This window comes from Eschrichtius robustus, chromosome 7 (assembly GCF_028021215.1).
Source record: "Eschrichtius robustus isolate mEscRob2 chromosome 7, mEscRob2.pri, whole genome shotgun sequence".
Classification (NCBI taxonomy): Eukaryota; Metazoa; Chordata; class Mammalia; order Artiodactyla; family Eschrichtiidae; genus Eschrichtius; species Eschrichtius robustus.
In genome coordinates, this window is record NC_090830.1 from 43,870,176 (window position 1) to 44,158,533 (window position 288,358).

Below are 288,358 nucleotides of genomic sequence, written 5' to 3' on the forward strand. Positions count from 1 at the left end.
ACTACAGGTGGCGTGATTACGTCTAGACTCATCTATGGTGCTGCAAATGGCATTGTTTCATTTTTTCACTAGCTCATATTCCATCTGTACAGGTAGCAGTTCTTCTTTGTCCGCCCATCTGTCGGTGGACTTTTTGGTTACTTCCGTATCTTGGCTATTGTAATACTATGCAATGCAGATTTGCATACCTGTGTCCTTCCAATTCTGTCTTCTTAGTTTATAGGTCCAGGAATAGGTCTGCTGGATCCTATGGTAGCTCAATATTTACCTTTTAAAGGCACCTCTATTCTGTTCTCTTTAGTGGCTCTTTCCAGGTTACGTCCCATATAAAGTTGAGGGTATGCATTTCTTCCCAGCACCTTCAGCATTTATTCTTTGTAGTTTTTGCTGATGGTTATTCTGAGTGGTGTGAGCTGATACCTCTTTGTGGTTGAATTTGCATGTGTCTCATAATGCGTTGAAATTGAGCTTTTAGACATGTCCTTTTTATTTTTCCAGCTATGATTAGAGCTTATTTCTTCAAAGTGTTTTCTTAAAGTATGTGTCACCATTTGAAATATTTTGGCCATTACCTCCCTCAAGACATTTTGAGGGCAAGATTCATTTACAGTTCTGCAGTACTTGTTCCTATGAAATGACCATTAGCACGGGCTTTAAAGCTGCTTTTGCAGGTAACTGCCAGAGGGCAGCAGCCTTTCTATGTTCCCCACCCTGGTAACTAGGGAAAAGCCCTTGCGGCCTGTGGTGTTTCTCGGTTAAAAATTAGAGTGGAGTGTGCCTGGAGAAACCCACACAAGCTGATGTCTCCTTACTTTTGTTGGATTTTTAAATGTAATTTTTATTTTTTATTGGAGTAATTTTCCACTGTGTACGTGGACCACTTCTACTTTGTGCATTCCTCGGTTGATGGACATTTTCATTTCTTCCAAGTCTTGGCTATGGTAAATATTGTTGGAGTGCAGGATTGCCAGCCTGTGACTTTTTGATTCTCATTTTCTCAGGTGATAGGCCCAGCAGTGGGTGTGATTCATTGACTGGTAGCACCGTGTTTCCCCTTTCAAAGCACCTCCTTTGTGTTTTCATTAGTGGCTCTTACCACGTCCCCCTTAGAATCGAGGGTACGCATTTCTCCACAATCGCTTCAGCATTTATTGTTTGCAGCATTTATGCTAATGGCCCTACTGGCTGCTGTGAGCTGATAGGTTTTTGTAATTTGGGTTTGCATGTATTTGAAAATTCGTAAAACTCATTATTTTTCTCCGCCGTTTTCTTTTCTGTTACAAAAAGGAAACAAATGGGAGTACATTATAACTCTGGAAACTGTCTTCTTAGAAGGTTGCCCTCTTTTGAATTTTTTGGTCGATTTTCCACCCCAGAGTTTTTTTAGAGAGCAGGTGTCATTTCCCGAACTGCAAGTTTGGTGAATATTTATTGACCTTTAGAAATGGGTTTAAAGCTGCTGTTGTGGGAAGTGGCCTCAAGCAGGCAGCATTTCTCCATTCCCAAATCTGGTTTCTAGGGCAGCAGAGCCTTTCTGGAAGTCGTGTTCCTAGGTTGTAAATTACATTGGAATGTGCATGGAGAAACCCCCATAAGTTTATGTCTCATTATTTCTTCTTGGTTTTAAAAATTTATTAATTGTGGTAAAGCTTAGAATATTGTTTGTCCTAGGTGTACACAATCTGGTTCATTTGTAGATTATATATGTCTATTCAAGTACAGATCCTCTTCCCATGTAAAATGTTACAGAATGTTCCGCAGACCTCCCTTGCTATATGGTCGGTCGTTTTGAGATATGTATATAATATGTGTTTGTATACATATAGTAACACTAATCTTAATTTATCCATTCCCCCCACCTTTCCTTTTAGATGAGCATAGTTTGTTTTCTAAGTCTGTGAGTGTCTTTCTCTGTGGAAATATGTTCATTTGTGTCAGTTATTAGATAACGCCTATAAGTGATATCATAGAATATAGGTCTTTTGCTTTCCGACTTACCTCATGTTTCATGATTATCTCCAGAGTCATTTGTGGTGCCTCAGAGAGCAATGGTTCATTGTTTTCCATGGCTAATATTCCATTGTGTACATGGACCACTTCTTCTTTATCCATTCACCTCTTGTTGGATATTTTGATTGCTTCACGGTCTTGGCTATTGTGAATAAGGCTGCACTGCAGCTTTTGCGGCCTGTGTCTTCTCGATTCTTGCCTTCTCAGGTGAGAGGTCCAATGGTGTGCCTGCTGGATTGAATGGTACCTCCATTTTTACTTTTAAACACAGCTCCTTTCTATTCTCATTATTGGCTGTTACCCTTTTACGTCTCAACAGCAGGTAGAGGGTTCACAGTTCTCTAAAACCCCTTCAGCATTTATTGTTCGTAGACTTTTTGCTGATGGTCAGTCGATTGGTGTAAGTTGAAAACTTTTTGTAGATTAGATTGCATGGGTCTAACACTCCCTGAGGTTGAGCTTTTATCCATTTTCCTTTTTTTTAAAAGAGCGTCAGTAAAACGTAACTCTTCATATTCTCTTCTTGAAACATTTGCCTGTTTTGAAATTTTTTGTCCATTCCCTACTTCAGCACAATTTTTTAGGGCAGGTGTCCTTACAGCCCTGAGTCCTTGTGAATGTTAAGTGACCATTAGCTGTGACTTTAAAGCTGCTCTTGCAGGAAACGGCCACAAGGTGGCAGCATTTCTCCTTTACCAAATTTGGTTACTAGGGAAACAGAGCCTTAATGGAAGTGGTGTTCTAGGTTGTAAATTAAAATGGAATGTGCCAGGAAAAAGCCCTTTAAGTTTATGTCTCATTACTTCTTGTTCATATTTGTAATTTACTTTTTATTTTTTATCCCAGCAAATTTGATTACAATGGTTTGTTTCTTCTTGGTGTGCAAGATGTGGTTCTTTCACACATATATGTGTATCTATTCTTCCTCGCATCCTTTTCCCATTTAGGTTATGACAGAATGTTGAGTATTCTTCTCCTGGTCTTCCGTACGCCTTTGGTGATTATATATTTCACATGGTATGTATATCTCTGTTAACCCCAATATGGTAATGTATCCAATCCTCATCCCTTTCTATTTGGTGAACCATAAGTTTTCAAATGAATCTGCGATTGCCTCTCTCTGTTGAAATATCTTCATTGGTATCAATTTTTAAGTAACTCCTAAAAGTGGTATGATAGGATATGTGTCTTTTGCTTTCTCACTTACTACAGGTGGCATGATTACGTCTAGACTCATCTATGGTGCTGCAAATGGCATTGTTTCATTTTTTTCAGTAGCGAATATTCCATCTGTACATGGAGGAGTTCTTCTTTGTCCATCCTTCTGTTGGTGGCCTTTTTGGTTACTTCCATATCTTGGCTATTGTAATACTGTGCAATGCAGATTTCCTGCCTCTGTCTTTCCAATTCTCTCCTCTTAGATTATAGGTCGAGGAGTGGGCCTGCTGGATCATATGGTAGCTCAATGTTTACCTTTTTAAGGCACCTCCATTCTGTTCTAGTTCGTGGCCCTTTCCAAGTTACGTCCCCCTTGAAGTTGAGGGTATGCATTTCTCTACAACACCTTCAGCATTTATTGTTTGTAGTTTTCTTGCTGGTGGTTATTCTGACAAGTGTGATCTGATACCTCTTTGTGGTTGAATTCGCACGTGCCTCATAATCCATTGAAAATGAGCTTGAAGGCATGTCCTTTTTTATTTTTCAAGCTGTGATTACCCCTTAGTTCTTCAAAGTGTTCTCTTAAAGTATGTGTCACATTTTGAAATGTATTGGCCATTACCTCCCTCAAGACATTTTGAGGGCAGGTTTCATTTGCAGTTCTGCAGTACTTGTTCCTATGAAATGACCATTAGCACAGGCTTAAAGCTGTTTTTGCAGGTAACTGCCAGAGGGCAGCAGCCTTTCTATGTTCCCCACCCTGGTAACTCGGGAAAAGCCCTTGCACCCTGTGGTGTTTCTCGGTTATAAATTAGCGTGGAGTGTGCCTGGACAAACCCACACAAGCTGATGTCTCCTTACTTTCGTTGGATTTTTAAATGTAAGTTTTATTTTTTATTGGAGTAATTTTCCACTGTGTACGTGGACCACTTCTACTTTGTGCATTACTCGGTTGATGGACATTTTCATTGCTTCCAAGTGTTGGCTATGGTAAATATTGTTTTAGTGCAGGATTGCCAGCCTGTGACTTTTTGATTCTCATTTTCTCAGGTGATAGGCCAAGCAGTGGTTGTGATTGACTGACTGGTAGCACCGTGTTTCCCTTTTCAAAGCACCTTCTTTGTGTTTTCATTAGTGGCACTTACCACGTCCCCTTTAGAATCGAGGGTACACATTTCTCCACAATCGTTTCAGCATTTATTGTTTGCAGCATTTATGCTAATGGCCCTTCTGGCTGCTGTGAGCTGATAGGTTTTTGTAATTTGGGTTTGCATGTCTCTGAAAATTCCTAAAACTCATCATTTTTCTCCGCCGTTTTCTTTTCTGTTAAAAAAAGGAAACAGTTGGGAGTACAATATAACTCTTGATATGGTCTTCTTGGAAGGTTGCCCTCTTTTGAATTTTTTGGTCAATTTTCCACCCCAGAATTTTTTCAGAGAGCAGGTGTCATTTACCGAACTGCAAGTTTGGTGAATATTTAGTGACCTTTAGCAATGGGTTTAAAGCTGATTTGTGGGAAGTGGCCTCAAGCAGGCAGCATTTCTCCATTCCCAAATCTGGGTACTAGGGCAGCAGAGCCTTTCTGGAAGTCGTGTTCCTAGGTTGTAAATTACGTTGGAATGTGCATGGAGAAACGCCCCTAAGTTTATGTCTCATTATTTCTTCTTGGTATAATTTTTTTTTTAAAATTTGAGTAAAGCTTAGAATATTGTTTGTCCTAGGTGTACACAATCTGGTTCATTTGTAGATTATATATGTCTATTCAAGTACAGATCCTCTTCCCATGTAAAATGTTACACAGGGTTCTGCAGACCTCCCTTGCTATATGGTCGGTAGTTTTGAGATATGTATATAATATGTGTTTGTATACATATAGTAACACTAATCTTAATTTATCCATTCCCCCCACCTTTCCTTTTAGATGAGCATAGTTTGTTTTCTAAGTCTGTGAGTGTGTATCTCTGTGGAAATATGTTCATTTGTGTCAGTTATTAGATAACGCCTACAAGTGATATCATAGAATATAGGTCTTTTGCTTTCCGACTTACCTCATGATTCATGATTATCTAAAGACTCATTTGTGGTGCCTCAGAGAGCAATGGTTCATTGTTTTCCATGGCCAATATTCCATTGTGTACCTGGACCACTTCTTCTTTATCCATTCACCTCTTGTTGGATATTTTGATTGCTTCACGGTCTTGGCTATTGTGAATAAGGCTGCACTGCAGCTTTTGCGGCCTGTGTCTTCTCGATTCTTGTCTTCTCAGGTGAGAGGTCCAATGGTGTGCCTGCTGGATTGAATGGTACCTCCATTTTTACTTTTAAACACAGCTCCTTTCTGTTCTCATTATTGGCTGTTATCCTTTTACGTCTCACCAGCAGGTTGAGGGTACACAGTTCTGTAAAACCCCTTCAGCATTTATTTTTTGTAGACTTTTTGCTGATGGTCAGTCGACTGGTGTAAGTTGAAACTTTTTGTAGATTAGATTGCATGCGTCTAACACTCCCTGAGGTTGAGCTTTTATCCATGTTCCTTTTTTTTAAAAAAACAGTGTGAGTAAAACTTAACTCTTCATAATCTCTTCTTGAAACATTTGCCTGTTTTGAATTGTATTGTCCACTCCCTACTTCAGCACAATATTTTAGGGCAGGTGTCCTTTACAGCCCTGAGTCTTTGTGAATGTTAAGTGACCATTAGCTGTGAGTTTAAAGCTGCTCTTGCAGGTAACGGCCACAAGGTGGCATCATTTCTCCTTTACCAAATTTGGTTACGAGGGAAACAGAGCCTTAATGGAAGTGGTGTTCTAGGTTGTATATTAGAATGGAATATGCCAGGAAAAAGCCCTTTAAGTTTATGTCTCATTACTTCTTGTTCATATTTGTAATTTACGTTTTATTTTTTATCCCAGCAAATTTGATTACGATGGTTTGTTTGCTCTAGGTGTGCAAGATGTGGCTCTTTCACACATATACAGGTATCTATTCTTCCTCGCATCCTTTTCTCATGTAGGTTATGACGGAATGTTGAGTAGTCTTCTCCTGGTCTTCCGTACGTCTTTGGTGGTTATATATTTCACATGGTTTGTATATCTCTGTTAACCCCAATATGGTAATGTATCCAATCCTCATCCCTTTCTATTTGGTGAACCATAAGTTTTTAAATGAATCTGCGATTGCCTCTCTTTGTGGAAATATCTTCATTGGTATCAATTTTTAAGTAACTCCTAAAAGTGATATGATAGGATATGTGTCTTTTGCTTTCTCACTTACTACAGGTGGCGTGATTACGTCTAGACTCATCTATGGTGCTGCAAATGGCATTGTTTCATTTTTTCACTAGCTCATATTCCATCTGTACAGGTAGCAGTTCTTCTTTGTCCGCCCATCTGTCGGTGGACTTTTTGGTTACTTCCGTATCTTGGCTATTGTAATACTATGCAATGCAGATTTGCATACCTGTGTCCTTCCAATTCTGTCTTCTTAGTTTATAGGTCCAGGAATAGGTCTGCTGGATCCTATGGTAGCTCAATATTTACCTTTTAAAGGCACCTCTATTCTGTTCTCTTTAGTGGCTCTTTCCAGGTTACGTCCCATATAAAGTTGAGGGTATGCATTTCTTCCCAGCACCTTCAGCATTTATTCTTTGTAGTTTTTGCTGATGGTTATTCTGAGTGGTGTGAGCTGATACCTCTTTGTGGTTGAATTTGCATGTGTCTCATAATGCGTTGAAATTGAGCTTTTAGACATGTCCTTTTTATTTTTCCAGCTATGATTAGAGCTTATTTCTTCAAAGTGTTTTCTTAAAGTATGTGTCACCATTTGAAATATTTTGGCCATTACCTCCCTCAAGACATTTTGAGGGCAAGATTCATTTACAGTTCTGCAGTACTTGTTCCTATGAAATGACCATTAGCACGGGCTTTAAAGCTGCTTTTGCAGGTAACTGCCAGAGGGCAGCAGCCTTTCTATGTTCCCCACCCTGGTAACTAGGGAAAAGCCCTTGCGGCCTGTGGTGTTTCTCGGTTAAAAATTAGAGTGGAGTGTGCCTGGAGAAACCCACACAAGCTGATGTCTCCTTACTTTTGTTGGATTTTTAAATGTAATTTTTATTTTTTATTGGAGTAATTTTCCACTGTGTACGTGGACCACTTCTACTTTGTGCATTCCTCGGTTGATGGACATTTTCATTTCTTCCAAGTCTTGGCTATGGTAAATATTGTTGGAGTGCAGGATTGCCAGCCTGTGACTTTTTGATTCTCATTTTCTCAGGTGATAGGCCCAGCAGTGGGTGTGATTCATTGACTGGTAGCACCGTGTTTCCCCTTTCAAAGCACCTCCTTTGTGTTTTCATTAGTGGCTCTTACCACGTCCCCCTTAGAATCGAGGGTACGCATTTCTCCACAATCGCTTCAGCATTTATTGTTTGCAGCATTTATGCTAATGGCCCTACTGGCTGCTGTGAGCTGATAGGTTTTTGTAATTTGGGTTTGCATGTATTTGAAAATTCGTAAAACTCATTATTTTTCTCCGCCGTTTTCTTTTCTGTTACAAAAAGGAAACAAATGGGAGTACATTATAACTCTGGAAACTGTCTTCTTAGAAGGTTGCCCTCTTTTGAATTTTTTGGTCGATTTTCCACCCCAGAGTTTTTTTAGAGAGCAGGTGTCATTTCCCGAACTGCAAGTTTGGTGAATATTTATTGACCTTTAGAAATGGGTTTAAAGCTGCTGTTGTGGGAAGTGGCCTCAAGCAGGCAGCATTTCTCCATTCCCAAATCTGGTTTCTAGGGCAGCAGAGCCTTTCTGGAAGTCGTGTTCCTAGGTTGTAAATTACATTGGAATGTGCATGGAGAAACCCCCATAAGTTTATGTCTCATTATTTCTTCTTGGTTTTAAAAATTTATTAATTGTGGTAAAGCTTAGAATATTGTTTGTCCTAGGTGTACACAATCTGGTTCATTTGTAGATTATATATGTCTATTCAAGTACAGATCCTCTTCCCATGTAAAATGTTACAGAATGTTCCGCAGACCTCCCTTGCTATATGGTCGGTCGTTTTGAGATATGTATATAATATGTGTTTGTATACATATAGTAACACTAATCTTAATTTATCCATTCCCCCCACCTTTCCTTTTAGATGAGCATAGTTTGTTTTCTAAGTCTGTGAGTGTCTTTCTCTGTGGAAATATGTTCATTTGTGTCAGTTATTAGATAACGCCTATAAGTGATATCATAGAATATAGGTCTTTTGCTTTCCGACTTACCTCATGTTTCATGATTATCTCCAGAGTCATTTGTGGTGCCTCAGAGAGCAATGGTTCATTGTTTTCCATGGCTAATATTCCATTGTGTACATGGACCACTTCTTCTTTATCCATTCACCTCTTGTTGGATATTTTGATTGCTTCACGGTCTTGGCTATTGTGAATAAGGCTGCACTGCAGCTTTTGCGGCCTGTGTCTTCTCGATTCTTGCCTTCTCAGGTGAGAGGTCCAATGGTGTGCCTGCTGGATTGAATGGTACCTCCATTTTTACTTTTAAACACAGCTCCTTTCTATTCTCATTATTGGCTGTTACCCTTTTACGTCTCAACAGCAGGTAGAGGGTTCACAGTTCTCTAAAACCCCTTCAGCATTTATTGTTCGTAGACTTTTTGCTGATGGTCAGTCGATTGGTGTAAGTTGAAAACTTTTTGTAGATTAGATTGCATGGGTCTAACACTCCCTGAGGTTGAGCTTTTATCCATTTTCCTTTTTTTTAAAAGAGCGTCAGTAAAACGTAACTCTTCATATTCTCTTCTTGAAACATTTGCCTGTTTTGAAATTTTTTGTCCATTCCCTACTTCAGCACAATTTTTTAGGGCAGGTGTCCTTACAGCCCTGAGTCCTTGTGAATGTTAAGTGACCATTAGCTGTGACTTTAAAGCTGCTCTTGCAGGAAACGGCCACAAGGTGGCAGCATTTCTCCTTTACCAAATTTGGTTACTAGGGAAACAGAGCCTTAATGGAAGTGGTGTTCTAGGTTGTAAATTAAAATGGAATGTGCCAGGAAAAAGCCCTTTAAGTTTATGTCTCATTACTTCTTGTTCATATTTGTAATTTACTTTTTATTTTTTATCCCAGCAAATTTGATTACAATGGTTTGTTTCTTCTTGGTGTGCAAGATGTGGTTCTTTCACACATATATGTGTATCTATTCTTCCTCGCATCCTTTTCCCATTTAGGTTATGACAGAATGTTGAGTATTCTTCTCCTGGTCTTCCGTACGCCTTTGGTGATTATATATTTCACATGGTATGTATATCTCTGTTAACCCCAATATGGTAATGTATCCAATCCTCATCCCTTTCTATTTGGTGAACCATAAGTTTTCAAATGAATCTGCGATTGCCTCTCTCTGTTGAAATATCTTCATTGGTATCAATTTTTAAGTAACTCCTAAAAGTGGTATGATAGGATATGTGTCTTTTGCTTTCTCACTTACTACAGGTGGCATGATTACGTCTAGACTCATCTATGGTGCTGCAAATGGCATTGTTTCATTTTTTTCAGTAGCGAATATTCCATCTGTACATGGAGGAGTTCTTCTTTGTCCATCCTTCTGTTGGTGGCCTTTTTGGTTACTTCCATATCTTGGCTATTGTAATACTGTGCAATGCAGATTTCCTGCCTCTGTCTTTCCAATTCTCTCCTCTTAGATTATAGGTCGAGGAGTGGGCCTGCTGGATCATATGGTAGCTCAATGTTTACCTTTTTAAGGCACCTCCATTCTGTTCTAGTTCGTGGCCCTTTCCAAGTTACGTCCCCCTTGAAGTTGAGGGTATGCATTTCTCTACAACACCTTCAGCATTTATTGTTTGTAGTTTTCTTGCTGGTGGTTATTCTGACAAGTGTGATCTGATACCTCTTTGTGGTTGAATTCGCACGTGCCTCATAATCCATTGAAAATGAGCTTGAAGGCATGTCCTTTTTTATTTTTCAAGCTGTGATTACCCCTTAGTTCTTCAAAGTGTTCTCTTAAAGTATGTGTCACATTTTGAAATGTATTGGCCATTACCTCCCTCAAGACATTTTGAGGGCAGGTTTCATTTGCAGTTCTGCAGTACTTGTTCCTATGAAATGACCATTAGCACAGGCTTAAAGCTGTTTTTGCAGGTAACTGCCAGAGGGCAGCAGCCTTTCTATGTTCCCCACCCTGGTAACTCGGGAAAAGCCCTTGCACCCTGTGGTGTTTCTCGGTTATAAATTAGCGTGGAGTGTGCCTGGACAAACCCACACAAGCTGATGTCTCCTTACTTTCGTTGGATTTTTAAATGTAAGTTTTATTTTTTATTGGAGTAATTTTCCACTGTGTACGTGGACCACTTCTACTTTGTGCATTACTCGGTTGATGGACATTTTCATTGCTTCCAAGTGTTGGCTATGGTAAATATTGTTTTAGTGCAGGATTGCCAGCCTGTGACTTTTTGATTCTCATTTTCTCAGGTGATAGGCCAAGCAGTGGTTGTGATTGACTGACTGGTAGCACCGTGTTTCCCTTTTCAAAGCACCTTCTTTGTGTTTTCATTAGTGGCACTTACCACGTCCCCTTTAGAATCGAGGGTACACATTTCTCCACAATCGTTTCAGCATTTATTGTTTGCAGCATTTATGCTAATGGCCCTTCTGGCTGCTGTGAGCTGATAGGTTTTTGTAATTTGGGTTTGCATGTCTCTGAAAATTCCTAAAACTCATCATTTTTCTCCGCCGTTTTCTTTTCTGTTAAAAAAAGGAAACAGTTGGGAGTACAATATAACTCTTGATATGGTCTTCTTGGAAGGTTGCCCTCTTTTGAATTTTTTGGTCAATTTTCCACCCCAGAATTTTTTCAGAGAGCAGGTGTCATTTACCGAACTGCAAGTTTGGTGAATATTTAGTGACCTTTAGCAATGGGTTTAAAGCTGATTTGTGGGAAGTGGCCTCAAGCAGGCAGCATTTCTCCATTCCCAAATCTGGGTACTAGGGCAGCAGAGCCTTTCTGGAAGTCGTGTTCCTAGGTTGTAAATTACGTTGGAATGTGCATGGAGAAACGCCCCTAAGTTTATGTCTCATTATTTCTTCTTGGTATAATTTTTTTTTTAAAATTTGAGTAAAGCTTAGAATATTGTTTGTCCTAGGTGTACACAATCTGGTTCATTTGTAGATTATATATGTCTATTCAAGTACAGATCCTCTTCCCATGTAAAATGTTACACAGGGTTCTGCAGACCTCCCTTGCTATATGGTCGGTAGTTTTGAGATATGTATATAATATGTGTTTGTATACATATAGTAACACTAATCTTAATTTATCCATTCCCCCCACCTTTCCTTTTAGATGAGCATAGTTTGTTTTCTAAGTCTGTGAGTGTGTATCTCTGTGGAAATATGTTCATTTGTGTCAGTTATTAGATAACGCCTATAAGTGATATCATAGAATATAGGTCTTTTGCTTTCCGACTTACCTCATGATTCATGATTATCTAAAGACTCATTTGTGGTGCCTCAGAGAGCAATGGTTCATTGTTTTCCATGGCCAATATTCCATTGTGTACCTGGACCACTTCTTCTTTATCCATTCACCTCTTGTTGGATATTTTGATTGCTTCACGGTCTTGGCTATTGTGAATAAGGCTGCACTGCAGCTTTTGCGGCCTGTGTCTTCTCGATTCTTGTCTTCTCAGGTGAGAGGTCCAATGGTGTGCCTGCTGGATTGAATGGTACCTCCATTTTTACTTTTAAACACAGCTCCTTTCTGTTCTCATTATTGGCTGTTATCCTTTTACGTCTCACCAGCAGGTTGAGGGTACACAGTTCTGTAAAACCCCTTCAGCATTTATTTTTTGTAGACTTTTTGCTGATGGTCAGTCGACTGCTGTAAGTTGAAACTTTTTGTAGATTAGATTGCATGCGTCTAACACTCCCTGAGGTTGAGCTTTTATCCATGTTCCTTTTTTTTAAAAAAACAGTGTGAGTAAAACTTAACTCTTCATAATCTCTTCTTGAAACATTTGCCTGTTTTGAATTTTATTGTCCACTCCCTACTTCAGCACAATATTTTAGGGCAGGTGTCCTTTACAGCCCTGAGTCTTTGTGAATGTTAAGTGACCATTAGCTGTGAGTTTAAAGCTGCTCTTGCAGGTAACGGCCACAAGGTGGCATCATTTCTCCTTTACCAAATTTGGTTACGAGGGAAACAGAGCCTTAATGGAAGTGGTGTTCTAGGTTGTATATTAGAATGGAATATGCCAGGAAAAAGCCCTTTAAGTTTATGTCTCATTACTTCTTGTTCATATTTGTAATTTACGTTTTATTTTTTATCCCAGCAAATTTGATTACGATGGTTTGTTTGCTCTAGGTGTGCAAGATGTGGCTCTTTCACACATATACAGGTATCTATTCTTCCTCGCATCCTTTTCTCATGTAGGTTATGACGGAATGTTGAGTAGTCTTCTCCTGGTCTTCCGTACGTCTTTGGTGGTTATATATTTCACATGGTTTGTATATCTCTGTTAACCCCAATATGGTAATGTATCCAATCCTCATCCCTTTCTATTTGGTGAACCATAAGTTTTTAAATGAATCTGCGATTGCCTCTCTTTGTGGAAATATCTTCATTGGTATCAATTTTTAAGTAACTCCTAAAAGTGATATGATAGGATATGTGTCTTTTGCTTTCTCACTTACTACAGGTGGCGTGATTACGTCTAGACTCATCTATGGTGCTGCAAATGGCATTGTTTCATTTTTTCACTAGCTCATATTCCATCTGTACAGGTAGCAGTTCTTCTTTGTCCGCCCATCTGTCGGTGGACTTTTTGGTTACTTCCGTATCTTGGCTATTGTAATACTATGCAATGCAGATTTGCATACCTGTGTCCTTCCAATTCTGTCTTCTTAGTTTATAGGTCCAGGAATAGGTCTGCTGGATCCTATGGTAGCTCAATATTTACCTTTTAAAGGCACCTCTATTCTGTTCTCTTTAGTGGCTCTTTCCAGGTTACGTCCCACATAAAGTTGAGGGTATGCATTTCTTCCCAGCACCTTCAGCATTTATTCTTTGTAGTTTTTGCTGATGGTTCTTCTGAGTGGTGTGAGCTGATACCTCTTTGTGGTTGAATTTGCATGTGTCTCATAATGCGTTGAAATTGAGCTTTTAGACATGTCCTTTTTATTTTTCCAGCTATGATTAGAGCTTATTTCTTCAAAGTGTTTTCTTAAAGTATGTGTCACCATTTGAAATATTTTGGCCATTACCTCCCTCAAGACATTTTGAGGGCAAGTTTCATTTACAGTTCTGCAGTACTTGTTCCTATGAAATGACCATTAGCACGGGCTTTAAAGCTGCTTTTGCAGGTAACTGCCAGAGGGCAGCAGCCTTTCTATGTTCCCCACCCTGGTAACTAGGGAAAAGCCCTTGCGGCCTGTGGTGTTTCTCGGTTAAAAATTAGAGTGGAGTGTGCCTGGAGAAACCCACACAAGCTGATGTCTCCTTACTTTTGTTGGATTTTTAAATGTAATTTTTATTTTTTATTGGAGTAATTTTCCACTGTGTACGTGGACCACTTCTACTTTGTGCATTCCTCGGTTGATGGACATTTTCATTTCTTCCAAGTGTTGGCTATGGTAAATATTGTTGGAGTGCAGGATTGCCAGCCTGTGACTTTTTGATTCTCATTTTCTCAGGTGATAGGCCCAGCAGTGGGTGTGATTCATTGACTGGTAGCACCGTGTTTCCCCTTTCAAAGCACCTCCTTTGTGTTTTCATTAGTGGCTCTTACCACGTCCCCCTTAGAATCGAGGGTACGCATTTCTCCACAATCGCTTCAGCATTTATTGTTTGCAGCATTTATGCTAATGGCCCTACTGGCTGCTGTGAGCTGATAGGTTTTTGTAATTTGGGTTTGCATGTATTTGAAAATTCGTAAAACTCATTATTTTTCTCCGCCGTTTTCTTTTCTGTTACAAAAAGGAAACAAATGGGAGTACATTATAACTCTGGAAACTGTCTTCTTAGAAGGTTGCCCTCTTTTGAATTTTTTGGTCGATTTTCCACCCCAGAGTTTTTTTAGAGAGCAGGTGTCATTTCCCGAACTGCAAGTTTGGTGAATATTTATTGACCTTTAGAAATGGGTTTAAAGCTGCTGTTGTGGGAAGTGGCCTCAAGCAGGCAGCATTTCTCCATTCCCAAATCTGGTTTCTAGGGCAGCAGAGCCTTTCTGGAAGTCGTGTTCCTAGGTTGTAAATTACATTGGAATGTGCATGGAGAAACCCCCATAAGTTTATGTCTCATTATTTCTTCTTGGTTTTAAAAATTTATTAATTGTGGTAAAGCTTAGAATATTGTTTGTCCTAGGTGTACACAATCTGGTTCATTTGTAGATTATATATGTCTATTCAAGTACAGATCCTCTTCCCATGTAAAATGTTACAGAATGTTCCGCAGACCTCCCTTGCTATATGGTCGGTCGTTTTGAGATATGTATATAATATGTGTTTGTATACATATAGTAACACTAATCTTAATTTATCCATTCCCCCCACCTTTCCTTTTAGATGAGCATAGTTTGTTTTCTAAGTCTGTGAGTGTCTTTCTCTGTGGAAATATGTTCATTTGTGTCAGTTATTAGATAACGCCTATAAGTGATATCATAGAATATAGGTCTTTTGCTTTCCGACTTACCTCATGTTTCATGATTATCTCCAGAGTCATTTGTGGTGCCTCAGAGAGCAATGGTTCATTGTTTTCCATGGCTAATATTCCATTGTGTACATGGACCACTTCTTCTTTATCCATTCACCTCTTGTTGGATATTTTGATTGCTTCACGGTCTTGGCTATTGTGAATAAGGCTGCACTGCAGCTTTTGCGGCCTGTGTCTTCTCGATTCTTGCCTTCTCAGGTGAGAGGTCCAATGGTGTGCCTGCTGGATTGAATGGTACCTCCATTTTTACTTTTAAACACAGCTCCTTTCTATTCTCATTATTGGCTGTTACCCTTTTACGTCTCAACAGCAGGTAGAGGGTTCACAGTTCTCTAAAACCCCTTCAGCATTTATTGTTCGTAGACTTTTTGCTGATGGTCAGTCGATTGGTGTAAGTTGAAAACTTTTTGTAGATTAGATTGCATGGGTCTAACACTCCCTGAGGTTGAGCTTTTATCCATTTTCCTTTTTTTTAAAAGAGCGTCAGTAAAACGTAACTCTTCATATTCTCTTCTTGAAACATTTGCCTGTTTTGAAAATTTTTGTCCATTCCCTACTTCAGCACAATTTTTTAGGGCAGGTGTCCTTACAGCCCTGAGTCCTTGTGAATGTTAAGTGACCATTAGCTGTGACTTAAAAGCTGCTCTTGCAGGAAACGGCCACAAGGTGGCAGCATTTCTCCTTTACCAAATTTGGTTACTAGGGAAACAGAGCCTTAATGGAAGTGGTGTTCTAGGTTGTAAATTAAAATGGAATGTGCCAGGAAAAAGCCCTTTAAGTTTATGTCTCATTACTTCTTGTTCATATTTGTAATTTACTTTTTATTTTTTATCCCAGCAAATTTGATTACAATGGTTTGTTTCTTCTTGGTGTGCAAGATGTGGTTCTTTCACACATATATGTGTATCTATTCTTCCTCGCATCCTTTTCCCATTTAGGTTATGACAGAATGTTGAGTATTCTTCTCCTGGTCTTCCGTACGCCTTTGGTGATTATATATTTCACATGGTTTCAATATCTCTGTTAACCCCAATATGGTAATGTATCCAATCCTCATCCCTTTCTATTTGGTGAACCATAAGTTTTTAAATGAATATACGATTGCCTCTCAGAAGTGGTCCATGTACACAATGGAATATTAGCCATGGAAAACCTTGAAGCACTGCTCTTTGAGGCACCATAGATGAGCCTGGAGATAATCACAAAACATGAAGTAGGTCTGAAAGCCAAAGACCTATAGCCTATATTATCACTTATGGCATTATCTAATAACTGACACAGATGAACATATTTCCAAAGAGAAAGACACTCACAGGCTTAGAAAACAAACTATGCTCATCTAAAAGGAAAGGAGGGGGGAAATTGAGAAATGAAGATTAGTGTTACTATACATATACAAATACATATTATATCCATGTATCAAAAAGACCGAACATATAGCAAGGGAGGTCGACGGAACACTGTAATATTTTACATGGGAAGAGGATCCGTACATTCATAGACATACATAATGTACAAATGAACCAGATTGTGTACACCTAGGACAGACAATGTTCTAAACTTTACCCAGATTAAAAAAAAAAAAATTTAAAAACCAAGAAGAAGTAATGAGACATAAACTTATGGGGATTTCTCCTGGCAAATTCCATTCTAATTTACAACCTAGGACAATGACTTCCAGAAAGGCTCTGCTGCCCTAGTACCCAGATTGGGGAATGGAGAAATGCTACCTCCTTGTGGCCGTTTCCCACAACAGCAGCTTTGAACCCACTGCAAAAGGTCACTAAATTTTCACCAACTCGCAGTTCTGTAAATGGCACCCGCCCTCCAGAAAATTTCTGCGGTGAAAAATCGACCAAAAAATTCAAAAGAGGGCAACCTTCGAAGAAGACAATTTCAAGAGCTATATTGTACTCACGTTTTTTTTCTTTTAAGAGAAAAGACAAAGGCGTAGGAATATGATGAATTTTAAAAATTTTAATGACATGCATACCCATATTACAAAACCTATCAGCTCAGAGCAGTCAGAATGGTCATTAGGAAAAATGCTGCTAAAAATAAATAGTGAAGGGAGTGTGGAAAAATGCGTACCCTCGGTTGTAAGGGGGGGGCATGTAAAGAGCCACTAATGAAAACACAATGTAGGCGCTTTGAACAGGGAAACATTGAGCTACCAGTCAATCAATCACAACCACTGCTTGGCCTATCACCTGAGAAAATGAGAATCAAAAAGTCACAGGCTGGCAAACCTGTACGCCAGCAAGATTTACCATAGTCAGCACTTGGAAGCAATGAAAATGTCCATCAACCGAGGAATGCACCAAGAAGAAGTGGTCCACGTACACAATGGAATATTACTCTAATAATAAATATAAATTAAATTTAAAAACAAACAAAAGCAAGGAGACATCAACATTTGTGGGTTTATCCGGGCACATTGCACTCTAGTTTATAACCGAAGAACACCACTGGCCGGTAGGTCTGTTTCCCTGGTACCATCATGGGGAACGTAGAAAGGCTGCCGCTCTCTGGCCGTTACCTGCTAAAGCAGGTTTAAAGCCTGAGCTAATGGTCACTTCATATGAACAAGTGCTGCAGGGCTGTAAATGAAACCTGCCCTCAAAATATCTTGAGGGAGATAATGGCCAAAATATTTCAAATGGTGACACATACTTTAAGAAAACACTTTGAAGAAATAAGCTCTAATCACAGCTGGAAAAATAAAAAGGACATGTCTAAAAGCTCAGTTTCAACGCATTATGAGACACATGCAAATTCAACCACAAAGAGGTATCAGCTCACACCACTCAGAATAACCATCAGCAAAAACTACAAAGAATAAATGCTGAAGGTGCTGGGAAGAAATGCATACCCTCAACTTTATGTGGGACGTAACCTGGAAAGAGCCACTAAAGAGAACAGAATAGAGGTGCCTTTAAAAGGTAAACATTGAGCTACCATAGCATCCAGCAGACCTATTCCTGCACCTATAAACTAAGAAGACAGAATTGGAAGGACACAGGTACGCAAATCTGCATTGCATAGTATTCCCATAGCCAAGATATGGAAGTAACCAGAAAGTCCACCGACAGATGGGCGGACAAAGAAGGACTGCTACATGTACAGATGGAATATGAGCTTGTGAAAAAATGAAACAATGCCATTTGCAGCACCATAGATGAGTCTAGAAGTAATCACGCAACTTGGAGTAAGTGAGAAAGCGAAAGACCCATATCCTATCATATCACATATAGGTGTTACCTAAAAAATGATACAAACAAAGATATTTCCACAGAGAAACACTATCATAGCTTCATTAAAAAAACTTATGGTTCACCAAATGGAAAGGTGTGAGATTGGATACATTACCATATTGAGGTTAACAGAGAGATACAAACACATGTGAAATATATAATCACCAAAGACCTACGCAATACCAAGAGGAGACTACTCAACATTGTGTCATAACCGACATGGGAAAAGGATCCGAAGAAGAATAGATATATGCATATGTGTGAAAGAACCACATCTTGCACACCTAGAACAAAGAAAACATTGTAATCAAGTTTGCTGTGGTAAAAAATAAAAATTAAGTTAAAAATACCAACAAGAAGTAATGAGACATAAACTTAAAGGGCTTTTTCCTCGCACATTCCATTCTAATTTACAACCTAGAACACCACTTCCAGTAAGGCTCTGTTGCCCTAGTAACCAGATTTGGTAAAGGAGAAATGCTGCCGCCTTGTGGCCGATTCCCACAAGAGCAGCTTTTAACCCACAGCTAATGGTCACTTACCATTCACAAGGACTCAGGGCTGTAAAGGACACCTGCCCTAAAAAAGTGTGCTGAGGTAGGGAATGGATAAAAAAAAAATTCAAAACACGCAGGATTTTCAAGATAGTATAAAGAGGTAAGTTTTACTCACTCTCTTTTTAAAGAAAGGAAAATGGATAAAAGTTCCACCTCAGGAAGTATTAGACTCATGCAATCTAATCTACAAAAAGTTTTCAACTCACACCAGTCGACTGACCATTGGCAAAAAGTCTACAAACAATAAATGCTGAAGAGGTTTTAGAGAACTGTGTATCCTCTAGCTGCTGGTGAGATGTAAAAGGGTTAAACGCTAATAATGAGAACAGAAAGGAGCTGCGTTGAAAAGGAAAAACTGAGGTACCATTCAATCCAGCAGGCGCACCAATGGGCCTCTCACCTGAGAAGACCAGAATGAAGAAGACCCGGGTTGCAAAAGCTGCACTGCAGCCTTATTCACAATAGACAAGACAGTGAAGCAACCAAAATGTCCATCAACAGATGAAAGGATAAAGAAGAAGTGATGGTCCATGTAGACAATGAATACTAGCCATGGAAAACAGTGAAACACTGCTCTTTGAGGCACCATAGATGATCTTGGAGATAATCACAGAACATGAGGTAAGTCGGAAAGCAAAAGTCCTATATCCTATGATATCACTTATAGGCGTTATCTAATAACGGACACAAATGAACATATTTCCACAAAGAAAGTCAATCACAGACTTATTTAAAAAAAAAAACTATGCTTATCTAAAAGGAAAGGTGGGGGGGATGGATAAATGAAGATTAGCGTTACCATATGTATACAAATACATATTATATACATATATCAAAAAGACCGACCCTATAGCAAGGAAGGTTTACGGAACACTCTGTAATAATTTACAGGGGAAGAGGATCTCTACATAAATAGGTTTATAGAATATGTAGATGAACCAGAGTGTGTACACCTTGGACAAGCAACATTCTAACCATTACCCCAAATGAAAAAATTAAAACAACGAACTAGGAGTAATGAGACATAAACTTATGGGGGGTTTTCCTGGCACATTCCATCCAAATTTACAACCTAGGCAAACGACTTCCAGAACGGCTCTGCTGCCCTAGTACCCAGATTTGGCAATGGAGTAATGCTGCATCCTTGTGGCCGTTTCCCACAACAGCAGCTTTAAACCCACTGCCAAAGGTCACTAAATATTCACCAATGGCAGTTCTGTAAATGGCACCTGCCCTCCAAAAAATACTGAGGTCGAAAATCGACCAAAAAATTCTAGAGTGCAACCTTCCAAAAAGAAAATTTGAAGAGGTATATTATACTCACAGTTTTTTTCTTTTTTCTTTTAACAGAAAAGAAAAAGGCGTGGACAAATGATGAATTGTAGGAATTTTGACAGGCATGTAAACCCAAATTACAAAAACCTATCAGCTCACACCAGTCAGAATGGCCATCAACAAAAATCCTGCAAACAATATATGCTGACGTGATTGTGGAGAAATGCGTCCCCTCGATTCTAAGGGGGACGTGGTAAGAGTCACTAATGAAAGGACAATTGAGGTGCCTTGAAAAGGTAAACGTTGAGCTACCATAGCAGTCAATCAATCATACCCACTGCTGGGTCTATCACCTGAGAAAATGAAAATCAATAATCACAGGCTGGCAATCCTGCACTCCAGCAATATTTACCATAGGCAACACTTGGAAGCAACGGACATGTCCATCAACAGAGGAATGCACCAAGAAGAAGTGGTCCATGTACACAATGGAATATTAGCCATGGAAAACCTTGAAGCACTGCTCTTTGAGGCACCATAGATGAGCCTGGAGATAATCAAAAAACATGAAGTAGGTCGGAAAGCCAAAGACCTATAGCCTATATTATCACTTATGGCATTATCTAATAACTGACACAGATGAACATATTTCCAAAGAGAAAGACACTCACAGGCTGAGAAAACAAACTATGCTCATCTAAAAGGAAAGGAGGGGGGAAATTGAGAAATGAAGATTAGTGTTACTATACATATACAAATACATATTATATCCATGTATCAAAAAGACCGAACATATAGCAAGGGAGGTCGACGGAACACTGTAATATTTTACATGGGAAGAGGATCTCTACATTCATAGACATGCATAATGTACAAATGAACCAGATTGTGTACACCTAGGACAGACAATGTTCTAAATTTACCCAGATTAAAAAAAAAATTTAAAAACCAAGAAGAAGTAATGAGATATAAACTTATGGGGATTTCTCCTGGCAAATTCCATTCTAATTTACAACCTAGGACAATGACTTCCAGAAAGGCTCTGCTGCCCTAGTACCCAGATTGGGGAATGGAGAAATGCTACCTCCTTGAGGCCGTTTCCCACAACAGCAGCTTTGAACCCACTGCAAAAGGTCACTAAATTTTCACCAACTTGCAGTTCTGTAAATGGCACCCGCCCTCCAGAAAATTTCTGCGGTCAAAAATCGACCAAAAAATTCAAAAGAGGGCAACCTTCGAAGAAGACAATTTCAAGAGCTATATTGTACTCACGGTTTTTTCTTTTAAGAGAAAAGACAAAGGCGTAGGAATATGATGAATTTTAAAAATTTTAATGACATGCATACCCATATTACAAAACCTATCAGCTCAGAGCAGTCAGAATGGCCATTAGGAAAAATGCTGCAAAAAATAAATGGTGAAGGGAGTGTGGAGAAATGCGTACCCTCGGTTGTAAGGGGGGGGGCATGTAAAGAGCCACTAATGAAAACACAATGTAGGCGCTTTGAACAGGGAAACATTGAGCTACCAGTCAATCAATCACAACCACTGCTTGGCCTATCACCTGAGAAAATGAGAATCAAAAAGTCACAGGCTGGCAAACCTGTACGCCAGCAAGATTTACCATAGTCAGTACTTGGAAGCAATGAAAATGTCCATCAACCGAGGAATGCACCAAGAAGAAGTGGTCCACGTACACAATGGAATATTACTCTAATAATAAATATAAATTAAATTTAAAAACAAACAAAAGCAAGGAGACATCAACATTTGTGGGTTTATCCGGGCACATTGCACTCTAGTTTATAACCGAAGAACACCACTGGCCGGTAGGTCTGTTTCCCTGGTACCAGCATGGGGAACGTAGAAAGGCTGCCGCTCTCTGGCCGTTACCTGCAAAAGCAGGTTTAAAGCCTGAGCTAATGGTCACTTCATATGAACAAGTACTGCAGGGCTGTAAATGAAACCTGCCCTCAAAATATCTTGAGGGAGATAATGGCCAAAATATTTCAAATGGTGACACATACTTTAAGAAAACACTTTGAAGAAATAAGCTCTAATCACAGCTGGAAAAATAAAAAGGACATGTCTAAAAGCTCAATTTCAACGCATTATGAGACACATGCAAATTCAACCACAAAGAGGTATCAGCTCACACCACTCAGAATAACCATCAGCAAAAACTACAAAGAATAAATGCTGAAGGTGCTGGGAAGAAATGCATACCCTCAACTTTATGTGGGACGTAACCTGGAAAGAGCCACTAAAGAGAACAGAATAGAGGTGCCTTTAAAAGGTAAACATTGAGCTACCATAGCATCCAGCAGACCTATTCCTGCACCTATAAACTAAGAAGACAGAATTGGAAGGACACAGGTACGCAAATCTGCATTGCATAGTATTCCCATAGCCAAGATATGGAAGTAACCAAAAAGTCCACCGACAGATGGGCGGACAAAGAAGAACTGCTACATGTACAGATGGAATATGAGCTTGTGAAAAAATGAAACAATGCCATTTGCAGCACCATAGATGAGTCTAGAAGTAATCACGCCACATGGAGTAAGTGAGAAAGCGAAATACCCATATCCTATCATATCACATATAGGTGTTACCTAAAAAATGATACAAACAAAGATATTTCCACAGAGAAACACTATCATAGCTTCATTAAAAAAACTTATGGTTCACCAAATGGAAAGGTGTGAGGATTGGATACATTACCATATTGAGGTTAACAGAGAGATACAAACACATGTGAAATATATAATCACCAAAGACCTACGCAATACCAAGAGGAGACTACTCAACATTGTGTCATAACCGACATGGGAAAAGGATCCGAAGAAGAATAGATATATGCATATGTGTGAAAGAACCACATCTTGCACACCTAGAACAAAGAAAACATTGTAATCAAGTTTGCTGTGATAAAAAATAAAAATTAAGTTAAAAATACCAACAAGAAGTAATGAGACATAAACTTAAAGGGCTTTTTCCTCGCACATTCCATTCTAATTTACAACCTAGAACACCACTTCCAGTAAGGCTCTGTTGCCCTAGTAACCAGATTTGGTAAAGGAGAAATGCTGCCGCCTTGTGGCCGATTCCCGCAAGAGCAGCTTTTAACCCACAGCTAATGGTCACTTACCATTCACAAGGACTCAGGGCTGTAAAGGACACCTGCCCTAAAAAAGTGTGCTGAGGTAGGGAATGGATAAAAAAAAAATTCAAAACACGCAGGATTTTCAAGATAGTATAAAGAGGTAAGTTTTACTCACTCTCTGTTTAAAGAAAGGAAAATGGATAAAAGTTCCACCTCAGGAAGTATTAGACTCATGCAATCTAATCTACAAAAAGTTTTCAACTCACACCAGTCGACTGACCATTGGCAAAAAGTCTACAAACAATAAATGCTGAAGAGGTTTTAGAGAACTGTGTATCCTCTAGCTGCTGGTGAGATGTAAAAGGGTTAAACGCTAATAATGAGAACAGAAAGGAGCTGCGTTGAAAAGGAAAAACTGAGGTACCATTCAACCAATGGGCCTCTCACCTGAGAAGACCAGAATGAAGAAGACCCGGGTTGCAAAAGCTGCACTGCAGCCTTATTCACAATAGACAAGACAGTGAAGCAACCAAAATGTCCATCAACAGATGAAAGGATAAAGAAGAAGTGGTGGTCCATGTAGACAATGAATACTAGGCATGGAAAACAGTGAAACACTGCTCTTTGAGGCACCATAGATGATCTTGGAGATAATCACAGAACATGAGGTAAGTCGGAAAGCAAAAGTCCTATATCCTATGATATCACTTATAGGCGTTATCTAATAACGGACACAAATGAACATATTTCCACAAAGAAAGTCAATCACAGACTTATTTAAAAAAAAAAAACTATGCTTATCTAAAAGGAAAGGTGGGGGGGATGGATAAATGAAGATTAGCGTTACCATATGTATACAGATACATATTATATACATATATCAAAAAGACCGACCCTATAGCAAGGAAGGTTTACAGAACACTCTGTAATAATTTACAGGGGAAGAGGATCTCTACATAAATAGGTATATAGAATATGTAGATGAACCAGAGTGTGTACACCTTGGACAAGCAACATTCTAACCATTACCCCAATTGAAAAAATTAAAACAACGAACTAGGAGTAATGAGACATAAACTTATGGGGGGTTTTCCTGGCACATTCCATCCAAATTTACAACCTAGGCAAACGACTTCCAGAACGGCTCTGCTGCCCTAGTACCCAGATTTGGGAATGGAGAAATGCTGCATCCTTGTGGCCGTTTCCCACAACAGCAGCTTTAAACCCACTGCCAAAGGTCACTAAATATTCACCAATGGCAGTTCTGTAAATGGCACCTGCCCTCCAAAAAATACTGAGGTCGAAAATCGACCAAAAAATTCTAGAGTGCAACCTTCCAAAAAGAAAATTTGAAGAGGTATATTATACTCACAGTTTTTTTCTTTTTTCTTTTAACAGAAAAGAAAAAGGCGTGGACAAATGATGAATTGTAGGAATTTTGACAGGCATGTAAACCCAAATTTCAAAAACCTATCAGCTCACACCAGTCAGAATGGCCATCAACAAAAATCCTGCAAACAATATATGCTGACGTGATTGTGGAGAAATGCGTCCCCTCGATTCTAAGGGGGACGTGGTAAGAGTCACTAATGAAAGGACAATTGAGGTGCCTTGAAAAGGTAAACGTTGAGCTACCATAGCAGTCAATCAATCATACCCACTGCTGGGTCTATCACCTGAGAAAATGAAAATCAATAATCACAGGCTGGCAATCCTGCACTCCAGCAATATTTACCATAGGCAACACTTGGAAGCAACGGACATGTCCATCAACAGAGGAATGCACCAAGAAGAAGTGGTCCATGTACACAATGGAATATTAGCCATGGAAAACCTTGAAGCACTGCTCTTTGAGGCACCATAGATGAGCCTGGAGATAATCAAAAAACATGAAGTAGGTCGGAAAGCCAAAGACCTATAGCCTATATTATCACTTATGGCATTAACTAATAACTGACACAGATGAACATATTTCCAAAGAGAAAGACACTCACAGGCTTAGAAAACAAACTATGCTCATCTAAAAGGAAAGGAGGGGGGAAATTGAGAAATGAAGATTAGTGTTACTATACATATACAAATACATATTATATCCATGTATCAAAAAGACCGAACATATAGCAAGGGAGGTCGACGGAACACTGTAATATTTTACATGGGAAGAGGATCTGTACATTCATAGACATGCATAATGTACAAATGAACCAGATTGTGTACACCTAGGACAGACAATGTTCTAAATTTACCCAGATTAAAAAAAAATTTAAAAACCAAGAAGAAGTAATGAGATATAAACTTATGGGGATTTCTCCTGGCAAATTCCATTCTAATTTACAACCTAGGACAATGACTTCCAGAAAGGCTCTGCTGCCCTAGTACCCAGATTGGGGAATGGAGAAATGCTACCTCCTTGAGGCCGTTTCCCACAACAGCAGCTTTGAACCCACTGCAAAAGCTCACTAAATTTTCACCAACTTGCAGTTCTGTAAATGGCACCCGCCCTCCAGAAAATTTCTTGCGGTCAAAAATCGACCAAAAAATTCAAAAGAGGGCAACCTTCGAAGAAGACAATTTCAAGAGCTATATTGTACTCACGGTTTTTTCTTTTAAGAGAAAAGACAAAGGCGTAGGAATATGATGAATTTTAAAAATTTTAATGACATGCATACCCATATTACAAAACCTATCAGCTCAGAGCAGTCAGAATGGCCATTAGGAAAAATGCTGCAAAAAATAAATGGTGAAGGGAGTGTGGAGAAATGCGTACCCTCGGTTGTAAGGGGGGGGGCATGTAAAGAGCCACTAATGAAAACACAATGTAGGCGCTTTGAACAGGGAAACATTGAGCTACCAGTCAATCAATCACAACCACTGCTTGGCCTATCACCTGAGAAAATGAGAATCAAAAAGTCACAGGCTGGCAAACCTGTACGCCAGCAAGATTTACCATAGTCAGTACTTGGAAGCAATGAAAATGTCCATCAACCGAGGAATGCACCAAGAAGAAGTGGTCCACGTACACAATGGAATATTACTCTAATAATAAATATAAATTAAATTTAAAAACAAACAAAAGCAAGGAGACATCAACATTTGTGGGTTTATCCGGGCACATTGCACTCTAGTTTACAACCGAAAAACACCACTGGCCGGTAGGTCTGTTTCCCTGGTACCAGCATGGGGAACGTAGAAAGGCTGCCGCTCTCTGGCCGTTACCTGCAAAAGCAGGTTTAAAGCCTGAGCTAATGGTCACTTCATATGAACAAGTACTGCAGGGCTGTAAATGAAACCTGCCCTCAAAATATCTTGAGGGAGATAATGGCCAAAATATTTCAAATGGTGACACATACTTTAAGGAAACACTTTGAAGAAATAAGCTCTAATCACAGCTGGAAAAATAAAAAGGACATGTCTAAAAGCTCAATTTCAACGCATTATGAGACACATGCAAATTCAACCATAAAGACGTATCAGCTCACACCACTCAGAATAACCATCAGCAAAAACTACAAAGAATAAATGCTGAAGGTGCTGGGAAGAAATGCATACCCTCAACTTTATGTGGGACGTAACCTGGAAAGAGCCACTAAAGAGAACAGAATAGAGGTGCCTTTAAAATGTAAACATTGAGCTACCATAGGATCCAGCAGACCTATTCCTGCACCTATAAACTAAGAAGACAAAATTGGAAGGACACAGGTACGCAAATCTGCATTGCATAGTATTCCCATAGCCAAGATATGGAAGTAACCAAAAAGTCCACCGACAGATGGGCGGACAAAGAAGAACTGCTACATGTACAGATGGAATATGAGCTTGTGAAAAAATGAAACAATGCCATTTGCAGCACCATAGATGAGTCTAGAAGTAATCACACCACTTGGAGTAAGTGAGAAAGCGAAAGACCCATATCCTATCATATAACATATAGGTGTTACCTAAAAAATGATACAAACAAAGATATTTCCACAGAGAAACACTATCATAGCTTCATTAAAAAAACTTATGGTTCACCAAATGGAAAGGTGTGAGGATTGGATACATTACCATATTGAGGTTAACAGAGAGATACAAACACATGTGAAATATATAATCACCAAAGACCTACGCAATACCAAGAGGAGACTACTCAACATTGTGTCATAACCGATATGGGAAAAGGATCCGAAGAAGAATAGATATATGCATATGTGTGAAAGAACCACATCTTGCACACCTAGAACAAAGAAAACATTGTAATCAAGTTTGCTGTGATAAAAAATAAAAATTAAGTTAAAAATACCAACAAGAAGTAATGAGACATAAACTTAAAGGGCTTTTTCCTCGCACATTCCATTCTAATTTACAACCTAGAACACCACTTCCAGTAAGGCTCTGTTGCCCTAGTAACCAGATTTGGTAAAGGAGAAATGCTGCCGCCTTGTGGCCGATTCCCACAAGAGCAGCTTTTAACCCACAGCTAATGGTCACTTACCATTCACAAGGACTCAGGGCTGTAAAGGACACCTGCCCTAAAAAAGTGTGCTGAGGTAGGGAATGGATAAAAAAAAATTCAAAACACGCAGGATTTTCAAGATAGTATAAAGAGGTAAGTTTTACTCACTCTCTTTTTAAAGAAAGGAAAATGGATAAAAGTTCCACCTCAGGAAGTATTAGACTCATGCAATCTAATCTACAAAAAGTTTTCAACTCACACCAGTCGACTGACCATTGGCAAAAAGTCTACAAACAATAAATGCTGAAGAGGTTTTAGAGAACTGTGTATCCTCTAGCTGCTGGTGAGATGTAAAAGGGTTAAACGCTAATAATGAGAACAGAAAGGAGCTGCGTTGAAAAGGAAAAACTGAGGTACCATTCAATCCAGCAGGCGCACCAATGGGCCTCTCACCTGAGAAGACCAGAATGAAGAAGACCCGGGTTGCAAAAGCTGCACTGCAGCCTTATTCACAATAGACAAGACAGTGAAGCAACCAAAATGTCCATCAACAGATGAAAGGATAAAGAAGAAGTGGTGGTCCATGTAGACAATGAATACTAGCCATGGAAAACAGTGAAACACTGCTCTTTGAGGCACCATAGATGATCTTGGAGATAATCACAGAACATGAGGTAAGTCGGAAAGCAAAAGTCCTATATCCTATGATATCACTTATAGGCGTTATCTAATAACGGACACAAATGAACATATTTCCACAAAGAAAGTCAATCACAGACTTATTTAAAAAAAAAAAAACTATGCTTATCTAAAAGGAAAGGTGGGGGGGATGGATAAATGAAGATTAGCGTTACCATATGTATACAAATACATATTATATACATATATCAAAAAGACCGACCCTATAGCAAGGAAGGTTTACGGAACACTCTGTAATAATTTACAGGGGAAGAGGATCTCTACATAAATAGGTTTATAGAATATGTAGATGAACCAGAGTGTGTACACCTTGGACAAGCAACATTCTAACCATTACCCCAAATGAAAAAATTAAAACAACGAACTAGGAGTAATGAGACATAAACTTATGGGGGGTTTTCCTGGCACATTCCATCCAAATTTACAACCTAGGCAAACGACTTCCAGAACGGCTCTGCTGCCCTAGTACCCAGATTTGGCAATGGAGAAATGCTGCATCCTTGTGGTCGTTTCCCACAACAGCAGCTTTAAACCCACTGCCAAAGGTCACTAAATATTCACCAATGGCAGTTTTGTAAATGGCACCTGCCCTCCAAAAAATACTGAGGTCGAAAATCGACCAAAAAATTCTAGAGTGCAACCTTCCAAAAAGAAAATTTGAAGAGGTATATTATACTCACAGTTTTTTTCTTTTTTCTTTTAACAGAAAAGAAAAAGGCGTGGACAAATGATGAATTGTAGGAATATTGACAGGCATGTAAACCCAAATTACAAAAACCTATCAGCTCACACCAGTCAGAATGGCCATCAACAAAAATCCTGCAAACAATATATGCTGACGTGATTGTGGAGAAATGCGTCCCCTCGATTCTAAGGGGGACGTGGTAAGAGTCACTAATGAAAGGACAATTGAGGTGCCTTGAAAAGGTAAACGTTGAGCTACCATAGCAGTCAATCAATCATACCCACTGCTGGGTCTATCACCTGAGAAAATGAAAATCAATAATCACAGGCTGGCAATCCTGCACTCCAGCAATATTTACCATCGGCAACACTTGGAAGCAACGGACATGTCCATCAACAGAGGAATGCACCAAGAAGAAGTGGTCCATGTACACAATGGAATATTAGCCATGGAAAACCTTGAAGCACTGCTCTTTGAGGCACCATAGATGAGCCTGGAGATAATCACAAAACATGAAGTAGGTCGGAAAGCCAAAGACCTATAGCCTATATTATCACTTATGGCATTATCTAATAACTGACACAGATGAACATATTTCCATAGAGAAAGACACTCACAGGCTTAGAAAACAAACTATGCTCATCTAAAAGGAAAGGAGGGGGGAAATTGAGAAATGAAGATTAGTGTTACTATACATATACAAATACATATTATATCCATGTATCAAAAAGACCGAACATATAGCAAGGGAGGTCGACGGAACACTGTAATATTTTACATGGGAAGAGGATCCGTACATTCATAGACATACATAATGTACAAATGAACCAGATTGTGTACACCTAGGACAGACAATGTTCTAAACTTTACCCAGATTAAAAAAAAAAAATTAAAAACCAAGAAGAAGTAATGAGACATAAACTTATGGGGATTTCTCCTGGCAAATTCCATTCTAATTTACAACCTAGGACAATGACTTCCAGAAAGGCTCTGCTGCCCTAGTACCCAGATTGGGGAATGGAGAAATGCTACCTCCTTGTGGCCGTTTCCCACAACAGCAGCTTTGAACCCACTGCAAAAGGTCACTAAATTTTCACCAACTCGCAGTTCTGTAAATGGCACCCGCCCTCCAGAAAATTTCTGCGGTCAAAAATCGACCAAAAAATTCAAAAGAGGGCAACCTTCGAAGAAGACAATTTCAAGAGCTATATTGTACTCACGTTTTTTTTCTTTTAAGAGAAAAGACAAAGGCGTAGGAATATGATGAATTTTAAAAATTTTAATGACATGCATACCCATATTACAAAACCTATCAGCTCAGAGCAGTCAGAATGGTCATTAGGAAAAATGCTGCTAAAAATAAATAGTGAAGGGAGTGTGGAGAAATGCGTACCCTCGGTTGTAAGGGGGCGGCATGTAAAGAGCCACTAATGAAAACACAATGTAGGCGCTTTGAACAGGGAAACATTGAGCTACCAGTCAATCAATCACAACCACTGCTTGGCCTATCACCTGAGAAAATGAGAATCAAAAAGTCACAGGCTGGCAAACCTGTACGCCAGCAAGATTTACCATAGTCAGCACTTGGAAGCAATGAAAATGTCCATCAACCGAGGAATGCACCAAGAAGAAGTGGTCCACGTACACAATGGAATATTACTCTAATAATAAATATAAATTAAATTTAAAAACAAACAAAAGCAAGGAGACATCAACATTTGTGGGTTTATCCGGGCACATTGCACTCTGGTTTATAACCGAAGAACACCACTGGCCGGTAGGTCTGTTTCCCTGGTACCAGCATGGGGAACGTAGAAAGGCTGCCGCTCTCTGGCCGTTACCTGCTAAAGCAGGTTTAAAGCCTGAGCTAATGGTCACTTCATATGAACAAGTACTGCGGGGCTGTAAATGAAACCTGCCCTCAAAATATCTTGAGGGAGATAATGGCCAAAATATTTCAAATGGTGACACATACTTTAAGAAAACACTTTGAAGAAATAAGCTCTAATCACAGCTGGAAAAATAAAAAGGACATGTCTAAAAGCTCAATTTCAACGCATTATGAGACACATGCAAATTCAACCACAAGGAGGTATCAGCTCACACCACTCAGAATAACCATCAGCAAAAACTACAAAGAATAAATGCTGAAGGTGCTGGGAAGAAATGCATACCCTCAACTTTATGTGGGACGTAACCTGGAAAGAGCCACTAAAGAGAACAGAATAGAGGTGCCTTTAAAATGTAAACATTGAGCTACCATAGGATCCAGCAGACCTATTCCTGGACCTATAAACTAAGAAGACAGAATTGGAAGGACACAGGTACGCAAATCTGCATTGCATAGTATTCCCATAGCCAAGATATGGAAGTAACCAGAAAGTCCACCGACAGATGGGCGGACAAAGAAGGACTGCTACATGTACAGATGGAATATGAGCTTGTGAAAAAATGAAACAATGCCATTTGCAGCACCATAGATGAGTCTAGAAGTAATCACGCCACTTGGAGTAAGTGAGAAAGCGAAAGACCCATATCCTATCATATCACATATAGGTGTTACCTAAAAAATGATACAAACAAAGATATTTCCACAGAGAAACACTATCATAGCTTCATTAAAAAAACTTATGGTTCACCAAATGGAAAGGTGTGAGATTGGATACATTACCATATTGAGGTTAACAGAGAGATACAAACACATGTGAAATATATAATCACCAAAGACCTACGCAATACCAAGAGGAGACTACTCAACATTGTGTCATAACAGACATGGGAAAAGGATCCGAAGAAGAATAGATATATGCATATGTGTGAAAGAACCACATCTTGCACACCTAGAACAAAGAAAACATTGTAATCAAGTTTGCTGTGGTAAAAAATAAAAATTAAGTTAAAAATACCAACAAGAAGTAATGAGACATAAACTTAAAGGGCTTTTTCCTCGCACATTCCATTCTAATTTACAACCTAGAACACCACTTCCAGTAAGGCTCTGTTGCCCTAGTAACCAGATTTGGTAAAGGAGAAATGCTGCCGCCTTGTGGCCGATTCCCACAAGAGCAGCTTTTAACCCACAGCTAATGGTCACTTACCATTCACAAGGACTCAGGGCTGTAAAGGACACCTGCCCTAAAAAAGTGTGCTGAGGTAGGGAATGGATAAAAAAAAAATTCAAAACACGCAGGATTTTCAAGATAGTATAAAGAGGTAAGTTTTACTCACTCTCTTTTTAAAGAAAGGAAAATGGATAAAAGTTCCACCTCAGGAAGTATTAGACTCATGCAATCTAATCTACAAAAAGTTTTCAACTCACACCAGTCGACTGACCATTGGCAAAAAGTCTACAAACAATAAATGCTGAAGAGGTTTTAGAGAACTGTGTATCCTCTAGCTGCTGGTGAGATGTAAAAGGGTTAAACGCTAATAATGAGAACAGAAAGGAGCTGCGTTGAAAAGGAAAAACTGAGGTACCATTCAATCCAGCAGGCGCACCAATGGGCCTCTCACCTGAGAAGACCAGAATGAAGAAGACCCGGGTTGCAAAAGCTGCACTGCAGCCTTATTCACAATAGACAAGACAGTGAAGCAACCAAAATGTCCATCAACAGATGAAAGGATAAAGAAGAAGTGGTGGTCCATGTAGACAATGAATACTAGGCATGGAAAACAGTGAAACACTGCTCTTTGAGGCACCATAGATGATCTTGGAGATAATCACAGAACATGAGGTAAGTCGGAAAGCAAAAGTCCTATATCCTATGATATCACTTATAGGCGTTATCTAATAACGGACACAAATGAACATATTTCCACAAAGAAAGTCAATCACAGACTTATTTAAAAAAAAAAACTATGCTTATCTAAAAGGAAAGGTGGGGGGGATGGATAAATGAAGATTAGCGTTACCATATGTATACAGATACATATTATATACATATATCAAAAAGACCGACCCTATAGCAAGGAAGGTTTACAGAACACTCTGTAATAATTTACAGGGGAAGAGGATCTCTACATAAATAGGTATATAGAATATGTAGATGAACCAGAGTGTGTACACCTTGGACAAGCAACATTCTAACCATTACCCCAATTGAAAAAATTAAAACAACGAACTAGGAGTAATGAGACATAAACTTATGGGGGGTTTTCCTGGCACATTCCATCCAAATTTACAACCTAGGCAAACGACTTCCAGAACGGCTCTGCTGCCCTAGTACCCAGATTTGGGAATGGAGAAATGCTGCATCCTTGTGGCCGTTTCCCACAACAGCAGCTTTAAACCCACTGCCAAAGGTCACTAAATATTCACCAATGGCAGTTCTGTAAATGGCACCTGCCCTCCAAAAAATACTGAGGTCGAAAATCGACCAAAAAATTCTAGAGTGCAACTTTCCAAAAAGAAAATTTGAAGAGGTATATTATACTCACACTTTTTTTCTTTTTTCTTTTAACAGAAAAGTAAAAGGCGTGGAAAAATGATGAATTGTAGGAATTTTGACAGGCATGTAAACCCAAATTACAAAAACCTATCAGCTCACACCAGTCAGAATGGCCATCAACAAAAATCCTGCAAACAATATATGCTGACGTGATTGTGGAGAAATGCGTCCCCTCGATTCTAAGGGGGACGTGGTAAGAGTCACTAATGAAAGGACAATTGAGGTGCCTTGAAAAGGTAAACGTTGAGCTACCATAGCAGTCAATCAATCATACCCACTGCTGGGTCTATCACCTGAGAAAATGAAAATCAATAATCACAGGCTGGCAATCCTGCACTCCAGCAATATTTACCATAGGCAACACTTGGAAGCAACGGACATGTCCATCAACAGAGGAATGCACCAAGAAGAAGTGGTCCATGTACACAATGGAATATTAGCCATGGAAAACCTTGAAGCACTGCTCTTTGAGGCACCATAGATGAGCCTGGAGATAATCAAAAAACATGAAGTAGGTCGGAAAGCCAAAGACCTATAGCCTATATTATCACTTATGGCATTATCTAATAACTGACACAGATGAACATATTTCCAAAGAGAAAGACACTCACAGGCTTAGAAAACAAACTATGCTCATCTAAAAGGAAAGGAGGGGGGAAATTGAGAAATGAAGATTAGTGTTACTATACATATACAAATACATATTATATCCATGTATCAAAAAGACCGAACATATAGCAAGGGAGGTCGACGGAACACTGTAATATTTTACATGGGAAGAGGATCTGTACATTCATAGACATGCATAATGTACAAATGAACCAGATTGTGTACACCTAGGACAGACAATGTTCTAAATTTACCCAGATTAAAAAAAAAATTTAAAAACCAAGAAGAAGTAATGAGATATAAACTTATGGGGATTTCTCCTGGCAAATTCCATTCTAATTTACAACCTAGGACAATGACTTCCAGAAAGGCTCTGCTGCCCTAGTACCCAGATTGGGGAATGGAGAAATGCTACCTCCTTGAGGCCGTTTCCCACAACAGCAGCTTTGAACCCACTGCAAAAGGTCACTAAATTTTCACCAACTTGCAGTTCTGTAAATGGCACCCGCCCTCCAGAAAATTTCTTGCGGTCAAAAATCGACCAAAAAATTCAAAAGAGGGCAACCTTCGAAGAAGACAATTTCAAGAGCTATATTGTACTCACGGTTTTTTCTTTTAAGAGAAAAGACAAAGGCGTAGGAATATGATGAATTTTAAAAATTTTAATGACATGCATACCCATATTACAAAACCTATCAGCTCAGAGCAGTCAGAATGGCCATTAGGAAAAATGCTGCAAAAAATAAATGGTGAAGGGAGTGTGGAGAAATGCGTACCCTCGGTTGTAAGGGGGGGGGCATGTAAAGAGCCACTAATGAAAACACAATGTAAGCGCTTTGAACAGGGAAACATTGAGCTACCAGTCAATCAATCACAACCACTGCTTGGCCTATCACCTGAGAAAATGAGAATCAAAAAGTCACAGGCTGGCAAACCTGTACGCCAGCAAGATTTACCATAGTCAGTACTTGGAAGCAATGAAAATGTCCATCAACCGAGGAATGCACCAAGAAGAAGTGGTCCACGTACACAATGGAATATTACTCTAATAATAAATATAAATTAAATTTAAAAACAAACAAAAGCAAGGAGACATCAACATTTGTGGGTTTATCCGGGCACATTGCACTCTAGTTTATAACCGAAAAACACCACTGGCCGGTAGGTCTGTTTCCCTGGTACCAGCATGGGGAACGTAGAAAGGCTGCCGCTCTCTGGCCGTTACCTGCAAAAGCAGGTTTAAAGCCTGAGCTAATGGTCACTTCATATGAACAAGTACTGCAGGGCTGTAAATGAAACCTGCCCTCAAAATATCTTGAGGGAGATAATGGCCAAAATATTTCAAATGGTGACACATATTTTAAGAAAACACTTTGAAGAAATAAGCTCTAATCACAGCTGGAAAAATAAAAAGGACATGTCTAAAAGCTCAATTTCAACGCATTATGAGACACATGCAAATTCAACCACAAAGAGGTATCAGCTCACACCACTCAGAATAACCATCAGCAAAAACTACAAAGAATAAATGCTGAAGGTGCTGGGAAGAAATGCATACCCTCAACTTTATGTGGGACGTAACCTGGAAAGAGCCACTAAAGAGAACAGAATAGAGGTGCCTTTAAAATGTAAACATTGAGCTACCATAGGATCCAGCAGACCTATTCCTGGACCTATAAACTAAGAAGACAGAATTGGAAGGACACAGGTACGCAAATCTGCATTGCATAGTATTCCCATAGCCAAGATATGGAAGTAACCAGAAAGTCCACCGACAGATGGGCGGACAAAGAAGGACTGCTACATGTACAGATGGAATATGAGCTTGTGAAAAAATGAAACAATGCCATTTGCAGCACCATAGATGAGTCTAGAAGTAATCACGCCACTTGGAGTAAGTGAGAAAGCGAAAGACCCATATCCTATCATATCACATATAGGTGTTACCTAAAAAATGATACAAACAAAGATATTTCCACAGAGAAACACTATCATAGCTTCATTAAAAAAACTTATGGTTCACCAAATGGAAAGGTGTGAGATTGGATACATTACCATATTGAGGTTAACAGAGAGATACAAACACATGTGAAATATATAATCACCAAAGACCTACGCAATACCAAGAGGAGACTACTCAACATTGTGTCATAACCGACATGGGAAAAGGATCCGAAGAAGAATAGATATATGCATATGTGTGAAAGAACCACATCTTGCACACCTAGAACAAAGAAAACATTGTAATCAAGTTTGCTGTGGTAAAAAATAAAAATTAAGTTAAAAATACCAACAAGAAGTAATGAGACATAAACTTAAAGGGCTTTTTCCTCGCACATTCCATTCTAATTTACAACCTAGAACACCACTTCCAGTAAGGCTCTGTTGCCCTAGTAACCAGATTTGGTAAAGGAGAAATGCTGCCGCCTTGTGGCCGATTCCCACAAGAGCAGCTTTTAACCCACAGCTAATGGTCACTTACCATTCACAAGGACTCAGGGCTGTAAAGGACACCTGCCCTAAAAAAGTGTGCTGAGGTAGGGAATGGATAAAAAAAAAATTCAAAACACGCAGGATTTTCAAGATAGTATAAAGAGGTAAGTTTTACTCACTCTCTTTTTAAAGAAAGGAAAATGGATAAAAGTTCCACCTCAGGAAGTATTAGACTCATGCAATCTAATCTACAAAAAGTTTTCAACTCACACCAGTCGACTGACCATTGGCAAAAAGTCTACAAACAATAAATGCTGAAGAGGTTTTAGAGAACTGTGTATCCTCTAGCTGCTGGTGAGATGTAAAAGGGTTAAACGCTAATAATGAGAACAGAAAGGAGCTGCGTTGAAAAGGAAAAACTGAGGTACCATTCAATCCAGCAGGCGCACCAATGGGCCTCTCACCTGAGAAGACCAGAATGAAGAAGACCCGGGTTGCAAAAGCTGCACTGCAGCCTTATTCACAATAGACAAGACAGTGAAGCAACCAAAATGTCCATCAACAGATGAAAGGATAAAGAAGAAGTGGTGGTCCATGTAGACAATGAATACTAGGCATGGAAAACAGTGAAACACTGCTCTTTGAGGCACCATAGATGATCTTGGAGATAATCACAGAACATGAGGTAAGTCGGAAAGCAAAAGTCCTATATCCTATGATATCACTTATAGGCGTTATCTAATAACGGACACAAATGAACATATTTCTACAAAGAAAGTCAATCACAGACTTATTTAAAAAAAAAAACTATGCTTATCTAAAAGGAAAGTTGGGGGGGATGGATAAATGAAGATTAGCGTTACCATATGTATACAGATACATATTATATACATATATCAAAAAGACCGACCCTATAGCAAGGAAGGTTTACAGAACACTCTGTAATAATTTACAGGGGAAGAGGATCTCTACATAAATAGGTATATAGAATATGTAGATGAACCAGAGTGTGTACACCTTGGACAAGCAACATTCTAACCATTACCCCAATTGAAAAAATTAAAACAACGAACTAGGAGTAATGAGACATAAACTTATGGGGGGTTTTCCTGGCACATTCCATCCAAATTTACAACCTAGGCAAACGACTTCCAGAACGGCTCTGCTGCCCTAGTACCCAGATTTGGCAATGGAGAAATGCTGCATCCTTGTGGCCGTTTCCCACAACAGCAGCTTTAAACCCACTGCCAAAGGTCACTAAATATTCACCAATGGCAGTTCTGTAAATGGCACCTGCCCTCCAAAAAATACTGAGGTCGAAAATCGACCAAAAAATTCTAGAGTGCAACCTTCCAAAAAGAAAATTTGAAGAGGTATATTATACTCACACTTTTTTTCTTTTTTCTTTTAACAGAAAAGAAAAAGGCGTGGAAAAATGAAGAATTGTAGGAATTTTGACAGGCATGTAAACCCAAATTACAAAAACCTATCAGCTCACACCAGTCAGAATGGCCATCAACAAAAATCCTGCAAACAATATATGCTGACGTGATTGTGGAGAAATGCATCCCCTCGATTCTAAGGGGGACGTGGTAAGAGTCACTAATGAAAGGACAATTGAGGTGCCTTGAAAAGGTAAACGTTGAGCTACCATAGCAGTCAATCAATCATACCCACTGCTGGGTCTATCACCTGAGAAAATGAAAATCAATAATCACAGGCTGGCAATCCTGCACTCCAGCAATATTTACCATAGGCAACACTTGGAAGCAACGGACATGTCCATCAACAGAGGAATGCACCAAGAAGAAGTGGTCCATGTACACAATGGAATATTAGCCATGGAAAACCTTGAAGCACTGCTCTTTGAGGCACCATAGATGAGCCTGGAGATAATCACAAAACATGAAGTAGGTCGGAAAGCCAAAGACCTATAGCCTATATTATCACTTATGGCATTATCTAATAACTGACACAGATGAACATATTTCCATAGAGAAAGACACTCACAGGCTTAGAAAACAAACTATGCTCATCTAAAAGGAAAGGAGGGGGGAAATTGAGAAATGAAGATTAGTGTTACTATACATATACAAATACATATTATATCCATGTATCAAAAAGACCGAACATATAGCAAGGGAGGTCGACGGAACACTGTAATATTTTACATGGGAAGAGGATCCGTACATTCATAGACATACATAATGTACAAAAGAACCAGATTGTGTACACCTAGGACAGACAATGTTCTAAACTTTACCCAGATTAAAAAAAAAAATTTAAAAACCAAGAAGAAGTAATGAGACATAAACTTATGGGCATTTCTCCTGGCAAATTCCATTCTAATTTACAACCTAGGACAATGACTTCCAGAAAGGCTCTGCTGCCCTAGTACCCAGATTGGGGAATGGAGAAATGCTACCTCCTTGTGGCCGTTTCCCACAACAGCAGCTTTGAACCCACTGCAAAAGGTCACTAAATTTTCACCAACTCGCGGTTCTGTAAATGGAACACGCCCTCCAGAAAATTTCTGCGGTCAAAAATCGACCAAAAAATTCAAAAGAGGGCAACCTTCGAAGAAGACAATTTCAAGAGCTATATTGTACTCACGTTTTTTTTCTTTTAAGAGAAAAGACAAAGGCGTAGGAATATGATGAATTTTAAAAATTTTAATGACATGCATACCCATATTACAAAACCTATCAGCTCAGAGCAGTCAGAATGGCCATTAGGAAAAATGCTGCAAAAAATAAATAGTGAAGGGAGTGTGGAGAAATGCGTACCATCGGTTGTAAGGGGGGGGGCATGTAAAGAGCCACTAATGAAAACACAATGTAGGCGCTTTGAACAGGGAAACATTGAGCTACCAGTCAATCAAACACAACCACTGCTTGGCCTATCACCTGAGAAAATGTGAATCAAAAAGTCACAGGCTGGCAAACCTGTACGCCAGCAAGATTTACCATAGTCAGTACTTGGAAGCAATGAAAATGTCCATCAACCGAGGAATGCACCAAGAAGAAGTGGTCCACGTACACAATGGAATATTACTCTAATAATAAATATAAATTAAATTTAAAAACAAACAAAAGCAAGGAGACATCAACATTTGTGGGTTTATCCGGGCACATTGCACTCTAGTTTATAACCGAAGAACACCACTGGCCGGTAGGTCTGTTTCCCTGGTACCAGCATGGGGAACGTAGAAAGGCTGCCGCTCTCTGGCCGTTACCTGCAAAAGCAGGTTTAAAGCCTGAGCTAATGGTCACTTCATATGAACAAGTACTGCAGGGCTGTAAATGAAACCTGCCCTCAAAATATCTTGAGGGAGATAATGGCCAAAATATTTCAAATGGTGACACATACTTTAAGAAAACACTTTGAAGAAATAAGCTCTAATCACAGCTGGAAAAATAAAAAGGACATGTGTAAAAGCTCAATTTCAACGCATTATGAGACACATGCAAATTCAACCATAAAGAGGTATCAGCTCACACCACTCAGAATAACCATCAGCAAAAACTACAAAGAATAAATGCTGAAGGTGCTGGGAAGAAATGCATACCCTCAACTTTATGTGGGACGTAACCTGGAAAGAGCCACTAAAGAGAACAGAATAGAGGTGCCTTTAAAATGTAAACATTGAGCTACCATAGGATCCAGCAGACCTATTCCTGCACCTATAAACTAAGAAGACAGAATTGGAAGGACACAGGTACGCAAATCTGCATTGCATAGTATTCCCATAGCCAAGATATGGAAGTAACCAAAAAGTCCACCGACAGATGGGCGGACAAAGAAGAACTGCTACATGTACAGATGGAATATGAGCTTGTGAAAAAATGAAACAATGCCATTTGCAGCACCATAGATGAGTCTAGAAGTAATCACACCACTTGGAGTAAGTGAGAAAGCGAAAGACCCATATCCTATCATAACACATATAGGTGTTACCTAAAAAATGATACAAACAAAGATATTTCCACAGAGAAACACTATCATAGCTTCATTAAAAAAACTTATGGTTCACCAAATGGAAAGGTGTGAGGATTGGATTCCATACCATATTGAGGTTAACAGAGAGTTACAAACACATGTGAAATATATAATCACCAAAGACCTACGCAATACCAAGAGGAGACTACTCAACATTGTGTCATAACCGACATGGGAAAAGGATCCGAAGAAGAATAGATATATGCATATGTGTGAAAGAACCACATCTTGCACACCTAGAACAAAGAAAACATTGTAATCAAGTTTGCTGTGATAAAAAATAAAAATTAAGTTAAAAATACCAACAAGAAGTAATGAGACATAAACATAAAGGGCTTTTTCCTCGCACATTCCATTCTAATTTACAACCTAGAACACCACTTCCAGTAAGGCTCTGTTGCCCTAGTAACCAGATTTGGTAAAGGAGAAATGCTGCCGCCTTGTGGCCGATTCCCGCAAGAGCAGCTTTTAACCCACAGCTAATGGTCACTTACCATTCACAAGGACTCAGGGCTGTAAAGGACACCTGCCCTAAAAAAGTGTGCTGAGGTAGGGAATGGATAAAAAAAAATTCAAAACACGCAGGATTTTCAAGATAGTATAAAGAGGTAAGTTTTACTCACTCTCTTTTTAAAGAAAGGAAAATGGATAAAAGTTCCACCTCAGGAAGTATTAGACTCATGCAATCTAATCTACAAAAAGTTTTCAACTCACACCAGTCGACTGACCATTGGCAAAAAGTCTACAAACAATAAATGCTGAAGAGGTTTTAGAGAACTGTGTATCCTCTAGCTGCTGGTGAGATGTAAAAGGGTTAAACGCTAATAATGAGAACAGAAAGGAGCTGCGTTGAAAAGGAAAAACTGAGGTACCATTCAATCCAGCAGGCGCACCAATGGGCCTCTCACCTGAGAAGACCAGAATGAAGAAGCCCCGCGTTGCAAAAGCTGCACTGCAGCCTTATTCACAATAGACAAGACAGTGAAGCAACCAAAATGTCCATCAACAGATGAAAGGATAAAGAAGAAGTGGAGGTCCAAGTAGACAATGAATACTAGGCATGGAAAACAGTGAAACACTGCTCTTTGAGGCACCATAGATGATCTTGGAGATAATCACAGAACATGAGGTAAGTCGGAAAGCAAAAGTCCTATATCCTATGATATCACTTATAGGCGTTATCTAATAACGGACACAAATGAACATATTTCCACAAAGAAAGTCAATCACAGACTTATTTAAAAAAAAAAAAAAACTATGCTTATCTAAAAGGAAAGGTGGGGGGGATGGATAAATGAAGATTAGCGTTACCATATGTATACAAATACATATTATATACATATATCAAAAAGACCGACCCTATAGCAAGGAAGGTTTACGGAACACTCTGTAATAATTTACAGGGGAAGAGGATCTCTACATAAATAGGTATATAGAATATGTAGATGGACCAGAGTGTGTACACCTTGGACAAGCAACATTCTAACCATTACCCCAATTGAAAAAATTAAAACAACGAACTAGGAGTAATGAGACATAAACTTATGGGGGGTTTTCCTGGCACATTCCATCCAAATTTACAACCTAGGCAAACGACTTCCAGAACGGCTCTGCTGCCCTAGTACCCAGATTTGGGAATGGAGAAATGCTGCATCCTTGTGGCCGTTTCCCACAACAGCAGCTTTAAACCCACTGCCAAAGGTCACTAAATATTCACCAATGGCAGTTCTGTAAATGGCACCTGCCCTCCAAAAAATACTGAGGTCGAAAATCGACCAAAAAATTCTAGAGTGCAACCTTCTAAAAAGAAAATTTGAAGAGGTATATTATACTCACAGTTTTTTTCTTTTTTCTTTTAACAGAAAAGAAAAAGGCGTGGACAAATGATGAATTGTAGGAATTTTGACAGGCATGTAAACCCAAATTACAAAAACCTATCAGCTCACACCAGTCAGAATGGCCATCAACAAAAATCCTGCAAACAATATATGCTGACGTGATTGTGGAGAAATGCGTCCCCTCGATTCTAAGGGGGACGTGGTAAGAGTCACTAATGAAAGGACAATTGAGGTGCCTTGAAAAGGTAAACGTTGAGCTACCATAGCAGTCAATCAATCATACCCACTGCTGGGTCTATCACCTGAGAAAATGAAAATCAATAATCACAGGCTGGCAATCCTGCACTCCAGCAATATTTACCATAGGCAACACTTGGAAGCAACGGACATGTCCATCAACAGAGGAATGCACCAAGAAGAAGTGGTCCATGTACACAATGGAATATTAGCCATGGAAAACCTTGAAGCACTGCTCTTTGAGGCACCATAGATGAGCCTGGAGATAATCAAAAAACATGAAGTAGGTCGGAAAGCCAAAGACCTATAGCCTATATTATCACTTATGGCATTATCTAATAACTGACACAGATGAACATATTTCCAAAGAGAAAGACACTCACAGGCTTAGAAAACAAACTATGCTCATCTAAAAGGAAAGGAGGGGGGAAATTGAGAAATGAAGATTAGTGTTACTATACATATACAAATACATATTATATCCATGTATCAAAAAGACCGAACATATAGCAAGGGAGGTCGACGGAACACTGTAATATTTTACATGGGAAGAGGATCTGTACATTCATAGACATGCATAATGTACAAATGAACCAGAATGTGTACACCTAGGACAGACAATGTTCTAAATTTACCCAGATTAAAAAAAAAAATTTAAAAACCAAGAAGAAGTAATGAGATATAAACTTATGGGGATTTCTCCTGGCAAATTCCATTCTAATTTACAACCTAGGACAATGACTTCCAGAAAGGCTCTGCTGCCCTAGTACCCAGATTGGGGAATGGAGAAATGCTACCTCCTTGAGGCCGTTTCCCACAACAGCAGCTTTGAACCCACTGCAAAAGGTCACTAAATTTTCACCAACTTGCAGTTCTGTAAATGGCACGCGCCCTCCAGAAAATTTCTGCGGTCAAAAATCGACCAAAAAATTCAAAAGAGGGCAACCTTCGAAGAAGACAATTTCAAGAGGTATATTGTACTCACGGTTTTTTCTTTTAAGAGAAAAGACAAAGGCGTAGGAATATGATGAATTTTAAAAATTTTAATGACATGCATACCCATATTACAAAACCTATCAGCACAGAGCAGTCAGAATGGCCATTAGGAAAAATGCTGCAAAAAATAAATGGTGAAGGGAGTGTGGAGAAATGCGTACCCTCGGTTGTAAGGGGGGGCATGTAAAGAGCCACTAATGAAAACACAATGTAGGCGCTTTGAACAGGGAAACATTGAGCTACCAGTCAATCAATCACAACCACTGCTTGGCCTATCACCTGAGAAAATGAGAATCAAAAAGTCACAGGCTGGCAAACCTGTACGCCAGCAAGATTTACCATAGTCAGTACTTGGAAGCAATGAAAATGTCCATCAACAGAGGAATGCACCAAGAAGAAGTGGTCCACGTACACAATGGAATATTACTCTAATAATAAATATAAATTAAATTTAAAAACAAACAAAAGCAAGGAGACATCAACATTTGTGGGTTTATCCGGGCACATTGCACTCTAGTTTATAACCGAAGAACACCACTGGCCGGTAGGTCTGTTTCCCTGGTACCAGCATGGGGAACGTAGAAAGGCTGCCGCTCTCTGGCCGTTACCTGCAAAAGCAGGTTTAAAGCCTGAGCTAATGGTCACTTCATATGAACAAGTACTGCGGGGCTGTAAATGAAACCTGCCCTCAAAATATCTTGAGGGAGATAATGGCCAAAATATTTCATATGGTGACACATACTTTAAGAAAACACTTTGAAGAAATAAGCTCTAATCACAGCTGGAAAAATAAAAAGGACATGTCTAAAAGCTCAATTTCAACGCATTATGAGACACATGCAAATTCAACCACAAAGAGGTATCAGCTCACACCACTCAGAATAACCATCAGCAAAAACTACAAAGAATAAATGCTGAAGGTGCTGGGAAGAAATGCATACCCTCAACTTTATGTGGGACGTAACCTGGAAAGAGCCACTAAAGAGAACAGAATAGAGGTGCCTTTAAAATGTAAACATTGAGCTACCATAGGATCCAGCAGACCTATTCCTGGACCTATAAACTAAGAAGACAGAATTGGAAGGACACAGGTACGCAAATCTGCATTGCATAGTATTCCCATAGCCAAGATATGGAAGTAACCAGAAAGTCCACCGACAGATGGGCGGACAAAGAAGGACTGCTACATGTACAGATGGAATATGAGCTTGTGAAAAAATGAAACAATGCCATTTGCAGCACCATAGATGAGTCTAGAAGTAATCACGCCACTTGGAGTAAGTGAGAAAGCGAAAGACCCATATCCTATCATATCACATATAGGTGTTACCTAAAAAATGATACAAACAAAGATATTTCCACAGAGAAACACTATCATAGCTTCATTAAAAAAACTTATGGTTCACCAAATGGAAAGGTGTGAGATTGGATACATTACCATATTGAGGTTAACAGAGAGATACAAACACATGTGAAATATATAATCACCAAAGACCTACGCAATACCAAGAGGAGACTACTCAACATTGTGTCATAACCGACATGGGAAAAGGATCCGAAGAAGAATAGATATATGCATATGTGTGAAAGAACCACATCTTGCACACCTAGAACAAAGAAAACATTGTAATCAAGTTTGCTGTGGTAAAAAATAAAAATTAAGTTAAAAATACCAACAAGAAGTAATGAGACATAAACTTAAAGGGCTTTTTCCTCGCACATTCCATTCTAATTTACAACCTAGAACACCACTTCCAGTAAGGCTCTGTTGCCCTAGTAACCAGATTTGGTAAAGGAGAAATGCTGCCGCCTTGTGGCCGATTCCCACAAGAGCAGCTTTTAACCCACAGCTAATGGTCACTTACCATTCACAAGGACTCAGGGCTGTAAAGGACACCTGCCCTAAAAAAGTGTGCTGAGGTAGGGAATGGATAAAAAAAAAATTCAAAACACGCAGGATTTTCAAGATAGTATAAAGAGGTAAGTTTTACTCACTCTCTTTTTAAAGAAAGGAAAATGGATAAAAGTTCCACCTCAGGAAGTATTAGACTCATGCAATCTAATCTACAAAAAGTTTTCAACTCACACCAGTCGACTGACCATTGGCAAAAAGTCTACAAACAATAAATGCTGAAGAGGTTTTAGAGAACTGTGTATCCTCTAGCTGCTGGTGAGATGTAAAAGGGTTAAACGCTAATAATGAGAACAGAAAGGAGCTGCGTTGAAAAGGAAAAACTGAGGTACCATTCAATCCAGCAGGCGCACCAATGGGCCTCTCACCTGAGAAGACCAGAATGAAGAAGACCCGGGTTGCAAAAGCTGCACTGCAGCCTTATTCACAATAGACAAGACAGTGAAGCAACCAAAATGTCCATCAACAGATGAAAGGATAAAGAAGAAGTGGAGGTCCAAGTAGACAATGAATACTAGGCATGGAAAACAGTGAAACACTGCTCTTTGAGGCACCATAGATGATCTTGGAGATAATCACAGAACATGAGGTAAGTCGGAAAGCAAAAGTCCTATATCCTATGATATCACTTATAGGCGTTATCTAATAACGGACACAAATGAACATATTTCCACAAAGAAAGTCAATCACAGACTTATTAAAAAAAAAAAAAAAACTATGCTTATCTAAAAGGAAAGGTGGGGGGGATGGATAAATGAAGATTAGCGTTACCATATGTATACAAATACATATTATATACATATATCAAAAAGACCGACCCTATAGCAAGGAAGGTTTAAGGAACACTCTGTAATAATTTACAGGGGAAGAGGATCTCTACATAAATAGGTTTATAGAATATGTAGATGGACCAGAGTGTGTACACCTTGGACAAGCAACATTCTAACCATTACCCCAATTGAAAAAATTAAAACAACGAACTAGGAGTAATGAGACATAAACTTATGGGGGGTTTTCCTGGCACATTCCATCCAAATTTACAACCTAGGCAAACGACTTCCAGAACGGCTCTGCTGCCCTAGTACCCAGATTTGGGAATGGAGAAATGCTGCATCCTTGTGGCCGTTTCCCACAACAGCAGCTTTAAACCCACTGCCAAAGGTCACTAAATATTCACCAATGGCAGTTCTGTAAATGGCACCTGCCCTCCAAAAAATACTGAGGTCGAAAATCGACCAAAAAATTCTAGAGTGCAACCTTCTAAAAAGAAAATTTGAAGAGGTATATTATACTCACAGTTTTTTTCTTTTTTCTTTTAACAGAAAAGAAAAAGGCGTGGACAAATGATGAATTGTAGGAATTTTGACAGGCATGTAAACCCAAATTACAAAAACCTATCAGCTCACACCAGTCAGAATGGCCATCAACAAAAATCCTGCAAACAATATATGCTGACGTGATTGTGGAGAAATGCGTCCCCTCGATTCTAAGTGGGACGTGGTAAGAGTCACTAATGAAAGGACAATTGAGGTGCCTTGAAAAGGTAAACGTTGAGCTACCATAGCAGTCAATCAATCATACCCACTGCTGGGTCTATCACCTGAGAAAATGAAAATCAATAATCACAGGCTGGCAATCCTGCACTCCAGCAATATTTACCATAGGCAACACTTGGAAGCAACGGACATGTCCATCAACAGAGGAATGCACCAAGAAGAAGTGGTCCATGTACACAATGGAATATTAGCCATGGAAAACCTTGAAGCACTGCTCTTTGAGGCACCATAGATGAGCCTGGAGATAATCAAAAAACATGAAGTAGGTCGGAAAGCCAAAGACCTATAGCCTATATTATCACTTATGGCATTATCTAATAACTGACACAGATGAACATATTTCCAAAGAGAAAGACACTCACAGGCTTAGAAAACAAACTATGCTCATCTAAAAGGAAAGGAGGGGGGAAATTGAGAAATGAAGATTAGTGTTACTATACATATACAAATACATATTATATCCATGTATCAAAAAGACCGAACATATAGCAAGGGAGGTCGACGGAACACTGTAATATTTTACATGGGAAGAGGATCTGTACATTCATAGACATGCATAATGTACAAATGAACCAGAATGTGTACACCTAGGACAGACAATGTTCTAAATTTACCCAGATTAAAAAAAAAAAAATTAAAAACCAAGAAGAAGTAATGAGATATAAACTTATGGGGATTTCTCCTGGCAAATTCCATTCTAATTTACAACCTAGGACAATGACTTCCAGAAAGGCTCTGCTGCCCTAGTACCCAGATTGGGGAATGGAGAAATGCTACCTCCTTGAGGCCGTTTCCCACAACAGCAGCTTTGAACCCACTGCAAAAGGTCACTAAATTTTCACCAACTCGCAGTTCTGTAAATGGCACCCGCCCTCCAGAAAATTTCTGCGGTCAAAAATCGACCAAAAAATTCAAAAGAGGGCAACCTTCGAAGAAGACAATTTCAAGAGGTATATTGTACTCACGGTTTTTTCTTTTAAGAGAAAAGACAAAGGCGTAGGAATATGATGAATTTTAAAAATTTTAATGGCATGCATACCCATATTACAAAACCTATCAGCACAGAGCAGTCAGAATGGCCATTAGGAAAAATGCTGCAAAAAATAAATGGTGAAGGGAGTGTGGAGAAATGCGTACCCTCGGTTGTAAGGGGGGGGCATGTAAAGAGCCACTAATGAAAACACAATGTAGGCGCTTTGAACAGGGAAACATTGAGCTACCAGTCAATCAATCACAACCACTGCTTGGCCTATCACCTGAGAAAATGAGAATCAAAAAGTCACAGGCTGGCAAACCTGTACGCCAGCAAGATTTACCATAGTCAGTACTTGGAAGCAATGAAAATGTCCATCAACCGAGGAATGCACCAAGAAGAAGTGGTCCACGTACACAATGGAACATTACTCTAATAATAAATATAAATTTAAAAACAAACAAAAGCAAGGAGACATCAACATTTGTGGGTTTATCCGGGCACATTGCACTCTAGTTTATAACCGAAGAACACCACTGGCCGGTAGGTCTGTTTCCCTGGTACCAGCATGGGGAACGTAGAAAGGCTGCCGCTCTCTGGCCGTTACCTGCAAAAGCAGGTTTAAAGCCTGAGCTAATGGTCACTTCATATGAACAAGTACTGCGGGGCTGTAAATGAAACCTGCCCTCAAAATATCTTGAGGGAGATAATGGCCAAAATATTTCAAATGGTGACACATACTTTAAGAAAACACTTTGAAGAAATAAGCTCTAATCACAGCTGGAAAAATAAAAAGGACATGTCTAAAAGCTCAATTTCAACGCATTATGAGACACATGCAAATTCAACCACAAAGAGGTATCAGCTCACACCACTCAGAATAACCATCAGCAAAAACTACAAAGAATAAATGCTGAAGGTGCTGGGAAGAAATGCATACCCTCAACTTTATGTGGGACGTAACCTGGAAAGAGCCACTAAAGAGAACAGAATAGAGGTGCCTTTAAAATGTAAACATTGAGCTACCATAGGATCCAGCAGACCTATTCCTGGACCTATAAACTAAGAAGACAGAATTGGAAGGACACAGGTACGCAAATCTGCATTGCATAGTATTCCCATAGCCAAGATATGGAAGTAACCAGAAAGTCCACCGACAGATGGGCGGACAAAGAAGGACTGCTACATGTACAGATGGAATATGAGCTTGTGAAAAAATGAAACAATGCCATTTGCAGCACCATAGATGAGTCTAGAAGTAATCACGCTACTTGGAGTAAGTGAGAAAGCGAAAGACCCATATCCTATCATATCACATATAGGTGTTACCTAAAAAATGATACAAACAAAGATATTTCCACAGAGAAACACTATCATAGCTTCATTAAAAAAACTTATGGTTCACCAAATGGAAAGGTGTGAGATTGGATACATTACCATATTGAGGTTAACAGAGAGATACAAACACATGTGAAATATATAATCACCAAAGACCTACGCAATACCAAGAGGAGACTACTCAACATTGTGTCATAACCGACATGGGAAAAGGATCCGAAGAAGAATAGATATATGCATATGTGTGAAAGAACCACATCTTGCACACCTAGAACAAAGAAAACATTGTAATCAAGTTTGCTGTGGTAAAAAATAAAAATTAAGTTAAAAATACCAACAAGAAGTAATGAGACATAAACTTAAAGGGCTTTTTCCTCGCACATTCAATTCTAATTTACAACCTAGAACACCACTTCCAGTAAGGCTCTGTTGCCCTAGTAACCAGATTTGGTAAAGGAGAAATGCTGCCGCCTTGTGGCCGATTCCCACAAGAGCAGCTTTTAACCCACAGCTAATGGTCACTTACCATTCACAAGGACTCAGGGCTGTAAAGGACACCTGCCCTAAAAAAGTGTGCTGAGGTAGGGAATGGATAAAAAAAAAATTCAAAACACGCAGGATTTTCAAGATAGTATAAAGAGGTAAGTTTTACTCACTCTCTTTTTAAAGAAAGGAAAATGGATAAAAGTTCCACCTCAGGAAGTATTAGACTCATGCAATCTAATCTACAAAAAGTTTTCAACTCACACCAGTCGACTGACCATTGGCAAAAAGTCTACAAACAATAAATGCTGAAGAGGTTTTAGAGAACTGTGTATCCTCTAGCTGCTGGTGAGATGTAAAAGGGTTAAACGCTAATAATGAGAACAGAAAGGAGCTGCGTTGAAAAGGAAAAACTGAGGTACCATTCAATCCAGCAGGCGCACCAATGGGCCTCTCACCTGAGAAGACCAGAATGAAGAAGACCCGGGTTGCAAAAGCTGCACTGCAGCCTTATTCACAATAGACAAGACAGTGAAGCAACCAAAATGTCCATCAACAGATGAAAGGATAAAGAAGAAGTGGTGGTCCATGTAGACAATGAATACTAGGCATGGAAAACAGTGAAACACTGCTCTTTGAGGCACCATAGATGATCTTGGAGATAATCACAGAACATGAGGTAAGTCGGAAAGCAAAAGTCCTATATCCTATGATATCACTTATAGGCGTTATCTAATAACGGACACAAATGAACATATTTCCACAAAGAAAGTCAATCACAGACTTATTTAAAAAAAAAAAAACTATGCTTATCTAAAAGGAAAGGTGGGGGGGATGGATAAATGAAGATTAGCGTTACCATATGTATACAGATACATATTATATACATATATCAAAAAGACCGACCCTATAGCAAGGAAGGTTTACGGAACACTCTGTAATAATTTACAGGGGAAGAGGATCTCTACATAAATAGGTTTATAGAATATGTAGATGAACCAGAGTGTGTACACCTTGGACAAGCAACATTCTAACCATTACCCCAAATGAAAAAATTAAAACAACGAACTAGGAGTAATGAGACATAAACTTATGGGGGGTTTTCCTGGCACATTCCATCCAAATTTACAACCTAGGCAAACGACTTCCAGAACGGCTCTGCTGCCCTAGTACCCAGATTTGGCAATGGAGAAATGCTGCATCCTTGTGGTCGTTTCCCACAACAGCAGCTTTAAACCCACTGCCAAAGGTCACTAAATATTCACCAATGGCAGTTTTGTAAATGGCACCTGCCCTCCAAAAAATACTGAGGTCGAAAATCGACCAAAAAATTCTAGAGTGCAACCTTCCAAAAAGAAAATTTGAAGAGGTATATTATACTCACAGTTTTTTTCTTTTTTCTTTTAACAGAAAAGAAAAAGGCGTGGACAAATGATGAATTGTAGGAATTTTGACAGGCATGTAAACCCAAATTACAAAAACCTATCAGCTCACACCAGTCAGAATGGCCATCAACAAAAATCCTGCAAACAATATATGCTGACGTGATTGTGGAGAAATGCGTCCCCTCGATTCTAAGGGGGACGTGGTAAGAGTCACTAATGAAAGGACAATTGAGGTGCCTTGAAAAGGTAAACGTTGAGCTACCATAGCAGTCAATCAATCATACCCACTGCTGGGTCTATCACCTGAGAAAATGAAAATCAATAATCACAGGCTGGCAATCCTGCACTCCAGCAATATTTACCATAGGCAACACTTGGAAGCAACGGACATGTCCATCAACAGAGGAATGCACCAAGAAGAAGTGGTCCATGTACACAATGGAATATTAGCCATGGAAAACCTTGAAGCACTGCTCTTTGAGGCACCATAGATGAGCCTGGAGATAATCAAAAAACATGAAGTAGGTCGGAAAGCCAAAGACCTATAGCCTATATTATCACTTATGGCATTATCTAATAACTGACACAGATGAACATATTTCCAAAGAGAAAGACACTCACAGGCTTAGAAAACAAACTATGCTCATCTAAAAGGAAAGGAGGGGGGAAATTGAGAAATGAAGATTAGTGTTACTATACATATACAAATACATATTATATCCATGTATCAAAAAGACCGAACATATAGCAAGGGAGGTCGACGGAACACTGTAATATTTTACATGGGAAGAGGATCTGTACATTCATAGACATGCATAATGTACAAATGAACCAGATTGTGTACACCTAGGACAGACAATGTTCTAAATTTACCCAGATTAAAAAAAAAATTTAAAACCAAGAAGAAGTAATGAGATATAAACTTATGGGGATTTCTCCTGGCAAATTCCATTCAAATTTACAACCTAGGACAATGACTTCCAGAAAGGCTCTGCTGCCCTAGTACCCAGATTGGGGAATGGAGAAATGCTACCTCCTTGAGGCCGTTTCCCACAACAGCAGCTTTGAACCCACTGCAAAAGGTCACTAAATTTTCACCAACTCGCAGTTCTGTAAATGGCACCCGCCCTCCAGAAAATTTCTGCGGTCAAAAATCGACCAAAAAATTCAAAAGAGGGCAACCTTCGAAGAAGACAATTTCAAGAGCTATATTGTACTCACGGTTTTTTCTTTTAAGAGAAAAGACAAAGGCGTAGGAATATGATGAATTTTAAAAATTTTAATGACATGCATACCCATATTACAAAACCTATCAGCTCAGAGCAGTCAGAATGGCCATTAGGAAAAATGCTGCAAAAAATAAATGGTGAAGGGAGTGTGGAGAAATGCGTACCCTCGGTTGTAAGGGGGGGGGCATGTAAAGAGCCACTAATGAAAACACAATGTAGGCGCTTTGAACAGGGAAACATTGAGCTACCAGTCAATCAATCACAACCACTGCTTGGCCTATCACCTGAGAAAATGAGAATCAAAAAGTCACAGGCTGGCAAACCTGTACGCCAGCAAGATTTACCATAGTCAGTACTTGGAAGCAATGAAAATGTCCATCAACCGAGGAATGCACCAAGAAGAAGTGGTCCACGTACACAATGGAATATTACTCTAATAATAAATATAAATTAAATTTAAAGACAAACAAAATCAAGGAGACATCAACATTTGTGGGTTTATCCGGGCACATTGCACTCTAGTTTATAACCGAAGAACACCACTGGCCGGTAGGTCTGTTTCCCTGGTACCAGCATGGGGAACGTAGAAAGGCTGCCGCTCTCTGGCCGTTACCTGCAAAAGCAGGTTTAAAGCCTGAGCTAATGGTCACTTCATATGAACAAGTACTGCGGGGCTGTAAATGAAACCTGCCCTCAAAATATCTTGAGGGAGATAATGGCCAAAATATTTCAAATGGTGACACATACTTTAAGAAAACACTTTGAAGAAATAAGCTCTAATCACAGCTGGAAAAATAAAAAGGACATGTCTAAAAGCTCAATTTCAACGCATTATGAGACACATGCAAATTCAACCACAAAGAGGTATCAGCTCACACCACTCAGAATAACCATCAGCAAAAACTACAAAGAATAAATGCTGAAGGTGCTGGGAAGAAATGCATACCCTCAACTTTATGTGGGACGTAACCTGGAAAGAGCCACTAAAGAGAACAGAATAGAGGTGCCTTTAAAATGTAAACATTGAGCTACCATAGGATCCAGCAGACCTATTCCTGCACCTATAAACTAAGAAGACAGAATTGGAAGGACACAGGTACGCAAATCTGCATTGCATAGTATTCCCATAGCCAAGATATGGAAGTAACCAAAAAGTCCACCGACAGATGGGCGGACAAAGAAGAACTGCTACATGTACAGATGGAATATGAGCTTGTGAAAAAATGAAACAATGCCATTTGCAGCACCATAAATGAGTCTAATAGTAATCACGCCACTTGGAGTAAGTGAGAAAGCGAAATACCCATATCCTATCATATCACATATAGGTGTTACCTAAAAAATGATACAAACAAAGATATTTCCACAGAGAAACACTATCATAGCTTCATTAAAAAAACTTATGGTTCACCAAATGGAAAGGTGTGAGGATTGGATACATTACCATATTGAGGTTAACAGAGAGATACAAACACATGTGAAATATATAATCACCAAAGACCTACGCAATACCAAGAGGAGACTACTCAACATTGTGTCATAACCGACATGGGAAAAGGATCCGAAGAAGAATAGATATATGCATATGTGTGAAAGAACCACATCTTGCACACCTAGAACAAAGAAAACATTGTAATCAAGTTTGCTGTGGTAAAAAATAAAAATTAAGTTAAAAATACCAACAAGAAGTAATGAGACATAAACTTAAAGGGCTTTTTCCTCGCACATTCCATTCTAATTTACAACCTAGAACACCACTTCCAGTAAGGCTCTGTTGCCCTAGTAACCAGATTTGGTAAAGGAGAAATGCTGCCGCCTTGTGGCCGATTCCCGCAAGAGCAGCTTTTAACCCACAGCTAATGGTCACTTACCATTCACAAGGACTCAGGGCTGTAAAGGACACCTGCCCTAAAAAAGTGTGCTGAGTTAGGGAATGGATAAAAAAAAAATTCAAAACACGCAGGATTTTCAAGATAGTATAAAGAGGTAAGTTTTACTCACTCTCTTTTTAAAGAAAGGAAAATGGATAAAAGTTCCACCTCAGGAAGTATTAGACTCATACAATCTAATCTACAAAAAGTTTTCAACTCACACCAGTCGACTGACCATTGGCAAAAAGTCTACAAACAATAAATGCTGAAGAGGTTTTAGAGAACTGTGTATCCTCTAGCTGCTGGTGAGATGTAAAAGGGTTAAACGCTAATAATGAGAACAGAAAGGAGCTGCGTTGAAAAGGAAAAACTGAGGTACCATTCAATCCAGCAGGCGCACCAATGGGCCTCTCACCTGAGAAGACCAGAATGAAGAAGACCCGGGTTGCAAAAGCTGCACTGCAGCCTTATTCACAATAGACAAGACAGTGAAGCAACCAAAATGTCCATCAACAGATGAAAGGATAAAGAAGAAGTGATGGTCCATGTAGACAATGAATACTAGCCATGGAAAACAGTGAAACACTGCTCTTTGAGGCACCATAGATGATCTTGGAGATAATCACAGAACATGAGGTAAGTCGGAAAGCAAAAGTCCTATATCCTATGATATCACTTATAGGCGTTATCTAATAACGGACACAAATGAACATATTTCCACAAAGAAAGTCAATCACAGACTTATTTAAAAAAAGAAACTATGCTTATCTAAAAGGAAAGTTGGGGGGGATGGATAAATGAAGATTAGCGTTACCATATGTATACAGATACATATTATATACATATATCAAAAAGACCGACCCTATAGCAAGGAAGGTTTACAGAACACTCTGTAATAATTTACAGGGGAAGAGGATCTCTACATAAATAGGTATATAGAATATGTAGATGAACCAGAGTGTGTACACCTTGGACAAGCAACATTCTAACCATTACCCCAATTGAAAAAATTAAAACAACGAACTAGGAGTAATGAAACATAAACTTATGGGGGGTTTTCCTGGCACATTCCATCCAAATTTACAACCTAGGCAAACGACTTCCAGAACGGCTCTGCTGCCCTAGTACCCAGATTTGGGAATGGAGAAATGCTGCATCCTTGTGGCCGTTTCCCACAACAGCAGCTTTAAACCCACTGCCAAAAGTCACTAAATATTCACCAATGGCAGTTCTGTAAATGGCACCTGCCCTCCAAAAAATACTGAGGTCGAAAATCGACCAAAAAATTCTAGAGTGCAACCTTCCAAAAAGAAAATTTGAAGAGTTATATTATACTCACACTTTTTTACTTTTTTCTTTTAACAGAAAAGAAAAAGGCGTGGACAAATGATGAGTTGTAGGAATTTTGACAGGCATGTAAACCCAAATTACAAAAACCTATCAGCTCACACCAGTCAGAATGGCCATCAACAAAAATCCTGCAAACAATATATGCTGACGTGATTGTGGAGAAATGTATCCCCTCGATTCTAAGGGGGACGTGGTAAGAGTCACTAATGAAAGGACAATTGAGGTGCCTTGAAAAGGTAAACGTTGAGCTACCATAGCAGTCAATCAATCATACCCACTGCTGGGTCTATCACCTGAGAAAATGAAAATCAATAATAACAGGCTGGCAATCCTGCACTCCAGCAATATTTACCATAGGCAACACTTGGAAGCAACGGACATGTCCATCAACAGAGGAATGCACCAAGAAGAAGTGGTCCATGTACAGAATGGAATATTAGCCATGGAAAACCTTGAAGCACTGCTCTTTGAGGCACCATAGATGAGCCTGGAGATAATCACAAAACATGAAGTAGGTCGGAAAGCCAAAGACCTATAGCCTATATTATCACTTATGGCATTATCTAATAACTGACACAGATGAACATATTTCCAAAGGGAAAGACACTCACAGGCTTAGAAAACAAACTATGCTCATCTAAAAGGAAAGGAGGGGGGAAATTGAGAAATGAAGATTAGTGTTACTATACATATACAAATACATATTATATCCATGTATCAAAAAGACCGAACATATAGCAAGGGAGGTCGACGGAACACTGTAATATTTTACATGGGAAGAGGATCCGTACATTCATAGACATACATAATGTACAAATGAACCAGATTGTGTACACCTAGGACAGACAATGTTCTAAACTTTACCCAGATTAAAAAAAAAATTTAAAAACCAAGAAGAAGTAATGAGACATAAACTTATGGGGATTTCTCCTGGCAAATTCCATTCTAATTTACAACCTAGGACAATGACTTCCAGAAAGGCTCTGCTGCCCTAGTACCCAGATTGGGGAATGGAGAAATGCTACCTCCTTGTGGCCGTTTCCCACAACAGCAGCTTTGAACCCACTGCAAAAGGTCACTAAATTTTCACCAACTCGCAGTTCTGTAAATGGCACCCGCCCTCCAGAAAATTTCTGCGGTCAAAAATCGACCAAAAAATTCAAAAGAGGGCAACCTTCGAAGAAGACAATTTCAAGAGCTATATTGTACTCAAGTTTTTTTTCTTTTAAGAGAAAAGACAAAGGCGTAGGAATATGATGAATTTTAAAAATTTTAATGACATGCATACCCATATTACAAAACCTATCAGCTCAGAGCAGTCAGAATGGCCATTAGGAAAAATGCTGCAAAAAATAAATAGTGAAGGGAGTGTGGAGAAATGCGTACCATCGGTTGTAAGGGGGGGGCATGTAAAGAGCCACTAATGAAAACACAATGTAGGCGCTTTGATCAGGGAAACATTGAGCTACCAGTCAATCAAACACAACCACTGCTTGGCCTATCACCTGAGAAAATGAGAATCAAAAAGTCACAGGCTTGCAAACCTGTACGCCAGCAAGATTTACCATAGTCAGTACTTGGAAGCAATGAAAATGTCCATCAACCGAGGAATGCACCAAGAAGAAGTGGTCCACGTACACAATGGAATATTACTCTAATAATAAATATAAATTAAATTTAAAAACAAACAAAAGCAAGGAGACATCAACATTTGTGGGTTTATCCGGGCACATTGCACTCTAGTTTATAACCGAAGAACACCACTGGCCGGTAGGTCTGTTTCCCTGGTACCAGCATGGGGAACGTAGAAAGGCTGCCGCTCTCTGGCCGTTACCTGCAAAAGCAGGTTTAAAGCCTGAGCTAATGGTCACTTCATATGAACAAGTACTGCAGGGCTGTAAATGAAACCTGCCCTCAAAATATCTTGAGGGAGATAATGGCCAAAATATTTCAAATGGTGACACATACTTTAAGAAAACACTTTGAAGAAATAAGCTCTAATCACAGCTGGAAAAATAAAAAGGACATGTCTAAAAGCTCAATTTCAACGCATTATGAGACACATGCAAATTCAACCATAAAGAGGTATCAGCTCACACCACTCAGAATAACCATCAGCAAAAACTACAAAGAATAAATGCTGAAGGTGCTGGGAAGAAATGCATACCCTCAACTTTATGTGGGACGTAACCTGGAAAGAGCCACTAAAGAGAACAGAATAGAGGTGCCTTTAAAATGTAAACATTGAGCTACCATAGGATCCAGCAGACCTATTCCTGCACCTATAAACTAAGAAGACAGAATTGGAAGGACACAGGTACGCAAATCTGCATTGCATAGTATTCCCATAGCCAAGATATGGAAGTAACCAAAAAGTCCACCGACAGATGGGCGGACAAAGAAGAACTGCTACATGTACAGATGGAATATGAGCTTGTGAAAAAATGAAACAATGCCATTTGCAGCACCATAGATGAGTCTAGAAGTAATCACACCACTTGGAGTAAGTGAGAAAGCGAAAGACCCATATCCTATCATATCACATATAGGTGTTACCTAAAAAATGATACAAACAAAGATATTTCCACAGAGAAACACTATCATAGCTTCATTAAAAAAACTTATGGTTCACCAAATGGAAAGGTGTGAGGATTGGATTCCATACCATATTGAGGTTAACAGAGAGTTACAAACACATGTGAAATATATAATCACCAAAGACCTACGCAATACCAAGAGGAGACTACTCAACATTGTGTCATAACCGACATGGGAAAAGGATCCGAAGAAGAATAGATATATGCATATGTGTGAAAGAACCACATCTTGCACACCTAGAACAAAGAAAACATTGTAATCAAGTTTGCTGTGATAAAAAATAAAAATTAAGTTAAAAATACCAACAAGAAGTAATGAGACATAAACTTAAAGGGCTTTTTCCTCGCACATTCCATTCTAATTTACAACCTAGAACACCACTTCCAGTAAGGCTCTGTTGCCCTAGTAACCAGATTTGGTAAAGGAGAAATGCTGCCGCCTTGTGGCCGATTCCCGCAAGAGCAGCTTTTAACCCACAGCTAATGGTCACTTACCATTCACAAGGACTCAGGGCTGTAAAGGACACCTGCCCTAAAAAAGTGTGCTGAGGTAGGGAATGGATAAAAAAAAATTCAAAACACGCAGGATTTTCAAGATAGTATAAAGAGGTAAGTTTTACTCTCTCTCTTTTTAAAGAAAGGAAAATGGATAAAAGTTCCACCTCAGGAAGTATTAGACTCATGCAATCTAATCTACAAAAAGTTTTCAACTCACACCAGTCGACTGACCATTGGCAAAAAGTCTACAAACAATAAATGCTGAAGAGGTTTTAGAGAACTGTGTATCCTCTAGCTGCTGGTGAGATGTAAAAGGGTTAAACGCTAATAATGAGAACAGAAAGGAGCTGCGTTGAAAAGGAAAAACTGAGGTACCATTCAATCCAGCAGGCGCACCAATGGGCCTCTCACCTGAGAAGACCAGAATGAAGAAGACCCGGGTTGCAAAAGCTGCACTGCAGCCTTATTCACAATAGACAAGACAGTGAAGCAACCAAAATGTCCATCAACAGATGAAAGGATAAAGAAGAAGTGGAGGTCCATGTAGACAATGAATACTAGGCATGGAAAACAGTGAAACACTGCTCTTTGACGCACCATAGATGATCTTGGAGATAATCACAGAACATGAGGTAAGTCGGAAAGCAAAAGTCCTATATCCTATGATATCACTTATAGGCGTTATCTAATAACGGACACAAATGAACATATTTCCACAAAGAAAGTCAATCACAGACTTATTAAAAAAAAAAAAACTATGCTTATCTAAAAGGAAAGGTGGGGGGGATGGATAAATGAAGATTAGCGTTACCATATGTATACAAATACATATTATATATGTATATCAAAAAGACCGACCCTATAGCAAGGAAGGTTTACGGAACACTCTGTAATAATTTACAGGGGAAGAGGATCTCTACATAAATAGGTATATAGAATATGTAGATGGACCAGAGTGTGTACACCTTGGACAAGCAACATTCTAACCATTACCCCAATTGAAAAAATTAAAACAACGAACTAGGAGTAATGAGACATAAACTTATGGGGGGTTTTCCTGGCACATTCCATCCAAATTTACAACCTAGGCAAACGACTTCCAGAACGGCTCTGCTGCCCTAGTACCCAGATTTGGGAATGGAGAAATGCTGCATCCTTGTGGTCGTTTCCCACAACAGCAGCTTTAAACCCACTGCCAAAGGTCACTAAATATTCACCAATGGCAGTTTTGTAAATGGCACCTGCCCTCCAAAAAATACTGAGGTCGAAAATCGACCAAAAAATTCTAGAGTGCAACCTTCCAAAAAGAAAATTTGAAGAGGTATATTATACTCACAGTTTTTTTCTTTTTTCTTTTAACAGAAAAGAAAAAGGCGTGGACAAATGATGAATTGTAGGAATTTTGACAGGCACGTAAACCCAAATTACAAAAACCTATCAGCTCACACCAGTCAGAATGGCCATCAACAAAAATCCTGCAAACAATATATGCTGACGTGATTGTGGAGAAATGCGTCCCCTCGATTCTAAGGGGGACGTGGTAAGAGTCACTAATGAAAGGACAAATGAGGTGCCTTGAAAAGGTAAACGTTGAGCTACCATAGCAGTCAATCAATCATACCCACTGCTGGGTCTATCACCTGAGAAAATGAAAATCAATAATCACAGGCTGGCAATCCTGCACTCCAGCAATATTTACCATAGGCAACACTTGGAAGCAACGGACATGTCCATCAACAGAGGAATGCACCAAGAAGAAGTGGTCCATGTACACAATGGAATATTAGCCATGGAAAACCTTGAAGCACTGCTCTTTGAGGCACCATAGATGAGCCTGGAGATAATCAAAAAACATGAAGTAGGTCGGAAAGCCAAAGACCTATAGCCTATATTATCACTTATGGCATTATCTAATAACTGACACAGATGAACATATTTCCAAAGAGAAAGACACTCACAGGCTTAGAAAACAAACTATGCTCATCTAAAAGGAAAGGAGGGGGGAAATTGAGAAATGAAGATTAGTGTTACTATACATATACAAATACATATTATATCCATGTATCAAAAAGACCGAACATATAGCAAGGGAGGTCGACGGAACACTGTAATATTTTACATGGGAAGAGGATCTGTACATTCATAGACATGCATAATGTACAAATGAACCAGATTGTGTACACCTAGGACAGACAATGTTCTAAATTTACCCAGATTAAAAAAAAAATTTAAAAACCAAGAAGAAGTAATGAGATATAAACTTATGGGGATTTCTCCTGGCAAATTCCATTCTAATTTACAACCTAGGACAATGACTTCCAGAAAGGCTCTGCTGCCCTAGTACCCAGATTGGGGAATGGAGAAATGCTACCTCCTTGAGGCCGTTTCCCACAACAGCAGCTTTGAACCCACTGCAAAAGGTCACTAAATTTTCACCAACTTGCAGTTCTGTAAATGGCACCCGCCCTCCAGAAAATTTCTGCGGTCAAAAATCGACCAAAAAATTCAAAAGAGGGCAACCTTCGAAGAAGACAATTTCAAGAGCTATATTGTACTCACGGTTTTTTCTTTTAAGAGAAAAGACAAAGGCGTAGGAATATGATGAATTTTAAAAATTTTAATGACATGCATACCCATATTACAAAACCTATCAGCTCAGAGCAGTCAGAATGGCCATTAGGAAAAATGCTGCAAAAAATAAATGGTGAAGGGAGTGTGGAGAAATGCGTACCCTCGGTTGTAAGGGGGGGGGCATGTAAAGAGCCACTAATGAAAACACAATGTAGGCGCTTTGAACAGGGAAACATTGAGCTACCAGTCAATCAATCACAACCACTGCTTGGCCTATCACCTGAGAAAATGAGAATCAAAAAGTCACAGGCTGGCAAACCTGTACGCCAGCAAGATTTACCATAGTCAGTACTTGGAAGCAATGAAAATGTCCATCAACCGAGGAATGCACCAAGAAGAAGTGGTCCACGTACACAATGGAATATTACTCTAATAATAAATATAAATTAAATTTAAAAACAAACAAAAGCAAGGAGACATCAACATTTGTGGGTTTATCCGGGCACATTGCACTCTAGTTTATAACCGAAGAACACCACTGGCCGGTAGGTCTGTTTCCCTGGTACCAGCATGGGGAACGTAGAAAGGCTGCCGCTCTCTGGCCGTTACCTGCAAAAGCAGGTTTAAAGCCTGAGCTAATGGTCACTTCATATGAACAAGTACTGCAGGGCTGTAAATGAAACCTGCCCTCAAAATATCTTGAGGGAGATAATGGCCAAAATATTTCAAATGGTGACACATACTTTAAGAAAACACTTTGAAGAAATAAGCTCTAATCACAGCTGGAAAAATAAAAAGGACATGTCTAAAAGCTCAATTTCAACGCATTATGAGACACATGCAAATTCAACCACAAAGAGGTATCAGCTCACACCACTCAGAATAACCATCAGCAAAAACTACAAAGAATAAATGCTGAAGGTGCTGGGAAGACATGCATACCCTCAACTTTATGTGGGACGTAACCTGGAAAGAGCCACTAAAGAGAACAGAATAGAGGTGCCTTTAAAATGTAAACATTGAGCTACCATAGGATCCAGCAGACCTATTCCTGGACCTATAAACTAAGAAGACAGAATTGGAAGGACACAGGTACGCAAATCTGCATTGCATAGTATTCCCATAGCCAAGATATGGAAGTAACCAGAAAGTCCACCGACAGATGGGCGGACAAAGAAGGACTGCTACATGTACAGATGGAATATGAGCTTGTGAAAAAATGAAACAATGCCATTTGCAGCACCATAGATGAGTCTAGAAGTAATCACGCAACTTGGAGTAAGTGAGAAAGCGAAAGACCCATATCCTATCATATCACATATAGGTGTTACCTAAAAAATGATACAAACAAAGATATTTCCACAGAGAAACACTATCATAGCTTCATTAAAAAAACTTATGGTTCACCAAATGGAAAGGTGTGAGATTGGATACATTACCATATTGAGGTTAACAGAGAGATACAAACACATGTGAAATATATAATCACCAAAGACCTACGCAATACCAAGAGGAGACTACTCAACATTGTGTCATAACCGACATGGGAAAAGGATCTGAAGAAGAATAGATATATGCATATGTGTGAAAGAACCACATCTTGCACACCTAGAACAAAGAAAACATTGTAATCAAGTTTGCTGTGGTAAAAAATAAAAATTAAGTTAAAAATACCAACAAGAAGTAATGAGACATAAACTTAAAGGGCTTTTTCCTCGCACATTCCATTCTAATTTACAACCTAGAACACCACTTCCAGTAAGGCTCTGTTGCCCTAGTAACCAGATTTGGTAAAGGAGAAATGCTGCCGCCTTGTGGCCGATTCCCACAAGAGCAGCTTTTAACCCACAGCTAATGGTCACTTACCATTCACAAGGACTCAGGGCTGTAAAGGACACCTGCCCTAAAAAAGTGTGCTGAGGTAGGGAATGGATAAAAAAAAAATTCAAAACACGCAGGATTTTCAAGATAGTATAAAGAGGTAAGTTTTACTCACTCTCTTTTTAAAGAAAGGAAAATGGATAAAAGTTCCACCTCAGGAAGTATTAGACTCATGCAATCTAATCTACAAAAACTTTTCAACTCACACCAGTCGACTGACCATTGGCAAAAAGTCTACAAACAATAAATGCTGAAGAGGTTTTAGAGAACTGTGTATCCTCTAGCTGCTGGTGAGATGTAAAAGGGTTAAACGCTAATAATGAGAACAGAAAGGAGCTGCGTTGAAAAGGAAAAACTGAGGTACCATTCAATCCAGCAGGCGCACCAATGGGCCTCTCACCTGAGAAGACCAGAATGAAGAAGACCCGGGTTGCAAAAGCTGCACTGCAGCCTTATTCACAATAGACAAGACAGTGAAGCAACCAAAATGTCCATCAACAGATGAAAGGATAAAGAAGAAGTGGTGGTCCATGTAGACAATGAATACTAGGCATGGAAAACAGTGAAACACTGCTCTTTGAGGCACCATAGATGATCTTGGAGATAATCACAGAACATGAGGTAAGTCGGAAAGCAAAAGTCCTATATCCTATGATATCACTTATAGGCGTTATCTAATAACGGACACAAATGAACATATTTCCACAAAGAAAGTCAATCACAGACTTATTTAAAAAAAAAAAACTATGCTTATCTAAAAGGAAAGGTGGGGGGGATGGATAAATGAAGATTAGCGTTACCATATGTATACAAATACATATTATATACATATATCAAAAAGACCGACCCTATAGCAAGGAAGGTTTACGGAACACTCTGTAATAATTTACAGGGGAAGAGGATCTCTACATAAATAGGTTTATAGAATATGTAGATGAACCAGAGTGTGTACACCTTGGACAAGCAACATTCTAACCATTACCCCAAATGAAAAAATTAAAACAACGAACTAGGAGTAATGAGACATAAACTTATGGGGGGTTTTCCTGGCACATTCCATCCAAATTTACAACCTAGGCAAACGACTTCCAGAACGGCTCTGCTGCCCTAGTACCCAGATTTGGCAATGGAGAAATGCTGCATCCTTGTGGTCGTTTCCCACAACAGCAGCTTTAAACCCACTGCCAAAGGTCACTAAATATTCACCAATGGCAGTTTTGTAAATGGCACCTGCCCTCCAAAAAATACTGAGGTCGAAAATCGACCAAAAAATTCTAGAGTGCAACCTTCCAAAAAGAAAATTTGAAGAGGTATATTATACTCACAGTTTTTTTCTTTTTTCTTTTAACAGAAAAGAAAAAGGCGTGGACAAATGATGAATTGTAGGAATTTTGACAGGCACGTAAACCCAAATTACAAAAACCTATCAGCTCACACCAGTCAGAATGGCCATCAACAAAAATCCTGCAAACAATATATGCTGACGTGATTGTGGAGAAATGCGTCCCCTCGATTCTAAGGGGGACGTGGTAAGAGTCACTAATGAAAGGACAAATGAGGTGCCTTGAAAAGGTAAACGTTGAGCTACCATAGCAGTCAATCAATCATACCCACTGCTGGGTCTATCACCTGAGAAAATGAAAATCAATAATCACAGGCTGGCAATCCTGCACTCCAGCAATATTTACCATAGGCAACACTTGGAAGCAACGGACATGTCCATCAACAGAGGAATGCACCAAGAAGAAGTGGTCCATGTACACAATGGAATATTAGCCATGGAAAACCTTGAAGCACTGCTCTTTGAGGCACCATAGATGAGCATGGAGATAATCAAAAAACATGAAGTAGGTCGGAAAGCCAAAGACCTATAGCCTATATTATCACTTATGGCATTATCTAATAACTGACACAGATGAACATATTTCCAAAGAGAAAGACACTCACAGGCTTAGAAAACAAACTATGCTCATCTAAAAGGAAAGGAGGGGGGAAATTGAGAAATGAAGATTAGTGTTACTATACATATACAAATACATATTATATCCATGTATCAAAAAGACCGAACATATAGCAAGGGAGGTCGACGGAACACTGTAATATTTTACATGGGAAGAGGATCTGTACATTCATAGACATGCATAATGTACAAATGAACCAGATTGTGTACACCTAGGACAGACAATGTTCTAAACTTTACACAGATTAAAAAAAAAATTTAAAAACCAAGAAGAAGTAATGAGACATAAACTTATGGGGATTTCTCCTGGCAAATTCCATTCTAATTTACAACCTAGGACAATGACTTCCAGAAAGGCTCTGCTGCCCTAGTACCCAGATTGGGGAATGGAGAAATGCTACCTCCTTGAGGCCGTTTCCCACAACAGCAGCTTTGAACCCACTGCAAAAGGTCACTAAATTTTCACCAACTTGCAGTTCTGTAAATGGCACCCGCCCTCCAGAAAATTTCTGCGGTCAAAAATCGACCAAAAAATTCAAAAGAGGGCAACCTTCGAAGAAGACAATTTCAAGAGCTATATTGTACTCACGTTTTTTTTCTTTTAAGAGAAAAGACAAAGGCGTAGGAATATGATGAATTTTAAAAATTTTAATGACATGCATACCCATATTACAAAACCTATCAGCTCAGAGCAGTCAGAATGGCCATTAGGAAAAATGCTGCAAAAAATAAATGGTGAAGGGAGTGTGGAGAAATGCGTACCCTCGGTTGTAAGGGGGGGGCATGTAAAGAGCCACTAATGAAAACACAATGTAGGCGCTTTGAACAGGGAAACATTGAGCTACCAGTCAATCAATCACAACCACTGCTTGGCCTATCACCTGAGAAAATGAGAATCAAAAAGTCACAGGCTGGCAAACCTGTACGCCAGCAAGATTTACCATAGCCAGCACTTGGAAGCAATGAAAATGTCCATCAACCGAGGAATGCACCAAGAAGAAGTGGTCCACGTACACAATGGAATATTACTCTAATAATAAATATAAATTAAATTTAAAAACAAACAAAAGCAAGGAGACATCAACATTTGTGGGTTTATCCGGGCACATTGCACTCTAGTTTATAACCGAAGAACACCACTGGCCGGTAGGTCTGTTTCCCTGGTACCAGCATGGGGAACGTAGAAAGGCTGCCACTCTCTGGCCGTTACCTGCAAAAGCAGGTTTAAAGCCTGAGCTAATGGTCACTTCATATGAACAAGTGCTGCAGGGCTGTAAATGAAACCTGCCCTCAAAATATCTTGAGGGAGATAATGGCCAAAATATTTCAAATGGTGATACATACTTTAAGAAAACACTTTGAAGAAATAAGCTCTAATCACAGCTGGAAAAATAAAAAGGACATGTCTAAAAGCTCAATTTCAACGCATTATGAGACACATGCAAATTCAACCACAAAGAGGTATCAGCTCACACCACTCAGAATAACCATCAGCAAAAACTACAAAGAATAAATGCTGAAGGTGCTGGGAAGAAATGCATACCCTCAACTTTATGTGGGACGTAACCTGGAAAGAGCCACTAAAGAGAACAGAATAGAGGTGCCTTTAAAAGGTAAACATTGAGCTACCATAGCATCCAGCAGACCTATTCCTGGACCTATAAACTAAGAAGACAGAATTGGAAGGACACAGGTACGCAAATCTGCATTGCATAGTATTCCCATAGCCAAGATATGGAAGTAACCAGAAAGTCCACCGACAGATGGGCGGACAAAGAAGAACTGCTACATGTACAGATGGAATATGAGCTTGTGAAAAAATGAAACAATGCCATTTGCAGCACCATAGATGAGTCTAGATGTAATCACGCCACTTGGAGTAAGTGAGAAAGCGAAAGACCCATATCCTATCATATCACATATAGGTGTTACCTAAAAAATGATACAAACAAAGATATTTCCACAGAGAAACACTATCATAGCTTCATTAAAAAAACTTATGGTTCACCAAATGGAAAGGTGTGAGGATTGGATACATTACCATATTGAGGTTAACAGAGAGATACAAACACATGTGAAATATATAATCACCAAAGACCTACGCAATACCAAGAGGAGACTACTCAACATTGTGTCATAACAGACATGGGAAAAGGATCCGAAGAAGAATAGATATATGCATATGTGTGAAAGAACCACATCTTGCACACCTAGAACAAAGAAAACATTGTAATCAAGTTTGCTGTGATGAAAAATAAAAATTAATTTAAAAACACCAACAAGAAGTAATGAGACATAAACTTAAAGGGCTTTTTCCTCGCACATTCCATTCTAATTTACAACCTAGAACACCACTTCCAGTAAGGCTCTGTTGCCCTAGTAACCAGATTTGGTAAAGGAGAAATGCTGCCGCCTTGTGGCCGATTCCCGCAAGAGCAGCTTTTAACCCACAGCTAATGGTCACTTACCATTCACAAGGACTCAGGGCTGTAAAGGACACCTGCCCTAAAAAAGTGTGCTGAGGTAGGGAATGGATAAAAAAAAATTCAAAACACGCAGGATTTTCAAGATAGTATAAAGAGGTAAGTTTTACTCACTCTCTTTTTAAAGAAAGGAAAATGGATAAAAGTTCCACCTCAGGAAGTATTAGACTCATGCAATCTAATCTACAAAAAGTTTTCAACTCACACCAGTCGACTGACCATTGGCAAAAAGTCTACAAACAATAAATGCTGAAGAGGTTTTAGAGATCTGTGTACCCTGTAGCTGCTGGTGAGATGTAAAAGGGTTAAATGCTAATAATGCGAACAGAAAGGAGCTGCGTTGAAAAGGAAAAACTGAGGTACCTTTCAATCCAGCAGGATCACCAATGGGCCTCTCACCTGAGAAGACCAGAATGAAGAATACTCGGGTTGCAAAAGCTGCACTGCAGCCTTATTCAAAATAGACAAGACAGTGAAGCAACCAAAATGTCCATCAACAGATGAAAGGATAAAGAAAAAGTGGTCCATGTAGGCAATGAATACTAGGCATGGAAAACAGTGAAACACTGCTCTTTGAGGCACCATAGATGATCTTGGAGATAATCACAGAACATGAGGTAAGTCGGAAAGCAAAAGTCCTATATCCTATGATATCACTTATAGGCGTTATCTAATAACGGACACAAATGAACATATTTCCACAAAGAAAGTCAATCACAGACTTATTTAAAAAAAAAAAAACTATGCTTATCTAAAAGGAAAGGTGGGGGGGATGGATAAATGAAGATTAGCGTTACCATATGTATACAAATACATATTATATACATATATCAAAAAGACCGACCCTATAGCAAGGAAGGTTTACGGAACACTGTTATAATTTACAGGGGAAGAGGATCTCTACATAAATAAGTATATAGAATATGTAGATGAACCAGAGTGTGTACACCTTGGACAAGCAACATTCTAACCATTACCCCAATTGAAAAAATTTAAACAACGAACTAGGAGTAATGAGACATAAACTTATGGGGGGTTTTCCTGGCACATTCCATGCAAATTTACAACCTAGGCAAACGACTTCCAGAACGGCTCTGCTGCCCTAGTACCCAGATTCGGGAATGGAGAAATGCTGCATTCTTGTGGCCGTTTCCCACAACAGCAGCTTTAAACCCACTGCCAAAGGTCACTAAATATTCACCAATTGCAGTTCTGTAAATGACACCTGCCTTCCAAAAAATACTGAGGTCGAAAATCGACCAATAAATTCTAGAGTGCAACCTTCCAAAAAGAAAATTTGGAGAGGTATATTATACTCACACTTTTTTTCTTTTTTCTTTAAACAGAAAAGAAAAAGGCGTGGAAAAATGATGAATTGTAGGAATTTTTACAGGCATGTAAACCCAAATTACAAAAACCTATCAGCTCACACCAGTCAGAATGGCCATCAACAAAAATGCTGCAAACAATAAATGCTGACGTGATTGTGGAGAAATGCGTACCCTCGATTCTAAGGGGGACGTGGTAAGAGCCACTAATGAAAGCACAATTGAGGTGCTTTGAAAAGGTAAACGTTGAGCTACCATAGCAGTCAATCAATCATACCCACTGCTGGGTCTATCACCTGAGAAAATGAAAATCAAAAATCAGAGGCTGGCAATCCTGCACTCCAGCAATATTTACCATAGGCAACACTTGGAAGCAACAAACCTGTCCATCAACAGAGGAATGCACCAAGAAGAAGTGATCCATGTACACAATGGAATATAAGCCATGGAAAACAATGAAGCACTGCTCTTTGAGGCACCATAGATGAGCCTGGAGATAATCTCTAAACATGAGGTAGGTCGCAAAGCAAAAGAGCTATACCCTATGTTATCACTTATGGGATTATCTAATAACTGACAGAAATGAACAGATTTCCAAAGAGAAAGACACTCACGTGCTTAGAAATCAAACTCTGCTCATGTATAAGGAAAGGTGGGGGCAATGGATAAATGTAGATTAGTGTTACTATACATATATAAATACATATTATATACATTTATCAAAAAGCCAGACCATATATTAAGGGGGGTCTACGGAACACTCTGTAATATTTTACATGGGAAGAGGATCTGTACATGAATAGACGTATATAATGTATAAATGAACCAGACTGTGTACACTTAGGACAAACAATATTCTAATCTTAACCCCGATTTTAAAAATTTAAAAAACCAAGAAGAAGTAATGAGACATAAACATATGGGGCTATCTCCTGGCACATTCCATTCTAATTTACAACCTAGGAACACGACTTCCAGAAAGGCTCTTGCCCTAGTACCCAGATTTGGGAATGGAGAAATGCTACCTCATTGTAGCCGTTTCCCACAACAGAAGCTTTAAACCCATTGCTTAAGGTCACTAAGTATTCAGATAACCGCAGGCCTGTAAATGACACCTACCCTACACAAAAATCCTGGGGTTGAAAATTGACCAAAAAATTCAAATGAGGGCAACGTTTCAAGAAGACACTTTCAAGAGGTATATTGTATTCACAATTTTTTCTTTTTTTTTTTTTTTAACAGAAAAAAAGGTGTGGAAAACTGATGAATTTTAGAAATTTTAATGACATGAATACCCATATTACAAAAACCTATCAGCTCACAGCAGTCAGAATGGCCATTAGGAAAAATGTTGCAAAAAATAAATGCTGAAGGGAGTGTGGAGAAATGCGTACCCTCGGTTGTGAGGGGGGGCATGTAAAGAGCCACTAATGAAAACACAATGTAGGTGCTTTGAAAAGGGAAACATTGAGCTACCAGTCCATCAGTCACAACCACTGCTGGGCCTATCACCTGAGAAAATGAAAATCATAAAGTCACAGGCTGGCAATCCGGCACTCCAGCACTATTTACCATAGCCAACACTTGGAAGCAACAAAAATGTCCATCAACCGAGGAATGCACCAAGACGAAGTGGTCCATGTACACAATGGAATATTACTCCAATAATAATTATAAATTAAATCTAAAAAACAAAACAAAAGTAAGGAGACATCAGCATTTGTGGGTTTATCCGGGCACATTGCACTCTAATTTATAACCGAGGGCCACCAGTGGCCGGAAGGTGTTTTTCCCTAGTTACCAGAGTGGGGAACATAGAAAGGCTGCCGCCTTCTGGCCGTTACCTGCAAAAGCAGCCTTAAAGCCTGTGCTAATGGTCACTTCATATGAACAAGTACTGCAGGGCTGTAAATGAAAACTGCCCTCAAAATGTCTTGAGGGAGGTAATGGCCAAAAAATTTCAAAATGTGACACATACTTTAAGTAAACACTTTGAAGAACTAAGCTGTAATCACAGTTTGATAAATAAAAAGGACATGCTTCAAAGCTCAATTTCAACAGATTATGGGGCACATGCAAGTTCAACCACAAAGAGGTCTCAGCTCGTACCTGTCAGAATAACCATCAGCAATAAAACTACTAACAATAAATACTGAAGGTGTTGTGGAGAAATGCATACCCTCAACTTTAAGTTGGACGTAACCTGGAAAGAGCCACTAATGAGAACTGAATGGTGGTGCCTTTAAAACGTACACACTGAGCTACCATATGATACAGCAAGCCCACTCCTTGGCCTATAACATAGGAAGATAGATCTGGAAAGACACAGGCAAGCAAATGTGCATTGCAGCAGTATTACAATAGCCAAGACATGGATGCAACCAAAAAGTCCATCAAGAGTTGCGTGGCCAAAGAAGAACTGGTTCATGTACAGATGGAATATTAGCCAGGGAAAAAAATGAAACAATGCCATTTGCAGCACCATGTATGATTCTTGAGGTAATCAGGCAAATTGTACTAAGTCAGAAAACAAAAGACACATATCCTATAATATCACTTATAGGTCTTAGCTAAAAATTGATACCAATGAAGATATTTCCACAGAGAAATGCAATCACAGATTCATTAAAGAAACTTATGTTTCACCAAATGGAAAGGTGTGAGGATTGGATACATTAGGATATTGGGGTTAACATAGATATAGAAACACATGTGAAATATGTAATCACCAAAGACCTACGTAATACCAAGAGAAGATTACTCAACATTGTGTCATAACCTACATGGGAAAATGATCCAAAGAAGAATAGATATATGTATATTTTTAAAAGAACCACATCTTGCACACCTAGAGGAAACAAAACATTTTAATAAAATTTGCTCTGATAAAAAATAAAAATTAAATTAAAAAAAGAACAAGAAGTAATGAGTAAACTTAAGGGGCTTTTGCTGGCACATTGCATTCTACTTTACAACCAGAACATGACTTCCATTAAGGCTCTGTCATCACTAATAAAGCAGCTTTATAAGCAATGTTGAAGATAGCTTAAAGGAAGTCTCACTAATTATTGATAGTAGCAAGAAAACAAAGTAAAGTAAAAATCTCACTGCAAAAAGTATACATAGAGTGAGGATAGTAGATCAAACACTTATTACACTTCTGTAAAGAATAAAAGACAACAATAGTATGTTTTTTTTTTAAAAAAAAGAAAGGGCCCAAATAAATCTGAAATGAAAGAGATGATGTTACAACAGACACCACAGAAATACAAAGTATCCTAAGATACACACAGGGTAACTCAGGGCTCAGACTGGACAGAGCCCACTCTCCAGTCCCCTTTACATGACTTACAGGAGCCTCAGGAACTGAGGAGGGGGTCCCTGAGGAGAGGCTCAAGATAGAATATGGTAGGCATTAACATGGCTCCATTCTTCTTAAACATGCCTGAACTACATTCACACGAGATGATTTTGTCCTGTATGTACAGCGGCACCTCTAGTTGGAACTGCAGATCTTTGGCTTCATCACCTCTACTGAGAGCATTAGCTTCACCTGCTGTGGACCGTCTCCTATAGGATTTCTAGAACCACAAAACATCGAAGCTTCACAGGACCCAGAGTCTGTGCGACTCCACGCAGAGTCTCAGAGTCTCAACTCCACTCAGATACTCCACTCTTGGAGGACACACACAAAGTAGTGTGCACATCAGGGCCCAGGGGAAGGAGCAGTGACCCCGTAGGAGAATGACCAGAACTACCTGATAGTTTTAGAGGGTCTCCTGCAGAGGCAGGTGGTGGCTGTGGTTGTGGCTCACCATGAGGACAACGACACTGGCAGCAGAAGTTCTGGGAAATACTCCTTGGTGTGAGCCCTCCCAGAGTCCGCCATTAGCCCCACCAAGAGCAATGTAGGCTCCAGTGCTGGGTCGCCTCAGGCCAAACAACCAACAGGGAGGGAACCCAGCCCCATGGATCAGCAGACAAGCGGATTAAACTTTTTATTAAAGTTTTATTTAATCCGCAGACAAGCGGATTAAAGCTCTGCCCACCAAAGCAACACCCAGCTCTACCCACCACCAGTCCCTCCCATCAGGAAGCTTGCACAAGCCTCTAAGATAGACTCATCCACTGGAGAGCAGACAGCAGAAGCAAGAAGAACTACAATTCTGAAGCCTGTGGAAGGAAAACCACATTCACAGAAAGATAGACAAAATGAAAAGGCAGAGGACTTTATACCAGATCAAGGAACAAGATAGCGCGCCAGAAAAAAAACGAAATGAGGCGGAGATAGGGAACCTTCCAGAAAAAGAATCAGAATAAAGATAGTGAAGATGATCCAAGACCTTGGCAAAAGAATGGAGGCAAAAACAAAAAGAATAAAATATCTAGGAATAAACCTACCTAAGGAGACAAAAGACCTGTATGCAGAAAATTATAGGACACTGATGAAAGAAATTAAAGATGATACAAATAGATGGAGAGAGATACCATGTTCTTGGATTGGAAGAATCAACATTGTGAAAATGACTCTACTACCCAAAGCAATCTACAGATTCAATGCAATCCCTATCAAATTACCACTGGCATTTTTCACAGAACTAGAACAAAAAATTTCACAATTTGCATGGAGGCACAAAAGACCCCGAATAGCCAAAGCAATCTTGAGAATGAAAAATGGAGCTGGAGGAATCAGGCTCCCTGACTTCAGACTATATTACAAAGCTACAGTAATCAAGACAGTTTGGTACTGGCACAAAAACAGAAATATAGATCAATGGAACAGGATAGAAAGCCCAGAGATTAACCCACGCACATATGGTCACCTTATCTTTGATAAAGGAGGCAAGCATATACAGTGGAGAAAAGACAGCCTCTTCAATAAGTGGTGCTGGGAAAATTGGACATGTACATGTAAAAGTATGAAATTAGAACACTCCCTGACACCATACACAAAAATAAACTCAAAATGGATTAAAGACCTAAGTGTAAAGCCAGACACTATCAAACTCTTAGAGGAAAACATAGGCAGAACACTCTATGACATACATCACAGCAAGATCCTTTTTGACCCAGGTCCTAGAGAAATGGAAATAAACACACAAATAAACAAATGGGACCTAATGAAACTTACAAGCTTTTGCACAGCAAAGGAAACCATAAACAAGACCAAAAGACAACCCTCATAATGGGAGAAAATATTTGCAAATGAAGCAAATGACAAAGGATTAATCTCCAAGATTTACAAGCAGCTCATGCAGCTCAATAACAAAAAAACAAACAACCCAATCCAAAAATGGGCAGAAGACCTAAATAGACATTTCTCCAAAGAAGATATACAAATGGCCAACAGACACATGAAAGAATGCTCAACATCATTAAACATTAGAGAAATGCAAATCAAAACTACAATGAGGTATCATCTCACACCGGTCAGAATGGCCATCATCAAAAAATCTAGAAACAATAAATGCTGGAGAGGTTGTGGAGAAAAGGGAACACTCTTGCACTGTTGGTGGGAATGTAAATTGATACAGCCACTATGGAGAACAGTATGGAGGTTCCTTAAAAAACTAAAAATAGAACTACCATACGACCCAGCAATCGCACTACTGGGCATATACCCTGAGAAAACCATAATTCAAAAAGAGTCATGTACCAAAATGTTCATTGCAGCTCTATTTACAATAGCCAGGACATGGAAGCAACCTAAGTGTCCATCATCGGATGAATGGATAAAGAAGATGTGGCACATATATACAATGGAATATTACTCAGCCATAAAAAGAAATGAAATGGAGGTATTTGTAATGAAGTGGATGGAGTTAGAGTCTGTCATACAGAGTGAAGTAAGTCAGAAAGAGAAAAACAAATACAGTATGCTAACACATATATATGGAATCTAAGGGGAAAAAAAGGTCATGAAGAACCTAGTGGCAAGATGGGAATAAAGACACAGACCTACTAAAGAATGGACTTGAGGATATGGGGAGGGGGAGGGGTGAGATGTGACAGGGTGACAGAGTGTCATGGACATATATACACTACCAAATGTAAAATAGATGGCTAGTGGGAAGCAGCCACATAGCACAGGGAGATCAGCTCGGTGCTTTGTGACCGCCTGCGGGGGTGGGATGGGGAGGGTGGGAGGGAGGGAGATGTGGGAGGGAGGAGATATTGGAACGTGTGTATATGTGTAGCTGATTCACATTGTTATAAAGCAGAAACTAACACACCATTGTGAAGCAATTATACTTCAATAAAGATGTTTAAAAAAAACGTAAAAAAAAAATTAAAAAAAAAAAAAAGAATGGGGGCAAAGATCGAGAAGATGCAAGAAATGCTTAACAAAGACCTAGAAGAATTAAGGAACACACACCTAGAAGAATTAAAGAACAAACAAACAGAGGTGAATAATATAATAACTGAAATGAAAAATACACTAGAAGGAATCAGTAGCAGAATAACTGTGGCAGAAGAATGGATAAGTGACCTGGAAGACAGAAAGGTGGAAATCACTGCCATGGAACAGAATAAAGAAAAATAATGAAAATAAATGAAGACACCCTAAGAGTCCTCTGGGACAACATTAAATGCAACAACATTCACATTATAGGGGTCCCAGAAGGAGAAGAGAGAGAGAAAGGACGCAAGAATATATTTGAAGAGATTATAGTCAAAAACTTCCCTAGCATGGGAAAAGAAATAGCCACCCAAGTCCAGGAAGCGCAGAGAGTCCCAGGCAGGATAAATCAAAGGAGAAAAATGCCAAGACACATAGTAACCAAATTGACAAAAATTAAAGACAAAGAAAAATTATTGAAAGCAACAAGGGAAAAATGACAAATAACATAAAAGGGAATTCCCATAACAGCTGATTTCTCAGCAGAAAATCTACAAGCCAGAAGGGAGTGGCATGATAAATTTAAAGTGATGAAAGGGAAGAACCGACAACCAAGAGTACTCCATCCAGCAAGGATCTCTTTCAGATTTCACAGAGAAATCAAAAGTCCTACAGACAAGCAAAAGCTAAGAGAATTCAGCACCATGAAACCAGCTCTACACCAAATGCTAAAGGAAATTCTCTAAGTGGGAAACACAGGAGGAGAAAAGGACCCAACAAGACAAACCCGTAACAATTAAGAAAATAGTAATATACATATCAATAATTACCTTAAACATGAATGGACTAAATGTTCCAACCAAAAGATACAGCCTCTCTGAATGGATACAAAAACAAGACCTATATATATGCTGTCTACAAGAGACCCATTTCAGACCTAGGGACACATACAGACTGAAAGTGAGGCTATGGAAAAATATATTCTATGCAAATGAAAATCAAAAGAAAGCTGGAGTAGCAATACTCATATCAGATAAAATAGACTTTAAAATAAAGAATGTTACAAGAGACAAGGAAAGACACTATATAACGGTCAAGGGATCAATCCAAGAAGAAGATATAACAATTATAAATATATATGTACCCAACATAGGAGCACCTCAATATATAAGGCAACTGCTAACAGCTATAAAAGAGGACATTGACAGTAACACAATAATAGCGGGGGACTTTAACAGCTCACTTACACCAGTGGAGATCATCCAGAAAGAAAATTAATAAGGAAACACAAGCTTTAAATGACACAATAGACCAGATAGAGTTAACTGATATTTATAGGACATTCCATCCAAAAACAGCAGATTACACGTTCTTCTCAACTGCACACGGAACATTCTCCAGGATAGATCACATCTCGGGTCACAAAAAAGCCTCAGTAAATTAAAGAAAACTGAAATCATATCAAGCAGCTGTTCCGACCACAATGCTATGAGATTAGAAATCAATTACAGGGAAAAATCCGTAAAAAACAAAAAACATGGAGGCTAAACAATACGTTACTAAATAACCAAGAGATCACTGAAGAATAAAAGAGGAAATCAAAAACTACCTAGAGACAAATGACAACAAAAACACGATGATCCAAAACCTATGGGATGCAGCAAAAGCAGTTCTAAGAGGGAAGTTTATAGCAATACAAGCCTACCTCAAGAAACAAGAAAAATCTCAAATAAACAATCTAACCTTACACCTAGAGGAACTAGAGAAAGAAGAACAAAACCCAAAGTTAGTAGAAGGAAAGGAATCATAAAGATCAGAGCAGAAATAAATGGAATAGAAACAAAGAAAATGAAAGCAAAGATCAATAAAACTAAAAGCTGGTTCTTTGAGAAGATCAACAAAAATGATAAGCCTTTAGCCAGACCCAAGAAAAAGAGGGAGAGGACTCAAATCAACAAAATTAGAAGCGAAAAATGAGAAGTTACAACAGACACCACAGGAATACAAAGCATCCTAAGAGACTACTACAAGCAACTCTATGCCAATAAAATGGACAACCTGGAAGAAATGGACAAATTCTTAGAAAGGGATAACTTTCCAAGACTGAATCAGGAAGAAATAGAGAATATGAACAAACCTATCACAAGCAATGAAATTGAAACTGTGATTAAAAATCTTCCAACAAACAAAAGTCCAGAACCAGATGGCATCACAGGTGAATTCTATCAAATATTTAGAGAAGAGCTAGCGCCCAACCTTCTCAAATTCTTCAAAACAATTGCAGGGGAAGGAACACTCCCAAACTCATTCTATGAGACCACCATCACCCTGATACCAAAACCAGACAAAGATACTACAAGGAAAGTAAATTATAGACCAATATCACTGATGAATATAGATGTAAAAATCCTCAACAAAATACTAGCAAACAGAATCGAACAACACGTTAAAAGGATCATACACCATGATCAAGTGGGGTTTATCCCAGGGATGCAAGGATTCTTCAATATACACAAATCAATGTGATACACCATATTAACAAATTGTAGAATAAAACCATATGATCATCTCAATAGATGCAGGAAAAGATTTTGAGAAAATTCAACATCCATTTATGATAAAAAACTCTGCAGAGTGTGGGCATAGAGGGAAACTACCTCAACCTTATAAAGGCCATATATGACAAACCCACAGCGAACAGCATTCTCAATGGTGAAAAAGTGAAAGCGTTTCCTCTAAGATCAGGAACAAGACGAGGATGTCCACTCTCACCACTACTATTCAACATAGTTTTGGAAGTCCTAGCCATGGCAATCAGAGAAGAAAAAGAAATAAAAGGAATACAAAAAGGAAAAGAAGAAGTAAAATTGTCACTGTTTGCAGATGACATCATATCATAGATAGAGAATCCTAAAGATGCCACCAGAAAACCACTGGAGCTAATCAATGAATTTGGTAAAGTTGCAGGATACAAAATTAATGCACAGAAATATTTTGCATTCCTATACACTAACAATGAAAGAACAGAAAGAGAAATTAAGGAAACAATCCCATTACCACTGCAACAAAAAGAATAAACTACCTAGGAATAAACCTACCTAAGGAAGTAAAAGACCTGGACTCAGAAAACTATAAGACACTGATGAAAGAAATCAAAGATGATATAAACAGATGGAGACATATACCATGTTCTTGGATTAGAAGAATCAATATTGTGAAAATGACTATACTACCCAAAGCAATCTACAGATTCAATGCAATCCCTATCAAAATACCTTTGGCATTTTCTACAGAACTAGAAAAAAAAATCTTAAAATTTGTAGGGAGACACAAAAGACCCCAGATAGCCAAAGCAGCCTTGAGGGGAAAAAAAATGAGCTGGAGGAATCAGACTTCCAGACTTCAGACTATATTACAAAGCTACAGTAACCAAGATGATATGGTACTGACACAAAAACAGAAATATAGATCAATAGAACAGGATAGAAAGCACAGAGATAAACCCACGTACCTATGGTTAACTAATCTATGACAAAGGAGGCAAGGGTATACAATGGAGAAAAGACAGTGTCTTCAGTAGGTGGTGCGGGGAAAACTGGACAGCTACATGTAAAAGAATGAAATTAGAACACTCCCTAACACCATACACAAAAATAAACTCAAAATGGATTAGAGACCTAAATGTAAGACCAGCCACTATAAAGCTCTTAGAGGAAAACCTAAGCAGAACAGTCTATGACATAAATCACAGCAAGATCCTTTTTGACCCACCTCCTAGGGAAATGGAAATAAAAACAAAAATAAAAAAATGGGACCTAATGAAACTTAAAATCTTTTGCACAGCAAAGGAAAGCATAAGCAAGATGAAAAGACAACCATCAGAATGGGAGAAAATATTTTCAAATGAAGCAAATGGCAAAGGATTAATCTCCAAAAAGCAGCTCCTGTAGCTCAATATCACAAAACCAAACAACCCAATCCAAAAATGGGCAGAAGACCTAAATAGACATTTATCCAAAGAAGATTTACAGGTTGCCAACAAACACATGAAAGGATGCTGAACATCACTAATCATTAGAGAAATGCAAATCAAAACTACAGTGAGATATCACCTCACATCAGTCAGAATGGCCATCATCAAAAAATCTACAAACAATAAATGCTGGAGAGGCATTTATTGGAAAAAAGGGAACCCTCTTGCACTGTTGGTGGGAATGTAAATTGATATAGCTACTAGGGAGAACGGTATGGGGTTTCCTTAAAAACTAAAAATAGAACAACCGTACAACCCAGCAATCCCACTACTGGATATTTACCCTGAGAAAACCATAATTCAAAAAGAGTCATGTACCACAATGTTCATTGTAGCTCTATTTACAATAGCCAGGACATGGAAGCAACCTAAGTGTCCATCAACAGATAACTGGATAAAGAAGATGTGGCACATATATACAATGGAACATTATTCAGCCATAAAAAGAAACGAAATTGATTTATTTGTAGTGAGGTGGATGGATCTAGAGTCTGTCCTACAGAGTGAAGTAAGTCAGAAAGAGAAAAACAAATACCATATGCTAACACATATATATGGAATCTAAAAGAAAAATGTTTATGAAGAACCTAGGGGCAGGAAAGGATTAAGGACACAGACGTAGAGAAAGGACTTGAGGACATGGGGAGGGGGAAGGGTAAGCTGGGACAAAGTGAGAGAGTGGTATGGACATATATACACTACCAAATGTAAAATTGATAGCTACTGGGAAGCAGCCACATAGCACAGGGAGATCAGCTCGGTGCTTTGTGACCACCTAAAGGGGTGGGATAAGGGAGTGAGAGGGAAGTGCAAGAGGGAGGGGATATGGTGTTATATGTATACGTATAGCTGATTCACTTTTTCATACAGCAGAAACTAATACACAATTGTAAAGCAATTATACTCCAATAAAGATGTAAAAGAAAAAAAAAAAAAAAAAAAAGAAAGCCCAGAGACAAACCTACAGACCTATGGTCCACTAATCTATGACAAAGGAGGCAAGGATATACAATGGAGAAAAGACAGTCTCTTCAATAAGTGGTGCTGGGAAAAATGGACAGCTACATGTAAAAGAATGAAATTAGAACACTCCCTAACACCATACACAAAAAATAAACTCAAAATGGATTAGAGACCGAAATGTTAGACCGGACACTATAAAACTCTTAGAGGAAAACATAGGAAGAATACTCTTTGACATAAATCACAGCAAGATCTTTTTTGATCCACCTACTAGAGTAATGGAATAAAAAACAAAAATAAACAAATGGGATCAAATGAAACCTAAAAGCTTTTGGAAAGCAAAGGAAACTACAAAGATGACGAAAAGACAACCCTCAGAATGGGAGAAAATATTTGCAAACGAATCAATGGACAAAGGATTAATCTCCAATATATATAAACAGCACATGCACAACAACAGTAAAAAAACAGACAACCCAATCCAAAAATGGGCAGATGACGTAAACAGACATTTGTCCCAAGAAGACATACAGATGGCCAAGAAGCACATGAAAAGCTGCTCAACATCACTAATTATTAGAGAAATATAAACCAAAACTACAATGAGGTATCACCTCACACAAGTTAGAATGGGCATCATCAGAAAATCTACAAACAACAAATGCTGGAGAGGGTGTGGAGAAAAGGGAACCCTCTTACACTATTTGTGGGAATGTAAATTGATACAGTCACTATGGAGAACAGTATGGAGGTTCCTTAAAAAACTAAAAATAGAATTACCATATGACCCAGCAATCCCACTACTGGGCATATACCCAGAGAAAACCATAATTCAAAAAGACACATTCACCACAATGTTCATTGCAGCACTATTTACAATAGCCAGGTCATGGAAGCAATCTAAATGCCCATAGATAGACAAATGGAAAATATGTGGTACATATATAAAATGGAATATTACTCAGCCATAAAAAGGAATGAAATTGGGTCATTTCTAGAGACGTGGATAGATCTAGAGACTGTCATACAGAGTGAAGTAAGTCAGAAAAAGAAAAACAAATATCGTATATTAACGCATACATGTGGAAACTAGAAAAATGGTACAGATGAACCGGTTTGCAAGGCAGAAATAGAGACACAGATGTAGAGAACAAATGTATGGTCACCAAGGGGGGAAAGTGGAAGGGTGGTGGTGGTGGGATGAATTGCGAGCCTGGGATTGACATATATACACTTATATGTATAAAATAGATAACCAATAAGACCCTGCTGTATAAAAAAATGAATAAAATAAAATTTAAAAATTAAAAAAAAAAATATTTAAAAACATAAAACAGGAAAAAGAAGTTCTGTCCTTCCCATAGACGTATTTATATGAATGAATTATTTCCATGCTTATATCTATAAATACAAAAAGAGGAATAAAACCTACCTTGAACCAAAAATGAAAAAAAAAAAAAACAGAACCCACTGTTCATACAGAGGAAAACCCTATCAGGGCACTTGCTCCAGTGGTAAACAGTTCTGAAGTTGGTCAGAGGTGGGGAATCGTCTCCCATGCCGCCAGCAGCTCCCCCGCAAGGAGCGTCCTCATTGCAAAGCTGGGGAACCGTGAGGAGGCGTCTCTGAGTAAACGTGAGCTGAGCCTCAGGCCAGCTGCTGCTGAACTTTTTCCACCCTTCCCAGGTAAAACACCTGAATGTATGCAAAGACTTTAAAGCCTAGAGGAAAGGGCTTGGAGTCACACCAGCGACAGCACGCAGGCCGACTTGGTGCCTGCAGGCCAGCCAGGACGGTCCTGGCCCCGGGCGCTCTTCTGGAAGCTTTCCATTTCCCTGCCTGAGGTACCCCTCCTGTCCCGGTCCCCACTGCTTTTTTCCTTCCTCACCTCTGCCCGGGGAGAAATTCCAGCAGCAGGTATGGGTGACACATCCTCTTCTTTAGCAGGTGGCAGCCCGGCAACTCCTGCAGAAAGTCCAGCAGAGCCCCACTCACACGGGGCCACTCATAGAGCACTAGGCCCTACTCCCTCCCACCAGCACAACCCCGAGACTGCTGACGGGGCAGAGAATATGGCGTCAGGCACAGCTGCAGAGGCTTTTGCTGCCTGGAGGGGTGTTTATATTGACCTCAACCCAGGCACACCTGGGAAGGGCTGGCCGGCCAGGTCAGGCTGCCCAGGTCAGCCAATCCTCGCCCCTCAGGGGCTCAGAGTTGCAGATAATGGGCCTTGCTGCACCGGCCAGATCCAAGGAACAGGTGTAGGGTCCCGAGAGTCAGGATAGACAAGGGGCGGCAGCCCTGGATTGTTTTCTAATCATTTTATCTGGTCCATGAGTGGAAGACAACTTCAAGAAGACCCTCTCCTAACGAGAGGAAACCAGGAGTCAGGGAGAGGAGGGTTGATGGGTGGAGACAGAGGCCTGGTGCCCCGGCTGCAGTGGAAGCCCCTGGAAGACCAGGTGGAGGGAGGCCGCACAGAGTGAAGCCTAGGGTCACAGACATGTCGGAGCTGCTGTTTGTTAGTTCAAGCCCTGCTCTGAGGTGCTCTGTGTCAGCTCTGAGCAACAGATGTGCTGGGGGTGCTCTGCAATGAGGGCTATGTGCACGGTTCCTGTGTGCCCAGCTCTGCCGGGGTACCTGTCCAAGGGAGCTCCATATCCAGGGAGGGGCCTGCCCACGAGAGCCCCGTGAGCTGCTGGGTACCTGCCCAGGTGAGCTCCATATCCTGGGAGAGGCCTGACAATGAGAGCCCCGTGGGCTGCTGGGTACCTGCACAGGTGAGCTCCATATCCTGGGAGGGGCCTAACCACGAGAGCCCCGTGGGCTGCTGGCTACCTGCACAGGTGAGCTCCATATCCTGGGAGGGGCCTGACCATGAGAGCCCCGTGGGCTTCTGGGGACCTGGTAAAGGACGCCAAGACAGTCAGTGAAGCCACAGAGGATATACATCCAGTAGTTCCTAATTCCTACACCCTGCTGGTCATTCTACCATCCACCAGGACATGGTATTCTGTATTAGACTTCAATGATGCCTTCTTCTGTATTCCATTAGTCCCAGAGTCACAAGAAATTTTGGCTGTGAGTGGCAGGACTCAACATACAACAAAAACAATACTGCTTGGCCGTCCTTCCCCAGGGGTTCAAAAATTCCCACACCATCTTTGGGGAAACGTTAGCTAAAACCCTAAAAGATCTACCTCTGGAGAAGTGAACCCTCCTTCAATATGCAGACGACATTCTGGGCTTCCCTGGTGGTGCAGTGGTTGAGAATCTGCCTGCCAATGCAGGGGACACAGGTTCGAACCCTGGTCTGAGAAGAACCCATATGCCGCGGAGCAACTAGGCCCGTGAGCCACAATTACTGAGCCTGCGCGTCTGGAGCCTGTGCTCCACAATAAGAGAGGCTGCGATAGTGAGAGGCCCGCGCACCGCGATGAAGAGTGGCCCCCGCTTGCCGCAACTAGAGAAAGCCCTCGCACAGAAACGAAGACCCAACACAGCCATAAATAATAAATGAATAAATTTAAAAAAAATATGCAGAGGACATTCTGATCGCCAGCCCTACAAAGGAGGCCTCTGGACTACCTAGCCAATAAAAGATAGAAGGCGTCCAAGAAAAAGGCTCAAATATCACAGACTAAGGTGACCTGCCTGGGCTTCATTCTCACAAAGATCGGAGAAGCCCATCCCAGGAAAGGGAAGAAGCCATTTGCAGCCTCACCCTTCCTAAAACTAGAAGACAGCTTAGGGGTTCCTGGGGAGACCGGGGTTTGCTGCATCTGGATCCCTAACTACAGTCTAATACCTGGGGCTCTATATGAAACACTGAAAGGAAAAGATGATGATCCTTTTGAATAGAATCCAGAAGCGGCCTTTCAAGAATGGAAAGAGCAGTCAATTCAGACCCTTGCCCTGGACCTCCCTAATTTAGCTAAACCCTTTGACCTTTACATTCCTGGTCGAAGGCGAATCGCCCTTGGAGTTTTAGTGCAAAAACTGGGACCACTTGAAATGGAACAACGCAAGAATGCCCTCCAGGCATTGGCCAGCCACCCCATCCGACCAGGATACTGGGGGTATCTAAAAACCTGGAAATGAGCAGCCTGCAAGGCCAGCTCCCTCCTAAGGGTAAAGGACGCCACTTGGTGATGCTAACCACCCACCATGCCCTGAAGTTGCAGGGATCGCTCCGTGGGCACAATGACCTCGAGTGAGGAGGCCCTCCAACTCCAACCTCCAGAGAGACAACCTGGGGCAACAGGCCCCCATGACGACTCGTGTGACCATCACTTGACCTGGAGCTTCTCTCAGAAAACCAAAAGAGTGTGCCCCAAAAGAACAGACTATTGCTTGCAGGACTTACTGCACCCAGAGCGAAGCTAATAAACCTGGCAGGGGACCCGTAAATAACGCTGCCACCATAGAAAAGCCTACAGACACCACGGTGACGGCGGCCAATGAGACCAGATGTACTCCTGGTTACTTCAAAAGGGCGGTGACTGAGTGGCCGTCATGGTCCTGGATCACCACCGGCCCTGGACTGTCTGGGAGTTGAGCAGGCAGGGCTCTGACACCTGGTGCTGTTTGTACGTTAATTCAGTGGCCTAACTGAAGAAAGCGCAGACTACTGGTAAGAACATCTAGGCTGGCAGAAACCGTCAGCCTAAGGGGGCCGAACCAATGTGGAGCAGGGTAAAACCGCCCCCCCCAGCGTCCCTGCGCATCTCTTTCCTGGACCCTTAAAGGTCATTAGAATCTATAAAACTTCCAACGCTGGTGCTCAGGCAGACGAGCAGTGAGGGAGGAGGCCTGGGGACAATCAACCTCACCTGGAGGCTGCTGGGGAGAAGTCCTGCCCCTCCCCCCGGGTATGAGGACACCCAACTCAGCACGAAGCATTTACAGAAGAGGTGTCTGCACCCTCAGCACCACAAGAATGTGGAATGGGACAAGAGGCAGAGGAGGGGTTTGTCACCGGCAAAGCCCATTAAAAATTCCTGGGAGATAAAAATAGAATCTGGGCAATAAAATAAAGTCTAACCTTTTTTTCCTTTGTGCTTTTTCTAATTTCACTTGTTCCTAGGTTTCCACAGGCAGAGGTCCCACACCTGGCACTTCAGACCCGATTTCCTAGTGCAAAATGGCTGGGCCGACACCTCAGCTCTCGGGGCCCCGTGCAGACTCCGCCACATAGAGCCTGAGCTCCAGGCAACCCGGCCCTCGAGAGCTCCGCCCCGTCCCTCCCGCTGACGCTGACGGGATCCCTACAGAGCAGCCCGGCCCACAGCCCGTGGGGGAGCGCACGCTCTCACCTCTCCATTCTCTGATCAAAATATAAAGTTTTCCTTTGCTTCTGAACCAAACTCAGTCTCGATCTCTTGGCTCCAATGACACTGGGCAGGGGGACACTTGTTGGGGCCGACTCTGCAGGATCAGTAACAGAATTTGAGAACATTGTAACTTCAATGAACAGATGTGTGAGCCAAATATTGTAACTTCAATGAACAGATGTGTGACCCAAACTGTAATTAACATAGAGCAGTGTATAAGGCTCGTGTAAAATAAAGTATTTCTAACACTTCCATTTGATATTTCCATCACTTTATTATAAGCAAGTTCAGTGGAGGGGTTTGTCGTATTTGTCAGGTCAACATTAGAGAAATGCAGTGATTTCTTTCCAAGGATGTGGATCTACTAATCTTGGCTGAAGTTTCAATCTTGTTTTGAATGATTTTCTATTGAAAATGATACCTCTCTTTCAGCTCCTAGATTTCTGAGAAGTATAAAATCTTGTATTTTTTTATTACCAAAGGGGAAAGTTGGGAGGGGGATAAATTAACAGTTTCGGATTAACATATACACACTGCTATGTATAAAATATATCATCAACAAGGAACTGCTGTATAGCACAGGGAACTATACTCAATATTTTGTAATAACCCCTAAGGGGAAATAATCTGAAAAACAATAGATATCTATATCGACATCATCTATCAACTACAGATAAAATGGAAGCTAAAGGAGGCCGATGGTGAGCGTTTCTGACCATGAAGACTTCAATCCTCTAAAGTTCGGACTCTGCCTACAGCCCAGTCCCTTAATGAACATACATGTACCAGTAGCTTAAAAACTCCCCAGATAGGGGTTCAGGGAGACACTGATTTGAAAAAATCCCTGGTGTTCTCCTTACATACATGGGACCTTTCCTACAGCTAAAACATGCCTGTGACACCCAGAAGATGGTACACGGTTGGATCAGGAAGATTTTGGAAAAAGGCACCTCATCTCCTAATCCCCTGGTTGTCGGGTTCACCCCTCCAGCCTCTTTCCTAACATTCTCCACAATTGAGGATGTCAGCACTTTCAACATCCTGTTGCACAGAGTTTGGAATTTGTCCAGAGGATGAAGGGGAAGGAGGAGAAACAATGAAAGACAAGCCCTAGATGTTCGGACAGGCACAGGTCACTCTAATTTCCCATCAAGAAGAAAAATTAACCACAGGCTCAGCCTGCCCCACCGAAGCAGTATACGGCCTAAAGCAATCTTGCGGTTTTGCAGCCAGCTCACAAAAAAGCGAGTTGAAAAATGGAGCTCAGGGGCACTGCAATTCACAAACATGCAGAGTTATAAATGATCACTCTCGTCCAAAAACATATTGAGGGAAGGCAACGAAGAGGATTTGAAAGCAAGGCAGAATTGCAGGAAACAAATTTCAGGAGGTAGATTCGAATCGCCTTTAAAGCACATGAAAAGCGGTAAAACGTCGACAATGATGCCCTTGGCCAAAGAGGGCGTATACCTTTTTTCCTGAATATATTCAGGAAAAAACGCATACGCCTTTTTTGGCCAACCAAGCAAGCCGGAAATGCAAATGAGCACTAAAAAGAAGTCTCAATACCCAGGGGTCAAAAGAGCCATTCGAAAAGACTGTAAAACACAGAAATGCAGGACAGGCCAGGGAGAAAAGGGAGCCATGTTAGGTTGATGGGCGGGATGTAATTTGCCAACGGCCACACAGGAGAAGTGTATGGTGATTCCTTAAACATCTAAAAAACACAGCTAGAGAGCATAGGACACTTCTACTCATGGGCGTATAAAATGGGAAAAATAAAAATCAACAAGACACAGGCACCCTCAAATGTTTAGGGCTGCTCTGTTTACAAGAACCTCCACTTCAGTACACCTTTAATATGCAAGGATAGAGAAAAATGGATAAAGAAGTTGTGGTACTTATGTACAAAGGAATATCACTCAGCCATGAACTCAATATCATACGGCTAGTAGCAGCATGATGAGTGGATTTAGGCACGATGTTTCTAAGTGAAATAAGTCACACAGAAAAAGACACTTATCATAAGATATTACTTATACAGGGAATGTAAAAAAAGCTACACTTGAACTGAATTACAAAACAGAACAGAGTCACACGTTTAGAAAACACACTATGGCTGCCTAACGGGAAAGGTGAGGTGGGGTGATGCATAAAACAAGGGTTTCAAATTAGCTCAGATACCGTTCCATAAACTGAATATGTAATAGACAAGACCTACACCTTGCTCAGTGAACTGGACTCAACACCCCTTATTCAAGGCACAAGAATATATCTGACTAATAAGAATCGTAAAACCTATGTATTGATATCTCTCTGTAAGTGAGTCAAATGGGTGTAAAGCAGCATAAACACAGCAGTGAAAATCAGCTAAACCCCATTCTAAAAATAAATTACAAAAAAAACCCGAACAAATACAATGAAAGAGAGAGAAATTAGTAATAAGTTCGTTCAGGGGCAGTGAAGCAACCTGGATTGACCATATCTAGAGCCACGGCTGGGTTACACATAAGGCTGGACACTCTTGGGGCTGAGAGGACTGGTGAGGTTGGGTGAGCAAACGCAGACCCTTTAAAGTAATACTGCGTGGTACCCATCCCATGGGTCCCAAATCTCCAGGTTCAAGGGCATCTGCCTACATCGAAAACATGCATGAGAAACCCAGAAGATGGTACATCGAGTGATCGGGAAAGGTTTCTAAAACGCACCTCATTTCTCATCTCCTTGTGCTCGAGTTCGCCATTCCAGCCGCTTTACTAGCAATCTCCCTCTTTGGAGAATCAGCACCTTTAACCTCCTGTTCCATACAGGTGGCAATTTGTCCTGAGGATGAACGGGAAGAGGGGGAACCAATGAGAGACTAGCTCTAGGTGTTGGGACAGGCACAGGTCACTCTATTTTCCCATCAGGAAGAAGAATTAAGCACAGGCTCAGTCTGCCGCCCGGAAGCAGAATAGGCCCTAAAGCAATCCTGCGCTTTTGCGGCCAGCTCCCAAGAGAGCGAGTTGAAAAATGGAGCTCAGGGGCACTGCAATTCACATACCTGCAGACTTATAAATGATAACTCTCGTCTACAAATATATTGAGGGAAGGCAACAAAGAGGATTTGAAAGCAAGGCAGAATTGCAGGAAACAGATTTCAGGAGGCAGATTCGAATCGCCTTTAAAGCACAGGAAAAGCGGCAAAACCTCGACAATGATGCCCTTGGCCAAAAAGGGCGTATGCGTTTTTTCCTGAATATATTCAGGAAAAAACGCATACGCCCTTTTTGGCCAACCAAGCAACCTGGAAAGGCAAATCAGCGCTACAAAGAAGTCTCGCTTCCCATCGGTCAAAAGGGCCATGCTGAATAAAGTGTCAAAACCAGAAATGCAGGACAGGCCACGGAGAAACGGGAGCCTTGCTACGCTGATGGGCGGGATGTAAATTGCCAACAGCCACTCTGGAGAAGTGTACGGAGTGTCCTGAAACATTTACAAAACTCAGCTTAGAGAGCATAGGGCACTTCCACTCATGGGCGTATAAATTGGGAAAACTAAAAATCAGCAAGACACAAGCACCCCAAAGTTTAGGGCTGCTCTGTTGACAAGAACCTCCACTTCGTTACACCTTAAATATCCCAGGAAAGAGAAAAATGGATAAAGAAGTTGTGGTCCTTATGTACAATGGAATATCACTCAGCCATGAAATCAACGTCATAAGGCTAGTAGCAGCATGATGAGTGGATTTAGGTACGACGATTCTAAGTGAAATAATTCACACAGAAAAAGACACTTATCATAAGATATCACTTATAGAGGGAATGTAAAAACCGCTACCCTTGAACTGAATTACAAAACAGAACAGAGTCACACGGTTAGAAAACACACTATGGCTGCCTAACGGCAAAGGTGAGGTGGGGTGATGCCTAAAACAAGGGTTTCAAATTAGCTCAGATACCGTTCCATAAACCCAATACGTAATAGACAAGACCTACTCCTTGCTCAGGGAACTGGACTCAACACCCCCTATTCACCGCCCAAGAATATATCTGACTAGCAAGAATCTTAAAACTTATGTATTGATATCTCTCTGTAAGTGAGTCAAGTGGGTGTAAAGCTGCATAAACACAGCAGTGAAAAGCAGCTAAACCCCATTATAAAACTCAATTAATTTTAAAAACCCGTGAAACAAAGACAGTGAAAGAGAGAGAAATTCTTACAAAATTCGTTCAGGGGCTGTGATGCCACCTGGATTGACCATATCTAGACCTGCAGCTGATTGAGACATAAGGGTGGACACTCTTGGGGCTGAGAGGTTTGGTGAGGTTGGGTGAGCAAACGCAGACGCTTTAAAGTAATACTGTGTGGTACCCATCCCATGGGTCCCAAATCTCCAGGTTCAAGGGCATCTTCCTACATCGAAAACATGCATGAGAAACCCAGAAGATGGTCCACCGAGTGATCGGGAAAGGTTTCTAAAACGCACCTCATTTCTCTTCTCCTTGTGCTCGAGTTCGCCATTCCAGCCGCTTTACTAGCAATCTCCCTCCTTGGAGAATCAGCACCTTTAACCTCCTGTTCCATACAGGTGGCAATTTGTCCTGAGGATGAACAGGAAGAGGGGGAACCAATGAGAGACTAGCTCTAGGTGTTGGGACAGGCACAGGTCACTCTATTTTCCCATCAGGAAGAAGAATTAAGCACAGGCTCAGTCTGCCGCCCGGAAGCAGAATAGGGCCTAAAGCAATCCTGCGCTTTTGCGGCCAGCTCCCAAGAGAGCGAGTTGAAAAATGGAGCTCAGGGGCACTGCAATTCACAAACCTGCAGAGTTATAAATGATAACTCTCGTCTACAAATATATTGAGGGAAGGCAACAAAGAGGATTTGAAAGCAAGGCAGAATTGCAGGAAACAAATTTCAGGAGGTAGATTCGAATCGCCTTTAAAGCACATGAAAAGCGGTAAAACGTCGACAATGATGCCCTTGGCCAAAGAGGGCGTATACCTTTTTTCCTGAATATATTCAGGAAAAAACGCATACGCCTTTTTTGGCCAACCAAGCAAGCCGGAAATGCAAATGAGCACTAAAAAGAAGTCTCAATACCCAGGGGTCAAAAGAGCCATTCGAAAAGACTGTAAAACACAGAAATGCAGGACAGGCCAGGGAGAAAAGGGAGCCATGTTAGGTTGATGGGCGGGATGTAATTTGCCAACGGCCACACAGGAGAAGTGTATGGTGATTCCTTAAACATCTAAAAAACACAGCTAGAGAGCATAGGACACTTCTACTCATGGGCGTATAAAATGGGAAAAATAAAAATCAACAAGACACAGGCACCCTCAAATGTTTAGGGCTGCTCTGTTTACAAGAACCTCCACTTCAGTACACCTTTAATATGCAAGGATAGAGAAAAATGGATAAAGAAGTTGTGGTACTTATGTACAAAGGAATATCACTCAGCCATGAACTCAATATCATACGGCTAGTAGCAGCATGATGAGTGGATTTAGGCACGATGTTTCTAAGTGAAATAAGTCACACAGAAAAAGACACTTATCATAAGATATTACTTATACAGGGAATGTAAAAAAAGCTACACTTGAACTGAATTACAAAACAGAACAGAGTCACACGTTTAGAAAACACACTATGGCTGCCTAACGGGAAAGGTGAGGTGGGGTGATGCATAAAACAAGGGTTTCAAATTAGCTCAGATACCGTTCCATAAACTGAATATGTAATAGACAAGACCTACACCTTGCTCAGTGAACTGGACTCAACACCCCTTATTCAAGGCACAAGAATATATCTGACTAATAAGAATCGTAAAACCTATGTATTGATATCTCTCTGTAAGTGAGTCAAATGGGTGTAAAGCAGCATAAACACAGCAGTGAAAATCAGCTAAACCCCATTCTAAAAATAAATTACAAAAAAAACCCGAACAAATACAATGAAAGAGAGAGAAATTAGTAATAAGTTCGTTCAGGGGCAGTGAAGCAACCTGGATTGACCATATCTAGAGCCACGGCTGGGTTACACATAAGGCTGGACACTCTTGGGGCTGAGAGGACTGGTGAGGTTGGGTGAGCAAACGCAGACCCTTTAAAGTAATACTGCGTGGTACCCATCCCATGGGTCCCAAATCTCCAGGTTCAAGGGCATCTGCCTACATCGAAAACATGCATGAGAAACCCAGAAGATGGTACATCGAGTGATCGGGAAAGGTTTCTAAAACGCACCTCATTTCTCATCTCCTTGTGCTCGAGTTCGCCATTCCAGCCGCTTTACTAGCAATCTCCCTCTTTGGAGAATCAGCACCTTTAACCTCCTGTTCCATAAAGGTGGCAATTTGTCCTGAGGATGAACGGGAAGAGGGGGAACCAATGAGAGACTAGCTCTAGGTGTTGGGACAGGCACAGGTCACTCTATTTTCCCATCAGGAAGAAGAATTAAGCACAGGCTCAGTCTGCCGCCCGGAAGCAGAATAGGCCCTAAAGCAATCCTGCGCTTTTGCGGCCAGCTCCCAAGAGAGCGAGTTGAAAAATGGAGCTCAGGGGCACTGCAATTCACATACCTGCAGACTTATAAATGATAACTCTCGTCTACAAATATATTGAGGGAAGGCAACAAAGAGGATTTGAAAGCAAGGCAGAATTGCAGGAAACAGATTTCAGGAGGCAGATTCGAATCGCCTTTAAAGCACAGGAAAAGCGGCAAAACCTCGACAATGATGCCCTTGGCCAAAAAGGGCGTATGCGTTTTTTCCTGAATATATTCAGGAAAAAACGCATACGCCCTTTTTGGCCAACCAAGCAACCTGGAAAGGCAAATCAGCGCTACAAAGAAGTCTCGCTTCCCATCGGTCAAAAGGGCCATGCTGAATAAAGTGTCAAAACCAGAAATGCAGGACAGGCCACGGAGAAACGGGAGCCTTGCTACGCTGATGGGCGGGATGTAAATTGCCAACAGCCACTCTGGAGAAGTGTACGGAGTGTCCTGAAACATTTACAAAACTCAGCTTAGAGAGCATAGGGCACTTCCACTCATGGGCGTATAAATTGGGAAAACTAAAAATCAGCAAGACACAAGCACCCCAAAGTTTAGGGCTGCTCTGTTGACAAGAACCTCCACTTCGTTACACCTTAAATATCCCAGGAAAGAGAAAAATGGATAAAGAAGTTGTGGTCCTTATGTACAATGGAATATCACTCAGCCATGAAATCAACGTCATAAGGCTAGTAGCAGCATGATGAGTGGATTTAGGTACGACGATTCTAAGTGAAATAATTCACACAGAAAAAGACACTTATCATAAGATATCACTTATAGAGGGAATGTAAAAACCGCTACCCTTGAACTGAATTACAAAACAGAACAGAGTCACACGGTTAGAAAACACACTATGGCTGCCTAACGGCAAAGGTGAGGTGGGGTGATGCATAAAACAAGGGTTTCAAATTAGCTCAGATACCGTTCCATAAACCCAATACGTAATAGACAAGACCTACTCCTTGCTCAGGGAACTGGACTCAACACCCCCTATTCACCGCCCAAGAATATATCTGACTAGCAAGAATCTTAAAACTTATGTATTGATATCTCTCTGTAAGTGAGTCAAGTGGGTGTAAAGCTGCATAAACACAGCAGTGAAAAGCAGCTAAACCCCATTATAAAACTCAATTAATTTTAAAAACCCGTGAAACAAAGACAGTGAAAGAGAGAGAAATTCTTACAAAATTCGTTCAGGGGCTGTGATGCCACCTGGATTGACCATATCTAGACCTGCAGCTGATTGAGACATAAGGGTGGACACTCTTGGGGCTGAGAGGTTTGGTGAGGTTGGGTGAGCAAACGCAGACGCTTTAAAGTAATACTGTGTGGTACCCATCCCATGGGTCCCAAATCTCCAGGTTCAAGGGCATCTTCCTACATCGAAAACATGCATGAGAAACCCAGAAGATGGTCCACCGAGTGATCGGGAAAGGTTTCTAAAACGCACCTCATTTCTCTTCTCCTTGTGCTCGAGTTCGCCATTCCAGCCGCTTTACTAGCAATCTCCCTCCTTGGAGAATCAGCACCTTTAACCTCCTGTTCCATACAGGTGGCAATTTGTCCTGAGGATGAACAGGAAGAGGGGGAACCAATGAGAGACTAGCTCTAGGTGTTGGGACAGGCACAGGTCACTCTATTTTCCCATCAGGAAGAAGAATTAAGCACAGGCTCAGTCTGCCGCCCGGAAGCAGAATAGGGCCTAAAGCAATCCTGCGCTTTTGCGGCCAGCTCCCAAGAGAGCGAGTTGAAAAATGGAGCTCAGGGGCACTGCAATTCACAAACCTGCAGAGTTATAAATGATAACTCTCGTCTACAAATATATTGAGGGAAGGCAACAAAGAGGATTTGAAAGCAAGGCAGAATTGCAGGAAACAGATTTCAGGAGGCAGATTCGAATCGCCTTTAAAGCACAGGAAAAGCGGCAAAACCTCGACAATGATGCCCTTGGCCAAAAAGGGCGTATGCGTTTTTTCCTGAATATATTCAGGAAAAAACGCATACGCCCTTTTTGGCCAACCAAGCAACCTGGAAAGGCAAATCAGCGCTACAAAGAAGTCTCGCTTCCCATCGGTCAAAAGGGCCATGCTGAATAAAGTGTCAAAACCAGAAATGCAGGACAGGCCACGGAGAAACGGGAGCCTTGCTACGCTGATGGGCGGGATGTAAATTGCCAACAGCCACTCTGGAGAAGTGTACGGTGTGTCCTGAAACATTTACAAAACTCAGCTTAGAGAGCATAGGGCACTTCCACTCATGGGCGTATAAATTGGGAAAACTAAAAATCAGCAGGACACAAGCACCCCAAAGTTTAGGGCTGCTCTGTGGACAAGAACCTGCACTTCGTTACACCTTAAATATCCCAGGAAAGGGAAAAATGGATAAAGAAGTTGTGGTCCTTATGTACAATGGAATATCACTCAGCCATGAAATCAACATCATAAGGCTAGTAGCAGCATGATGAGTGGATTTAGGTACGACGATTCTACGTGAAATAAGTCACACAGAAAAAGACACTTATCGTAAGATATCACTTATAGAGGGAATGTAAAAACCGCTACCCTTGAACTGAATTACAAAACAGTACAGAATCACACGGTTAGAAAACACACTATGGCTGCCTAACGGCAAAGGTGAGGTGGGGTGATGCATAAAACAAGGGTTTCAAATTAGCTCAGATACCGTTCCATAAACCCAATATGTAATAGACAAGACCTACTCCTTGCTCAGGGAACTGGACTCAACACCCCCTATTCACCGCCCAAGAATATATCTGACTAGTAAGAATCTTAAAACTTATGTATTGATATCTCTCTGTAAGTGAGTCAAGTGGGTGTAAAGCTGCATAAACACAGCAGTGAAAAGCAGCTAAACCCCATTATAAAACTCAATTAATTTTAAAAACCCGTGAAACAAAGACAGTGAAAGAGAGAGAAATTCTCACAAAATTCGTTCAGGGGCTGTGATGCCACCTCGATTGACCATATCTAGACCTGCAGCCGATTGAGACATAAGGGTGGACACTCTTGGGGCTGAGAGGTTTGGTGAGGTTGGGTGAGCAAACGCAGGCGCTTTAAAGTAATACTGTGTGGTACCCATCCCATGGGTCCCAAATCTCCAGGTTCAAGGGCATCTTCCTACATCGAAAACATGCATGAGAAACCCAGAAGATGGTCCACCGAGTGATCGGGAAAGGTTTCTAAAACGCACCTCATTTCTCATCTCCTTGTGCTCGAGTTCGCCATTCCAGCCGCTTTACTAGCAATCTCCCTCCTTGGAGAATCAGCACCTTTAACCTCCTGTTCCATACAGGTGGCAATTTGAACTGAGGATGAACGGGAAGACGGGGAAACAATGAGAGACTAGCTCTAGGTGTTGGGACAGGCACAGGTCACTCTATTTTCCCATCAGGAAGAAGAATTAACCACAGGCTCAGTCTGCCGCCCGGAAGCAGAATAGGGCCTAAAGCAATCCTGCGCTTTTGCGGCCAGCTCCCAAGAGAGCGAGTTGAAAAATGGAGCTCAGGGGCACTGCAATTCACAAACCTGCAGACTTATAAATGATAACTCTCGTCTACAAATATATTGAGGGAAGGCAACAAAGAGGATTTGAAAGCAAGGCAGAATTGCAGGAAACAGATTTCAGGAGGCAGATTCGAATCGCCTTTAAAGCACAGGAAAAGCGGCAAAACCTCGACAATGATGCCCTTGGCCAAAAAGGGCGTATGCGTTTTTTCCTGAATATATTCAGGAAAAAACGCATACGCCCTTTTTGGCCAACCAAGCAACCTGGAAAGGCAAATCAGCGCTACAAAGAAGTCTCGCTTCCCATCGGTCAAAAGGGCCATGCTGAATAAAGTGTCAAAACCAGAAATGCAGGACAGGCCACGGAGAAACGGGAGCCTTGCTACGCTGATGGGCGGGATGTAAATTGCCAACAGCCACTCTGGAGAAGTGTACGGTGTGTCCTGAAACATTTACAAAACTCAGCTTAGAGAGCATAGGGCACTTCCACTCATGGGCGTATAAATTGGGAAAACTAAAAATCAGCAGGACACAAGCACCCCAAAGTTTAGGGCTGCTCTGTGGACAAGAACCTGCACTTCGTTACACCTTAAATATCCCAGGAAAGGGAAAAATGGATAAAGAAGTTGTGGTCCTTATGTACAATGGAATATCACTCAGCCATGAAATCAACGTCATAAGGCTAGTAGCAGCATGATGAGTGGATTTAGGTACGACGATTCTACGTGAAATAAGTCACACAGAAAAAGACACTTATCATAAGATATCACTTATAGAGGGAATGTAAAAACCGCTACCCTTGAACTGAATTACAAAACAGTACAGAATCACACGGTTAGAAAACACACTCTGGCTGCCTAACGGCAAAGGTGAGGTGGGGTGATGCATAAAACAAGGGTTTCAAATTAGCTCAGATACCGTTCCATAAACCCAATATGTAATAGACAAGACCTACTCCTTGCTCAGGGAACTGGACTCAACACACCCTATTCACCGCCCAAGAATATATCTGACTAGTAAGAATCTTAAAACTTATGTATTGATATCTCTCTGTAAGTGAGTCAAGTGGTTGTAAAGCTGCATAAACACAGCAGTGAAAAGCAGCTAAACCCCATTATAAAACTCAATTAATTTTAAAATCCCGTGAAACAAAGACAGTGAAAGAGAGAGAAATTCTCACAAAATTCGTTCAGGGGCTGTGATGCCACCTCGATTGACCATATCTAGACCTGCAGCCGATTGAGACATAAGGGTGGACACTCTTGGGGCTGAGAGGTTTGGTGAGGTTGGGTGAGCAAACGCAGACGCTTTAAAGTAATACTGTGTGGTACAAATCCCATGGGTCCCAAATCTCCAGGTTCAAGGGCATCTTCCTACATCGAAAACATGCATGAGAAACCCAGAAGATGGTCCACCGAGTGATCGGGAAAGGTTTCTAAAACGCACCTCATTTCTCATCTCCTTGTGCTCGAGTTCGTCATTCCAGCCGCTTTACTAGCAATCTCCCTCCTTGGAGAATCAGCACCTTTAACCTCCTGTTCCATACAGGTGGCAATTTGAACTGAGGATGAACGGGAAGACGGGGAACCAATGAGAGACTAGCTCTAGGTGTTGGGACAGGCACAGGTCACTCTATTTTCCCATCAGGAAGAAGAATTAACCACAGGCTCAGTCTGCCGCCCGGAAGCAGAATAGGGCCTAAAGCAATCCTGCGCTTTTGCGGCCAGCTCCCAAGAGAGCGAGTTGAAAAATGGAGCTCAGGGGCACTGCAATTCACATACCTGCAGACTTATAAATGATAACTCTCGTCTACAAATATATTGAGGGAAGGCAACAAAGAGGATTTGAAAGCAAGGCAGAATTGCAGGAAACAGATTTCAGGAGGCAGATTCGAATCGCCTTTAAAGCACAGGAAAAGCGGCAAAACCTCGACAATGATGCCCTTGGCCAAAAAGGGCGTATGCGTTTTTTCCTGAATATATTCAGGAAAAAACGCATACGCCCTTTTTGGCCAACCAAGCAACCTGGAAAGGCAAATCAGCGCTACAAAGAAGTCTCGCTTCCCATCGGTCAAAAGGGCCATGCTGAATAAGTGTCAAAACCAGAAATGCAGGACAGGCCACGGAGAAACGGGAGCCTTGCTACGCTGATGGGCGGGATGTAAATTGCCAACAGCCACTCTGGAGAAGTGTACGGTGTGTCCTGAAACATTTACAAAACTCAGCTTAGACAGCATAGGGCACTTCCACTCATGGGCGTATAAATTGGGAAAACTAAAAATCAGCAAGACACAAGCACCCCAAAGTTTAGGGCTGCTCTGTTGACAAGAACCTCCACTTCGTTACACCTTAAATATCCCAGGAAAGAGAAAAATGGATAAAGAAGTTGTGGTCCTTATGTACAATGGAATATCACTCAGCCATGAAATCGACGTCATAAGGCTAGTAGCAGCATGATGAGTGGATTTAGGTACGACGATTCTACGTGAAATAAGTCACACAGAAAAAGACACTTATCGTAAGATATCACTTATAGAGGGAATGTAAAAACCGCTACCCTTGAACTGAATTACAAAACAGTACAGAATCACACGGTTAGAAAACACACTATGGCTGCCTAACGGCAAAGGTGAGGTGGGGTGATGCATAAAACAAGGGTTTCAAATTAGCTCAGATACCGTTACATAAACCCAATATGTAATAGACAAGACCTACTCCTTGCTCAGGGAACTGGACTCAACACCCCCTATTCACCGCCCAAGAATATATCTGACTAGTAAGAATCTTAAAACTTATGTATTGATATCTCTCTGTAAGTGAGTCAAGTGGGTGTAAAGCTGCATAAACACAGCAGTGAAAAGCAGCTAAACCCCATTATAAAACTCAATTAATTTTAAAAACCCGTGAAACAAAGACAGTGAAAGAGAGAGAAATTCTCACAAAATTCGTTCAGGGGCTGTGATGCCACCTCGATTGAGCATATCTAGACCTGCAGCCGATTGAGACATAAGGGTGGACACTCTTGGGGCTGAGAGGTTTGGTGAGGTTGGGTGAGCAAACGCAGACGCTTTAAAGTAATACTGTGTGGTACCCATCCCATGGGTCCCAAATCTCCAGGTTCAAGGGCATCTTCCTACATCGAAAACATGCATGAGAAACCCAGAAGATGGTCCACCGAGTGATCGGGAAAGGTTTCTAAAACGCACCTCATTTCTCATCTCCTTGTGCTCGAGTTCGCCATTCCAGCCGCTTTACTAGCAATCTCCCTCCTTGGAGAATCAGCACCTTTAACCTCCTGTTCCATACAGGTGGCAATTTGAACTGAGGATGAATGGGAAGACGGGGAACCAATGAGAGACTAGCTCTAGGTGTTGGGACAGGCACAGGTCACTCTATTTTCCCATCAGGAAGAAGAATTAACCACAGGCTCAGTCTGCCGCCCGGAAGCAGAATAGGGCCTAAAGAAAACCTTGCGCTTTTGCGGCCAGCTCCCAAGAGAGCGAGTTGAAAAATGGAGCTCAGGGGCACTGCAATTCACAAACCTGCAGACTTATAAATGATAACTCTCGTCTACAAATATATTGAGGGAAGGCAACAAAGAGGATTTGAAAGCAAGGCAGAATTGCAGGAAACAGATTTCAGGAGGCAGATTCGAATCGCCTTTAAAGCACAGGAAAAGCGGCAAAACCTCGACAATGATGCCCTTGGCCAAAAAGGGCGTATGCGTTTTTTCCTGAATATATTCAGGAAAAAACGCATACGCCCTTTTTGGCCAACCAAGCAACCTGGAAAGGCAAATCAGCGCTACAAAGAAGTCTCGCTTCCCATCGGTCAAAAGGGCCATGCTGAATAAAGTGTCAAAACCAGAAATGCAGGACAGGCCACGGAGAAACGGGAGCCTTGCTACGCTGATGGGCGGGATGTAAATTGCAAACAGCCACTCTGGAGAAGTGTACGGTGTGTCCTGAAACATTTACAAAACTCAGCTTAGAGAGCATAGGGCACTTCCACTCATGGGCGTATAAATTGGGAAAACTAAAAATGAGCAGGACACAAGCACACCAAAGTTTAGGGCTGCTCTGTTGACAAGAACCTCCACTTCGTTACACCTTAAATATCCCAGGAAAGAGAAAAATGGATAAAGAAGTTGTGGTCTTTATGTACAATGGAATATCACTCAGCCATGAAATCAATGTCATAAGGCTAGTAGCAGCATGATGAGTGGATTTAGGTACGATGATTCTAAGTGAAATAAGTCACACAGAAAAAGACACTTATCATAAGATATCACTTATAGAGGGAATGTAAAAACCGCTACCCTTGAACTGCATTACAAAACAGAACAGAGTCACACGGTTAGAAAACACACTATGGCTGCCTAACGGCAAAGGTGAGGTGGGGTGATGCATAAAACAAGGGTTTCAAATTAGCTCAGATACCGTTCCATAAACCCAATATGTAATAGACAAGACCTACTCCTTGCTCAGGGAACTGGACTCAACACCCCCTATTCACCGCCCAAGAATATATCTGACTAGTAAGAATCTTAAAACTTATGTATTGATATCTCTCTGTAAGTGAGTCAAGTGGTTGTAAAGCTGCATAAACACAGCAGTGAAAAGCAGCTAAACCCCATTATAAAACTCAATTAATTTTAAAATCCCGTGAAACAAAGACAGTGAAAGAGAGAGAAATTCTCACAAAATTCGTTCAGGGGCTGTGATGCACCTCGATTGACCATATCTAGACCTGCAGCCGATTGAGACATAAGGGTGGACACTCTTGGGGCTGAGAGGTTTGGTGAGGTTGGGTGAGCAAACGCAGACGCTTTAAAGTAATACTGTGTGGTACCCATCCCATGGGTCCCAAATCTCCAGGTTCAAGGGCATCTTCCTACATCGAAAACATGCATGAGAAACCCAGAAGATGGTCCACCGAGTGATCGGGAAAGGTTTCTAAAACGCACCTCATTTCTCATCTCCTTGTGCTCGAGTTCGTCATTCCAGCCGCTTTACTAGCAATCTCCCTCCTTGGAGAATCAGCACCTTTAACCTCCTGTTCCATACAGGTGGCAATTTGAACTGAGGATGAACGGGAAGACGGGGAACCAATGAGAGACTAGCTCTAGGGGTTGGGACAGGCACAGGTCACTCTATTTTCCCATCAGGAAGAAGAATTAACCACAGGCTCAGTCTGCCGCCCGGAAGCAGAATAGGGCCTAAAGCAATCCTGCGCTTTTGCGGCCAGCTCCCAAGAGAGCGAGTTGAAAAATGGAGCTCAGGGGCACTGCAATTCACATAACTGCAGACTTATAAATGATAACTCTCGTCTACAAATATATTGAGGGAAGGCAACAAAGAGGATTTGAAAGCAAGGCAGAATTGCAGGAAACAGATTTCAGGAGGCAGATTCGAATCGCCTTTAAAGCACAGGAAAAGCGGCAAAACCTCGACAATGATGCCCTTGGCCAAAAAGGGCGTATGCGTTTTTTCCTGAATATATTCAGGAAAAAACGCATACGCCCTTTTTGGCCAACCAAGCAACCTGGAAAGGCAAATCAGCGCTACAAAGAAGTCTCGCTTCCCATCGGTCAAAAGGGCCATGCTGAATAAAGTGTCAAAACCAGAAATGCAGGACAGGCCACGGAGAAAAGGGAGCCTTGCTACGCTGATGGGCGGGATGTAAATTGCCAACAGCCACTCTGGAGAAGTGTACGGTGTGTCCTGAAACATTTACAAAACTCAGCTTAGAGAGCATAGGGCACTTCCACTCATGGGTGTATACATTGGGAAAACTAGAAATCAGCAAGACACAAGCACCCAAAGTTTAGGGCTGCTCTGTTGACAAGAACCTCCACTTCGTTACACCTTAAATATCCCAGGAAAGAGAAAAATGGATAAAGAAGTAGTGGTCCGTATGTACAATAGAATATCACTCAGCCATGAAATCAACGTCATAAGGCTAGTAGCAGCATGATGAGTGGATTTAGGTACGACGATTCTAAGTGTAATAAGTCACACAGAAAAAGACACTTATCATAAGATATCACTTATAGAGGGAATGTAAAAACCGCTACCCTTGAACTGAATTACAAAACAGAACAGAGTCACACGGTTAGAAAACACACTATGGCTGCCTAACGGGAAAGGTGAGGTGGGGTGATGCATAAAACAAGGGTTTCAAATTAGCTCAGATACCGTTCCATAAACCCAATATGTAATAGACAAGACCTACTCCTTGCTCAGGGAACTGGACTCAACACCCCCTATTCACCGCCCAAGAGTATATCTGACTAGTAAGAATCTTAAAACCTATGTATTGATATCTCCCTGTAAGTGAGTCAAGTGGGTGTAAAGCTGCATAAACACAGCAGTGAAAAGCAGCTAAACCCCATTATAAAACTCAATTAATTTTAAAAACCCGTGAAACAAAGACAGTGAAAGAGAGAGAAATTCTCACAAAATTCGTTCAGGGGCTGTGATGCCACCTCGATTGACCATATCTAGACCTGCAGCCGATTGAGACATAAGGGTGGACACTCTTGGGGCTGAGAGGTTTGGTGAGGTTGGGTGAGCAAACGCAGACGCTTTAAAGTAATACTGTGTGGTACCCATCCCATGGGTCCCAAATCTCCAGGTTCAAGGGCATCTTCCTACATCGAAAACATGCATGAGAAACCAGAAGATGGTCCACCGAGTGATCGGGAAAGGTTTCTAAAACGCACCTCATTTCTCATCTCCTTGTGCTCGAGTTTGCCATTCCAGCCGCTTTACTAGCAATCTCCCTCCTTGGAGAATCAGCACCTTTAACCTCCTGTTCCATACAGGTGGCAATTTGTCCTGAGGATGAACGGGAAGAGGGGGAACCAATGAGAGACTAGCTCTAGGTGTTGGGACAGGCCCAGGTCACTCTATTTTCCCATCAGGAAGAAGATTTAAGCACAGGCTCAGTCTGCCGCCCGGAAGCAGAATAGGGCCTAAAGCAATCCTGCGCTTTTGCGGCCAGGTCCCAAGAGAGCGAGTTGAAAAATGGAGCTCAGGGGCACTGCAATTCACAAACCTGCAGATTTATAAATGATAACTCTCGTCTACAAATATATTGAGGGAAGGCAACAAAGAGGATTTGAAAGCAAGGCAGAATTGCAGGAAACAGATTTCAGGAGGCAGATTCGAATCGACTTTAAAGCACAGGAAAAGCGGCAAAACCTCGACAATGATGCCCTTGGCCAAAAAGGGCGTATGCGTTTTTTCCTGAATATATTCAGGAAAAAACGCATACGCCCTTTTTGGCCAACCAAGCAACCTGGAAAGGCAAATCAGCGCTACAAAGAAGTCTCGCTTCCCATCGGTCAAAAGGGCCATGCTGAATAAGTGTCAAAACCAGAAATGCAGGACAGGCCACGGAGAAACGGGAGCCTTGCTACGCTGATGGGTGGGATGTAAATTGCCAACAGCCACTCTGGAGAAGTGTACGGTGTGTCCTGAAACATTTACAAAACTCAGCTTAGACAGCATAGGGCACTTCCACTCATGGGCGTATAAATTGGGAAAACTAAAAATCAGCAAGACACAAGCACCCCAAAGTTTAGGGCTGCTCTGTTGACAAGAACCTCCACTTCGTTACACCTTAAATATCCCAGGAAAGAGAAAAATGGATAAAGAAGTTGTGGTCCTTATGTACAATGGAATATCACTCAGCCATGAAATCAACGTCATAAGGCTAGTAGCAGCATGATGAGTGGATTTAGGTACGACGATTCTAAGTGAAATAAGTCACACAGAAAAAGACACTTATCATAAGATATAACTTATAGAGGGAATGTAAAAACCACTACCCTTGAACTGAATTACAAAACAGTACAGAATCACACGGTTAGAAAACACACTATGGCTGCCTAACGGCAAAGGTGAGGTGGGGGTGATGCATAAAACAAGGGTTTCAAATTAGCTCAGATACCGTTCCATAAACCCAATATGTAATAGACAAGACCTACTCCTTGCTCAGGGAACTGGACTCAACACCCCCTATTCACCGCCCAAGAATATATCTGACTAGTAAGAATCTTAAAACTTATGTATTGATATCTCTCTGTAAGTGAGTCAAGTGGGTGTAAAGCTACATAAACACAGCAGTGAAAAGCAGCTAAACCCCATTATAAAACTCAATTAATTTTAAAAACCAGTGAAACAAAGACAGTGAAAGAGAGAGAAATTCTCACAAAATTCGTTCAGGGGCTGTGATGCCACCTCGATTGACCATATCTAGACCTGCAGCCGATTGAGACATAAGGGTGGACACTCTTGGGGCTGAGAGGTTTGGTGAGGTTGGGTGAGCAAACGCAGACGCTTTAAAGTAATACTGTGTGGTACCCATCCCATGGGTCCCAAATCTCCAGGTTCAAGGGCATCTTCCTACATCGAAAACATGCATGAGAAACCCAGAAGATGGTCCACCGAGTGATCGGGAAAGGTTTCTAAAACGCACCTCATTTCTCATCTCCTTGTGCTCGAGTTCGCCGTTCCAGCCGCTTTACTAGCAATCTCCCTCCTTGGAGAATCAGCACCTTTAACCTACTGTTCCATACAGGTGGCAATTTGAACTGAGGATGAACGGGAAGACGGGGAACCAATGAGAGACTAGATCTAGGTGTTGGGACAGGCACAGGTCACTCTATTTTCCCATCAGGAAGAAGAATTAACCACAGGCTCAGTCTGCCGCCCGGAAGCAGAATAGGGCCTAAAGAAAACCTTGCGCTTTTGCGGCCAGCTCCCAAGAGAGCGAGTTGAAAAATGGAGCTCAGGGGCACTGCAATTCACAAACCTGCAGACTTATAAATGATAACTCTCGTCTACAAATATATTGAGGGAAGGCAACAAAGAGGATTTGAAAGCAAGGCAGAATTGCAGGAAACAGATTTCAGGAGGCAGATTCGAAATCGCCTTTAAAGCACAGGAAAAGCGGCAAAACCTCGACAATGATGCCCTTGGCCAAAAAGGGCGTATGCGTTTTTTCCTGAATATATTCAGGAAAAAACGCATACGCCCTTTTTGGCCAACCAAGCAACCTGGAAAGGCAAATCAGCGCTACAAAGAAGTCTCGCTTCCCATCGGTCAAAAGGGCCATGCTGAATAAAGTGTCAAAACCAGAAATGCAGGACAGGCCACGGAGAAACGGGAGCCTTGCTACGCTGATGGGAGGGATGTAAATTGCAAACAGCCACTCTGGAGAAGTGTACGGTGTGTCCTGAAACATTTACAAAACTCAGCTTAGAGAGCATAGGGCACTTCCACTCATGGGCGTATAAATTGGGAAAACTAAAAATCAGCAGGACACAAGCACACCAAAGTTTAGGGCTGCTCTGTTGACAAGAACCTCCACTTCGTTACACCTTAAATATCCCAGGAAAGAGAAAAATGGATAAAGAAGTGTGGTCCTTATGTACAATGGAATATCACTCAGCCATGAAATCAACGTCATAAGGCTAGTAGCAGCATGATGAGTGGATTTAGGTACGATGATTCTAAGTGAAATAAGTCACACAGAAAAAGACACTTATCATAAGATATCACTTATAGAGGGAATGTAAAAACCGCTACCCTTGAACTGCATTACAAAACAGAACAGAGTCACACGGTTAGAAAACACACTATGGCTGCCTAACGGCAAAGGTGAGGTGGGGTGATGCATAAAACAAGGGTTTCAAATTAGCTCAGATACCGTTCCATAAACCCAATATGTAATAGACAAGACCTACTCCTTGCTCAGGGAACTGGACTCAACACCCCCTATTCACCGCCCAAGAATATATCTGACTAGTAAGAATCTTAAAACTTATGTATTGATATCTCTCTGTAAGTGAGTCAATTGGTTGTAAAGCTGCATAAACACAGCAGTGAAAAGCAGCTAAACCCCATTATAAAACTCAATTAATTTTAAAATCCCGTGAAACAAAGACAGTAAAAGAGAGAGAAATTCTCACAAAATTCGTTCAGGGGCTGTGATGCCACCTCGATTGACCATATCTAGACCTGCAGCCGATTGAGACATAAGGGTGGACACTCTTGGGGCTGAGAGGTTTGGTGAGGTTGGGTGAGCAAACGCAGACGCTTTAAAGTAATACTGTGTGGTACCCATCCCATGGGTCCCAAATCTCCAGGTTCAAGGGCATCTTCCTACATCGAAAACATGCATGAGAAACCCAGAAGATGGTCCACCGAGTGATCGGGAAAGGTTTCTAAAACGCACCTCATTTCTCATCTCCTTGTGCTCGAGTTCGTCATTCCAGCCGCTTTACTAGCAATCTCCCTCCTTGGAGAATCAGCACCTTTAACCTCCTGTTCCATACAGGTGGCAACTTGAACTGAGGATGAACGGGAAGACGGGGAACCAATGAGAGACTAGATCTAGGTGTTGGGACAGGCACAGGTCACTCTATTTTCCCATCAGGAAGAAGAATTAACCACAGGCTCAGTCTGCCGCCCGGAAGCAGAATAGGGCCTAAAGCAATCCTGCGCTTTTGCGGCCAGCTCCCAAGAGAGCGAGTTGAAAAATGGAGCTCAGGGGCACTGCAATTCACAAACCTGCAGACTTATAAATGATAACTCTCGTCTACAAATATATTGAGGGAAGGCAACAAAGAGGATTTGAAAGCAAGGCAGAATTGCAGGAAACAGATTTCAGGAGGCAGATTCGAATCGCCTTTAAAGCACAGGAAAAGCGGCAAAACCTCGACAATGATGCCCTTGGCCAAAAAGGGCGTATGCGTTTTTTCCTGAATATATTCAGGAAAAAACGCATACGCCCTTTTTGGCCAACCAAGCAACCTGGAAAGGCAAATCAGCGCTACAAAGAAGTCTCGCTTCCCATCGGTCAAAAGGGCCATGCTGAATAAAGTGTCAAAACCAGAAATGCAGGACAGGCCACGGAGAAACGGGAGCCTTGCTACGCTGATGGGCGGGATGTAAATTGCCAACAGCCACTCTGGAGAAGTGTACGGTGTGTCCTGAAACATTTACAAAACTCAGTTTAGAGAGCATAGGGCACTTCCACTCATGGGCGTATACATTGGGAAAACTAGAAATCAGCAAGACACAAGCACCCCAAAGTTTAGGGCTGCTCTGTTGACAAGAACCTCCACTTCGTTACACCTTAAATATCCCAGGAAAGAGAAAAATGGATAAAGAAGTTGTGGTCCGTATGTACAATGGAATATCACTCAGCCATGAAATCAACGTCATAAGGCTAGTAGCAGCATGATGAGTGGATTTAGGTACGACGATTCTAAGTGTAATAAGTCACACAGAAAAAGACACTTATCATAAGATATCACTTATAGAGGGAATGTAAAAACCGCTACCCTTGAACTGAATTACAAAACAGAACAGAGTCACACGGTTAGAAAACACACTATGGCTGCCTAACGGGAAAGGTGAGGTGGGGTGATGCATAAAACAAGGGTTTCAAATTAGCTCAGATACCGTTCCATAAACCCAATATGTAATAGACAAGACCTACTCCTTGCTCAGGGAACTGGACTCAACACCCCCTATTCACCGGCCAAGAGTATATCTGACTAGTAAGAATCTTAAAACCTATGTATTGATATCTCCCTGTAAGTGAGTCAAGTGGGTGTAAAGCTGCATAAACACAGCAGTGAAAACCAGCTAAACCCCATTAAAAAACTCAATTAATTTTAAAAACCCGTGAAACAAAGACAGTGAAAGAGAGAGAAATTCTCACAAAATTCGTTCAGGGGCTGTGATGCCACCTCGATTGACCATATCTAGACCTGCAGCCGATTGAGACATAAGGGTGGACACTCTTGGGGCTGAGAGGTTTGGTGAGGTTGGGTGAGCAAACGCAGACGCTTTAAAGTAATACTGTGTGGTACCCATCCCATGGGTCCCAAATCTCCAGGTTCAAGGGCATCTTCCTACATCGAAAACATGCATGAGAAACCCAGAAGATGGTCCACCGAGTGATCGGGAAAGGTTTCTAAAACGCACCTCATTTCTCATCTCCTTGTGCTCGAGTTTGCCATTCCAGCCGCTTTACTAGCAATCTCCCTCCTTGGAGAATCAGCACCTTTAACCTCCTGTTCCATACAGGTGGCAATTTGTCCTGAGGATGAACGGGAAGAGGGGGAACCAATGAGAGACTAGCTCTAGGTGTTGGGACAGGCACAGGTCACTCTATTTTCCCATCAGGAAGAAGATTTAAGCACAGGCTCAGTCTGCCGCCCGGAAGCAGAATAGGGCCTAAAGCAATCCTGCGCTTTTGCGGACAGCTCCCAAGAGAGCGAGTTGAAAAATGGAGCTCAGGGGCACTGCAATTCACAAACCTGCAGATTTATAAATGATAACTCTCGTCTACAAATATATTGAGGGAAGGCAACAAAGAGGATTTGAAAGCAAGGCAGAATTGCAGGAAACAGATTTCAGGAGGCAGATTCGAATCGCCTTTAAAGCACAGGAAAAGCGGCAAAACCTCGACAATGATGCCCTTGGCCAAAAAGGGCGTATGCGTTTTTTCCTGAATATATTCAGGAAAAAACGCATACGCCCTTTTTGGCCAACCAAGCAACCTGGAAAGGCAAATCAGCGCTACAAAGAAGTCTCGCTTCCCATCGGTCAAAAGGGCCATGCTGAATAAGTGTCAAAACCAGAAATGCAGGACAGGCCACGGAGAAACGGGAGCCTTGCTACGCTGATGGGCGGGATGTAAATTGCCAACAGCCACTCTGGAGAAGTGTACGGTGTGTCCTGAAACATTTACAAAACTCAGCTTAGACAGCATAGGGCACTTCCACTCATGGGCGTATAAATTGGGAAAACTAAAAATCAGCAAGACACAAGCACCCCAAAGTTTAGGGCTGCTCTGTTGACAAGAACCTCCACTTCGTTACACCTTAAATATCCCAGGAAAGAGAAAAATGGATAAAGAAGTTGTGGTCCTTATGTACAATGGAATATCACTCAGCCATGAAATCGACGTCATAAGGCTAGTAGCAGCATGATGAGTGGATTTAGGTACGACGATTCTAAGTGAAATAAGTCACACAGAAAAAGACACTTATCATAAGATATCACTTATAGAGGGAATGTAAAAACCGCTACCCTTGAACTGAATTACAAAACAGTACAGAGTCACACGGTTAGAAACACACTATGGCTGCCTAACGGGAAAGGTGAGGTGGGGTGATGCATAAAACAAGGGTTTCAAAATAGCTCAGATACCGTTCCATAAACCCAATACGTAATAGACAAGACCTACTCCTTGCTCAGGGAACTGGACTCAACACCCCCTATTCACCGCCCAAGAATATATCTGACTAGCAAGAATCTTAAAACTTATGTATTGATATCTCTCTGTAAGTGAGTCAAGTGGGTGTAAAGCTGCATAAACACAGCAGTGAAAAGCAGCTAAACCCCATTATAAAACTCAATTAATTTTAAAAACCCGTGAAACAAATACAGTGAAAGAGAGAGAAATTCTCACAAAATTCGTTCAGGGGCTGTGATGCCACCTCGATTGACCATATCTAGACCTGCAGCCGATTGAGACATAAGGGTGGACACTCTTGGGGCTGAGAGGTTTGGTGAGGTTGGGTGAGCAAACGCAGACGCTTTAAAGTAATACTGTGTGGTACCCATCCCATGGGTCCCAAATCTCCAGGTTCAAGGGCATCTTCCTACATCGAAAACATGCATGAGAAACCCAGAAGATGGTCCACCGAGTGATCGGGAAAGGTTTCTAAAACGCACCTCATTTCTCATCTCCTTGTGCTCGAGTTCGCCATTCCAGCCGCTTTACTAGCAATCTCCCTCCTTGGAGAATCAGCACCTTTAACCTCCTGTTCCATACAGGTGGCAATTTGTCCTGAGGATGAACGGGAAGAGGGGGAACCAATGAGAGACTAGCTCTAGGTGTTGGGACAGGCACAGGTCACGCTATTTTCCCATCAGGAAGAAGAATTAACCACAGGCTCAGTCTGCCGCCCGGAAGCAGAATAGGGCCTAAAGCAATCCTGCGCTTTTGCGGCCAGCTCCCAAGAGAGCGAGTTGAAAAATGGAGCTCAGGGGCACTGCAATTCACAAACCTGCAGACTTATAAATGATAACTCTCGTCTACAAATATATTGAGGGAAGGCAACAAAGAGGATTTGAAAGCAAGGCAGAATTGCAGGAAACAGATTTCAGGAGGCAGATTCGAATCGACTTTAAAGCACAGGAAAAGCGGCAAAACCTCGACAATGATGCCCTTGGCCAAAAGGGCGTATGCGTTTTTTCCTGAATATATTCAGGAAAAAACGCATACGCCCTTTTTGGCCAACCAAGCAACCTGGAAAGGCAAATCAGCGCTACAAAGAAGTCTCGCTTCCCATCGGTCAAAAGGGCCATGCTGAATAAAGTGTCAAAACCAGAAATGCAGGACAGGCCACGGAGAAACGGGAGCCTTGCTACGCTGATGGGCGGGATGTAAATTGCCAACAGCCACTCTGGAGAAGTGTACGGTGTGTCCTGAAACATTTACAAAACTCAGCTTAGACAGCATAGGGCACTTCCACTCATGGGCGTATAAATTGGGAAAACTAGAAATCAGCAAGACACAAGCACCCCAAAGTTTAGGGCTGCTCTGTTGACAAGAACCTCCACTTCGTTACACCTTAAATATCCCAGGAAAGAGAAAAATGGATAAAGAAGTTGTGGTCCTTATGTACAATGGAATATCACTCAGCCATGAAATCGACGTCATAAGGCTAGTAGCAGCATGATGAGTGGATTTAGGTACGACGATTCTAAGTGTAATAAGTCACACAGAAAAAGACACTTATCATAAGATATCACCTATAGAGGGAATGTAAAAACCGCTGCCCTTGAACTGAATTACAAAACAGAACAGAGTCACACGGTTAGAAAACACACTATGGCTGCCTAACGGGAAAGGTGAGGTGGGGTGATGCATAAAACAAGGGTTTCAAATTAGCTCAGATACCATTCCATAAACCCAGTACGTAATAGACAAGACCTACTCCTTGCTCAGGGAACTGGACTCAACACCCCCTATTCACCGGCCAAGAGTATATCTGACTAGTAAGAATCTTAAAACCTATGTATTGATATCTCCCTGTAAGTGAGTCAAGTGGGTGTAAAGCTGCATAAACACAGCAGTGAAAACCAGCTAAACCCCATTATAAAACTCAATTAATTTTAAAAACCCGTGAAACAAAGACAGTGAAAGAGAGAGAAATTCTCACAAAATTCGTTCAGGGGCTGTGATGCCACCTCGATTGACCATATCTAGACCTGCAGCCGATTGAGACATAAGGGTGGACACTCTTGGGGCTGAGAGGTTTGGTGAGGTTGGGTGAGCAAACGCAGACGCTTTAAAGTAATACTGTGTGGTACCCATCCCATGGGTCCCAAATCTCCAGGTTCAAGGGCATCTTCCTACATCGAAAACATGCATGAGAAACCCAGAAGATGGTCCACCGAGTGATCGGGAAAGGTTTCTAAAACGCACCTCATTTCTCATCTCCTTGTGCTCGAGTTTGCCATTCCAGCCGCTTTACTAGCAATCTCCCTCCTTGGAGAATCAGCACCTTTAACCTCCTGTTCCATACAGGTGGCAATTTGTCCTGAGGATGAACGGGAAGAGGGGGAACCAATGAGAGACTAGCTCTAGGTGTTGGGACAGGCACAGGTCACTCTATTTTCCCATCAGGAAGAAGATTTAAGCACAGGCTCAGTCTGCCGCCCGGAAGCAGAATAGGGCCTAAAGCAATCCTGCGCTTTTGCGGCCAGCTCCCAAGAGAGCGAGTTGAAAAATGGAGCTCAGGGGCACTGCAATTCACAAACCTGCAGATTTATAAATGATAACTCTCGTCTACAAATATATTGAGGGAAGGCAACAAAGAGGATTTGAAAGCAAGGCAGAATTGCAGGAAACAGATTTCAGGAGGCAGATTCGAATCGCCTTTAAAGCACAGGAAAAGCGGCAAAACCTCGACAATGATGCCCTTGGCCAAAAAGGGCGTATGCGTTTTTTCCTGAATATATTCAGGAAAAAACGCATACGCCCTTTTTGGCCAACCAAGCAACCTGGAAAGGCAAATCAGCGCTACAAAGAAGTCTCGCTTCCCATCGGTCAAAAGGGCCATGCTGAATAAGTGTCAAAACCAGAAATGCAGGACAGGCCACGGAGAAACGGGAGCCTTGCTACGCTGATGGGCGGGATGTAAATTGCCAACAGCCACTCTGGAGAAGTGTACGGTGTGTCCTGAAACATTTACAAAACTCAGCTTAGACAGCATAGGGCACTTCCACTCATGGGCGTATAAATTGGGAAAACTAAAAATCAGCAAGACACAAGCACCCCAAAGTTTAGGGCTGCTCTGTTGACAAGAACCTCCACTTCGTTACACCTTAAATATCCCAGGAAAGAGAAAAATGGATAAAGAAGTTGTGGTCCTTATGTACAATGGAATATCACTCAGCCATGAAATCGACGTCATAAGGCTAGTAGCAGCATGATGAGTGGATTTAGGTACGACGATTCTAAGTGAAATAAGTCACACAGAAAAAGACACTTATCATAAGATATCACTTATAGAGGGAATGTAAAAACCGCTACCCTTGAACTGAATTACAAAACAGTACAGAGTCACACGGTTAGAAACACACTATGGCTGCCTAACGGGAAAGGTGAGGTGGGGTGATGCATAAAACAAGGGTTTCAAAATAGCTCAGATACCGTTCCATAAACCCAATACGTAATAGACAAGACCTACTCCTTGCTCAGGGAACTGGACTCAACACCCCCTATTCACCGCCCAAGAATATATCTGACTAGCAAGAATCTTAAAACTTATGTATTGATATCTCTCTGTAAGTGAGTCAAGTGGGTGTAAAGCTGCATAAACACAGCAGTGAAAAGCAGCTAAACCCCATTATAAAACTCAATTAATTTTAAATCCCGTGAAACAAAGACAATGAAAGAGAGAGAAATTCTCACAAAATTCGTTCAGGGGCTGTGATGCCACCTGGATTGACCATACCTAGACCTGCAGCTGATTGAGACATAAGGGTGGACACTCTTGGGGCTGAGAGGTTTGGTGAGGTTGGGTGAGCAAACGCAGACGCTTTAAAGTAATACTGCGTGGTACCCATCCCATGGGTCCCAAATCTCCAGGTTCAAGGGCATCTGCCTACATCGAAAACATGCATGAGAAACCCAGAAGATGGTACATCGAGTGATCGGGAAAGGTTTCTAAAACGCACCTCATTTCTCATCTCCTTGTGCTCGGGTTCGCCATTCCAGCCGCTTTACTAGCAATCTCCCTCCTTGGAGAATCAGCACTTTTAACCTCCTGTTCCATACAGGTTGCAATTTGTCCTGAGGGTGAACGGGAAGAGGGGGAACCAATGAGAGACTAGCTCTAGGTGTTGGGACAGGCACAGGTCACTCTATTTTCCCATCAGGAAGAAGAAATAACCACAGGCTCAGTCTGCCGCCCGGAAGCAGAATAGGGCCTAAAGAAAACCTTGCGCTTTTGCGGCCAGCTCCCAAGAGAGCGAGTTGAAAAATGGAGCTCAGGGGCACTGCAATTCACAAACCTGCAGACTTATAAATGATAACTCTCGTCTACAAATATATTGAGGGAAGGCAACAAAGAGGATTTGAAAGCAAGGCAGAATTGCAGGAAACAGATTTCAGGAGGCAGATTCGAATCGACTTTAAAGCACAGGAAAAGCGGCAAAACCTCGACAATGATGCCCTTGGCCAAAAGGGCGTATGCGTTTTTTCCTGAATATATTCAGGAAAAAACGCATACGCCCTTTTTGGCCAACCAAGCAACCTGGAAAGGCAAATCAGCGCTACAAAGAAGTCTCGCTTCCCATCGGTCAAAAGGGCCATGCTGAATAAAGTGTCAAAACCAGAAATGCAGGACAGGCCACGGAGAAACGGGAGCCTTGCTACGCTGATGGGCGGGATGTAAATTGCCAACAGCCACTCTGGAGAAGTGTACGGTGTGTCCTGAAACATTTACAAAACTCAGCTTAGACAGCATAGGGCACTTCCACTCATGGGCGTATAAATTGGGAAAACTAGAAATCAGCAAGACACAAGCACCCCAAAGTTTAGGGCTGCTCTGTTGACAAGAACCTCCACTTCGTTACACCTTAAATATCCCAGGAAAGAGAAAAATGGATAAAGAAGTTGTGGTCCTTATGTACAATGGAATATCACTCAGCCATGAAATCGACGTCATAAGGCTAGTAGCAGCATGATGAGTGGATTTAGGTACGACGATTCTAAGTGTAATAAGTCACACAGAAAAAGACACTTATCATAAGATATCACCTATAGAGGGAATGTAAAAACCGCTGCCCTTGAACTGAATTACAAAACAGAACAGAGTCACACGGTTAGAAAACACACTATGGCTGCCTAACGGGAAAGGTGAGGTGGGGTGATGCATAAAACAAGGGTTTCAAATTAGCTCAGATACCATTCCATAAACCCAGTACGTAATAGACAAGACCTACTCCTTGCTCAGGGAACTGGACTCAACACCCCCTATTCACCGGCCAAGAGTATATCTGACTAGTAAGAATCTTAAAACCTATGTATTGATATCTCCCTGTAAGTGAGTCAAGTGGGTGTAAAGCTGCATAAACACAGCAGTGAAAACCAGCTAAACCCCATTATAAAACTCAATTAATTTTAAAAACCCGTGAAACAAAGACAGTGAAAGAGAGAGAAATTCTCACAAAATTCGTTCAGGGGCTGTGATGCCACCTCGATTGACCATATCTAGACCTGCAGCCGATTGAGACATAAGGGTGGACACTCTTGGGGCTGAGAGGTTTGGTGAGGTTGGGTGAGCAAACGCAGACGCTTTAAAGTAATACTGTGTGGTACCCATCCCATGGGTCCCAAATCTCCAGGTTCAAGGGCATCTTCCTACATCGAAAACATGCATGAGAAACCCAGAAGATGGTCCACCGAGTGATCGGGAAAGGTTTCTAAAACGCACCTCATTTCTCATCTCCTTGTGCTCGAGTTTGCCATTCCAGCCGCTTTACTAGCAATCTCCCTCCTTGGAGAATCAGCACCTTTAACCTCCTGTTCCATACAGGTGGCAATTTGTCCTGAGGATGAACGGGAAGAGGGGGAACCAATGAGAGACTAGCTCTAGGTGTTGGGACAGGCACAGGTCACTCTATTTTCCCATCAGGAAGAAGATTTAAGCACAGGCTCAGTCTGCCGCCCGGAAGCAGAATAGGGCCTAAAGCAATCCTGCGCTTTTGCGGCCAGCTCCCAAGAGAGCGAGTTGAAAAATGGAGCTCAGGGGCACTGCAATTCACAAACCTGCAGATTTATAAATGATAACTCTCGTCTACAAATATATTGAGGGAAGGCAACAAAGAGGATTTGAAAGCAAGGCAGAATTGCAGGAAACAGATTTCAGGAGGCAGATTCGAATCGCCTTTAAAGCACAGGAAAAGCGGCAAAACCTCGACAATGATGCCCTTGGCCAAAAAGGGCGTATGCGTTTTTTCCTGAATATATTCAGGAAAAAACGCATACGCCCTTTTTGGCCAACCAAGCAACCTGGAAAGGCAAATCAGCGCTACAAAGAAGTCTCGCTTCCCATCGGTCAAAAGGGCCATGCTGAATAAGTGTCAAAACCAGAAATGCAGGACAGGCCACGGAGAAACGGGAGCCTTGCTACGCTGATGGGCGGGATGTAAATTGCCAACAGCCACTCTGGAGAAGTGTACGGTGTGTCCTGAAACATTTACAAAACTCAGCTTAGACAGCATAGGGCACTTCCACTCATGGGCGTATAAATTGGGAAAACTAAAAATCAGCAAGACACAAGCACCCCAAAGTTTAGGGCTGCTCTGTTGACAAGAACCTCCACTTCGTTACACCTTAAATATCCCAGGAAAGAGAAAAATGGATAAAGAAGTTGTGGTCCTTATGTACAATGGAATATCACTCAGCCATGAAATCGACGTCATAAGGCTAGTAGCAGCATGATGAGTGGATTTAGGTACGACGATTCTAAGTGAAATAAGTCACACAGAAAAAGACACTTATCATAAGATATCACTTATAGAGGGAATGTAAAAACCGCTACCCTTGAACTGAATTACAAAACAGTACAGAGTCACACGGTTAGAAACACACTATGGCTGCCTAACGGGAAAGGTGAGGTGGGGTGATGCATAAAACAAGGGTTTCAAAATAGCTCAGATACCGTTCCATAAACCCAATACGTAATAGACAAGACCTACTCCTTGCTCAGGGAACTGGACTCAACACCCCCTATTCACCGCCCAAGAATATATCTGACTAGCAAGAATCTTAAAACTTATGTATTGATATCTCTCTGTAAGTGAGTCAAGTGGGTGTAAAGCTGCATAAACACAGCAGTGAAAAGCAGCTAAACCCCATTATAAAACTCAATTAATTTTAAATCCCGTGAAACAAAGACAATGAAAGAGAGAGAAATTCTCACAAAATTCGTTCAGGGGCTGTGATGCCACCTGGATTGACCATACCTAGACCTGCAGCTGATTGAGACATAAGGGTGGACACTCTTGGGGCTGAGAGGTTTGGTGAGGTTGGGTGAGCAAACGCAGACGCTTTAAAGTAATACTGCGTGGTACCCATCCCATGGGTCCCAAATCTCCAGGTTCAAGGGCATCTGCCTACATCGAAAACATGCATGAGAAACCCAGAAGATGGTACATCGAGTAATCGGGAAAGGTTTCTAAAACGCACCTCATTTCTCATCTCCTTGTGCTCGGGTTCGCCATTCCAGCCGCTTTACTAGCAATCTCCCTCCTTGGAGAATCAGCACTTTTAACCTCCTGTTCCATACAGGTTGCAATTTGTCCTGAGGGTGAACGGGAAGAGGGGGAACCAATGAGAGACTAGCTCTAGGTGTTGGGACAGGCACAGGTCACTCTATTTTCCCATCAGGAAGAAGAAATAACCACAGGCTCAGTCTGCCGCCCGGAAGCAGAATAGGGCCTAAAGAAAACCTTGCGCTTTTGCGGCCAGCTCCCAAGAGAGCGAGTTGAAAAATGGAGCTCAGGGGCACTGCAATTCACAAACCTGCAGACTTATAAATGATAACTCTCGTCTACAAATATATTGAGGGAAGGCAACAAAGAGGATTTGAAAGCAAGGCAGAATTGCAGGAAACAGATTTCAGGAGGCAGATTCGAATCGCCTTTAAAGCACAGGAAAAGCGGCAAAACCTCGACAATGATGCCCTTGGCCAAAAAGGGCGTATGCGTTTTTTCCTGAATATATTCAGGAAAAAACGCATACGCCCTTTTTGGCCAACCAAGCAACCTGGAAAGGCAAATCAGCGCTACAAAGAAGTCTCGCTTCCCATCGGTCAAAAGGGCCATGCTGAATAAAGTGTCAAAACCAGAAATGCAGGACAGGCCACGGAGAAACGGGAGCCTTGCTACGCTGATGGGCGGGATGTAAATTGCCAACAGCCACTCTGGAGAAGTGTACGGTGTGTCCTGAAACATTTACAAAACTCAGCTTAGAGAGCATAGGGCACTTCTACTCATGGGCGTATACATTGGGAAAACTAGAAATCAGCAAGACACAAGCACCCCAAAGTTTAGGGCTGCTCTGTTGACAAGAACCTCCACTTCGTTACACCTTAAATATCCCAGGAAAGAGAAAAATGGATAAAGAAGTAGTGGTCCGTATGTACAATAGAATATCACTCAGCCATGAAATCAACGTCATAAGGCTAGTAGCAGCATGATGAGTGGATTTAGGTACGACGATTCTAAGTGTAATAAGTCACACAGAAAAAGACACTTATCATAAGATATCACTTATAGAGGGAATGTAAAAACCGCTACCCTTGAACTGAATTACAAAACAGAACAGAGTCACACGGTTAGAAAACACACTATGGCTGCCTAACGGGAAAGGTGAGGTGGGGTGATGCATAAAACAAGGGTTTCAAATTAGCTCAGATACCGTTCCATAAACCCAATATGTAATAGACAAGACCTACTCCTTGCTCAGGGAACTGGACTCAACACCCCCTATTCACCGGCCAAGAGTATATCTGACTAGTAAGAATCTTAAAACCTATGTATTGATATCTCCCTGTAAGTGAGTCAAGTGGGTGTAAAGCTGCATAAACACAGCAGTGAAAACCAGCTAAACCCCATTATAAAACTCAATTAATTTTAAAAACCCGTGAAACAAAGACAGTGAAAGAGAGAGAAATTCTCACAAAATTCGTTCAGGGGCTGTGATGCCACCTCGATTGACCATATCTAGACCTGCAGCCGATTGAGACATAAGGGTGGACACTCTTGGGGCTGAGAGGTTTGGTGAGGTTGGGTGAGCAAACGCAGACGCTTTAAAGTAATACTGTGTGGTACCCATCCCATGGGTCCCAAATCTCCAGGTTCAAGGGCATCTTCCTACATCGAAAACATGCATGAGAAACCCAGAAGATGGTCCACCGAGTGATCGGGAAAGGTTTCTAAAACGCACCTCATTTCTCATCTCCTTGTGCTCGAGTTTGCCATTCCAGCCGCTTTACTAGCAATCTCCCTCCTTGGAGAATCAGCACCTTTAACCTCCTGTTCCATACAGGTGGCAATTTGTCCTGAGGATGAACGGGAAGAGGGGGAACCAATGAGAGACTAGCTCTAGGTGTTGGGACAGGCACAGGTCACTCTATTTTCCCATCAGGAAGAAGATTTAAGCACAGGCTCAGTCTGCCGCCCGGAAGCAGAATAGGGCCTAAAGCAATCCTGCGCTTTTGCGGCCAGGTCCCAAGAGAGCGAGTTGAAAAATGGAGCTCAGGGGCACTGCAATTCACAAACCTGCAGATTTATAAATGATAACTCTCGTCTACAAATATATTGAGGGAAGGCAACAAAGAGGATTTGAAAGCAAGGCAGAATTGCAGGAAACAGATTTCAGGAGGCAGATTCGAATCGACTTTAAAGCACAGGAAAAGCGGCAAAACCTCGACAATGATGCCCTTGGCCAAAAAGGGCGTATGCGTTTTTTCCTGAATATATTCAGGAAAAAACGCATACGCCCTTTTTGGCCAACCAAGCAACCTGGAAAGGCAAATCAGCGCTACAAAGAAGTCTCGCTTCCCATCGGTCAAAAGGGCCATGCTGAATAAGTGTCAAAACCAGAAATGCAGGACAGGCCACGGAGAAACGGGAGCCTTGCTACGCTGATGGGTGGGATGTAAATTGCCAACAGCCACTCTGGAGAAGTGTACGGTGTGTCCTGAAACATTTACAAAACTCAGCTTAGACAGCATAGGGCACTTCCACTCATGGGCGTATACATTGGGAAAACTAGAAATCAGCAAGACACAAGCACCCCAAAGTTTAGGGCTGCTCTGTTGACAAGAACCTCCACTTCGTTACACCTTAAATATCCCAGGAAAGAGAAAAATGGATAAAGAAGTTGTGGTCCGTATGTACAATGGAATATCACTCAGCCATGAAATCAACGTCATAAGGCTAGTAGCAGCATGATGAGTGGATTTAGGTACGATGATTCTAAGTGTAATAAGTCACACAGAAAAAGACACTTATCATAAGATATCACTTATAGAGGGAATGTAAAAACCGCTACCCTTGAACTGCATTACAAAACAGAACAGAGTCACACGGTTAGAAAACACACTATGGCTGCCTAACGGCAAAGGTGAGGTGGGGTGATGCATAAAACAAGGGTTTCAAATTAGCTCAGATACCGTTCCATAAACCCAATATGTAATAGACAAGACCTACTCCTTGCTCAGGGAACTGGACTCAACACCCCCTATTCACCGCCCAAGAATATATCTGACTAGTAAGAATCTTAAAACTTATGTATTGATATCTCTCTGTAAGTGAGTCAATTGGTTGTAAAGCTGCATAAACACAGCAGTGAAAAGCAGCTAAACCCCATTATAAAACTCAATTAATTTTAAAATCCCGTGAAACAAAGACAGTGAAAGAGAGAGAAATTCTCACAAAATTCGTTCAGGGGCTGTGATGCCACCTCGATTGACCATATCTAGACCTGCAGCCGATTGAGACATAAGGGTGGACACTCTTGGGGCTGAGAGGTTTGGTGAGGTTGGGTGAGCAAACGCAGACGCTTTAAAGTAATACTGTGTGGTACCCATCCCATGGGTCCCAAATCTCCAGGTTCAAGGGCATCTTCCTACATCGAAAACATGCATGAGAAACCCAGAAGATGGTCCACCGAGTGATCGGGAAAGGTTTCTAAAACGCACCTCATTTCTCATCTCCTTGTGCTCGAGTTCGTCATTCCAGCCGCTTTACTAGCAATCTCCCTCCTTGGAGAATCAGCACCTTTAACCTCCTGTTCCATACAGGTGGCAATTTGAACTGAGGATGAACGGGAAGACGGGGAACCAATGAGAGACTAGATCTAGGTGTTGGGACAGGCACAGGTCACTCTATTTTCCCATCAGGAAGAAGAATTAACCACAGGCTCAGTCTGCCGCCCGGAAGCAGAATAGGGCCTAAAGCAATCCTGCGCTTTTGCGGCCAGCTCCCAAGAGAGCGAGTTGAAAAATGGAGCTCAGGGGCACTGCAATTCACAAACCTGCAGACTTATAAATGATAACTCTCGTCTACAAATATATTGAGGGAAGGCAACAAAGAGGATTTGAAAGCAAGGCAGAATTGCAGGAAACAGATTTCAGGAGGCAGATTCGAATCGCCTTTAAAGCACAGGAAAAGCGGCAAAACCTCGACAATGATGCCCTTGGCCAAAAAGGGCGTATGCGTTTTTTCCTGAATATATTCAGGAAAAAACGCATACGCCCTTTTTGGCCAACCAAGCAACCTGGAAAGGCAAATCAGCGCTACAAAGAAGTCTCGCTTCCCATCGGTCAAAAGGGCCATGCTGAATAAAGTGTCAAAACCAGAAATGCAGGACAGGCCACGGAGAAAAGGGAGCCTTGCTACGCTGATGGGCGGGATGTAAATTGCCAACAGCCACTCTGGAGAAGTGTACGGTGTGTCCTGAAACATTTACAAAACTCAGCTTAGAGAGCATAGGGCACTTCCACTCATGGGCGTATACATTGGGAAAACTAGAAATCAGCAAGACACAAGCACCCCAAAGTTTAGGGCTGCTCTGTTGACAAGAACCTCCACTTCGTTACACCTTAAATATCCCAGGAAAGAGAAAAATGGATAAAGAAGTTGTGGTCCGTATGTACAATGGAATATCACTCAGCCATGAAATCAACGTCATAAGGCTAGTAGCAGCATGATGAGTGGATTTAGGTACGACGATTCTAAGTGTAATAAGTCACACAGAAAAAGACACTTATCATAAGATATCACTTATAGAGGGAATGTAAAAACCGCTACCCTTGAACTGAATTACAAAACAGAACAGAGTCACACGGTTAGAAAACACACTATGGCTGCCTAACGGGAAAGGTGAGGTGGGGTGATGCATAAAACAAGGGTTTCAAATTAGCTCAGATACCGTTCCATAAACCCAATATGTAATAGACAAGACCTACTCCTTGCTCAGGGAACTGGACTCAACACCCCCTATTCACCGGCCAAGAGTATATCTGACTAGTAAGAATCTTAAAACCTATGTATTGATATCTCCCTGTAAGTGAGTCAAGTGGGTGTAAAGCTGCATAAACACAGCAGTGAAAACCAGCTAAACCCCATTATAAAACTCAATTAATTTTAAAAACCCGTGAAACAAAGACAGTGAAAGAGAGAGAAATTCTCACAAAATTCGTTCAGGGGCTGTGATGCCACCTCGATTGACCATATCTAGACCTGCAGCCGATTGAGACATAAGGGTGGACACTCTTGGGGCTGAGAGGTTTGGTGAGGTTGGGTGAGCAAACGCAGACGCTTTAAAGTAATACTGTGTGGTACCCATCCCATGGGTCCCAAATCTCCAGGTTCAAGGGCATCTTCCTACATCGAAAACATGCATGAGAAACCCAGAAGATGGTCCACCGAGTGATCGGGAAAGGTTTCTAAAACGCACCTCATTTCTCATCTCCTTGTGCTCGAGTTTGCCATTCCAGCCGCTTTACTAGCAATCTCCCTCCTTGGAGAATCAGCACCTTTAACCTCCTGTTCCATACAGGTGGCAATTTGTCCTGAGGATGAACGGGAAGAGGGGGAACCAATGAGAGACTAGCTCTAGGTGTTGGGACAGGCACAGGTCACTCTATTTTCCCATCAGGAAGAAGATTTAAGCACAGGCTCAGTCTGCCGCCCGGAAGCAGAATAGGGCCTAAAGCAATCCTGCGCTTTTGCGGCCAGGTCCCAAGAGAGCGAGTTGAAAAATGGAGCTCAGGGGCACTGCAATTCACAAACCTGCAGATTTATAAATGATAACTCTCGTCTACAAATATATTGAGGGAAGGCAACAAAGAGGATTTGAAAGCAAGGCAGAATTGCAGGAAACAGATTTCAGGAGGCAGATTCGAATCGACTTTAAAGCACAGGAAAAGCGGCAAAACCTCGACAATGATGCCCTTGGCCAAAAAGGGCGTATGCGTTTTTTCCTGAATATATTCAGGAAAAAACGCATACGCCCTTTTTGGCCAACCAAGCAACCTGGAAAGGCAAATCAGCGCTACAAAGAAGTCTCGCTTCCCATCGGTCAAAAGGGCCATGCTGAATAAGTGTCAAAACCAGAAATGCAGGACAGGCCACGGAGAAACGGGAGCCTTGCTACGCTGATGGGTGGGATGTAAATTGCCAACAGCCACTCTGGAGAAGTGTACGGTGTGTCCTGAAACATTTACAAAACTCAGCTTAGACAGCATAGGGCACTTCCACTCATGGGCGTATAAATTGGGAAAACTAAAAATCAGCAAGACACAAGCACCCCAAAGTTTAGGGCTGCTCTGTTGACAAGAACCTCCACTTCGTTACACCTTAAATATCCCAGGAAAGAGAAAAATGGATAAAGAAGTTGTGGTCCTTATGTACAATGGAATATCACTCAGCCATGAAATCAACGTCATAAGGCTAGTAGCAGCATGATGAGTGGATTTAGGTACGACGATTCTAAGTGAAATAATTCACACAGAAAAAGACACTTATCATAAGATATAACTTATAGAGGGAATGTAAAAACCGCTACCCTTGAACTGAATTACAAAACAGTACAGAATCACACGGTTAGAAAACACACTATGGCTGCCTAACGGCAAAGGTGAGGTGGGGTGATGCATAAAACAAGGGTTTCAAATTAGCTCAGATACCGTTCCATAAATCCAATATGTAATAGACAAGACCTACTCCTTGCTCAGGGAACTGGACTCAACACCCCCTATTCACCGCCCAAGAATATATCTGACTAGTAAGAATCTTAAAACTTATGTATTGATATCTCTCTGTAAGTGAGTCAAGTGGGTGTAAAGCTACATAAACACAGCAGTGAAAAGCAGCTAAACCCCATTATAAAACTCAATTAATTTTAAAAACCAGTGAAACAAAGACAGTGAAAGAGAGAGAAATTCTCACAAAATTCGTTCAGGGGCTGTGATGCCACCTCGATTGACCATATCTAGACCTGCAGCCGATTGAGACATAAGGGTGGACACTCTTGGGGCTGAGAGGTTTGGTGAGGTTGGGTGAGCAAACGCAGACGCTTTAAAGTAATACTGTGTGGTACCCATCCCATGGGTCCCAAATCTCCAGGTTCAAGGGCATCTTCCTACATCGAAAACATGCATGAGAAACCCAGAAGATGGTCCACCGAGTGATCGGGAAAGGTTTCTAAAACGCACCTCATTTCTCATCTCCTTGTGCTCGAGTTCGCCATTCCAGCCGCTTTACTAGCAATCTCCCTCCTTGGAGAATCAGCACCTTTAACCTCCTGTTCCATACAGGTTGCAATTTGTCCTGAGGGTGAACGGGAAGAGGGGGAACCAATGAGAGACTAGCTCTAGGTGTTGGGACAGGCACAGGTCACTCTATTTTCCCATCAGGAAGAAGAATTAACCACAGGCTCAGTCTGCCGCCCGGAAGCAGAATAGGGCCTAAAGAAAACCTTGCGCTTTTGCGGCCAGCTCCCAAGAGAGCGAGTTGAAAAATGGAGCTCAGGGGCACTGCAATTCACAAACCTGCAGACTTATAAATGATAATTCTCGTCTACAAATATATTGAGGGAAGGCAACAAAGAGGATTTGAAAGCAAGGCAGAATTGCAGGAAACAGATTTCAGGAGGCAGATTCGAATCGCCTTTAAAGCACAGGAAAAGCGGCAAAACCTCGACAATGATGCCCTTGGCCAAAAAGGGCGTATGCGTTTTTTCCTGAATATATTCAGGAAAAAACGCATACGCCCTTTTTGGCCAACCAAGCAACCTGGAAAGGCAAATCAGCGCTACAAAGAAGTCTCGCTTCCCATCGGTCAAAAGGGCCATGCTGAATAAAGTGTCAAAACCAGAAATGCAGGACAGGCCACGGAGAAACGGGAGCCTTGCTACGCTGATGGGTGGGATGTAAATTGCCAACAGCCACTCTGGAGAAGTGTACGGTGTGTCCTGAAACATTTACAAAACTCAGCTTAGAGAGCATAGGGCACCTCCACTCATGGGCGTATAAATTGGGAAAACTAAAAATCAGCAAGACACAAGCACCCCAAAGTTTAGGGCTGCTCTGTTGACAAGAACCTCCACTTCGTTACACCTTAAATATCCCAGGAAAGAGAAAAATGGATAAAGAAGTTGTGGTCCTTATGTACAATGGAATATCACTCAGCCATGAAATCAACGTCATAAGGCTAGTAGCAGCATGATGAGTGGATTTAGGTACGAAGATTCTAAGTCAAATAAGTCACACAGAAAAAGACACTTATCATAAGGTATCACTTATAGAGGGAATGTAAAAACCGCTGCCCTTGAACTGAATTACAAAACAGAACAGAGTCACACGGTTAGAAAACACACTATGGCTGCCTAACGGGAAAGGTGAGGTGGGGTGATGCATAAAACAAGGGTTTCAAATTAGCTCAGATATCGTTCCATAAACCCAATATGTAATAGACAAGACCTACTCCTTGCTCAGGGAACTGGACTCAACACCCCCTATTCACCGCCCAAGAATATATCTGACTAGTAAGAATCTTAAAACCTATGTATTGATATCTCTCTGTAAGTGAGTCAAGTGGGTGTAAAGCTGCATAAACACAGCAGTGAAAAGCAGCTAAACCCCATTATAAAACTCAATTAATTTTAAAAACCCGTGAAACAAAGAAAGTGAAAGAGAGAGAAATTCTTACAAAATTCGTTCAGGGGCTGTGATGCCACCTGGATTGACCATATCTAGACCTGCAGCTGATTGAGACATAAGGGTGGACAATCTTGGGGCTGAGAGGTTTGGTGAGGTTGGGTGAGCAAACGCAGACGCTTTAAAGTAATACTGCGTGGTACCCATCCCATGGGTCCCAAATCTCCAGGTTCAAGGGCATCTTCCTACAGCGAAAACATGCATGAGAAACCCAGAAGACGGTCCACCGAGTGATCGGGAAAGGTTTCTAAAACGCACCTCATTTCTCATCTCCTTGTGCTCGGGTTCGCCATTCCAGCCGCTTTACTAACAATCTCCCTCCTTGGAGAATCAGCACCTTTAACCTCCTGTTCCATACAGGTTGCAATTTGTCCTGAGGATGAACGGGAAGACGGGGAACCAATGAGAGACTAGCTCTAGGTGTTGGGACAGGCACAGGTCACTCTATTTTCCCATCAGGAAGAAGAATTAACCACAGGCTCAGTCTGCCGCCCGGAAGCAGAATAGGGCCTAAAGCAATCCTGCGCTTTTGCGGCCAGCTCCCAAGAGAGCGAGTTGAAAAATGGAGCTCAGGGGCACTGCAATTCACAAACCTGCAGACTTATAAATGATAACTCTCGTCTACAAATATATTGAGGGAAGGCAACTAAGAGGATTTGAAAGCAAGGCAGAATTGCAGGAAACAGATTTCAGGAGGCAGATTCGAATCGCCTTTAAAGCACAGGAAAAGCGGCAAAACCTCGACAATGATGCCCTTGGCCAAAAAGGGCGTATGCGTTTTTTCCTGAATATATTCAGGAAAAAACGCATACGCCCTTTTTGGCCAACCAAGCAACCTGGAAAGGCAAATCAGCGCTACAAAGAAGTCTCGCTTCCCATCGGTCAAAAGGGCCATCCTGAATAAAGTGTCAAAACCAGAAATGCAGGACAGGCCACGGAGAAACGGGAGCCTGGCTACGCTGATGGGAGGGATGTAAATTGCCAACAGCCACTCTGGAGAAGTGTACGGTGTGTCCTGAAACATTTACAAAACTCAGCTTAGAGAGCATAGGGCACTTCCACTCATGGGCGTATAAATTGGGAAAACTAAAAATCAGCAAGACACAAGCACCCCAAAGTTTAGGGCTGCTCTGTTGACAAGAACCTCCACTTCGTTACACCTTAAATATCCCAGGAAAGAGAAAAATGGATAAAGAAGTTGTGGTCCTTATGTACAATGGAATATCACTCAGCCATGAAATCAACGTCATAAGGCAAGTAGCAGCATGATGAGTGGATTTAGGTACGATGATTCTAAGTCAAATAAGTCACACAGAAAAAGACACTTATCATAAGATATCACTTATAGAGGGAATGTAAAAACCGCTACCCTTGAACTGAATTACAAAACAGAACAGAGTCATAGGGTTAGAAAACACACTACGGCTGCCTAACGGGAAAGGTGAGGTGGGGTGATGCATAAAACAAGGATTTCAAATTAGCTCAGATACCGTTCCATAAACCCAATATGTAATAGAGAAGACCTACTCCTTGCTCAGGGAACTGGACTCAACACCCCCTATTCACCGCCCAAGAATATATCTGACTAGTAAGAATCTTAAAACCTATGTATTGATATCTCTCTGTAAGTGAGTCAAGTGGGTGTAAAGCTGCATAAACACAGCAGTGAAAAGCAGCTAAACCCCATTATAAAACTCAATTAATTTTAAAAACCCGTGAAACAAAGACAGTGAAAGAGAGAGAAATTCTTACAAAATTCGTTCAGGGGCTGTGATGCCACCTGGATTGACCATATCTAGACCTGCAGCTGATTGAGACATAAGGGTGGACACTCTTGGGGCTGAGGGGTTTGGTGAGGTTGGGTGAGCAAACGCAGACGCTTTAAAGTAATACTGCGTGGTACCCATCCCATGGGTCCCAAATCTCCAGGTTCAAGGGCATCTTCCTACAGCGAAAACATGCATGAGAAACCCAGAAGACGGTCCACCGAGTGATCGGGAAAGGTTTATAAAACGCACCTAATTTCTCATCTCCTTGTGCTCGGGTTCGCCATTCCAGCCGCTTTACTAGCAATCTCCCTCCTTGGAGAATCAGCACCTTTAACCTCCTGTTCCATACAGGTGGCAATTTGAACTGAGGATGAACGGGAAGACGGGGAACCAATGAGAGACTAGCTCTAGGTGTTGGGACAGGCACAGGTCACTCTATTTTCCCATCAGGAAGAAGAATTAACCACAGGCTCAGTCTGCCGCCCGGAAGCAGAATAGGGCCTAAAGCAATCCTGCGCTTTTGCGGCCAGCTCCCAAGAGAGCGAGTTGAATAATGGAGCTCAGGGGCACTGCAATTCACAAACCTGCAGACTTATAAATGATAACTCTCGTCTACAAATATATTGAGGGAAGGCAACAAAGAGGATTTGAATGCAAGGCAGAATTGCAGGAAACAGATTACAGGAGGCAGATTCGAATCGCCTTTAAAGCACAGGAAAAGCGGCAAAACCTCGACAATGATGCCCTTGGCCAAAAAGGGCGTATGCGTTTTTTCCTGAATATATTCAGGAAAAAACGCATACGCCCTTTTTGGCCAACCAAGCAACCTGGAAAGGCAAATCAGCGCTACACAGAAGTCTCGCTTCCCATCGGTCAAAAGGGCCCTGCTGAATAAAGGGTCAAAACCAGAAAAGCAGGACAGGCCACGGAGAAACGGGAGCCTTGCTACGCTGATGGGCGGGATGTAAATTGCCAACAGCCACTCTGGAGAAGTGTACGGTGTGTCCTGAAACATTTACAAAACTCAGCTTAGAGAGCATAGGTCACTTCCACTCATGGGCGTATAAATTGGGAAAACTAAAAATCAGCAAGACACAAGCACCCCAAAGTTTAGGGCTGCTCTGTTGACAAGAACCTCCACTTCGTTACACCTTAAATATCCCAGGAAAGAGAAAAATGGATAAAGAAGTTGTGGTCCTTATGTACAATGGAATATCACTCAGCCATGAAATCAACGTCATAAGGCTAGTAGCAGCATGATGAGTGGATTTAGGTACGACGATTCTAAGTGCAATAAGTCACACAGAAAAAGACACTTATCATAAGATATCACTTATAGAGGGAATGTAAAAACCGCTACCCTTGAACTGAATTACAAAACAGAACAGAGTCACACGGTTAGAAAACACACTACGGCTGCCTAACGGGAAAGGTGAGGTGGGGTGATGCATAAAACAAGGGTTTCAAATTAGCTCAGATACCGTTCCATAAACCCAATATGTAATAGAGAAGACCTACTCCTTGCTCAGGGAACTGGACTCAACACCCCCTATTCACCGCCCAAGAATATATCTGACTGGTAAGAATCTTAAAACCTATGTATTGATATCTCTCTGTAAGTGAGTCAAGTGGGTGTAAAGCTGCATAAACACAGCAGTGAAAAGCAGCTAAACCCCATTATAAAACTCAATTAATTTTAAAAACCCGTGAAACAAAGACAGTGAAAGAGAGAGAAATTCTTACAAAATTCGTTCAGGGGCTGTGATGCCACCTGGATTGACCATATCTAGACCCGCAGCTGATTGAGACATAAGGGTGGACACTCGTGGGGCTAAGGGGTTTGGTGAGGTTCGGTGAGCAAACGCAGACGCTTTAAAGTAATACTGCGTGGTACCCATCCAATGGGTCCCAAATCTCCAGGTTCAAGGGCATCTTCCTACATCGAAAACATGCATGAGAAACCCAGAAGATGGTCCACCGAGTGATCGGGAAAGGTTTCTAAAACGCACCTCATTTCTCATCTCCTTGTGCTCGGGTTCGCCATTCCAGCCGCTTTACTAGCAATCTCCCTCCTTGGAGAATCAGCACCTTTAACCTCCTGTTCCATACAGGTGGCAATTTGAACTGAGGATGAACGGGAAGACGGGGAACCAATGAGAGACTAGCTCTAGGTGTTGGGACAGGCACAGGTCACTCTATTTTCCCATCAGGAAGAAGAATTAACCACAGGCTCATTCTGCCGCCCGGAAGCAGAATAGGGCCTAAAGCAATCCTGTGCTTTTGCGGCCAGCTCCCAAGAGAGCGAGTTGAAAAATGGAGCTCAGGGGCACTGCAATTCACAAACCTGCAGACTTATAAATGATAACTCTCGTCTACAAATATATTGAGGGAAGGCAACAAAGAGGATTTGAAAGCAAGGCAGAATTGCAGGAAACAGATTTCAGGAGGCAGATTCGAATCGCCTTTAAAGCACAGGAAAAGCGGCAAAACCTCGACAATGATGCCCTTGGCCAAAAAGGGCGTATGCGTTTTTTGATGAATATATTCAGGAAAAAACGCATACGCCCTTTTTGGCCAACCAAGCAACCTGGAAAGGCAAATCAGCGCTACACAGAAGTCTCGCTTCCCATCGGTCAAAAGGGCCATGCTGAATAAAGGGTCAAAACCAGACATGCAGGACAGGCCACGGAGAAACGGGAGCCTTGCTACGCTGATGGGCGGGATGTACATTGCCAACAGCCACTCTGGAGAAGTGTACGGTGTGTCCTGAAACATTTACAAAACTCAGCTTAGAGAGCATAAGGCACTTCCACTCATGGGCGTATAAATTGGGAAAACTAAAAATCAGCAAGACACAAGCACCCCAAAGTTTAGGGCTGCTCTGTTGACAAGAACCTCCACTTCGTTACACCTTAAATATCCCAGGAAAGAGAAAAATGGATAAAGAAGTTGTGGTCCTTATGTACAATGGAATATCACTCAGCCATGAAATCAACGTCATAAGGCTAGTAGCAGCATGATGAGTGGATTTAGGTACGATGATTCTAAGTGAAATAAGTCACACAGAAAAAGACATTTATCATAAGATATCACTTATAGAGGGAATGTAAAAACCGCTACCCTTGAAATGAATTACAAAACAGAACAGAGTCACACGGTTAGAAAACACACTATGGCTGCCTAACGGGGAAGGTGAGGTGGGGTGATGCATAAAACAAGGGTTTCAAATTAGCTCAGATACCGTTCCATAAACCCAATATATAATAGAGAAGACCTACTCCTTGCTCAGGGAACTGGACTCAACACCCCCTATTCACCGCCCAAGAATATATCTGACTAGTAAGAATCTTAAAACCTATGTATTGATATCTCTCTGTAAGTGAGTCAAGTGGGTGTAAAGCTGCATAAACACAGCAGTGAAAAGCAGCTAAACCCCATTATAAAACTCAATTAATTTTAAAAACCCATGAAACAAAGACAGTGAAAGAGAGAGAAATTCTTACAAAATTCGTTCAGGGGCTGTGATGCCACCTGGATTGACCATATCTAGACCTGCAGCTGATTGAGACATAAGGGTGGACACTCTTGGGGCTGAGAGGTTTGGTGAGGTTGGGTGAGCAAACGCAGACGCATTAAAGTAATACTGCGTGGTACCCATCCCATGGGTCCCAAATCTCCAGGTTCAAGGGCATCTTCCTACATCGAAAACATGCATGAGAAACCCAGAAGATGGTCCACCGAGTGATCGGGAAAGGTTTCTAAAACGCACCTCATTTCTCATCTCCTTGTGCTCGGGTTCGCCATTCCAGCCACTTTACTAGCAATCTCCCTCCTTGGAGAATCAGCACCTTTAACCTCCTGTTCCATACAGGTGGCAATTTGAACTGAGGATGAACGGGAAGACGGGGAACCAATGAGAGACTAGCTCTAGGTGTTGGGACAGGCACAGGTCACTCTATTTTCCCATCAGGAAGAAGAATTAACCACAGGCTCAGTCTGCCTCCCGGAAGCAGAATAGGGCCTAAAGCAATCCTGCGCTTTTGCGGCCAGCTCCCAAGAGAGCGAGTTGAAAAATGGAGCTCAGGGGAACTGCAATTCACAAACCTGCAGACTTATAAATGATAACTCTCGTCTACAAATATATTGAGGGAAGGCAACAAAGAGGATTTCAAAGCAAGGCAGAATTGCAGGAAACAGATTACAGGAGGCAGATTCGAATCGCCTTTAAAGCACAAGAAAAGCGGCAAAACCTCGACAATGATGCCCTTGGCCAAAAAGGGCGTATGCGTTTTTTGATGAATATATTCAGGTAAAAACGCATACGCCCTTTTTGGCCAACCAAGCAACCTGGAAAGGCAAATCAGCGCTACACAGAACTCTCGCTTCCCATCGGTCAAAAGGGCCATGCTGAATAAAGGGTCAAAACCAGAAATGCAGGACAGGCCATGGAGAAACGGGAGCCTTGCTACGCTGATGGGCGGGATGTAAATTGCCAACAGCCACTCTGGAGAAGTGTACGGTGTGTCCTGAAACATTTACAAAACTCAGCTTAGAGAGCATAGGGCACTTCCACTCATGGGCGTATAAATTGGGAAAACTAAAAATCAGCAAGACACAAGCACCCCAAAGTTTAGGGCTGCTCTGTTGACAAGAACCTCCACTTCGTTACACCTTAAATATCCCAGGAAAGAGAAAAATGGATAAAGAAGTTGTGGTCCTTATGTACAATGGAATATCACTCAGCCATGAAATCAACGTCATAAGGCTAGTAGCAGCATGATGAGTGGATTTAGGTACGACGATTCTAAGTGCAATAAGTCACACAGAAAAAGACACTTATCATAAGATATCACTTATAGAGGGAATGTAAAAACCGCTACTCTTGAACTGAATTACAAAACAGAACAGAGTCACACGGTTAGAAAACACACTACGGCTGCCTAACGGGAAAGGTGAGGTGGGGTGATGCATAAAACAAGGGTTTCAAATTAGCTCAGATACCGTTCCATAAACCCAATATGTAATAGAGAAGACCTACTCCTTGCTCAGGGAACTGGACTCAACACCCCCTATTCAACGCCCAAGAATATATCTGACTAGTAAGAATCTTAAAACCTATGTATTGATATCTCTCTGTAAGTGAGTCAAGTGGGTGTAAAGCTGCATAAACACAGCAGTGAAAAGCAGCTAAACCCCATTATAAAACTCAATTAATTTTAAAAACCCGTGAAACAAAGACAGTGAAAGAGAGAGAAATTCTTACAAAATTCGTTCAGGGGCTGTGATGCCACCTGGATTGACCATATCTAGACCCGCAGCTGATTGAGACATAAGGGTGGACACTCGTGGGGTTAAGGGGTTTGGTGAGGTTCGGTGAGCAAACGCAGACGCTTTAAAGTAATACTGCGTGGTACCCATCCAATGGGTCCCAAATCTCCAGGTTCAAGGGCATCTTCCTACATCAAAAACATGCATGAGAAACTCAGAAGATGGTCCACCGAGTGATCGGGAAAGGTTTCTAAAACGCACCTCATTTCTCATCTCCTTGTGCTCGGGTTCGCCATTCCAGCCGCTTTACTAGCAATCTCCCTCCTTGGAGAATCAGCACCTTTAACCTCCTGTTCCATACAGGTGGCAATTTGAACTGAGGATGAACGGGAAGACGGGGAACCAATGAGAGACTAGCTCTAGGTGTTGGGACAGGCACAGGTCACTCTATTTTCCCATCAGGAAGAAGAATTAACCACAGGCTCATTCTGCCGCCCGGAAGCAGAATAGGGCCTAAAGCAATCCTGCGCTTTTGCGGCCAGCTCCCAAGAGAGCGAGTTGAAAAATGGAGCTCAGGGGCACTGCAATTCACAAACCTGCAGACTTATAAATGATAACTATCGTCTACAAATATATTGAGGGAAGGCAACAAAGAGGATTTGAAAGCAAGGCAGAATTGCAGGAAACAGATTACAGGAGGCAGATTCGAATCGCCTTTAAAGCACAAGAAAAGCGGCAAAACCTCGACAATGATGCCCTTGGCCAAAAAGGGCGTATGCGTTTTTTGATGAATATATTCAGGAAAAAACGCATACGCCCTTTTTGGCCAACCAAGCAACCTGGAAAGGGAAATCAGCGCTACACAGAAGTCTCGCTTCCCATCGGTCAAAAGGGCCATGCTGAATAAAGGGTCAAAACCAGAAATGCAGGACAGGCCACCGAGAAACGGGAGCCTTGCTACGCTGATGGGCGGGATATAAATTGCCAACAGCCACTCTGGAGAAGTGTACGGTGTGTCCTGAAACATTTACAAAACTCAGCTTAGAGAGCATAGGGCACTTCCACTCATGGGCGTGTAAATTGGGAAAACTAAAAATCAGCAAGACACAAGCACCCCAAAGTTTAGGGCTGCTCTGTTGACAAGAACCTCCACTTCGTTACACCTTAAATATCCCAGGAAAGAGAAAAATGGATAAAGAAGTTGTGGTCCTTATGTACAATGGAATATCACTCAGCCATGAAATCAACGTCATAAGGCTAGTAGCAGCATGATGAGTGGATTTAGGTACGACGATTCTAAGTGAAATATGTCACACAGAAAAAGACATTTATCATAAGATATCACTTATAGAGGGAATGTAAAAACCGCTACCCTTGAACTGAATTACAAAACAGAACAGAGTCACACGGTTAGAAAACACACTATGGCTGCCTAACGGGAAAGGTGAGGTGGGGTGATGCATAAAACAAGGGTTTCAAATTAGCTCAGATACCGTTCCATAAACCCAATATGTAATAGAGAAGACCTACTCCTTGCTCAGGGAACTGGACTCAACACCCCCTATTCACCGCCCAAGAATATATCTGACTAGTAAGAATCTTAAAACCTATGTATTGATATCTCTCTGTAAGTGAGTCAAGTGGGTGTAAAGCTGCATAAACACAGCAGTGAAAAGCAGCTAAACCCCATTATAAAACTCAATTAATTTTAAAAACCCGTGAAACAAAGACAGTGAAAGAGAGAGAAATTCTTACAAAATTCGTTCAGGGGCTGTGATGCCACCTGCATTGACCATATCTAGACCTGCAGCTGATTGAGACATAAGGGTGGACACTCTTGGGGCTGAGAGGTTTGGTGAGGTTGGGTGAGCAAATGCAGACGCTTTAAAGTAATACTGCGTGGTACCCATCCCATGGGTCCCAAATCTCCAGGTTCAAGGGCATCTTCCTACATCGAAAACATGCATGAGAAACCCAGAAGACGGTCCATCGAGTGATCGGGAAAGGTTTCTAAAACGCACCTCATTTCTCATCTCCTTGTGCTCGGGTTCGCCATTCCAGCCGCTTTACTAGCAATCTCCCTCCTTGGAGAATCAGCACCTTTAACCTCCTGTTCCATACAGGTGGCAATTTGAACTGAGGATGAACGGGAAGACGGGGAACCAATGAGAGACTAGCTCTAGGTGTTGGGACAGGCACAGGTCACTCTATTTTCCCATCAGGAAGAAGAATTAACCACAGGCTCAGTCTGCCGCCCGGAAGCAGAATAGGGCCTAAAGCAATCCTGCGCTTTTGCGGCCAGCTCCCAAGAGAGCGAGTTGAAAAATGGAGCTTAGGGGCACTGCAATTCACAAACCTGCAGACTTATAAATGATAACTCTCGTCTACAAATATATTGAGGGAAGGCAACAAAGAGGATTTGAAAGCAAGGCAGAATTGCAGGAAACAGATTACAGGAGGCAGATTCGAATCGCCTTTAAAGCACAAGAAAAGCGGCAAAACCTCGACAATGATGCCCTTGGCCAAAAAGGGCGTATGCGTTTTTTCCTGAATATATTCAGGAAAAATCGCATACGCCCTTTTTGGCCAACCAAGCAACCTGGAAAGGCAAATCAGCGCTACACAGAAGTCACGCTTCCCATCGGTCAAAAGGGCCATGCTGAATAAAGGGTCAAAACCAGAAATGCAGGACAGGCCACCGAGAAACGGGAGCCTTGCTACGCTGATGGGCGGGATATAAATTGCCAACAGCCACTCTGGAGAAGTGTACGGTGTGTCCTGAAACATTTACAAAACTCAGCTTAGAGAGCATAGGGCACTTCCACTCATGGGCGTATAAATTGGGAAAACTAAAAATCAGCAAGACACAAGCACCCCAAAGTTTAGGGCTGCTCTGTTGACAAGAACCTCCACTTCGTTACACCTTAAATATCCCAGGAAAGAGAAAAATGGATAAAGAAGTTGTGGTCCTTATGTACAATGGAATATCACTCAGCCATGAAATCAACGTCATAAGGCTAGTAGCAGCATGATGAGTGGATTTAGGTACGACGATTCTAAGTGCAATAAGTCACACAGAAAAAGACACTTATCATAAGATATCACTTATAGAGGGAATGTAAAAACCGCTACTCTTGAACTGAATTACAAAACAGAACAGAGTCACACGGTTAGAAAACACACTACGGCTGCCTAACGGGAAAGGTGAGGTGGGGTGATGCATAAAACAAGGGTTTCAAATTAGCTCAGATACCGTTCCATAAACCCAATATGTAATAGAGAAGACCTACTCCTTGCTCAGGGAACTGGACTCAACACCCCCTATTCACCGCCCAAGAATATATCTGACTAGTAAGAATCTTAAAACCTATGTATTGATATCTCTCTGTAAGTGAGTCAAGTGGGTGTAAAGCTGCATAAACACAGCAGTGAAAAGCAGCTAAACCCCATTATAAAACTCAATTAATTTTAAAAACCCGTGAAACAAAGACAGTGAAAGAGAGAGAAATTCTTACAAAATTCGTTCAGGGGCTGTGATGCCACCTGGATTGACCATATCTAGACCCGCAGCTGATTGAGACATAAGGGTGGACACTCGTGGGGTTAAGGGGTTTGGTGAGGTTCGGTGAGCAAACGCAGACGCTTTAAAGTAATACTGCGTGGTACCCATCCAATGGGTCCCAAATCTCCAGGTTCAAGGGCATCTTCCTACATCAAAAACATGCATGAGAAACTCAGAAGATGGTCCACCGAGTGATCGGGAAAGGTTTCTAAAACGCACCTCATTTCTCATCTCCTTGTGCTCGGGTTCGCCATTCCAGCCGCTTTACTAGCAATCTCCCTCCTTGGAGAATCAGCACCTTTAACCTCCTGTTCCATACAGGTGGCAATTTGAACTGAGGATGAACGGGAAGACGGGGAACCAATGAGAGACTAGCTCTAGGTGTTGGGACAGGCACAGGTCACTCTATTTTCCCATCAGGAAGAAGAATTAACCACAGGCTCATTCTGCCGCCCGGAAGCAGAATAGGGCCTAAAGCAATCCTGCGCTTTTGCGGCCAGCTCCCAAGAGAGCGAGTTGAAAAATGGAGCTCAGGGGCACTGCAATTCACAAACCTGCAGACTTATAAATGATAACTATCGTCTACAAATATATTGAGGGAAGGCAACAAAGAGGATTTGAAAGCAAGGCAGAATTGCAGGAAACAGATTACAGGAGGCAGATTCGAATCGCCTTTAAAGCACAAGAAAAGCGGCAAAACCTCGACAATGATGCCCTTGGCCAAAAAGGGCGTATGCGTTTTTTGATGAATATATTCAGGAAAAAACGCATACGCCCTTTTTGGCCAACCAAGCAACCTGGAAAGGGAAATCAGCGCTACACAGAAGTCTCGCTTCCCATCGGTCAAAAGGGCCATGCTGAATAAAGGGTCAAAACCAGAAATGCAGGACAGGCCACCGAGAAACGGGAGCCTTGCTACGCTGATGGGCGGGATATAAATTGCCAACAGCCACTCTGGAGAAGTGTACGGTGTGTCCTGAAACATTTACAAAACTCAGCTTAGAGAGCATAGGGCACTTCCACTCATGGGCGTGTAAATTGGGAAAACTAAAAATCAGCAAGACACAAGCACCCCAAAGTTTAGGGCTGCTCTGTTGACAAGAACCTCCACTTCGTTACACCTTAAATATCCCAGGAAAGAGAAAAATGGATAAAGAAGTTGTGGTCCTTATGTACAATGGAATATCACTCAGCCATGAAATCAACGTCATAAGGCTAGTAGCAGCATGATGAGTGGATTTAGGTACGACGATTCTAAGTGAAATATGTCACACAGAAAAAGACATTTATCATAAGATATCACTTATAGAGGGAATGTAAAAACCGCTACCCTTGAACTGAATTACAAAGCAGAACAGAGTCACACGGTTAGAAAACACACTATGGCTGCCTAACGGGAAAGGTGAGGTGGGGTGATGCATAAAACAAGGGTTTCAAATTAGCTCAGATACCGTTCCATAAACCCAATATGTAATAGAGAAGACCTACTCCTTGCTCAGGGAACTGGACTCAACACCCCCTATTCACCGCCCAAGAATATATCTGACTAGTAAGAATCTTAAAACCTATGTATTGATATCTCTCTGTAAGTGAGTCAAGTGGGTGTAAAGCTGCATAAACACAGCAGTGAAAAGCAGCTAAACCCCATTATAAAACTCAATTAATTTTAAAAACCCGTGAAACAAAGACAGTGAAAGAGAGAGAAATTCTTACAAAATTCGTTCAGGGGCTGTGATGCCACCTGCATTGACCATATCTAGACCTGCAGCTGATTGAGACATAAGGGTGGACACTCTTGGGGCTGAGAGGTTTGGTGAGGTTGGGTGAGCAAATGCAGACGCTTTAAAGTAATACTGCGTGGTACCCATCCCATGGGTCCCAAATCTCCAGGTTCAAGGGCATCTTCCTACATCGAAAACATGCATGAGAAACCCAGAAGACGGTCCATCGAGTGATCGGGAAAGGTTTCTAAAACGCACCTCATTTCTCATCTCCTTGTGCTCGGGTTCGCCATTCCAGCCGCTTTACTAGCAATCTCCCTCCTTGGAGAATCAGCACCTTTAACCTCCTGTTCCATACAGGTGGCAATTTGAACTGAGGATGAACGGGAAGACGGGGAACCAATGAGAGACTAGCTCTAGGTGTTGGGACAGGCACAGGTCACTCTATTTTCCCATCAGGAAGAAGAATTAACCACAGGCTCAGTCTGCCGCCCGGAAGCAGAATAGGGCCTAAAGCAATCCTGCGCTTTTGCGGCCAGCTCCCAAGAGAGCGAGTTGAAAAATGGAGCTTAGGGGCACTGCAATTCACAAACCTGCAGACTTATAAATGATAACTCTCGTCTACAAATATATTGAGGGAAGGCAACAAAGAGGATTTGAAAGCAAGGCAGAATTGCAGGAAACAGATTACAGGAGGCAGATTCGAATCGCCTTTAAAGCACAAGAAAAGCGGCAAAACCTCGACAATGATGCCCTTGGCCAAAAAGGGCGTATGCGTTTTTTCCTGAATATATTCAGGAAAAATCGCATACGCCCTTTTTGGCCAACCAAGCAACCTGGAAAGGCAAATCAGCGCTACACAGAAGTCACGCTTCCCATCGGTCAAAAGGGCCATGCTGAATAAAGGGTCAAAACCAGAAATGCAGGACAGGCCACCGAGAAACGGGAGCCTTGCTACGCTGATGGGCGGGATATAAATTGCCAACAGCCACTCTGGAGAAGTGTACGGTGTGTCCTGAAACATTTACAAAACTCAGCTTAGAGAGCATAGGGCACTTCCACTCATGGGCGTATAAATTGGGAAAACTAAAAATCAGCAAGACACAAGCACCCCAAAGTTTAGGGCTGCTCTGTTGACAAGAACCTCCACTTCGTTACACCTTAAATATCCCAGGAAAGAGAAAAATGGATAAAGAAGTTGTGGTCCTTATGTACAATGGAATATCACTCAGCCATGAAATCAACGTCATAAGGCTAGTAGCAGCATGATGAGTGGATTTAGGTACGACGATTCTAAGTGCAATAAGTCACACAGAAAAAGACACTTATCATAAGATATCACTTATAGAGGGAATGTAAAAACCGCTACTCTTGAACTGAATTACAAAACAGAACAGAGTCACACGGTTAGAAAACACACTACGGCTGCCTAACGGGAAAGGTGAGGTGGGGTGATGCATAAAACAAGGGTTTCAAATTAGCTCAGATACCGTTCCATAAACCCAATATGTAATAGAGAAGACCTACTCCTTGCTCAGGGAACTGGACTCAACACCCCCTATTCACCGCCCAAGAATATATCTGACTAGTAAGAATCTTAAAACCTATGTATTGATATCTCTCTGTAAGTGAGTCAAGTGGGTGTAAAGCTGCATAAACACAGCAGTGAAAAGCAGCTAAACCCCATTATAAAACTCAATTAATTTTAAAAACCCGTGAAACAAAGACAGTGAAAGAGAGAGAAATTCTTACAAAATTCGTTCAGGGGCTGTGATGCCACCTGGATTGACCATATCTAGACCCGCAGCTGATTGAGACATAAGGGTGGACACTCGTGGGGTTAAGGGGTTTGGTGAGGTTCGGTGAGCAAACGCAGACGCTTTAAAGTAATACTGCGTGGTACCCATCCAATGGGTCCCAAATCTCCAGGTTCAAGGGCATCTTCCTACATCAAAAACATGCATGAGAAACTCAGAAGATGGTCCACCGAGTGATCGGGAAAGGTTTCTAAAACGCACCTCATTTCTCATCTCCTTGTGCTCGGGTTCGCCATTCCAGCCGCTTTACTAGCAATCTCCCTCCTTGGAGAATCAGCACCTTTAACCTCCTGTTCCATACAGGTGGCAATTTGAACTGAGGATGAACGGGAAGACGGGGAACCAATGAGAGACTAGCTCTAGGTGTTGGGACAGGCACAGGTCACTCTATTTTCCCATCAGGAAGAAGAATTAACCACAGGCTCATTCTGCCGCCCGGAAGCAGAATAGGGCCTAAAGCAATCCTGCGCTTTTGCGGCCAGCTCCCAAGAGAGCGAGTTGAAAAATGGAGCTCAGGGGCACTGCAATTCACAAACCTGCAGACTTATAAATGATAACTATCGTCTACAAATATATTGAGGGAAGGCAACAAAGAGGATTTGAAAGCAAGGCAGAATTGCAGGAAACAGATTACAGGAGGCAGATTCGAATCGCCTTTAAAGCACAAGAAAAGCGGCAAAACCTCGACAATGATGCCCTTGGCCAAAAAGGGCGTATGCGTTTTTTGATGAATATATTCAGGAAAAAACGCATACGCCCTTTTTGGCCAACCAAGCAACCTGGAAAGGGAAATCAGCGCTACACAGAAGTCTCGCTTCCCATCGGTCAAAAGGGCCATGCTGAATAAAGGGTCAAAACCAGAAATGCAGGACAGGCCACCGAGAAACGGGAGCCTTGCTACGCTGATGGGCGGGATATAAATTGCCAACAGCCACTCTGGAGAAGTGTACGGTGTGTCCTGAAACATTTACAAAACTCAGCTTAGAGAGCATAGGGCACTTCCACTCATGGGCGTGTAAATTGGGAAAACTAAAAATCAGCAAGACACAAGCACCCCAAAGTTTAGGGCTGCTCTGTTGACAAGAACCTCCACTTCGTTACACCTTAAATATCCCAGGAAAGAGAAAAATGGATAAAGAAGTTGTGGTCCTTATGTACAATGGAATATCACTCAGCCATGAAATCAACGTCATAAGGCTAGTAGCAGCATGATGAGTGGATTTAGGTACGACGATTCTAAGTGAAATATGTCACACAGAAAAAGACATTTATCATAAGATATCACTTATAGAGGGAATGTAAAAACCGCTACCCTTGAACTGAATTACAAAACAGAACAGAGTCACACGGTTAGAAAACACACTATGGCTGCCTAACGGGAAAGGTGAGGTGGGGTGATGCATAAAACAAGGGTTTCAAATTAGCTCAGATACCGTTCCATAAACCCAATATGTAATAGAGAAGACCTACTCCTTGCTCAGGGAACTGGACTCAACACCCCCTATTCACCGCCCAAGAATATATCTGACTAGTAAGAATCTTAAAACCTATGTATTGATATCTCTCTGTAAGTGAGTCAAGTGGGTGTAAAGCTGCATAAACACAGCAGTGAAAAGCAGCTAAACCCCATTATAAAACTCAATTAATTTTAAAAACCCGTGAAACAAAGACAGTGAAAGAGAGAGAAATTCTTACAAAATTCGTTCAGGGGCTGTGATGCCACCTGCATTGACCATATCTAGACCTGCAGCTGATTGAGACATAAGGGTGGACACTCTTGGGGCTGAGAGGTTTGGTGAGGTTGGGTGAGCAAATGCAGACGCTTTAAAGTAATACTGCGTGGTACCCATCCCATGGGTCCCAAATCTCCAGGTTCAAGGGCATCTTCCTACAGCGAAAACATGCATGAGAAACCCAGAAGACGGTCCACCGAGTGATCGGGAAAGGTTTCTAAAACGCACCTCATTTCTCATCTCCTTGTGCTCGGGTTCGCCATTCCAGCCGCTTTACTAGCAATCTCCCTCCTTGGAGAATCAGCACCTTTAACCTCCTGTTCCATACAGGTGGCAATTTGAACTGAGGATGAACGGGAAGACGGGGAACCAATGAGAGACTAGCTCTAGGTGTTGGGACAGGCACAGGTCACTCTATTTTCCCATCAGGAAGAAGAATTAACCACAGGCTCATTCTGCCGCCCGGAAGCAGAATAGGGCCTAAAGCAATCCTGCGCTTTTGCGGCCAGCTCCCAAGAGAGCGAGTTGAAAAATGGAGCTTAGGGGCACTGCAATTCACAAACCTGCAGACTTATAAATGATAACTCTCGTCTACAAATATATTGAGGGAAGGCAACAAAGAGGATTTGAAAGCAAGGCAGAATTGCAGGAAACAGATTACAGGAGGCAGATTCGAATCGCCTTTAAAGCACAAGAAAAGCGGCAAAACCTCGACAATGATGCCCTTGGCCAAAAAGGGCGTATGCGTTTTTTCCTGAATATATTCAGGAAAAATCGCATACGCCCTTTTTGGCCAACCAAGCAACCTGGAAAGGCAAATCAGCGCTACACAGAAGTCACGCTTCCCATCGGTCAAAAGGGCCATGCTGAATAAAGGGTCAAAACCAGAAATGCAGGACAGGCCACCGAGAAACGGGAGCCTTGCTACGCTGATGGGCGGGATATAAATTGCCAACAGCCACTCTGGAGAAGTGTACGGTGTGTCCTGAAACATTTACAAAACTCAGCTTAGAGAGCATAGGGCACTTCCACTCATGGGCGTATAAATTGGGAAAACTAAAAATCAGCAAGACACAAGCACCCCAAAGTTTAGGGCTGCTCTGTTGACAAGAACCTCCACTTCGTTACACCTTAAATATCCCAGGAAAGAGAAAAATGGATAAAGAAGTTGTGGTCCTTATGTACAATGGAATATCACTCAGCCATGAAATCAACGTCATAAGGCTAGTAGCAGCATGATGAGTGGATTTAGGTACGACGATTCTAAGTGCAATAAGTCACACAGAAAAAGACACTTATCATAAGATATCACTTATAGAGGGAATGTAAAAACCGCTACCCTTGAACTGAATTACAAAACAGAACAGAGTCACACGGTTAGAAAACACACTATGGCTGCCTAACGGGAAAGGTGAGGTGGGGTGATGCATAAAACAAGGGTTTCAAAAGAGCTCAGATACCGTTCCATAAACCCAATACGTAATTGACAAGACCTACTCCTTGCTCAGGGAACTGGACTCAACACCCCCTATTCACCGCCCAAGAATATATCTGACTAGTAAGAATCTTAAAACCTATGTATTGATATCTCTCTGTAAGTGAGTCAAGTGGGTGTAAAGCTGCATAAACACAGCAGTGAAAAGCAGCTAAACCCCATTATAAAACTCAATTAATTTTAAAAACCCGTGAAACAAAGACAGTGAAAGAGAGAGAAATTCTTACAAAATTCGTTCAGGGGCTGTGATGCCACCTGGATTGACCATATCTAGACCCGCAGCTGATTGAGGCATAAGGGTGGACACTCTTGGGGCTGAGGGGTTTGGTGAGGTTCGGTGAGCAAACGCAGACGCTTTAAAGTAATACTGCGTGGTACCCATCGCATGGGTCCCAAATCTCCAGGTTCAAGGGCATCTTCCTACATCGAAAACATGCATGAGAAACCCAGAAGACGGTCCACCGAGTGATCGGGAAAGGTTTCTAAAACGCACCTCATTTCTCATCTCCTTGTGCTCGGGTTCGCCATTCCAGCCGCTTTACTAGCAATCTCCCTCCTTGGAGAATCAGCACCTTTAACCTCCTGTTCCATACAGGTGGCAATTTGAACTGAGGATGAACGGGAAGACGGGGAACCAATGAGAGACTAGCTCTAGGTTTTGGGACAGGCACAAGTCACTCTATTTTCCCATCAGGAAGAAGAATTAACCACGGGCTCAGTCTGCCGCCCGGAAGCAGAATAGGGCCTAAAGCAATCCTGCGCTTTTGCGGCCAGCTCCCAAGAGAGCGAGTTGAAAAATGGAGCTCAGGGGCACTGCAATTCACAAACCTGCAGACTTATAAATGATAACTCTCGTCTACAAATATATTGAGGGAAGGCAACAAAGAGGATTTGAAAGCAAGGCAGAATTGCAGGAAACAGATTTCAGGAGGCAGATTCGAATCGCCTTTAAAGCACAGGAAAAGCGGCAAAACCTCGACAATGATGCCCTTGGCCAAAAAGGGCGTATGCGTTTTTTCCTGAATATATTCAGGAAAAAACGCATACGCCCTTTTTGGCCAACCAAGCAACCTGGAAAGGCAAATCAGGGCTACAAAGAAGTCTCGCTTCCCATCGGTCAAAAGGGCCATGCTGAATAAAGTGTCAAAACCAGAAATGCAGGACAGGCCACGGAGAAACGGGAGCCTTGCTACGCTGATGGGCGGGATGGAAATTGCCAACAGCCACTCTGGAGAAGTGTACGGTGTGTCCTGAAACATTTACAAAACTCAGCTTAGAGAGCATAGGGCACTTCCACTCATGGGCGTATAAATTGGGAAAACTAAAAATCAGCAAGACAGAAGCACCCCAAAGTTTAGGGCTGCTCTGTTGACAAGAACCTCCACTTCGTTACACCTTAAATATCCCAGGAAAGAGAAAAATGGATAAAGAAGTTGTGGTCCTTATGTACAATGGAATATCACTCAGCCATGAAATCAACGTCATAAGGCTAGTAGCAGCATGATGAGTGGATTTAGGTACGACGATTCTAAGTGCAATAAGTCACACAGAAAAAGACACTTATCATAAGTTATCACCTATAGAGGGAATGTAAAAAACGCTACCCTTGAACTGAATTACAAAACAGAACAGATTCACACGGTTAGAAATCACACTATGGCTGCCTAACGGGAAAGGTGAGGTGGGGTGATGCATAAAACAAGGGTTTCAAATTAGCTCAGATACCGTTCCATAAACCCAATACGTAATAGACAAGACCTACTCCTTGCTCAGGGAACTGGACTCAACACCCCCTATTCACCGCCCAAGAATATATCTGACTAGTAAGAATCTTAAAACCTATGTATTGATATCTCTCTGTAAGTGAGTCAAGTGGGTGTAAAGCTGCATAAACACAGCAGTGAAAAGCAGCTAAACCCCATTATAAAACTCAATTAATTTTAAAAACCCGTGAAACAAAGACAGTGAAAGGGAGAGAAATTCTTACAAAATTCGTTCAGGCGCTGTGATGCCACCTGGATTGACCATATCTAGACCCGCAGCTGATTGAGACATAAGGGTGGACACTCTTGGGGCTGAGGGGTTTGGTGAGGTTCGGTGAGCAAACGCAGACGCTTTAAAGTAATACTGCGTGGTACCCATCGCATGGGTCCCAAATCTCCAGGTTCAAGGGCATATTCCTACATCGAAAACATGCATGAGAAACCCAGAAGACGGTCCACCGAGTGATCGGGAAAGGTTTCTAAAACGCACCTCATTTCTCATCTCCTTGTGCTCGGGTTCGCCATTCCAGCCGCTTTACTAGCAATCTCCCTCCTTGGAGAATCAGCACCTTTAACCTCCTGTTCCATACAGGTGGCAATTTGAACTGAGGATGAACGGGAAGACGGGGAACCAATGAGAGACTAGCTCTAGGTGTTGGGACAGGCACAGGTCACTCTATTTTCCCATCAGGAAGAAGAATTAACCACAGGCTCAGTCTGCCGCCCGGAAGCAGAATAGGGCCTAAAGCAATCCTGCGCTTTTGCGGCCAGCTCCCAAGAGAGCGAGTTGAAAAATGGAGCTCAGGGGCACTGCAATTCACAAACCTGCAGACTTATAAATGATAACACTCGTCTACAAATATATTGAGGGAAGGCAACAAAGAGGATTTGAAAGCAAGGCAGAATTGCAGGAAACAGATTTCAGGAGGCAGATTCGAATCGCCTTTAAAGCACAGGAAAAGCGGCATAACCTCGACAATGATACCCTTGGCCAAAAAGGGCGTATGCGTTTTTTCCTGAATATATTCAGGAAAAAACGCATACGCCCTTTTTGGCCAACCAAGCAACCTGGAAAGGCAAATCAGCGCTACAAAGAAGTCTCGCTTCCCATCGGTCAAAGGGCCATGCTGAATAAAGTGTCAAAACCAGAAATGCAGGACAGGCCACGGAGAAACGGGAGCCTTGCTACGCTGATGGGCGGGATGTAAATTGCCAACAGCCACTCTGGAGAAGTGTACGGTGTGTCCTGAAACATTTACAAAACTCAGCTTATAGAGCATAGGGCACTTCCACTCATGGGCGTATAAATTGGGAAAACTAAAAATCAGCAAGACACAAGCACCCCAAAGTTTAGGGCTGCTCTGTTGACAAGGACCTCCACTTCGTTACACCTTAAATATCCCAGGAAAGAGAAAAATGGATAAAGAAGTTGTGGTCCTTATGTACAATGGAATATCACTCAGCCATGAAATCAACGTCATAAGGTTAGTAGCAGCATGATGAGTGGATTTAGGTACGACGATTCTAAGTCAAATAAGTCACACAGAAAAAGACACTTATCATAAGATATCACTTATAGAGGGAATGTAAAAACCGCTACCCTTGAACTGAATTACAAAACAGAACAGAGTCACACGGTTAGAAAACACACTATGGCTGCCTAACGGGAAAGGTGAGGTGGGGTGATGCATAAAACAAGGGTTTCAAATTAGCTCAGATACCGTTCCATAAACCCAATACGTAATTGACAAGACCTACTCCTTGCTCAGGGAACTGGACTCAACACCCCCTATTCACCGCCCAAGAATATATCTGACTAGTAAGAATCTTAAAACCTATGTATTGATATCTCTCTGTAAGTGAGTCAAGTGGGTGTAAAGCTGCATAAACACAGCAGTGAAAAGCAGCTAAACCCCATCATAAAACTCAATTAATTTTAAAAACCCGTGAAACAAAGACAGTGAAAGGGAGATAAATTCTTACAAAATTCGTTCAGGGGCTCTGATGCCACCTGGATTGACCATATCTAGACCTGCAGCTGATTGAGACATAAGGATGGACACTCTTGGGGCTGAGAGGTTTGGTGAGGTTGGGTGAGCAAACGCAGACGCTTTAAAGTAATACTGCGTGGTACCCATCCCATGGGTCCCAAATCTCCAGGTTCAAGGGCATCTTCCTACAGCGAAAACATGCATGAGAAACCCAGAAGACGGTCCACCGAGTGATCGGGAAAGGTTTCTAAAACGCACCTCATTTCTCATCTCCTTGTGCTCGGGTTCGCCATTCCAGCCGCTTTACTAGCAATCTCCCTCCTTGGGAATCAGCACCTTTAACCTCCTGTTCCATACAGGTGGCAATTTGAACTGAGGATGAACGGGAAGACGGGGAACCAATGAGAGACTAGCTCTAGGTGTTGGGACAGGCACAGGTCACTCTATTTTCCCATCAGGAAGAAGAATTAAGCACGGACTCAGTCTGCCGCCCGGAAGCAGAATAGGGCCTAAAGCAATCCTGCGCTTTTGCGGCCAGCTCCCAAGAGAGCAAGTTGAAAAATGGAGCTCAGGGGCACTGCAATTCACAAACCTGCAGACTTATAAATGATAACACTCGTCTACAAATATATTGAGGGAAGGCAACAAAGAGGATTTGAAAGCAAGGCAGAATTGCAGGAAACAGATTTCAGGAGGCAGATTCGAATCGCCTTTAAAGCACAGGAAAAGCGGCATAACCTCGACAATGATACCCTTGGCCAAAAAGGGCGTATGCGTTTTTTCCTGAATATATTCAGGAAAAAACGCATACGCCCTTTTTGGCCAACCAAGCAACCTGGAAAGGCAAATCAGCGCTACAAAGAAGTCTCGCTTCCCATCGGTCAAAGGGCCATGCTGAATAAAGTGTCAAAACCAGAAATGCAGGACAGGCCACGGAGAAACGGGAGCCTTGCTACGCTGATGGGCGGGATGTAAATTGCCAACAGCCACTCTGGAGAAGTGTACGGTGTGTCCTGAAACATTTACAAAACTCAGCTTAGAGAGCATAGGGCACTTCCACTCATGGGCGTATAAATTGGGAAAACTAAAAATCAGCAAGACACAAGCACCCCAAAGTTTAGGGCTGCTCTGTTGACAAGGACTTCCACTTCGTTACACCTTAAATATCCCAGGAAAGAGAAAAATGGATAAAGAAGTTGTGGTCCTTATGTACAATGGAATATCACTCAGCCATGAAATCAACGTCATAAGGTTAGTAGCAGCATGATGAGTGGATTTAGGTACGACGATTCTAAGTCAAATAAGTCACACAGAAAAAGACACTTATCATAAGATATCACTTATAGAGGGAATGTAAAAACCGCTACCCTTGAACTGAATTACAAAACAGAACAGAGTCACACGGTTAGAAAACACACTATGGCTGCCTAACGGGAAAGGTGAGGTGGGGTGATGCATAAAACAAGGGTTTCAAATTAGCTCAGATACCGTTCCATAAACCCAATACGTAATTGACAAGACCTACTCCTTGCTCAGGGAACTGGACTCAACACCCCCTATTCACCGCCCAAGAATATATCTGACTAGTAAGAATCTTAAAACCTATGTATTGATATCTCTCTGTAAGTGAGTCAAGTGGGTGTAAAGCTGCATAAACACAGCAGTGAAAAGCAGCTAAACCCCATTATAAAACTCAATTAATTTTAAAAACCCGTGAAACAAAGACAGTGAAAGGGAGAGAAATTCTTACAAAATTCGTTCAGGCGCTGTGATGCCACCTGGATTGACCATATCTAAAACCGCAGCTGATTGAGACATAAGGGTGGACACTCTTGGGGCTGAGGGGTTTGGAGAGGTTCGGTGAGCAAACGCAGATGCTTTAAAGTAATACTGCGTGGTACCCATCCCATGGGTCCCAAATCTCCAGGTTCAAGGGCATCTTCCTACATCGAAAACATGCATGAGAAACCCAGAAGACGGTCCACCGAGTGATCGGGAAAGGTTTCTAAAACGCACCTCATTTCTCATCTCCTTGTGCTCGGGTTCGCCATTCCAGCCGCTTTACTAGCAATCTGCCTCCTTGGAGAATCAGCACCTTTAACCTCCTGTTCCATACAGTTGGCAATTTGAACTGAGGATGAACGGGAAGACGGGGAACCAATGAGAGACTAGCTCTAGGTGTTGGGACAGGCACAGGTCACTCTATTTTCCCATCAGGATGAAGAATTAACCACAGGCTCAGTCTGCCGCCCGGAAGCAGAATAGGGCCTAAAGCAATCCTGCGCTTTTGCGGCCAGCTCCCAAGAGAGCGAGTTGAAAAATGGAGCTCAGGGGCACTGCAATTCACAAACCTGCAGACTTATAAATGATAACTCTCGTCTACAAATATATTGAGGGAAGGCAAAAAAGAGGATTTGAAAGCAAGGCAGAATTGCAGGAAACAGATTTCAGGAGGCAGATTCGAATCGCCTTTAAAGCACAGGAAAATCGGCAAAACCTCGACAATGATGCCCTTGGCCAAAAAGGGCGTATGCGTTTTTTCCTGAATATATTCAGGAAAAAACGCATACGCCCTTTTTGGCCAACCAAGCAACCTGGAAAGGCAAATCAGTGCTACACAGAAGTCTCGCTTCCCATCGGTCAAAAGGGCCATGCTGAATAAAGTGTCAAAACCAGAAATGCAGGACAGGCCACAGAGAAACGGGAGCCTTGCTACGCTGATGGGCGGGATGTAAATTGCCAACAGCCACTCTGGAGAAGTGTACGGTGTGTCCTGAAACATTTACAAAACTCAGCTTAGAGAGCATAGGGCACTTCCACTCATGGGCGTATAAATTGGGAAAACTAAAAATCAGCAAGACACAAGCACCCCAAAGTTTAGGGCTGCTCTGTTGACAAGAACCTCCACTTCGTTACACCTTAAATATCCCAGGAAAGAGAAAAATGGATAAAGAAGTTGTGGTCCTTACGTACAATGGAATATCACTCAGCCATGAAATCAACGTCATAAGGCTAGTAGCAGCATGATGAGTGGATTTAGGTACGACGATTCTAAGTCAAATAAGTCACACAGAAAAAGACACTTATCATAAGATATCACTTATAGAGGGAATGTAAAAACCGCTACCCTTGAACTGAATTACAAAACAGAAGAGAGTCACACGGTTAGAAAACACACTATGGCTGCCTAACGGGAAAGGTGAGGTGGGGTGATGCATAAAACAAGGGTTTCAAATTAGCTCAGATACCGTTCCATAAACCCAATACGTAATAGACAAGACCTACTCCTTGCTCAGGGAACTGGACTCAACACCCCCTATTCACCGCCCAAGAATATATCTGACTAGTAAGAATCTTAAAACCTATGTATTGATATCTCTCTGTAAGTGAGTCAAGTGGGTGTAAAGCTGCATAAACACAGCAGTGAAAAGCAGCTAAACCCCATCATAAAACTCAATTAATTTTAAAAACCCGTGAAACAAAGACAGTGAAAGGGAGATAAATTCTTACAAAATTCGTTCAGGGGCTCTGATGCCACCTGGATTGACCATATCTAGACCTGCAGCTGATTGAGACATAAGGATGGACACTCTTGGGGCTGAGAGGTTTGGTGAGGTTGGGTGAGCAAACGCAGACGCTTTAAAGTAATACTGCGTGGTACCCATCCCATGGGTCCCAAATCTCCAGGTTCAAGGGCATCTTCCTACAGCGAAAACATGCATGAGAAACCCAGAAGACGGTCCACCGAGTGATCGGGAAAGGTTTCTAAAACGCACCTCATTTCTCATCTCCTTGTGCTCGGGTTCGCCATTCCAGCCGCTTTACTAGCAATCTCCCTCCTTGGGAATCAGCACCTTTAACCTCCTGTTCCATACAGGTGGCAATTTGAACTGAGGATGAACGGGAAGACGGGGAACCAATGAGAGACTAGCTCTAGGTGTTGGGACAGGCACAGGTCACTCTATTTTCCCATCAGGAAGAAGAATTAAGCACGGACTCAGTCTGCCGCCCGGAAGCAGAATAGGGCCTAAAGCAATCCTGCGCTTTTGCGGCCAGCTCCCAAGAGAGCGAGTTGAAAAATGGAGTTCAGGGGCATTGCAATTCACAAACCTGCAGACTTATAAATGATAACTCTCGTCTACAAATATATCAAGGGAAGGCAACAAAGAGGATTTGAAAGCAAGGCAGAATTGCAGGAAACAGATTTCAGGAGGCAGATTCGAATCGCCTTTAAAGCACAGGAAAAGCGGCAAAACCTCGACAATGATGCCCTTGGCCAAAAAGGGCGTATGCGTTTTTTCCTGAATATATTCAGGAAAAAACGCATACGCCCTTTTTGGCCAACCAAGCAACCTGGAAAGGCAAATCAGTGCTACAAAGAAGTCTCGCTTCCCATCGGTCAAAAGGGCCATGCTGAATAAAGTGTCAAAACCAGAAATGCAGGACAGGCCACGGAGAAACGGGAGCCTTGCTACGCTGATGGGCGGGATGTAAATTGCCAACAGCCACTCTGGAGAAGTGTACGGTGTGTCCTGAAACATTTACAAAACTCAGCTTAGAGAGCATAGGGCACTTCCACTCATGGGCGTATAAATTGGGAAAACTAAAAATCAGCAATACACAAGCACCCCAAAGTTTAGGGCTGCTCTGTTGACAAGAACCTCCACTTCGTTACACCTTAAATATCCCAGGAAAGAGAAAAATGGATAAAGAAGTTGTGGTCCTTATGTACAATGGAATATCACTCAGCCATGAAATCAACGTCATAAGGCTAGTAGCAGCATGATGAGTGGATTTAGGTACGACGATTCTAAGTGCAATAAGTCACACAGAAAAAGACACTTATCATAAAATATCACTTATAGAGGGAATGTAAAAACCGATACCCTTGAACTGAATTACAAAACAGAACAGAGTCACACGGTTAGAAAACACACTATGGCTGCCTAACGGGAAAGGTGAGGTGGGGTGATGCATAAAACAAGGGTTTCAAATTAGCTCAGATACCGTTCCATAAACCCAATATGTAATAGAGAAGACCTACTCCTTGCTCAGGGAACTGGACTCCACACCCCCTATTCACCGCCCAAGAATATATCTGACTAGTAAGAATCTTAAAACCTATGTATTGATATCTCTCTGTAAGTGAGTCAAGTGGGTGTAAAGCTGCATAAACACAGCAGTGAAAAGCAGCTAAACCCCATTATAAAACTCAATTAATTTTAAAAACCCGTGAAACAAAGACAGTGAAAGAGAGAGAAATTCTTACAAAATTCGTTCAGGGGCTGTGATGCCACCTGGATTGACCATATCTAGACCTGCAGCTGATTGAGACATAAGGGTGGACACTCTTGGGGCTGAGAGGTTTGGTGAGGTTGGGTGAGCAAACGCAGACGCTTTAAAGTAATACTGCGTGGTACCCATCCCATGGGTCCCAAATCTCCAGGTTCAAGGGCATCTTCTTACAGCGAAAACATGCAAGAGAAACCCAGAAGACGGTCCACCGAGTGATCGGGAAAGGTTTCTAAAACGCACCTCATTTCTCATCTCCTTGTGCTCGGGTTCGCCATTCCAGCCGCTTTACTAGCAATCTCCCTCCTTGGAGAATCAGCACCTTTAACCTCCTGTTCCATACAGGTGGCGATTTGAACTGAGGATGAACGGGAAGACGGGGAACCAATGAGAGACTAGCTCTAGGTGTTGGGACAGGCACAGGTCACTCTATTTTCCCATCAGGAAGAAGAATTAACCACAGGCTCAGTCTGCCGCCCGGAAGCAGAATAGGGCCTAAAGCAATCCTGCGCTTTTGCGGCCAGCTCCCAAGAGAGCAAGTTGAAAAATGGAGCTCAGGGGCACTGCAATTCACAAACCTGCAGACTTATAAATGATAACACTCGTCTACAAATATATTGAGGGAAGGCAACAAAGAGGATTTGAAAGCAAGGCAGAATTGCAGGAAACAGATTTCAGGAGGCAGATTCGAATCGCCTTTAAAGCACAGGAAAAGCGGCATAACCTCGACAATGATACCCTTGGCCAAAAAGGGCGTATGCGTTTTTTCCTGAATATATTCAGGAAAAAACGCATAGGCCCTTTTTGGCCAACCAAGCAACCTGGAAAGGCAAATCAGCGCTACAAAGAAGTCTCGCTTCCCATCGGTCAAAGGGCCATGCTGAATAAAGTGTCAAAACCAGAAATGCAGGACAGGCCACGGAGAAACGGGAGCCTTGCTACGCTGATGGGCGGGATGTAAATTGCCAACAGCCACTCTGGAGAAGTGTACGGTGTGTCCTGAAACATTTACAAAACTCAGCTTAGAGAGCATAGGGCACTTCCACTCATGGGCGTATAAATTGGGAAAACTAAAAATCAGCAAGACACAAGCACCCCAAAGTTTAGGGCTGCTCTGTTGACAAGGACCTCCACTTCGTTACACCTTAAATATCCCAGGAAAGAGAAAAATGGATAAAGAAGTTGTGGTCCTTATGTACAATGGAATATCACTCAGCCATGAAATCAACGTCATAAGGCTAGTAGCAGCATGATGAGTGGATTTAGGTACGACGATTCTAAGTCAAATAAGTCACACAGAAAAAGACACTTATCATAAGATATCACTTATAGAGGGAATGTAAAAACCGCTACCCTTGAACTGAATTACAAAACAGAACAGAGTCACACGGTTAGAAAACACACTATGGCTGCCTAACGGGAAAGGTGAGGTGGGGTGATGCATAAAACAAGGGTTTCAAATTAGCTCAGATACCGTTCCATAAACCCAATACGTAATTGACAAGACCTACTCCTTGCTCAGGGAACTGGACTCAACACCCCCTATTCACCGCCCAAGAATATATCTGACTAGTAAGAATCTTAAAACCTATGTATTGATATCTCTCTGTAAGTGAGTCAAGTGGGTGTAAAGCTGCATAAACACAGCAGTGAAAAGCAGCTAAACCCCATTATAAAACTCAATTAATTTTAAAAACCCGTGAAACAAAGACAGTGAAAGGGAGAGAAATTCTTACAAAATTCGTTCAGGCGCTGTGATGCCACCTGGATTGACCATATCTAAAACCGCAGCTGATTGAGACATAAGGGTGGACACTCTTGGGGCTGAGGGGTTTGGAGAGGTTCGGTGAGCAAACGCAGACGCTTTAAAGTAATACTGCGTGGTACCCATCCCATGGGTCCCAAATCTCCAGGTTCAAGGGCATCTTCCTACATCGAAAACATGCATGAGAAACCCAGAAGACGGTCCACCGAGTGATCGGGAAAGGTTTCTAAAACGCACCTCATTTCTCATCTCCTTGTGCTCGGGTTCGCCATTCCAGCCGCTTTACTAGCAATCTGCCTCCTTGGAGAATCAGCACCTTTAACCTCCTGTTCCATACAGTTGGCAATTTGAACTGAGGATGAACGGGAAGACGGGGAACCAATGAGAGACTAGCTCTAGGTGTTGGGACAGGCACAGGTCACTCTATTTTCCCATCAGGATGAAGAATTAACCACAGGCTCAGTCTGCCGCCCGGAAGCAGAATAGGGCCTAAAGCAATCCTGCGCTTTTGCGGCCAGCTCCCAAGAGAGCGAGTTGAAAAATGGAGCTCAGGGGCACTGCAATTCACAAACCTGCAGACTTATAAATGATAACTCTCGTCTACAAATATATTGAGGGAAGGCAAAAAAGAGGATTTGAAAGCAAGGCAGAATTGCAGGAAACAGATTTCAGGAGGCAGATTCGAATCGCCTTTAAAGCACAGGAAAATCGGCAAAACCTCGACAATGATGCCCTTGGCCAAAAAGGGCGTATGCGTTTTTTCCTGAATATATTCAGGAAAAAACGCATACGCCCTTTTTGGCCAACCAAGCAACCTGGAAAGGCAAATCAGTGCTACACAGAAGTCTCGCTTCCCATCGGTCAAAAGGGCCATGCTGAATAAAGTGTCAAAACCAGAAATGCAGGACAGGCCACAGAGAAACGGGAGCCTTGCTACGCTGATGGGCGGGATGTAAATTGCCAACAGCCACTCTGGAGAAGTGTACGGTGTGTCCTGAAACATTTACAAAACTCAGCTTAGAGAGCATAGGGCACTTCCACTCATGGGCGTATAAATTGGGAAAACTAAAAATCAGCAAGACACAAGCACCCCAAAGTTTAGGGCTGCTCTGTTGACAAGAACCTCCACTTCGTTACACCTTAAATATCCCAGGAAAGAGAAAAATGGATAAAGAAGTTGTGGTCCTTACGTACAATGGAATATCACTCAGCCATGAAATCAACGTCATAAGGCTAGTAGCAGCATGATGAGTGGATTTAGGTACGACGATTCTAAGTCAAATAAGTCACACAGAAAAAGACACTTATCATAAGATATCACTTATAGAGGGAATGTAAAAACCGCTACCCTTGAACTGAATTACAAAACAGAAGAGAGTCACACGGTTAGAAAACACACTATGGCTGCCTAACGGGAAAGGTGAGGTGGGGTGATGCATAAAACAAGGGTTTCAAATTAGCTCAGATACCGTTCCATAAACCCAATACGTAATAGACAAGACCTACTCCTTGCTCAGGGAACTGGACTCAACACCCCCTATTCACCGCCCAAGAATATATCTGACTAGTAAGAATCTTAAAACCTATGTATTGATATCTCTCTGTAAGTGAGTCAAGTGGGTGTAAAGCTGCATAAACACAGCAGTGAAAAGCAGCTAAACCCCATTATAAAACTCAATTAATTTTAAAAACCCGTGAAACAAAGACAGTGAAAGGGAGATAAATTCTTACAAAATTCGTTCAGGGGCTGTGATGCCACCTGGATTGACCATATCTAGACCTGCAGCTGATTGAGACATAAGGATGGACACTCTTGGGTCTGAGAGGTTTGGTGAGGTTGGGTGAGCAAACGCAGACGCTTTAAAGTAATACTGCGTGGTACCCATCCCATGGGTCCCAAATCTCCAGGTTCAAGGGCATCTTCCTACAGCGAAAACATGCATGAGAAACCCAGAAGACGGTCCACCGAGTGATCGGGAAAGGTTTCTAAAACGCACCTCATTTCTCATCTCCTTGTGCTCGGGTTCGCCATTCCAGCCGCTTTACTAGCAATCTCCCTCCTTGGGAATCAGCACCTTTAACCTCCTGTTCCATACAGGTGGCAATTTGAACTGAGGATGAACGGGAAGACGGGGAACCAATGAGAGACTAGCTCTAGGTGTTGGGACAGGCACAGGTCACTCTATTTTCCCATCAGGAAGAAGAATTAAGCACGGGCTCAGTCTGCCGCCCGGAAGCAGAATAGGGCCTAAAGCAATCCTGCGCTTTTGCGGCCAGCTCCCAAGAGAGCGAGTTGAAAAATGGAGCTCAGGGGCATTGCAATTCACAAACCTGCAGACTTATAAATGATAACTCTCGTCTACAAATATATCAAGGGAAGGCAACAAAGAGGATTTGAAAGCAAGGCAGAATTGCAGGAAACAGATTTCAGGAGGCAGATTCGAATCGCCTTTAAAGCACAGGAAAAGCGGCAAAACCTCGACAATGATGCCCTTGGCCAAAAAGGGCGTATGCGTTTTTTCCTGAATATATTCAGGAAAAAACGCATACGCCCTTTTTGGCCAACCAAGCAACCTGGAAAGGCAAATCAGTGCTACAAAGAAGTCTCGCTTCCCATCGGTCAAAAGGGCCATGCTGAATAAAGTGTCCAAACCAGAAATGCAGGACAGGCCACGGAGAAACGGGAGCCTTGCTACGCTGATGGGCGGGATGTAAATTGCCAACAGCCACTCTGGAGAAGTGTACGGTGTGTCCTGAAACATTTACAAAACTCAGCTTAGAGAGCATAGGGCACTTCCACTCATGGGCGTATAAATTGGGAAAACTAAAAATCAGCAAGACACAAGCACCCCAAAGTTTAGGGCTGCTCTGTTGACAAGAACCTCCACTTCGTTACACCTTAAATATCCCAGGAAAGAGAAAAATGGATAAAGAAGTTGTGGTCCTTATGTACAATGGAATATCACTCAGCCATGAAATCAACGTCATAAGGCTAGTAGCAGCATGATGAGTGGATTTAGGTACGACGATTCTAAGTGCAATAAGTCACACAGAAAAAGACACTTATCATAAGATATCACTTATAGAGGGAATGTAAAAACCGATACCCTTGAACTGAATTACAAAACAGAACAGAGTCACACGGTTAGAAAACACACTATGGCTGCCTAACGGGAAAGGTGAGGTGGGGTGATGCATAAAACAAGGGTTTCAAATTAGCTCAGATACCGTTCCATAAACCCAATATGTAATAGAGAAGACCTACTCCTTGCTCAGGGAACTGGACTCCACACCCCCTATTCACCGCCCAAGAATATATCTGACTAGTAAGAATCTTAAAACCTATGTATTGATATCTCTCTGTAAGTGAGTCAAGTGGGTGTAAAGCTGCATAAACACAGCAGTGAAAAGCAGCTAAACCCCATTATAAAACTCAATTAATTTTAAAAACCCGTGAAACAAAGACAGTGAAAGAGAGAGAAATTCTTACAAAATTCGTTCAGGGGCTGTGATGCCACCTGGATTGACCATATCTAGACCTGCAGCTGATTGAGACATAAGGGTGGACACTCTTGGGGCTGAGAGGTTTGGTGAGGTTGGGTGAGCAAACGCAGACGCTTTAAAGTAATACTGCGTGGTACCCATCCCATGGGTCCCAAATCTCCAGGTTCAAGGGCATCTTCTTACAGCGAAAACATGCATGAGAAACCCAGAAGACGGTCCACCGAGTGATCGGGAAAGGTTTCTAAAACGCACCTCATTTCTCATCTCCTTGTGCTCGGGTTCGCCATTCCAGCCGCTTTACTAGCAATCTCCCTCCTTGGAGAATCAGCACCTTTAACCTCCTGTTCCATACAGGTGGCAATTTGAACTGAGGATGAACGGGAAGACGGGGAACCAATGAGAGACTAGCTCTAGGTGTTGGGACAGGCACAGGTCACTCTATTTTCCCATCAGGAAGAAGAATTAACCACGGGCTCAGTCTGCCGCCCGGAAGCAGAATAGGGCCTAAAGCAATCCTGCGCTTTTGCGGCCAGCTCCCAAGAGAGCGAGTTGAAAAATGGAGCTCAGGGGCACTGCAATTCACAAACCTGCAGACTTATAAATGATAACTCTCGTCTACAAATATATTGAGGGAAGGCAACAAAGAGGATTTGAAAGCAAGGCAGAATTGCAGGAAACAGATTTCAGGAGGCAGATTCGAATCGCCTTTAAAGCACAGGAAAAGCGGCAAAACCTCGACAATGATGCCCTTGGCCAAAAAGGGCGTATGCGTTTTTTCCTGAATATATTCAGGAAAAAACGCATACGCCCTTTTTGGCCAACCAAGCAACCTGGAAAGGCAAATCAGCGCTACAAAGAAGTCTCGCTTCCCATCGGTCAAAAGGGCCATGCTGAATAAAGTGTCAAAACCAGAAATGCAGGACAGGCCACGGAGAAACGGGAGCCTTGCTACGCTGATGGGCGGGATGGAAATTGCCAACAGCCACTCTGGAGAAGTGTACGGTGTGTCCTGAAACATTTACAAAACTCAGCTTAGAGAGCATAGGGCACTTCCACTCATGGGCGTATAAATTGGGAAAACTAAAAATCAGCAATACACAAGCACCCCAAAGTTTAGGGCTGCTCTGTTGACAAGAACCTCCACTTCGTTACACCTTAAATATCCCAGGAAAGAGAAAAATGGATAAAGAAGTTGTGGTCCTTATGTACAATGGAATATCACTCAGCCATGAAATCAACGTCATAAGGCTAGTAGCAGCATGATGAGTGGATTTAGGTACGACGATTCTAAGTGAAATCAGTCACACAGAAAAAGACACTTATCATAAGATATCACTTATAGAGGGAATGTAAAAACCGCTACCCTTGAACTGAATTACAAAACAGAACAGAGTCACACGGTTAGAAAACACACTATGGCTGCCTAACGGGAAAGGTGAGGTGGAGTGATGCATAAAACAAGGGTTTCAAATTAGCTCAGATACCGTTCCATAAACCCAATACGTAATAGACAAGACCTACTCCTTGCTCAGGGAACTGGACTCAACACCCCCTATTCACCGCCCAAGAATATATCTGACTAGTAAGAATCTTAAAACCTATGTATTGATATCTCTCTGTAAGTGAGTCAAGTGGGTGTAAAGCTGCATAAACACAGCAGTGAAAAGCAGCTAAACCCCATTATAAAACTCAATTAATTTTAAAAACCCGTGAAACAAAGACAGTGAAAGGGAGAGAAATTCTTACAAAATTCGTTCAGGAGCTGTGATGCCACCTGGATTCACCATACCTAGACCCGCAGCTGATTGAGACATAAGGGTGGACACTCTTGGGGCTGAGGGGTTTGGTGAGGTTCGGTGAGCAAACGCAGACGCTTTAAAGTAATACTTCGTAGTACCCATCCCATGGGTCCCAAATCTCCAGGTTCAAGGGAATCTTCCTACAGCGAAAACATGCATGAGAAACCCAGAAGATGGTCCACCGAGTGATTGGGAAAGGTTTATAAAACGCACCTCATTTCTCATCTCCTTGTGCTCGGGTTCGCCATTCCAGCCACTTTACTAGCAATCTCCGTCCTTGGAGAATCAGCACCTTTAACCTCCTGTTCCATACAGGTGGCAATTTGAACTGAGGATGAACGGGAAGACGGGGAACCAATGAGAGACTAGCTCTAGGTGTTGGGACAGGCACAGGTCACTCTATTTTCCCATCCGGAAGAAGAATTAACCACGGGCTCAGTCTGCCGCCCGGAAGCAGAATAGGGCCTAAAGCAATCCTGCGCTTTTGCGGCCAGCTCCCAAGAGAGCGAGTTGAAAAATGGAGCTCAGGGGCACTGCAATTCACAAACCTGCAGACTTATAAATGATAACTCTCGTCTACAAATATATTGAGGGAAGGCAACAAAGAGGATTTGAAAGCAAGGCAGAATTGCAGGAAACAGATTTCAGGAGGCAGATTCGAATCGCCTTTAAAGCACAGGCAAAGCGACAAAACCTTGACAATGATGCCCTTGGCCAAAAAGGGCGTATGCATTTTTTCCTGAATATATTCAGGAAAAAACGCATACGCCCTTTTTGGCCAACCAAGCAACCTGGAAAGGCAAATCAGCGCTACAATGAAGTCTCGCTTCCCATCGGTCAAAAGGGCCATGCTGAATAAAGTGTCAAAACCAGAAATGCAGGACAGGCCACGGAGAAACGGGAGCCTTGCTACGCTGATGGGCGGGATGTAAATTGCCAACAGCCACTCTGGAGAAGTGTACGGTGTGTCCTGAAACATTTACAAAACTCAGCTTAGAGAGCATAGGGCACTTCCACTCATGGGCGTATAAATTGGGAAAACTAAAAATCAGCAAGACACAAGCACCCCAAAGTTTAGGGCTGCTCTGTTGACAAGAACCTCCACTTCGTTACACCTTAAATATCCCAGGAAAGAGAAAAATGGATAAAGAAGTTGTGGTCCATATGTACAATGGAATATCACTCAGCCATGAAATCAACGTCATAAGGCTAGTAGCAGCATGATGAGTGGATTTAGGTACGACGATTCTAAGTGCAATAAGTCACACAGAAAAAGACACTTATCATAAGATATCACTTATAGAGGGAATGTAAAAACCGATACCCTTGAACTGAATTACAAAACAGAACAGAGTCACACGGTTAGAAAACACACTATGGCTGCCTAACGGGAAAGGTGAGGTGGGGTGATGCATAAAACAAGGGTTTCAAATTAGCTCAGATACCGTTCCATAAACCCAATATGTAATAGAGAAGACCTACTCCTTGCTCAGGGAACTGGACTCCACACCCCCTATTCACCGCCCAAGAATATATCTGACTAGTAAGAATCTTAAAACCTATGTATTGATATCTCTCTGTAAGTGAGTCAAGTGGGTGTAAAGCTGCATAAACACAGCAGTGAAAAGCAGCTAAACCCCATTATAAAACTCAATTAATTTTAAAAACCCGTGAAACAAAGACAGTGAAAGAGAGAGAAATTCTTACAAAATTCGTTCAGGGGCTGTGATGCCACCTGGATTGACCATATCTAGACCTGCAGCTGATTGAGACATAAGGGTGGACACTCTTGGGGCTGAGAGGTTTGGTGAGGTTGGGTGAGCAAACGCAGACGCTTTAAAGTAATACTGCGTGGTACCCATCCCATGGGTCCCAAATCTCCAGGTTCAAGGGCATCTTCTTACAGCGAAAACATGCATGAGAAACCCAGAAGACGGTCCACCGAGTGATCGGGAAAGGTTTCTAAAACGCACCTCATTTCTCATCTCCTTGTGCTCGGGTTCGCCATTCCAGCCGCTTTACTAGCAATCTCCCTCCTTGGAGAATCAGCACCTTTAACCTCCTGTTCCATACAGGTGGCAATTTGAACTGAGGATGAACGGGAAGACGGGGAACCAATGAGAGACTAGCTCTAGGTGTTGGGACAGGCACAGGTCACTCTATTTTCCCATCAGGAAGAAGAATTAACCACGGGCTCAGTCTGCCGCCCGGAAGCAGAATAGGGCCTAAAGCAATCCTGCGCTTTTGCGGCCAGCTCCCAAGAGAGCGAGTTGAAAAATGGAGCTCAGGGGCACTGCAATTCACAAACCTGCAGACTTATAAATGATAACTCTCGTCTACAAATATATTGAGGGAAGGCAACAAAGAGGATTTGAAAGCAAGGCAGAATTGCAGGAAACAGATTTCAGGAGGCAGATTCGAATCGCCTTTAAAGCACAGGAAAAGCGGCAAAACCTCGACAATGATGCCCTTGGCCAAAAAGGGCGTATGCGTTTTTTCCTGAATATATTCAGGAAAAAACGCATACGCCCTTTTTGGCCAACCAAGCAACCTGGAAAGGCAAATCAGCGCTACAAAGAAGTCTCGCTTCCCATCGGTCAAAAGGGCCATGCTGAATAAAGTGTCAAAACCAGAAATGCAGGACAGGCCACGGAGAAACGGGAGCCTTGCTACGCTGATGGGCGGGATGTAAATTGCCAACAGCCACTCTGGAGAAGTGTACGCTGTGTCCTGAAACATTTACAAAACTCAGCTTAGAGAGCATAGGACACTTCCACTCATGGGCGTATAAATTGGGAAAACTAAAAATCAGCAAGACACAAGCACCCCAAAGTTTAGGGCTGCTCTGTTGACAAGAACCTCCACTTCGTTACACCTTAAATATCCCAGGAAAGAGAAAAATGGATAAAGAAGTTGTGGTCCTTATGTACAATGGAATATCACTCAGCCATGAAATCAACGTCATAAGGCTAGTAGCAGCATGATGAGTGGATTTAGGTACGACGATTCTAAGTGAAATCAGTCACACAGAAAAAGACACTTATCATAAGATATCACTTATAGAGGGAATGTAAAAACCGCTACCCTTGAACTGAATTACAAAACAGAACAGAGTCACACGGTTAGAAAACACACTATGGCTGCCTAACGGGAAAGGTGAGGTGGAGTGATGCATAAAACAAGGGTTTCAAATTAGCTCAGATACCGTTCCATAAACCCAATACGTAATAGACAAGACCTACTCCTTGCTCAGGGAACTGGACTCAACACCCCCTATTCACCGCCCAAGAATATATCTGACTAGTAAGAATCTTAAAACCTATGTATTGATATCTCTCTGTAAGTGAGTCAAGTGGGTGTAAAGCTGCATAAACACAGCAGTGAAAAGCAGCTAAACCCCATTATAAAACTCAATTAATTTTAAAAACCCGTGAAACAAAGACAGTGAAAGGGAGAGAAATTCTTACAAAATTCGTTCAGGAGCTGTGATGCCACCTGGATTCACCATACATAGACCCGCAGCTGATTGAGACATAAGGGTGGACACTCTTGGGGCTGAGGGGTTTGGTGAGGTTCGGTGAGCAAACGCAGACGCTTTAAAGTAATACTTCGTAGTACCCATCCCATGGGTCCCAAATCTCCAGGTTCAAGGGAATCTTCCTACAGCGAAAACATGCATGAGAAACCCAGAAGATGGTCCACCGAGTGATCGGGAAAGGTTTATAAAACGCACCTCATTTCTCATCTCCTTGTGCTCGGGTTCGCCATTCCAGCCACTTTACTAGCAATCTCCGTCCTTGGAGAATCAGCACCTTTAACCTCCTGTTCCATACAGGTGGCAATTTGAACTGAGGATGAACGGGAAGACGGGGAACCAATGAGAGACTAGCTCTAGGTGTTGGGACAGGCACAGGTCACTCTATTTTCCCATCCGGAAGAAGAATTAACCACGGGCTCAGTCTGCCGCCCGGAAGCAGAATAGGGCCTAAAGCAATCCTGCGCTTTTGCGGCCAGCTCCCAAGAGAGCGAGTTGAAAAATGGAGCTCAGGGGCACTGCAATTCACAAACCTGCAGACTTATAAATGATAACTCTCGTCTACAAATATATTGAGGGAAGGCAACAAAGAGGATTTGAAAGCAAGGCAGAATTGCAGGAAACAGATTTCAGGAGGCAGATTCGAATCGCCTTTAAAGCACAGGCAAAGCGACAAAACCTTGACAATGATGCCCTTGGCCAAAAAGGGCGTATGCGTTTTTTCCTGAATATATTCAGGAAAAAACGCATACGCCCTTTTTGGCCAACCAAGCAACCTGGAAAGGCAAATCAGCGCTACAAAGAAGTCTCGCTTCCCATCGGTCAAAAGGGCCATGCTGAATAAAGTGTCAAAACCAGAAATGCAGGACAGGCCACGGAGAAACGGGAGCCTTGCTACGCTGATGGGCGGGATGTAAATTGCCAACAGCCACTCTGGAGAAGTGTACGGTGTGTCCTGAAACATTTACAAAACTCAGCTTAGAGAGCATAGGGCACTTCCACTCATGGGCGTATAAATTGGGAAAACTAAAAATCAGCAAGACACAAGCACCCCAAAGTTTAGGGCTGCTCTGTTGACAAGAACCTCCACTTCGTTACACCTTAAATATCCCAGGAAAGAGAAAAATGGATAAAGAAGTTGTGGTCCATATGTACAATGGAATATCACTCAGCCATGAAATCAACGTCATAAGGCTAGTAGCAGCATGATGAGTGGATTTAGGTACGACGATTCTAAGTCAAATAAGTCACACAGAAAAAGACACTTATCATAAGATATCACTTATAGAGGGAATGTAAAAACCGCTACCCTTGAACTGAATTACAAAACAGAACAGAGTCACACGGTTAGAAAACACACTATGGCTGCCTAACGGGAAAGGTGAGGTGGGGTGATGCATAAAACAAGGGTTTCAAATTAGCTCAGATACCGTTCCATAAACCCAATACGTAATAGACAAGACCTACTCCTTGCTCAGGGAACTGGACTCAACACCCCCTATTCACCGCCCAAGAATATATCTGACTAGTAAGAATCTTAAAACCTATGTATTGATATCTCTCTGTAAGTGAGTCAAGTGGGTGTAAAGCTGCATAAACACAGCAGTGAAAAGCAGCTAAACCCCATTATAAAACTCAATTAATTTTAAAAACCCGTGAAACAAAGACAGTGAAAGGGAGAGAAATTCTTACAAAATTCGTTCAGGCGCTGTGATGCCACCTGGATTGACCATATCTAGACCCGCAGCTGATTGAGACATAAGGGTGGACACTCTTGGGGCTGAGGGGTTTGGTGAGGTTCGGTGAGCAAACGCAGACGCTTTAAAGTAATACTGCGTGGTACCCATCGCATGGGTCCCAAATCTCCAGGTTCAAGGGCATCTTCCTACATCGAAAACATGCATGAGAAACCCAGAAGACGGTCCACCGAGTGATCGGGAAAGGTTTCTAAAACGCACCTCATTTCTCATCTCCTTGTGCTCGGGTTCGCCATTCCAGGCGCTTTACTAGCAATCTCCCTCCTTGGAGAATCAGCACCTTTAACCTCCTGTTCCATACAGGTGGCAATTTGAACTGAGGGTGAACGGGAAGACGGGGAAGCAATGAGAGACTAGCTCTAGGTGTTGGGACAGGCACAGGTCACTCTATTTTCCCATCAGGAAGAAGAATTAACCACGGGCTCAGTCTGCCGCCCGGAAGCAGAATAGGGCCTAAAGCAATCCTGCGCTTTTGCGGCCAGCTCCCAAGAGAGCGAGTTGAAAAATGGAGCTCAGGGGCTCTGCAATTCACAAACCTGCAGACTTATAAATGATAACTCTCGTGTACAAATATATTGAGGGAAGGCAACAAAGAGGATTTGAAAGCAAGGCAGAATTGCAGGAAACAGATTTCAGGAGGCAGATTCGAATCGCCTTTAAAGCACAGGAAAAGCGGCAAAACCTCGACAATGATGCCCTTGGCCAAAAAGGTCGTATGCGTTTTTTCCTGAATATATTCAGGAAAAAGGCATACGCGCTTTTTGGCCAACCAAGCAACCTGGAAATGCAAATCAGGGCTACAAAGAAGTCTCGCTTCCCATCGGTCAAAAGGGCCATGCTGAATAAAGTGTCAAAACCAGAAATGCAGGACAGGCCACGGAGTAACGGGAGCCTTGCTACGCTGATGGGCGGGATGTAAATTGCCAACAGCCACCCTGGAGAAGTGTACGGTGTGTCCTGAAACATTTACAAAACTCAGCTTAGAGAGCATAGGGCACCTCCACTCATGGGCGTATAAATTGGGAAAATTAAAATCAGCAAGACACAAGCACCCCAAAGTTTAGGGCTGCTCTGTTGACAAGAACCTCCACTTCGTTACACCTTAAATATCCCAGGAAAGAGAAAAATGGATAAAGAAGTTGTGGTCCTTATGTACAATGGAATATCACTCAGCCATGAAATCAACGTCATAAGGCTAGTAGCAGCATGATGAGTGGATTTAGGTACGAAGATTCTAAGTCAAATAAGTCACACAGGAAAAGACACTTATCATAAGGTATCACTTATAGAGGGAATGTAAAAACCGCTACCCTTGAACTGAATTAAAAAACAGAACAGAGTCACACGGTTAGAAAACACACTATGGCTGCCTAACGGGAAAGGTGAGGTGGGGTGATGCATAAAACAAAGGTTTCAAATTAGCTCAGATATCGTTCCATAAACCCAATATGTAATAGACAAGACCTACTCCTTGCTCAGGGAACTGGACTCAACACCCCCTATTCACCGCCCAAGAATATATCTGACTAGTAAGAATCTTAAAACCTATGTATTGATATCTCTCTGTAAGTGAGTCAAGTGGGTGTAAAGCTGCATAAACACAGCAGTGAAAAGCAGCTAAACCCCATTATAAAACTCAATTAATTTTAAAAACCCGTGAAACAAAGACAGTGAAAGAGAGAGAAATTCTTACAAAATTCGTTCAGGGGCTGTGATGCCACCTGGATTGACCATATCTAGACCTGCAGCTGATTGAGACATAAGGGTGGACAATCTTGGGGCTGAGAGGTTTGGTGAGCTTGGGTGAGCAAACGCATACGCTTTAAAGTAATACTGCGTGGTACCCATCCCATGGGTCCCAAATCTCCAGGTTCAAGGGCATCTTCCTACAGCGAAAACATGCATGAGAAACCCAGAAGACGGTCCACCGAGTGATCGGGAAAGGTTTCTAAAACGCACCTCATTTCTCATCTCCTTGTGCTCGGGTTCGCCATTCCAGCCGCTTTACTAGCAATCTCCCTCCTTGGAGAATCAGCACCTTTAACCTCCTGTTCCATACAGGTGGCAATTTGAACTGAGGATGAACGGGAAGACGGGGAACCAATGAGAGACTAGCTCTAGGTGTTGGGACAGGCACAGGTCACTCTATTTTCCCATCAGGAAGAAGAATTAACCACAGGCTCAGTCTGCCTCCCGGAAGCAGAATAGGGCCTAAAGCAATCCTGCGCTTTTGCGGCCAGCTCCCAAGAGAGCGAGTTGAAAAATGGAGCTCAGGGGCACTGCAATTCACAAACCTGCAGACTTATAAATGATAACTCTCATCTACAAATATATTGAGGGAAGGCAACTAAGAGGATTTGAAAGCAAGGCAGAATTGCAGGAAACAGATTACAGGAGGCAGATTCGAATCGCCTTTAAAGCACAAGAAAAGCGGCAAAACCTCGACAATGATGCCCTTGGCCAAAAAGGGCGTATGCGTTTTTTGATGAATATATTCAGGTAAAAACGCATACGCCCTTTTTGGCCAACCAAGCAACCTGGAAAGGCAAATCAGCGCTACACAGAAGTCTCGCTTCCCATCGGTCAAAAGGGCCATGCTGAATAAAGGGTCAAAACCAGAAATGCAGGACAGGCCATGGAGAAACGGGAGCCTTGCTACGCTGATGGGCGGGATGTAAATTGCCAACAGCCACTCTGGAGAAGTGTACGGTGTGTCCTGAAACATTTACAAAACTCAGCTTAGAGAGCATAGGGCACCTCCACTCATGGGCGTATAAATTGGGAAAACTAAAAATCAGCAAGACAGAAGCACCCCAAAGTTTAGGGCTGCTCTGTTGACAAGAACCTCCACTTCGTTACACCTTAAATATCCCAGGAAAGAGAAAAATGGATAAAGAAGTTGTGGTCCTTATGTACAATGGAATATCACTCAGCCATGAAATCAACGTCATAAGGCTAGTAGCAGCATGATGAGTGGATTTAGGTACGACGATTCTAAGTGCAATAAGTCACACAGAAAAAGACACTTATCATAAGATATCACTTATAGAGGGAATGTAAAAACCGCTACCCTTGAACTGAATTACAAAACAGAACAGAGTCACACGGTTAGAAAACACACTACGGCTGCCTAACGGGGAAGGTGAGGTGGGGTGATGCATAAAACAAGGGTTTCAAATTAGCTCAGATACCGTTCCATAAACCCAATATATAATAGAGAAGACCTACTCCTTGCTCAGGGAACTGGACTCAACACCCCCTATTCACCGCCCAAGAATATATCTGACTAGTAAGAATCTTAAAACCTATGTATTGATATCTCTCTGTAAGTGAGTCAAGTGGGTGTAAAGCTGCATAAACACAGCAGTGAAAAGCAGCTAAACCCCATTATAAAACTCAATTAATTTTAAAAACCCGTGAAACAAAGACAGTGAAAGAGAGAGAAATTCTTACAAAATTCGTTCAGGGGCTGTGATGCCACCTGGATTGACCATATCTAGACCCGCAGCTGATTGAGACATAAGGGTGGACACTCGTGGGGCTAAGGGGTTTGGTGAGGTTCGGTGAGCAAACGCAGACGCTTTAAAGTAATACTGCGTGGTACCCATCCAATGGGTCCCAAATCTCCAGGTTCAAGGGCATCTTCCTACATCGAAAACATGCATGAGAAACCCAGAAGATGGTCCACCGAGTGATCGGGAAAGGTTTCTAAAACGCACCTCATTTCTCATCTCCTTGTGCTCGGGTTCGCCATTCCAGCCGCTTTACTAGCAATCTCCCTCCTTGGAGAATCAGCACCTTTAACCTCCTGTTCCATACAGGTGGCAATTTGAACTGAGGATGAACGGGAAGACGGGGAACCAATGAGAGACTAGCTCTAGGTGTTGGGACAGGCACAGGTCACTCTATTTTCCCATCAGGAAGAAGAATTAACCACAGGCTCATTCTGCCGCCCGGAAGCAGAATAGGGCCTAAAGCAATCCTGCGCTTTTGCGGCCAGCTCCCAAGAGAGCGAGGTGAAAAATGGAGCTCAGGGGCACTGCAATTCACAAACCTGCAGACTTATAAATGATAACTCTCGTCTACAAATATATTGAGGGAAGGCAACAAAGAGGATTTGAAAGCAAGGCAGAATTGCAGGAAACAGATTTCAGGAGGCAGATTCGAATCGCCTTTAAAGCACAGGAAAAGCGGCAAAACCTCGACAATGATGCCCTTGGCCAAAAAGGGCGTATGCGTTTTTTGATGAATATATTCAGGAAAAAACGCATACGCCCTTTTTGGCCAACCAAGCAACCTGTAAAGGCAAATCAGCGCCACACAGAAGTCTCGCTTCCCATCGGTCAAAAGGGCCATGCTGAATAAAGGGTCAAAACCAGACATGCAGGACAGGCCACGGAGAAACGGGAGCCTTGCTACGCTGATGGGCGGGATGTAAATTGCCAACAGCCACTCTGGAGAAGTGTACGGTGTGTCCTGAAACATTTACAAAACTCAGCTTAGAGAGCATAAGGCACTTCCACTCATGGGCGTATAAATTGGGAAAACTAAAAATCAGCAAGACACAAGCACCCCAAAGTTTAGGGCTGCTCTGATGACAAGAACCTCCACTTCGTTACACCTTAAATATCCCAGGAAAGAGAAAAATGGATAAAGAAGTTGTGGTCCTTATGTACAATGGAATATCACTCAGCCATGAAATCAACGTCATAAGGCTAGTAGCAGCATGATGAGTGGATTTAGGTACGATGATTCTAAGTGAAATAAGTCACACAGAAAAAGACATTTATCATAAGATATCACTTATAGAGGGAATGTAAAAACCGCTACCCTTGAAATGAATTACAAAACAGAACAGAGTCACACGGTTAGAAAACACACTATGGCTGCCTAACGGGGAAGGTGAGGTGGGGTGATGCATAAAACAAGGGTTTCAAATTAGCTCAGATACCGTTCCATAAACCCAATATATAATAGAGAAGACCTACTCCTTGCTCAGGGAACTGGACTCAACACCCCCTATTCACCGCCCAAGAATATATCTGACTAGTAAGAATCTTAAAACCTATGTATTAATATCTCTCTGTAAGTGAGTCAAGTGGGTGTAAAGCTGCATAAACACAGCAGTGAAAAGCAGCTAAACCCCATTATAAAACTCAATTAATTTTAAAAACCCGTGAAACAAAGACAGTGAAAGAGAGAGAAATTCTTACAAAGTTCGTTCAGGGGCTGTGATGCCACCTGGATTGACCATATCTAGACCTGCAGCTGATTGAGACATAAGGGTGGACACTCTTGGGGCTGAGAGGTTTGGTGAGGTTGGGTGAGCAAACGCAGACGCTTTAAAGTAATACTGCGTGGTACCCATCCCATGGGTCCCAAATCTCCAGGTTCAAGGGCATCTTCCTACATCGAAAACATGCATGAGAAACCCAGAAGATGGTCCACCGAGTGATCGGGAAAGGTTTCTAAAACGCACCTCATTTCTCATCTCCTTGTGCTCGGGTTCGCCATTCCAGCCACTTTACTAGCAATCTCCCTCCTTGGAGAATCAGCACCTTTAACCTCCTGTTCCATACAGGTGGCAATTTGAACTGAGGATGAACGGGAAGACGGGGAACCAATGAGAGACTAGCTCTAGGTGTTGGGACAGGCACAGGTCACTCTATTTTCCCATCAGGAAGAAGAATTAACCACAGGCTCAGTCTGCCTCCCGGAAGCAGAATAGGGCCTAAAGCAATCCTGCGCTTTTGCGGCCAGCTCCCAAGAGAGCGAGTTGAAAAATGGAGCTCAGGGGAACTGCAATTCACAAACCTGCAGACTTATAAATGATAACTCTCGTCTACAAATATATTGAGGGAAGGCAACAAAGAGGATTTGAAAGCAAGGCAGAATTGCAGGAAACAGATTACAGGAGGCAGATTCGAATCGCCTTTAAAGCACAAGAAAAGCGGCAAAACCTCGACAATGATGCCCTTGGCCAAAAAGGGCGTATGCGTTTTTTGATGAATATATTCAGGTAAAAACGCATACGCCCTTTTTGGCCAACCAAGCAACCTGGAAAGGCAAATCAGCGCTACACAGAAGTCTCGCTTCCCATCGGTCAAAAGGGCCATGCTGAATAAAGGGTCAAAACCAGAAATGCAGGACAGGCCATGGAGAAACGGGAGCCTTGCTACGCTGATGGGCGGGATGTAAATTGCCAACAGCCACTCTGGAGAAGTGTACGGTGTGTCCTGAAACATTTACAAAACTCAGCTTAGAGAGCAAAAGGCACTTCCACTCATGGGCGTATAAATTGGGAAAACTAAAAATCAGCAAGACACAAGCACCCCAAAGTTTAGGGCTGCTCTGTTGACAAGAACCTCCACTTCGTTACACCTTAAATATCCCAGGAAAGAGAAAAATGGATAAAGAAGTTGTGGTCCTTATGTACAATGGAATATCACTCAGCCATGAAATCAACGTCATAAGGCTAGTAGCAGCATGATGAGTGGATTTAGGTACGACGATTCTAAGTGCAATAAGTCACACAGAAAAAGACACTTATCATAAGATATCACTTATAGAGGGAATGTAAAAACCGCTACCCTTGAACTGAATTACAAAACAGAACAGAGTCACACGGTTAGAAAACACACTATGGCTGCCTAACGGGAAAGGTGAGGTGGGGTGATGCATAAAACAAGGGTTTCAAATTAGCTCAGATACCGTTCCATAAACCCAATACGTAATAGACAAGACCTACTCCTTGCTCAGGGAACTGGACTCAACACCCCCTATTCACCGCCCAAGAATATATCTGACTAGTAAGAATCTTAAAACCTATGTATTGATATCTCTCTGTAAGTGAGTCAAGTGGGTGTAAAGCTGCATAAACACAGCAGTGAAAAGCAGCTAAACCCCATTATAAAACTCAATTAATTTTAAAAACCCGTGAAACAAAGACAGTGAAAGGGAGAGAAATTCTTACAAAATTCGTTCAGGCGCTGTGATGCCACCTGGATTGACCATATCTAGACCCGCAGCTGATTGAGACATAAGGGTGGACACTCTTGGGGCTGAGGGGTTTGGTGAGGTTCGGTGAGCAAACGCAGACGCTTTAAAGTAATACTGCGTGGTACCCATCGCATGGGTCCCAAATCTCCAGGTTCAAGGGCATCTTCCTACATCGAAAACATGCATGAGAAACCCAGAAGATGGTCCACCGAGTGATCGGGAAAGGTTTCTAAAACGCACCTCATTTCTCGTCTGATGGTGCTCGGGTTCGCCATTCCAGCCGCTTTACTAGCAATCTCCCTTCTTGCAGAATCAGCACCTTTAACCTCCTGTTCCATACAGGTGGCAATTTGAACTGAGGATGAACGGGAAGACGGGGAACCAATGAGAGACTAGCTCTAGGTGTTGGGACAGGCACAGGTCACTCTATTTTCCCATCAGGAAGAAGAATTAACCACAGGCTCAGTCTGCCGCCCGGAAGCAGAATAGGGCCTAAAGCAATCCTGCGCTTTTGCGGCCAGCTCCCAAGAGAGCGAGTTGAAAAATGGAGCTCAGGGGCACTGCAATTCACAAACCTGCAGACTTATAAATGATAACTCTCGTCTACAAATATATTGAGGGAAGGCAACAAAGAGGATTTGAAAGCAAGGCAGAATTGCAGGAAACAGATTTCAGGAGGCAGATTCGAATCGCCTTTAAAGCACAGGAAAAGCGGCAAAACCTCGACAATGATGCCCTTGGCCAAAAAGGGCGTATGCGTTTTTTCCTGAATATATTCAGGAAAAAACGCATACGCCCTTTTTGGCCAACCAAGCAACCTGGAAAGGCAAATCAGCGCTACAAAGAAGTCTCGCTTCCCATCGGTCAAAAGGGCCATGCTGAATAAAGTGTCAAAACCAGAAATGCAGGACAGGCCACGGAGAAACGGGAGCCTTGCTACGCTGATGGGCGGGATGTAAATTGCCAACAGCCACTCTGGAGAAGTGTACGGTGTGTCCTGAAACATTTACAAAACTCAGCTTAGAGAGCATAGGGCACTTCCACTCATGGGCGTATAAATTGGGAAAACTAAAAATCAGCAAGACACAAGCACCCCAAAGTTTAGGGCTGCTCTGTTGACAAGAACCTCCACTTCGTTGCACCTTAAATATCCCAGGAAAGAGAAAAATGGATAAAGAAGTTGTGGTCCTTATGTACAATGGAATATCACTCAGCCATGAAATCAACGTCATAAGGCTAGTAGCAGCATGATGAGTGGATTTAGGTACGACGATTCTAAGTCAAATAAGTCACACAGAAAAAGACACTTATCATAAGATATCACCGATAGAGGGAATGTAAAAACCGCTGCCCTTGAACTGAATTACAAAACAGAACAGAGTCACACGGTTAGAAAACACACTATGGCTGCCTAACGGGAAAGGTGAGGTGGCGTGATGCATAAAATAAGGGTTTCAAATTAGCTCAGATACCGTTCCATAAACCCAATACGTAATAGACAAGACCTACTCCTTGCTCAGGGAACTGGACTCACCACCCCCTATTCACCGCCCAAGAGTATATCTGACTAGTAAGAATCTTAAAACCTATGTATTGATATCTCTCTGTAAATGAGTCAAGTGGGTGTAAAGCTGCATAAACACAGCAGTGAAAAGCAGCTAAACCCCATTATAAAACTCAATTAATTTTAAAAACCCGTGAAACAAAGACAGTGAAAGGGAGAGAAATTCTCACAAAATTCGTTCAGGCGCTGTGATGCCACCTGGATTGACCATATCTAGACCCGCAGCTGATTGAGACATAAGGGTGGACACTCTTGGGGCTGAGGGGTTTGGTGAGGTTCGGTGAGCAAACGCAGACGCTTTAAAGTAATACTGCGTGGTACCCATCCCATGGGTCCCAAATCTCCAGGTTCAAGGGCATCTGCCTACATCGAAAACATGCATGAGAAACCCAGAAGATGGTCCACCGAGTGATCGGGAAAGGTTTCTAAAACGCACCTCATTTCTCGTCTGATGGTGCTCGGGTTCGCCATTCCAGCCGCTTTACTAGCAATCTCCCTCCTTGCAGAATCAGCACCTTTAACCTCCTGTTCCATACAGGTGGCAATTTGAACTGAGGATGAACGGGAAGACGGGGAACCAATGAGAGACTAGCTCTAGGTGTTGGGACAGGCACAGGTCACTCTATTTTCCCATCAGGAAGAAGAATTAACCACAGGCTCAGTCTGCCGCCCGGAAGCAGAATAGGGCCTAAAGCAATCCTGCGCTTTTGCGGCCAGCTCCCAAGAGAGCGAGTTGAAAAATGGAGCTCAGGGGCACTGCAATTCACAAACCTGCAGACTTATAAATGATAACTCTCGTCTACAAATATATTGAGGGAAGGCAACAAAGAGGATTTGAAAGCAAGGCAGAATTGCAGGAAACAGATTTCAGGAGGCAGATTCGAATCGCCTTTAAAGCACAGGAAAAGCGGCAAAACCTCGACAATGATGCCCTTGGCCAAAAAGGGCGTATGCGTTTTTTCCTGAATATATTCAGGAAAAAACGCATACGCCCTTTTTGGCCAACCAAGCAACCTGGAAAGGCAAATCATCGCTACAAAGAAGTCTCGCTTCCCATCGGTCAAAAGGGCCATGCTGAATAAAGTGTCAAAACCAGAAATGCAGGACAGGCCACGGAGAAACGGGAGCCTTGCTACGCTGATGGGCGGGATGTAAATTGCCAACAGCCACTCTGGAGAAGTGTACGGTGTGTCCTGAAACATTTACAAAACTCAGCTTAGAGAGCATAGGGCACTTCCACTCATGGGCGTATAAATTGGGAAAACTAAAAATCAGCAAGACACAAGCACCCCAAAGTTTAGGGCTGCTCTGTTGACAAGAACCTCCACTTCGTTGCACCTTAAATATCCCAGGAAAGAGAAAAATGGATAAAGAAGTTGTGGTCCTTATGTACAATGGAATATCACTCAGCCATGAAATCAACGTCATAAGGCTAGTAGCAGCATGATGAGTGGATTTAGGTACGACGATTCTAAGTCAAATAAGTCACACAGAAAAAGTCACTTATCATAAGATATCACCGATAGAGGGAATGTAAAAACCGCTGCCCTTGAACTGAATTACAAAACAGAACAGAGTCACACGGTTAGAAAACACACTATGGCTGCCTAACGGGAAAGGTGAGGTGGGGTGATGCATAAAACAAGGGTTTCAAATTAGCTCAGATACCGTTCCATAAACCCAATACGTAATAGACAAGACCTACTCCTTGCTCAGGGAACTGGACTCACCACCCCCTATTCACCGCCCAAGAGTATATCTGACTAGTAAGAATCTTAAAACCTATGTATTGATATCTCTCTGTAAGTGAGTCAAGTGGGTGTAAAGCTGCATAAACACAGCAGTGAAAAGCAGCTAAACCCCATTATAAAACTCAATTAATTTTAAAAACCCGTGAAACAAAGACAGTGAAAGAGAGAGAAATTCTCACAAAATTCGTTCAGGCGCTGTGATGCCACCTGGATTGACCATATCTAGACCCGCAGCTGATTGAGACATAAGGGTGGACACTCTTGGGGCTGAGGGGTTTGGTGAGGTTCGGTGAGCAAACGCAGACGCTTTAAAGTAATACTGCGTGGTACCCATCCCATGGGTCCCAAATCTCCAGGTTCAAGGGCATCTTCCTACATCGAAAACATGCATGAGAAACCCAGAAGATGGTCCACCGAGTGATCGGGAAAGGTTTCTAAAACGCACCTCATTTCTCGTCTCCTTGTGCTCGGGTTCGCCATTCCAGCCGCTTTACTAGCAATCTCCCTCCTTGCAGAATCAGCACCTTTAACCTCCTGTTCCATACAGGTGGCAATTTGAACTGAGGGTGAACGGGAAGACGGGGAACCAATGAGAGACTAGCTCTAGGTGTTGGGACAGGCACAGGTCACTCTATTTTCCCATCAGGAAGAAGAATTAACCACAGGCTCAGTCTGCCGCCCGGAAGCAGAATAGGGCCTAAAGCAATCCTGCGCTTTTGCGGCCAGCTCCCAAGAGAGCGAGTTGAAAAATGGAGCTCAGGGGCACTGCAATTCACAAACCTGCAGACTTATAAATGATAACTCTCGTCTACAAATATATTGAGGGAAGGCAACAAAGAGGATTTGAAAGCAAGGCAGAATTGCAGGAAACAGATTTCAGGAGGCAGATTCGAATCGCCTTTAAAGCACAGGAAAAGCGGCAAAACCTCGACAATGATGCCCTTGGCCAAAAAGGGCGTATGCGTTTTTTCCTGAATATATTCAGGAAAAAACGCATACGCCCTTTTTGGCCAACCAAGCAACCTGGAAAGGCAAATCAGCGCTACAAAGAAGTCTCGCTTCCCATCGGTCAAAAGGGCCATGCTGAATAAAGTGTCAAAACCAGAAATGCAGGACAGGCCACGGAGAAACGGGAGCCTTGCTACGCTGATGGGCGGGATGTAAATTGCCAACAGCCACTCTGGAGAAGTGTACGGTGTGTCCTGAAACATTTACAAAACTCAGCTTAGAGAGCATAGGGCACTTCCACTCATGGGCGTATAAATTGGGAAAACTAAAAATCAGCAAGACACAAGCACCCCAAAGTTTAGGGCTGCTCTGTTGACAAGAACCTCCACTTCGTGGCACCTTAAATATCCCAGGAAAGAGAAAAATGGATAAAGAAGTTGTGGTCCTTATGTACAATGGAATATCACTCAGCCATGAAATCAACGTCATAAGGCTAGTAGCAGCATGATGAGTGGATTTAGGTACGACGATTCTAAGTCAAATAAGTCACACAGAAAAAGACACTTATCATAAGATATCACCGATAGAGGGAATGTAAAAACCGCTGCCCTTGAACTGAATTACAAAACAGAACAGAGTCACACGGTTAGAAAACACACTATGGCTGCCTAACGGGAAAGGTGAGGTGGGGTGATGCATAAAACAAGGGTTTCAAATTAGCTCAGATACCGTTCCATAAACCCAATACGTAATAGACAAGACCTACTCCTTGCTCAGGAAACTGGACTCAACACCCCCTATTCACCGCCCAAGAATATATCTGACTAGTAAGAATCTTAAAACCTATGTATTGATATCTCTCTGTAAGTGAGTCAAGTGGGTGTAAAGCTGCATAAACACAGCAGTGAAAAGCAGCTAAACCCCATTATAAAACTCAATTAATTTTAAAAACCCGTGAAACAAAGACAGTGAAAGGGAGAGAAATTCTTACAAAATTCGTTCAGGCGCTGTGATGCCACCTGGATTGACCATATCTAGACCCGCAGCTGATTGAGACATAAGGGTGGACACTCTTGGGGCTGAGGGGTTTGGTGAGGTTCGGTGAGCAAACGCAGACGCTTTAAAGTAATACTGCGTGGTACCCATCGCATGGGTCCCAAATCTCCAGGTTCAAGGGCATCTTCCTACATCGAAAACATGCATGAGAAACCCAGAAGACGGTCCACCGAGTGATCGGGAAAGGTTTCTAAAACGCACCTCATTTCTCATCTCCTTGTGCTCGGGTTCGCCATTCCAGCCGCTTTACTAGCAATCTCCCTCCTTGGAGAATCAGCACCTTTAACCTCCTGTTCCATACAGGTGGCAATTTGAACTGAGGATGAACGGGAAGACGGGGAACCAATGAGAGACTAGCTCTAGGTGTTGGGACAGGCACAGGTCACTCTATTTTCCCATCAGGAAGAAGAATTAACCACAGGCTCAGTCTGCCGCCCGGAAGCAGAATAGGGCCTAAAGCAATCCTGCGCTTTTGCGGCCAGCTCCCAAGAGAGCGAGTTGAAAAATGGAGCTCAGGGGCACTGCAATTCACAAACCTGCAGACTTATAAATGATAACTCTCGTCTACAAATATATTGAGGGAAGGCAACAAAGAGGATTTGAAAGCAAGGCAGAATTGCAGGAAACAGATTTCAGGAGGCAGATTCGAATCGCCTTTAAAGCACAGGAAAAGCGGCAAAACCTCGACAATGATGCCCTTGGCCAAAAAGGGCGTATGCGTTTTTTCCTGAATATATTCAGGAAAAAACGCATACGCCCTTTTTGGCCAACCAAGCAACCTGGAAAGGCAAATCAGCGCTACAAAGAAGTCTCGCTTCCCATCGGTCAAAAGGGCCATGCTGAATAAAGTGTCAAAACCAGAAATGCAGGACAGGCCACGGAGAAACGGGAGCCTTGCTACGCTGATGGGCGGGATGTAAATTGCCAACAGCCACTCTGGAGAAGTGTACGGTGTGTCCTGAAACATTTACAAAACTCAGCTTAGAGAGCATAGGGCACTTCCACTCATGGGCGTATAAATTGGGAAAACTAAAAATCAGCAAGACAGAAGCACCCCAAAGTTTAGGGCTGCTCTGTTGACAAGAACCTCCACTTCGTGGCACCTTAAATATCCCAGGAAAGAGAAAAATGGATAAAGAAGTTGTGGTCCTTATGTACAATGGAATATCACTCAGCCATGAAATCAACGTCATAAGGCTAGTAGCAGCATGATGAGTGGATTTAGGTACGACGATTCTAAGTCAAATAAGTCACACAGAAAAAGACACTTATCATAAGATATCACCGATAGAGGGAATGTAAAAACCGCTGCCCTTGAACTGAATTACAAAACAGAACAGAGTCACACGGTTAGAAAACACACTATGGCTGCCTAACGGGAAAGGTGAGGTGGGGTGATGCATAAAACAAGGGTTTCAAATTAGCTCAGATACCGTTCCATAAACCCAATACGTAATAGACAAGACCTACTCCTTGCTCAGGAAACTGGACTCAAAACCCCCTATTCACCGCCCAAGAATATATCTGACTAGTAAGAATCTTAAAACCTATGTATTGATATCTCTCTGTAAGTGAGTCAAGTGGGTGTAAAGCTGCATAAACACAGCAGTGAAAAGCAGCTAAACCCCATTATAAAACTCAATTAATTTTAAAAACCCGTGAAACAAAGACAGTGAAAGGGAGAGAAATTCTTACAAAATTCGTTCAGGCGCTGTGATGCCACCTGGATTGACCATATCTAGACCCGCAGCTGATTGAGACATAAGGGTGGACACTCTTGGGGCTGAGGGGTTTGGTGAGGTTCGGTGAGCAAACGCAGACGCTTTAAAGTAATACTGCGTGGTACCCATCGCATGGGTCCCAAATCTCCAGGTTCAAGGGCATCTTCCTACATCGAAAACATGCATGAGAAACCCAGAAGACGGTCCACCGAGTGATCGGGAAAGGTTTCTAAAACGCACCTCATTTCTCATCTCCTTGTGCTCGGGTTCGCCATTCCAGCCGCTTTACTAGCAATCTCCCTCCTTGGAGAATCAGCACCTTTAACCTCCTGTTCCATACAGGTGGCAATTTGAACTGAGGATGAACGGGAAGACGGGGAACCAATGAGAGACTAGCTCTAGGTTTTGGGACAGGCACAGGTCACTCTATTTTCCCATCAGGAAGAAGAATTAACCACGGGCTCAGTCTGCCGCCCGGAAGCAGAATAGGGCCTAAAGCAATCCTGCGCTTTTGCGGCCAGCTCCCAAGAGAGCGAGTTGAAAAATGGAGCTCAGGGGCACTGCAATTCACAAACCTGCAGACTTATAAATGATAACTCTCGTCTACAAATATATTGAGGGAAGGCAACAAAGAGGATTTGAAAGCAAGGCAGAATTGCAGGAAACAGATTTCAGGAGGCAGATTCGAATCGCCTTTAAAGCACAGGAAAAGCGGCAAAACCTCGACAATCATGCCCTTGGCCAAAAAGGGCGTATGCGTTTTTTCCTGAATATATTCAGGAAAAAACGCATACGCCCTTTTTGGCCAACCAAGCAACCTGGAAAGGCAAATCAGGGCTACAAAGAAGTCTCGCTTCCCATCGGTCAAAAGGGCCATGCTGAATAAAGTGTCAAAACCAGAAATGCAGGACAGGCCACGGAGAAACGGGAGCCTTGCTACGCTGATGGGCGGGATGGAAATTGCCAACAGCCACTCTGGAGAAGTGTACGGTGTGTCCTGAAACATTTACAAAACTCAGCTTAGAGAGCATAGGGCACTTCCAGTCATGGGCGTATAAATTGGGAAAACTAAAAATCAGCAAGACAGAAGCACCCCAAAGTTTAGGGCTGCTCTGTTGACAAGAACCTCCACTTCGTTACACCTTAAATATCCCAGGAAAGAGAAAAATGGATAAAGAAGTTGTGGTCCTTATGTACAATGGAATATCACTCAGCCATGAAATCAACGTCATAAGGCTAGTAGCAGCATGATGAGTGGATTTAGGTACGACGATTCTAAGTGCAATAAGTCACACAGAAAAAGACACTTATCATAAGATATCACTTATAGAGGGAATGTAAAAACCGCTACCCTTGAACTGAATTACAAAACAGAACAGAGTCACACGGTTAGAAAACACACTATGGCTGCCTAACGGGAAAGGTGAGGTGGGGTGATGCATAAAACAAGGGTTTCAAATTAGCTCAGATACCGTTCCATAAACCCAATACGTAATAGACAAGACCTACTCCTTGCTCAGGGAACTGGACTCAACACCCCCTATTCACCGCCCAAGAATATATCTGACTAGTAAGAATCTTAAAACCTATGTATTGATATCTCTCTGTAAGTGAGTCAAGTGGGTGTAAAGCTGCATAAACACAGCAGTGAAAAGCAGCTAAACCCCATTATAAAACTCAATTAATTTTAAAAACCCGTGAAACAAAGACAGTGAAAGGGAGAGAAATTCTTACAAAATTCGTTCAGGCGCTGTGATGCCACCTGGATTGACCATATCTAGACCCGCAGCTGATTGAGACATAAGGGTGGACACTCTTGGGGCTGAGGGGTTTGGTGAGGTTCGGTGAGCAAACGCAGACGCTTTAAAGTAATACTGCGTGGTACCCATCGCATGGGTCCCAAATCTCCAGGTTCAAGGGCATCTTCCTACATCGAAAACATGCATGAGAAACCCAGAAGACGGTCCACCGAGTGATCGGGAAAGGTTTCTAAAACGCACCTCATTTCTCATCTCCTTGTGCTCGGGTTCGCCATTCCAGCCGCTTTACTAGCAATCTCCCTCCTTGGAGAATCAGCACCTTTAACCTCCTGTTCCATACAGGTGGCAATTTGAACTGAGGATGAACGGGAAGACGGGGAACCAATGAGAGACTAGCTCTACGTGTTGGGACAGGCACAGGTCACTCTATTTTCCCATTAGGAAGAAGAATTAACCACGGGCTCAGTCTGCCGCCCGGAAGCAGAATAGGGCATAAAGCAATCCTGCGCTTTTGCGGCCAGCTCCCAAGAGAGCGAGTTGAAAAATGGAGCTCAGGGGCACTGCAATTCACAAACCTGCAGACTTATAAATGATAACTCTCGTCTACGAATATATTGAGGGAAGGCAACAAAGAGGATTTGAAAGCAAGGCAGAATTGCAGGAAACAGATTTCAGGAGGCAGATTCGAATCGCCTTTAAAGCACAGGAAAAGCGGCAAAACCTCGACAATGATGCCCTTGGCCAAAAAGGGCGTATGCGTTTTTTCCTGAATATAATCAGGAAAAAACGCATACGCCCTTTTTGGCCAACCAAGCAACCTGGAAAGGCAAATCAGCGCTACAAAGAAGTCTCGCTTCCCATCGGTCAAAAGGGCCATGCTGAGTAAAGTGTCAAAACCAGAAATGCAGGACAGGCCACGGAGAAACGGGAGCCTTGCTACGCTGATGGGCGGGATGTAAATTGCCAACAGCCACTCTGGAGAAGTGTACGGTGTGTCCTGAAACATTTACAAAACTCAGCTTAGAGAGCATAGGGCACTTCCACTCATGGGCGTATAAATTGGGAAAACTAAAAATCAGCAAGACAGAAGCACCCCAAAGTTTAGGGCTGCTCTGTTGACAAGAACCTCCACTTCGTTACACCTTAAATATCCCAGGAAAGAGAAAAATGGATAAAGAAGTTGTGGTCCTTATGTACAATGGAATATCACTCAGCCATGAAATCAACGTCATAAGGCTAGTAGCAGCATGATGAGTGGATTTAGGTACGACGATTCTAAGTGCAATAAGTCACACAGAAAAAGACACTTATCATAAGATATCACTTATAGAGGGAATGTAAAAACCGCTACCCTTGAACTGAATTACAAAACAGAACAGAGTCACACGGTTAGAAAACACACTATGGCTGCCTAACGGGAAAGGTGAGGTGGGGTGATGCATAAAACAAGGGTTTCAAATTAGCTCAGATACCGTTCCATAAACCCAATACGTAATAGACAAGACCTACTCCTTGCTCAGGAAACTGGACTCAACACCCCCTATTCACCGCCCAAGAATATATCTGACTAGTAAGAATCTTAAAACCTATGTATTGATATCTCTCTGTAAGTGAGTCAAGTGGGTGTAAAGCTGCATAAACACAGCAGTGAAAAGCAGCTAAACCCCATTATAAAACTCAATTAATTTTAAAAACCCGTGAAACAAAGACAGTGAAAGGGAGAGAAATACTTACAAAATTCGTTCAGGCGCTGTGATGCCACCTGGATTGACCATATCTAGACCCGCAGCTGATTGAGACATAAGGGTGGACACTCTTGGGGCTGAGGGGTTTGGTGAGGTTCGGTGAGCAAACGCAGACGCTTTAAAGTAATACTGCGTGGTACCCATCGCATGGGTCCCAAATCTCCAGGTTCAAGGGCATCTTCCTACATCGAAAACATGCATGAGAAACCCAGAAGACGGTCCACCGAGTGATCGGGAAAGGTTTCTAAAACGCACCTCATTTCTCATCTCCTTGTGCTCGGGTTCGCCATTCCAGCCGCTTTACTAGCAATCTCCCTCCTTGCAGAATCAGCACCTTTAACCTCCTGTTCCATACAGGTGGCAATTTGAACTGAGGATGAACGGGAAGACGGGGAACCAATGAGAGACTAGCTCTAGGTTTTGGGACAGGCACAGGTCACTCTATTTTCCCATCAGGAAGAAGAATTAACCACGGGCTCAGTCTGCCGCCCGGAAGCAGAATAGGGCCTAAAGCAATCCTGCGCTTTTGCGGCCAGCTCCCAAGAGAGCGAGTTGAAAAATGGAGCTCAGGGGCACTGCAATTCACAAACCTGCAGACTTATAAATGATAACTCTCGTCTACAAATATATTGAGGGAAGGCAACAAAGAGGATTTGAAAGCAAGGCAGAATTGCAGGAAACAGATTTCAGGAGGCAGATTCGAATCGCCTTTAAAGCACAGGAAAAGCGGCAAAACCTCGACAATGATGCCCTTGGCCAAAAAGGGCGTATGCGTTTTTTCCTGAATATATTCAGGAAAAAACGCATACGCCCTTTTTGGCCAACCAAGCAACCTGGAAAGGCAAATCAGGGCTACAAAGAAGTCTCGCTTCCCATCGGTCAAAAGGGCCATGCTGAATAAAGTGTCAAAACCAGAAATGCAGGACAGGCCACGGAGAAACGGGAGCCTTGCTACGCTGATGGGCGGGATGGAAATTGCCAACAGCCACTCTGGAGAAGTGTACGGTGTGTCCTGAAACATTTACAAAACTCAGCTTAGAGAGCATAGGGCACTTCCACTCATGGGCGTATAAATTGGGAAAACTAAAAATCAGCAAGACAGAAGCACCCCAAAGTTTAGGGCTGCTCTGTTGACAAGAACCTCCACTTCGTTACACCTTAAATATCCCAGGAAAGAGAAAAATGGATAAAGAAGTTGTGGTCCTTATGTACAATGGAATATCACTCAGCCATGAAATCAACGTCATAAGGCTAGTAGCAGCATGATGAGTGGATTTAGGTACGACGATTCTAAGTGCAATAAGTCACACAGAAAAAGACACTTATCATAAGATATCACTTATAGAGGGAATGTAAAAACCGCTACCCTTGAACTGAATTACAAAACAGAACAGAGTCACACGGTTAGAAAACACACTATGGCTGCCTAACGGGAAAGGTGAGGTGGGGTGATGCATAAAACAAGGGTTTCAAATTAGCTCAGATACCGTTCCATAAACCCAATACGTAATAGACAAGACCTACTCCTTGCTCAGGGAACTGGACTCAACACCCCCTATTCACCGCCCAAGAATATATCTGACTAGTAAGAATCTTAAAACCTATGTATTGATATCTCTCTGTAAGTGAGTCAAGTGGGTGTAAAGCTGCATAAACACAGCAGTGAAAAGCAGCTAAACCCCATTATAAAACTCAATTAATTTTAAAAACCCGTGAAACAAAGACAGTGAAAGGGAGAGAAATTCTTACAAAATTCGTTCAGGCGCTGTGATGCCACCTGGATTGACCATATCTAGACCCGCAGCTGATTGAGACATAAGGGTGGACACTCTTGGGGCTGAGGGGTTTGGTGAGGTTCGGTGAGCAAACGCAGACGCTTTAAAGTAATACTGCGTGGTACCCATCGCATGGGTCCCAAATCTCCAGGTTCAAGGGCATCTTCCTACATCGAAAACATGCATGAGAAACCCAGAAGACGGTCCACCGAGTGATCGGGAAAGGTTTCTAAAACGCACCTCATTTCTCATCTCCTTGTGCTCGGGTTCGCCATTCCAGCCGCTTTACTAGCAATCTCCCTCCTTGGAGAATCAGCACCTTTAACCTCCTGTTCCATACAGGTGGCAATTTGAACTGAGGATGAACGGGAAGACGGGGAACCAATGAGAGACTAGCTCTAGGTGTTGGGACAGGCACAGGTCACTCTATTTTCCCATCAGGAAGAAGAATTAACCACGGGCTCAGTCTGCCGCCCGGAAGCAGAATAGGGCCTAAAGCAATCCTGCGCTTTTGCGGCCAGCTCCCAAGAGAGCGAGTTGAAAAATGGAGCTCAGGGGCACTGCAATTCACAAACCTGCAGACTTATAAATGATAACTCTCGTCTACAAATATATTGAGGGAAGGCAACAAAGAGGATTTGAAAGCAAGGCAGAATTGCAGGAAACAGATTTCAGGAGGCAGATTCGAATCGCCTTTAAAGCACAGGAAAAGCGGCAAAACCTCGACAATCATGCCCTTGGCCAAAAAGGGCGTATGCGTTTTTTCCTGAATATATTCAGGAAAAAACGCATACGCCCTTTTTGGCCAACCAAGCAACCTGGAAAGGCAAATCAGGGCTACAAAGAAGTCTCGCTTCCCATCGGTCAAAAGGGCCATGCTGAATAAAGTGTCAAAACCAGAAATGCAGGACAGGCCACGGAGAAACGGGAGCCTTGCTACGCTGATGGGCGGGATGGAAATTGCCAACAGCCACTCTGGAGAAGTGTACGGTGTGTCCTGAAACATTTACAAAACTCAGCTTAGAGAGCATAGGGCACTTCCAGTCATGGGCGTATAAATTGGGAAAACTAAAAATCAGCAAGACAGAAGCACCCCAAAGTTTAGGGCTGCTCTGTTGACAAGAACCTCCACTTCGTTACACCTTAAATATCCCAGGAAAGAGAAAAATGGATAAAGAAGTTGTGGTCCTTATGTACAATGGAATATCACTCAGCCATGAAATCAACGTCATAAGGCTAGTAGCAGCATGATGAGTGGATTTAGGTACGACGATTCTAAGTGCAATAAGTCACACAGAAAAAGACACTTATCATAAGATATCACTTATAGAGGGAATGTAAAAACCGCTACCCTTGAACTGAATTACAAAACAGAACAGAGTCACACGGTTAGAAAACACACTATGGCTGCCTAACGGGAAAGGTGAGGTGGGGTGATGCATAAAACAAGGGTTTCAAATTAGCTCAGATACCGTTCCATAAACCCAATACGTAATAGACAAGACCTACTCCTTGCTCAGGGAACTGGACTCAACACCCCCTATTCACCGCCCAAGAATATATCTGACTAGTAAGAATCTTAAAACCTATGTATTGATATCTCTCTGTAAGTGAGTCAAGTGGGTGTAAAGCTGCATAAACACAGCAGTGAAAAGCAGCTAAACCCCATTATAAAACTCAATTAATTTTAAAAACCCGTGAAACAAAGACAGTGAAAGGGAGAGAAATTCTTACAAAATTCGTTCAGGCGCTGTGATGCCACCTGGATTGACCATATCTAGACCCGCAGCTGATTGAGACATAAGGGTGGACACTCTTGGGGCTGAGGGGTTTGGTGAGGTTCGGTGAGCAAACGCAGACGCTTTAAAGTAATACTGCGTGGTACCCATCGCATGGGTCCCAAATCTCCAGGTTCAAGGGCATCTTCCTACATCGAAAACATGCATGAGAAACCCAGAAGACGGTCCACCGAGTGATCGGGAAAGGTTTCTAAAACGCACCTCATTTCTCATCTCCTTGTGCTCGGGTTCGCCATTCCAGCCGCTTTACTAGCAATCTCCCTCCTTGGAGAATCAGCACCTTTAACCTCCTGTTCCATACAGGTGGCAATTTGAACTGAGGATGAACGGGAAGACGGGGAACCAATGAGAGACTAGCTCTACGTGTTGGGACAGGCACAGGTCACTCTATTTTCCCATTAGGAAGAAGAATTAACCACGGGCTCAGTCTGCCGCCCGGAAGCAGAATAGGGCATAAAGCAATCCTGCGCTTTTGCGGCCAGCTCCCAAGAGAGCGAGTTGAAAAATGGAGCTCAGGGGCACTGCAATTCACAAACCTGCAGACTTATAAATGATAACTCTCGTCTACGAATATATTGAGGGAAGGCAACAAAGAGGATTTGAAAGCAAGGCAGAATTGCAGGAAACAGATTTCAGGAGGCAGATTCGAATCGCCTTTAAAGCACAGGAAAAGCGGCAAAACCTCGACAATGATGCCCTTGGCCAAAAAGGGCGTATGCGTTTTTTCCTGAATATAATCAGGAAAAAACGCATACGCCCTTTTTGGCCAACCAAGCAACCTGGAAAGGCAAATCAGCGCTACAAAGAAGTCTCGCTTCCCATCGGTCAAAAGGGCCATGCTGAGTAAAGTGTCAAAACCAGAAATGCAGGACAGGCCACGGAGAAACGGGAGCCTTGCTACGCTGATGGGCGGGATGTAAATTGCCAACAGCCACTCTGGAGAAGTGTACGGTGTGTCCTGAAACATTTACAAAACTCAGCTTAGAGAGCATAGGGCACTTCCACTCATGGGCGTATAAATTGGGAAAACTAAAAATCAGCAAGACAGAAGCACCCCAAAGTTTAGGGCTGCTCTGTTGACAAGAACCTCCACTTCGTTACACCTTAAATATCCCAGGAAAGAGAAAAATGGATAAAGAAGTTGTGGTCCTTATGTACAATGGAATATCACTCAGCCATGAAATCAACGTCATAAGGCTAGTAGCAGCATGATGAGTGGATTTAGGTACGACGATTCTAAGTGCAATAAGTCACACAGAAAAAGACACTTATCATAAGATATCACTTATAGAGGGAATGTAAAAACCGCTACCCTTGAACTGAATTACAAAACAGAACAGAGTCACACGGTTAGAAAACACACTATGGCTGCCTAACGGGAAAGGTGAGGTGGGGTGATGCATAAAACAAGGGTTTCAAATTAGCTCAGATACCGTTCCATAAACCCAATACGTAATAGACAAGACCTACTCCTTGCTCAGGAAACTGGACTCAACACCCCCTATTCACCGCCCAAGAATATATCTGACTAGTAAGAATCTTAAAACCTATGTATTGATATCTCTCTGTAAGTGAGTCAAGTGGGTGTAAAGCTGCATAAACACAGCAGTGAAAAGCAGCTAAACCCCATTATAAAACTCAATTAATTTTAAAAACCCGTGAAACAAAGACAGTGAAAGGGAGAGAAATTCTTACAAAATTCGTTCAGGCGCTGTGATGCCACCTGGATTGACCATATCTAGACCCGCAGCTGATTGAGACATAAGGGTGGACACTCTTGGGGCTGAGGGGTTTGGTGAGGTTCGGTGAGCAAACGCAGACGCTTTAAAGTAATACTGCGTGGTACCCATCGCATGGGTCCCAAATCTCCAGGTTCAAGGGCATCTTCCTACATCGAAAACATGCATGAGAAACCCAGAAGACGGTCCACCGAGTGATCGGGAAAGGTTTCTAAAACGCACCTCATTTCTCATCTCCTTGTGCTCGGGTTCGCCATTCCAGCCGCTTTACTAGCAATCTCCCTCCTTGCAGAATCAGCACCTTTAACCTCCTGTTCCATACAGGTGGCAATTTGAACTGAGGATGAACGGGAAGACGGGGAACCAATGAGAGACTAGCTCTAGGTTTTGGGACAGGCACAGGTCACTCTATTTTCCCATCAGGAAGAAGAATTAACCACGGGCTCAGTCTGCCGCCCGGAAGCAGAATAGGGCCTAAAGCAATCCTGCGCTTTTGCGGCCAGCTCCCAAGAGAGCGAGTTGAAAAATGGAGCTCAGGGGCACTGCAATTCACAAACCTGCAGACTTATAAATGATAACTCTCGTCTACAAATATATTGAGGGAAGGCAACAAAGAGGATTTGAAAGCAAGGCAGAATTGCAGGAAACAGATTTCAGGAGGCAGATTCGAATCGCCTTTAAAGCACAGGAAAAGCGGCAAAACCTCGACAATGATGCCCTTGGCCAAAAAGGGCGTATGCGTTTTTTCCTGAATATATTCAGGAAAAAACGCATACGCCCTTTTTGGCCAACCAAGCAACCTGGAAAGGCAAATCAGGGCTACAAAGAAGTCTCGCTTCCCATCGGTCAAAAGGGCCATGCTGAATAAAGTGTCAAAACCAGAAATGCAGGACAGGCCACGGAGAAACGGGAGCCTTGCTACGCTGATGGGCGGGATGGAAATTGCCAACAGCCACTCTGGAGAAGTGTACGGTGTGTCCTGAAACATTTACAAAACTCAGCTTAGAGAGCATAGGGCACTTCCACTCATGGGCGTATAAATTGGGAAAACTAAAAATCAGCAAGACAGAAGCACCCCAAAGTTTAGGGCTGCTCTGTTGACAAGAACCTCCACTTCGTTACACCTTAAATATCCCAGGAAAGAGAAAAATGGATAAAGAAGTTGTGGTCCTTATGTACAATGGAATATCACTCAGCCATGAAATCAACGTCATAAGGCTAGTAGCAGCATGATGAGTGGATTTAGGTACGACGATTCTAAGTGCAATAAGTCACACAGAAAAAGACACTTATCATAAGATATCACTTATAGAGGGAATGTAAAAACCGCTACCCTTGAACTGAATTACAAAACAGAACAGAGTCACACGGTTAGAAAACACACTATGGCTGCCTAACGGGAAAGGTGAGGTGGGGTGATGCATAAAACAAGGGTTTCAAATTAGCTCAGATACCGTTCCATAAACCCAATACGTAATAGACAAGACCTACTCCTTGCTCAGGGAACTGGACTCAACACCCCCTATTCACCGCCCAAGAATATATCTGACTAGTAAGAATCTTAAAACCTATGTATTGATATCTCTCTGTAAGTGAGTCAAGTGGGTGTAAAGCTGCATAAACACAGCAGTGAAAAGCAGCTAAACCCCATTATAAAACTCAATTAATTTTAAAAACCCGTGAAACAAAGACAGTGAAAGGGAGAGAAATTCTTACAAAATTCGTTCAGGCGCTGTGATGCCACCTGGATTGACCATATCTAGACCCGCAGCTGATTGAGACATAAGGGTGGACACTCTTGGGGCTGAGGGGTTTGGTGAGGTTCGGTGAGCAAACGCAGACGCTTTAAAGTAATACTGCGTGGTACCCATCGCATGGGTCCCAAATCTCCAGGTTCAAGGGCATCTTCCTACATCGAAAACATGCATGAGAAACCCAGAAGACGGTCCACCGAGTGATCGGGAAAGGTTTCTAAAACGCACCTCATTTCTCATCTCCTTGTGCTCGGGTTCGCCATTCCAGCCGCTTTACTAGCAATCTCCCTCCTTGGAGAATCAGCACCTTTAACCTCCTGTTCCATACAGGTGGCAATTTGAACTGAGGATGAACGGGAAGACGGGGAACCAATGAGAGACTAGCTCTAGGTGTTGGGACAGGCACAGGTCACTCTATTTTCCCATCAGGAAGAAGAATTAACCACGGGCTCAGTCTGCCGCCCGGAAGCAGAATAGGGCCTAAAGCAATCCTGCGCTTTTGCGGCCAGCTCCCAAGAGAGCGAGTTGAAAAATGGAGCTCAGGGGCACTGCAATTCACAAACCTGCAGACTTATAAATGATAACTCTCGTCTACAAATATATTGAGGGAAGGCAACAAAGAGGATTTGAAAGCAAGGCAGAATTGCAGGAAACAGATTTCAGGAGGCAGATTCGAATCGCCTTTAAAGCACAGGAAAAGCGGCAAAACCTCGACAATGATTCCCTTGGCCAAAAAGGGCGTATGCGTTTTTTCCTGAATATAATCAGGAAAAAACGCATACGCCCTTTTTGGCCAACCAAGCAACCTGGAAAGGCAAATCAGCGCTACAAAGAAGTCTCGCTTCCCATCGGTCAAAAGGGCCATGCTGAGTAAAGTGTCAAAACCAGAAATGCAGGACAGGCCACGGAGAAACGGGAGCCTTGCTACGCTGATGGGCGGGATGTAAATTGCCAACAGCCACTCTGGAGAAGTGTACGGTGTGTCCTGAAACATTTACAAAACTCAGCTTAGAGAGCATAGGGCACTTCCACTCATGGGCGTATAAATTGGGAAAACTAAAAATCAGCAAGACAGAAGCACCCCAAAGTTTAGGGCTGCTCTGTTGACAAGAACCTCCACTTCGTTACACCTTAAATATCCCAGGAAAGAGAAAAATGGATAAAGAAGTTGTGGTCCTTATGTACAATGGAATATCACTCAGCCATGAAATCAACGTCATAAGGCTAGTAGCAGCATGATGAGTGGATTTAGGTACGACGATTCTAAGTGCAATAAGTCACACAGAAAAAGACACTTATCATAAGATATCACTTATAGAGGGAATGTAAAAACCGCTACCCTTGAACTGAATTACAAAACAGAACAGAGTCACACGGTTAGAAAACACACTATGGCTGCCTAACGGGAAAGGTGAGGTGGGGTGATGCATAAAACAAGGGTTTCAAATTAGCTCAGATACCGTTCCATAAACCCAATACGTAATAGACAAGACCTACTCCTTGCTCAGGAAACTGGACTCAACACCCCCTATTCACCGCCCAAGAATATATCTGACTAGTAAGAATCTTAAAACCTATGTATTGATATCTCTCTGTAAGTGAGTCAAGTGGGTGTAAAGCTGCATAAACACAGCAGTGAAAAGCAGCTAAACCCCATTATAAAACTCAATTAATTTTAAAAACCCGTGAAACAAAGACAGTGAAAGGGAGAGAAATTCTTACAAAATTCGTTCAGGCGCTGTGATGCCACCTGGATTGACCATATCTAGACCCGCAGCTGATTGAGACATAAGGGTGGACACTCTTGGGGCTGAGGGGTTTGGTGAGGTTCGGTGAGCAAACGCAGACGCTTTAAAGTAATACTGCGTGGTACCCATCGCATGGGTCCCAAATCTCCAGGTTCAAGGGCATCTTCCTACATCGAAAACATGCATGAGAAACCCAGAAGACGGTCCACCGAGTGATCGGGAAAGGTTTCTAAAACGCACCTCATTTCTCATCTCCTTGTGCTCGGGTTCGCCATTCCAGCCGCTTTACTAGCAATCTCCCTCCTTGCAGAATCAGCACCTTTAACCTCCTGTTCCATACAGGTGGCAATTTGAACTGAGGATGAACGGGAAGACGGGGAACCAATGAGAGACTAGCTCTAGGTGTTGGGACAGGCACAGGTCACTCTATTTTCCCATCAGGAAGAAGAATTAACCACGGGCTCAGTCTGCCGCCCGGAAGCAGAATAGGGCCTAAAGCAATCCTGCGCTTTTGCGGCCAGCTCCCAAGAGAGCGAGTTGAAAAATGGAGCTCAGGGGCACTGCAATTCACAAACCTGCAGACTTATAAATGATAACTCTCGTCTACAAATATATTGAGGGAAGGCAACAAAGAGGATTTGAAAGCAAGGCAGAATTGCAGGAAACAGATTTCAGGAGGCAGATTCGAATCGCCTTTAAAGCACAGGAAAAGCGGCAAAACCTCGACAATGATGCCCTTGGCCAAAAAGGGTGTATGCGTTTTTTCCTGAATATATTCAGGAAAAAACGCATACGCCCTTTTTGGCCAACCAAGCAACCTGGAAAGGCAAATCAGGGCTACAAAGAAGTCTCGCTTCCCATCGGTCAAAAGGGCCATGCTGAATAAAGTGTCAAAACCAGAAATGCAGGACAGGCCACGGAGAAACGGGAGCCTTGCTACGCTGATGGGCGGGATGGAAATTGCCAACAGCCACTCTGGAGAAGTGTACGGTGTGTCCTGAAACATTTACAAAACTCAGCTTAGAGAGCATAGGGCACTTCCACTCATGGGCGTATAAATTGGGAAAACTAAAAATCAGCAAGACAGAAGCACCCCAAAGTTTAGGGCTGCTCTGTTGACAAGAACCTCCACTTCGTTACACCTTAAATATCCCAGGAAAGAGAAAAATGGATAAAGAAGTTGTGGTCCTTATGTACAATGGAATATCACTCAGCCATGAAATCAACGTCATAAGGCTAGTAGCAGCATGATGAGTGGATTTAGGTACGACGATTCTAAGTGCAATAAGTCACACAGAAAAAGACACTTATCATAAGATATCACTTATAGAGGGAATGTAAAAACCGCTACCCTTGAACTGAATTACAAAACAGAACAGAGTCACACGGTTAGAAAACACACTATGGCTGCCTAACGGGAAAGGTGAGGTGGGGTGATGCATAAAACAAGGGTTTCAAATTAGCTCAGATACCGTTCCATAAACCCAATACGTAATAGACAAGACCTACTCCTTGCTCAGGGAACTGGACTCAACACCCCCTATTCACCGCCCAAGAATATATCTGACTAGTAAGAATCTTAAAACCTATGTATTGATATCTCTCTGTAAGTGAGTCAAGTGGGTGTAAAGCTGCATAAACACAGCAGTGAAAAGCAGCTAAACCCCATTATAAAACTCAATTAATTTTAAAAACCCGTGAAACAAAGACAGTGAAAGGGAGAGAAATTCTTACAAAATTCGTTCAGGCGCTGTGATGCCACCTGGATTGACCATATCTAGACCCGCAGCTGATTGAGACATAAGGGTGGACACTCTTGGGGCTGAGGGGTTTGGTGAGGTTCGGTGAGCAAACGCAGACGCTTTAAAGTAATACTGCGTGGTACCCATCGCATGGGTCCCAAATCTCCAGGTTCAAGGGCATCTTCCTACATCGAAAACATGCATGAGAAACCCAGAAGACGGTCCACCGAGTGATCGGGAAAGGTTTCTAAAACGCACCTCATTTCTCATCTCCTTGTGCTCGGGTTCGCCATTCCAGCCGCTTTACTAGCAATCTCCCTCCTTGGAGAATCAGCACCTTTAACCTCCTGTTCCATACAGGTGGCAATTTGAACTGAGGATAAACGGGAAGACGGGGAACCAATGAGAGACTAGCTCTAGGTTTTGGGACAGGCACAGGTCACTCTATTTTCCCATCAGGAAGAAGAATTAACCACGGGCTCAGTCTGCCGCCCGGAAGCAGAATAGGGCCTAAAGCAATCCTGCGCTTTTGCGGCCAGCTCCCAAGAGAGCGAGTTGAAAAATGGAGCTCAGGGGCACTGCAATTCACAAACCTGCAGACTTATAAATGATAACTCTCGTCTACAAATATATTGAGGGAAGGCAACAAAGAGGATTTGAAAGCAAGGCAGAATTGCAGGAAACAGATTTCAGGAGGCAGATTCGAATCGCCTTTAAAGCACAGGAAAAGCGGCAAAACCTCGACAATGATGCCCTTGGCCAAAAAGGGCGTATGCGTTTTTTCCTGAATATATTCAGGAAAAAACGCATACGCCCTTTTTGGCCAACCAAGCAACCTGTAAAGGCAAATCAGGGCTACAAAGAAGTCTCGCTTCCCATCGGTCAAAAGGGCCATGCTGAATAAAGTGTCAAAACCAGAAATGCAGGACAGGCCACGGAGAAACGGGAGCCTTGCTACGCTGATGGGCGGGATGGAAATTGCCAACAGCCACTCTGGAGAAGTGTACGGTGTGTCCTGAAACATTTACAAAACTCAGCTTAGAGAGAATAGGGCACCTCCACTCATGGGCGTATAAATTGGGAAAACTAAAAATCAGCAAGACAGAAGCACCCCAAAGTTTAGGGCTGCTCTGTTGACAAGAACCTCCACTTCGTTACACCTTAAATATCCCAGGAAAGAGAAAAATGGATAAAGAAGTTGTGGTCCTTATGTACAATGGAATATCACTCAGCCATGAAATCAACGTCATAAGGCTAGTAGCAGCATGATGAGTGGATTTAGGTACGACGATTCTAAGTGCAATAAGTCACACAGAAAAAGACACTTATCATAAGATATCACTTATAGAGGGAATGTAAAAACCGCTACCCTTGAACTGAATTACAAAACAGAACAGAGTCACACGGTTAGAAAACACACTATGGCTGCCTAACGGGAAAGGTGAGGTGGGGTGATGCATAAAACAAGGGTTTCAAATTAGCTCAGATACCGTTCCATAAACCCAATACGTAATAGACAAGACCTACTCCTTGCTCAGGGAACTGGACTCAACACCCCCTATTCACCGCCCAAGAATATATCTGACTAGTAAGAATCTTAAAACCTATGTATTGATATCTCTCTGTAAGTGAGTCAAGTGGGTGTAAAGCTGCATAAACACAGCAGTGAAAAGCAGCTAAACCCCATTATAAAACTCAATTAATTTTAAAAACCCGTGAAACAAAGACAGTGAAAGGGAGAGAAATTCTTACAAAATTCGTTCAGGCGCTGTGATGCCACCTGGATTGACCATATCTAGACCCGCAGCTGATTGAGACATAAGGGTGGACACTCTTGGGGCTGAGGGGTTTGGTGAGGTTCGGTGAGCAAACGCAGACGCTTTAAAGTAATACTGCGTGGTACCCATCGCATGGGTCCCAAATCTCCAGGTTCAAGGGCATCTTCCTACATCGAAAACATGCATGAGAAACCCAGAAGACGGTCCACCGAGTGATCGGGAAAGGTTTCTAAAACGCACCTCATTTCTCATCTCCTTGTGCTCGGGTTCGCCATTCCAGCCGCTTTACTAGCAATCTCCCTCCTTGGAGAATCAGCACCTTTAACCTCCTGTTCCATACAGGTGGCAATTTGAACTGAGGATGAACGGGAAGACGGGGAACCAATGAGAGACTAGCTCTAGGTGTTGGGACAGGCACAGGTCACTCTATTTTCCCATCAGGAAGAAGAATTAACCACGGGCTCAGTCTGCCGCCCGGAAGCAGAATAGGGCCTAAAGCAATCCTGCGCTTTTGCGGCCAGCTCCCAAGAGAGCGAGTTGAAAAATGGAGCTCAGGGGCTCTGCAATTCACAAACCTGCAGACTTATAAATGATAACTCTCGTCTACAAATATATTGAGGGAAGGCAACAAAGAGGATTTGAAAGCAAGGCAGAATTGCAGGAAACAGATTTCAGGAGGCAGATTCGAATCGCCTTTAAAGCACAGGAAAAGCGGCAAAACCTCGACAATGATTCCCTTGGCCAAAAAGGGCGTATGCGTTTTTTCCTGAATATAATCAGGAAAAAACGCATACGCCCTTTTTGGCCAACCAAGCAACCTGGAAAGGCAAATCAGCGCTACAAAGAAGTCTCGCTTCCCATCGGTCAAAAGGGCCATGCTGAGTAAAGTGTCAAAACCAGAAATGCAGGACAGGCCACGGAGAAACGGGAGCCTTGCTACGCTGATGGGCGGGATGTAAATTGCCAACAGCCACTCTGGAGAAGTGTACGGTGTGTCCTGAAACATTTACAAAACTCAGCTTAGAGAGCATAGGGCACTTCCACTCATGGGCGTATAAATTGGGAAAACTAAAAATCAGCAAGACAGAAGCACCCCAAAGTTTAGGGCTGCTCTGTTGACAAGAACCTCCACTTCGTTACACCTTAAATATCCCAGGAAAGAGAAAAATGGATAAAGAAGTTGTGGTCCTTATGTACAATGGAATATCACTCAGCCATGAAATCAACGTCATAAGGCTAGTAGCAGCATGATGAGTGGATTTAGGTACGACGATTCTAAGTGCAATAAGTCACACAGAAAAAGACACTTATCATAAGATATCACTTATAGAGGGAATGTAAAAACCGCTACCCTTGAACTGAATTACAAAACAGAACAGAGTCACACGGTTAGAAAACACACTATGGCTGCCTAACGGGAAAGGTGAGGTGGGGTGATGCATAAAACAAGGGTTTCAAATTAGCTCAGATACCGTTCCATAAACCCAATACGTAATAGACAAGACCTACTCCTTGCTCAGGAAACTGGACTCAACACCCCCTATTCACCGCCCAAGAATATATCTGACTAGTAAGAATCTTAAAACCTATGTATTGATATCTCTCTGTAAGTGAGTCAAGTGGGTGTAAAGCTGCATAAACACAGCAGTGAAAAGCAGCTAAACCCCATTATAAAACTCAATTAATTTTAAAAACCCGTGAAACAAAGACAGTGAAAGGGAGAGAAATTCTTACAAAATTCGTTCAGGCGCTGTGATGCCACCTGGATTGACCATATCTAGACCCGCAGCTGATTGAGGCATAAGGGTGGACACTCTTGGGGCTGAGGGGTTTGGTGAGGTTCGGTGAGCAAACGCAGACGCTTTAAAGTAATACTGCGTGGTACCCATCGCATGGGTCCCAAATCTCCAGGTTCAAGGGTATCTTCCTACATCGAAAACATGCATGAGAAACCCAGAAGACGGTCCACCGAGTGATCGGGAAAGGTTTCTAAAACGCACCTCATTTCTCATCTCCTTGTGCTCGGGTTCGCCATTCCAGCCGCTTTACTAGCAATCTCCCTCCTTGGAGAATCAGCACCTTTAACCTCCTGTTCCATACAGGTGGCAATTTGAACTGAGGATGAACGGGAAGACGGGGAACCAATGAGAGACTAGCTCTAGGTGTTGGGACAGGCACAGGTCACTCTATTTTCCCATCAGGAAGAAGAATTAACCACGGGCTCAGTCTGCCGCCCGGAAGCAGAATAGGGGCTAAAGCAATCCTGCGCTTTTGCGGCCAGCTCCCAAGAGAGCGAGTTGAAAAATGGAGCTCAGGGGCACTGCAATTCACAAACCTGCAGACTTATAAATGATAACTCTCGTCTACAAATATATTGAGGGAAGGCAACAAAGAGGATTTGAAAGCAAGGCAGAATTGCAGGAAACAGATTTCAGGAGGCAGATTCGAATCGCCTTTAAAGCACAGGAAAAGCGGCAAAACCTCGACAATGATGCCCTTGGCCAAAAAGGGCGTATGCGTTTTTTCCTGAATATAATCAGGAAAAAACGCATACGCCCTTTTTGGCCAACCAAGCAACCTGGAAAGGCAAATCAGCGCTACAAAGAAGTCTCGCTTCCCATCGGTCAAAAGGGCCATGCTGAGTAAAGTGTCAAAACCAGAAATGCAGGACAGGCCACGGAGAAACGGGAGCCTTGCTACGCTGATGGGCGGGATGTAAATTGCCAACAGCCACTCTGGAGAAGTGTACGGTGTGTCCTGAAACATTTACAAAACTCAGCTTAGAGAGCATAGGGCACTTCCACTCATGGGCGTATAAATTGGGAAAACTAAAAATCAGCAAGACAGAAGCACCCCAAAGTTTAGGGCTGCTCTGTTGACAAGAACCTCCACTTCGTTACACCTTAAATATCCCAGGAAAGAGAAAAATGGATAAAGAAGTTGTGGTCCTTATGTACAATGGAATATCACTCAGCCATGAAATCAACGTCATAAGGCTAGTAGCAGCATGATGAGTGGATTTAGGTACGACGATTCTAAGTGCAATAAGTCACACAGAAAAAGACACTTATCATAAGATATCACTTATAGAGGGAATGTAAAAACCGCTACCCTTGAACTGAATTACAAAACAGAACAGAGTCACACGGTTAGAAAACACACTATGGCTGCCTAACGGGAAAGGTGAGGTGGGGTGATGCATAAAACAAGGGTTTCAAATTAGCTCAGATACCGTTCCATAAACCCAATACGTAATAGACAAGACCTACTCCTTGCTCAGGAAACTGGACTCAACACCCCCTATTCACCGCCCAAGAATATATCTGACTAGTAAGAATCTTAAAACCTATGTATTGATATCTCTCTGTAAGTGAGTCAAGTGGGTGTAAAGCTGCATAAACACAGCAGTGAAAAGCAGCTAAACCCCATTATAAAACTCAATTAATTTTAAAAACCCGTGAAACAAAGACAGTGAAAGGGAGAGAAATTCTTACAAAATTCGTTCAGGCGCTGTGATGCCACCTGGATTGACCATATCTAGACCCGCAGCTGATTGAGACATAAGGGTGGACACTCTTGGGGCTGAGGGGTTTGGTGAGGTTCGGTGAGCAAACGCAGACGCTTTAAAGTAATACTGCGTGGTACCCATCGCATGGGTCCCAAATCTCCAGGTTCAAGGGCATCTTCCTACATCGAAAACATGCATGAGAAACCCAGAAGACGGTCCACCGAGTGATCGGGAAAGGTTTCTAAAACGCACCTCATTTCTCATCTCCTTGTGCTCGGGTTCGCCATTCCAGCCGCTTTACTAGCAATCTCCCTCCTTGGAGAATCAGCACCTTTAACCTCCTGTTCCATACAGGTGGCAATTTGAACTGAGGATGAACGGGAAGACGGGGAACCAATGAGAGACTAGCTCTAGGTTTTGGGACAGGCACAGGTCACTCTATTTTCCCATCAGGAAGAAGAATTAACCACGGGCTCAGTCTGCCGCCCGGAAGCAGAATAGGGCCTAAAGCAATCCTGCGCTTTTGCGGCCAGCTCCCAAGAGAGCGAGTTGAAAAATGGAGCTCAGGGGCACTGCAATTCACAAACCTGCAGACTTATAAATGATAACTCTCGTCTACAAATATATTGAGGGAAGGCAACAAAGAGGATTTGAAAGCAAGGCAGAATTGCAGGAAACAGATTTCAGGAGGCAGATTCGAATCGCCTTTAAAGCACAGGAAAAGCGGCAAAACCTCGACAATGATGCCCTTGGCCAAAAAGGGCGTATGCGTTTTTTCCTGAATATATTCAGGAAAAAACGCATACGCCCTTTTTGGCCAACCAAGCAACCTGGAAAGGCAAATCAGGGCTACAAAGAAGTCTCGCTTCCCATCGGTCAAAAGGGCCATGCTGAATAAAGTGTCAAAACCAGAAATGCAGGACAGGCCACGGAGAAACGGGAGCCTTGCTACGCTGATGGGCGGGATGGAAATTGCCAACAGCCACTCTGGAGAAGTGTACGGTGTGTCCTGAAACATTTACAAAACTCAGCTTAGAGAGCATAGGGCACCTCCACTCATGGGCGTATAAATTGGGAAAACTAAAAATCAGCAAGACAGAAGCACCCCAAAGTTTAGGGCTGCTCTGTTGACAAGAACCTCCACTTCGTTACACCTTAAATATCCCAGGAAAGAGAAAAATGGATAAAGAAGTTGTGGTCCTTATGTACAATGGAATATCACTCAGCCATGAAATCAACGTCATAAGGCTAGTAGCAGCATGATGAGTGGATTTAGGTACGACGATTCTAAGTGCAATAAGTCACACAGAAAAAGACACTTATCATAAGATATCACTTATAGAGGGAATGTAAAAACCGCTACCCTTGAACTGAATTACAAAACAGAACAGAGTCACACGGTTAGAAAACACACTATGGCTGCCTAACGGGAAAGGTGAGGTGGGGTGATGCATAAAACAAGGGTTTCAAATTAGCTCAGATACCGTTCCATAAACCCAATACGTAATAGACAAGACCTACTCCTTGCTCAGGAAACTGGACTCAACACCCCCTATTCACCGCCCAAGAATATATCTGACTAGTAAGAATCTTAAAACCTATGTATTGATATCTCTCTGTAAGTGAGTCAAGTGGGTGTAAAGCTGCATAAACACAGCAGTGAAAAGCAGCTAAACCCCATTATAAAACTCAATTAATTTTAAAAACCCGTGAAACAAAGACAGTGAAAGGGAGAGAAATTCTTACAAAATTCGTTCAGGCGCTGTGATGCCACCTGGATTGACCATATCTAGACCCGCAGCTGATTGAGACATAAGGGTGGACACTCTTGGGGCTGAGGGGTTTGGTGAGGTTCGGTGAGCAAACGCAGACGCTTTAAAGTAATACTGCGTGGTACCCATCGCATGGGTCCCAAATCTCCAGGTTCAAGGGCATCTTCCTACATCGAAAACATGCATGAGAAACCCAGAAGACGGTCCACCGAGTGATCGGGAAAGGTTTCTAAAACGCACCTCATTTCTCATCTCCTTGTGCTCGGGTTCGCCATTCCAGCCGCTTTACTAGCAATCTCCCTCCTTGGAGAATCAGCACCTTTAACCTCCTGTTCCATACAGGTGGCAATTTGAACTGAGGATGAACGGGAAGACGGGGAACCAATGAGAGACTAGCTCTAGGTTTTGGGACAGGCACAGGTCACTCTATTTTCCCATCAGGAAGAAGAATTAACCACGGGCTCAGTCTGCCGCCCGGAAGCAGAATAGGGCCTAAAGCAATCCTGCGCTTTTGCGGCCAGCTCCCAAGAGAGCGAGTTGAAAAATGGAGCTCAGGGGCACTGCAATTCACAAACCTGCAGACTTATAAATGATAACTCTCGTCTACAAATATATTGAGGGAAGGCAACAAAGAGGATTTGAAAGCAAGGCAGAATTGCAGGAAACAGATTTCAGGAGGCAGATTCGAATCGCCTTTAAAGCACAGGAAAAGCGGCAAAACCTCGACAATGATGCCCTTGGCCAAAAAGGGCGTATGCGTTTTTTCCTGAATATATTCAGGAAAAAACGCATACGCCCTTTTTGGCCAACCAAGCAACCTGGAAAGGCAAATCAGGGCTACAAAGAAGTCTCGCTTCCCATCGGTCAAAAGGGCCATGCTGAATAAAGTGTCAAAACCAGAAATGCAGGACAGGCCACGGAGAAACGGGAGCCTTGCTACGCTGATGGGCGGGATGGAAATTGCCAACAGCCACTCTGGAGAAGTGTACGGTGTGTCCTGAAACATTTACAAAACTCAGCTTAGAGAGCATAGGGCACCTCCACTCATGGGCGTATAAATTGGGAAAACTAAAAATCAGCAAGACAGAAGCACCCCAAAGTTTAGGGCTGCTCTGTTGACAAGAACCTCCACTTCGTTACACCTTAAATATCCCAGGAAAGAGAAAAATGGATAAAGAAGTTGTGGTCCTTATGTACAATGGAATATCACTCAGCCATGAAATCAACGTCATAAGGCTAGTAGCAGCATGATGAGTGGATTTAGGTACGACGATTCTAAGTGCAATAAGTCACACAGAAAAAGACACTTATCATAAGATATCACTTATAGAGGGAATGTAAAAACCGCTACCCTTGAACTGAATTACAAAACAGAACAGAGTCACACGGTTAGAAAACACACTATGGCTGCCTAACGGGAAAGGTGAGGTGGGGTGATGCATAAAACAAGGGTTTCAAATTAGCTCAGATACCGTTCCATAAACCCAATACGTAATAGACAAGACCTACTCCTTGCTCAGGGAACTGGACTCAACACCCCCTATTCACCGCCCAAGAATATATCTGACTAGTAAGAATCTTAAAACCTATGTATTGATATCTCTCTGTAAGTGAGTCAAGTGGGTGTAAAGCTGCATAAACACAGCAGTGAAAAGCAGCTAAACCCCATTATAAAACTCAATTAATTTTAAAAACCCGTGAAACAAAGACAGTGAAAGGGAGAGAAATTCTTACAAAATTCGTTCAGGCGCTGTGATGCCACCTGGATTGACCATATCTAGACCCGCAGCTGATTGAGACATAAGGGTGGACACTCTTGGGGCTGAGGGGTTTGGTGAGGTTCGGTGAGCAAACGCAGACGCTTTAAAGTAATACTGCGTGGTACCCATCGCATGGGTCCCAAATCTCCAGGTTCAAGGGCATCTTCCTACATCGAAAACATGCATGAGAAACCCAGAAGACGGTCCACCGAGTGATCGGGAAAGGTTTCTAAAACGCACCTCATTTCTCATCTCCTTGTGCTCGGGTTCGCCATTCCAGCCGCTTTACTAGCAATCTCCCTCCTTGGAGAATCAGCACCTTTAACCTCCTGTTCCATACAGGTGGCAATTTGAACTGAGGATGAACGGGAAGACGGGGAACCAATGAGAGACTAGCTCTAGGTGTTGGGACAGGCACAGGTCACTCTATTTTCCCATCAGGAAGAAGAATTAACCACGGGCTCAGTCTGCCGCCCGGAAGCAGAATAGGGCCTAAAGCAATCCTGCGCTTTTGCGGCCAGCTCCCAAGAGAGCGAGTTGAAAAATGGAGCTCAGGGGCTCTGCAATTCACAAACCTGCAGACTTATAAATGATAACTCTCGTCTACAAATATATTGAGGGAAGGCAACAAAGAGGATTTGAAAGCAAGGCAGAATTGCAGGAAACAGATTTCAGGAGGCAGATTCGAATCGCCTTTAAAGCACAGGAAAAGCGGCAAAACCTCGACAATGATTCCCTTGGCCAAAAAGGGCGTATGCGTTTTTTCCTGAATATAATCAGGAAAAAACGCATACGCCCTTTTTGGCCAACCAAGCAACCTGGAAAGGCAAATCAGCGCTACAAAGAAGTCTCGCTTCCCATCGGTCAAAAGGGCCATGCTGAGTAAAGTGTCAAAACCAGAAATGCAGGACAGGCCACGGAGAAACGGGAGCCTTGCTACGCTGATGGGCGGGATGTAAATTGCCAACAGCCACTCTGGAGAAGTGTACGGTGTGTCCTGAAACATTTACAAAACTCAGCTTAGAGAGCATAGGGCACTTCCACTCATGGGCGTATAAATTGGGAAAACTAAAAATCAGCAAGACAGAAGCACCCCAAAGTTTAGGGCTGCTCTGTTGACAAGAACCTCCACTTCGTTACACCTTAAATATCCCAGGAAAGAGAAAAATGGATAAAGAAGTTGTGGTCCTTATGTACAATGGAATATCACTCAGCCATGAAATCAACGTCATAAGGCTAGTAGCAGCATGATGAGTGGATTTAGGTACGACGATTCTAAGTGCAATAAGTCACACAGAAAAAGACACTTATCATAAGATATCACTTATAGAGGGAATGTAAAAACCGCTACCCTTGAACTGAATTACAAAACAGAACAGAGTCACACGGTTAGAAAACACACTATGGCTGCCTAACGGGAAAGGTGAGGTGGGGTGATGCATAAAACAAGGGTTTCAAATTAGCTCAGATACCGTTCCATAAACCCAATACGTAATAGACAAGACCTACTCCTTGCTCAGGAAACTGGACTCAACACCCCCTATTCACCGCCCAAGAATATATCTGACTAGTAAGAATCTTAAAACCTATGTATTGATATCTCTCTGTAAGTGAGTCAAGTGGGTGTAAAGCTGCATAAACACAGCAGTGAAAAGCAGCTAAACCCCATTATAAAACTCAATTAATTTTAAAAACCCGTGAAACAAAGACAGTGAAAGGGAGAGAAATTCTTACAAAATTCGTTCAGGCGCTGTGATGCCACCTGGATTGACCATATCTAGACCCGCAGCTGATTGAGGCATAAGGGTGGACACTCTTGGGGCTGAGGGGTTTGGTGAGGTTCGGTGAGCAAACGCAGACGCTTTAAAGTAATACTGCGTGGTACCCATCGCATGGGTCCCAAATCTCCAGGTTCAAGGGTATCTTCCTACATCGAAAACATGCATGAGAAACCCAGAAGACGGTCCACCGAGTGATCGGGAAAGGTTTCTAAAACGCACCTCATTTCTCATCTCCTTGTGCTCGGGTTCGCCATTCCAGCCGCTTTACTAGCAATCTCCCTCCTTGGAGAATCAGCACCTTTAACCTCCTGTTCCATACAGGTGGCAATTTGAACTGAGGATGAACGGGAAGACGGGGAACCAATGAGAGACTAGCTCTAGGTGTTGGGACAGGCACAGGTCACTCTATTTTCCCATCAGGAAGAAGAATTAACCACGGGCTCAGTCTGCCGCCCGGAAGCAGAATAGGGGCTAAAGCAATCCTGCGCTTTTGCGGCCAGCTCCCAAGAGAGCGAGTTGAAAAATGGAGCTCAGGGGCACTGCAATTCACAAACCTGCAGACTTATAAATGATAACTCTCGTCTACAAATATATTGAGGGAAGGCAACAAAGAGGATTTGAAAGCAAGGCAGAATTGCAGGAAACAGATTTCAGGAGGCAGATTCGAATCGCCTTTAAAGCACAGGAAAAGCGGCAAAACCTCGACAATGATGCCCTTGGCCAAAAAGGGCGTATGCGTTTTTTCCTGAATATAATCAGGAAAAAACGCATACGCCCTTTTTGGCCAACCAAGCAACCTGGAAAGGCAAATCAGCGCTACAAAGAAGTCTCGCTTCCCATCGGTCAAAAGGGCCATGCTGAGTAAAGTGTCAAAACCAGAAATGCAGGACAGGCCACGGAGAAACGGGAGCCTTGCTACGCTGATGGGCGGGATGTAAATTGCCAACAGCCACTCTGGAGAAGTGTACGGTGTGTCCTGAAACATTTACAAAACTCAGCTTAGAGAGCATAGGGCACTTCCACTCATGGGCGTATAAATTGGGAAAACTAAAAATCAGCAAGACAGAAGCACCCCAAAGTTTAGGGCTGCTCTGTTGACAAGAACCTCCACTTCGTTACACCTTAAATATCCCAGGAAAGAGAAAAATGGATAAAGAAGTTGTGGTCCTTATGTACAATGGAATATCACTCAGCCATGAAATCAACGTCATAAGGCTAGTAGCAGCATGATGAGTGGATTTAGGTACGACGATTCTAAGTGCAATAAGTCACACAGAAAAAGACACTTATCATAAGATATCACTTATAGAGGGAATGTAAAAACCGCTACCCTTGAACTGAATTACAAAACAGAACAGAGTCACACGGTTAGAAAACACACTATGGCTGCCTAACGGGAAAGGTGAGGTGGGGTGATGCATAAAACAAGGGTTTCAAATTAGCTCAGATACCGTTCCATAAACCCAATACGTAATAGACAAGACCTACTCCTTGCTCAGGAAACTGGACTCAACACCCCCTATTCACCGCCCAAGAATATATCTGACTAGTAAGAATCTTAAAACCTATGTATTGATATCTCTCTGTAAGTGAGTCAAGTGGGTGTAAAGCTGCATAAACACAGCAGTGAAAAGCAGCTAAACCCCATTATAAAACTCAATTAATTTTAAAAACCCGTGAAACAAAGACAGTGAAAGGGAGAGAAATTCTTACAAAATTCGTTCAGGCGCTGTGATGCCACCTGGATTGACCATATCTAGACCCGCAGCTGATTGAGACATAAGGGTGGACACTCTTGGGGCTGAGGGGTTTGGTGAGGTTCGGTGAGCAAACGCAGACGCTTTAAAGTAATACTGCGTGGTACCCATCGCATGGGTCCCAAATCTCCAGGTTCAAGGGCATCTTCCTACATCGAAAACATGCATGAGAAACCCAGAAGACGGTCCACCGAGTGATCGGGAAAGGTTTCTAAAACGCACCTCATTTCTCATCTCCTTGTGCTCGGGTTCGCCATTCCAGCCGCTTTACTAGCAATCTCCCTCCTTGGAGAATCAGCACCTTTAACCTCCTGTTCCATACAGGTGGCAATTTGAACTGAGGATGAACGGGAAGACGGGGAACCAATGAGAGACTATCTCTAGGTTTTGGGACAGGCACAGGTCACTCTATTTTCCCATCAGGAAGAAGAATTAACCACGGGCTCAGTCTGCCGCCCGGAAGCAGAATAGGGCCTAAAGCAATCCTGCGCTTTTGCGGCCAGCTCCCAAGAGAGCGAGTTGAAAAATGGAGCTCAGGGGCACTGCAATTCACAAACCTGCAGACTTATAAATGATAACTCTCGTCTACAAATATATTGAGGGAAGGCAACAAAGAGGATTTGAAAGCAAGGCAGAATTGCAGGAAACAGATTTCAGGAGGCAGATTCGAATCGCTTTTAAAGCACAGGAAAAGCGGCAAAACCTCGACAATGATGCCCTTGGCCAAAAAGGGCGTATGCGTTTTTTCCTGAATATATTCAGGAAAAAACGCATACGCCCTTTTTGGCCAACCAAGTAACCTGGAAAGGCAAATCAGGGCTACAAAGAAGTCTCGCTTCCCATCGGTCAAAAGGGCCATGCTGAATAAAGTGTCAAAACCAGAAATGCAGGACAGGCCACGGAGAAACGGGAGCCTTGCTACGCTGATGGGCGGGATGTAAATTGCCAACAGCCACTCTGGAGAAGTGTACGGTGTGTCCTGAAACATTTACAAAACTCAGCTTAGAGAGCATAGGGCACTTCCACTCATGGGCGTATAAATTGGGAAAACTAAAAATCAGCAAGACACAAGCACCCCAAAGTTTAGGGCTGCTCTGTTGACAAGAACCTCCACTTCGTTACACCTTAAATATCCCAGGAAAGAGAAAAATGGATAAAGAAGTTGTGGTCCTTATGTACAATGGAATATCACTCAGCCATGAAATCAACGTCATAAGGCTAGTAGCAGCATGATGAGTGGATTTAGGTACGACGATTCTAAGTGTAATAAGTCACACAGAAAAAGACACTTATCATAAGATATCACCGATAGAGGGAATGTAAAAACCGCTGCCCTTGAACTGAATTACAAAACAGAACAGAGTCACAGGGTTAGAAAACACACTATGGCTGCCTAACGGCAAAGGTGAGGTGGGGTGATGCATAAAACAAGGGTTTCAAATTAGCTCAGATACCGTTCCATAAACCCAATACGTAATAGACAAGACCTACTCCTTGCTCAGGGAACTGGACTCACCACCCCCTATTCACCGCCCAAGAGTATATCTGACTAGTAAGAATCTTAAAACCTATGTATTGATATCTCTCTGTAAGTGAGTCAAGTGGGTGTAAAGCTGCATAAACACAGCAGTGAAAAGCAGCTAAACCCCATTATAAAACTCAATTAATTTTAAAAACCCGTGAAACAAAGACAGTGAAAGGGAGAGAAATTCTCACAAAATTCGTTCAGGCGCTGTGATGCCACCTGGATTGACCATATCTAGACCCGCAGCTGATTGAGACATAAGGGTGGACACTCTTGGGGCTGAGGGGTTTGGTGAGGTTCGGTGAGCAAACGCAGACGCTTTAAAGTAATACTGCGTGGTACCCATCCCATGGGTCCCAAATCTCCAGGTTCAAGGGCATCTGCCTACATCGAAAACATGCATGAGAAACCCAGAAGATGGTCCACCGAGTGATCGGGAAAGGTTTCTAAAACGCACCTCATTTCTCGTCTGATGGTGCTCGGGTTCGCCATTCCAGCCGCTTTACTAGCAATCTCCCTTCTTGCAGAATCAGCACCTTTAACCTCCTGTTCCATACAGGTGGCAATTTGAACTGAGGATGAACGGGAAGACGGGGAACCAATGAGAGACTAGCTCTAGGTGTTGGGACAGGCACAGGTCACTCTATTTTCCCATCAGGAAGAAGAATTAACCACAGGCTCAGTCTGCCGCCCGGAAGCAGAATAGGGCCTAAAGCAATCCTGCGCTTTTGCGGCCAGCTCCCAAGAGAGCGAGTTGAAAAATGGAGCTCAGGGGCACTGCAATTCACAAACCTGCAGACTTATAAATGATAACTCTCGTCTACAAATATATTGAGGGAAGGCAACAAAGAGGATTTGAAAGCAAGGCAGAATTGCAGGAAACAGATTTCAGGAGGCAGATTCGAATCGCCTTTAAAGCACAGGAAAAGCGGCAAAACCTCGACAATGATGCCCTTGGCCAAAAAGGGCGTATGCGTTTTTTCCTGAATATATTCAGGAAAAAACGCATACGCCCTTTTTGGCCAACCAAGCAACCTGGAAAGGCAAATCAGCGCTACAAAGAAGTCTCGCTTCCCATCGGTCAAAAGGGCCATGCTGAATAAAGTGTCAAAACCAGAAATGCAGGACAGGCCACGGAGAAACGGGAGCCTTGCTACGCTGATGGGCGGGATGTAAATTGCCAACAGCCACTCTGGAGAAGTGTACGGTGTGTCCTGAAACATTTACAAAACTCAGCTTAGAGAGCATAGGGCACTTCCACTCATGGGCGTATAAATTGGGAAAACTAAAAATCAGCAAGACACAAGCACCCCAAAGTTTAGGGCTGCTCTGTTGACAAGAACCTCCACTTCGTTGCACCTTAAATATCCCAGGAAAGAGAAAAATGGATAAAGAAGTTGTGGTCCTTATGTACAATGGAATATCACTCAGCCATGAAATCAACGTCATAAGGCTAGTAGCAGCATGATGAGTGGATTTAGGTACGACGATTCTAAGTCAAATAAGTCACACAGAAAAAGACACTTATCATAAGATATCACCGATAGAGGGAATGTAAAAACCGCTGCCCTTGAACTGAATTACAAAACAGAACAGAGTCACACGGTTAGAAAACACACTATGGCTGCCTAACGGGAAAGGTGAGGTGGCGTGATGCATAAAATAAGGGTTTCAAATTAGCTCAGATACCGTTCCATAAACCCAATACGTAATAGACAAGACCTGCTCCTTGCTCAGGGAACTGGACTCACCACCCCCTATTCACCGCCCAAGAGTATATCTGACTAGTAAGAATCTTAAAACCTATGTATTGATATCTCTCTGTAAATGAGTCAAGTGGGTGTAAAGCTGCATAAACACAGCAGTGAAAAGCAGCTAAACCCCATTATAAAACTCAATTAATTTTAAAAACCCGTGAAACAAAGACAGTGAAAGGGAGAGAAATTCTCACAAAATTCGTTCAGGCGCTGTGATGCCACCTGGATTGACCATATCTAGACCCGCAGCTGATTGAGACATAAGGGTGGACACTCTTGGGGCTGAGGGGTTTGGTGAGGTTCGGTGAGCAAACGCAGACGCTTTAAAGTAATACTGCGTGGTACCCATCCCATGGGTCCCAAATCTCCAGGTTCAAGGGCATCTTCCTACATCGAAAACATGCATGAGAAACCCAGAAGATGGTCCACCGAGTGATCGGGAAAGGTTTCTAAAACGCACCTCATTTCTCGTCTGATGGTGCTCGGGTTCGCCATTCCAGCCGCTTTACTAGCAATCTCCCTCCTTGCAGAATCAGCACCTTTAACCTCCTGTTCCATACAGGTGGCAATTTGAACTGAGGATGAACGGGAAGACGGGGAACCAATGAGAGACTAGCTCTAGGTGTTGGGACAGGCACAGGTCACTCTATTTTCCCATCAGGAAGAAGAATTAACCACAGGCTCAGTCTGCCGCCCGGAAGCAGAATAGGGCCTAAAGCAATCCTGCGCTTTTGCGGCCAGCTCCCAAGAGAGCGAGTTGAAAAATGGAGCTCAGGGGCACTGCAATTCACAAACCTGCAGACTTATAAATGATAACTCTCGTCTACAAATATATTGAGGGAAGGCAACAAAGAGGATTTGAAAGCAAGGCAGAATTGCAGGAAACAGATTTCAGGAGGCAGATTCGAATCGCCTTTAAAGCACAGGAAAAGCGGCAAAACCTCGACAATGATGCCCTTGGCCAAAAAGGGCGTATGCGTTTTTTCCTGAATATATTCAGGAAAAAACGCATACGCCCTTTTTGGCCAACCAAGCAACCTGGAAAGGCAAATCATCGCTACAAAGAAGTCTCGCTTCCCATCGGTCAAAAGGGCCATGCTGAATAAAGTGTCAAAACCAGAAATGCAGGACAGGCCACGGAGAAACGGGAGCCTTGCTACGCTGATGGGCGGGATGTAAATTGCCAACAGCCACTCTGGAGAAGTGTACGGTGTGTCCTGAAACATTTACAAAACTCAGCTTAGAGAGCATAGGGCACTTCCACTCATGGGCGTATAAATTGGGAAAACTAAAAATCAGCAAGACACAAGCACCCCAAAGTTTAGGGCTGCTCTGTTGACAAGAACCTCCACTTCGTTGCACCTTAAATATCCCAGGAAAGAGAAAAATGGATAAAGAAGTTGTGGTCCTTATGTACAATGGAATATCACTCAGCCATGAAATCAACGTCATAAGGCTAGTAGCAGCATGATGAGTGGATTTAGGTACGACGATTCTAAGTCAAATAAGTCACACAGAAAAAGTCACTTATCATAAGATATCACCGATAGAGGGAATGTAAAAACCGCTGCCCTTGAACTGAATTACAAAACAGAACAGAGTCACACGGTTAGAAAACACACTATGGCTGCCTAACGGGAAAGGTGAGGTGGGGTGATGCATAAAACAAGGGTTTCAAATTAGCTCAGATACCGTTCCATAAACCCAATACGTAATAGACAAGACCTACTCCTTGCTCAGGGAACTGGACTCACCACCCCCTATTCACCGCCCAAGAGTATATCTGACTAGTAAGAATCTTAAAACCTATGTATTGATATCTCTCTGTAAGTGAGTCAAGTGGGTGTAAAGCTGCATAAACACAGCAGTGAAAAGCAGCTAAACCCCATTATAAAACTCAATTAATTTTAAAAACCCGTGAAACAAAGACAGTGAAAGAGAGAGAAATTCTCACAAAATTCGTTCAGGCGCTGTGATGCCACCTGGATTGACCATATCTAGACCCGCAGCTGATTGAGACATAAGGGTGGACACTCTTGGGGCTGAGGGGTTTGGTGAGGTTCGGTGAGCAAACGCAGACGCTTTAAAGTAATACTGCGTGGTACCCATCCCATGGGTCCCAAATCTCCAGGTTCAAGGGCATCTTCCTACATCGAAAACATGCATGAGAAACCCAGAAGATGGTCCACCGAGTGATCGGGAAAGGTTTCTAAAACGCACCTCATTTCTCGTCTCCTTGTGCTCGGGTTCGCCATTCCAGCCGCTTTACTAGCAATCTCCCTCCTTGCAGAATCAGCACCTTTAACCTCCTGTTCCATACAGGTGGCAATTTGAACTGAGGGTGAACGGGAAGACGGGGAACCAATGAGAGACTAGCTCTAGGTGTTGGGACAGGCACAGGTCACTCTATTTTCCCATCAGGAAGAAGAATTAACCACAGGCTCAGTCTGCCGCCCGGAAGCAGAATAGGGCCTAAAGCAATCCTGCGCTTTTGCGGCCAGCTCCCAAGAGAGCGAGTTGAAAAATGGAGCTCAGGGGCACTGCAATTCACAAACCTGCAGACTTATAAATGATAACTCTCGTCTACAAATATATTGAGGGAAGGCAACAAAGAGGATTTGAAAGCAAGGCAGAATTGCAGGAAACAGATTTCAGGAGGCAGATTCGAATCGCCTTTAAAGCACAGGAAAAGCGGCAAAACCTCGACAATGATGCCCTTGGCCAAAAAGGGCGTATGCGTTTTTTCCTGAATATATTCAGGAAAAAACGCATACGCCCTTTTTGGCCAACCAAGCAACCTGGAAAGGCAAATCAGCGCTACAAAGAAGTCTCGCTTCCCATCGGTCAAAAGGGCCATGCTGAATAAAGTGTCAAAACCAGAAATGCAGGACAGGCCACGGAGAAACGGGAGCCTTGCTACGCTGATGGGCGGGATGTAAATTGCCAACAGCCACTCTGGAGAAGTGTACGGTGTGTCCTGAAACATTTACAAAACTCAGCTTAGAGAGCATAGGGCACTTCCACTCATGGGCGTATAAATTGGGAAAACTAAAAATCAGCAAGACACAAGCACCCCAAAGTTTAGGGCTGCTCTGTTGACAAGAACCTCCACTTCGTGGCACCTTAAATATCCCAGGAAAGAGAAAAATGGATAAAGAAGTTGTGGTCCTTATGTACAATGGAATATCACTCAGCCATGAAATCAACGTCATAAGGCTAGTAGCAGCATGATGAGTGGATTTAGGTACGACGATTCTAAGTCAAATAAGTCACACAGAAAAAGACACTTATCATAAGATATCACCGATAGAGGGAATGTAAAAACCGCTGCCCTTGAACTGAATTACAAAACAGAACAGAGTCACACGGTTAGAAAACACACTATGGCTGCCTAACGGGAAAGGTGAGGTGGGGTGATGCATAAAACAAGGGTTTCAAATTAGCTCAGATACCGTTCCATAAACCCAATACGTAATAGACAAGACCTACTCCTTGCTCAGGAAACTGGACTCAACACCCCCTATTCACCGCCCAAGAATATATCTGACTAGTAAGAATCTTAAAACCTATGTATTGATATCTCTCTGTAAGTGAGTCAAGTGGGTGTAAAGCTGCATAAACACAGCAGTGAAAAGCAGCTAAACCCCATTATAAAACTCAATTAATTTTAAAAACCCGTGAAACAAAGACAGTGAAAGGGAGAGAAATTCTTACAAAATTCGTTCAGGCGCTGTGATGCCACCTGGATTGACCATATCTAGACCCGCAGCTGATTGAGACATAAGGGTGGACACTCTTGGGGCTGAGGGGTTTGGTGAGGTTCGGTGAGCAAACGCAGACGCTTTAAAGTAATACTGCGTGGTACCCATCGCATGGGTCCCAAATCTCCAGGTTCAAGGGCATCTTCCTACATCGAAAACATGCATGAGAAACCCAGAAGACGGTCCACCGAGTGATCGGGAAAGGTTTCTAAAACGCACCTCATTTCTCATCTCCTTGTGCTCGGGTTCGCCATTCCAGCCGCTTTACTAGCAATCTCCCTCCTTGGAGAATCAGCACCTTTAACCTCCTGTTCCATACAGGTGGCAATTTGAACTGAGGATGAACGGGAAGACGGGGAACCAATGAGAGACTAGCTCTAGGTGTTGGGACAGGCACAGGTCACTCTATTTTCCCATCAGGAAGAAGAATTAACCACAGGCTCAGTCTGCCGCCCGGAAGCAGAATAGGGCCTAAAGCAATCCTGCGCTTTTGCGGCCAGCTCCCAAGAGAGCGAGTTGAAAAATGGAGCTCAGGGGCACTGCAATTCACAAACCTGCAGACTTATAAATGATAACTCTCGTCTACAAATATATTGAGGGAAGGCAACAAAGAGGATTTGAAAGCAAGGCAGAATTGCAGGAAACAGATTTCAGGAGGCAGATTCGAATCGCCTTTAAAGCACAGGAAAAGCGGCAAAACCTCGACAATGATGCCCTTGGCCAAAAAGGGCGTATGCGTTTTTTCCTGAATATATTCAGGAAAAAACGCATACGCCCTTTTTGGCCAACCAAGCAACCTGGAAAGGCAAATCAGCGCTACAAAGAAGTCTCGCTTCCCATCGGTCAAAAGGGCCATGCTGAATAAAGTGTCAAAACCAGAAATGCAGGACAGGCCACGGAGAAACGGGAGCCTTGCTACGCTGATGGGCGGGATGTAAATTGCCAACAGCCACTCTGGAGAAGTGTACGGTGTGTCCTGAAACATTTACAAAACTCAGCTTAGAGAGCATAGGGCACTTCCACTCATGGGCGTATAAATTGGGAAAACTAAAAATCAGCAAGACAGAAGCACCCCAAAGTTTAGGGCTGCTCTGTTGACAAGAACCTCCACTTCGTGGCACCTTAAATATCCCAGGAAAGAGAAAAATGGATAAAGAAGTTGTGGTCCTTATGTACAATGGAATATCACTCAGCCATGAAATCAACGTCATAAGGCTAGTAGCAGCATGATGAGTGGATTTAGGTACGACGATTCTAAGTCAAATAAGTCACACAGAAAAAGACACTTATCATAAGATATCACCGATAGAGGGAATGTAAAAACCGCTGCCCTTGAACTGAATTACAAAACAGAACAGAGTCACACGGTTAGAAAACACACTATGGCTGCCTAACGGGAAAGGTGAGGTGGGGTGATGCATAAAACAAGGGTTTCAAATTAGCTCAGATACCGTTCCATAAACCCAATACGTAATAGACAAGACCTACTCCTTGCTCAGGAAACTGGACTCAAAACCCCCTATTCACCGCCCAAGAATATATCTGACTAGTAAGAATCTTAAAACCTATGTATTGATATCTCTCTGTAAGTGAGTCAAGTGGGTGTAAAGCTGCATAAACACAGCAGTGAAAAGCAGCTAAACCCCATTATAAAACTCAATTAATTTTAAAAACCCGTGAAACAAAGACAGTGAAAGGGAGAGAAATTCTTACAAAATTCGTTCAGGCGCTGTGATGCCACCTGGATTGACCATATCTAGACCCGCAGCTGATTGAGACATAAGGGTGGACACTCTTGGGGCTGAGGGGTTTGGTGAGGTTCGGTGAGCAAACGCAGACGCTTTAAAGTAATACTGCGTGGTACCCATCGCATGGGTCCCAAATCTCCAGGTTCAAGGGCATCTTCCTACATCGAAAACATGCATGAGAAACCCAGAAGACGGTCCACCGAGTGATCGGGAAAGGTTTCTAAAACGCACCTCATTTCTCATCTCCTTGTGCTCGGGTTCGCCATTCCAGCCGCTTTACTAGCAATCTCCCTCCTTGGAGAATCAGCACCTTTAACCTCCTGTTCCATACAGGTGGCAATTTGAACTGAGGATGAACGGGAAGACGGGGAACCAATGAGAGACTAGCTCTAGGTTTTGGGACAGGCACAGGTCACTCTATTTTCCCATCAGGAAGAAGAATTAACCACGGGCTCAGTCTGCCGCCCGGAAGCAGAATAGGGCCTAAAGCAATCCTGCGCTTTTGCGGCCAGCTCCCAAGAGAGCGAGTTGAAAAATGGAGCTCAGGGGCACTGCAATTCACAAACCTGCAGACTTATAAATGATAACTCTCGTCTACAAATATATTGAGGGAAGGCAACAAAGAGGATTTGAAAGCAAGGCAGAATTGCAGGAAACAGATTTCAGGAGGCAGATTCGAATCGCCTTTAAAGCACAGGAAAAGCGGCAAAACCTCGACAATCATGCCCTTGGCCAAAAAGGGCGTATGCGTTTTTTCCTGAATATATTCAGGAAAAAACGCATACGCCCTTTTTGGCCAACCAAGCAACCTGGAAAGGCAAATCAGGGCTACAAAGAAGTCTCGCTTCCCATCGGTCAAAAGGGCCATGCTGAATAAAGTGTCAAAACCAGAAATGCAGGACAGGCCACGGAGAAACGGGAGCCTTGCTACGCTGATGGGCGGGATGGAAATTGCCAACAGCCACTCTGGAGAAGTGTACGGTGTGTCCTGAAACATTTACAAAACTCAGCTTAGAGAGCATAGGGCACTTCCAGTCATGGGCGTATAAATTGGGAAAACTAAAAATCAGCAAGACAGAAGCACCCCAAAGTTTAGGGCTGCTCTGTTGACAAGAACCTCCACTTCGTTACACCTTAAATATCCCAGGAAAGAGAAAAATGGATAAAGAAGTTGTGGTCCTTATGTACAATGGAATATCACTCAGCCATGAAATCAACGTCATAAGGCTAGTAGCAGCATGATGAGTGGATTTAGGTACGACGATTCTAAGTGCAATAAGTCACACAGAAAAAGACACTTATCATAAGATATCACTTATAGAGGGAATGTAAAAACCGCTACCCTTGAACTGAATTACAAAACAGAACAGAGTCACACGGTTAGAAAACACACTATGGCTGCCTAACGGGAAAGGTGAGGTGGGGTGATGCATAAAACAAGGGTTTCAAATTAGCTCAGATACCGTTCCATAAACCCAATACGTAATAGACAAGACCTACTCCTTGCTCAGGGAACTGGACTCAACACCCCCTATTCACCGCCCAAGAATATATCTGACTAGTAAGAATCTTAAAACCTATGTATTGATATCTCTCTGTAAGTGAGTCAAGTGGGTGTAAAGCTGCATAAACACAGCAGTGAAAAGCAGCTAAACCCCATTATAAAACTCAATTAATTTTAAAAACCCGTGAAACAAAGACAGTGAAAGGGAGAGAAATTCTTACAAAATTCGTTCAGGCGCTGTGATGCCACCTGGATTGACCATATCTAGACCCGCAGCTGATTGAGACATAAGGGTGGACACTCTTGGGGCTGAGGGGTTTGGTGAGGTTCGGTGAGCAAACGCAGACGCTTTAAAGTAATACTGCGTGGTACCCATCGCATGGGTCCCAAATCTCCAGGTTCAAGGGCATCTTCCTACATCGAAAACATGCATGAGAAACCCAGAAGATGGTCCACCGAGTGATCGGGAAAGGTTTCTAAAACGCACCTCATTTCTCGTCTGATGGTGCTCGGGTTCGCCATTCCAGCCGCTTTACTAGCAATCTCCCTTCTTGCAGAATCAGCACCTTTAACCTCCTGTTCCATACAGGTGGCAATTTGAACTGAGGATGAACGGGAAGACGGGGAACCAATGAGAGACTAGCTCTAGGTGTTGGGACAGGCACAGGTCACTCTATTTTCCCATCAGGAAGAAGAATTAACCACAGGCTCAGTCTGCCGCCCGGAAGCAGAATAGGGCCTAAAGCAATCCTGCGCTTTTGCGGCCAGCTCCCAAGAGAGCGAGTTGAAAAATGGAGCTCAGGGGCACTGCAATTCACAAACCTGCAGACTTATAAATGATAACTCTCGTCTACAAATATATTGAGGGAAGGCAACAAAGAGGATTTGAAAGCAAGGCAGAATTGCAGGAAACAGATTTCAGGAGGCAGATTCGAATCGCCTTTAAAGCACAGGAAAAGCGGCAAAACCTCGACAATGATGCCCTTGGCCAAAAAGGGCGTATGCGTTTTTTCCTGAATATATTCAGGAAAAAACGCATACGCCCTTTTTGGCCAACCAAGCAACCTGGAAAGGCAAATCAGCGCTACAAAGAAGTCTCGCTTCCCATCGGTCAAAAGGGCCATGCTGAATAAAGTGTCAAAACCAGAAATGCAGGACAGGCCACGGAGAAACGGGAGCCTTGCTACGCTGATGGGCGGGATGTAAATTGCCAACAGCCACTCTGGAGAAGTGTACGGTGTGTCCTGAAACATTTACAAAACTCAGCTTAGAGAGCATAGGGCACTTCCACTCATGGGCGTATAAATTGGGAAAACTAAAAATCAGCAAGACACAAGCACCCCAAAGTTTAGGGCTGCTCTGTTGACAAGAACCTCCACTTCGTTGCACCTTAAATATCCCAGGAAAGAGAAAAATGGATAAAGAAGTTGTGGTCCTTATGTACAATGGAATATCACTCAGCCATGAAATCAACGTCATAAGGCTAGTAGCAGCATGATGAGTGGATTTAGGTACGACGATTCTAAGTCAAATAAGTCACACAGAAAAAGACACTTATCATAAGATATCACCGATAGAGGGAATGTAAAAACCGCTGCCCTTGAACTGAATTACAAAACAGAACAGAGTCACACGGTTAGAAAACACACTATGGCTGCCTAACGGGAAAGGTGAGGTGGCGTGATGCATAAAATAAGGGTTTCAAATTAGCTCAGATACCGTTCCATAAACCCAATACGTAATAGACAAGACCTACTCCTTGCTCAGGGAACTGGACTCACCACCCCCTATTCACCGCCCAAGAGTATATCTGACTAGTAAGAATCTTAAAACCTATGTATTGATATCTCTCTGTAAATGAGTCAAGTGGGTGTAAAGCTGCATAAACACAGCAGTGAAAAGCAGCTAAACCCCATTATAAAACTCAATTAATTTTAAAAACCCGTGAAACAAAGACAGTGAAAGGGAGAGAAATTCTCACAAAATTCGTTCAGGCGCTGTGATGCCACCTGGATTGACCATATCTAGACCCGCAGCTGATTGAGACATAAGGGTGGACACTCTTGGGGCTGAGGGGTTTGGTGAGGTTCGGTGAGCAAACGCAGACGCTTTAAAGTAATACTGCGTGGTACCCATCCCATGGGTCCCAAATCTCCAGGTTCAAGGGCATCTGCCTACATCGAAAACATGCATGAGAAACCCAGAAGATGGTCCACCGAGTGATCGGGAAAGGTTTCTAAAACGCACCTCATTTCTCGTCTGATGGTGCTCGGGTTCGCCATTCCAGCCGCTTTACTAGCAATCTCCCTCCTTGCAGAATCAGCACCTTTAACCTCCTGTTCCATACAGGTGGCAATTTGAACTGAGGATGAACGGGAAGACGGGGAACCAATGAGAGACTAGCTCTAGGTGTTGGGACAGGCACAGGTCACTCTATTTTCCCATCAGGAAGAAGAATTAACCACAGGCTCAGTCTGCCGCCCGGAAGCAGAATAGGGCCTAAAGCAATCCTGCGCTTTTGCGGCCAGCTCCCAAGAGAGCGAGTTGAAAAATGGAGCTCAGGGGCACTGCAATTCACAAACCTGCAGACTTATAAATGATAACTCTCGTCTACAAATATATTGAGGGAAGGCAACAAAGAGGATTTGAAAGCAAGGCAGAATTGCAGGAAACAGATTTCAGGAGGCAGATTCGAATCGCCTTTAAAGCACAGGAAAAGCGGCAAAACCTCGACAATGATGCCCTTGGCCAAAAAGGGCGTATGCGTTTTTTCCTGAATATATTCAGGAAAAAACGCATACGCCCTTTTTGGCCAACCAAGCAACCTGGAAAGGCAAATCATCGCTACAAAGAAGTCTCGCTTCCCATCGGTCAAAAGGGCCATGCTGAATAAAGTGTCAAAACCAGAAATGCAGGACAGGCCACGGAGAAACGGGAGCCTTGCTACGCTGATGGGCGGGATGTAAATTGCCAACAGCCACTCTGGAGAAGTGTACGGTGTGTCCTGAAACATTTACAAAACTCAGCTTAGAGAGCATAGGGCACTTCCACTCATGGGCGTATAAATTGGGAAAACTAAAAATCAGCAAGACACAAGCACCCCAAAGTTTAGGGCTGCTCTGTTGACAAGAACCTCCACTTCGTTGCACCTTAAATATCCCAGGAAAGAGAAAAATGGATAAAGAAGTTGTGGTCCTTATGTACAATGGAATATCACTCAGCCATGAAATCAACGTCATAAGGCTAGTAGCAGCATGATGAGTGGATTTAGGTACGACGATTCTAAGTCAAATAAGTCACACAGAAAAAGTCACTTATCATAAGATATCACCGATAGAGGGAATGTAAAAACCGCTGCCCTTGAACTGAATTACAAAACAGAACAGAGTCACACGGTTAGAAAACACACTATGGCTGCCTAACGGGAAAGGTGAGGTGGGGTGATGCATAAAACAAGGGTTTCAAATTAGCTCAGATACCGTTCCATAAACCCAATACGTAATAGACAAGACCTACTCCTTGCTCAGGGAACTGGACTCACCACCCCCTATTCACCGCCCAAGAGTATATCTGACTAGTAAGAATCTTAAAACCTATGTATTGATATCTCTCTGTAAGTGAGTCAAGTGGGTGTAAAGCTGCATAAACACAGCAGTGAAAAGCAGCTAAACCCCATTATAAAACTCAATTAATTTTAAAAACCCGTGAAACAAAGACAGTGAAAGAGAGAGAAATTCTCACAAAATTCGTTCAGGCGCTGTGATGCCACCTGGATTGACCATATCTAGACCCGCAGCTGATTGAGACATAAGGGTGGACACTCTTGGGGCTGAGGGGTTTGGTGAGGTTCGGTGAGCAAACGCAGACGCTTTAAAGTAATACTGCGTGGTACCCATCCCATGGGTCCCAAATCTCCAGGTTCAAGGGCATCTTCCTACATCGAAAACATGCATGAGAAACCCAGAAGATGGTCCACCGAGTGATCGGGAAAGGTTTCTAAAACGCACCTCATTTCTCGTCTCCTTGTGCTCGGGTTCGCCATTCCAGCCGCTTTACTAGCAATCTCCCTCCTTGCAGAATCAGCACCTTTAACCTCCTGTTCCATACAGGTGGCAATTTGAACTGAGGGTGAACGGGAAGACGGGGAACCAATGAGAGACTAGCTCTAGGTGTTGGGACAGGCACAGGTCACTCTATTTTCCCATCAGGAAGAAGAATTAACCACAGGCTCAGTCTGCCGCCCGGAAGCAGAATAGGGCCTAAAGCAATCCTGCGCTTTTGCGGCCAGCTCCCAAGAGAGCGAGTTGAAAAATGGAGCTCAGGGGCACTGCAATTCACAAACCTGCAGACTTATAAATGATAACTCTCGTCTACAAATATATTGAGGGAAGGCAACAAAGAGGATTTGAAAGCAAGGCAGAATTGCAGGAAACAGATTTCAGGAGGCAGATTCGAATCGCCTTTAAAGCACAGGAAAAGCGGCAAAACCTCGACAATGATGCCCTTGGCCAAAAAGGGCGTATGCGTTTTTTCCTGAATATATTCAGGAAAAAACGCATACGCCCTTTTTGGCCAACCAAGCAACCTGGAAAGGCAAATCAGCGCTACAAAGAAGTCTCGCTTCCCATCGGTCAAAAGGGCCATGCTGAATAAAGTGTCAAAACCAGAAATGCAGGACAGGCCACGGAGAAACGGGAGCCTTGCTACGCTGATGGGCGGGATGTAAATTGCCAACAGCCACTCTGGAGAAGTGTACGGTGTGTCCTGAAACATTTACAAAACTCAGCTTAGAGAGCATAGGGCACTTCCACTCATGGGCGTATAAATTGGGAAAACTAAAAATCAGCAAGACACAAGCACCCCAAAGTTTAGGGCTGCTCTGTTGACAAGAACCTCCACTTCGTGGCACCTTAAATATCCCAGGAAAGAGAAAAATGGATAAAGAAGTTGTGGTCCTTATGTACAATGGAATATCACTCAGCCATGAAATCAACGTCATAAGGCTAGTAGCAGCATGATGAGTGGATTTAGGTACGACGATTCTAAGTCAAATAAGTCACACAGAAAAAGACACTTATCATAAGATATCACCGATAGAGGGAATGTAAAAACCGCTGCCCTTGAACTGAATTACAAAACAGAACAGAGTCACACGGTTAGAAAACACACTATGGCTGCCTAACGGGAAAGGTGAGGTGGGGTGATGCATAAAACAAGGGTTTCAAATTAGCTCAGATACCGTTCCATAAACCCAATACGTAATAGACAAGACCTACTCCTTGCTCAGGAAACTGGACTCAACACCCCCTATTCACCGCCCAAGAATATATCTGACTAGTAAGAATCTTAAAACCTATGTATTGATATCTCTCTGTAAGTGAGTCAAGTGGGTGTAAAGCTGCATAAACACAGCAGTGAAAAGCAGCTAAACCCCATTATAAAACTCAATTAATTTTAAAAACCCGTGAAACAAAGACAGTGAAAGGGAGAGAAATTCTTACAAAATTCGTTCAGGCGCTGTGATGCCACCTGGATTGACCATATCTAGACCCGCAGCTGATTGAGACATAAGGGTGGACACTCTTGGGGCTGAGGGGTTTGGTGAGGTTCGGTGAGCAAACGCAGACGCTTTAAAGTAATACTGCGTGGTACCCATCGCATGGGTCCCAAATCTCCAGGTTCAAGGGCATCTTCCTACATCGAAAACATGCATGAGAAACCCAGAAGACGGTCCACCGAGTGATCGGGAAAGGTTTCTAAAACGCACCTCATTTCTCATCTCCTTGTGCTCGGGTTCGCCATTCCAGCCGCTTTACTAGCAATCTCCCTCCTTGGAGAATCAGCACCTTTAACCTCCTGTTCCATACAGGTGGCAATTTGAACTGAGGATGAACGGGAAGACGGGGAACCAATGAGAGACTAGCTCTAGGTGTTGGGACAGGCACAGGTCACTCTATTTTCCCATCAGGAAGAAGAATTAACCACAGGCTCAGTCTGCCGCCCGGAAGCAGAATAGGGCCTAAAGCAATCCTGCGCTTTTGCGGCCAGCTCCCAAGAGAGCGAGTTGAAAAATGGAGCTCAGGGGCACTGCAATTCACAAACCTGCAGACTTATAAATGATAACTCTCGTCTACAAATATATTGAGGGAAGGCAACAAAGAGGATTTGAAAGCAAGGCAGAATTGCAGGAAACAGATTTCAGGAGGCAGATTCGAATCGCCTTTAAAGCACAGGAAAAGCGGCAAAACCTCGACAATGATGCCCTTGGCCAAAAAGGGCGTATGCGTTTTTTCCTGAATATATTCAGGAAAAAACGCATACGCCCTTTTTGGCCAACCAAGCAACCTGGAAAGGCAAATCAGCGCTACAAAGAAGTCTCGCTTCCCATCGGTCAAAAGGGCCATGCTGAATAAAGTGTCAAAACCAGAAATGCAGGACAGGCCACGGAGAAACGGGAGCCTTGCTACGCTGATGGGCGGGATGTAAATTGCCAACAGCCACTCTGGAGAAGTGTACGGTGTGTCCTGAAACATTTACAAAACTCAGCTTAGAGAGCATAGGGCACTTCCACTCATGGGCGTATAAATTGGGAAAACTAAAAATCAGCAAGACAGAAGCACCCCAAAGTTTAGGGCTGCTCTGTTGACAAGAACCTCCACTTCGTGGCACCTTAAATATCCCAGGAAAGAGAAAAATGGATAAAGAAGTTGTGGTCCTTATGTACAATGGAATATCACTCAGCCATGAAATCAACGTCATAAGGCTAGTAGCAGCATGATGAGTGGATTTAGGTACGACGATTCTAAGTCAAATAAGTCACACAGAAAAAGACACTTATCATAAGATATCACCGATAGAGGGAATGTAAAAACCGCTGCCCTTGAACTGAATTACAAAACAGAACAGAGTCACACGGTTAGAAAACACACTATGGCTGCCTAACGGGAAAGGTGAGGTGGGGTGATGCATAAAACAAGGGTTTCAAATTAGCTCAGATACCGTTCCATAAACCCAATACGTAATAGACAAGACCTACTCCTTGCTCAGGAAACTGGACTCAAAACCCCCTATTCACCGCCCAAGAATATATCTGACTAGTAAGAATCTTAAAACCTATGTATTGATATCTCTCTGTAAGTGAGTCAAGTGGGTGTAAAGCTGCATAAACACAGCAGTGAAAAGCAGCTAAACCCCATTATAAAACTCAATTAATTTTAAAAACCCGTGAAACAAAGACAGTGAAAGGGAGAGAAATTCTTACAAAATTCGTTCAGGCGCTGTGATGCCACCTGGATTGACCATATCTAGACCCGCAGCTGATTGAGACATAAGGGTGGACACTCTTGGGGCTGAGGGGTTTGGTGAGGTTCGGTGAGCAAACGCAGACGCTTTAAAGTAATACTGCGTGGTACCCATCGCATGGGTCCCAAATCTCCAGGTTCAAGGGCATCTTCCTACATCGAAAACATGCATGAGAAACCCAGAAGACGGTCCACCGAGTGATCGGGAAAGGTTTCTAAAACGCACCTCATTTCTCATCTCCTTGTGCTCGGGTTCGCCATTCCAGCCGCTTTACTAGCAATCTCCCTCCTTGGAGAATCAGCACCTTTAACCTCCTGTTCCATACAGGTGGCAATTTGAACTGAGGATGAACGGGAAGACGGGGAACCAATGAGAGACTAGCTCTAGGTTTTGGGACAGGCACAGGTCACTCTATTTTCCCATCAGGAAGAAGAATTAACCACGGGCTCAGTCTGCCGCCCGGAAGCAGAATAGGGCCTAAAGCAATCCTGCGCTTTTGCGGCCAGCTCCCAAGAGAGCGAGTTGAAAAATGGAGCTCAGGGGCACTGCAATTCACAAACCTGCAGACTTATAAATGATAACTCTCGTCTACAAATATATTGAGGGAAGGCAACAAAGAGGATTTGAAAGCAAGGCAGAATTGCAGGAAACAGATTTCAGGAGGCAGATTCGAATCGCCTTTAAAGCACAGGAAAAGCGGCAAAACCTCGACAATCATGCCCTTGGCCAAAAAGGGCGTATGCGTTTTTTCCTGAATATAATCAGGAAAAAACGCATACGCCCTTTTTGGCCAACCAAGCAACCTGGAAAGGCAAATCAGGGCTACAAAGAAGTCTCGCTTCCCATCGGTCAAAAGGGCCATGCTGAATAAAGTGTCAAAACCAGAAATGCAGGACAGGCCACGGAGAAACGGGAGCCTTGCTACGCTGATGGGCGGGATGGAAATTGCCAACAGCCACTCTGGAGAAGTGTACGGTGTGTCCTGAAACATTTACAAAACTCAGCTTAGAGAGCATAGGGCACTTCCAGTCATGGGCGTATAAATTGGGAAAACTAAAAATCAGCAAGACAGAAGCACCCCAAAGTTTAGGGCTGCTCTGTTGACAAGAACCTCCACTTCGTTACACCTTAAATATCCCAGGAAAGAGAAAAATGGATAAAGAAGTTGTGGTCCTTATGTACAATGGAATATCACTCAGCCATGAAATCAACGTCATAAGGCTAGTAGCAGCATGATGAGTGGATTTAGGTACGACGATTCTAAGTGCAATAAGTCACACAGAAAAAGACACTTATCATAAGATATCACTTATAGAGGGAATGTAAAAACCGCTACCCTTGAACTGAATTACAAAACAGAACAGAGTCACACGGTTAGAAAACACACTATGGCTGCCTAACGGGAAAGGTGAGGTGGGGTGATGCATAAAACAAGGGTTTCAAATTAGCTCAGATACCGTTCCATAAACCCAATACGTAATAGACAAGACCTACTCCTTGCTCAGGGAACTGGACTCAACACCCCCTATTCACCGCCCAAGAATATATCTGACTAGTAAGAATCTTAAAACCTATGTATTGATATCTCTCTGTAAGTGAGTCAAGTGGGTGTAAAGCTGCATAAACACAGCAGTGAAAAGCAGCTAAACCCCATTATAAAACTCAATTAATTTTAAAAACCCGTGAAACAAAGACAGTGAAAGGGAGAGAAATTCTTACAAAATTCGTTCAGGCGCTGTGATGCCACCTGGATTGACCATATCTAGACCCGCAGCTGATTGAGACATAAGGGTGGACACTCTTGGGGCTGAGGGGTTTGGTGAGGTTCGGTGAGCAAACGCAGACGCTTTAAAGTAATACTGCGTGGTACCCATCGCATGGGTCCCAAATCTCCAGGTTCAAGGGCATCTTCCTACATCGAAAACATGCATGAGAAACCCAGAAGACGGTCCACCGAGTGATCGGGAAAGGTTTCTAAAACGCACCTCATTTCTCATCTCCTTGTGCTCGGGTTCGCCATTCCAGCCGCTTTACTAGCAATCTCCCTCCTTGGAGAATCAGCACCTTTAACCTCCTGTTCCATACAGGTGGCAATTTGAACTGAGGATGAACGGGAAGACGGGGAACCAATGAGAGACTAGCTCTACGTGTTGGGACAGGCACAGGTCACTCTATTTTCCCATTAGGAAGAAGAATTAACCACGGGCTCAGTCTGCCGCCCGGAAGCAGAATAGGGCATAAAGCAATCCTGCGCTTTTGCGGCCAGCTCCCAAGAGAGCGAGTTGAAAAATGGAGCTCAGGGGCACTGCAATTCACAAACCTGCAGACTTATAAATGATAACTCTCGTCTACGAATATATTGAGGGAAGGCAACAAAGAGGATTTGAAAGCAAGGCAGAATTGCAGGAAACAGATTTCAGGAGGCAGATTCGAATCGCCTTTAAAGCACAGGAAAAGCGGCAAAACCTCGACAATGATGCCCTTGGCCAAAAAGGGCGTATGCGTTTTTTCCTGAATATAATCAGGAAAAAACGCATACGCCCTTTTTGGCCAACCAAGCAACCTGGAAAGGCAAATCAGCGCTACAAAGAAGTCTCGCTTCCCATCGGTCAAAAGGGCCATGCTGAGTAAAGTGTCAAAACCAGAAATGCAGGACAGGCCACGGAGAAACGGGAGCCTTGCTACGCTGATGGGCGGGATGTAAATTGCCAACAGCCACTCTGGAGAAGTGTACGGTGTGTCCTGAAACATTTACAAAACTCAGCTTAGAGAGCATAGGGCACTTCCACTCATGGGCGTATAAATTGGGAAAACTAAAAATCAGCAAGACAGAAGCACCCCAAAGTTTAGGGCTGCTCTGTTGACAAGAACCTCCACTTCGTTACACCTTAAATATCCCAGGAAAGAGAAAAATGGATAAAGAAGTTGTGGTCCTTATGTACAATGGAATATCACTCAGCCATGAAATCAACGTCATAAGGCTAGTAGCAGCATGATGAGTGGATTTAGGTACGACGATTCTAAGTGCAATAAGTCACACAGAAAAAGACACTTATCATAAGATATCACTTATAGAGGGAATGTAAAAACCGCTACCCTTGAACTGAATTACAAAACAGAACAGAGTCACACGGTTAGAAAACACACTATGGCTGCCTAACGGGAAAGGTGAGGTGGGGTGATGCATAAAACAAGGGTTTCAAATTAGCTCAGATACCGTTCCATAAACCCAATACGTAATAGACAAGACCTACTCCTTGCTCAGGAAACTGGACTCAACACCCCCTATTCACCGCCCAAGAATATATCTGACTAGTAAGAATCTTAAAACCTATGTATTGATATCTCTCTGTAAGTGAGTCAAGTGGGTGTAAAGCTGCATAAACACAGCAGTGAAAAGCAGCTAAACCCCATTATAAAACTCAATTAATTTTAAAAACCCGTGAAACAAAGACAGTGAAAGGGAGAGAAATTCTTACAAAATTCGTTCAGGCGCTGTGATGCCACCTGGATTGACCATATCTAGACCCGCAGCTGATTGAGACATAAGGGTGGACACTCTTGGGGCTGAGGGGTTTGGTGAGGTTCGGTGAGCAAACGCAGACGCTTTAAAGTAATACTGCGTGGTACCCATCGCATGGGTCCCAAATCTCCAGGTTCAAGGGCATCTTCCTACATCGAAAACATGCATGAGAAACCCAGAAGACGGTCCACCGAGTGATCGGGAAAGGTTTCTAAAACGCACCTCATTTCTCATCTCCTTGTGCTCGGGTTCGCCATTCCAGCCGCTTTACTAGCAATCTCCCTCCTTGCAGAATCAGCACCTTTAACCTCCTGTTCCATACAGGTGGCAATTTGAACTGAGGATGAACGGGAAGACGGGGAACCAATGAGAGACTAGCTCTAGGTTTTGGGACAGGCACAGGTCACTCTATTTTCCCATCAGGAAGAAGAATTAACCACGGGCTCAGTCTGCCGCCCGGAAGCAGAATAGGGCCTAAAGCAATCCTGCGCTTTTGCGGCCAGCTCCCAAGAGAGCGAGTTGAAAAATGGAGCTCAGGGGCACTGCAATTCACAAACCTGCAGACTTATAAATGATAACTCTCGTCTACAAATATATTGAGGGAAGGCAACAAAGAGGATTTGAAAGCAAGGCAGAATTGCAGGAAACAGATTTCAGGAGGCAGATTCGAATCGCCTTTAAAGCACAGGAAAAGCGGCAAAACCTCGACAATGATGCCCTTGGCCAAAAAGGGCGTATGCGTTTTTTCCTGAATATATTCAGGAAAAAACGCATACGCCCTTTTTGGCCAACCAAGCAACCTGGAAAGGCAAATCAGGGCTACAAAGAAGTCTCGCTTCCCATCGGTCAAAAGGGCCATGCTGAATAAAGTGTCAAAACCAGAAATGCAGGACAGGCCACGGAGAAACGGGAGCCTTGCTACGCTGATGGGCGGGATGGAAATTGCCAACAGCCACTCTGGAGAAGTGTACGGTGTGTCCTGAAACATTTACAAAACTCAGCTTAGAGAGCATAGGGCACTTCCACTCATGGGCGTATAAATTGGGAAAACTAAAAATCAGCAAGACAGAAGCACCCCAAAGTTTAGGGCTGCTCTGTTGACAAGAACCTCCACTTCGTTACACCTTAAATATCCCAGGAAAGAGAAAAATGGATAAAGAAGTTGTGGTCCTTATGTACAATGGAATATCACTCAGCCATGAAATCAACGTCATAAGGCTAGTAGCAGCATGATGAGTGGATTTAGGTACGACGATTCTAAGTGCAATAAGTCACACAGAAAAAGACACTTATCATAAGATATCACTTATAGAGGGAATGTAAAAACCGCTACCCTTGAACTGAATTACAAAACAGAACAGAGTCACACGGTTAGAAAACACACTATGGCTGCCTAACGGGAAAGGTGAGGTGGGGTGATGCATAAAACAAGGGTTTCAAATTAGCTCAGATACCGTTCCATAAACCCAATACGTAATAGACAAGACCTACTCCTTGCTCAGGGAACTGGACTCAACACCCCCTATTCACCGCCCAAGAATATATCTGACTAGTAAGAATCTTAAAACCTATGTATTGATATCTCTCTGTAAGTGAGTCAAGTGGGTGTAAAGCTGCATAAACACAGCAGTGAAAAGCAGCTAAACCCCATTATAAAACTCAATTAATTTTAAAAACCCGTGAAACAAAGACAGTGAAAGGGAGAGAAATTCTTACAAAATTCGTTCAGGCGCTGTGATGCCACCTGGATTGACCATATCTAGACCCGCAGCTGATTGAGACATAAGGGTGGACACTCTTGGGGCTGAGGGGTTTGGTGAGGTTCGGTGAGCAAACGCAGACGCTTTAAAGTAATACTGCGTGGTACCCATCGCATGGGTCCCAAATCTCCAGGTTCAAGGGCATCTTCCTACATCGAAAACATGCATGAGAAACCCAGAAGACGGTCCACCGAGTGATCGGGAAAGGTTTCTAAAACGCACCTCATTTCTCATCTCCTTGTGCTCGGGTTCGCCATTCCAGCCGCTTTACTAGCAATCTCCCTCCTTGGAGAATCAGCACCTTTAACCTCCTGTTCCATACAGGTGGCAATTTGAACTGAGGATGAACGGGAAGACGGGGAACCAATGAGAGACTAGCTCTAGGTGTTGGGACAGGCACAGGTCACTCTATTTTCCCATCAGGAAGAAGAATTAACCACGGGCTCAGTCTGCCGCCCGGAAGCAGAATAGGGCCTAAAGCAATCCTGCGCTTTTGCGGCCAGCTCCCAAGAGAGCGAGTTGAAAAATGGAGCTCAGGGGCACTGCAATTCACAAACCTGCAGACTTATAAATGATAACTCTCGTCTACAAATATATTGAGGGAAGGCAACAAAGAGGATTTGAAAGCAAGGCAGAATTGCAGGAAACAGATTTCAGGAGGCAGATTCGAATCGCCTTTAAAGCACAGGAAAAGCGGCAAAACCTCGACAATGATTCCCTTGGCCAAAAAGGGCGTATGCGTTTTTTCCTGAATATAATCAGGAAAAAACGCATACGCCCTTTTTGGCCAACCAAGCAACCTGGAAAGGCAAATCAGCGCTACAAAGAAGTCTCGCTTCCCATCGGTCAAAAGGGCCATGCTGAGTAAAGTGTCAAAACCAGAAATGCAGGACAGGCCACGGAGAAACGGGAGCCTTGCTACGCTGATGGGCGGGATGTAAATTGCCAACAGCCACTCTGGAGAAGTGTACGGTGTGTCCTGAAACATTTACAAAACTCAGCTTAGAGAGCATAGGGCACTTCCACTCATGGGCGTATAAATTGGGAAAACTAAAAATCAGCAAGACAGAAGCACCCCAAAGTTTAGGGCTGCTCTGTTGACAAGAACCTCCACTTCGTTACACCTTAAATATCCCAGGAAAGAGAAAAATGGATAAAGAAGTTGTGGTCCTTATGTACAATGGAATATCACTCAGCCATGAAATCAACGTCATAAGGCTAGTAGCAGCATGATGAGTGGATTTAGGTACGACGATTCTAAGTGCAATAAGTCACACAGAAAAAGACACTTATCATAAGATATCACTTATAGAGGGAATGTAAAAACCGCTACCCTTGAACTGAATTACAAAACAGAACAGAGTCACACGGTTAGAAAACACACTATGGCTGCCTAACGGGAAAGGTGAGGTGGGGTGATGCATAAAACAAGGGTTTCAAATTAGCTCAGATACCGTTCCATAAACCCAATACGTAATAGACAAGACCTACTCCTTGCTCAGGAAACTGGACTCAACACCCCCTATTCACCGCCCAAGAATATATCTGACTAGTAAGAATCTTAAAACCTATGTATTGATATCTCTCTGTAAGTGAGTCAAGTGGGTGTAAAGCTGCATAAACACAGCAGTGAAAAGCAGCTAAACCCCATTATAAAACTCAATTAATTTTAAAAACCCGTGAAACAAAGACAGTGAAAGGGAGAGAAATTCTTACAAAATTCGTTCAGGCGCTGTGATGCCACCTGGATTGACCATATCTAGACCCGCAGCTGATTGAGACATAAGGGTGGACACTCTTGGGGCTGAGGGGTTTGGTGAGGTTCGGTGAGCAAACGCAGACGCTTTAAAGTAATACTGCGTGGTACCCATCGCATGGGTCCCAAATCTCCAGGTTCAAGGGCATCTTCCTACATCGAAAACATGCATGAGAAACCCAGAAGACGGTCCACCGAGTGATCGGGAAAGGTTTCTAAAACGCACCTCATTTCTCATCTCCTTGTGCTCGGGTTCGCCATTCCAGCCGCTTTACTAGCAATCTCCCTCCTTGCAGAATCAGCACCTTTAACCTCCTGTTCCATACAGGTGGCAATTTGAACTGAGGATGAACGGGAAGACGGGGAACCAATGAGAGACTAGCTCTAGGTGTTGGGACAGGCACAGGTCACTCTATTTTCCCATCAGGAAGAAGAATTAACCACGGGCTCAGTCTGCCGCCCGGAAGCAGAATAGGGCCTAAAGCAATCCTGCGCTTTTGCGGCCAGCTCCCAAGAGAGCGAGTTGAAAAATGGAGCTCAGGGGCACTGCAATTCACAAACCTGCAGACTTATAAATGATAACTCTCGTCTACAAATATATTGAGGGAAGGCAACAAAGAGGATTTGAAAGCAAGGCAGAATTGCAGGAAACAGATTTCAGGAGGCAGATTCGAATCGCCTTTAAAGCACAGGAAAAGCGGCAAAACCTCGACAATGATGCCCTTGGCCAAAAAGGGTGTATGCGTTTTTTCCTGAATATATTCAGGAAAAAACGCATACGCCCTTTTTGGCCAACCAAGCAACCTGGAAAGGCAAATCAGGGCTACAAAGAAGTCTCGCTTCCCATCGGTCAAAAGGGCCATGCTGAATAAAGTGTCAAAACCAGAAATGCAGGACAGGCCACGGAGAAACGGGAGCCTTGCTACGCTGATGGGCGGGATGGAAATTGCCAACAGCCACTCTGGAGAAGTGTACGGTGTGTCCTGAAACATTTACAAAACTCAGCTTAGAGAGCATAGGGCACTTCCACTCATGGGCGTATAAATTGGGAAAACTAAAAATCAGCAAGACAGAAGCACCCCAAAGTTTAGGGCTGCTCTGTTGACAAGAACCTCCACTTCGTTACACCTTAAATATCCCAGGAAAGAGAAAAATGGATAAAGAAGTTGTGGTCCTTATGTACAATGGAATATCACTCAGCCATGAAATCAACGTCATAAGGCTAGTAGCAGCATGATGAGTGGATTTAGGTACGACGATTCTAAGTGCAATAAGTCACACAGAAAAAGACACTTATCATAAGATATCACTTATAGAGGGAATGTAAAAACCGCTACCCTTGAACTGAATTACAAAACAGAACAGAGTCACACGGTTAGAAAACACACTATGGCTGCCTAACGGGAAAGGTGAGGTGGGGTGATGCATAAAACAAGGGTTTCAAATTAGCTCAGATACCGTTCCATAAACCCAATACGTAATAGACAAGACCTACTCCTTGCTCAGGGAACTGGACTCAACACCCCCTATTCACCGCCCAAGAATATATCTGACTAGTAAGAATCTTAAAACCTATGTATTGATATCTCTCTGTAAGTGAGTCAAGTGGGTGTAAAGCTGCATAAACACAGCAGTGAAAAGCAGCTAAACCCCATTATAAAACTCAATTAATTTTAAAAACCCGTGAAACAAAGACAGTGAAAGGGAGAGAAATTCTTACAAAATTCGTTCAGGCGCTGTGATGCCACCTGGATTGACCATATCTAGACCCGCAGCTGATTGAGACATAAGGGTGGACACTCTTGGGGCTGAGGGGTTTGGTGAGGTTCGGTGAGCAAACGCAGACGCTTTAAAGTAATACTGCGTGGTACCCATCGCATGGGTCCCAAATCTCCAGGTTCAAGGGCATCTTCCTACATCGAAAACATGCATGAGAAACCCAGAAGACGGTCCACCGAGTGATCGGGAAAGGTTTCTAAAACGCACCTCATTTCTCATCTCCTTGTGCTCGGGTTCGCCATTCCAGCCGCTTTACTAGCAATCTCCCTCCTTGGAGAATCAGCACCTTTAACCTCCTGTTCCATACAGGTGGCAATTTGAACTGAGGATGAACGGGAAGACGGGGAACCAATGAGAGACTAGCTCTAGGTGTTGGGACAGGCACAGGTCACTCTATTTTCCCATCAGGAAGAAGAATTAACCACGGGCTCAGTCTGCCGCCCGGAAGCAGAATAGGGCCTAAAGCAATCCTGCGCTTTTGCGGCCAGCTCCCAAGAGAGCGAGTTGAAAAATGGAGCTCAGGGGCACTGCAATTCACAAACCTGCAGACTTATAAATGATAACTCTCGTCTACAAATATATTGAGGGAAGGCAACAAAGAGGATTTGAAAGCAAGGCAGAATTGCAGGAAACAGATTTCAGGAGGCAGATTCGAATCGCCTTTAAAGCACAGGAAAAGCGGCAAAACCTCGACAATGATTCCCTTGGCCAAAAAGGGCGTATGCGTTTTTTCCTGAATATAATCAGGAAAAAACGCATACGCCCTTTTTGGCCAACCAAGCAACCTGGAAAGGCAAATCAGCGCTACAAAGAAGTCTCGCTTCCCATCGGTCAAAAGGGCCATGCTGAGTAAAGTGTCAAAACCAGAAATGCAGGACAGGCCACGGAGAAACGGGAGCCTTGCTACGCTGATGGGCGGGATGTAAATTGCCAACAGCCACTCTGGAGAAGTGTACGGTGTGTCCTGAAACATTTACAAAACTCAGCTTAGAGAGCATAGGGCACTTCCACTCATGGGCGTATAAAGTGGGAAAACTAAAAATCAGCAAGACAGAAGCACCCCAAAGTTTAGGGCTGCTCTGTTGACAAGAACCTCCACTTCGTTACACCTTAAATATCCCAGGAAAGAGAAAAATGGATAAAGAAGTTGTGGTCCTTATGTACAATGGAATATCACTCAGCCATGAAATCAACGTCATAAGGCTAGTAGCAGCATGATGAGTGGATTTAGGTACGACGATTCTAAGTGCAATAAGTCACACAGAAAAAGACACTTATCATAAGATATCACTTATAGAGGGAATGTAAAAACCGCTACCCTTGAACTGAATTACAAAACAGAACAGAGTCACACGGTTAGAAAACACACTATGGCTGCCTAACGGGAAAGGTGAGGTGGGGTGATGCATAAAACAAGGGTTTCAAATTAGCTCAGATACCGTTCCATAAACCCAATACGTAATAGACAAGACCTACTCCTTGCTCAGGAAACTGGACTCAACACCCCCTATTCACCGCCCAAGAATATATCTGACTAGTAAGAATCTTAAAACCTATGTATTGATATCTCTCTGTAAGTGAGTCAAGTGGGTGTAAAGCTGCATAAACACAGCAGTGAAAAGCAGCTAAACCCCATTATAAAACTCAATTAATTTTAAAAACCCGTGAAACAAAGACAGTGAAAGGGAGAGAAATTCTTACAAAATTCGTTCAGGCGCTGTGATGCCACCTGGATTGACCATATCTAGACCCGCAGCTGATTGAGACATAAGGGTGGACACTCTTGGGGCTGAGGGGTTTGGTGAGGTTCGGTGAGCAAACGCAGACGCTTTAAAGTAATACTGCGTGGTACCCATCGCATGGGTCCCAAATCTCCAGGTTCAAGGGCATCTTCCTACATCGAAAACATGCATGAGAAACCCAGAAGACGGTCCACCGAGTGATCGGGAAAGGTTTCTAAAACGCACCTCATTTCTCATCTCCTTGTGCTCGGGTTCGCCATTCCAGCCGCTTTACTAGCAATCTCCCTCCTTGGAGAATCAGCACCTTTAACCTCCTGTTCCATACAGGTGGCAATTTGAACTGAGGATGAACGGGAAGACGGGGAACCAATGAGAGACTATCTCTAGGTTTTGGGACAGGCACAGGTCACTCTATTTTCCCATCAGGAAGAAGAATTAACCACGGGCTCAGTCTGCCGCCCGGAAGCAGAATAGGGCCTAAAGCAATCCTGCGCTTTTGCGGCCAGCTCCCAAGAGAGCGAGTTGAAAAATGGAGCTCAGGGGCACTGCAATTCACAAACCTGCAGACTTATAAATGATAACTCTCGTCTACAAATATATTGAGGGAAGGCAACAAAGAGGATTTGAAAGCAAGGCAGAATTGCAGGAAACAGATTTCAGGAGGCAGATTCGAATCGCCTTTAAAGCACAGGAAAAGCGGCAAAACCTCGACAATGATGCCCTTGGCCAAAAAGGGCGTATGCGTTTTTTCCTGAATATATTCAGGAAAAAACGCATACGCCCTTTTTGGCCAACCAAGTAACCTGGAAAGGCAAATCAGGGCTACAAAGAAGTCTCGCTTCCCATCGGTCAAAAGGGCCATGCTGAATAAAGTGTCAAAACCAGAAATGCAGGACAGGCCACGGAGAAACGGGAGCCTTGCTACGCTGATGGGCGGGATGGAAATTGCCAACAGCCACTCTGGAGAAGTGTACGGTGTGTCCTGAAACATTTACAAAACTCAGCTTAGAGAGCATAGGGCACTTCCACTCATGGGCGTATAAATTGGGAAAACTAAAAATCAGCAAGACAGAAGCACCCCAAAGTTTAGGGCTGCTCTGTTGACAAGAACCTCCACTTCGTTACACCTTAAATATCCCAGGAAAGAGAAAAATGGATAAAGAAGTTGTGGTCCTTATGTACAATGGAATATCACTCAGCCATGAAATCAACGTCATAAGGCTAGTAGCAGCATGATGAGTGGATTTAGGTACGACGATTCTAAGTGCAATAAGTCACACAGAAAAAGACACTTATCATAAGATATCACTTATAGAGGGAATGTAAAAACCGCTACCCTTGAACTGAATTACAAAACAGAACAGAGTCACACGGTTAGAAAACACACTATGGCTGCCTAACGGGAAAGGTGAGGTGGGGTGATGCATAAAACAAGGGTTTCAAATTAGCTCAGATACCGTTCCATAAACCCAATACGTAATAGACAAGACCTACTCCTTGCTCAGGGAACTGGACTCAACACCCCCTATTCACCGCCCAAGAATATATCTGACTAGTAAGAATCTTAAAACCTATGTATTGATATCTCTCTGTAAGTGAGTCAAGTGGGTGTAAAGCTGCATAAACACAGCAGTGAAAAGCAGCTAAACCCCATTATAAAACTCAATTAATTTTAAAAACCCGTGAAACAAAGACAGTGAAAGGGAGAGAAATTCTTACAAAATTCGTTCAGGCGCTGTGATGCCACCTGGATTGACCATATCTAGACCCGCAGCTGATTGAGACATAAGGGTGGACACTCTTGGGGCTGAGGGGTTTGGTGAGGTTCGGTGAGCAAACGCAGACGCTTTAAAGTAATACTGCGTGGTACCCATCGCATGGGTCCCAAATCTCCAGGTTCAAGGGCATCTTCCTACATCGAAAACATGCATGAGAAACCCAGAAGACGGTCCACCGAGTGATCGGGAAAGGTTTCTAAAACGCACCTCATTTCTCATCTCCTTGTGCTCGGGTTCGCCATTCCAGCCGCTTTACTAGCAATCTCCCTCCTTGGAGAATCAGCACCTTTAACCTCCTGTTCCATACAGGTGGCAATTTGAACTGAGGATGAACGGGAAGACGGGGAACCAATGAGAGACTAGCTCTAGGTGTTGGGACAGGCACAGGTCACTCTATTTTCCCATCAGGAAGAAGAATTAACCACGGGCTCAGTCTGCCGCCCGGAAGCAGAATAGGGCCTAAAGCAATCCTGCGCTTTTGCGGCCAGCTCCCAAGAGAGCGAGTTGAAAAATGGAGCTCAGGGGCACTGCAATTCACAAACCTGCAGACTTATAAATGATAACTCTCGTCTACAAATATATTGAGGGAAGGCAACAAAGAGGATTTGAAAGCAAGGCAGAATTGCAGGAAACAGATTTCAGGAGGCAGATTCGAATCGCCTTTAAAGCACAGGAAAAGCGGCAAAACCTCGACAATGATTCCCTTGGCCAAAAAGGGCGTATGCGTTTTTTCCTGAATATAATCAGGAAAAAACGCATACGCCCTTTTTGGCCAACCAAGCAACCTGGAAAGGCAAATCAGCGCTACAAAGAAGTCTCGCTTCCCATCGGTCAAAAGGGCCATGCTGAGTAAAGTGTCAAAACCAGAAATGCAGGACAGGCCACGGAGAAACGGGAGCCTTGCTACGCTGATGGGCGGGATGTAAATTGCCAACAGCCACTCTGGAGAAGTGTACGGTGTGTCCTGAAACATTTACAAAACTCAGCTTAGAGAGCATAGGGCACTTCCACTCATGGGCGTATAAAGTGGGAAAACTAAAAATCAGCAAGACAGAAGCACCCCAAAGTTTAGGGCTGCTCTGTTGACAAGAACCTCCACTTCGTTACACCTTAAATATCCCAGGAAAGAGAAAAATGGATAAAGAAGTTGTGGTCCTTATGTACAATGGAATATCACTCAGCCATGAAATCAACGTCATAAGGCTAGTAGCAGCATGATGAGTGGATTTAGGTACGACGATTCTAAGTGCAATAAGTCACACAGAAAAAGACACTTATCATAAGATATCACTTATAGAGGGAATGTAAAAACCGCTACCCTTGAACTGAATTACAAAACAGAACAGAGTCACACGGTTAGAAAACACACTATGGCTGCCTAACGGGAAAGGTGAGGTGGGGTGATGCATAAAACAAGGGTTTCAAATTAGCTCAGATACCGTTCCATAAACCCAATACGTAATAGACAAGACCTACTCCTTGCTCAGGAAACTGGACTCAACACCCCCTATTCACCGCCCAAGAATATATCTGACTAGTAAGAATCTTAAAACCTATGTATTGATATCTCTCTGTAAGTGAGTCAAGTGGGTGTAAAGCTGCATAAACACAGCAGTGAAAAGCAGCTAAACCCCATTATAAAACTCAATTAATTTTAAAAACCCGTGAAACAAAGACAGTGAAAGGGAGAGAAATTCTTACAAAATTCGTTCAGGCGCTGTGATGCCACCTGGATTGACCATATCTAGACCCGCAGCTGATTGAGACATAAGGGTGGACACTCTTGGGGCTGAGGGGTTTGGTGAGGTTCGGTGAGCAAACGCAGACGCTTTAAAGTAATACTGCGTGGTACCCATCGCATGGGTCCCAAATCTCCAGGTTCAAGGGCATCTTCCTACATCGAAAACATGCATGAGAAACCCAGAAGACGGTCCACCGAGTGATCGGGAAAGGTTTCTAAAACGCACCTCATTTCTCATCTCCTTGTGCTCGGGTTCGCCATTCCAGCCGCTTTACTAGCAATCTCCCTCCTTGGAGAATCAGCACCTTTAACCTCCTGTTCCATACAGGTGGCAATTTGAACTGAGGATGAACGGGAAGACGGGGAACCAATGAGAGACTATCTCTAGGTTTTGGGACAGGCACAGGTCACTCTATTTTCCCATCAGGAAGAAGAATTAACCACGGGCTCAGTCTGCCGCCCGGAAGCAGAATAGGGCCTAAAGCAATCCTGCGCTTTTGCGGCCAGCTCCCAAGAGAGCGAGTTGAAAAATGGAGCTCAGGGGCACTGCAATTCACAAACCTGCAGACTTATAAATGATAACTCTCGTCTACAAATATATTGAGGGAAGGCAACAAAGAGGATTTGAAAGCAAGGCAGAATTGCAGGAAACAGATTTCAGGAGGCAGATTCGAATCGCCTTTAAAGCACAGGAAAAGCGGCAAAACCTCGACAATGATGCCCTTGGCCAAAAAGGGCGTATGCGTTTTTTCCTGAATATATTCAGGAAAAAACGCATACGCCCTTTTTGGCCAACCAAGTAACCTGGAAAGGCAAATCAGGGCTACAAAGAAGTCTCGCTTCCCATCGGTCAAAAGGGCCATGCTGAATAAAGTGTCAAAACCAGAAATGCAGGACAGGCCACGGAGAAACGGGAGCCTTGCTACGCTGATGGGCGGGATGGAAATTGCCAACAGCCACTCTGGAGAAGTGTACGGTGTGTCCTGAAACATTTACAAAACTCAGCTTAGAGAGCATAGGGCACTTCCACTCATGGGCGTATAAATTGGGAAAACTAAAAATCAGCAAGACAGAAGCACCCCAAAGTTTAGGGCTGCTCTGTTGACAAGAACCTCCACTTCGTTACACCTTAAATATCCCAGGAAAGAGAAAAATGGATAAAGAAGTTGTGGTCCTTATGTACAATGGAATATCACTCAGCCATGAAATCAACGTCATAAGGCTAGTAGCAGCATGATGAGTGGATTTAGGTACGACGATTCTAAGTGCAATAAGTCACACAGAAAAAGACACTTATCATAAGATATCACTTATAGAGGGAATGTAAAAACCGCTACCCTTGAACTGAATTACAAAACAGAACAGAGTCACACGGTTAGAAAACACACTATGGCTGCCTAACGGGAAAGGTGAGGTGGGGTGATGCATAAAACAAGGGTTTCAAATTAGCTCAGATACCGTTCCATAAACCCAATACGTAATAGACAAGACCTACTCCTTGCTCAGGGAACTGGACTCAACACCCCCTATTCACCGCCCAAGAATATATCTGACTAGTAAGAATCTTAAAACCTATGTATTGATATCTCTCTGTAAGTGAGTCAAGTGGGTGTAAAGCTGCATAAACACAGCAGTGAAAAGCAGCTAAACCCCATTATAAAACTCAATTAATTTTAAAAACCCGTGAAACAAAGACAGTGAAAGGGAGAGAAATTCTTACAAAATTCGTTCAGGCGCTGTGATGCCACCTGGATTGACCATATCTAGACCCGCAGCTGATTGAGACATAAGGGTGGACACTCTTGGGGCTGAGGGGTTTGGTGAGGTTCGGTGAGCAAACGCAGACGCTTTAAAGTAATACTGCGTGGTACCCATCGCATGGGTCCCAAATCTCCAGGTTCAAGGGCATCTTCCTACATCGAAAACATGCATGAGAAACCCAGAAGATGGTCCACCGAGTGATCGGGAAAGGTTTCTAAAACGCACCTCATTTCTCATCTCCTTGTGCTCGGGTTCGCCATTCCAGCCGCTTTACTAGCAATCTCCCTCCTTGGAGAATCAGCACCTTTAACCTCCTGTTCCATACAGGTGGCAATTTGAACTGAGGATGAACGGGAAGACGGGGAACCAATGAGAGACTAGCTCTAGGTGTTGGGACAGGCACAGGTCACTCTATTTTCCCATCAGGAAGAAGAATTAACCACGGGCTCAGTCTGCCGCCCGGAAGCAGAATAGGGCCTAAAGCAATCCTGCGCTTTTGCGGCCAGCTCCCAAGAGAGCGAGTTGAAAAATGGAGCTCAGGGGCACTGCAATTCACAAACCTGCAGACTTATAAATGATAACTCTCGTCTACAAATATATTGAGGGAAGGCAACAAAGAGGATTTGAAAGCAAGGCAGAATTGCAGGAAACAGATTTCAGGAGGCAGATTCGAATCGCCTTTAAAGCACAGGAAAAGCGGCAAAACCTCGACAATGATTCCCTTGGCCAAAAAGGGCGTATGCGTTTTTTCCTGAATATAATCAGGAAAAAACGCATACGCCCTTTTTGGCCAACCAAGCAACCTGGAAAGGCAAATCAGCGCTACAAAGAAGTCTCGCTTCCCATCGGTCAAAAGGGCCATGCTGAGTAAAGTGTCAAAACCAGAAATGCAGGACAGGCCACGGAGAAACGGGAGCCTTGCTACGCTGATGGGCGGGATGTAAATTGCCAACAGCCACTCTGGAGAAGTGTACGGTGTGTCCTGAAACATTTACAAAACTCAGCTTAGAGAGCATAGGGCACTTCCACTCATGGGCGTATAAAGTGGGAAAACTAAAAATCAGCAAGACAGAAGCACCCCAAAGTTTAGGGCTGCTCTGTTGACAAGAACCTCCACTTCGTTACACCTTAAATATCCCAGGAAAGAGAAAAATGGATAAAGAAGTTGTGGTCCTTATGTACAATGGAATATCACTCAGCCATGAAATCAACGTCATAAGGCTAGTAGCAGCATGATGAGTGGATTTAGGTACGACGATTCTAAGTGCAATAAGTCACACAGAAAAAGACACTTATCATAAGATATCACTTATAGAGGGAATGTAAAAACCGCTACCCTTGAACTGAATTACAAAACAGAACAGAGTCACACGGTTAGAAAACACACTATGGCTGCCTAACGGGAAAGGTGAGGTGGGGTGATGCATAAAACAAGGGTTTCAAATTAGCTCAGATACCGTTCCATAAACCCAATACGTAATAGACAAGACCTACTCCTTGCTCAGGGAACTGGACTCAACACCCCCTATTCACCGCCCAAGAATATATCTGACTAGTAAGAATCTTAAAACCTATGTATTGATATCTCTCTGTAAGTGAGTCAAGTGGGTGTAAAGCTGCATAAACACAGCAGTGAAAAGCAGCTAAACCCCATTATAAAATTCAATTAATTTTAAAAACCCGTGAAACAAAGACAGTGAAAGGGAGAGAAATTCTTACAAAATTCGTTCAGGCGCTGTGATGCCACCTGGATTGACCATATCTAGACCCGCAGCTGATTGAGACATAAGGGTGGACACTCTTGGGGCTGAGGGGTTTGGTGAGGTTCGGTGAGCAAACGCAGACGCTTTAAAGTAATACTGCGTGGTACCGATCGCATGGGTCCCAAATCTCCAGGTTCAAGGGCATCTTCCTACATCGAAAACATGCATGAGAAACCCAGAAGACGGTCCACCGAGTGATCGGGAAAGGTTTCTAAAACGTTCCTCATTTCTCATCTCCTTGTGCTCGGGTTCGCCATTCCAGCCGCTTTACTAGCAATCTCCCTCCTTGGAGAATCAGCACCTTTAACCTCCTGTTCCATACAGGTGGCAATTTGAACTAAGGATGAACGGGAAGACGGGGAACCAATGAGAGACTAGTTCTAGGTGTTGGGACAGGCACAGGTCACTCTATTTTCCCATCAGGAAGAAGAATTAACCACGGGCTCAGTCTGCCGCCCGGAAGCAGAATAGGGCCTAAAGCAATCCTGCGCTTTTGCGGCCAGCTCCCAAGAGAGCGAGTTGAAAAATGGAGCTCAGGGGCACTGCAATTCACAAACCTGCAGACTTATAAATGATAACTCTCGTCTACAAATATATTGAGGGAAGGCAACAAAGAGGATTTGAAAGCAAGGCAGAATTGCAGGAAACAGATTTCAGGAGGCAGATTCGAATCGCCTTTAAAGCACAGGAAAAGCGGCAAAACCTCGACAATGATGCCCTTGGCCAAAAAGGGCGTATGCGTTTTTTTCTGAATATATTCAGGAAAAAACGCATACGCCCTTTTTGGCCAACCAAGCAACCTGGAAAGGCAAATCAGGGCTACAAAGAAGTCTCGCTTCCCATCGGTCAAAAGGGCCATGCTGAATAAAGTGTCAAAACCAGAAATGCAGGACAGGCCACGGAGAAACGGGAGCCTTGCTACGCTGATGGGCGGGATGGAAATTGCCAACAGCCACTCTGGAGAAGTGTACGGTGTGTCCTGAAACATTTACAAAACTCAGCTTAGAGAGCATAGGGCACTTCCACTCATGGGCGTATAAATTGGGAAAACTAAAAATCAGCAAGACAGAAGCACCCCAAAGTTTAGGGCTGCTCTGTTGACAAGAACCTCCACTTCGTTACACCTTAAATATCCCAGGAAAGAGAAAAATGGATAAAGAAGTTGTGGTCCTTATGTACAATGGAATATCACTCAGCCATGAAATCAACGTCATAAGGCTAGTAGCAGCATGATGAGTGGATTTAGGTACGACGATTCTAAGTGCAATAAGTCACACAGAAAAAGACACTTATCATAAGATATCACTTATAGAGGGAATGTAAAAACCGCTACCCTTGAACTGAATTACAAAACAGAACAGAGTCACACGGTTAGAAAACACACTATGGCTGCCTAACGGGAAAGGTGAGGTGGGGTGATGCATAAAACAAGGGTTTCAAATTAGCTCAGATACCGTTCCATAAACCCAATACGTAATAGACAAGACCTACTCCTTGCTCAGGAAACTGGACTCAACACCCCCTATTCACCGCCCAAGAATATATCTGACTAGTAAGAATCTTAAAACCTATGTATTGATATCTCTCTGTAAGTGAGTCAAGTGGGTGTAAAGCTGCATAAACACAGCAGTGAAAAGCAGCTAAACCCCATTATAAAACTCAATTAATTTTAAAAACCCGTGAAACAAAGACAGTGAAAGGGAGAGAAATTCTTACAAAATTCGTTCAGGCGCTGTGATGCCACCTGGATTGACCATATCTAGACCCGCAGCTGATTGAGACATAAGGGTGGACACTCTTGGGGCTGAGGGGTTTGGTGAGGTTCGGTGAGCAAACGCAGACGCTTTAAAGTAATACTGCGTGGTACCCATCGCATGGGTCCCAAATCTCCAGGTTCAAGGGCATCTTCCTACATCGAAAACATGCATGAGAAACCCAGAAGACGGTCCACCGAGTGATCGGGAAAGGTTTCTAAAACGCACCTCATTTCTCATCTCCTTGTGCTCGGGTTCGCCATTCCAGCCGCTTTACTAGCAATCTCCCTCCTTGGAGAATCAGCACCTTTAACCTCCTGTTCCATACAGGTGGCAATTTGAACTGAGGATGAACGGGAAGACGGGGAACCAATGAGAGACTAGCTCTAGGTTTTGGGACAGGCACAGGTCACTCTATTTTCCCATCAGGAAGAAGAATTAACCACGGGCTCCGTCTGCCGCCCGGAAGCAGAATAGGGCCTAAAGCAATCCTGCGCTTTTGCGGCCAGCTCCCAAGAGAGCGAGTTGAAAAATGGAGCTCAGGGGCACTGCAATTCACAAACCTGCAGACTTATAAATGATAACTCTCGTCTACAAATATATTGAGGGAAGGCAACAAAGAGGATTTGAAAGCAAGGCAGAATTGCAGGAAACAGATTTCAGGAGGCAGATTCGAATCGTCTTTAAAGCACAGGAAAAGCGGCAAAACCTCGACAATGATGCCCTTGGCCAAAAAGGGCGTATGCGTTTTTTCCTGAATATATTCAGGAAAAAACGCATACGCCCTTTTTGGCCAACCAAGCAACCTGGAAAGGCAAATCAGGGCTACAAAGAAGTCTCGCTTCCCATCGGTCAAAAGGGCCATGCTGAATAAAGTGTCAAAACCAGAAATGCAGGACAGGCCACGGAGAAACGGGAGCCTTGCTACGCTGATGGGCGGGATGGAAATTGCCAACAGCCACTCTGGAGAAGTGTACGGTGTGTCCTGAAACATTTACAAAACTCAGCTTAGAGAGCATAGGGCACCTCCACTCATGGGCGTATAAATTGGGAAAACTAAAAATCAGCAAGACAGAAGCACCCCAAAGTTTAGGGCTGCTCTGTTGACAAGAACCTCCACTTCGTTACACCTTAAATATCCCAGGAAAGAGAAAAATGGATAAAGAAGTTGTGGTCCTTATGTACAATGGAATATCACTCAGCCATGAAATCAACGTCATAAGGCTAGTAGCAGCATGATGAGTGGATTTAGGTACGACGATTCTAAGTGCAATAAGTCACACAGAAAAAGACACTTATCATAAGATATCACTTATAGAGGGAATGTAAAAACCGCTACCCTTGAACTGAATTACAAAACAGAACAGAGTCACACGGTTAGAAAACACACTATGGCTGCCTAACGGGAAAGGTGAGGTGGGGTGATGCATAAAACAAGGGTTTCAAATTAGCTCAGATACCGTTCCATAAACCCAATACGTAATAGACAAGACCTACTCCTTGCTCAGGGAACTGGACTCAACACCCCCTATTCACCGCCCAAGAATATATCTGACTAGTAAGAATCTTAAAACCTATGTATTGATATCTCTCTGTAAGTGAGTCAAGTGGGTGTAAAGCTGCATAAACACAGCAGTGAAAAGCAGCTAAACCCCATTATAAAACTCAATTAATTTTAAAAACCCGTGAAACAAAGACAGTGAAAGGGAGAGAAATTCTTACAAAATTCGTTCAGGCGCTGTGATGCCACCTGGATTGACCATATCTAGACCCGCAGCTGATTGAGGCATAAGGGTGGACACTCTTGGGGCTGAGGGGTTTGGTGAGGTTCGGTGAGCAAACACAGACGCTTTAAAGTAATACTGCGTGGTACCCATCGCATGGGTCCCAAATCTCCAGGTTCAAGGGCATCTTCCTACATCGAAAACATGCATGAGAAACCCAGAAGACGGTCCACCGAGTGATCGGGAAAGGTTTCTAAAACGCACCTCATTTCTCATCTCCTTGTGCTCGGGTTCGCCATTCCAGCCGCTTTACTAGCAATCTCCCTCCTTGGAGAATCAGCACCTTTAACCTCCTGTTCCATACAGGTGGCAATTTGAACTGAGGATGAACGGGAAGACGGGGAACCAATGAGAGACTAGCTCTAGGTGTTGGGACAGGCACAGGTCACTCTATTTTCCCATCAGGAAGAAGAATTAACCACGGGCTCAGTCTGCCGCCCGGAAGCAGAATAGGGCCTAAAGCAATCCTGCGCTTTTGCGGCCAGCTCCCAAGAGAGCGAGTTGAAAAATGGAGCTCAGGGGCACTGCAATTCACAAACCTGCAGACTTATAAATGATAACTCTCGTCTACAAATATGTTGAGGGAAGGCAACAAAGAGGATTTGAAAGCAAGGCAGAATTGCAGGAAACAGATTTCAGGAGGCAGATTCGAATCGCCTTTAAAGCACAGTAAAAGCGGCAAAACCTCGACAATGATTCCCTTGGCCAAAAAGGGCGTATGCGTTTTTTCCTGAATATAATCAGGAAAAAACGCATACGCCCTTTTTGGCCAACCAAGCAACCTGGAAAGGCAAATCAGCGCTACAAAGAAGTCTCGCTTCCCATCGGTCAAAAGGGCCATGCTGAATAAAGTGTCAAAACCAGAAATGCAGGACAGGCCACGGAGAAACGGGAGCCTTGCTACGCTGATGGGCGGGATGGAAATTGCCAACAGCCACTCTGGAGAAGTGTACGGTGTGTCCTGAAACATTTACAAAACTCAGCTTAGAGAGCATAGGGCACTTCCACTCATGGGCGTATAAATTGGGAAAACTAAAAATCAGCAAGACAGAAGCACCCCAAAGTTTAGGGCTGCTCTGTTGACAAGAACCTCCACTTCGTTACACCTTAAATATCCCAGGAAAGAGAAAAATGGACAAAGAAGTTGTGGTCCTTATGTACAATGGAATATCACTCAGCCATGAAATCAACGTCATAAGGCTAGTAGCAGCATGATGAGTGGATTTAGGTACGACGATTCTAAGTGCAATAAGTCACACAGAAAAAGACACTTATCATAAGATATCACTTATAGAGGGAATGTAAAAACCGCTACCCTTGAACTGAATTACAAAACAGAACAGAGTCACACGGTTAGAAAACACACTATGGCTGCCTAACGGGAAAGGTGAGGTGGGGTGATGCATAAAACAAGGGTTTCAAATTAGCTCAGATACCGTTCCATAAACCCAATACGTAATAGACAAGACCTACTCCTTGCTCAGGAAACTGGACTCAACACCCCCTATTCACCGCCCAAGAATATATCTGACTAGTAAGAATCTTAAAACCTATGTATTGATATCTCTCTGTAAGTGAGTCAAGTGGGTGTAAAGCTGCATAAACACAGCAGTGAAAAGCAGCTAAACCCCATTATAAAACTCAATTAATTTTAAAAACCCGTGAAACAAAGACAGTGAAAGGGAGAGAAATTCTTACAAAATTCGTTCAGGCGCTGTGATGCCACCTGGATTGACCATATCTAGACCCGCAGCTGATTGAGACATAAGGGTGGACACTCTTGGGGCTGAGGGGTTTGGTGAGGTTCGGTGAGCAAACGCAGACGCTTTAAAGTAATACTGCGTGGTACCCATCGCATGGGTCCCAAATCTCCAGGTTCAAGGGCATCTTCCTACATCGAAAACATGCATGAGAAACCCAGAAGACGGTCCACCGAGTGATCGGGAAAGGTTTCTAAAACGCACCTCATTTCTCATCTCCTTGTGCTCGGGTTCGCCATTCCAGCCGCTTTACTAGCAATCTCCCTCCTTGGAGAATCAGCACCTTTAACCTCCTGTTCCATACAGGTGGCAATTTGAACTGAGGATGAACGGGAAGACGGGGAACCAATGAGAGACTAGCTCTAGGTTTTGGGACAGGCACAGGTCACTCTATTTTCCCATCAGGAAGAAGAATTAACCACGGGCTCCGTCTGCCGCCCGGAAGCAGAATAGGGCCTAAAGCAATCCTGCGCTTTTGCGGCCAGCTCCCAAGAGAGCGAGTTGAAAAATGGAGCTCAGGGGCACTGCAATTCACAAACCTGCAGACTTATAAATGATAACTCTCGTCTACAAATATATTGAGGGAAGGCAACAAAGAGGATTTGAAAGCAAGGCAGAATTGCAGGAAACAGATTTCAGGAGGCAGATTCGAATCGTCTTTAAAGCACAGGAAAAGCGGCAAAACCTCGACAATGATGCCCTTGGCCAAAAAGGGCGTATGCGTTTTTTCCTGAATATATTCAGGAAAAAACGCATACGCCCTTTTTGGCCAACCAAGCAACCTGGAAAGGCAAATCAGGGCTACAAAGAAGTCTCGCTTCCCATCGGTCAAAAGGGCCATGCTGAATAAAGTGTCAAAACCAGAAATGCAGGACAGGCCACGGAGAAACGGGAGCCTTGCTACGCTGATGGGCGGGATGGAAATTGCCAACAGCCACTCTGGAGAAGTGTACGGTGTGTCCTGAAACATTTACAAAACTCAGCTTAGAGAGCATAGGGCACCTCCACTCATGGGCGTATAAATTGGGAAAACTAAAAATCAGCAAGACAGAAGCACCCCAAAGTTTAGGGCTGCTCTGTTGACAAGAACCTCCACTTCGTTACACCTTAAATATCCCAGGAAAGAGAAAAATGGATAAAGAAGTTGTGGTCCTTATGTACAATGGAATATCACTCAGCCATGAAATCAACGTCATAAGGCTAGTAGCAGCATGATGAGTGGATTTAGGTACGACGATTCTAAGTGCAATAAGTCACACAGAAAAAGACACTTATCATAAGATATCACTTATAGAGGGAATGTAAAAACCGCTACCCTTGAACTGAATTACAAAACAGAACAGAGTCACACGGTTAGAAAACACACTATGGCTGCCTAACGGGAAAGGTGAGGTGGGGTGATGCATAAAACAAGGGTTTCAAATTAGCTCAGATACCGTTCCATAAACCCAATACGTAATAGACAAGACCTACTCCTTGCTCAGGGAACTGGACTCAACACCCCCTATTCACCGCCCAAGAATATATCTGACTAGTAAGAATCTTAAAACCTATGTATTGATATCTCTCTGTAAGTGAGTCAAGTGGGTGTAAAGCTGCATAAACACAGCAGTGAAAAGCAGCTAAACCCCATTATAAAACTCAATTAATTTTAAAAACCCGTGAAACAAAGACAGTGAAAGGGAGAGAAATTCTTACAAAATTCGTTCAGGCGCTGTGATGCCACCTGGATTGACCATATCTAGACCCGCAGCTGATTGAGGCATAAGGGTGGACACTCTTGGGGCTGAGGGGTTTGGTGAGGTTCGGTGAGCAAACGCAGACGCTTTAAAGTAATACTGCGTGGTACCCATCGCATGGGTCCCAAATCTCCAGGTTCAAGGGCATCTTCCTACATCGAAAACATGCATGAGAAACCCAGAAGACGGTCCACCGAGTGATCGGGAAAGGTTTCTAAAACGCACCTCATTTCTCATCTCCTTGTGCTCGGGTTCGCCATTCCAGCCGCTTTACTAGCAATCTCCCTCCTTGGAGAATCAGCACCTTTAACCTCCTGTTCCATACAGGTGGCAATTTGAACTGAGGATGAACGGGAAGACGGGGAACCAATGAGAGACTAGCTCTAGGTGTTGGGACAGGCACAGGTCACTCTATTTTCCCATCAGGAAGAAGAATTAACCACGGGCTCAGTCTGCCGCCCGGAAGCAGAATAGGGCCTAAAGCAATCCTGCGCTTTTGCGGCCAGCTCCCAAGAGAGCGAGTTGAAAAATGGAGCTCAGGGGCACTGCAATTCACAAACCTGCAGACTTATAAATGATAACTCTCGTCTACAAATATATTGAGGGAAGGCAACAAAGAGGATTTGAAAGCAAGGCAGAATTGCAGGAAACAGATTTCAGGAGGCAGATTCGAATCGCCTTTAAAGCACAGGAAAAGCGGCAAAACCTCGACAATGATGCCCTTGGCCAAAAAGGGCGTATGCGTTTTTTCCTGAATATATTCAGGAAAAAACGCATACGCCCTTTTTGGCCAACCAAGCAACCTGGAAAGGCAAATCAGGGCTACAAAGAAGTCTCGCTTCCCATCGGTCAAAAGGGCCATGCTGAATAAAGTGTCAAAACCAGAAATGCAGGACAGGCCACGGAGAAACGGGAGCCTTGCTACGCTGATGGGCGGGATGGAAATTGCCAACAGCCACTCTGGAGAAGTGTACGGTGTGTCCTGAAACATTTACAAAACTCAGCTTAGAGAGCATAGGGCACCTCCACTCATGGGCGTATAAATTGGGAAAACTAAAAATCAGCAAGACAGAAGCACCCCAAAGTTTAGGGCTGCTCTGTTGACAAGAACCTCCACTTCGTTACACCTTAAATATCCCAGGAAAGAGAAAAATGGATAAAGAAGTTGTGGTCCTTATGTACAATGGAATATCACTCAGCCATGAAATCAACGTCATAAGGCTAGTAGCAGCATGATGAGTGGATTTAGGTACGACGATTCTAAGTGCAATAAGTCACACAGAAAAAGACACTTATCATAAGATATCACTTATAGAGGGAATGTAAAAACCGCTACCCTTGAACTGAATTACAAAACAGAACAGAGTCACACGGTTAGAAAACACACTATGGCTGCCTAACGGGAAAGGTGAGGTGGGGTGATGCATAAAACAAGGGTTTCAAATTAGCTCAGATACCGTTCCATAAACCCAATACGTAATAGACAAGACCTACTCCTTGCTCAGGGAACTGGACTCAACATCCCCTATTCACCGCCCAAGAATATATCTGACTAGTAAGAATCTTAAAACCTATGTATTGATATCTCTCTGTAAGTGAGTCAAGTGGGTGTAAAGCTGCATAAACACAGCAGTGAAAAGCAGCTAAACCCCATTATAAAACTCAATTAATTTTAAAAACCCGTGAAACAAAGACAGTGAAAGGGAGAGAAATTCTTACAAAATTCGTTCAGGCGCTGTGATGCCACCTGGATTGACCATATCTAGACCCGCAGCTGATTGAGGCATAAGGGTGGACACTCTTGGGGCTGAGGGGTTTGGTGAGGTTCGGTGAGCAAACGCAGACGCTTTAAAGTAATACTGCGTGGTACCCATCGCATGGGTCCCAAATCTCCAGGTTCAAGGGCATCTTCCTACATCGAAAACATGCATGAGAAACCCAGAAGACGGTCCACCGAGTGATCGGGAAAGGTTTCTAAAACGCACCTCATTTCTCATCTCCTTGTGCTCGGGTTCGCCATTCCAGCCGCTTTACTAGCAATCTCCCTCCTTGGAGAATCAGCACCTTTAACCTCCTGTTCCATACAGGTGGCAATTTGAACTGAGGATGAACGGGAAGACGGGGAACCAATGAGAGACTAGCTCTAGGTGTTGGGACAGGCACAGGTCACTCTATTTTCCCATCAGGAAGAAGAATTAACCACGGGCTCAGTCTGCCGCCCGGAAGCAGAATAGGGCCTAAAGCAATCCTGCGCTTTTGCGGCCAGCTCCCAAGAGAGCGAGTTGAAAAATGGAGCTCAGGGGCACTGCAATTCACAAACCTGCAGACTTATAAATGATAACTCTCGTCTACAAATATATTGAGGGAAGGCAACAAAGAGGATTTGAAAGCAAGGCAGAATTGCAGGAAACAGATTTCAGGAGGCAGATTCGAATCGCCTTTAAAGCACAGGAAAAGCGGCAAAACCTCGACAATGATTCCCTTGGCCAAAAAGGGCGTATGCGTTTTTTCCTGAATATAATCAGGAAAAAACGCATACGCCCTTTTTGGCCAACCAAGCAACCTGGAAAGGCAAATCAGCGCTACAAAGAAGTCTCGCTTCCCATCGGTCAAAAGGGCCATGCTGAGTAAAGTGTCAAAACCAGAAATGCAGGACAGGCCACGGAGAAACGGGAGCCTTGCTACGCTGATGGGCGGGATGGAAATTGCCAACAGCCACTCTGGAGAAGTGTACGGTGTGTCCTGAAACATTTACAAAACTCAGCTTAGAGAGCATAGGGCACTTCCACTCATGGGCGTATAAATTGGGAAAACTAAAAATCAGCAAGACAGAAGCACCCCAAAGTTTAGGGCTGCTCTGTTGACAAGAACCTCCACTTCGTTACACCTTAAATATCCCAGGAAAGAGAAAAATGGACAAAGAAGTTGTGGTCCTTATGTACAATGGAATATCACTCAGCCATGAAATCAACGTCATAAGGCTAGTAGCAGCATGATGAGTGGATTTAGGTACGACGATTCTAAGTGCAATAAGTCACACAGAAAAAGACACTTATCATAAGATATCACTTATAGAGGGAATGTAAAAACCGCTACCCTTGAACTGAATTACAAAACAGAACAGAGTCACACGGTTAGAAAACACACTATGGCTGCCTAACGGGAAAGGTGAGGTGGGGTGATGCATAAAACAAGGGTTTCAAATTAGCTCAGATACCGTTCCATAAACCCAATACGTAATAGACAAGACCTACTCCTTGCTCAGGGAACTGGACTCAACACCCCCTATTCACCGCCCAAGAATATATCTGACTAGTAAGAATCTTAAAACCTATGTATTGATATCTCTCTGTAAGTGAGTCAAGTGGGTGTAAAGCTGCATAAACACAGCAGTGAAAAGCAGCTAAACCCCATTATAAAACTCAATTAATTTTAAAAACCCGTGAAACAAAGACAGTGAAAGGGAGAGAAATTCTTACAAAATTCGTTCAGGCGCTGTGATGCCACCTGGATTGACCATATCTAGACCCGCAGCTGATTGAGGCATAAGGGTGGACACTCTTGGGGCTGAGGGGTTTGGTGAGGTTCGGTGAGCAAACGCAGACGCTTTAAAGTAATACTGCGTGGTACCCATCGCATGGGTCCCAAATCTCCAGGTTCAAGGGCATCTTCCTACATCGAAAACATGCATGAGAAACCCAGAAGACGGTCCACCGAGTGATCGGGAAAGGTTTCTAAAACGCACCTCATTTCTCATCTCCTTGTGCTCGGGTTCGCCATTCCAGCCGCTTTACTAGCAATCTCCCTCCTTGGAGAATCAGCACCTTTAACCTCCTGTTCCATACAGGTGGCAATTTGAACTGAGGATGAACGGGAAGACGGGGAACCAATGAGAGACTAGCTCTAGGTGTTGGGACAGGCACAGGTCACTCTATTTTCCCATCAGGAAGAAGAATTAACCACGGGCTCAGTCTGCCGCCCGGAAGCAGAATAGGGCCTAAAGCAATCCTGCGCTTTTGCGGCCAGCTCCCAAGAGAGCGAGTTGAAAAATGGAGCTCAGGGGCACTGCAATTCACAAACCTGCAGACTTATAAATGATAACTCTCGTCTACAAATATATTGAGGGAAGGCAACAAAGAGGATTTGAAAGCAAGGCAGAATTGCAGGAAACAGATTTCAGGAGGCAGATTCGAATCGCCTTTAAAGCACAGGAAAAGCGGCAAAACCTCGACAATGATTCCCTTGGCCAAAAAGGGCGTATGCGTTTTTTCCTGAATATAATCAGGAAAAAACGCATACGCCCTTTTTGGCCAACCAAGCAACCTGGAAAGGCAAATCAGCGCTACAAAGAAGTCTCGCTTCCCATCGGTCAAAAGGGCCATGCTGAGTAAAGTGTCAAAACCAGAAATGCAGGACAGGCCACGGAGAAACGGGAGCCTTGCTACGCTGATGGGCGGGATGGAAATTGCCAACAGCCACTCTGGAGAAGTGTACGGTGTGTCCTGAAACATTTACAAAACTCAGCTTAGAGAGCATAGGGCACTTCCACTCATGGGCGTATAAATTGGGAAAACTAAAAATCAGCAAGACAGAAGCACCCCAAAGTTTAGGGCTGCTCTGTTGACAAGAACCTCCACTTCGTTACACCTTAAATATCCCAGGAAAGAGAAAAATGGACAAAGAAGTTGTGGTCCTTATGTACAATGGAATATCACTCAGCCATGAAATCAACGTCATAAGGCTAGTAGCAGCATGATGAGTGGATTTAGGTACGACGATTCTAAGTGCAATAAGTCACACAGAAAAAGACACTTATCATAAGATATCACTTATAGAGGGAATGTAAAAACCGCTACCCTTGAACTGAATTACAAAACAGAACAGAGTCACACGGTTAGAAAACACACTATGGCTGCCTAACGGGAAAGGTGAGGTGGGGTGATGCATAAAACAAGGGTTTCAAATTAGCTCAGATACCGTTCCATAAACCCAATACGTAATAGACAAGACCTACTCCTTGCTCAGGAAACTGGACTCAACACCCCCTATTCACCGCCCAAGAATATATCTGACTAGTAAGAATCTTAAAACCTATGTATTGATATCTCTCTGTAAGTGAGTCAAGTGGGTGTAAAGCTGCATAAACACAGCAGTGAAAAGCAGCTAAACCCCATTATAAAACTCAATTAATTTTAAAAACCCGTGAAACAAAGACAGTGAAAGGGAGAGAAATTCTTACAAAATTCGTTCAGGCGCTGTGATGCCACCTGGATTGACCATATCTAGACCCGCAGCTGATTGAGACATAAGGGTGGACACTCTTGGGGCTGAGGGGTTTGGTGAGGTTCGGTGAGCAAACGCAGACGCTTTAAAGTAATACTGCGTGGTACCCATCGCATGGGTCCCAAATCTCCAGGTTCAAGGGCATCTTCCTACATCGAAAACATGCATGAGAAACCCAGAAGACGGTCCACCGAGTGATCGGGAAAGGTTTCTAAAACGCACCTCATTTCTCATCTCCTTGTGCTCGGGTTCGCCATTCCAGCCGCTTTACTAGCAATCTCCCTCCTTGGAGAATCAGCACCTTTAACCTCCTGTTCCATACAGGTGGCAATTTGAACTGAGGATGAACGGGAAGACGGGGAACCAATGAGAGACTAGCTCTAGGTTTTGGGACAGGCACAGGTCACTCTATTTTCCCATCAGGAAGAAGAATTAACCACGGGCTCCGTCTGCCGCCCGGAAGCAGAATAGGGCCTAAAGCAATCCTGCGCTTTTGCGGCCAGCTCCCAAGAGAGCGAGTTGAAAAATGGAGCTCAGGGGCACTGCAATTCACAAACCTGCAGACTTATAAATGATAACTCTCGTCTACAAATATATTGAGGGAAGGCAACAAAGAGGATTTGAAAGCAAGGCAGAATTGCAGGAAACAGATTTCAGGAGGCAGATTCGAATCGCCTTTAAAGCACAGGAAAAGCGGCAAAACCTCGACAATGATGCCCTTGGCCAAAAAGGGCGTATGCGTTTTTTCCTGAATATATTCAGGAAAAAACGCATACGCCCTTTTTGGCCAACCAAGCAACCTGGAAAGGCAAATCAGGGCTACAAAGAAGTCTCGCTTCCCATCGGTCAAAAGGGCCATGCTGAATAAAGTGTCAAAACCAGAAATGCAGGACAGGCCACGGAGAAACGGGAGCCTTGCTACGCTGATGGGCGGGATGGAAATTGCCAACAGCCACTCTGGAGAAGTGTACGGTGTGTCCTGAAACATTTACAAAACTCAGCTTAGAGAGCATAGGGCACCTCCACTCATGGGCGTATAAATTGGGAAAACTAAAAATCAGCAAGACAGAAGCACCCCAAAGTTTAGGGCTGCTCTGTTGACAAGAACCTCCACTTCGTTACACCTTAAATATCCCAGGAAAGAGAAAAATGGATAAAGAAGTTGTGGTCCTTATGTACAATGGAATATCACTCAGCCATGAAATCAACGTCATAAGGCTAGTAGCAGCATGATGAGTGGATTTAGGTACGACGATTCTAAGTGCAATAAGTCACACAGAAAAAGACACTTATCATAAGATATCACTTATAGAGGGAATGTAAAAACCGCTACCCTTGAACTGAATTACAAAACAGAACAGAGTCACACGGTTAGAAAACACACTATGGCTGCCTAACGGGAAAGGTGAGGTGGGGTGATGCATAAAACAAGGGTTTCAAATTAGCTCAGATACCGTTCCATAAACCCAATACGTAATAGACAAGACCTACTCCTTGCTCAGGGAACTGGACTCAACACCCCCTATTCACCGCCCAAGAATATATCTGACTAGTAAGAATCTTAAAACCTATGTATTGATATCTCTCTGTAAGTGAGTCAAGTGGGTGTAAAGCTGCATAAACACAGCAGTGAAAAGCAGCTAAACCCCATTATAAAACTCAATTAATTTTAAAAACCCGTGAAACAAAGACAGTGAAAGGGAGAGAAATTCTTACAAAATTCGTTCAGGCGCTGTGATGCCACCTGGATTGACCATATCTAGACCCGCAGCTGATTGAGACATAAGGGTGGACACTCTTGGGGCTGAGGGGTTTGGTGAGGTTCGGTGAGCAAACGCAGACGCTTTAAAGTAATACTGCGTGGTACCCATCGCATGGGTCCCAAATCTCCAGGTTCAAGGGCATCTTCCTACATCGAAAACATGCATGAGAAACCCAGAAGACGGTCCACCGAGTGATCGGGAAAGGTTTCTAAAACGCACCTCATTTCTCATCTCCTTGTGCTCGGGTTCGCCATTCCAGCCGCTTTACTAGCAATCTCCCTCCTTGGAGAATCAGCACCTTTAACCTCCTGTTCCATACAGGTGGCAATTTGAACTGAGGATGAACGGGAAGACGGGGAACCAATGAGAGACTAGCTCTAGGTGTTGGGACAGGCACAGGTCACTCTATTTTCCCATCAGGAAGAAGAATTAACCACGGGCTCAGTCTGCCGCCCGGAAGCAGAATAGGGCCTAAAGCAATCCTGCGCTTTTGCGGCCAGCTCCCAAGAGAGCGAGTTGAAAAATGGAGCTCAGGGGCTCTGCAATTCACAAACCTGCAGACTTATAAATTATAACTCTCGTCTACAAATATATTGAGGGAAGGCAACAAAGAGGATTTGAAAGCAAGGCAGAATTGCAGGAAACAGATTTCAGGAGGCAGATTCGAATCGCCTTTAAAGCACAGGAAAAGCGGCAAAACCTCGACAATGATGCCCTTGGCCAAAAAGGGCGTATGCGTTTTTTCCTGAATATATTCAGGAAAAAACGCATACGCCCTTTTTGGCCAACCAAGCAACCTGGAAAGGCAAATCAGGGCTACAAAGAAGTCTCGCTTCCCATCGGTCAAAAGGGCCATGCTGAATAAAGTGTCAAAACCAGAAATGCAGGACAGGCCACGGAGAAACGGGAGCCTTGCTACGCTGATGGGCGGGATGGAAATTTCCAACAGCCACTCTGGAGAAGTGTACGGTGTGTCCTGAAACATTTACAAAACTCAGCTTAGAGAGCATAGGGCACTTCCACTCATGGGCGTATAAATTGGGAAAACTAAAAATCAGCAAGACAGAAGCACCCCAAAGTTTAGGGCTGCTCTGTTGACAAGAACCTCCACTTCGTTACACCTTAAATATCCCAGGAAAGAGAAAAATGGATAAAGAAGTTGTGGTCCTTATGTACAATGGAATATCACTCAGCCATGAAATCAACGTCATAAGGCTAGTAGCAGCATGATGAGTGGATTTAGGTACGACGATTCTAAGTGCAATAAGTCACACAGAAAAAGACACTTATCATAAGATATCACTTATAGAGGGAATGTAAAAACCGCTACCCTTGAACTGAATTACAAAACAGAACAGAGTCACACGGTTAGAAAACACACTATGGCTGCCTAACGGGAAAGGTGAGGTGGGGTGATGCATAAAACAAGGGTTTCAAATTAGCTCAGATACCGTTCCATAAACCCAATACATAATAGACAAGACCTACTCCTTGCTCAGGGAACTGGACTCAACACCCCCTATTCACCGCCCAAGAATATATCTGACTAGTAAGAATCTTAAAACCTATGTATTGATATCTCTCTGTAAGTGAGTCAAGTGGGTGTAAAGCTGCATAAACACAGCAGTGAAAAGCAGCTAAACCCCATTATAAAACTCAATTAATTTTAAAAACCCGTGAAACAAAGACAGTGAAAGGGAGAGAAATTCTTACAAAATTCGTTCAGGCACTGTGATGCCACCTGGATTGACCATATCTAGACCCGCAGCTGATTGAGACATAAGGGTGGACACTCTTGGGGCTGAGGGGTTTGGTGAGGTTCGGTGAGCAAACGCAGACGCTTTAAAGTAATACTGCGTGGTACCCATCGCATGGGTCCCAAATCTCCAGGTTCAAGGGCATCTTCCTACATCGAAAACATGCATGAGAAACCCAGAAGACGGTCCACCGAGTGATCGGGAAAGGTTTCTAAAACGCACCTCATTTCTCATCTCCTTGTGCTCGGGTTCGCCATTCCAGCCGCTTTACTAGCAATCTCCCTCCTTGGAGAATCAGCACCTTTAACCTCCTGTTCCATACAGGTGGCAATTTGAACTGAGGATGAACGGGAAGACGGGGAACCAATGAGAGACTAGCTCTAGGTTTTGGGACAGGCACAGGTCACTCTATTTTCCCATCAGGAAGAAGAATTAACCACGGGCTCCGTCTGCCGCCCGGAAGCAGAATAGGGCCTAAAGCAATCCTGCGCTTTTGCGGCCAGCTCCCAAGAGAGCGAGTTGAAAAATGGAGCTCAGGGGCACTGCAATTCACAAACCTGCAGACTTATAAATGATAACTCTCGTCTACAAATATATTGAGGGAAGGCAACAAAGAGGATTTGAAAGCAAGGCAGAATTGCAGGAAACAGATTTCAGGAGGCAGATTCGAATCGCCTTTAAAGCACAGGAAAAGCGGCAAAACCTCGACAATGATGCCCTTGGCCAAAAAGGGCGTATGCGTTTTTTCCTGAATATATTCAGGAAAAAACGCATACGCCCTTTTTGGCCAACCAAGCAACCTGGAAAGGCAAATCAGGGCTACAAAGAAGTCTCGCTTCCCATCGGTCAAAAGGGCCATGCTGAATAAAGTGTCAAAACCAGAAATGCAGGACAGGCCACGGAGAAACGGGAGCCTTGCTACGCTGATGGGCGGGATGGAAATTGCCAACAGCCACTCTGGAGAAGTGTACGGTGTGTCCTGAAACATTTACAAAACTCAGCTTAGAGAGCATAGGGCACCTCCACTCATGGGCGTATAAATTGGGAAAACTAAAAATCAGCAAGACAGAAGCACCCCAAAGTTTAGGGCTGCTCTGTTGACAAGAACCTCCACTTCGTTACACCTTAAATATCCCAGGAAAGAGAAAAATGGATAAAGAAGTTGTGGTCCTTATGTACAATGGAATATCACTCAGCCATGAAATCAACGTCATAAGGCTAGTAGCAGCATGATGAGTGGATTTAGGTACGACGATTCTAAGTGCAATAAGTCACACAGAAAAAGACACTTATCATAAGATATCACTTATAGAGGGAATGTAAAAACCGCTACCCTTGAACTGAATTACAAAACAGAACAGAGTCACACGGTTAGAAAACACACTATGGCTGCCTAACGGGAAAGGTGAGGTGGGGTGATGCATAAAACAAGGGTTTCAAATTAGCTCAGATACCGTTCCATAAACCCAATACGTAATAGACAAGACCTACTCCTTGCTCAGGGAACTGGACTCAACACCCCCTATTCACCGCCCAAGAATATATCTGACTAGTAAGAATCTTAAAACCTATGTATTGATATCTCTCTGTAAGTGAGTCAAGTGGGTGTAAAGCTGCATAAACACAGCAGTGAAAAGCAGCTAAACCCCATTATAAAACTCAATTAATTTTAAAAACCCGTGAAACAAAGACAGTGAAAGGGAGAGAAATTCTTACAAAATTCGTTCAGGCGCTGTGATGCCACCTGGATTGACCATATCTAGACCCGCAGCTGATTGAGACATAAGGGTGGACACTCTTGGGGCTGAGGGGTTTGGTGAGGTTCGGTGAGCAAACGCAGACGCTTTAAAGTAATACTGCGTGGTACCCATCGCATGGGTCCCAAATCTCCAGGTTCAAGGGCATCTTCCTACATCGAAAACATGCATGAGAAACCCAGAAGACGGTCCACCGAGTGATCGGGAAAGGTTTCTAAAACGCACCTCATTTCTCATCTCCTTGTGCTCGGGTTCGCCATTCCAGCCGCTTTACTAGCAATCTCCCTCCTTGGAGAATCAGCACCTTTAACCTCCTGTTCCATACAGGTGGCAATTTGAACTGAGGATGAACGGGAAGACGGGGAACCAATGAGAGACTAGCTCTAGGTGTTGGGACAGGCACAGGTCACTCTATTTTCCCATCAGGAAGAAGAATTAACCACGGGCTCAGTCTGCCGCCCGGAAGCAGAATAGGGCCTAAAGCAATCCTGCGCTTTTGCGGCCAGCTCCCAAGAGAGCGAGTTGAAAAATGGAGCTCAGGGGCACTGCAATTCACAAACCTGCAGACTTATAAATGATAACTCTCGTCTACAAATATATTGAGGGAAGGCAACAAAGAGGATTTGAAAGCAAGGCAGAATTGCAGGAAACAGATTTCAGGAGGCAGATTCGAATCGCCTTTAAAGCACAGGAAAAGCGGCAAAACCTCGACAATGATGCCCTTGGCCAAAAAGGGCGTATGCGTTTTTTCCTGAATATAATCAGGAAAAAACGCATACGCCCTTTTTGGCCAACCAAGCAACCTGGAAAGGCAAATCAGCGCTACAAAGAAGTCTCGCTTCCCATCGGTCAAAAGGGCCATGCTGAGTAAAGTGTCAAAACCAGAAATGCAGGACAGGCCACGGAGAAACGGGAGCCTTGCTACGCTGATGGGCGGGATGGAAATTGCCAACAGCCACTCTGGAGAAGTGTACGGTGTGTCCTGAAACATTTACAAAACTCAGCTTAGAGAGCATAGGGCACTTCCACTCATGGGCGTATAAATTGGGAAAACTAAAAATCAGCAAGACAGAAGCACCCCAAAGTTTAGGGCTGCTCTGTTGACAAGAACCTCCACTTCGTTACACCTTAAATATCCCAGGAAAGAGAAAAATGGATAAAGAAGTTGTGGTCCTTATGTACAATGGAATATCACTCAGCCATGAAATCAACGTCATAAGGCTAGTAGCAGCATGATGAGTGGATTTAGGTACGACGATTCTAAGTGCAATAAGTCACACAGAAAAAGACACTTATCATAAGATATCACTTATAGAGGGAATGTAAAAACCGCTACCCTTGAACTGAATTACAAAACAGAACAGAGTCACACGGTTAGAAAACACACTATGGCTGCCTAACGGGAAAGGTGAGGTGGGGTGATGCATAAAACAAGGGTTTCAAATTAGCTCAGATACCGTTCCATAAACCCAATACGTAATAGACAAGACCTACTCCTTGCTCAGGGAACTGGACTCAACACCCCCTATTCACCGCCCAAGAATATATCTGACTAGTAAGAATCTTAAAACCTATGTATTGATATCTCTCTGTAAGTGAGTCAAGTGGGTGTAAAGCTGCATAAACACAGCAGTGAAAAGCAGCTAAACCCCATTATAAAACTCAATTAATTTTAAAAACCCGTGAAACAAAGACAGTGAAAGGGAGAGAAATTCTTACAAAATTCGTTCAGGCGCTGTGATGCCACCTGGATTGACCATATCTAGACCCGCAGCTGATTGAGACATAAGGGTGGACACTCTTGGGGCTGAGGGGTTTGGTGAGGTTCGGTGAGCAAACGCAGACGCTTTAAAGTAATACTGCGTGGTACCCATCGCATGGGTCCCAAATCTCCAGGTTCAAGGGCATCTTCCTACATCGAAAACATGCATGAGAAACCCAGAAGACGGTCCACCGAGTGATCGGGAAAGGTTTCTAAAACGCACCTCATTTCTCATCTCCTTGTGCTCGGGTTCGCCATTCCAGCCGCTTTACTAGCAATCTCCCTCCTTGGAGAATCAGCACCTTTAACCTCCTGTTCCATACAGGTGGCAATTTGAACTGAGGATGAACGGGAAGACGGGGAACCAATGAGAGACTAGCTCTAGGTTTTGGGACAGGCACAGGTCACTCTATTTTCCCATCAGGAAGAAGAATTAACCACGGGCTCAGTCTGCCGCCCGGAAGCAGAATAGGGCCTAAAGCAATCCTGCGTTTTTGCGGCCAGCTCCCAAGAGAGCGAGTTGAAAAATGGAGCTCAGGGGCACTGCAATTCACAAACCTGCAGACTTATAAATGATAACTCTCGTCTACAAATATATTGAGGGAAGGCAACAAAGAGGATTTGAAAGCAAGGCAGAATTGCAGGAAACAGATTTCAGGAGGCAGATTCGAATCGCCTTTAAAGCACAGGAAAAGCGGCAAAACCTCGACAATGATGCCCTTGGCCAAAAAGGGCGTATGCGTTTTTTCCTGAATATATTCAGGAAAAAACGCATACGCCCTTTTTGGCCAACCAAGCAACCTGGAAAGGCAAATCAGGGCTACAAAGAAGTCTCGCTTCCCATCGGTCAAAAGGGCCATGCTGAATAAAGTGTCAAAACCAGAAATGCAGGACAGGCCACGGAGAAACGGGAGCCTTGCTACGCTGATGGGCGGGATGGAAATTGCCAACAGCCACTCTGGAGAAGTGTACGGTGTGTCCTGAAACATTTACAAAACTCAGCTTAGAGAGCATAGGGCACCTCCACTCATGGGCGTATAAATTGGGAAAACTAAAAATCAGCAAGACAGAAGCACCCCAAAGTTTAGGGCTGCTCTGTTGACAAGAACCTCCACTTCGTTACACCTTAAATATCCCAGGAAAGAGAAAAATGGATAAAGAAGTTGTGGTCCTTATGTACAATGGAATATCACTCAGCCATGAAATCAACGTCATAAGGCTAGTAGCAGCATGATGAGTGGATTTAGGTACGACGATTCTAAGTGCAATAAGTCACACAGAAAAAGACACTTATCATAAGATATCACTTATAGAGGGAATGTAAAAACCGCTACCCTTGAACTGAATTACAAAACAGAACAGAGTCACACGGTTAGAAAACACACTATGGCTGCCTAACGGGAAAGGTGAGGTGGGGTGATGCATAAAACAAGGGTTTCAAATTAGCTCAGATACCGTTCCATAAACCCAATACGTAATAGACAAGACCTACTCCTTGCTCAGGGAACTGGACTCAACACCCCCTATTCACCGCCCAAGAATATATCTGACTAGTAAGAATCTTAAAACCTATGTATTGATATCTCTCTGTAAGTGAGTCAAGTGGGTGTAAAGCTGCATAAACACAGCAGTGAAAAGCAGCTAAACCCCATTATAAAACTCAATTAATTTTAAAAACCCGTGAAACAAAGACAGTGAAAGGGAGAGAAATTCTTACAAAATTCGTTCAGGCGCTGTGATGCCACCTGGATTGACCATATCTAGACCCGCAGCTGATTGAGACATAAGGGTGGACACTCTTGGGGCTGAGGGGTTTGGTGAGGTTCGGTGAGCAAACGCAGACGCTTTAAAGTAATACTGCGTGGTACCCATCGCATGGGTCCCAAATCTCCAGGTTCAAGGGCATCTTCCTACATCGAAAACATGCATGAGAAACCCAGAAGACGGTCCACCGAGTGATCGGGAAAGGTTTCTAAAACGCACCTCATTTCTCATCTCCTTGTGCTCGGGTTCGCCATTCCAGCCGCTTTACTAGCAATCTCCCTCCTTGGAGAATCAGCACCTTTAACCTCCTGTTCCATACAGGTGGCAATTTGAACTGAGGATGAACGGGAAGACGGGGAACCAATGAGAGACTAGCTCTAGGTGTTGGGACAGGCACAGGTCACTCTATTTTCCCATCAGGAAGAAGAATTAACCACGGGCTCAGTCTGCCGCCCGGAAGCAGAATAGGGCCTAAAGCAATCCTGCGCTTTTGCGGCCAGCTCCCAAGAGAGCGAGTTGAAAAATGGAGCTCAGGGGCACTGCAATTCACAAACCTGCAGACTTATAAATGATAACTCTCGTCTACAAATATATTGAGGGAAGGCAACAAAGAGGATTTGAAAGCAAGGCAGAATTGCAGGAAACAGATTTCAGGAGGCAGATTCGAATCGCCTTTAAAGCACAGGAAAAGCGGCAAAACCTCGACAATGATGCCCTTGGCCAAAAAGGGCGTATGCGTTTTTTCCTGAATATAATCAGGAAAAAACGCATACGCCCTTTTTGGCCAACCAAGCAACCTGGAAAGGCAAATCAGCGCTACAAAGAAGTCTCGCTTCCCATCGGTCAAAAGGGCCATGCTGAGTAAAGTGTCAAAACCAGAAATGCAGGACAGGCCACGGAGAAACGGGAGCCTTGCTACGCTGATGGGCGGGATGTAAATTGCCAACAGCCACTCTGGAGAAGTGTACGGTGTGTCCTGAAACATTTACAAAACTCAGCTTAGAGAGCATAGGGCACTTCCACTCATGGGCGTATAAATTGGGAAAACTAAAAATCAGCAAGACAGAAGCACCCCAAAGTTTAGGGCTGCTCTGTTGACAAGAACCTCCACTTCGTTACACCTTAAATATCCCAGGAAAGAGAAAAATGGATAAAGAAGTTGTGGTCCTTATGTACAATGGAATATCACTCAGCCATGAAATCAACGTCATAAGGCTAGTAGCAGCATGATGAGTGGATTTAGGTACGACGATTCTAAGTGCAATAAGTCACACAGAAAAAGACACTTATCATAAGATATCACTTATAGAGGGAATGTAAAAACCGCTACCCTTGAACTGAATTACAAAACAGAACAGAGTCACACGGTTAGAAAACACACTATGGCTGCCTAACGGGAAAGGTGAGGTGGGGTGATGCATAAAACAAGGGTTTCAAATTAGCTCAGATACCGTTCCATAAACCCAATACGTAATAGACAAGACCTACTCCTTGCTCAGGAAACTGGACTCAACACCCCCTATTCACCGCCCAAGAATATATCTGACTAGTAAGAATCTTAAAACCTATGTATTGATATCTCTCTGTAAGTGAGTCAAGTGGGTGTAAAGCTGCATAAACACAGCAGTGAAAAGCAGCTAAACCCCATTATAAAACTCAATTAATTTTAAAAACCCGTGAAACAAAGACAGTGAAAGGGAGAGAAATTCTTACAAAATTCGTTCAGGCGCTGTGATGCCACCTGGATTGACCATATCTAGACCCGCAGCTGATTGAGACATAAGGGTGGACACTCTTGGGGCTGAGGGGTTTGGTGAGGTTCGGTGAGCAAACGCAGACGCTTTAAAGTAATACTGCGTGGTACCCATCGCATGGGTCCCAAATCTCCAGGTTCAAGGGCATCTTCCTACATCGAAAACATGCATGAGAAACCCAGAAGACGGTCCACCGAGTGATCGGGAAAGGTTTCTAAAACGCACCTCATTTCTCATCTCCTTGTGCTCGGGTTCGCCATTCCAGCCGCTTTACTAGCAATCTCCCTCCTTGGAGAATCAGCACCTTTAACCTCCTGTTCCATACAGGTGGCAATTTGAACTGAGGATGAACGGGAAGACGGGGAACCAATGAGAGACTAGCTCTAGGTTTTGGGACAGGCACAGGTCACTCTATTTTCCCATCAGGAAGAAGAATTAACCACGGGCTCAGTCTGCCGCCCGGAAGCAGAATAGGGCCTAAAGCAATCCTGCGCTTTTGCGGCCAGCTCCCAAGAGAGCGAGTTGAAAAATGGAGCTCAGGGGCACTGCAATTCACAAACCTGCAGACTTATAAATGATAACTCTCGTCTACAAATATATTGAGGGAAGGCAACAAAGAGGATTTGAAAGCAAGGCAGAATTGCAGGAAACAGATTTCAGGAGGCAGATTCGAATCGCCTTTAAAGCACAGGAAAAGCGGCAAAACCTCGACAATGATGCCCTTGGCCAAAAAGGGCGTATGCGTTTTTTCCTGAATATATTCAGGAAAAAACGCATACGCCCTTTTTGGCCAACCAAGCAACCTGGAAAGGCAAATCAGGGCTACAAAGAAGTCTCGCTTCCCATCGGTCAAAAGGGCCATGCTGAATAAAGTGTCAAAACCAGAAATGCAGGACAGGCCACGGAGAAACGGGAGCCTTGCTACGCTGATGGGCGGGATGGAAATTGCCAACAGCCACTCTGGAGAAGTGTACGGTGTGTCCTGAAACATTTACAAAACTCAGCTTAGAGAGCATAGGGCACCTCCACTCATGGGCGTATAAATTGGGAAAACTAAAAATCAGCAAGACAGAAGCACCCCAAAGTTTAGGGCTGCTCTGTTGACAAGAACCTCCACTTCGTTACACCTTAAATATCCCAGGAAAGAGAAAAATGGATAAAGAAGTTGTGGTCCTTATGTACAATGGAATATCACTCAGCCATGAAATCAACGTCATAAGGCTAGTAGCAGCATGATGAGTGGATTTAGGTACGACGATTCTAAGTGCAATAAGTCACACAGAAAAAGACACTTATCATAAGATATCACTTATAGAGGGAATGTAAAAACCGCTACCCTTGAACTGAATTACAAAACAGAACAGAGTCACACGGTTAGAAAACACACTATGGCTGCCTAACGGGAAAGGTGAGGTGGGGTGATGCATAAAACAAGGGTTTCAAATTAGCTCAGATACCGTTCCATAAACCCAATACGTAATAGACAAGACCTACTCCTTGCTCAGGAAACTGGACTCAACACCCCCTATTCACCGCCCAAGAATATATCTGACTAGTAAGAATCTTAAAACCTATGTATTGATATCTCTCTGTAAGTGAGTCAAGTGGGTGTAAAGCTGCATAAACACAGCAGTGAAAAGCAGCTAAACCCCATTATAAAACTCAATTAATTTTAAAAACCCGTGAAACAAAGACAGTGAAAGGGAGAGAAATTCTTACAAAATTCGTTCAGGCGCTGTGATGCCACCTGGATTGACCATATCTAGACCCGCAGCTGATTGAGACATAAGGGTGGACACTCTTGGGGCTGAGGGGTTTGGTGAGGTTCGGTGAGCAAACGCAGACGCTTTAAAGTAATACTGCGTGGTACCCATCGCATGGGTCCCAAATCTCCAGGTTCAAGGGCATCTTCCTACATCGAAAACATGCATGAGAAACCCAGAAGACGGTCCACCGAGTGATCGGGAAAGGTTTCTAAAACGCACCTCATTTCTCATCTCCTTGTGCTCGGGTTCGCCATTCCAGCCGCTTTACTAGCAATCTCCCTCCTTGGAGAATCAGCACCTTTAACCTCCTGTTCCATACAGGTGGCAATTTGAACTGAGGATGAACGGGAAGACGGGGAACCAATGAGAGACTAGCTCTAGGTTTTGGGACAGGCACAGGTCACTCTATTTTCCCATCAGGAAGAAGAATTAACCACGGGCTCAGTCTGCCGCCCGGAAGCAGAATAGGGCCTAAAGCAATCCTGCGCTTTTGCGGCCAGCTCCCAAGAGAGCGAGTTGAAAAATGGAGCTCAGGGGCACTGCAATTCACAAACCTGCAGACTTATAAATGATAACTCTCGTCTACAAATATATTGAGGGAAGGCAACAAAGAGGATTTGAAAGCAAGGCAGAATTGCAGGAAACAGATTTCAGGAGGCAGATTCGAATCGCCTTTAAAGCACAGGAAAAGCGGCAAAACCTCGACAATGATGCCCTTGGCCAAAAAGGGCGTATGCGTTTTTTCCTGAATATATTCAGGAAAAAACGCATACGCCCTTTTTGGCCAACCAAGCAACCTGGAAAGGCAAATCAGGGCTACAAAAAGTCTCGCTTCCCATCGGTCAAAAGGGCCATGCTGAATAAAGTGTCAAAACCAGAAATGCAGGACAGGCCACGGAGAAACGGGAGCCTTGCTACGCTGATGGGCGGGATGGAAATTGCCAACAGCCACTCTGGAGAAGTGTACGGTGTGTCCTGAAACATTTACAAAACTCAGCTTAGAGAGCATAGGGCACCTCCACTCATGGGCGTATAAATTGGGAAAACTAAAAATCAGCAAGACAGAAGCACCCCAAAGTTTAGGGCTGCTCTGTTGACAAGAACCTCCACTTCGTTACACCTTAAATATCCCAGGAAAGAGAAAAATGGATAAAGAAGTTGTGGTCCTTATGTACAATGGAATATCACTCAGCCATGAAATCAACGTCATAAGGCTAGTAGCAGCATGATGAGTGGATTTAGGTACGACGATTCTAAGTGCAATAAGTCACACAGAAAAAGACACTTATCATAAGATATCACTTATAGAGGGAATGTAAAAACCGCTACCCTTGAACTGAATTACAAAACAGAACAGAGTCACACGGTTAGAAAACACACTATGGCTGCCTAACGGGAAAGGTGAGGTGGGGTGATGCATAAAACAAGGGTTTCAAATTAGCTCAGATACCGTTCCATAAACCCAATACGTAATAGACAAGACCTACTCCTTGCTCAGGAAACTGGACTCAACACCCCCTATTCACCGCCCAAGAATATATCTGACTAGTAAGAATCTTAAAACCTATGTATTGATATCTCTCTGTAAGTGAGTCAAGTGGGTGTAAAGCTGCATAAACACAGCAGTGAAAAGCAGCTAAACCCCATTATAAAACTCAATTAATTTTAAAAACCCGTGAAACAAAGACAGTGAAAGGGAGAGAAATTCTTACAAAATTCGTTCAGGCGCTGTGATGCCACCTGGATTGACCATATCTAGACCCGCAGCTGATTGAGACATAAGGGTGGACACTCTTGGGGCTGAGGGGTTTGGTGAGGTTCGGTGAGCAAACGCAGACGCTTTAAAGTAATACTGCGTGGTACCCATCGCATGGGTCCCAAATCTCCAGGTTCAAGGGCATCTTCCTACATCGAAAACATGCATGAGAAACCCAGAAGACGGTCCACCGAGTGATCGGGAAAGGTTTCTAAAACGCACCTCATTTCTCATCTCCTTGTGCTCGGGTTCGCCATTCCAGCCGCTTTACTAGCAATCTCCCTCCTTGGAGAATCAGCACCTTTAACCTCCTGTTCCATACAGGTGGCAATTTGAACTGAGGATGAACGGGAAGACGGGGAACCAATGAGAGACTAGCTCTAGGTGTTGGGACAGGCACAGGTCACTCTATTTTCCCATCAGGAAGAAGAATTAACCACGGGCTCAGTCTGCCGCCCGGAAGCAGAATAGGGCCTAAAGCAATCCTGCGCTTTTGCGGCCAGCTCCCAAGAGAGCGAGTTGAAAAATGGAGCTCAAGGGCTCTGCAATTCACAAACCTGCAGACTTATAAATGATAACTCTCGTCTACAAATATATTGAGGGAAGGCAACAAAGAGGATTTGAAAGCAAGGCAGAATTGCAGGAAACAGATTTCAGGAGGCAGATTCGAATCGCCTTTAAAGCACAGGAAAAGCGGCAAAACCTCGACAATGATGCCCTTGGCCAAAAAGGGCGTATGCGTTTTTTCCTGAATATATTCAGGAAAAAACGCATACGCCCTTTTTGGCCAACCAAGCAACCTGGAAAGGCAAATCAGGGCTACAAAGAAGTCTCGCTTCCCATCGGTCAAAAGGGCCATGCTGAATAAAGTGTCAAAACCAGAAATGCAGGACAGGCCACGGAGAAACGGGAGCCTTGCTACGCTGATGGGCGGGATGGAAATTGCCAACAGCCACTCTGGAGAAGTGTACGGTGTGTCCTGAAACATTTACAAAACTCAGCTTAGAGAGCATAGGGCACCTCCACTCATGGGCGTATAAATTGGGAAAACTAAAAATCAGCAAGACAGAAGCACCCCAAAGTTTAGGGCTGCTCTGTTGACAAGAACCTCCACTTCGTTACACCTTAAATATCCCAGGAAAGAGAAAAATGGATAAAGAAGTTGTGGTCCTTATGTACAATGGAATATCACTCAGCCATGAAATCAACGTCATAAGGCTAGTAGCAGCATGATGAGTGGATTTAGGTACGACGATTCTAAGTGCAATAAGTCACACAGAAAAAGACACTTATCATAAGATATCACTTATAGAGGGAATGTAAAAACCGCTACCCTTGAACTGAATTACAAAACAGAACAGAGTCACACGGTTAGAAAACACACTATGGCTGCCTAACGGGAAAGGTGAGGTGGGGTGATGCATAAAACAAGGGTTTCAAATTAGCTCAGATACCGTTCCATAAACCCAATACGTAATAGACAAGACCTACTCCTTGCTCAGGGAACTGGACTCAACACCCCCTATTCACCGCCCAAGAATATATCTGACTAGTAAGAATCTTAAAACCTATGTATTGATATCTCTCTGTAAGTGAGTCAAGTGGGTGTAAAGCTGCATAAACACAGCAGTGAAAAGCAGCTAAACCCCATTATAAAACTCAATTAATTTTAAAAACCCGTGAAACAAAGACAGTGAAAGGGAGAGAAATTCTTACAAAATTCGTTCAGGCGCTGTGATGCCACCTGGATTGACCATATCTAGACCCGCAGCTGATTGAGACATAAGGGTGGACACTCTTGGGGCTGAGGGGTTTGGTGAGGTTCGGTGAGCAAACGCAGACGCTTTAAAGTAATACTGCGTGGTACCCATCGCATGGGTCCCAAATCTCCAGGTTCAAGGGCATCTTCCTACATCGAAAACATGCATGAGAAACCCAGAAGACGGTCCACCGAGTGATCGGGAAAGGTTTCTAAAACGCACCTCATTTCTCATCTCCTTGTGCTCGGGTTCGCCATTCCAGCCGCTTTACTAGCAATCTCCCTCCTTGGAGAATCAGCACCTTTAACCTCCTGTTCCATACAGGTGGCAATTTGAACTGAGGATGAACGGGAAGACGGGGAACCAATGAGAGACTAGCTCTAGGTGTTGGGACAGGCACAGGTCACTCTATTTTCCCATCAGGAAGAAGAATTAACCACGGGCTCAGTCTGCCGCCCGGAAGCAGAATAGGGCCTAAAGCAATCCTGCGCTTTTGCGGCCAGCTCCCAAGAGAGCGAGTTGAAAAATGGAGCTCAGGGGCACTGCAATTCACAAACCTGCAGACTTATAAATGATAACTCTCGTCTACAAATATATTGAGGGAAGGCAACAAAGAGGATTTGAAAGCAAGGCAGAATTGCAGGAAACAGATTTCAGGAGGCAGATTCGAATCGCCTTTAAAGCACAGGAAAAGCGGCAAAACCTCGACAATGATGCCCTTGGCCAAAAAGGGCGTATGCGTTTTTTCCTGAATATAATCAGGAAAAAACGCATACGCCCTTTTTGGCCAACCAAGCAACCTGGAAAGGCAAATCAGCGCTACAAAGAAGTCTCGCTTCCCATCGGTCAAAAGGGCCATGCTGAGTAAAGTGTCAAAACCAGAAATGCAGGACAGGCCACGGAGAAACGGGAGCCTTGCTACGCTGATGGGCGGGATGGAAATTGCCAACAGCCACTCTGGAGAAGTGTACGGTGTGTCCTGAAACATTTACAAAACTCAGCTTAGAGAGCATAGGGCACTTCCACTCATGGGCGTATAAATTGGGAAAACTAAAAATCAGCAAGACAGAAGCACCCCAAAGTTTAGGGCTGCTCTGTTGACAAGAACCTCCACTTCGTTACACCTTAAATATCCCAGGAAAGAGAAAAATGGATAAAGAAGTTGTGGTCCTTATGTACAATGGAATATCACTCAGCCATGAAATCAACGTCATAAGGCTAGTAGCAGCATGATGAGTGGATTTAGGTACGACGATTCTAAGTGCAATAAGTCACACAGAAAAAGACACTTATCATAAGATATCACTTATAGAGGGAATGTAAAAACCGCTACCCTTGAACTGAATTACAAAACAGAACAGAGTCACACGGTTAGAAAACACACTATGGCTGCCTAACGGGAAAGTGAGGTGGGGTGATGCATAAAACAAGGGTTTCAAATTAGCTCAGATACCGTTCCATAAACCCAATACGTAATAGACAAGACCTACTCCTTGCTCAGGAAACTGGACTCAACACCCCCTATTCACCGCCCAAGAATATATCTGACTAGTAAGAATCTTAAAACCTATGTATTGATATCTCTCTGTAAGTGAGTCAAGTGGGTGTAAAGCTGCATAAACACAGCAGTGAAAAGCAGCTAAACCCCATTATAAAACTCAATTAATTTTAAAAACCCGTGAAACAAAGACAGTGAAAGGGAGAGAAATTCTTACAAAATTCGTTCAGGCGCTGTGATGCCACCTGGATTGACCATATCTAGACCCGCAGCTGATTGAGACATAAGGGTGGACACTCTTGGGGCTGAGGGGTTTGGTGAGGTTCGGTGAGCAAACGCAGACGCTTTAAAGTAATACTGCGTGGTACCCATCGCATGGGTCCCAAATCTCCAGGTTCAAGGGCATCTTCCTACATCGAAAACATGCATGAGAAACCCAGAAGACGGTCCACCGAGTGATCGGGAAAGGTTTCTAAAACGCACCTCATTTCTCATCTCCTTGTGCTCGGGTTCGCCATTCCAGCCGCTTTACTAGCAATCTCCCTCCTTGGAGAATCAGCACCTTTAACCTCCTGTTCCATACAGGTGGCAATTTGAACTGAGGATGAACGGGAAGACGGGGAACCAATGAGAGACTAGCTCTAGGTTTTGGGACAGGCACAGGTCACTCTATTTTCCCATCAGGAAGAAGAATTAACCACGGGCTCAGTCTGCCGCCCGGAAGCAGAATAGGGCCTAAAGCAATCCTGCGCTTTTGCGGCCAGCTCCCAAGAGAGCGAGTTGAAAAATGGAGCTCAGGGGCACTGCAATTCACAAACCTGCAGACTTATAAATGATAACTCTCGTCTACAAATATATTGAGGGAAGGCAACAAAGAGGATTTGAAAGCAAGGCAGAATTGCAGGAAACAGATTTCAGGAGGCAGATTCGAATCGCCTTTAAAGCACAGGAAAAGCGGCAAAACCTCGACAATGATGCCCTTGGCCAAAAAGGGCGTATGCGTTTTTTCCTGAATATATTCAGGAAAAAACGCATACGCCCTTTTTGGCCAACCAAGCAACCTGGAAAGGCAAATCAGGGCTACAAAGAAGTCTCGCTTCCCATCGGTCAAAAGGGCCATGCTGAATAAAGTGTCAAAACCAGAAATGCAGGACAGGCCACGGAGAAACGGGAGCCTTGCTACGCTGATGGGCGGGATGGAAATTGCCAACAGCCACTCTGGAGAAGTGTACGGTGTGTCCTGAAACATTTACAAAACTCAGCTTAGAGAGCATAGGGCACCTCCACTCATGGGCGTATAAATTGGGAAAACTAAAAATCAGCAAGACAGAAGCACCCCAAAGTTTAGGGCTGCTCTGTTGACAAGAACCTCCACTTCGTTACACCTTAAATATCCCAGGAAAGAGAAAAATGGATAAAGAAGTTGTGGTCCTTATGTACAATGGAATATCACTCAGCCATGAAATCAACGTCATAAGGCTAGTAGCAGCATGATGAGTGGATTTAGGTACGACGATTCTAAGTGCAATAAGTCACACAGAAAAAGACACTTATCATAAGATATCACTTATAGAGGGAATGTAAAAACCGCTACCCTTGAACTGAATTACAAAACAGAACAGAGTCACACGGTTAGAAAACACACTATGGCTGCCTAACGGGAAAGGTGAGGTGGGGTGATGCATAAAACAAGGGTTTCAAATTAGCTCAGATACCGTTCCATAAACCCAATACGTAATAGACAAGACCTACTCCTTGCTCAGGAAACTGGACTCAACACCCCCTATTCACCGCCCAAGAATATATCTGACTAGTAAGAATCTTAAAACCTATGTATTGATATCTCTCTGTAAGTGAGTCAAGTGGGTGTAAAGCTGCATAAACACAGCAGTGAAAAGCAGCTAAACCCCATTATAAAACTCAATTAATTTTAAAAACCCGTGAAACAAAGACAGTGAAAGGGAGAGAAATTCTTACAAAATTCGTTCAGGCGCTGTGATGCCACCTGGATTGACCATATCTAGACCCGCAGCTGATTGAGACATAAGGGTGGACACTCTTGGGGCTGAGGGGTTTGGTGAGGTTCGGTGAGCAAACGCAGACGCTTTAAAGTAATACTGCGTGGTACCCATCGCATGGGTCCCAAATCTCCAGGTTCAAGGGCATCTTCCTACATCGAAAACATGCATGAGAAACCCAGAAGACGGTCCACCGAGTGATCGGGAAAGGTTTCTAAAACGCACCTCATTTCTCATCTCCTTGTGCTCGGGTTCGCCATTCCAGCCGCTTTACTAGCAATCTCCCTCCTTGGAGAATCAGCACCTTTAACCTCCTGTTCCATACAGGTGGCAATTTGAACTGAGGATGAACGGGAAGACGGGGAACCAATGAGAGACTAGCTCTAGGTTTTGGGACAGGCACAGGTCACTCTATTTTCCCATCAGGAAGAAGAATTAACCACGGGCTCAGTCTGCCGCCCGGAAGCAGAATAGGGCCTAAAGCAATCCTGCGCTTTTGCGGCCAGCTCCCAAGAGAGCGAGTTGAAAAATGGAGCTCAGGGGCACTGCAATTCACAAACCTGCAGACTTATAAATGATAACTCTCGTCTACAAATATATTGAGGGAAGGCAACAAAGAGGATTTGAAAGCAAGGCAGAATTGCAGGAAACAGATTTCAGGAGGCAGATTCGAATCGCCTTTAAAGCACAGGAAAAGCGGCAAAACCTCGACAATGATGCCCTTGGCCAAAAAGGGCGTATGCGTTTTTTCCTGAATATATTCAGGAAAAAACGCATACGCCCTTTTTGGCCAACCAAGCAACCTGGAAAGGCAAATCAGGGCTACAAAGAAGTCTCGCTTCCCATCGGTCAAAAGGGCCATGCTGAATAAAGTGTCAAAACCAGAAATGCAGGACAGGCCACGGAGAAACGGGAGCCTTGCTACGCTGATGGGCGGGATGGAAATTGCCAACAGCCACTCTGGAGAAGTGTACGGTGTGTCCTGAAACATTTACAAAACTCAGCTTAGAGAGCATAGGGCACTTCCACTCATGGGCGTATAAATTGGGAAAACTAAAAATCAGCAAGACAGAAGCACCCCAAAGTTTAGGGCTGCTCTGTTGACAAGAACCTCCACTTCGTTACACCTTAAATATCCCAGGAAAGAGAAAAATGGATAAAGAAGTTGTGGTCCTTATGTACAATGGAATATCACTCAGCCATGAAATCAACGTCATAAGGCTAGTAGCAGCATGATGAGTGGATTTAGGTACGACGATTCTAAGTGCAATAAGTCACACAGAAAAAGACACTTATCATAAGATATCACTTATAGAGGGAATGTAAAAACCGCTACCCTTGAACTGAATTACAAAACAGAACAGAGTCACACGGTTAGAAAACACACTATGGCTGCCTAACGGGAAAGGTGAGGTGGGGTGATGCATAAAACAAGGGTTTCAAATTAGCTCAGATACCGTTCCATAAACCCAATACATAATAGACAAGACCTACTCCTTGCTCAGGGAACTGGACTCAACACCCCCTATTCACCGCCCAAGAATATATCTGACTAGTAAGAATCTTAAAACCTATGTATTGATATCTCTCTGTAAGTGAGTCAAGTGGGTGTAAAGCTGCATAAACACAGCAGTGAAAAGCAGCTAAACCCCATTATAAAACTCAATTAATTTTAAAAACCCGTGAAACAAAGACAGTGAAAGGGAGAGAAATTCTTACAAAATTCGTTCAGGCGCTGTGATGCCACCTGGATTGACCATATCTAGACCCGCAGCTGATTGAGACATAAGGGTGGACACTCTTGGGGCTGAGGGGTTTGGTGAGGTTCGGTGAGCAAACGCAGACGCTTTAAAGTAATACTGCGTGGTACCCATCGCATGGGTCCCAAATCTCCAGGTTCAAGGGCATCTTCCTACATCGAAAACATGCATGAGAAACCCAGAAGACGGTCCACCGAGTGATCGGGAAAGGTTTCTAAAACGCACCTCATTTCTCATCTCCTTGTGCTCGGGTTCGCCATTCCAGCCGCTTTACTAGCAATCTCCCTCCTTGGAGAATCAGCACCTTTAACCTCCTGTTCCATACAGGTGGCGATTTGAACTGAGGATGAACGGGAAGACGGGGAACCAATGAGTGACTAGCTCTAGGTGTTGGGACAGGCACAGGTCACTCTATTTTCCCATCAGGAAGAAGAATTAACCACAGGCTCAGTCTGCCGCCCGGAAGCAGAATAGGGCCTAAAGCAATCCTGCGCTTTTGCGGCCAGCTCCCAAGAGAGCAAGTTGAAAAATGGAGCTCAGGGGCACTGCAATTCACAAACCTGCAGACTTATAAATGATAACACTCGTCTACAAATATATTGAGGGAAGGCAACAAAGAGGATTTGAAAGCAAGGCAGAATTGCAGGAAACAGATTTCAGGAGGCAGATTCGAATCGCCTTTAAAGCACAGGAAAAGCGGCATAACCTCGACAATGATACCCTTGGCCAAAAAGGGCGTATGCGTTTTTTCCTGAATATATTCAGGAAAAAACGCATACGCCCTTTTTGGCCAACCAAGCAACCTGGAAAGGCAAATCAGCGCTACAAAGAAGTCTCGCTTCCCATCGGTCAAAGGGCCATGCTGAATAAAGTGTCAAAACCAGAAATGCAGGACAGGCCACGGAGAAACGGGAGCCTTGCTACGCTGATGGGCGGGATGTAAATTGCCAACAGCCACTCTGGAGAAGTGTACGGTGTGTCCTGAAACATTTACAAAACTCAGCTTAGAGAGCATAGGGCACTTCCACTCATGGGCGTATAAATTGGGAAAACTAAAAATCAGCAAGACACAAGCACCCCAAAGTTTAGGGCTGCTCTGTTGACAAGGACCTCCACTTCGTTACACCTTAAATATCCCAGGAAAGAGAAAAATGGATAAAGAAGTTGTGGTCCTTATGTACAATGGAATATCACTCAGCCATGAAATCAACGTCATAAGGCTAGTAGCAGCATGATGAGTGGATTTAGGTACGACGATTCTAAGTCAAATAAGTCACACAGAAAAAGACACTTATCATAAGATATCACTTATAGAGGGAATGTAAAAACCGCTACCCTTGAACTGAATTACAAAACAGAACAGAGTCACACGGTTAGAAAACACACTATGGCTGCCTAACGGGAAAGGTGAGGTGGGGTGATGCATAAAACAAGGGTTTCAAATTAGCTCAGATACCGTTCCATAAACCCAATACGTAATTGACAAGACCTACTCCTTGCTCAGGGAACTGGACTCAACACCCCCTATTCACCGCCCAAGAATATATCTGACTAGTAAGAATCTTAAAACCTATGTATTGATATCTCTCTGTAAGTGAGTCAAGTGGGTGTAAAGCTGCATAAACACAGCAGTGAAAAGCAGCTAAACCCCATTATAAAACTCAATTAATTTTAAAAACCCGTGAAACAAAGACAGTGAAAGGGAGAGAAATTCTTACAAAATTCGTTCAGGCGCTGTGATGCCACCTGGATTGACCATATCTAAAACCGCAGCTGATTGAGACATAAGGGTGGACACTCTTGGGGCTGAGGGGTTTGGAGAGGTTCGGTGAGCAAACACAGACGCTTTAAAGTAATACTGCGTGGTACCCATCCCATGGGTCCCAAATCTCCAGGTTCAAGGGCATCTTCCTACATCGAAAACATGCATGAGAAACCCAGAAGACGGTCCACCGAGTGATCGGGAAAGGTTTCTAAAACGCACCTCATTTCTCATCTCCTTGTGCTCGGGTTCGCCATTCCAGCCGCTTTACTAGCAATCTGCCTCCTTGGAGAATCAGCACCTTTAACCTCCTGTTCCATACAGTTGGCAATTTGAACTGAGGATGAACGGGAAGACGGGGAACCAATGAGAGACTAGCTCTAGGTGTTGGGACAGGCACAGGTCACTCTATTTTCCCATCAGGATGAAGAATTAACCACAGGCTCAGTCTGCCGCCCGGAAGCAGAATAGGGCCTAAAGCAATCCTGCGCTTTTGCGGCCAGCTCCCAAGAGAGCGAGTTGAAAAATGGAGCTCAGGGGCACTGCAATTCACAAACCTGCAGACTTATAAATGATAACTCTCGTCTACAAATATATTGAGGGAAGGCAAAAAAGAGGATTTGAAAGCAAGGCAGAATTGCAGGAAACAGATTTCAGGAGGCAGATTCGAATCGCCTTTAAAGCACAGGAAAATCGGCAAAACCTCGACAATGATGCCCTTGGCCAAAAAGGGCGTATGCGTTTTTTCCTGAATATATTCAGGAAAAAACGCATACGCCCTTTTTGGCCAACCAAGCAACCTGGAAAGGCAAATCAGTGCTACACAGAAGTCTCGCTTCCCATCGGTCAAAAGGGCCATGCTGAATAAAGTGTCAAAACCAGAAATGCAGGACAGGCCACAGAGAAACGGGAGCCTTGCTACGCTGATGGGCGGGATGTAAATTGCCAACAGCCACTCTGGAGAAGTGTACGGTGTGTCCTGAAACATTTACAAAACTCAGCTTAGAGAGCATAGGGCACTTCCACTCATGGGCGTATAAATTGGGAAAACTAAAAATCAGCAAGACACAAGCACCCCAAAGTTTAGGGCTGCTCTGTTGACAAGAACCTCCACTTCGTTACACCTTAAATATCCCAGGAAAGAGAAAAATGGATAAAGAAGTTGTGGTCCTTACGTACAATGGAATATCACTCAGCCATGAAATCAACGTCATAAGGCTAGTAGCAGCATGATGAGTGGATTTAGGTACGACGATTCTAAGTCAAATAAGTCACACAGAAAAAGACACTTATCATAAGATATCACTTATAGAGGGAATGTAAAAACCGCTACCCTTGAACTGAATTACAAAACAGAAGAGAGTCACACGGTTAGAAAACACACTATGGCTGCCTAACGGGAAAGGTGAGGTGGGGTGATGCATAAAACAAGGGTTTCAAATTAGCTCAGATACCGTTCCATAAACCCAATACGTAATAGACAAGACCTACTCCTTGCTCAGGGAACTGGACTCAACACCCCCTATTCACCGCCCAAGAATATATCTGACTAGTAAGAATCTTAAAACCTATGTATTGATATCTCTCTGTAAGTGAGTCAAGTGGGTGTAAAGCTGCATAAACACAGCAGTGAAAAGCAGCTAAACCCCATTATAAAACTCAATTAATTTTAAAAACCCGTGAAACAAAGACAGTGAAAGGGAGAGAAATTCTTACAAAATTCGTTCAGGCGCTGTGATGCCACCTGGATTGACCATATCTAGACCCGCAGCTGATTGAGACATAAGGGTGGACACTCTTGGGGCTGAGGGGTTTGGTGAGGTTCGGTGAGCAAACGCAGACGCTTTAAAGTAATACTGCGTGGTACCCATTGCATGGGTCCCAAATCTCCAGGTTCAAGGGCATCTTCCTACATCGAAAACATGCATGAGAAACCCAGAAGACGGTCCACCGAGTGATCGGGAAAGGTTTCTAAAACGCACCTCATTTCTCATCTCCTTGTGCTCGGGTTCGCCATTCCAGCCGCTTTACTAGCAATCTCCCTCCTTGGAGAATCAGCACCTTTAACCTCCTGTTCCATACAGGTGGCAATTTGAACTGAGGATGAACGGGAAGACGGGGAACCAATGAGAGACTAGCTCTAGGTGTTGGGACAGGCACAGGTCACTCTATTTTCCCATCAGGAAGAAGAATTAACCACGGGCTCAGTCTGCCGCCCGGAAGCAGAATAGGGCCTAAAGCAATCCTGCGCTTTTGCGGCCAGCTCCCAAGAGAGCGAGTTGAAAAATGGAGCTCAGGGGCACTGCAATTCACAAACCTGCAGACTTATAAATGATAACTCTCGTCTACAAATATATTGAGGGAAGGCAACAAAGAGGATTTGAAAGCAAGGCAGAATTGCAGGAAACAGATTTCAGGAGGCAGATTCGAATCGCCTTTAAAGCACAGGAAAAGCGGCAAAACCTCGACAATGATGCCCTTGGCCAAAAAGGGCGTATGCGTTTTTTCCTGAATATATTCAGGAAAAAACGCATACGCCCTTTTTGGCCAACCAAGCAACCTGGAAAGGCAAATCAGGGCTACAAAGAAGTCTCGCTTCCCATCGGTCAAAAGGGCCATGCTGAATAAAGTGTCAAAACCAGAAATGCAGGACAGGCCACGGAGAAACGGGAGCCTTGCTACGCTGATGGGCGGGATGGAAATTGCCAACAGCCACTCTGGAGAAGTGTACGGTGTGTCCTGAAACATTTACAAAACTCAGCTTAGAGAGCATAGGGCACCTCCACTCATGGGCGTATAAATTGGGAAAACTAAAAATCAGCAAGACAGAAGCACCCCAAAGTTTAGGGCTGCTCTGTTGACAAGAACCTCCACTTCGTTACACCTTAAATATCCCAGGAAAGAGAAAAATGGATAAAGAAGTTGTGGTCCTTATGTACAATGGAATATCACTCAGCCATGAAATCAACGTCATAAGGCTAGTAGCAGCATGATGAGTGGATTTAGGTACGACGATTCTAAGTGCAATAAGTCACACAGAAAAAGACACTTATCATAAGATATCACTTATAGAGGGAATGTAAAAACCGCTACCCTTGAACTGAATTACAAAACAGAACAGAGTCACACGGTTAGAAAACACACTATGGCTGCCTAACGGGAAAGGTGAGGTGGGGTGATGCATAAAACAAGGGTTTCAAATTAGCTCAGATACCGTTCCATAAACCCAATACGTAATAGACAAGACCTACTCCTTGCTCAGGGAACTGGACTCAACACCCCCTATTCACCGCCCAAGAATATATCTGACTAGTAAGAATCTTAAAACCTATGTATTGATATCTCTCTGTAAGTGAGTCAAGTGGGTGTAAAGCTGCATAAACACAGCAGTGAAAAGCAGCTAAACCCCATTATAAAACTCAATTAATTTTAAAAACCCGTGAAACAAAGACAGTGAAAGGGAGAGAAATTCTTACAAAATTCGTTCAGGCGCTGTGATGCCACCTGGATTGACCATATCTAGACCCGCAGCTGATTGAGACATAAGGGTGGACACTCTTGGGGCTGAGGGGTTTGGTGAGGTTCGGTGAGCAAACGCAGACGCTTTAAAGTAATACTGCGTGGTACCCATCGCATGGGTCCCAAATCTCCAGGTTCAAGGGCATCTTCCTACATCGAAAACATGCATGAGAAACCCAGAAGACGGTCCACCGAGTGATCGGGAAAGGTTTCTAAAACGCACCTCATTTCTCATCTCCTTGTGCTCGGGTTCGCCATTCCAGCCGCTTTACTAGCAATTTCCCTCCTTGGAGAATCAGCACCTTTAACCTCCTGTTCCATACAGGTGGCAATTTGAACTGAGGATGAACGGGAAGACGGGGAACCAATGAGAGACTAGCTCTAGGTGTTGGGACAGGCACAGGTCACTCTATTTTCCCATCAGGAAGAAGAATTAACCACGGGCTCAGTCTGCCGCCCGGAAGCAGAATAGGGCCTAAAGCAATCCTGCGCTTTTGCGGCCAGCTCCCAAGAGAGCGAGTTGAAAAATGGAGCTCAGGGGCACTGCAATTCACAAACCTGCAGACTTATAAATGATAACTCTCGTCTACAAATATATTGAGGGAAGGCAACAAAGAGGATTTGAAAGCAAGGCAGAATTGCAGGAAACAGATTTCAGGAGGCAGATTCGAATCGCCTTTAAAGCACAGGAAAAGCGGCAAAACCTCGACAATGATGCCCTTGGCCAAAAAGGGCGTATGCGTTTTTTCCTGAATATATTCAGGAAAAAACGCATACGCCCTTTTTGGCCAACCAAGCAACCTGGAAAGGCAAATCAGGGCTACAAAGAAGTCTCGCTTCCCATCGGTCAAAAGGGCCATGCTGAATAAAGTGTCAAAACCAGAAATGCAGGACAGGCCACGGAGAAACGGGAGCCTTGCTACGCTGATGGGCGGGATGGAAATTGCCAACAGCCACTCTGGAGAAGTGTACGGTGTGTCCTGAAACATTTACAAAACTCAGCTTAGAGAGCATAGGGCACTTCCACTCATGGGCGTATAAATTGGGAAAACTAAAAATCAGCAAGACAGAAGCACCCCAAAGTTTAGGGCTGCTCTGTTGACAAGAACCTCCACTTCGTTACACCTTAAATATCCCAGGAAAGAGAAAAATGGATAAAGAAGTTGTGGTCCTTATGTACAATGGAATATCACTCAGCCATGAAATCAACGTCATAAGGCTAGTAGCAGCATGATGAGTGGATTTAGGTACGACGATTCTAAGTGCAATAAGTCACACAGAAAAAGACACTTATCATAAGATATCACTTATAGAGGGAATGTAAAAACCGCTACCCTTGAACTGAATTACAAAACAGAACAGAGTCACACGGTTAGAAAACACACTATGGCTGCCTAACGGGAAAGGTGAGGTGGGGTGATGCATAAAACAAGGGTTTCAAATTAGCTCAGATACCGTTCCATAAACCCAATACATAATAGACAAGACCTACTCCTTGCTCAGGGAACTGGACTCAACACCCCCTATTCACCGCCCAAGAATATATCTGACTAGTAAGAATCTTAAAACCTATGTATTGATATCTCTCTGTAAGTGAGTCAAGTGGGTGTAAAGCTGCATAAACACAGCAGTGAAAAGCAGCTAAACCCCATTATAAAACTCAATTAATTTTAAAAACCCGTGAAACAAAGACAGTGAAAGGGAGAGAAATTCTTACAAAATTCGTTCAGGCGCTGTGATGCCACCTGGATTGACCATATCTAGACCCGCAGCTGATTGAGACATAAGGGTGGACACTCTTGGGGCTGAGGGGTTTGGTGAGGTTCGGTGAGCAAACGCAGACGCTTTAAAGTAATACTGCGTGGTACCCATCGCATGGGTCCCAAATCTCCAGGTTCAAGGGCATCTTCCTACATCGAAAACATGCATGAGAAACCCAGAAGACGGTCCACCGAGTGATCGGGAAAGGTTTCTAAAACGCACCTCATTTCTCATCTCCTTGTGCTCGGGTTCGCCATTCCAGCCGCTTTACTAGCAATCTCCCTCCTTGGAGAATCAGCACCTTTAACCTCCTGTTCCATACAGGTGGCGATTTGAACTGAGGATGAACGGGAAGACGGGGAACCAATGAGAGACTAGCTCTAGGTGTTGGGACAGGCACAGGTCACTCTATTTTCCCATCAGGAAGAAGAATTAACCACAGGCTCAGTCTGCCGCCCGGAAGCAGAATAGGGCCTAAAGCAATCCTGCGCTTTTGCGGCCAGCTCCCAAGAGAGCAAGTTGAAAAATGGAGCTCAGGGGCACTGCAATTCACAAACCTGCAGACTTATAAATGATAACACTCGTCTACAAATATATTGAGGGAAGGCAACAAAGAGGATTTGAAAGCAAGGCAGAATTGCAGGAAACAGATTTCAGGAGGCAGATTCGAATCGCCTTTAAAGCACAGGAAAAGCGGCATAACCTCGACAATGATACCCTTGGCCAAAAAGGGCGTATGCGTTTTTTCCTGAATATATTCAGGAAAAAACGCATACGCCCTTTTTGGCCAACCAAGCAACCTGGAAAGGCAAATCAGCGCTACAAAGAAGTCTCGCTTCCCATCGGTCAAAGGGCCATGCTGAATAAAGTGTCAAAACCAGAAATGCAGGACAGGCCACGGAGAAACGGGAGCCTTGCTACGCTGATGGGCGGGATGTAAATTGCCAACAGCCACTCTGGAGAAGTGTACGGTGTGTCCTGAAACATTTACAAAACTCAGCTTAGAGAGCATAGGGCACTTCCACTCATGGGCGTATAAATTGGGAAAACTAAAAATCAGCAAGACACAAGCACCCCAAAGTTTAGGGCTGCTCTGTTGACAAGGACCTCCACTTCGTTACACCTTAAATATCCCAGGAAAGAGAAAAATGGATAAAGAAGTTGTGGTCCTTATGTACAATGGAATATCACTCAGCCATGAAATCAACGTCATAAGGCTAGTAGCAGCATGATGAGTGGATTTAGGTACGACGATTCTAAGTCAAATAAGTCACACAGAAAAAGACACTTATCATAAGATATCACTTATAGAGGGAATGTAAAAACCGCTACCCTTGAACTGAATTACAAAACAGAACAGAGTCACACGGTTAGAAAACACACTATGGCTGCCTAACGGGAAAGGTGAGGTGGGGTGATGCATAAAACAAGGGTTTCAAATTAGCTCAGATACCGTTCCATAAACCCAATACGTAATTGACAAGACCTACTCCTTGCTCAGGGAACTGGACTCAACACCCCCTATTCACCGCCCAAGAATATATCTGACTAGTAAGAATCTTAAAACCTATGTATTGATATCTCTCTGTAAGTGAGTCAAGTGGGTGTAAAGCTGCATAAACACAGCAGTGAAAAGCAGCTAAACCCCATTATAAAACTCAATTAATTTTAAAAACCCGTGAAACAAAGACAGTGAAAGGGAGAGAAATTCTTACAAAATTCGTTCAGGCGCTGTGATGCCACCTGGATTGACCATATCTAAAACCGCAGCTGATTGAGACATAAGGGTGGACACTCTTGGGGCTGAGGGGTTTGGAGAGGTTCGGTGAGCAAACACAGACGCTTTAAAGTAATACTGCGTGGTACCCATCCCATGGGTCCCAAATCTCCAGGTTCAAGGGCATCTTCCTACATCGAAAACATGCATGAGAAACCCAGAAGACGGTCCACCGAGTGATCGGGAAAGGTTTCTAAAACGCACCTCATTTCTCATCTCCTTGTGCTCGGGTTCGCCATTCCAGCCGCTTTACTAGCAATCTGCCTCCTTGGAGAATCAGCACCTTTAACCTCCTGTTCCATACAGTTGGCAATTTGAACTGAGGATGAACGGGAAGACGGGGAACCAATGAGAGACTAGCTCTAGGTGTTGGGACAGGCACAGGTCACTCTATTTTCCCATCAGGATGAAGAATTAACCACAGGCTCAGTCTGCCGCCCGGAAGCAGAATAGGGCCTAAAGCAATCCTGCGCTTTTGCGGCCAGCTCCCAAGAGAGCGAGTTGAAAAATGGAGCTCAGGGGCACTGCAATTCACAAACCTGCAGACTTATAAATGATAACTCTCGTCTACAAATATATTGAGGGAAGGCAACAAAGAGGATTTGAAAGCAAGGCAGAATTGCAGGAAACAGATTTCAGGAGGCAGATTCGAATCGCCTTTAAAGCACAGGAAAAGCGGCAAAACCTCGACAATGATGCCCTTGGCCAAAAAGGGCGTATGCGTTTTTTCCTGAATATATTCAGGAAAAAACGCATACGCCCTTTTTGGCCAACCAAGCAACCTGGAAAGGCAAATCAGGGCTACAAAAAGTCTCGCTTCCCATCGGTCAAAAGGGCCATGCTGAATAAAGTGTCAAAACCAGAAATGCAGGACAGGCCACGGAGAAACGGGAGCCTTGCTACGCTGATGGGCGGGATGGAAATTGCCAACAGCCACTCTGGAGAAGTGTACGGTGTGTCCTGAAACATTTACAAAACTCAGCTTAGAGAGCATAGGGCACCTCCACTCATGGGCGTATAAATTGGGAAAACTAAAAATCAGCAAGACAGAAGCACCCCAAAGTTTAGGGCTGCTCTGTTGACAAGAACCTCCACTTCGTTACACCTTAAATATCCCAGGAAAGAGAAAAATGGATAAAGAAGTTGTGGTCCTTATGTACAATGGAATATCACTCAGCCATGAAATCAACGTCATAAGGCTAGTAGCAGCATGATGAGTGGATTTAGGTACGACGATTCTAAGTGCAATAAGTCACACAGAAAAAGACACTTATCATAAGATATCACTTATAGAGGGAATGTAAAAACCGCTACCCTTGAACTGAATTACAAAACAGAACAGAGTCACACGGTTAGAAAACACACTATGGCTGCCTAACGGGAAAGGTGAGGTGGGGTGATGCATAAAACAAGGGTTTCAAATTAGCTCAGATACCGTTCCATAAACCCAATACGTAATAGACAAGACCTACTCCTTGCTCAGGGAACTGGACTCAACACCCCCTATTCACCGCCCAAGAATATATCTGACTAGTAAGAATCTTAAAACCTATGTATTGATATCTCTCTGTAAGTGAGTCAAGTGGGTGTAAAGCTGCATAAACACAGCAGTGAAAAGCAGCTAAACCCCATTATAAAACTCAATTAATTTTAAAAACCCGTGAAACAAAGACAGTGAAAGGGAGAGAAATTCTTACAAAATTCGTTCAGGCGCTGTGATGCCACCTGGATTGACCATATCTAGACCCGCAGCTGATTGAGACATAAGGGTGGACACTCTTGGGGCTGAGGGGTTTGGTGAGGTTCGGTGAGCAAACGCAGACGCTTTAAAGTAATACTGCGTGGTACCCATCGCATGGGTCCCAAATCTCCAGGTTCAAGGGCATCTTCCTACATCGAAAACATGCATGAGAAACCCAGAAGACGGTCCACCGAGTGATCGGGAAAGGTTTCTAAAACGCACCTCATTTCTCATCTCCTTGTGCTCGGGTTCGCCATTCCAGCCGCTTTACTAGCAATCTCCCTCCTTGGAGAATCAGCACCTTTAACCTCCTGTTCCATACAGGTGGCAATTTGAACTGAGGATGAACGGGAAGACGGGGAACCAATGAGAGACTAGCTCTAGGTGTTGGGACAGGCACAGGTCACTCTATTTTCCCATCAGGAAGAAGAATTAACCACGGGCTCAGTCTGCCGCCCGGAAGCAGAATAGGGCCTAAAGCAATCCTGCGCTTTTGCGGCCAGCTCCCAAGAGAGCGAGTTGAAAAATGGAGCTCAGGGGCTCTGCAATTCACAAACCTGCAGACTTATAAATGATAACTCTCGTCTACAAATATATTGAGGGAAGGCAACAAAGAGGATTTGAAAGCAAGGCAGAATTGCAGGAAACAGATTTCAGGAGGCAGATTCGAATCGCCTTTAAAGCACAGGAAAAGCGGCAAAACCTCGACAATGATGCCCTTGGCCAAAAAGGGCGTATGCGTTTTTTCCTGAATATATTCAGGAAAAAACGCATACGCCCTTTTTGGCCAACCAAGCAACCTGGAAAGGCAAATCAGGGCTACAAAGAAGTCTCGCTTCCCATCGGTCAAAAGGGCCATGCTGAATAAAGTGTCAAAACCAGAAATGCAGGACAGGCCACGGAGAAACGGGAGCCTTGCTACGCTGATGGGCGGGATGGAAATTGCCAACAGCCACTCTGGAGAAGTGTACGGTGTGTCCTGAAACATTTACAAAACTCAGCTTAGAGAGCATAGGGCACTTCCACTCATGGGCGTATAAATTGGGAAAACTAAAAATCAGCAAGACAGAAGCACCCCAAAGTTTAGGGCTGCTCTGTTGACAAGAACCTCCACTTCGTTACACCTTAAATATCCCAGGAAAGAGAAAAATGGATAAAGAAGTTGTGGTCCTTATGTACAATGGAATATCACTCAGCCATGAAATCAACGTCATAAGGCTAGTAGCAGCATGATGAGTGGATTTAGGTACGACGATTCTAAGTGCAATAAGTCACACAGAAAAAGACACTTATCATAAGATATCACTTATAGAGGGAATGTAAAAACCGCTACCCTTGAACTGAATTACAAAACAGAACAGAGTCACACGGTTAGAAAACACACTATGGCTGCCTAACGGGAAAGGTGAGGTGGGGTGATGCATAAAACAAGGGTTTCAAATTAGCTCAGATACCGTTCCATAAACCCAATACATAATAGACAAGACCTACTCCTTGCTCAGGGAACTGGTCTCAACACCCCCTATTCACCGCCCAAGAATATATCTGACTAGTAAGAATCTTAAAACCTATGTATTGATATCTCTCTGTAAGTGAGTCAAGTGGGTGTAAAGCTGCATAAACACAGCAGTGAAAAGCAGCTAAACCCCATTATAAAACTCAATTAATTTTAAAAACCCGTGAAACAAAGACAGTGAAAGGGAGAGAAATTCTTACAAAATTCGTTCAGGCGCTGTGATGCCACCTGGATTGACCATATCTAGACCCGCAGCTGATTGAGACATAAGGGTGGACACTCTTGGGGCTGAGGGGTTTGGTGAGGTTCGGTGAGCAAACGCAGACGCTTTAAAGTAATACTGCGTGGTACCCATCGCATGGGTCCCAAATCTCCAGGTTCAAGGGCATCTTCCTACATCGAAAACATGCATGAGAAACCCAGAAGACGGTCCACCGAGTGATCGGGAAAGGTTTCTAAAACGCACCTCATTTCTCATCTCCTTGTGCTCGGGTTCGCCATTCCAGCCGCTTTACTAGCAATCTCCCTCCTTGGAGAATTAGCACCTTTAACCTCCTGTTCCATACAGGTTGCGATTTGAACTGAGGATGAACGGGAAGACGGGGAACCAATGAGAGACTAGCTCTAGGTGTTGGGACAGGCACAGGTCACTCTATTTTCCCATCAGGAAGAAGAATTAACCACAGGCTCAGTCTGCCGCCCGGAAGCAGAATAGGGCCTAAAGCAATCCTGCGCTTTTGCGGCCAGCTCCCAAGAGAGCAAGTTGAAAAATGGAGCTCAGGGGCACTGCAATTCACAAACCTGCAGACTTATAAATGATAACACTCGTCTACAAATATATTGAGGGAAGGCAACAAAGAGGATTTGAAAGCAAGGCAGAATTGCAGGAAACAGATTTCAGGAGGCAGATTCGAATCGCCTTTAAAGCACAGGAAAAGCGGCATAACCTCGACAATGATACCCTTGGCCAAAAAGGGCGTATGCGTTTTTTCCTGAATATATTCAGGAAAAAACGCATACGCCCTTTTTGGCCAACCAAGCAACCTGGAAAGGCAAATCAGCGCTACAAAGAAGTCTCGCTTCCCATCGGTCAAAGGGCCATGCTGAATAAAGTGTCAAAACCAGAAATGCAGGACAGGCCACGGAGAAACGGGAGCCTTGCTACGCTGATGGGCGGGATGGAAATTGCCAACAGCCACTCTGGAGAAGTGTACGGTGTGTCCTGAAACATTTACAAAACTCAGCTTAGAGAGCATAGGGCACCTCCACTCATGGGCGTATAAATTGGGAAAACTAAAAATCAGCAAGACAGAAGCACCCCAAAGTTTAGGGCTGCTCTGTTGACAAGAACCTCCACTTCGTTACACCTTAAATATCCCAGGAAAGAGAAAAATGGATAAAGAAGTTGTGGTCCTTATGTACAATGGAATATCACTCAGCCATGAAATCAACGTCATAAGGCTAGTAGCAGCATGATGAGTGGATTTAGGTACGACGATTCTAAGTGCAATAAGTCACACAGAAAAAGACACTTATCATAAGATATCACTTATAGAGGGAATGTAAAAACCGCTACCCTTGAACTGAATTACAAAACAGAACAGAGTCACACGGTTAGAAAACACACTATGGCTGCCTAACGGGAAAGGTGAGGTGGGGTGATGCATAAAACAAGGGTTTCAAATTAGCTCAGATACCGTTCCATAAACCCAATACGTAATAGACAAGACCTACTCCTTGCTCAGGGAACTGGACTCAACACCCCCTATTCACCGCCCAAGAATATATCTGACTAGTAAGAATCTTAAAACCTATGTATTGATATCTCTCTGTAAGTGAGTCAAGTGGGTGTAAAGCTGCATAAACACAGCAGTGAAAAGCAGCTAAACCCCATTATAAAACTCAATTAATTTTAAAAACCCGTGAAACAAAGACAGTGAAAGGGAGAGAAATTCTTACAAAATTCGTTCAGGCGCTGTGATGCCACCTGGATTGACCATATCTAGACCCGCAGCTGATTGAGACATAAGGGTGGACACTCTTGGGGCTGAGGGGTTTGGTGAGGTTCGGTGAGCAAACGCAGACGCTTTAAAGTAATACTGCGTGGTACCCATCGCATGGGTCCCAAATCTCCAGGTTCAAGGGCATCTTCCTACATCGAAAACATGCATGAGAAACCCAGAAGACGGTCCACCGAGTGATCGGGAAAGGTTTCTAAAACGCACCTCATTTCTCATCTCCTTGTGCTCGGGTTCGCCATTCCAGCCGCTTTACTAGCAATCTCCCTCCTTGGAGAATCAGCACCTTTAACCTCCTGTTCCATACAGGTGGCAATTTGAACTGAGGATGAACGGGAAGACGGGGAACCAATGAGAGACTAGCTCTAGGTTTTGGGACAGGCACAGGTCACTCTATTTTCCCATCAGGAAGAAGAATTAACCACGGGCTCAGTCTGCCGCCCGGAAGCAGAATAGGGCCTAAAGCAATCCTGCGCTTTTGCGGCCAGCTCCCAAGAGAGCGAGTTGAAAAATGGAGCTCAGGGGCACTGCAATTCACAAACCTGCAGACTTATAAATGATAACTCTCGTCTACAAATATATTGAGGGAAGGCAACAAAGAGGATTTGAAAGCAAGGCAGAATTGCAGGAAACAGATTTCAGGAGGCAGATTCGAATCGCCTTTAAAGCACAGGAAAAGCGGCAAAACCTCGACAATGATGCCCTTGGCCAAAAAGGGCGTATGCGTTTTTTCCTGAATATATTCAGGAAAAAACGCATACGCCCTTTTTGGCCAACCAAGCAACCTGGAAAGGCAAATCAGGGCTACAAAAAGTCTCGCTTCCCATCGGTCAAAAGGGCCATGCTGAATAAAGTGTCAAAACCAGAAATGCAGGACAGGCCACGGAGAAACGGGAGCCTTGCTACGCTGATGGGCGGGATGGAAATTGCCAACAGCCACTCTGGAGAAGTGTACGGTGTGTCCTGAAACATTTACAAAACTCAGCTTAGAGAGCATAGGTCACCTCCACTCATGGGCGTATAAATTGGGAAAACTAAAAATCAGCAAGACAGAAGCACCCCAAAGTTTAGGGCTGCTCTGTTGACAAGAACCTCCACTTCGTTACACCTTAAATATCCCAGGAAAGAGAAAAATGGATAAAGAAGTTGTGGTCCTTATGTACAATGGAATATCACTCAGCCATGAAATCAACGTCATAAGGCTAGTAGCAGCATGATGAGTGGATTTAGGTACGACGATTCTAAGTGCAATAAGTCACACAGAAAAAGACACTTATCATAAGATATCACTTATAGAGGGAATGTAAAAACCGCTACCCTTGAACTGAATTACAAAACAGAACAGAGTCACACGGTTAGAAAACACACTATGGCTGCCTAACGGGAAAGGTGAGGTGGGGTGATGCATAAAACAAGGGTTTCAAATTAGCTCAGATACCGTTCCATAAACCCAATACGTA